The sequence below is a fragment of the Diplotaxodon limnothrissa genome, linkage group LG1 (assembly GCF_057381915.1).
Source record: "Diplotaxodon limnothrissa isolate DT_005_m linkage group LG1, D_limnothrissa_male_GT1.1, whole genome shotgun sequence".
Lineage (NCBI taxonomy): Eukaryota > Metazoa > Chordata > Actinopteri > Cichliformes > Cichlidae > Diplotaxodon > Diplotaxodon limnothrissa.
The window spans coordinates 18,428,199-18,712,167 of record NC_140596.1 but is presented as its reverse complement, the minus strand read 5'-3'; the positions used below and the strand labels follow the sequence as shown (position 1 = coordinate 18,712,167).

Below are 283,969 nucleotides of genomic sequence, written 5' to 3'. Positions count from 1 at the left end.
GATTTGCTTTAGTGATGCAAGACCTGTGAGACCAGGCCAAGACAAACTGGCAGTGACCAGAGAGATTTGGGACAAGTGTGTGCAGTGCCAGCCACTCATCTATATCACAAGTCGATATTGGCAACATGTGATGTAGGTTTACTTGAATATAAAATAATTCATTTAACATAACATAACCAAGACACAAAGACCAGTAGGCTGATGCCAGGTGGAGTGGAAGAGAGACTGAGCAGAGACTGAACCTGCATTAGCTGACGTTCCTCCCATGCCAGCCAAACAGCGGGCCATGGCTCTCATGAGATATACAGGTCTATTCTTGCCTTTGAAAAAAATAAAAAAGGTTGTTTATCATAAGCAAATTTTAAATTCACAAGCAATACACAAAAGCAAAGAAACAAGCAAACTAAAAACTAAAAGTATATCCATGCATCACATGCAACACAAACAAACAGCATTTGTGTTTGAAATTTTGTTTCTTCATAATACTTGTCTGTTATTCCACAAGGTGGTGCTATAAGACAACGATTGCATGTAACTTGAAAGCAGGATCAGCTGATATTTTCTCTATCCTACTGTGAAATAAGCCCTTGCTGCTCAGTGTGCTTGGAGAGATTTGAGATGTAAAGATGTGTATGATTTATTGTTGTATGAAATGAAGACATTTCTAGGTGAACAGTCAGCAGTGCAAACATGGACTTTTCTTTCCACCTGAGTGCACACCATCTGATTTTAGATCTCATCATGATGCATGTATGTTTCAGATTACAGATTTAAGACAGATGTTGCTTTTTTCTTAAAGCTCAAAATATTTTTGCCTGTCATGTGCAGACATGATTGAAGAGGAAACAAAACGTTTTACTTTCACTTTTGCTTTCATTTCCTTCTAAATAAGATATTCCTTTTTAAAAGGCCCAACTGGTGACTGTTAATAAAGCTTAAAATGTTCAAGTAAATGAAGCTAAGCTTAATTTTACATTTTCAGCATCTATAGCTTAGATTCACCTCTCCGATTACGTTTCAAATCTCACTCGTGGCAAAATTGATCTGTGAAGGATCTCCACAACTACAGTGCCCAAGTTCACTCTGACTTTGCTTAAGGTGGGATTCTGAAGAGGTGTTGTTAACAAGGCTCCCTTAGGTCATCACAGACACACTTGATGCCCCCCAGTCTCTGGACTCCCTTTATTTTGATGGTAATGAGGCCTGGACAGACCAGTCAATAGAATCACTTCCTGACCAGTCACTGTGACATTGATGAACTCTAAACACATTGAGTGGACAAGTGCTTTGCACTGGTTTTTGTCTGGTTGGCTTTACTGGGTGAAAAGGTCTCATAAAAGATGTGATGGGGTTAAACAACCGCTGTGGGGTTAAGATATTGATGGGATTACCTCAGTTGGAGTTATCAGTTTAGTAAAAAGCATCACGTACTAGCTGCTATTATTTATTAAAATGTTTGTGTTGCACTGCAGATCTGTATAACTGGTATTAATGAAAGACAGATCAGAGTCTTAGTAAAAGACAGTATTTACTTGTTGAATGCTTATGCATGAAAAACTTATGCAGTATAAACATTTGTTTGTTTAAAATCCGAGATGGATATTTTATTTACTGGAATAGATTTCCAAAAATATTGCACACAAATTTTGGTTTTTAGATCTTTACACTGTTGAGAAGAATGTGATAGAAACTAAAGTTAGACATTTGAACAGGGCATTATGCTTGTTACCTAAACTAAATCAAGATTTTCCAGAATATTTTGCATGTTAGATGATGTCATGACAAGTTTTGATTATAGTTGTTCATTTTTGCAGGACAGCATCGATGTAAACTCCACCAGAGCAACATTTAGTACTCTGCGGGATTTGTTAATAATGATCATGTCTACCATTAAATGTTTAATATGTTTTTTTAAAAAAGGCTAAAAAGTAAATTTATTATTATCTATAAGTCATGTTTAATAATTTTATTTAATCATTTATGTATTTATTTATATTTACAAAGAAAGGTGTGGCAAGCATTACGGTTATTTTAAACAAGTAGGTAAACACGGTTTGAACCTGTGAAACATATTGTAGCTGACGTGCAAACACAGCCAACAGTAAAATGACTGATTTATGGTTAAAACATGATCTTCACCAGATTTTGCCACTGATAATGCTTGAAAGATTATCCATGTGGAGTCACAGTTAATGATTTCTAATCAAGGTGAGTGCTGTGGTCTTTTTGTTTGTTTAAAAACTGACATTAGTAGTGCTGAGTCCATCAAGTGTGCTGAGAAGTTGTGAGTCTGGGATCTGAGATGTCTTAAACTTTTGAAGCCAGGATTGCTGTAACAGAGATGTTTCTCTTACATCACTGTGCAGGCAGACCTTGCAGGGACCTGATGCTGTAGGAGAGTAAACGCACCTCCTCTTGTGAATCATATGACCCTGGCGAGAGTGTTTGTGAAACCACTTGGTCTGCTATTGTCCTCCTGGGACTGGCCTCCTCTGAAAAGCTGCAGAAAGCCTGTAATCAGATTAAAGGTTGCTGGGAAGGGGAGGGGGGGATTTTTGAGAAATGGCGAAGAGGTCGTGGAAGTTCTCTAATCACCTGCCATTGAAGTGCAGAAGAGGGGCTAAATAACGCAGCAGGAGGGGAGGCGGGAGCCAAGCTGGAGGGACAAATTGGCCTGTTGTTGGAGGGGGATAATAGGACAATGAGGGAGGGGAGTATAATCAGTGTGTATTGAGCGGTAGAGAATAGGTGCAATGGGAAAAGGAGGAGACCGAAGAACTCCAAAGGCAGTGGGCCTTGTCCCATCTTGCACTGGCAATTATATCACCTTTGTGAGCTGATTGGAGCAGGCTGCAGTGTCCATCTGGGCTTATATATGGACGCAACAACCTACATTTTCTCACTGTCCTTGCCAAGTGGTCTCACCAGGCCACTGAGCAAGATATCAGGGGCTCTTATGGTCTAAATTAATGACAGTGGCAATCATTAGTCAAATCTATATGCTTTTTCTCAGACAACCCAAGGCTAATGATGTTTATTGTCCTTAAGGATAGTCATATTACAAGCTTGTTGCTGATGCAATCAAATGCGATGAGAGATTATCTAACCAATAAAAGTAGCCACCTCGCTGACTCAAGCTTGCCTCTGTCACGAGACGTCCCAGTGAGTGCTGAGCTCCAGCGGTTTTTCTGTCGCATTCTTTCTGTCATTGTGATCACTCATCAAACGTCCACTGCCTGAACACCAGGCATCACTAAAGACCAATCCCTACTTTTTATTCAGTTGACAAGAGTCCATTTGTTGGGGTCAAATGGGAAAGTCTCAGGGGGAAGACCCCTAGGCCGGCACTGGTGATGAGGAGAACCAGAAAAATCACTATTCATAGCAGGGGACTGCTTTGATTTGGGCACAAAGGCCACTAGTTCCCTGCCTAGATTAAACAAGTGGAAATAAGAGCTGGTTTAAAATGTGTGCAAGAGATCCAAATTGAATGGTTTAGATAATTAGGTGCACCTGCCAGCAAGAGCCTTAATTAATGCCTTTAAGATCATTTGTACTATTGTAATAAACCCTAAAATGCAATATTTCTCACCTATTTATTGCTGATTGACAGCGTGCATCCAGTTTAATGGAGAGATATAAGATTTTGAATTTTAATTTACACAACACAAAAGTACAAACACATTAAATCTACAAAGTTAAACAAAAGTTACAGATACAGTTCGTTGAGGTTGAGTTAATGATCAGAGTTATCAAACACTGCGAGAAAAGCTAAATATCAATGCGATTTGGTCCTGCTTTGCTAGTTAAGATGTTAGTAAACCTGTACAATTTAAAATGACAGTCCCCCTCAGCTCCAAATTATCCTACCATTAAAATCATTGTTACATCATTTAGCAGAGGGTTGAGAAGACATGCGAGGAGTCTTAAATGTATATCAAAGCAAGCAAATTGCAAAATATATGAATGAATGAAACGGGTTTCACCTACCTGTTCACTTCATTTTAAAAATGTTAAAAAAAGAGAGAGAGGAAGACGTGAGGGAGCATGGTGGTGGGCGAGTTGCCTGGTGAACTGTTTAAACAAGCTCGAGACTCCTACATAGATGTTTTAGCCCTTCTGTTCAGGCAGGATGGGAAAGTAGTCTGCACACATATACTGACACACAACAAATAGGCCAGATTAAAAAATAAAAAACACTCAAAAGTTTGCTTTCCCTTTACCAATGTTTTGAAACACAAATTATTCATGATCAGCTTTTCAATTCATCTATGCTGCTGGAAAGAAAAAAATGACTTGCGTTATTAAAGCAGACGTAGTAACTAAAGTCCTTCCCTTCCAAAACTCGTCCTTATAGACACCACAAGATGCTTTCTACCCTCGACCTTATGTGCTGTAAGAACTCTGTAGTGTACTTTTCTAAACCTACTTTAAACACGTGGCCTCACAGGTTAAATATAACAACACATATCAGTTTACATGACTTACAATACAGAGGGGTCAAGATTTGTAGAGTATTTTGAGCTGTAGTTCATGTACAGTATTTTAATGGCTTCGTCTGCAGTTTTTCAGTTTTTTTTCTCATTCTTGATAAAAAATTATCGTCATTTTAGGTTCGAGAAGTACATTAAAGTCACGTTCGGTGCCTTAGGTGGAACTCCAACACAGTGGGCAGGTGATCTGTCACTGAGAGAAGATCTGTAACTGTATCTAGCTAGAGAAGGTTCAGATGTCCATTCCCACTCTGCATCAGTCAAGTTCTAGTATTTCTCTGCACATTTAGTCTCACAATGGTGATTCGAATTGTAATCCTTAAGCACAACAATCTGTTTTCCACAAACTAAACAGACAGCTCGATCTCTGACTTCAGTAAATAAAAGCTTAAAAGACCATATCTTGTTATAAACTCTAGAAAGTTCAGATCTCTCAGAAAAGTTAGTTCCAATGGATTTACTGTGAAGCTGCGTTCACTTGCACATGACTGTGTACCTATAAATAACAGTCACCTTAAAAATAAAAGCAACAAAGTTGCTTTGTGCAAATTTTGGGGGGGATTTTCTCTAAACCTCACAGGCTCAAATACACACATACACACAACCCACTAACATTTGGTTAAATGTCCCTTTGTAAATTGCAGCTCATTGCACATTTCTCCAGAAAGATTTTATGGGCTCAGTGTGGGCAGTTGCAAATTTTAGTCGAGCTTGGAGGTATAGATTTTAAAGCAGGGGGTTCTTTCTTTGTACCCTCTCGGTCCATGGCGTCCCATTTCTCATCTGAGGGGGACAGTTTGGGTCTTCTTCCAGAGCTCAGCAAAGTGGTGACACATCTGAATGTTTGAACTGATGGTCTTAAAATCAGCAGTTGTTTAGAAATGGTTCAAAAAGACATTGTAGAACCTTCAGCACTACTTACAGTATTAAAGGATTTAAGTGAGTGTATGTACATATTTGAACCTGTATGTATAAATTAAGCCTTTGTGGATTTGAAAAAATCAAAAATGAATTCAACGTTTAAAAAAAATTTAATTCTTGAATTCTTGAATTCTTGAACCCATTTTTTTAAGTCAATAAAGAAATATCCTGTACAGGCCATACAATGCCCACATCTTTCCCAGGATATTTTTATTTCTGTAAAGAAAATTACTGGCAAAGATAACCTTTATTAATGCACAGATGCTAGGAACTGACTGCTCTTTCTGACAATTAATATCGCATCCAAAATAACGGATATACATCTAATAATAAAGCAAAATAGCAGTAGAATCAAAGTGAAGTGCCATCATCACAGAAGTAAAGCACTCTACAACTGTAGGAAATCTAAATCTCCCATATATTTACAAAATGTTTCATTTCACTGCACCTCTTTTCACACCAATGAGAAGGTGTAATCAGTGCCTGATGCCCCACTTTAGAAACTGCACACAACAAGCAATATGTTGCATAATTTAACAAATTTCCTTACAGTCGCAGCTACAAATTCAAAGTGGAACGTAAGCATATAAAGTTTGGTGGGGAGAAAAAAAAATGTGGAGAAAAGATGTGGCATGCACCGTGTCAAAGCAATAAACGGTTTAGTAATAAATAGTTTTGTCCAGATTGATTTCTCCTGTGCTGTCTTTTTACAGACGTATGTTACCACCTGGAAAAACCAAGCTGATGAGACACACTGACAGAGAGAGGGCAGTAATCTCACACTTCACACTCCCACAAATGCAAAGGAGGGAAAGTCATGGAAAAAAGGAGGGAAGATGGGGACCGAGAAAGGTGGGGAGAGCAATGATTCTCTTGGGAAGGGAGGGTGTTTGGGTGAAAAGCAACAGCATATGTATTGTTGGAGGCCCTGACTCGCCACCCTGGAGAGCTTGCTGTTCCCACGGTTTGCTCAACAAACAAACGCACCCCTCCACCCCAAAACACACACACACACACACACACACACACACACACACACACACACACACACACACACACCACCATGCTCTTGCACGCAGTGGTGATGTCATTAATTACCATCAAAATGAGCATGACAGCAAGCAAGTGTGCGTGCGTCCGCCATCGAGGCTTTGTGCATGTTTGTGTGTACGTGTGTCTGTGTGTGTGTGTGGTGAATGTGTGTGTGTGAGGGAGAGCGAGGGAGATGTTGGGAATGAGGAAGAAAGAGACCATTGTCCATTCTGAAATAAAGAAATCTCCACTGAAGCATTGTAAATGGAAAAGGCAGCAAAATGGACCAAATTCTGGGATCTTTGAGCGAGAGCCGGGCTGTCACATCTCGTCAGAGCCTCACAAAACCTGATGTGCACACATTGCCCTGCCTGGATACAGAGACACACTGTGGCCCTGTGCTTGTGTGCTTTCCTGATGAAATTCAAGCCTTTTCCCTCCCAGCCTCACGGGGATCTTGTTTTATGAACATTGTTTGTTTCGCACGTGCTTGTTGTTTGTATTTTCCACAAACAAGCAAAATTAACAGGTTTTAAAGCACAACTGTAGATTTTACAGTAATTTTACTGCATAATGCCACGTTACGTTCTCACTGGACGAATTTTGCATGAAACCAGCTAATTAGAAAAACCAGTCAGCTTCAGCTTAAAGAACATTTTTCCTCCAAATGGTTCAGTATCTTATTTTTTCACCATATTTGACATCTTTGCAACAATATATGATGAAATATAAGATAAATATGCTTTGGTTGAACATACTCAGATTTGTTATTGCACTCAGGCAACACGTAATTTTCCCATCTTAAAAATTTTGTCTTATTTGTTGTCACAGTTGTCTCTCTCTCTGTCTGTGTGTGTGTGTGTCCATGTGTGTCTTTTTAGTATCTTTGTTTTTTGTATTTCGCATTAAAATGATTAATAAACTTGAACTTGACACACAGTTTACAGCCTAAGTTAGCAGGACTTTCAGGAATTACTTCCCTATAGCCAGTTTTACTTATTATGAAACAATGTAATTACATTGAGTCTACAGCCATGTTCAAAGCTATGTATGACCGAGTGGTGCGTTGAGCCCAATATTGTCACTAACATCCATATTTTTAACCAGGTTAATGATAATCACTGAAAATATAAATCTTCTATAATAATATAAAGTTAGTTTAACAAGCCCAAGATGTGTGTGTGTGTCAGTGTTTTTGGCACTACATGCATCATTGTGTGGACCTTCGTTAGAGATCATTTGGTTTTTTGGTGCAGTGGGCCTCACTAAGCTTTGGCTGTGCAGTGAACCAAACCAGGGACTGAGATTACTATTGAATGTGTGGCCATAAATGCACGGGATTCCACCTCATCAAAGTTTGCACAGATAATTGCTACTATTTGATCTCCACTATCTGAAAAGACACCGTGTTAATTAGAGGCTTTGATTGAGACGGGAAGAGAAGAGAAACAAATGTGTGCTTTGTTGTCCTGTAGAAATCTCTCCTCTCAGGGGTTTATGTATCTGCAGAGCTGGAAGGCTTTTGTCGCCAAAAACTTTGATGAGGTCCTTGTTTCAGGACCGGTCCCATCCCTGTCTTTGGGAAAACATCCAACTGCCAACTCATCAAGCATCCCGGAGAGCTAAAACAATGCCCAGCATTGAAGACTTGAGATTGGCAGTTTGAAATCCTTTGCTCTGATCTGTAATACGCCTTTAAACTAATGGAAGCATAGTTATGTCCCCGAGATACATCTTGTTGTTTTCAAAACAGTTGTGACAAAATCACTTTATTTTAAAAAAACAAAACCAGTCACAGAGAGTTTTTATTTATTCTTCTTTGACTTGACCCTGATGTAGAACACCGAGTTTAGTTAATGGGAAACAACCAGTCTGTTTGCTAAATGCATCCATTGAACAAAATCATTGGAGCCTAAGGCAGTCCCCAGAATCATGTGATCACTTATTAGAGACTCTTAAGTGGTGCTTGTAAAGCTGAGAGCTTTCTGAACTGTAACTGAAACAAGTTTGATGGGTTTTTTTTAACCAATAAGGATGTTTCTATTTTCTTTGATTAACAGTCATGACAGTCATAGCACCAAAAATGTTGGCTCCTCATCCGGTTGATCACTTTAATAAGACCTCCCTGCAGTCTGAAAATGAACTCTATTCAGGGGAAAAAAACAAAGACAAAAAAAATCTCCTCACTCTTTGTCAAATAACAGTTGAAGATGGTTAATCCACATAAATGGCAGCACCTTCATCATCAGCACAATAGTACACCGTTTTCTTTGAAAGCCTTGTTGTCAAGCATTTTATGTTTCATTTCTTTAGTTTCTAATGATGTAAAATGCCCTAAAAAAAACTTGAACCACATATATTTTTAACACTCCATTAAAAAAATCATCCACACCAGGTATGAATCATGTAGGTTGTACACTATCCCACCCTGTAAACACAGGCATGCACTTAATTCCTGGATTACAATAATAAAAATAATTTTTTTTAAAAAGAGATCAATATTTAGCCCTCTTCTTGCTGTTATTACTGGAAACAGAATAACTCTTTGTTTGCTGGAAACCTGATTCAATAAGTCAGCCTGAGTAGCGCAGATGCTTCTATATACGATTTATAATAGGAGAAGAGCTTACAATTAAAATTGTGTTCAGATTAAATTAAATCTTTCTGTGTGTTTGTTTCTGATTTGTCTTTGTGTTTCGATCGCTCTCTGCTTATAAAGTATCAATTCTCACCATATACTGGATTAATAAATATATTAACACAGCACATGAAAGTAACTCTTGGTTAACAAGCCAAGTCATTTAATTTTTTTTTAAATAAATATTTATCAGTGAATGCATTCGGGCTGATTTCTATAAGGAGCGAAAGTTTGGAGCTGTCCATGCCAGCAGCTGAAGAGATAAACTTCAATTTTAAACAACTAAAACTGTATAAGCTTATATAAAATGTATGTTGCATAAATGTGTGCATTTCATCGCTTAAAGAACTGCAACAGAATAAAGGGAAATCATGAACTCTGGACCCCTTCAGTGAGGCCATCGCTCTGCTTTACTGTGGTTGACTTGGTGGGTGTTCTCTCTGAGTGATGAACTTTATGGTGAATCTTCATGCGACTGGTCTCTCACACCATGAAGGCGCAAGTGGTGTGCTGAGTATTAAAACAATGTGAATTATTTAAGCCCTTTGGGAGTTTTTGGACTGGTGTCTTTGACAGTGCTCTTTTACTGCCTGTCAGAATCAGTGCCATACGGAGACATAGACATGACAAGGCCCAGCGGCTTACTAAAACACCTTATGTTGGTTCTTTCTTTCAACATGGAGACTAGCTGAGAGAGGATGCAGAATCACCGTCCACATTTGTATTCAACTATTAAGAATAAGCACAGGAAATGTGCACAGGAACTTTGTTATGAGCATAATCATCGAGGTGTTCTCTCTGACAGTGAGGACAGCCAGGATCAGTCAGGGCAGGTTTACTGATTCCTCTGTGAAGCACTTCGTGTTTGGTCTTAAAAGACACTATGAAAAAATTTTACTTACTTAATTACTTTGAGAGATTTTAGTTTTCTGTTGATAATCACAGTGACAACACTATATGTATCATGATGTCATTGCATAACTGTAGACCTCCACCACACAGTTTAGTTAGTTTAAACTAGCATCAAGAGTTAGGTTTGATCGTGTATGTATATTTGTTCCCACAAGACAAAAATTCAGGCCACTGAGGATATTACACTTTAAGTGAGATAAATGAATAGTCAGACTCTTTCATCACCCTGTTCATCAGCTATGTGGTGCGATTTCCCTCTTCTATTAAAATCAAAAGACTGAACAACAATAGAAAATACTTTTTCTAATTATTTGACGCTAAGGCTTATTTAGCTACTAATAGGGAACTTGTAGTACCACAGCAGCTCCTTAAATTTGCCGCTGAGTATCACTGATGAGGCCAGAAGCAGAGAATGCCTAAAACAAACTGTAGAGGGGCTTCAGCAAAACAGCCAGAGGCTTAAGATATATTAAATTACCATGATTGGGACTTAAAGCATGGTTAAAGCCCGTTTGAGAGGCTGGGGAGCCTCAAAGCAGTCCCATTCATTGCTGGGGAGTTGGGTCAATAGGTTGGGGAACTTCACAGGACCAGATTTTATTCTTATGCAAACGAGGGGAACAAGACCTAAAGTTCACTGAGTTGGAAGATATAAATGACTGGACAATCATCTGCAGCCCTCCACAGACACAAGCTGGGACCACAGCTGTGTGAGGAAGTACAACTACATCTGAGTTCACTTTAAACATCTCTCTTCCTGTGAAAATGCTGATAAACTACTGGAAAGAGTGAAAGTGTCACCTATCACCCAGACTTTAGTTTAAAATCTGTGTAATGGATGGAAATGTCATAATAAATATAATAAAATGTTTGCTTTCTTCTTGATAGCAAGGTATGAAAGTTAATTTCTCAGCTTTAGTGATATGATTTCCAGTGTCTTCTAACAAAAACAAACCATGTCCATCTATCTACATGTGCCAACTACTAGAATATCTAAGCAGAATGAATGTATGAATGAATGAACACACACTGAGTGCCATGAGAGGGAACACCTGCAGCCTGCTCCTCATCCTCACGTCAGCTGGGTCTCACACACGCATCACTCACGCATACAGTGCAGCATAAATGTACTGTTACTCTGTGCACAACATGAAAGGAGGAGAACTGAAGGCAGTGCTGTCTGCATTTAAAATGAGGTGTGTTTAAACTTAAGAGTCGGGCATTGCAGGACTTACAAATAAAGAAGTGGACTGCAAATGTGTACAGCGTGGATGTTCCCATTCAGTGGTATCAGGTGGACACCGATGCTTGCTTTCTTTCTTTCTTCCAAGAGGAATGACGCAAACTTCACCAACCATGAAGTCGTGTCGTGGATCGAGGAAAGCGCACGTGTCCGACGGGTTGTGTCGGGTCAAGTTGTGTCCCAGGAGAGTAAAGGGTCACGACCCGCTTTCCAGCAGCAGACAAGTTCTCGGGAACTGGGGTCGGGTTGATCTCCAGAAAAGCAGCAACTAGAGGAAGGGCAACATGCTGAAGTCTGCCTTACGCTGTCATCAACAGCTGGATCGAATTACATTTATTTGACCTGTTTTACTTTACGATCGAATCAACAGCAGGGGCAGGAAGCTAATTTTAAGCTTGTCGTAGAGTATATATCATGCCATCTTTGTTTCAAATTTGTCATAATTCACCTGTTTAAAAAAAAACAAACTAAAATAAAATAAAATAAATAATCGTCTTTCATTCTTCACCCTCCAAGCGTGGAGCGCTCGTTGCAGTCTGCCTCTGTCCAAGGTGCTGACCGAAACGGCCTTTGTGAAGATTTTGGCTCAGTTTGGCTCAGATTTTAGTAATAATGACAGAGCCATCTCATTTCTGTTTTTTTAAATTACATTTTTATTAAATAAATAGGTTTCAGTCACTTTGCTGAGATACAGTTTAAAAGCGTTACTCCAAAAAGATGCATTAATACACTGTCGACGTACAGAAATTTTACATTACACGTTTATTGGGTTAATTTATGAGTAAGTCATTAAAATGACGAAATACAAAGACCTGAATACAATATGATTGTAGTAATAACTTTCAGGGACAAATTTACATTTAAATAAATAAACAAAAAAATAAAAATTATACACATTTTAGCTTATTTTCTAAAATAAGAAAAAGCACGAATCTTCTGCAAAGAGTGTGAGAACATTTTTGTTTTGTTCGCAGAGCAATTTTATTTGTAATCTGCTTGAAGTGAGATCTGTTTGCACAGCTCTGCTCGCATGTGGGGATAGAAAACTTTGAGTCCAGTAGCGGAGACGGGATTCCTCACAGTGACCCCTGATCCTCCACAGCTTGATGACTCTGGTACCATTTTGGTCCTCATCTGAGGGGAAAAAACAGAAAGAAAAAAAAGAGGACAAACGACATCAGCTGTAATTTAATATACAAAAAATAAATTGAATATTTTTAAAAAACCGCTGTATGATTTTTTTTTGTGAACTGCTCTAAACATTTACTTTATTCTTTAACTGGTTGCATCATCTCAGCATATTGGTAACTCCTTTCAAATGAAGTTCAGGCGCGGTGTAGGATCAGACTGAATTCAGCCCTGTGGCCATGCTGCTGCCAGATTCACCAAATTATTATATATAAAGAGGCTCCTGGACAATTTAATCCCACTGGGAGACATGGTAAAGTCCTTTCTCTGCCAATTTTCACCCTCTCTCTTATTCAAACCTCCTCTTTCTTCCTGCAGCCCCACAATGCAGGATTGTGCTCTTTTTTTATGTTCTCTTATATCTTTTCTCTGTATGGCTGCCACCCCCAAACCCCTCAGACAGCATGCAGTTTATGCAAATGATCAGCCTTTCATGCTCAAAGTTGAATGAGACCTCAACAAAATCTCTCCCTTGTTCTCCCACACACACAGACACACACACACACTGCATGACTGAGTGTAAAAATACGCTCAAGTATCATCTTCAATTTTTGCATTTGATTTACCATTTTTTAAAATCTGAAATTCCTTACTTGATCCCACAGTACACCTGTGTCGTGGGGCAGGCATCTCTCTAAGTGTGGGTAGTATTTTAAAGGAGTATTTTAAATATTGGATGGATGAATTGATGGGTAACAGAGTTAGGATTTGGTTGGGGAGAAAAAGTGGAAGAAGGTTGAGAGGGGTGTGCAGGGAGTGTGTGATGAATGATGAATGTGAAATTCTCAGTGTTCCCAGGGTCTGGGTGGTGTTTGAAAGGCTGGAGGGGGCGGCTGGAGGCTGGAAGGGGGGTGATTGTGCCCAGCTGTTGAGGGGGGTATCCTGAGTCTCTCTCTTCCTCTCCCTCTCTCTCTGTCTCTGACAGGCTGTCTTTTTCACCAGCACATACCCAGGCCATCCAGCCTGCTGCCATAACAACGCCACAGCCTCTGTGTCATAGTAATGCCATGCAGTCAACGCAGAGCATGGGAGCAGGGAGAAGGAGGGAGTCCAGGAGAGGAATGAGAGGAGTGAATGAAGAGTCCAGACGTTCCTACCCCTGTGAACTTGAACTTGACTGACAGCCAAATGACGACTGGCGGGAAGAGAATGCAAAATCCACTCCTGAGAGATTTTGTCCTTTGATATGGTCAAATTACATACTGTGTATGCATTTTAACTCACAAATAGATAAATGTTTAATTGGGAGGAAGACAGGGTTTTCATTTTTGTAATGATTATAATATGATTGGTGCATAAATTACATTATGAATTGGTCATTTGCAATTATAGTACTACACGTTGGCCTCTTATAAAATAAAATAAAATAAATAAAATAATGTACATGTTAGAATAAAATAGGGACTCGTGCCTATAAATGAATCCCTGTTACAGTTACATTAATAATAGAGATCTAATATTGGGAGAAAAAATAACACATTATTTATTTAAAACATTGCCTTTTTCTTCCCTATATTACTACATGTATGAATATGGACATTTAATTATTTAGTTAACATAACAAGCTGAAAAACACATTTTGATTCTGCTAATTATAAAGCTGCGTGCATGTCAGAGATCAGGATCTTCTATGAGGAGCTGCAGCTCTCTAACCTTTTCAGTCTTTTGCTCCCTTAGAGTCAGCGCGGGGTTGATTGCTTGCCTACAGCTGATAAACGACGACTGGTCCACATCAGGGGTCTTAGCTGCTCAGACCCACTCGACCATGGGAAAAAGGCGAGCTGTGAAAGGTCCCCTGTCGCTGTTACAAAGCCAAGAACAAGCCATAGCAGGATAATCGTGTTTATCCCCAGATTAAGACTGGATCGCAGCTGCAGTATCCTTGTGGGAGGAATGGGGGCTGCAGAGATGTAAAAAGGACAATGTCCTGCCTTCAGGAGACCTCATCATCATCCTTACTATACACAGGTACTACACAGGTACTGAGGTATGAGACTTTGACTCATTCGGATCAGGCTCATTCCCCTATTAAAAAAAGTTCTACTGTGTAAAACTTTGCTCTGGTGAGAGCAAAACACAAATGAAGGTTTCTCTAATGTGAGCCATGAGAATGAAAGCTTCACTCTCACTGCTATCCTTCACTACTCTTCACTTCTCAAGCAAGCACAGCTCACCCAGACAGAGCTAACCAGAGTCTAATCTGTGCGTTGTTTTCGAGTATTGAATTTGACACATGGCAACATAAACTGATCAACCAATAAACTGATCATCAAAGCCCTCAAAGACAAACTAAATGGGCCAGCTCAGACTGTCTTTCCAGTTGTCCAGTATGTTTCTCTCATTTGTATCTCTGTGTCGTCTTCGTTTGCTGTTTTGCTGCCAGTTTATACATTTCTGCAATGAATCGTTGCAATCTTTCCGTTACTGCTAAGATTTTGGGTTTTTGCTGGGATATTTGTAGTGTGTCATGTGCTGCTTGTTAAGGCATGTTAGGCAAGATTTTTCTTAATCGTTCTTTGGAAAATTAAGACTCATGACACATGACCACATTCACAATTCAGTTTGTGATTCGCAATAGTTCAGGCGTAAGACAGTGCATTAATTATATGCTCACAGCATGAAAGTCAGTGTCAGACATAAAGAGGCAGGAAGACAAAAGGACAACTTCTACCAGAGACACTGTTATGGCTGCTGTGCTAATGCAAGCATCTGCCACTGTCTAGTCTTGACTGTTGTTCCCACCACAGGGTTTACTGCAGCAGCCTCTCAAATATACAATGTTGGGAGGGGGACAAAAAAAAAGAAGTGGTGGACCTTTGTGAAATACTCCTTTCACAAAGCAGCCATTGTGGAGAGAAGGCAGGATCAGAATTATAATGTGGAGCCTGGTCACTGTTTACCAACAGGCCAACAGGTCTCCTGCAGCTGCACTGTCCACCACCGACATGCAGACTGCACTGTGTTTGTATGTACATGTGCACGGGTGCACATTAAAGCCTTTTGTGTTTATCCATTATACCCCTGAGTGCAGTCAAACAGCACTTTTCCAATAAAATACATTTCAGGAATGACTTTTTTATACGAGAAATATTTTTGAATTCACTATACAGTTATTGTGCAGAATGGCAGCAGGTAAATAATCAAAGATGCAGTCACAATTCCTTGCCCTTCCAGATGTTTAGCTGTTTTCTGGACCCAAAGCACATTAAACCCAGCGTAACCTTACTGTATGAATTTAAAATTTAAACAAAGATCCAGACATAGAAATTAGAGAGCTGAATGCTTCTTGAAAAGCTGATAATGAGGATTTAAAGCGTGTGCTGTGTGTTGCTAGTCACGCAGTATTCCAGTGTGTCAGCATTTATAATTACCCAGCTTTGCCCTCACCCCCAACCCTTCCAGTTGAATGTCTAATTACAACATGTAATAAAGGGACAGTTCCCCTTTTACTTGTTCAAGCCACAGCCTCTGGCTATTAAAACCAGTATTTTGGCATGACAGAGAAAAAAAAACTATAGAAAAAACTAAGAAGCACATGGAGGACTGCCAGCCAGCAAGAATCTGAAAGACAATTTTTTAAATCTAAAATAATCTAAAATAGCATTTTCTCAGCATCTAGGCACAATAAAAATTTAGCTGAACTTTTATCTAATCTAATTATTATTATTGTTATTATTATTATTATTATTTACTACAACTTCAAAAATATTTAGGACAATAAAACAATCTTTATATTAAATGTAAGCATAAAATTATATTAACGTGTTCAGAATCGCTCTGTCTTTGCATTGCTGGGTGGAGCTCGTAGGTGGTGCTGTGCCTTTAAATGGGCCTACTCGCTTTTACACCCAGTTTTGATGCAATTATGTTAATATGCAGAGCTTGTCTGCGTCCTATTCATTATCTGCTAGAAATGCGTGATTGTTTTCTTTATATTACAGTCAGGGTCTTCATGCATGCCGTGATCCAACAGGGAGCTGTAAGGTGGGTTATTGGGTGCACGGTTTATTCTCCTTTAAAAAAAAAAAATAAAAGTAAAATATATTTTCTAAGTACTACATAAAAAAAAATCTAATTGCCAAGACTGATTTCCTTTTTTCATAGTCTAACTATTAAATCTTATGTAGGTCACCGGACGCAGTTCAGCCCACTGACAGACCTCGACTTAAACCTGGGCCTAACGTTAATCTCTTTCCGTTCATCAGCATCACGGCAGGAAACGGAAGGCTGGAGGAAGCATTTAAACATGTTTGAATACAGCGAGTTAGAAGAAGGAAGGTTTAAAAATAAAAAGGTTTAAAGGTGGAGGAAAAAACGAAACGTGTATGTCGAAAAAGGATGTAAGTGTAAATGCATATTAACCCTTCAGCTGTATCCTTTTTTTTTTTTTAAATAAAAGGGGGCAAAGGTTAATTTAAAAACTTGATTCCTTTACAAATAATCATTCTTTTTGAAATAACAAAAACGTAAATCAGTGTTTCGTTTTCCAGGTCACAACTGCATGTTTTTGTCTTTTACACCAAAAATAATTAAACAAGCAAACAAAAAAAAAACCCATAATAATTAATGCATCCGTTATTAATGGTCTAAAGGAGTTTTACCAAAACAAGACGTTTGCCATACCTGGCGTTTTGGTTTCTAATTTTCTACTTGCAGATGTCATTAAGCAGCTGATCTCTATTTGAATTTAAAATGATTACTATTGAGCTAAAAAAAAAAAAAAAAAAGAAAAAAAAAGAGGAAATATAAGCTAACATTCTGCATTTTTACTTTCATTTAAAAAATATTATTTATAGTTTACTTGTATTTTTTTTGTATTTTAAGTGAATGATTTGTTTTTAAAGGAGGCCTAACAAATAAACTCAATACTGAAAAAAAGGAAATTACAAATAAATTTTTTAAATTTCATTTCAAACTTTTTTTGCTGACTAGCTTTTATGGGAAAAGAATTAGGCATAAACAGGTAACAGGTAGTCACTCTAAACTGCTTCAATAACCTTAAAATGTCAAAAGTTTAGAAAATGTTGCACACAATAACACGGTGCTGTTACTTACATTAAGGTTTTAGCTTTTGAGAAGCATTTTTCTCCTTTGTGCTTTGCTTCGGTAAACTTGGGACAATTGTAGGAATTTTTACTTGTTTTACTTGTTTCACCACCTGCAGAGTCACAGAGATGCAGGTTCCCTCTCAGCTTTAATATAATCAAATGTCATGAGGTTTTTTTTCAGCCACTGACTCAATGACTTTCTCCCGCTCTGTTCAATTACAGCAGCAGTTAGAAGTGCAGTGACTCACAGAACGACCTTCAAAAGGCCACAGAAACGTGACCTCAGTGATTTGCTACATCTCTGTTAAGTGAGAGCACACCGGAGGTGACAGTTAAGACAGGAAGGCGTAAAGACGGCAGTGATTTGTATCTGACGGACGGCTGATGATGGACCACATTAATGCGGCTATACTTTCTGCTACACATCCATTTTAAACGCAGCATTGAACCTCCGTCTAGATGACTCCCAAAATACAAACATCCCCACGTACTTAAATTTGAGAAGGAGGCCTCTCATTTAGTGAAATCCCTTTATTATAACCGTGCTTTTAAAAATATAACCTTTTGACACAAATACATGGGTGCTAATCCTTGGAAAGACATAAGCTAACACTTGTGATTTCTCTCCTGGATCTTAACTGTTCTGACCAATTTAAGGAATCTGGGAATTTATTGTTGGTTTATACTGTGATAAGTAAAATACACAGTCTGCTGAACAGAGTCAAGGCAAAATAATATCAATTTTCTAATTTTTAAAGCTAAACTGCATTCAGCTTTAAAAATGAAAACATTTAAATGTAATAGCATTTTTTTCAAGACAAAAAGCACGACTTGTATCTCAACAGTCTCATTATGCTTACTTAAGGTTTCAATCACAGTAACATAAACATTAACATGAGGTAAAAATAGTGTTTTAAATTTGACAACATGAGGCCAAATTCTTCTGTTATACAAAGAAATGTCATCAGTGTGTTTCTAAAGGAAGTCTGTGGTAGGAAAAATCATTCATTCATGTACAACAAAGGCCCCTTGTAAATTCTTTCTACTTTCAGAAATATTTAAGTGACCCCGTGAGCTTATTATTCCCGGATCACTTCATTAAAGCAACCTTCAGAAAAGTTCAGTGTTAGAATTTATTAGAAGAAATGCTTTAATTTCTGGGATTCTGTGTATTTGATCATGAGGCTGATAACTGTTGTGGACAGGTGCAGCAAAAACACCTTATTTTGAAAAAAGCTTTTTCAGTTTACTGATAAAATATTTACCCAACATTTTCACAACCATTTTCTAAAACCTAAGACAATGTGTTCATTGTGCCAGTCTTTTTCTCACAAATAGGAAGGAAGAGGCACTTTTGACTGAAGAATAGTCAATAAGTAAAACCTTACTGTATGCATTTTCATAAAGAATCTGTGTATTATTAAACCTAATACACACACATAACCTACCTGAAAAGACAACATGTCCTCCTTTTGGAGTTTTTCTTTCTTTTCTTCTTCTTTTTTTCTTAATCTCATAAACAAGAGGCTGAGGATTTGGAGGTCATTCCTACTTTCGGTTATCTAGCTTTATGATGCATGATTATCACTCATACAGCTAGATAACCAAAGACAGGAACAGGCTCCGTCATTAGCGACAACAGCAAAAGGTAAGTCCGAGGCTTTCTGGGAACAAAGAAAATGATTTGGTATTTATGCAAGTTTAGCTTCAGGTTTCACTTCAACACCATCGAATGATGATTTCTGTTTTTGTTTTTAATGTTTTTAAATCAGATATGTCAATCCCAAATCTCCATAACTTCCCCAAAACTAATTAAACCATTTTAATATCTCACCGGTCTGTCAGTCACCGAGATGATACTCCAATTCTAGAGCCTAAGCACCAAAATACACATGAAAAATAGATGTGGGGTGACAAACTGCACAGTAGCTGTTCCTGTTGTGCTTTAAGGTGCAACTTCACAGCTGTGTAGCCTGTGTGACTGTTTGTGGATTCTGTGCTCCTTCTCACACTTTGCAAACAAACCCAGATCATCAGAATTCATCAAACTCCACTGCTTTAACGTTTCATTAAAGCCCATCTTCCACAGCAACACCTTAGGAATCTATCAAACATGTATGCTAGACATTATTATTATTATTAGTAGTAGTAGTAGTAGTAGTAGTAGTAGTATCTGCCTTTCGGTTATTTTTACAGCTATATATGATGGGTATTGTTATTATCGGTATTCTAATGGTGCCACTACATCTTTGGTCACAATGCAAGAGCACCCTGTCATATATTTATATCTATTTCAAAATTATTTTGTTAAATATTTGACTCAAATCAACCTCGTGATGACCTCACGTTTTTCCCCTGTACGTCTGACGTCAATATTTTTAATTGGGAAATAGATGCACCGACAAGACGTGCGTCATTTTCTAACGCACACAAATATTAACACTTGTATATATGTGTATATAATTTAAAATATTAAAAAGGCAATAGCAGGTTTCATAGTGTGTTTTTTTTGGGGGGGGGGGGGGGGGGGGGGGGGTTCATAAATTAAAAATATATATATCACTGTATGAGTCAAATTGCCTTCAGTGGCCTGGACGGTGTGTGAAAGGCTTCTGGCCTGCATAAACACTGCTTCTCTGTCACAACTAATGTTTTGCCCTTGTTATATGAGTTAAGGCACAGGTAACTGGGTTACTCATGTACCATTTTAATGTTGTTCTCTTGCAAACTAGTTATAGAAGCCAGCACACATCGTTATCTATTGGTCATGGGTTTGACGGTGAACTTGAGCATGTCACGTTAAATAAACGCCGACAATATAACCATAAATGTGTCAAATGTCAAGTCTGCGCCCTCAGATCGAGGCGCATTTGTTGAAGGTGGAATGATCTGTGGAAACTAGTCAAGCCTACCCTAACCACAATACTCACTTCTTGAGATGCCTCCTGCGTTCGTGGAGACCAAAACATCCACATGTGGCAAAGAGGGGCGGCCAGCGTCGCATCATCCGGGCTCCAGATGTTTAGAACATGGAAATGAGTTTCTGTACAGCCTCGCTTCGACAAACAGGTGAGCGCGTGGATCAGATCGATAAATCCCACGCCATCTGCCGAGCCTGCGCAGACGGCTGTGGATGAGACATCCTCGTCGTGCCGTGTGCTTGTATCCGAGATCAGGACGTTCCCGGGTCAGTGCCGTGATCTCCGTGGGACCGACAGAGGAGCGACACGCTTTTCATCAACAGCGTCCAAAAGCGCGCATCGTCAGTCCGCGGTCCTGAAGCTGCGACGTGTCCCCTGACAGACACTTCAGTGCTCTCATCTCGCCTCCTCTCTTTTTTTCTCAATACTTCCTCCTCCTTTTGCTGACGTCACGCGGACAGCAAGTTGCCGATAACCAATCGCAAACTCTCTCTCTGTGCGTGTGCGTGTTTTTGGAGAACTCACGAAGACATCACGTCGCCGTTGCGCTCTTTTAACTGTGGAAGTGGAAACCGAACCAGCAAAACAAAACTTAAAAAAGAAGAAAAAGAAGCAGAGAGCACGTTGTTGCTGGCTAAAGTAAAAAAAAAAAAAAGAGTAGTTACAATGTTTTGTTATTATTATTACATAAGTTTAGTTTTCTTATCTCGTTCAGCTTGTTGTAGCCATATCGCTCCTGGGTGGTGTCGGTGTTGTTAGTCATCTATTATTGTTATTTTTTTTAAAGATGTGTTAGTAAAACAGGAAATCATCTGTGACACGTTTGAAGCCGGTGTTGGCACATGCTTTTCTTTTTTCTTTTCCCTATATTATCAACGGCTCCCCACTAATTAAAACCATCATACAGATCTAGTCAGTTTCTGACTTTAACGCCACCCAGCGGTAGCAAAATCAACTACAACGCTGTGGCAGACAAGCAATACCCCACGTCCATCATGTGATCTCTTACTCTCTTACTTACTTTTACTTACTTTTCCACTGCTTTTCAAAGGTGGGAAAAGGAAACACGTATTGTTTTCTTATCGCATCACAAAAATACAAAAATGTAACGCAAACTCATTCGGACCAACTCACATTTACAGCTGAATATTTTTATTTATTTACTTATTTTTATGAGAAGAGGACACAAAATCCCCCCAGCTTTTCCTCAGATACACACCTTTTTGCTAATGGTGTCCTGAAACAAGGCTATTTATTTATTTATTTATTTATTTATTTATTTATTTTTTCATATATAATATAGTTATTTTCAAGCCACCACTTGCCCCTTCTCTATCATGCCTGTTTTTGAAATTAGAATGAGTAAGAATCTGATGTTTGATTAAATATTTGAATTTTAATTATTAATAATTAGATGTAGATCAGATTTTCCATCAGATTTTCCATTGGGCTCTTTTCCATTGATTGATTACTTGTTCCTTTTGGACTTGCGAAAGTCAGCAACACAACACAACACAAACACATACATGCTAATGTGTTTTTTCTTTTTGCTCTCTCTCAGAAGTCAATTACTTTACGAAGAACCAGTTTCTGAGCCCAGAGAGGAAAACAGTCCACAGAGATGAGACTTGAAAAAGTACAGAGATGTTCAGTCCACATTTCAGATTTGAGGTTATACTGCCTTCTAGTGTCCATCCAAACTCTCATGTCCCAGATAGTCTCCATTATCTTTCATGTGTTCCTCTGTATCTAACAGAAGAGAGAAAAAGATTGTGTTCATTAAAAAGTGTAGAGAAAGAGAGAAATGGGAGAATATTGTGAATGACAATATGTAACCACTGCCCTAAAGTGTGGTACCTTTTCTCTTACAGGTGGGATTTGGCACCTGAAGACACAGATCTTCAGACCTTTGTATTTAAGAGTAATTTTTCATTGTGAACAGATGTGCACTTTTAGGCTGTGTATAATAATAATAATAATGCAGTGTAATGCATCTTTGAAAACCATGAAGCAAAGTTTTACCTGGAATCTGGCTTCTTTGTCCTCAGCAAATTATGCTAATTAAAACATAAAATGATTTTTCTTCTCTTATCAACATCAGCTTTGCTAAGATTCATCCAATAATTTAACATTCAGAACATGCAAACGTCACTCCAAAATGATTGTTTTACAAGTCCTTAAAGTACAGCTACACATATTCAATGTAATTTAGTTTAATTGCTAAAAATTCATTTAAAAAAGCCCCATCAGCGTGCTTTATACTGCAAGGTCGAGATTTACAAGATTAGAGATAAATCTCAAACAATTAGACAATCCAGTATCTGCGAGCAGCGAATGCATTTTAAATTCATTCCTGGATTCAACACAGAAGTGAAGCTGATATACAACAAATATGTTGCAGGAGTGTTTAGAACAAATGGGATCAGTGACATTCAAGCCTAGAAGTTAAAAATACACAAACAAGTTTTTCTGCTTTACTGGTGATGGGACGTTTCTAATTTTAGGTATGCTGCACAGATGAAAGAATGTAGTTCTACTTTTTTGTTTAATGCACACCTTGAAGGACATGCTCTGGTCAAAAATGACTAAGATTCTTCATAATGCTACTGGAGAGCAGATACTGCATCTAAGTAAGACATGTTTCTGAGATTTCTAGGTCAAAACACAAAAACCTCAGCTTTATCAGAATTTAGAAGTAAAAAATCACACATCACTGTATTTCCTAAGGGAAGCATATATAATATAAAAAGCATGAGTCCCAGAACACAACTCTGTGGAACTCCATGACTTGTGCTGCAAACATTTTTCTTTAATCGTTCTTTAATAATAGTTCCTGTCTCTATAGTAATTGGTGTAGTCAGTGTTATCAAATGTTTCACCTGTCAGAGGCTATAGGAAGATCAGTGATAACCTTCAGTAGTGCTGTTTCTGTGTTGTGATGGACTCTAAATCCTGACTCAAACTTAAAATGCACTATTTCTCTGAGGTAATTTATTCAAGGTTTGACATCTGTGGACTTGAATTCAGTACAAAAGAAAATAAGAAACATGAGCATAGAAGGCAAAAACCTTTTAATATAAAATATTCAAGAAAGTCAAAAGACTACATCATCAGAGAAAGACAGAATCTCGTTTTGTAGGGATGAAATGAGCCATATTGTTAGACCACATACCTACCATCTGTATGACATGAAAAACTTAGTGGAAAGTGCTTTGTATCAAAATCAGTGGGTGTTCATTATTTAAAGTACAAAATTCACATAAAAAAAGCTAAAAGACTGACAAAGCAATAAAACCTTTCAGCGACCACAGAGCAAAAATACATGCGAATTACATGTTACATTTACTTTCAGACAGGATTCTTTCGCACATCTATTAATGCATTGTTTGAGGTCAGTGGTCCAATGTTGAGGCTGGAGCGACGGGACTCCCGGCGAGATTTAACCACAGGCAGGGATGTTGGCCCACTCCAAGACCCCACAGCAGTTTGACCTACACGTTTAACAGGGCCATCACTGGCCACCTGAAGCCACAGCTCCTCCATGATGGCAGGTTCCTCCGTTGGGAGAGAAGAGCGCCTCCACGTGGACGGGAGAGGGGTGTTCACCAGCTCCCGCATTTCCTCCCTAGACTTGGAAGGTCTGTCCAGCTGCCCTGCCCCACTGCCTCCTGAGCTGTCTTCGGGGCAACGGGGAAGCTTTTCCATGCTGCCAGCGTTCGCAGGTTTACCATCAGATGGCACGACTGAAAGACAGTATGTTATAAGGATATTTACTAATGCAGGAATACATTATTTTTAACGGTAAAAATCACTAAATTCGACTGGAAAACTCCAAAAGTTACAAAACAGAAGGAAAATTTGAACTAAAGGCATCTTGTTCCTAGTCCCGCAGAATGACATCGCAATCACACACTAAAAATAAACACTTTTGCACCTTTAGGATGCTCTTTTGGCTGCGTGGATGACCCACAGAGTTCCCTCAGTTTGTTGTTTAGTTCCACATTAGCCGCTTTGTAATGGTTCAGTTCCCTGCTGAGGTTGAGGATCCATCCCTCATACTGCCGCTGCCGCCCTAACAGACCCTCGTCCATTTGTTCTGTTGGGATGATAAAACGTACACAGTATATTAACGGAAACACCATCTGCCACTTTAACTTATACTCTACCTTTGAGCCTTACATATGTTCAGTGTGTGAGACTTAGTCTGCAGTATAGCGTGACTGGTTTATGTTAGTCTCACCTCGACACTGCTGCAGTAAGAGCTGCACACTCCTCTCATGTTCCTTCTGCTGTTGTGTAAGCCGGCGATCTGTGTCGAGTTGTGTGCGATCGAGTGCATTTTCCAGCCACTGCACCAGCCTCTGCTGCTCATCTAGTTGCATTTCCAGCTCAGCTAGGGCAAGTTGCAGCTTACGCTCTTCTTCACGCAGAGATACCACCTGCAGGAAATGTGCACACAAACACTCATAAGCCTACAACTGGTGAGTCCAGACGCAGTCCAGAGTCACATGTGCAAGGTGCACCTGCTCAAATGGTTGTTAACATAAATATATCTAAACATGGCAGCAACTCCAAGCATTGTGCATGTAGATATGGCCAAGACAACTTGCAGAAGTTCAAACTGAGCATCAGAAAAAAGGTGGGGGGGAAATGGTGATTTAAGTGACCTTGAATGGCTGTTGGTGGCAGCTGGGCTGGACTGAATGTTGCTGCTGATCTACACAACCAATTTTAGAGTTTACAGAAAATGGTCAGAAAAAGAATATATCCAGGGAGCGACAGTTCTCTGGATGAAAACACCTTGTGGATGTTGGTAAATGACCAGATTGTTTCAAGCTTATAGGAAGGAAGAGTGACTCAAAAAACCACTCATTACAATCAAGTTATGGGTACATACTGAACCCTGAAGCAGCCTGGGTGCCACTCCTCTCAGTGAACAACAGGAAACTGAGACTGCAATAAACACGGCTCACCAAAACTGGACAATAGATGACTGGAAAAACATTGCCTGGTGATGAGTCTTGATTTCTGCTGTCACATTAGGTAGGGTCAGATTTGACATAAACATCAGGAAAACATGGATCCATCCTGTCTTGTATCAACGGTTCAGGCTGGTGGTGGATGGTGCTGTAACGGTGTTTTGTTACTAACCAACCCCTTTATGACCACAGTGTGCCCATCTTCTGATGGTTGCTTCCAGAAGGATGACACTCCATGTCACAAAATTCAAATCATCTCAAACTGCTTACTTGGACATGACAGTGAGTTCACAGTACTCAAATAGCCCCCACAGTCAACAGAGCACCTTTGGGATGTAGACACTCACAGATGTGGTGTGACCTGTGATGCTATCATGTCAATATGAACCAAAATCTTAGAGGAATGTTTCCAGCACCTTGTTGAAGAATTAACGCATTTCTGAAGGTAAAAAGGGGCCCAATCGAGTGCTAGCAAGGTATGTCTCGTAATGTTTCTGTTGAGTGTATGTCCTACAATCACCATCCTCATTGGCTACCTTTTCTTTGGCGCATAAAATCAACTCTCTGGAAACAGGCATCAATATTGGATATGTGTTGCTCTTAATTCTCTAAGAGTTTCTCTTAAAAATCTCAACACAAAGACACATTTCAGCTTTGTAACTGCTGATTTGTCGAAAGGGAAGTAGAATGCATCACCGGGCGTTTCTGTCAAGGCAGGCATGGGCACATTAAATGTGAGGGAGAGGGCATACTAAGGAAGAGCACAGCCACAAACTAATCAGACTGAGGTGCTTACATGGGCACAGTTCTCTCTTTTTTATCATCTTAAGGTTTATTCTACCCCCTAAAAATGACTAAAATTTGTGTGGGTCTGTTTATTCAGAACATTTTTTATTCTGTTTCACATACCTTGTCGAAGTACTTGCACAGCAGAGCTCTGGTCTCAGAGGCAGACAGGTAACTGAGCTTGGCCATGAGATTCATCTCCCACTGGGAGAGCATACTGGCAGAAACCCGAAGCTGTCTCTGTCTTTGAGTGATGGCTTCATTCTTATACTCAATCGCTGCATCCAGAGCCTCAATTGCCTCGTCCAGCTGGAAAAGCGTTCGCTCCTCCTGGTAACATCAGAGTGAACAGATGTCCTTAATGAAGATTTGAATACGATGTAGAATTCATTTTCAGTTTGAAACTAGTGCTTTCCAGATTCTTGATAATTAGGCTGTTATTGTGACTGTATTCAGTACATGTGTTCTGTACAGCAAAATATTAATCTAAAGAGTGCTGATAATTGAAATCAGATAAAAGAGCTTGAACCTCAGAGTAATATCTGACCTCTGGTGAGAGCAGGCTACCCTGCCGCAGTTTATCGTCCAGCTCAACTCGCTGTTTAAGCAGTGAATCTTTCTCTTGACGTAGGTTGGAGATCTCTTGCCGGATCTGTTGGGAGTCTTGAGCACTACTACTGCGAAGGAGACCATTCCTCTCACTCAACTCTTCCTCGAGTAATTCAATGCGCCCGGTGAGTGTCATTAGATCTTTACTTAGGGCCTGGAGGAAAGATGAATAAAACAGGACTCAGTATCTGCAAGTCCTCTGTGCTAATAAGCTGAATTGTTTATGTTAATACCTGACTGGAGCGGAGCCTCTTGGTTTCCAATCCGCTGCGTTCCTGTAGCAATGCTTCTTTCTTGGCCAGGATTTCCTCTCTTTTCGTCAGCTCTCCCTCCAGATCTTCCAATCCTCTCCTCTGTTCTAGTATCCGTTCCATCTCCTCATCCAGCCAGCGCTTTTGATCCTCAATTTTCTGCTCACAGGCAAGTTGAGACACAAAAGGACACATAAAAGCACAATAACAGACAGTAGTAGTATTTCTAGGTGCTTTACGTGTATACACTACTACTGCATCTCAGCTCTTGCTGCACCTGCTGCTCTTCTAATGAGATGACAGAGCCGTTGCTGCCGCTGCGTCTCTGCCTCTGGAAAGCTGCAATCGCTTCGGTCTTTATCTTCAGGATCTTCTGCTGCTGCTCATTCTTTATTTCAAGTTCCTGGTATGGTGTAAATAACATGAAAGTCACATTTTCACACATCGCACTGCAAGAACAGGAAGAACTGCAAGAACTGCATTCGGCTCCAATTACCAGTTAAGCTAATTTGCTCATCATTGCCCCCCAAAAGACAGATTCTATACTCATTCTAAGGCTGCTGAGTAAAAAGTATTTAAATGGAGGTGACAGAGGACAGACGTTTGTCCTGTAGGAGAGTTAGACCCTAAGATGAGACGTTTTTGACTCTAAAGCCTTTCTCGCAAGGGCAACCACCAGTCCACGCCACCCTACCACCACTGTGGGATGTCTGCGAGTGTAGCCTGGGGGTAAAGTGAGCCCCATTTGCTCTCTCTTGGCTTGAGCTGCACTAAACACTGAGTGAGTTTAAGCTGCAAAGGAAAGAGGTGCTTGATTTATAACTCAAGAAACAAACGACAGCTTTTTAGTGAAAATGAATTCAAAGGCGTTTAATCTAGATTTTTTTTGGTTTCGTGTTTGTTGGAAAAAAAATCATAACTGACATAAAATTGGATTAATTACCCAGCCTTAACTGAAACTGCAGTGCCATCTGTCGCACAGACTAATATTTTTCAATTAAACTTTGCTTAGTTACAAACAACAAAGCCACTCAGTGGTACCTTGACTCTGTGAGTTCTCTGCTGCATTTCGTTCTCCAGACGACGCTTCTGCTGACTTTCCTGACGCAGCCGCTTTTGCAGCTGCTCCTGCTGCTGTCTCATAGACTGGACGCTTCTCTCCAGCTCTAACACACGGCGCTCACTCTGGGCAGGGAGGTTGGCGAGACGGGCAGTATCCCTCTGACGCTGACTTAGTACCTAATGTTTAACCAGAAATATTTTCACTTTTAGAAGTTTACAGGTCATGTTTAAAAATCAGGAAAGGAAATCATTAAGAACACAGTTTTAAAAAGCAGCATCTCACTGACACAAAACAACAACATCACTCCGAACTTGGCGTCACATGAACACAAACCTGAACTTTGCTCTGAGCAGCAGCTATCTTCCTGCGACATTCCTGTGCTCTGGTCTTGTCTGTGATGCTGATCTCTCTCTCTTGCCTCTCTAGGTCCTGCAGCTGCCGCTGGGCCTCCTGCAGCTCCTGCCGAGCTTGCACAGCTTCCCCCTCCAGAGCTGTGATCTTATGGCTGTACTGCTTGTTCAGAGCCTGAGCATCCTTACCTTAAAAGGCAAACAACTGATTCAGAAAAAACACACAAGAGAATATTTTCTGTGAAAAGGATAAAGCCAAAATTTTAATTGCTACCTGTTTTGACAAGTTCCTTAATGAGTTCTTCTTTCATGCGAATGGTGACAGAGAACTCCCTGATCTTCTGCTGTGCCTGAAGAAGTCCCCACTCTGAAACACCTTCAAAGCTTTTTAGACTTTCCCCACTGCTGGAGTTGGCTACAGAGAAATTTGAAAGTGAACACACAAGGTTGATAGGATGGTGGTACAATTAGGAAGGAGACACAGCTTTGACTCAACTCAAGCACGAGTGGAGTGTAATATAGAAACAGAAAAGAGGCAACAGAAGAATAACAATCAGTTTTAGAAGTCTGCGGTAACCACTGGTTGAACATGTAACCACAATAAAGTACAGAATTAATCTTTCCACGTGATGTTAGTGTCCCTGCAATTTACTTAATTCATTTTCTGTGCATGCCGCACAGAGACTGGATACGCAGTCTGCAGAAAACACAGAAAAATAAGCAAAAGGACTTAAAACTGGATCATAACTGATCGTGTTTGTAACAGAGTGTTTCTGACTGTATGACACTGCATGACTTAAACTTGATTTCTGATTTAAGAAATGTTCCACTAGTCAAGGCAAATATAGTACAAAAAAGAAATCCTGACAATACTTTCAACATCCCGCTCAACGCTCCATTAAATTATTTCTGAGCATCTGGTAATCTTGGTAGTGAGCAAGTTGTTAGACTTACATGCTTTTCTAGCTAAACAGGGGTGCTGGTCTGGCTCCAGCCCTTTGCCAGCAGCTGGTAATCCCCCTGACTGCATGTCCCACTTGGTCCAGGTCAGATTCACCTGCCTGACAGAATAACGCACAAGTCACAAATACCATGAGCAGAGGCGTAACACAATGACACTTTGAGTGAATGGTTGATTGACATGATTGCCCAGACAGTTGTTTAGCAACTTTAAAAAAAAATTGAAACTCAATTTAGATTCAGAAGAAACAACATACTTTGACCTCTCTTGTCCAGAATGACTGCCCTCTTTTTCCCTGTAATGCGTTTCCACTCCACCTGGGATCTCCTGCTCCTCATACAGTTTCCCATCCTGATCAGTGCAAGGCCCATTACCAATGTATCCCACTGGACTGACCTGCAATCACACAAAACACACAGATGTAGAGGTATGAAAACTATAAAACAAAAGAATAAATTGTACTCTTAATGCATCTTAATATGGATTTTCTATTTCTTTTTTTTAATGGCTGGTTACCTGTCTGTGGGTGCCTCCATTCTGGCTGTGCTGCATGGAGCCCATGGGGGCAGTGTGCGGCCGCAGCCTCATGTTAAGACCCAGGCCCATCAGTCCTGCAGTAGAGAGCTGACACTGTAGATCTGCTATCAGGTCCTGCTGCTCCTGCAGCTTATCACTCTGAGACAATAAGAGGACAATAAAATCAGTATCACATCACTAAGATCAGATATGACCTGAAACATCAGTGTATTAAGTGTTGACACAGCTCGGGTGCGGGTCAGTAGGATTAACTTTGTGATGACAATTAAAAAAAATCAAAAGTGTGAGTCACTGCTCCAACAGAAAAACAATATAGGAGATAAACTTTGTCTAACCTGCTGCTTGTACTGCTCCATAGCATCTTCCAGAGCTGCTAGAAAGTCTGTGTTCTCCCTCTCTAACCGCTGGATCTGTGACTGAAGGTGTGCAATAGCATCTTCTTTCTCTCCATCTTTATCACTGTCATGGTCATGGCTCCACCTCTCCTCCACAGCGGTGTCCTAAGGAGTAATTCATAGTTAGTAATACGTGTCCTATGTTTTTGTTCAAAACGTTACTCTTTAAAAATAATTACTAGTGATTTAGTAATTATTTTAGAGTGAAAGGGACAGACCTGGTTTCTTACAGAAGGCCTGCCCCTCCTCAGGCCAGCACTGTCCTCAGTGGAGCTGTTCTCAATACCGCTGTCTGGACCGGAAGCCGTGGTCAGCCCACTTCTCTCTTCCTCCACAGAACAAAGCCACTCCTTCACTCTCAGACTTTGTTCAGCAGTCAGAGCCCCTTCACTCTGCAGCTCCCGCAGCAACCTGTCATCCACCAGCAGCACAGACATTCAAATGTTTGTATAGCCATTGATTTCACTTATCTCTTCTACATTTTTGTATCAGAGAAACATCAAAAATTATGATTTAGAATAAAATACGCAGATGACTGGGTTTTAAATAGTTTTAAACAAGTTACCTTATGTGAAAACCACGCTAAAGTCCCAAATTTTAACTTTTAATTTATTCTCTGTCATGCAACAAACAGTTTGCATGACAAATTTCTACAAATTTTACTTGCATTCTCAGAATTATTATTGTTTAGTTAAAACGCAAATGGAAAAATGCTTATTTTCAACACATTTATAAATAACAAAAAAAAACTGTTTTAACGAACAAAATCCATACAGCATTATCACCACAGGCTAAAGACAACAGTCGCCAGCACTGGGTTGCAGTCCCTAGGAGTGTGAGACCGTTTTTTCTTATCATGGTTGAGTTTTGCTAGATGACAATACGGGGCAAAATAGTGCATAAGATACTGTTTATGCCTCAGAAACTGTTCAAACATGCATTTTCTGACACAGTTTTGAGAGATATCTGCAGAAAGTGAATGTAAGACAAACACTGGAAATACTAAAAAGTTCAGTTGTTCCTGATTCTGCTATTGCTTGTTTTTTTATGTTGGTAGCTGAGATTCTCAGTCTGCATCTTTGGCTGGCTATTCCCATCCTGCGTCACATATTAAGACTTTGGCTGATTGGACACTTTCATTGTTTTCCAATATTAAAAAAAATAAAATAAATTATTACGTAATTATAAAATAAACCAAACAGTGTTGTGTTTGCACTGGCTTTTTAAATTGTATGATATATACATATATCAAACTTTTCTCTCTCTAAAGATGTAGATGAGGATTAATTCACAAAGCAGCTGTCAACCAATGTGTACGTTTTTCTGGTAGGTTAAACAGAGTGTCCAAATCTTACAGCACAGGTTAAATAACGCAGACTAAATCAAACCCATCGATAAATGCTCTTTAACCTGTAAGCAGTGTCTGTGCAGGTCCTATAGTGAGCGCTCTGGACTTGCAGTTTGCTTATTTCTCCCTCTCCAAGTCGAGGTCTCCTATTGGGTTCGGCGTGAGAGATTATGCGGGTCTCTGAACGCTGGCGGTTTTCGAGGGCTCTGCGAAGCGCCTTGATTTGCTGCTCGAGCCCTTCCACGCGATCTGGCTCACGTTTGCAGTTGACTGTAGCACGGTTCTGAATGTTTCTTGCCCTTGTGGCATAGTTTAGTGTGTTCAGGCTCTCATCAAAATCAGAAGAAGATGGACTGATGCAAGCAATCATCAGCGTTTTTGAATTTCCTCCTAAAGAATCTTTGAGTATCCTAGTTGAAAGAAGGAAAAATAAAATGATCAGGTATTAATGTTTAGTTAGATTGATATGCTTAAGTCCAGATCAACTTATTATAACTTACCTTGTAATTTTAGAATCTCTGTATGGTATGTGAGAGCCTTTCCTCTTGGGGTCCCCCAGTGCCCCGATAACATTTCCTAGAGCTAAAAGACCGCTGTTAATCTGGATACTCTCCTTTAGTCTCTCTCCAGTGTTTCCTGTCCTTAAAATGCGCTCTGATCCTGCCAGGTCAACAAAGTGAAACTTGGAAGACAACATTTGTGGTCCAGAACTTCCAGCAGTCCCATAAAGGCGAGAGCTTCCTCGTCGTTGGTCCATGTACACAGTAAAAATGGTGTGAGACCTGCTGGAGTTGGGATTCATCTGGGTTGCACCAGTGTGCCTGGCTGTGTTTCCAGACTCCAGTAAACTTAGCACTTCATCAAGACCCTCCACTTCACACTCCTTTACGCCGCACAAAACTACGAAGTCAAAATGCAATTAAATACATCAACAAATACTTTTTAAATGAAAACATTTCTGCATTGACTACTCAAAAACATGCTTAGAAACATTTAAGACTCTTTATTCCTCACCAATATTGCCCTTATCCTCCCGGATGTGGATGTCCTTGCTGGCAGTCTCAACTTCCAGCAAGTCCTTGAAATCCTCTTTGTAAATCTCCAGATAGGAGACTCGAACAGAGAAGTCTGTGAGGTCATTTTCATCGAGCAGCTTGAAGATATCTGCAACGGCCCTGGGGATGATGCCCTGCTCCTCATCACTAAAGGAACCTAAAATTACAGTTAATTTTTAAAAAATGGAAAATCTGATTCTGTTCAGCTAATTTTTTCAATCCAATAAAAAAACTGCAAAATAGCATAGCTTGTATTTTTAAAGTGTGTGCCATGCATGCTTTGTTGAAACCAAAGATTTTACTAATATTTTGAAGTAAAAAAAATTCTAAAAGACAAAAAAGAAAAACTTACAAATATTAGCTTCCCCAATGGTGTAAGTCTTGCCTGATCCTGTCTGTCCATAGGCAAACACTGTAGCATTGAAACCTTGAAAGAAGGCATCTATGAGCGGCTGAACAGACGCAGAATAAATCTCCTCCTGACTGCAAGTTTCCTCAAATACAAAGTCGCAAAGAAAGTGTCGGTCATGACCCAGAGTAACCCTACACAGCTCAGGATCCACAGTGATACAGCTCTCATGGCAGTGCAGAAGCTCTTTAGGCAGCAGCGGACGTACTCGGACAGCCACCTGCACTGCAGAATACTCCCCTCTGCCCTGGCCAGCAGGCAGTTTGGGAGACATTTCTTCTCTCCTCTCTGTTATGTATTGATCATCTTTGGACGCCTAAAGAAAACAAAAATCATTTATTGACAAATATTTGATGAACATCTCATGTCACATTTATGAATATGGTACAAGGTAATAAATGAGGATGCGATTGATGGCATGATAAGATGGGAAAAAATAAGTGCACCCATGACTGAGTAGCTTGTAGAACCACTTTTAGCAGCAATAACTTAACGTAATCGTTTTCTGTACGACTTTATCAGTCTTTGTGGCCCACTTTTCCTCACAACATTGCTACAGTTTACTGAGGTTTGCCAGCTTTCATTCATGCACAGCTCTTAAAGTTGTTCTACAGCTTTTAGTCTGTTTAATGTCTGGACTTTAACTGGGCCACTGCAGCACCTTGATTATTTTATTTTCTGTTGTAGATTTGCTGCTGCGCTTGGGATCACTGTCCTGTTGCATGACTGAATTTGGGCCAAGTTTGATCTGTCTGACAGATAATCTCACATGTGAATCAAGAATAAGATGCAACTTTGCAAACCTACGCGGTGTTGCCATGTGCTGTAGTTCTTGTTTTGTTTTCTTAGTTTTTTTGCATTTTCTCTGAGCATTGCATGATCTGACCTTGGGGTGCATTTGCTGCGATGTCCACTTCTGGAAAGATTGAGGCCTTTTGTTAAGACACACTTGAATGGTCCAGACCAGCAAACTACCAAAACTTCTGCACAAACACCAGGATAAAGGCACATGCTGATGCCCAATTAATCAAAGTCACCTGATTAGCAGTACCTGGCTGCTACTAACCATCAACTACACAACACCTTTCCTGGATGTAGTCCTGTAAAAGGTTTTTCACAATACTGTACTTACTGCTGAAGAACATTGATAAGATATGTGTTCTATAAAAAGATAAAATAAAATAATGTTATTACAGTTATTTAAAAAACAAAACAAAAATGAAAGGAGATCCATGCACAACAAAGTTCTTATAAGGTAAACTCTATAAAAAGTGACAACACCACTGTACTGTATGTGGTAATGTCGACTCACCTAGAGCTAGGATATTTAACTGCAAACCCACTTCTCTTTTAGTTTAGCCAACTTTACCCTTCAGTCAAAGGTCTTTTGGACACAGGTCTTTTGGTCAACCCTGGCTCTTCTTGGCTATGTGTCAAAGTAACACTGAGCAAGATACTGAACCCCGGGTTGCCCCTGATGCACCAACTGGAATGTGAGTCTGTGTGTATGTGTGAAATTAGATAAAAGCACTGTATGAATGTGTGTTAATGTGTGTTATAGTTTGATACTTGTAACAGCAAGTACTCTGAGTTCTCAAAACTGAGTAGAAATGGGACTATATAAGTATCACACAATTTACCATTTTAGACAAAGGCATACAGCTTCTGAGTTGATCATTAAGAAATGCTGACCTGGGTGCAAACATGAAATAAACAAAAACAAACATCTGCAGGAAAAGCTGCTGTGTGAATGTTTATGATTATCATTCATATTCTATTCATGTAAATGTACACTCCCTGAAACTACAGTAAGGAAACAAACAACAACATTTTAGATGAAATAACTCACAATCTTTTTTAGATGCATGCAGTATAAAATAAGTTTTGATTTCGAGGCTTTTTAACACAGCTTATCTCTCCCAAAGTTATAGTGTTACTAAAAATATATACCTGTACCAAGATCTTATTCAAAATAAACGTTTACAATTTCACATTAAACCCCTTCAAGGATGCTTTATTATTACTTGGATTAGTCTGAGCCTATTTACTTCCCCTATTTACTGGTTAATTACAGCTCTGCACTAACGACACAGTAGTTATATGACACAGTTAAAGTCTTCAACAGTTTAAAATAGCGGGTGTCGCGTTGTGAATAATCTTTTCTTATTTTTTGGTCAAGTACTGTTACGTTACTGCGTTTTAACCCAAGGGTAGCGTTTCATCACCGACTTCATTAGTTAAGTTATCGCTTTTTCACGCAGACAAACCAGCTTTGTATCGAGTAAAGAAAAAAAAGTTATAGTTCACATCCAGAAGTAATCACAGCGCTGCTAACTTGTATTTCCCAAGTTAGCAGGGTAACGCTAGCTCGCTGTTGTACAGGGTTACAAAAAACAAAAGAAGAAGAAAACACAAAAATGTACTACCTCTATTAATGAGAAAAATGTCGGCTTTATTTTAGGACTGTTTCATTTTCACGCTGCTTCCTAAAGTTCATAAGTTCGTGAGGCTGCTTGTTGTCCAGATTCACTTCAGCTAAGCTAAAGTTAGCTGACAGTCTAAACAACAACATCAAAAACTTGAGGATGAGGGTGGATAAAAGCTGATAACGCGCGAACTAGCTCGGCCCGTTAGAAATGCGTAACGTTAAACGGCGTACATTGACAGTTTTCGTAACCACTAAACATTTTTCACGACTTACTTTAATGCAGCAGGAGTTGTACCACGGGTTCAGAGTAACTCTGGAGAGCTTTTTTGGGGAAGAATGGAAGCTGAGGGGCAGTCCACGGGCAGCCCAGGGGAGGAGCACGAAACCGTGGCCTGGGTTTGATCTGCAGCAGCAAAGCATCTTGGCTGAGAGGCGACAACATCTCAGCAGGTCACAGCACACGTGATTTAGTATAAAAGGCACTTTAATCATTACGGTTTTGTTTTGTTTTGGATCCTGGATTGTAAAATAATTTATGGGAGCTGAGAGAAATTTCTGTTATCTGCACGAAAACCACATGTGTAAATGCAACTAGTCAAATCACGAAAGCTGTTTTTTTAAATTCACTTTTATTTTTTATAGAGCCAAGTCAAAACAGCAGGCGCTTTATATATTTATATATACCCTACAGTAATACAGAGAGAGCCCCCAACAATCACATTTAACCCTCTGAGCAAGTACTTGGCGATGGTAGGACTCACCTTTGACAGGAAAAATCTTTGTGCAGGCTCAGGTAAGAGAGAAAGACAGGGCAAAACATACTGTAGAAGAGAGCTTGAGAGTAATAATAACTAGGGATTGAAAGCAGAGTGGTGTGTAATAATCACCTAGTGTAGCTAAGGGCGAACTCAGGGGCACCTGGTGCATCCCTAACTATGCTTTATCAAAAATGAAAGTTTAGAATTTTACAGTGATATTTATTCCATGGTTCATTCTCACCACATGGCCAGCCTTGTTTGGACCATAACTGACATTAAAGCAGTACTTTTCTGTTTTCCCCTGTCTCATTTTTGCTGAAAGGATAATCTTAGGTTGTGTCTTCAGTAAATGCAACTTACATTATGTTTGAGAAAATTAAAGGTTGAGGCCAGAGAACTGTTTAGTGGAAGAAAACTAAAGTAAACAGCTTATGGACTATAATAAAATGAATGAATGGACACTGAAAACTATGAATTCCCAAGCAACAAACAGAAAAACAAAAGATCAAATTTGATGTTTATGTGTGCTGGTGATCATCCACCAATCACATTATGTGAGCAGGTCAGTTCAGATGTAACAAGACTTGAAATGTAGGCTATACATGATATGATGTTGAATGAAATGTTGGGCTATATTTAAAGTTCTTCAAAAATTGCCCACTTTCCACGGCTCCCATGTTATATTTAAATATAACAGGCTTATTTACAATGCCCTTTCGCAGGACAGTCTAATGGTAGCTGTAGCTCTTACTCTCACTGAAAAACTGGGTTTAAATGCCCACAAGAAAATGTGCTACAAAACTATTACATTCTCTGATTTTGTTGAAACATTATGCATTATACTTTTCCTAATGTTTTATTTGCTATTATTTTTGTATTCTCTCTATACAGGCCCTTCTTAAAAAAGAGCTCCAACTCTCAAAGAGGCTAGTTTTTTAAATGATGTATCTAAAAACAATAGTGATGCTAATAATCATAGCCACAATGATTACAAATGGTGATGAAAAGCCACAAGCACAGTAAACAAATAAATGTGTGTCTGGATCCTATTGCACATGAAGTTTGGCCTTTCTCTCTCTCTTGCAATCTGTTAAAATCTTAGTAAATTCCAAACCGATAACCAATAACTGTTTAAACAGATATGGTTTATGGCCACTTTTAAAAAGAGTTGAGGGTGCAGTATGTCTAATTTGTGAACAGAGGGCAGTGTTGCATCATATTTTGAAAAGGTACATTTTCTTTGCAAAGTCTCACAGTGTAGGTTTAACAATAAACTTGCTTTTTGAAAGAGAATAGTAATAGTATTCCTAACAGTAATCCTACTACTTGTAATTGATGTTGCCATTTCTTCCTGACCACAACACTGTTATGGGACTTGTATCCTTTAAACTTGATAAACAGGTGTCTGCTGTTGTCAGATCTAGTTTTTATCAGCTTCGTCTCATCTCCAGGGCCAGACACTATATCCCGTATAATGACTTAGAAAAGCTCATTCATGCTTTTGTAACGTCAAGACTAGATTACTGTAACTCACTCTATTCTGGTCTCCATGCTACCCTTCTACATAGATTACAGACAGTTCAGAATGCTGCGGCACGTATTCTAACTAAAACCAAGAAGTTTGACCATATTACTCCGGTTCTTGCTGAGCTGCATTGGCTGCCTATCAAATACCGTATTCAATTTAAAATTTTGCTGCTTACTTTTAAAATTATCAATAATACTGCACCAACCTATCTTAAGGAACTTTTAAACCCTTATGTCCCTGCCAGGGTTTTAAGGTCATCCTCGCAGTTATTGTTAGTTCAGCCCAGATCTCGGTTGAAATCTAGAGGCGATCGATCGTTTGCCTTTGCTGCACCTGAGTTATGGAACAGCCTCCCGATTGGCATTCGGGAGTCTGATTCTATTTTTTCCTTTAAAGCACGCCTTAAAACTTATCTTTTTGAACTTGCCTTTTCTACCCGTTAAATGCTGACTGTTAACTGCGACCTATTGCATTAACTTTTTACTATTCCTTCATTCTTGGTGTTCTCTATCATGCGGCACTGGGTCTGCTATAATCTATGTGCTGCAGTCCATTTTATTAGTGGCTTTCTACTGTGAACATTGTCTGCTGTTCTTATTATATTTGATATTAATGCTCTTAACTGTATTATTTTATTGTTTTTCTGTAAAGCACTTTGGTATGCCTAGGCTTTTAATGTGCTCTATAAATAAAGGTTGTTGTTGTTGTTGTTGTATGTGCAGTGGCAAGGGTGAGGTAGGAAGCAGGTGTTTTGTATGGGGTGTCAAAAAATTGAAAGAATGAAGACCAACAGCGCACCTCAGGAAATATTAAACAAACATTGTATTATTTTTTGTTATATATATCATATTGCCTATTTGTAGTAAAAGCACGCAGAGTTGCTGGTAAAGAAAGGGGCATGGCAGATTAATTTAACTAGTTTATTTGACAAAGCAATAAACCTTGAATAAGGTTAGATCTGCAAATAAAGAAGAAAAACTCAACTAAAACCCCATAAAAACTCATAGAATTCGATTATCAAAATATTACTTTACTATAACATTGTAATATGCGGTACTGTGCAAAAGTTAGGCAGGTGTGAAAAAATGCTGTATGCAAAGAATGCTTTCAGAAATATAAATGATTGTTTATTGGCCCCAAATGTATTCTGCAGCAGCACAAGGACCCCAAACATACAGCCAAAGTCATTAAGAACTGTCAGTATAAAGAAGAACAAGAAGTACTGGAAGTGATTGTATGGCCCCCCCCCCCCCCCCCCATATTTCACTTCAAACTAAGACAGTATCCTTCATATTTGTGTTCTTACATCACTCTCTGCATCAGCGTTTGGACCTCACCAAAGACGCCTCGCAATTACATGGCTCTCCAGCTTACTGAAAGGAAAAACTAAACAAAAACAAATTAACTCTAAAGAAAGACATGGCTACTCAGTTAAAAGATGAAACACTTGTGTGGCTACTACATTAAAATACACAAGCTAGAATTTATTTAAAAAGGCCTAAACAGGAAAGAGCAGGGGAAACATATTTTTAAAAAATGGAGAAAAATGATTAGTAACTGAGGACCACACTGCTATAGACTAGAGACTTAATGCTGTGATCCTCACTGCTGCCAGGCACTGGGAAGCCAAACACAGGAAATAAAAATTTGGTCCAAAAACACCAGGATCAGACAATGACATAAAGAAAGTCACTAATGTGCTCATTCTGGTACCATCCTTAACTGGAATAAGGCCAAAAAGGCAAGAACAGGCTGAATAATGGGTGCATAGGACAATGTAAGCATTAGAGGAGTGAGGGTTGATGGTGCGTTCAAAAACACTACTCGGGTGAGGAACATTTTTCACTAAGAGTTCTCTACTACACATGCACAATCTGGAGATTCAGCAGACACCATCACTCTCTCCTTTTTCCATTAAAAGCAACATGAGACCAAGATACACGCAAAAGTAAGTACCACTGAAAACCCAAGTGGCTGTCAAAGTGAGCATGCTTGTTTCTGATAATAATGCCCCAACAACCAGACTGAGATCAGAATACTCACTGCAGTCTCACTTTGCAAGCACTCATTAGGGGGACTGTTTTGTTTTTTTATCTGCACAGAGGTGTGACTCATCCACACTGGAAAAAGCTGTAGAGAAGGGCAGTGGAGCCAGAGGAAAAGGGATGGAATGACAAGAAAGTGGATGTAATGTGATAAGGTTAAGGAGCGGTGGAAAACAGGACAGTGAGGTGAAGAGAATGGGCAAAACATCAGATTTCAGGCCAGGTGCTCTCACAGACCAACTTTGTTGTGTATCAACCTAGACAGACAATGGAGAGGTAAAATGCAGAGGATCGGGGGCTTTATTACTGAATCATTACCTCTTGTGGATCCCTGGGGGACAGACAAAAGCCACCCTCCAGCCTACAGTCTTTTATTAAGACTGTAGAGGGGAGATCTGAAGAACAGGGAGGTCTTTTTTGTGGTGGTAATAAACACTACTGTTTTTAATTCACTCTGCAGCTAAGTCAGTGACTGACTGGCTGGTGTGAATTGTCTTCTGTTCAGTCATCTCTATTCATCTGTCATTCTCTGTCTGCCTCCCTCTCTATCTCTGGGCATCTTTTTCTTCACTCAACACTCAATCTTGTTTTAGAATTCTGTGTCTAAAGTATCTCTGCTCCCTCATGGAGCCATTGCTGCGTCTCAGCCAGAGTACGGAGCCCTCTCTGCAACTAAAGACTTCCTGTTTCCCTCCAGTGTAACTACATCCTGGCACACTATCCACTATGTGATTCCTTATTTCTCAGAAAGCTGTGTAACATCAAAGAGAAGATAGATGGCTGGTGCAGCACAGTGGCGACACATTTCATCACGCTCCTTGGAAACTCCTCAGTTATAAACCCCCCCTAAATGAAAGGAAAAAGATTGCACAGACTTTACTTTTAGGGCACATGACACAGCTCTTTTCTGTGTGTACTTGTTTTGCAAATGCAAAAGTTAAAGTTATTCGTGCACTGTAGGAACACAGAGGCTCTTTTCAGCAAGCCTTCCTTGGCTGTCAGGCGAACAGCGTTGCTCTGTGCTGCAGGAACTGAAGTGTTAAACAACCTCTGCTCGCATATGTCCCTGCTCACAGTCTATCGGGCAGTTCTTAAAACACATTTCAGAAGGAATAGAGTGTAGAAAAGCCTTAAAGAATTAGTAAGGAAAAGACTGAACTGTTAATGTTTTATATGATGTTTAATGGGTGTACTGGAGGCAATACAGGTATTATAGTTTTATCACAGAAAGAGTACCAAAACTAGAATCAATAAAACATAATTATAAACCAAAACATCCGTAGGCATAATGACTACGTGCATATAAATTTTAAGGCACTATTACAAAAATAATGCTTTATTTCAGGACGGGCTGTCATTCTTTAGTCTTTCCAGCTTATTGCAAGTATCCTCAAGTCAAGTGCTGTTACTCTTTGCTACATGTACCAATTTTCTACATGCATTTCTATTTTTTTGCACAATAAATAGATTTTTCTTAGAATTCATACTGGGAAACAAACATAGTGACTTTGGTGATGTATTTCCCCAGCTGCACTCGCCTCTCCAGCTCACTCATCTCCACCTCTGCCTCCAGAGTGGCAGGGCCCTGCACAGGGCTCACCAGCATCAGCTCGCCCGTGAGGCGGTCTGAGCGCTGCACTGTGAAGTGGCGGCGAACTGGCCTTCCGCCTAGCAGGGAGAAACGAAGGGTGTCACCTATCGGGCGCAGTGCTGACACTCTGAACATGACGCGGGGAGCTGACAGGTTGGAAACAACAGCCAAGTAATGGTAGGAGAAGGAGTTTGGGGCCTGAGAGCACATCTTGTTGTCCACAGGGCAGGGGTTACGTTCACAGCGCCTGGAAAATAATGAGAAAGATGTTACTAAAAGAGAGATTTTAAAGAATTAGTTGTTACTATGCATCTCACACAAAAATAAGGATAATGCTCACGTAGGTGACGTTTTGACATATGTAGCATTAGGAATTTTGGGGCAGTCCACACGAACACACTGGAAACCACCATATGTATTAATGCACATCTGGTCCTTCGTGCAGTTGTTTTGCCTCGTAGCACACTCATCAATATCTGCCACAAAAGAGAAACACAAAACCCCCACATTTAGTTGGGACATCATTTAGGCTGCAACTCTTTGATTTGCCATTACTGAAAAGAAAAAGAGTCAAAATGAATAAAATTGTATTAAGTGTACTTGTAGACTCTACATTTTTGTATTACATTCCTCAGAATCTGCCTTTTGGAGGAATGCTTTGAGTACTTCTGAGTGCAAATTTGGCAAAAGAAAAAATCAAAACAAAAGTGATAGCAAAATATAAAGCAGGAAGAAGGACTGCTCACCTTTGCAACTGCGTCCGTCACGGGTCACGTTGTATCCCGCAGGACAGGAACAGCGATAGCCTCCAGGGGTGTTAACACAAGCGTGTAAACACAACCTCCCAGCCTGTCCGTTATGAAACAGCTCACATTCATCAATATCTAAAATGCATAACACACACAGACATGGCTAACAACCCATATGGAAACATCATAATATGAAAAATGTATAGTCTGTGTTCTACTAAAGCTGTTAGGTGTACCAGTGCAGGTGTAGCTGTCTCTGCCAGAGATGGTGTATCCTGGCTCACAGGTGCAGTGGGTGGTCCCCTGCACTATAGTGCACTGTGATGGGCGAACATGAGGCCCGGTGGTGGCAGCTGGTAAAGTGGATGCAGCAGCAGCTGTGGATGGGGAGGTGGCGGCAGAGGTGTTTGTCATGGTGACAAAGACTGAATAAGGAAGAGAAGACAGGTAAGCAATGCTGGTGTGTTGTAGAAAAGGTTTTCATAACCTGTTTTCATATTTTCTTTGCTGTAGCTTTGTATCTGCCCCAGGGATACGAGTTATTTATTTAGTCAGCTGACAATATATGTCAGACACTGATGTTGGTGTGCCGATGGTGATATGAGACAGTGTCAGTCACGCCTGCCCGTGTCAAATGGAATCCAAGAGGAGAGTCACTGGGTTTTATCGGTGGCAACAACATAAAGCCCTCACAGATACGAGTTTGATAGGTAATATTTAATAAGCTCTGTTCTTCTACAAGAACAAGACAGCAGCATGAGCTTAGTGAAGATATCTGAGTGTTAATATATTTGGATTTGTTTATTTTGCCAGTAAGGAATAAAAAGAAGCAAATGTTTGTGTAGAAATTCTGGTGAAATGTAATTTAGATTATTATTATTATTATCATTATTATTAGTATTTTTAGGGCAGCATGGTGGCACGGTGGTTAGCACTGTTGCTACACAGCAAGAAGGTCCTGAGTTCAATTCCACCATCAGGTCTTTCTGTGTGGAGTTTGCATGTTCTCCCTGTGTTTGCATGGGTTCTCCCAGGGTACTCTGGCTTCCTCCCACAGTCCAAAGACATGCAGTTTGTGGGGATAGGTTAATTGATAAATCCAAATTACCCATAGGTGTGAATGTGCGTGCGAATGGTTGTCTGTCTCTGTGTGTTAGCCCTGTGACAGACTGGTGACTGCAGTTACCCACACTATGTTAAATGGGGGTTGTGGGTGGGGAGGAATATGTTGTGTATGTTTAAATAGTGGGAGGTATAGTGGTTAGTGCTGTGGCCTCACAGCAGAAACGCTCTGGCTTTAAACCTGTTTGTCAGCCAGACTTTTCTGAGTGGAGTTTGCATGTTCTCCCTGTGCTTCATCCCACTGTCCAAACACATGTGTTTTAAGTAAGCGTCTAAATTGAACCTGCGTGTTCACAGCTGTCTCTCTCTCTCTCTTAGCCCTGGAAATCTGTCCACATCTACCACTCCACTCTCTTGGGTAAAGTTGGTGGATGTTTTAATGTAACGATTGGATGACTATCAAAAACATTACCAGACTTTCAAATCTCTCAGTAAACTATGAAACCATCTGTAACTGTAGAAATATTTAGATAGTGTGAAAAAGGAGATGAATTTAGTAAAACTGTTGGTGTCTACTGAATTTTAGTGCCTACACAAGCAAATGCCCAATGCAATCTCTTTCAAATGGTAAAGTATCACTACATTTCATTCATGTGTGTGGTCTGAGTATGCAATGTATTATACTTACATGTTGGCACAGGGCTTTGACAGGTAACTCCAGCCCAGCCTTTGGCACAGACACAGGAAAACTGGTTCACCTCATTAACACACGTCCCACCATTCAGACAAGGGGAGGATGCACACTCATTGATGTCTGAGGGAAAAAAGATATTAAGGTTATGTTTGAACTCTGTCCAGAGATACACACATGTATGCAACTCAATAGCTTTGATGCTTGAACATCACGGAACATTACATAATGACATATGCATGTGTGTGGAGACATATGAGAAAATACGGGAGCAAATGAGTTAACAGGAGGGGCAGCCAAAGTGTAGGGGATGCCACATCCTGATCAAACAGCCTTTGAGTTGTTATCTCAAAGTCAGCAAGCTGTCAAAGGACAAGGAGGCTGGAATATCGCATGTCACAGCATTCAAAAAGCTCTCTGGACAATGACCAAAGTACATAAAGAAATATGATCATGGGTCACATGTGAAATGTATCATCGTATAGAAAAATGTTGTCGGCATGTTTGATGCCCAGAAAGCAGAATAGTGCAAATAAAAGGGGGCAAGGAGAAGAGAGGTTACACAGAAGATGTTGACAAGATTGTAAAAGTGATCAGTGGGTTAGATAGCATGATGAGTGATGGTCAGAGTAATGAAGTGGAGAAACACTGGTGGGAGGAGGATTAGGAGGACGCAATGGAGAAAATGACCATCACAGCAAGGCCAGGCAGCAGAAGGCTCCTCTCTCACCTCGGCAGGTTGGTTGCTGGCTGCTCCAGGTCAGGCTTTCCTGACAAACCCTGCTCTCTGATCCCACGAGTTCATAACCAGGGTCACACAGGAAGTGAATCTCATGGCCAATGCTGTGCGATTTGCCAAGTTTCCTCCCATTAATGAGGGACTCCAGTTTGGGGCAGGTACCTAGAAATTATAAGAACATAACAGCAGAAATACTCTGATATCTAAGAATTTGAATAAAGTCTTTCTAACATATTTACTTACTGTTGATGGCTTTTGTGTTCTGCCTTGCAGCACTGCTCAGCAGTAAATTTATTTTCTTCTTTAGGTTGCGCAGACTCTGCATGTAGGAGGCTTCATGGGCTGACAGAAGCTTCTGGACCTGCTTCAAGGACCCTTGAATTTCTTGCCTGCTCGGACAGTCCTAGAATAATACAGAGCTACTGAATAAATTCATAAATGTTGAATATTTTAAGTCAATACTGATCTTCTAATTCACAAAGAGGATCAGAAAAACAGTTGCAACCATCTAAAAAAACCACGTGAGAAGGTTAGGCACGCTATATAATATTACATTGAAAATGACAGTTTCTTATTAAAAAAACAAAAAAACACCATCCTTGCTAAATATCTGAAAATGGAAAAGCAATTTATTTGACTCAGGACAGGTAAAATTTGTTGAGAGATGAAAGCACCACAAGCCAGTGATGCTGCTTCTATTAACAGTTTATTTATCTTCCTGTTCATTCAAGGACACGAATTCATTCAAAAGTCTTCAATAAAAGGATTTGGTTTTCTTTTTTGTGTCAAATGAAAAAAAATTCAAAATTCAAACTTCTAGTGCATTTCTGTAATGTTAAGTCATATAAATTGCACCTGCACATATTTCTGTGTGAATGCTATCGCAATGAGGAAAAAAAATCTCTTCATCTAAATGAATAGACAAATGAATCTGCTCTACCTACTGCGCTATTTTACCCAGTGCACTGCAGAAGCTGATGTGCTCATATGAAGGAGTAAATCTTATGGGGATCGGAGAATGTTTTGTCATTCCCCCCCCCCCCCCCCCCCCCCCAGCTAGCTCCATACTGTAACTCAGTCATGCTGACAAGAAAGGCTCTGTGTGTAACACTTTCTTATGTGGTTCCAGGTGTGATGTTCTGCTTAGGTTTGAAGTTTTAACTACACGAGTCATTACAGAAATGGAGGTAAAAGCTTTCATTAGAGGGTAATTACTTGCTGATTTTTGACTCAACCAGTCATCTCCTTCCAGCGCCTTGCTTTCATTTAACAGGGTGTGAGCTCAAGTGAGTTGTACACACCTATTTTCAACCCATAACCGTTCCCTCATTACTCTCGTTGATTCAGCAGCATCAGTCCCCACCAGACCTCTGCTCTCTCACATGTTTTCAGACAACCAATTAGTGTTTTCATCCAGCAGCAGTTATGTAAGAAGAGTCAATATTTGTTGAAAACGCTTTTCTTATTTAGACTGAACTGAGGTTTGGAATGACTTCAGTCATTTTTGGTGCTGATGGCTGGTGTTTATCAGGTAGTTGTCAAAGGCCCCTTTCTGCCTGTGCTAGGAGATATTTCACATGGTGTTCATGTTAACTGGGTGATGTTACCACAGTCTGTAGGAGGCATGTGGTGCTGAAGCACAAAATTGCAGCACAGTTCTATTTAATAGATTTAGAGCCTAAATAACAATATGCTCTCACGCACATATGCAAGAGTCTACAGCATCACACTCACATTATTATGCACTTCTACAAACACATAATTGGCTGGCCATTTTTCAGTAGAAAACAAACAAACAAACAAACAAACACATACAGGCACAGACATGCATGGCAGAAGCTGAAGAGAGCCATTCACAGCCAGATGCAGCGTTTTGGAAATGTTTTGCTGGTTTGCAGTGAAGCACAGCATAGATATAGTGAGTGAATTCAGCCACCGGAGCCTCTGGGATGTTGCTCTTGAGGCTTGCGTGCAAAGTAAGGGTGACTCAAGGTTTGCTCTGTGAAACATTTTTTGTGATGCCAAGAAGTACATTCACATTAAGATCTGCTCTGGACTTCAAAAGAAGTTATGCATGCAATTCTCTTTAAGCCATACATAATTCATGAAGCACATTTTAACCAATTCCTTTTGACATAAGAACTTTAAGTGGAATGACGTGATATAAGTTCAGGTACCCTGCTGCGACTAATTCCTTCATTCATTCAGTCAATAGTTAACAATTTTAGTTACATGCTTGCTTACCTGCCCCAAAGTAGGATGAAGCAAACAGAAACACAGTAAGGTGATGGCAGTCACAGGTGATGCAAACATGTTTCCACTAAAACCAGTCCAGTGTGCACTCACTAATCGCTTCTCAAATGTGTTAGAACTTGCGTGCAGTGTGAACTTTGTGCCGCCGGCTCCCAGAGTGTGTAGGAACTCCAGGTGAGAGAAGGACCACAGTTGGCAGTGGGAAAGCTGCCGCAGCTAAACGTTGTGGAATGTTGTTTACTCTTCAGTAGCCAATCAGCAAAGGAGAAAAATGTGACCACATTATGATCCCTTTTTACTTAATTTGGAGTGCACTTCCTCTCTGTTTAAAGCAGCTTGGTCTTGGAGAAAAGGTACAATGAAGCTGTAACTTCTGCTGGAATAAAGGTGCTTTCCTGTTCTGTAATTAGACTGATTAATTAGATTGAAATAAAGACTGGTTTCAGCTTTCGAGCATAATGTCCATACCTGCCGTGGCTATTATTGTAGCAGTGGATTGTGGGCAGCTGTATAACATCTGGATCCAAATCAAAAAGTTCCCCCAGTTCACTTTTACTTTGCTAAATTCATCTCTTTAATCTCAGATGCTCTTCTTAAACGAGCTATACGCAGCAAGAGTAAGCAGACTACATGTACACCTATCAGCCAGAATATTACAACTGCAGACTTGGTGTGAATAACACTGATTATCTGAATATAATGCGAGATAGAGTATCATACGTGAGATCTAAGGGAAAAACAAGACTTAATATTCTGAATATTATACTATGGAGGACCAAACCTTCAGCTTACTGTATATGCTTGCAAACAATTTGACACCTAATACCTCAGGACACCTTTACACACTTTTTGGAATCAGTGCATTGACTTATGAAAGTTTTGGCAGCATGACTAGTTGTTGAGGTAAGTGATAGATTATAATTTTTAAACCTGTCTGTATGGTGCACGAGTGATGTAGAATGAAGTTGCACTTGCAGAGCTAATCCTTAGTTCTAAAGAAAGTGATAAAGAGCTGCACCTTAAACCAGTTCTGCTTTGCCCTATACCTTAGCCTTTCTTTGAACAACAACGTTAGCTGTAGACAGATACACTTGTAACGTTGCAATAGGGATGAAACAGATATGTCAGTTTCACTCTGCTACATCTTTTTTTTGAGTGAAATCTCATCATTTAAATAAAAATGTAGAGATATGCTAAAGAAAACATTTGTGTAGATGGACTATTGTCATCACACCCCTGTGAGCAGTCAGCAGCGCTACATTTCGATGTGTAAAATGTACCGAAGACCTTGACTACTGCTTTGAACTCAAGCATGAAGAATGTTTTGGTTCTTCCTTTGATTGTTGGTTTTACCTGAGAAATCATCTTTGTGGGTCTGTGTTTGTCTGAGCCTTTAACAGACTGAGCGCACAGCTGTCATTTGGCTCAGCAGAGTCAGAATGTTCCTCACTGATACAGCAAAATCAAAAGGATGGGAAAAAAGTGGACAGCCGAGGGACCGAATCCTCAGTGCAAAATACCTACAGACCACAATGGAGAGAAATGAGTGGGATTGTATTGTACTGTGCTGCAGTCATCTCCAGACACTGAATCACCTCACAGTTTGCAGATTCATGATTCATGCTTCCTGTACTGGGTCCTTAAAAACATTGTCACCAAGTCTAAACAGGCACCCAGAGAGAGCACCATACTGTACTTTTACACAGATATTTGTAGGCTTTTTGTACCACACATCATGTTCTCCTACAGTTTCATATGGCTTAGAAATGAAGACAGATTTCAACTGGCTCATTTGAAAAACAGATATCAGTGAGCAATCCATCAATAAGAATGACAGAAATCATTAAGCCATATGTTTTCCTTCCAGCGTCTGACAGTAAGTGGCAACACACCTGCTGTCAGTTTTGGATAGTAGGCAAACAAAGCATTTATTTTCAAGTGCTATACTTTATTATGGTATTCCGCTGCCTACCACATTTATCTTAAAACTGTTGTTATAATCTTGCTATACTCATCATATGTGTCACACAACAAGCTTAAAGAATTCTTGAAATATTGTAGATTACATTACTAATCGGTAGATAGTGCGTAAAATTGCTATGGCACTCAGCTTGGAGCGCTAAGTGCCTCTGCCATGATGCTTGTACTACAAACTAGAGCAATTTATAAAATATGGGGGGAAAAGTGTATTTATTTTTAAGTGCATTGTATTGAGAAGAAAACAGCATTAGGAAAACTGCAATATAATCATTTCATTTTAAGTTCTGTGGAAAGACAGCTCAGTCTGCTTAATGGATTTGAAAAGATGACTTATTTTACTTACTTTTATAACCTGTTGAAAGATCAGTATGCTTTAAACACAAATTAAAATTGGGATAATTTGAATATTTACTTAGAAATATATTGAAACAGCATAGAAAATCTACACTGTGTCTACAGTCCCTGTAGGATTAGTAAATTCCTCTTTGAATAGTCAGTGGCATGTGCCGCAGCCTGAGGTGAAAGCACTTGAGCCGGTGAGGATAAAAGAGGGAGGAGAGGGGCAGGGAGGCAGGATAGGATAGCAGAGCAAGTGGCCACTGTTGGTGCAGACGCTGCAGGAGTTCACAATGGGGTCGGTAACAGCGTCCGGGCGTTTGGATGTTTTTGTCGTTTGCTTTCTTCTGCCCTCGTTTAACTCAGCAAACTGGATCATGGCAGAGACACCGGAGCTCCGGATTTTCCCCACCACCGGTAAACACAATTAGCGTTGTGAGAGAAGTCAGGTGGCCACAAGGGACAGTTTCCAGTAGAGAGTGATCAATTTACACACATTTTAGATTGGTTAAGTGCAGCTGTGAAGTGGGTGTTTGAAAGGACAGGTTCAGTTATAAAGGTTCAAATTTTTTATCTAGTAGTTAGAAGTAAAATGTAAATTTCTGCTGACTACTAAACTCTATATTAAATGTGGCATTAGCTTAAATTGAATTAAACAGGCTTCTCTTTAACTTTTTCTTAAAATGTTTTTAGATCTAATATCAGTAAATTAAGTCAGTAAGATGTGAAGTTGATGATCAACAGATCAAAGTCAGCAGTGCAGTAAAATTTTCTCATGATACAGCCTAACAAATAAAGATTTAAGGTGGTCAGCCCCAGTTTAGATTATTATATAGCATTTATTTTAGCTTGTCTAAGTGCTAAAAGTAAGGAGAATTGGGAATACGTTCAGTTAACTGTTTTACTTGAGTTAACATAAGAAGTAGACACATTCTTAGCGTTTATTTATAGCATAATTACATACACTATGATCAGCAGACATACACATGTTGTTTAGAGACGCTGCCAGCACGTTTATATTATTAAAACGGTTTTAGATCGTTCATATGACAAAGAATTCTCTCAATAAGTGTTAAAAAGTTTTAAAATGTGTTGTGATTGATTTTGTGTTTAACCTACAGACTCCCGGGTGTAGATGTGATAGACTTTACAGTCCAAACTTTTACTCTCTGTCTCTCTCCAGTGTATTTGCATTTAGTTGCCACAGCGACAGCAGTAGAAGTATAGTTAATGACCATCTGTATCTTCTTCCAGGGCTCGGGGTGAAGGAGCACTCACAGATTGTTGCTCACCACAATAGACTGCGCAGCCGGGTCAAACCCATGGCAGCTAACATGCAAAAAATGGTTTGTGGCACCTATTGTCTGTCTCCTCTGTGTGTTTTTGAATAGTGCCTTTGCTGTCACTGAGTTTAACATCACGCTTTTGTTAACAGTGTGGGCTCACGTAAACTAATCAGTGTGGGTAGACTGCCTGGTCTTCCTATGCAGCTCATGTTTTTCTCCTAATAAGGAACATTAGTCATTTGTTGTTGTTTCTCTTCCCATTCCTGTGTGAAAAACACTTAGCTGCAGGTTGTAAACTTAATTGTTATGCTTCTAACATTAAGTAAGCCTGCAGCTTCAGTCCCAAGGCCCAGAAAAACAGTAATTGTCATAAGTGTCAGTCACACTGATCAGGAATGTGTGAAGATATGAGGTAGCACGTCCGAGCTGAGTGCTCAATCAGCTAAGTGTGACTCTCCCATGACAGCATCTATAACTTAGGAGGACTCTTGAGGTTACTGAGGTCCCTGTGCATTTAAAGGACACGCTGAAGTGCAGAAAAGGCAGCTTTGATCAGTGGCCACAGTTGTTTCACTGAAAATAATTTGAATTCTTAAAAGTAAACTCACCAAATGACCACACAAACAGCAGGGTTTGGGGTCGAGCTGTCTTCCTTTGTAGTGCTGATAGTCTCGGCGGTGTGAAATAGTAGCGTTAGTGCACAATTTGTTCTGCTCTGCTGCAGGCTCACTGATAGCGTCAGAAATGAGAATGAGGCCAATATCAACTGGGTGTGTGCAAGTTTGTCAGGGTCACTAAGTTTATTTCTTAGACAACTAAAGTTAAGTAACTAAGCAACATTTTTCACTTGTCTCTTTATTCTAATGATCAACAGATAGGTCTATTGTAAACATGACAATAACAGCATGTTTCGAGAGAAACAATGAGTAATGTTTCTGAATGTGCAGCAAATTCTAAACAGCAGTGCTAAATTGTTTCCCTGTCTTACTCCATCAGTTGATACAGTGCTTATCTGCACAACTCTCTTGCATGTATGTGATTATGAGAGGTAATGAAGGATTATGAAACTCACTGTGTACTAGATACCCTTTGGGCCCAATATGAGATTTGTGCCAGGGCAAACTGTCACTTTTTCATAGATTACATCCTCAAAGCCAGTCGTACAGACTGAGCCCCTTTTCTTCGACTGCTCTTCAGCCTCAGAGAACTGTTCGCAACTGATAAGGCAGTAATGAGAAAAAGAGGATGTGGATAATCACTTTGCATTCACAACTCTGGTTTTACAGGTAATTTCCCCATGAAAACCCTCAGAGAAGGCTTTGCCAAGCTGAAGAGGCATTATTAAAGAGCTTTACTGATAAACGTTAAAAGGCTCAAGGCTTCGCCTGTGTTTGCGAATATCTTAATATACTTTTTTTCTTCCCCCTCTCCCGCACAAGAATGAACCAGCAAGTATTATGGTGAGATTGTGTTGAAGTGATTATTATATGGTCCTTTAGGCTTTGCTTTCAGGATGAGATAAAATACCAATATTCCAAGAATGAATGATGCTCCTCCTTTTCTCACCCAGTGCCCTGTCGGCGGATTTTCTTTGAGCTCTTTAGGCTAAGAAGTATTGAGGTCATACCATCACTCAAAGAGGCCGATATTGAAGTTTAGTGGTCTCTTTTGATATGGAAATCATGACCTCTGTTTGTGAGATTTTATCTTACTAATCTCTCTCAGAACTATACCCAAGGGTCCAACGTGTTATTTTAATGTAGTTAGCTTCAGAGGGAACCATTTTCCTGAACTTTAGATGCAATTCCATTTTTTCTGTATTTTTACTGCTACTAAACACCTGAATATAACAGTTGTTGGCGCCACAAAGAAGGCTGAAATGCATAAATTGTTCATGCTGTTAGGCGCTGATACATAATGGCACACTTCAAAATGAAAGATATTACCCAGTGATCTAATAGCCCTCCGTCATCAAAGGCTTTGGCTGGCTGACATCAGAGAGCAGCGTGAATGATGAACTCAAGAGGCCTCAGCGTTTTGACACTACACAGCAGAGTTACACCAGGAAAACCTGTCTTGAAAATCCTGTCAGTCTGACATTTCAGACAGATTTGGATTTTCCATCTGTACTAATTATGAACAGAACAGAGGGACAGAAATACAAGCAGAAACAGGAATCTCTGTCATTTAGGCTAAAAAATGATTGTGGACATTTGAATCATTCTTCTTTGACCTAAAGTTCGTCAGGATTGTAGCTAACCATGGACTGTGCTCACTGAGTTCACGCCTCAACTCTTAACAAAGCCCTGTGATTGATTTGGGTAGTGCAGTCTTAGCAGTGCATGACATCAGAGAGCCAGCCAAGCAGACACATCGATATAAGATCCCTCACTCCTGTTCTGGTAGACATATTGCACACTGCTACTGCAAACTAATGGTTTTGCACCAGAATAACAAAGAGTTTTATGTATATCAGTGGACTGTTATACAGCACTTTATTTGAACACCCAAAGTGCTTTCTTACTGCACTCATTTACTCAGTCACACAAGCGCTTTTATCAAATTTAGCATTCACACTCCAATAGATGCATCTGGGACAATTTGCATCTTGGCCAAAGATACTTTGATGTGCAAGCCAGGTATCAAATCACCAGACAACCTGCTCTATCTCCTGAACAACAGCCAGCCCAATATCAATAGTTCCAAAGTACATCATAATGGCTTTCACACGTGCACTTTAGCTCTTAACTGTTCTAGGTGCTTAAAAAGGGTATATGAGGGGCACATTTCTGACACATATTCTCAATATTAGCCGATCTTTAACTTGCCAGGTCCCTGGAATAAAGCCTGTCTGATGCCTAACTGTATGAGAACAGAGTCACTCTATAAAGGCAGTTATTCACTGAAACCCCACTGAGGATTTCTGGTACTGTTTTCTGCATCATGCTTAATCTGCAAAAAGACAACTTTTGTCCAATTCCTCTTATTCCAAAATTACAAAAAGGAAAGGGACAGAGCACCGATGCTAGTGATAGTAATAGAAGTAATAGAAGTCTCCTTAAAGCTAGAAAGTTATTGGTTCGAACTCACCAGCTACCTGGGGCCTTTATGTATTTTGCAATATGAATGGTAGTTAGTAAGTGCATAGAAGATAGTGAATGTGGCGTGTTGTGTAGAGTACTCCAGGAGAGTAGAACATTGCTATATAACAATCAGTCCATTTACCATGTAATTTTGATAGCTGACACTGGCTAGTCATTGTGTATAATTAACCTACTTTAGATGGCCTTGATATGCATCACTTTTTAAAAGACAAAGTAGTTTATTTGGAACTTTTGGTAGGAAATACTGACAATACTGATCAAGTCTGACATAAATATAAATAAATTATAAATATTATAATCTAATGCATCTTAGATTATAAGATGCATTAGATTATAAACAAAAAATCAGAGAAACACAGTGTAAACAAGACAAAGGGCCTGTTTGAGCTGCATTTTCTGATGACCATAAAAACAGAGACGAGATTGGAAGCATTAGCCTTTTATCTGTGTGTCTCTTTGTTTACTGTTGAAATTGAAACCCATGCCACTCTATTGCAGAATAATGGGGATGTTAATTTTCTATAGGACTGGAATGAGGAGTTGGCTACACTTGCAAAGGAGAGAGCCACATTGTGTCACAAAGAGCCTTTCCTTCAACACTCCTCGTCTTTCAGCCATATTGGCTGGAACACACATCTTTCTGTTGTTGGTGCTGCTTCATTTTCTGACATCATTGACTTCTGGTTCGAGGAAGGAAAAGATTTTCTCTACTCCAGCGGCCGATGTAAGGAAAATGCCACCTGTCAACACTATACCCAGGTATTCACCAGCATATACAAACCTTACACATGTTTATATGAAGTCCCACAGCTGCATACAGTTTCTGTTGCCTATAAAAATGCTGTTTTGTGTGTCCAAATCCTCTCTTGTCTTGTAGCTGGTCTGGGCTACTTCAAGCCAGGTGGGCTGTGCCAACCAACAGTGCTGGAGAAATGGAGAACTCTGGGAGATATTTGTCTGTGCATACTATCCTGGGTAACAGTTTGCTTTCCCAAAAAGCTAAATATTAAAAGTATTATTAGAAAACACAATTTTTTTGCTGCATATATTTTCATGTTTCAGGGGTAACTGGGAGGTAAATGGTCAACTGGTGATGCCGTATAAATCAGGGCTGTACTGCTCTCTCTGCACCTCCTCAATGTCTGGCTGTTTGAGACTGTGGGACCATGTAGGCGGACTATGTGGTAAGACAAACACACACACAAAATATATTTATAGTTGTATTTTTTCAGTGACAGCAAACTTTCTTTAATATTTAATATGATCAGTTCCCAGTTGTTCATTTTGCGGCCTACATGTTTTTGTGTTTCTAATCAGAGATTCCAAAGAACCCATGTCGTATGAACTGTGGCGAACACGGCCATCTTAATATCTCCTCTTGCAAATGCAAGTGTGACCTCGGGTTCACTGGACGCTTCTGCCAGGGTACCAATTATCAACAGCTGATGTCATAAATATCATTCTCAGTGTGCTGTCCTTGTTTATCTTAATGTACAAAGAGAAAGCAAAGGCAAAAATGCTGCTGTTTTATTGTGTGTTTTTCAGTTCGGTGCAATGTGCAATGTGTGCACGGACATTTCAAAGAAGAGGGATGCTCTTGCTTGTGTGCTGTTGGCTATGGGGGTGCTGAGTGTGCAGGTAAGTGAAGTGTGCTTTAGTATGCAACAGTCTGCCACAAGAGTAAGGCCTCCTGCTTGATATTGTGCAGGTCTCAGTTGAACTGACTGATAATCTCTAAGCTGTCAAGTGATGGATTTCACTGGATGTCAGATGCTGACTTGTGGTATCAGTCAGCAAGATGTTAGCAACACATCTTTTAAGTCTTGTGAATTGTGAGTTGTGGTCTCCGTAGTTAAAATTAGTTTGTCCAGCTTACATGTGCCTGATCAAAATGAGATCTGGAGAATTTGGGGATCGAGTCTACACCTCAGATTCCTGTAAAGTTTCTCCATCTGTTCCTGAACATGTTTGTTACAGTGTTGCAAGGTTGCTTTGCTTGTCTCGTCAGTCCTGATTTCTCCCAGCTGTGCCCTCCTTCTGTGTCTCATTCCCCTCGTTACTTCCCAGTGTATTTAAGCCCTGTGTTTCTCTTTGTCAGTGTCGTAGTCTCCCTCATGGCTGTGTTTCAGTCATCCATGTTCCAGTTTAGTTTTCCATGCCATTCTGCAATAAAGCAGCTTTTTGAGTTTAATTTCATTGTCGTGAGTTTTGCGTTTGGGTCCTTCTCCTGCCTGTACACAGCCGAAACATGACAACATCACTTTATTTCTGAGAAACTGGCAGCCACTGAGTAAGGCAAGGCAAGGCAAGTTTATTTGTATAGCACAATTCAACAACAAGGTGATTCAAAGTGCTTTACAGAGACATTAGAAACAAGAACAAATAAAAAGCATGATTTAAAATTGATTAAAACAAGCAAATAAACTAATTAACTAATAAACAAACAAACAAACAAAACAGTATATAAAATCAAAACAGATAAAATCGAGTAAGGAAATTTGTGCTTGTTCCCAAGCATGTGTAAGCCTGTTCTGTCTGATTTGAAGTTGGTGGTCAGTGTTATTACTCTTCATTTTTAGTTTATGTGCTTGTGTCCCAACAGAGAAAGTGAAATTCCCATTTCAAAGTTGTGATCTCATCATAGATGGAAATTGCTTCATGGTGTCTTCTGATGTTGAGACCTACTATGGGGCTAAAAGTCACTGTCAGGTGTGTGTGCGCCTCACTAAGGAGCCTCATCGAGTTTTCTATAAAACAACATACAGAGACCAAGTTTAAACTTTTTCTTATGTAAACCATCAGGAACAAGGAGGCATTTTGGCTCAAATCCACAATCAGAAGGTTCAGGACATTCTGGCTTTTTATCTTAGTCAGCTGGAGACGAGCAACGAGCTCACCAGGAATGACTTTGAAACTGAAAACTTCTGGATAGGTACTCTTTTGTATTATAAATTAATATAAATGAAATATATCAGTTATATCTTTAACACTGAAAAACACTGACACTTTAACTTGCTGTTTTTTTTTATTTAGACATGCTATGGGTATGGATGTAGTTGAAATGGTGCATAGATAAAACAGCATGTTTTTACTCCACAGGCCTGACATATAAACCTCCAAAAGACTCATTTCGCTGGGACACAGGAGAGATTCCCAAATACTTCAGCTTTGCCTTTGGGCAGCCTGACAACCAAGGGTAAGAGACCCATTTAGAATGAGACATTAGCTACTGACAGACGGCCGAGGGAAATGGACCAAAACAAACAAAGCAATTCTCCTGAAAGGTGGAAAAATCTGCTTCTCTGTTTTGTTTTTTGGGGGGTGGGTTTGGACGTTTGTTTTCTTTTAATTTAGCCCCTCCCCCCTCTGTTTACTTTAGTTCTTTATTTTTATTTCAAATTAATTAATTAACCCAGTTTTTAACCAATAGAAAAAACAGTGATCTTAGTTGACATGCATCCCTCATTAATGCCACTAGATGTCTCTGTTTCCCTCTGTTTCCTTAACCTCTGTAATTATAATCACTTCTTTTGTCCATGCTCTCAGTAGCAGTGCATAATGCTAACCATTTCTGGTATCTATCACAAACCCTTCACATTAGTCCACTCACAGCTTCTCTTTTTCTTTACAGTTTTGGAAACTGTGTCGAGCTGCAGGCATCGAGTGGTTTCAACTGGAATGACCAGCGCTGTAAAACACTGAACAGATACATTTGCCAGCACGGTATGGATGAAAACCTAGATTAAATTTTTGCACAACTGGCTGCCTAAAAATATTGTAACAGAATTTCAGAAAAAATAAGACTTGACATTTTTTATTCAGAGATAAAGCTTAACCTGAGAGGAACACTTCTTTTTTTCTTCACTATGAAATCTTTGCACATTAATTTTACTCAAAAGCAACCGCTGTTTGTCCACAGATGATTTGCAAATGAGAATGTACTGTCCTCCTATGGCAGTCTTCATTTTGAAAGAGATCTGTGTGTCCTAAAACCTCAGTGCCTATAGTGCTATTATAAAAGGATTCACTACACTGACTACTTTGTAATTTGTACTCTTTTTTTTTTTGACATTTTAATACATTTAAGAGAGATTACTGTAATAAGATTAATGCTACGTTGCAGTTCAAGGACAGTGTTTTATCTTCTAAGCCACATGGTATAAGTGATCCTTTGACATAACGAAAAATAAATATTATATTTTAATATTAAAAAAATCTATATAAAGAGAGCTCAATAATAGTTTGTTTGTTTAGGTAGCAGAATGGACATCCCCTCATTTTTCCATTTAAAAATGGCCTCTTCTTTACAATTTTGGTTTCTGCTTCTTGTACATGCTGTGCTGCACTGTGTCGAGGCAATTAGTTTTCCTACTTCACTGCCTCTGTCACTGATGTTCAGTGAAGTGTAAAATATTAATCCAGTGTGTCCAGTAATGATGTGAAAACACAGAAATCTCCATGTGATCCCGCTCACACCTGCCTCTCAGTCTAAATCAATGGCACTCAGTGCTCACCATCAAGAAGCTCTGAGTAATCAATATTCCTCAGCTCCACAAAAGCCTTCAGTGTCTGAAAACACACACACACACACACACACACACGCACTTACATTGATCATGAGAAATGAGATGGTGGCAGATGTTTAGTTTTGCCCACTTGAGTGTGTCTTTGCAAGTGTTTGCTGTGTAATCTATTGATTACTCACAGCTGAATGATGGATCTGCTCTGAATCTGGTCCTCGTTGCAGGGATGTGATTTTTTACAAACCACCTTTCTGTTTTTCCTTTGTGTACAATGTGTAAAACATGATTAGTAAATTGTGATCAAAGGAGAGCTTGCTGCTGAACTGTGTCTGTAGCAGATAGTCCTACATGGTTTTAACAAAGCTAAATTTATGGAAATATTCTTCCTCAATCAATAACGTTGTCACACTTCCTCTCAAAATAAAAGCAAAATTTCACTAAAGCAACAAAGAACTACAAGCATAAATTAAGCTGATTATAAGTGCACAGAGCCCTGCAGCCCATCAGACTAATTTCCAGACATTATTGCTGTGTTGTTTTAATTGGTAATAAAATGATAAGTGGATATCACACAGCCTGGAGCAGACACTAAGTTGTGTGTCTCCACAGTACCGCTTGTACTTGTGTCTGTGTTTTTTTTATGTATGAAAACGTATCCACAGTTTGAAACTCTTTCATGACTTAAACATTTATGACTTTACAATCATTTCTGAAGAGAACCGAAGGATAACTTGAGAATTATAACACAAATGCGACATTTTTTGTGTGAACAACAAGCAGAATCTCTTTTATATTTCATGTTTTTCTTTTAACAGATGCAGAGCATATTGCTCAGTGGGAGGACAGCAGGTGACCTGGATTTTTCAAAGGGGTAAAATACTGCAGGTGTGATTATTTTAAGATGCTGGGACAATAGCCACCAGTGTTGGTGAATGTTTTGCTTTTGTTGTAGTACTTTACTGTGCAAATCTCTTTAACTACCATTTTTACTGGGAGAGCAGGAAATACGTGTGATGCAGTGACTGTTTGACATATGTGTAAACATGCATGAAAATAGAGTATGTGAGGCAGAATTTGTTAATGAAAGTCAACATTCGCTATGAACACCTTAATTCTTCAACACAGCCTGAACTCTCTTGGGTAGGCTTCCTTGTAATTTCTTTATGTAGTGTTCAGGAATAGTTCTCCAGGCTCTTAAAGGACATTTAAAGTTCTTTTTTGGACCTTGGCTGCCTTTTGTTCAGTTCTCTGTCAAGATGATCCCACACTGCTTCAATAATGTTGAGGTCCAGGGGAGGTCCTGGAGAGGATAATACATGATCGGACAGGACTGAAAATGACTGAAAAAGGCACCAGTGTTCATGCACTTTCAGACCTTCAAAAAAACAACAACAAAAAAAAAAAAACAACTGGAGAGCTTATGCTCAAAACCACTGGCTCCTTTGAAGCAAAATAAAAGAAATAAGGGGGTGCTTAAGACTTTTGCACAATACTGTACATGGATTCGGTTAGGTTTAGATGTGCTTTAAATAATTTACAAGTATTTTACAATGAAATGGCTTTATGCCACAGCTGGAATGAAAAGTCTCACATGCATCAGTGCACTTTTTAAAATATCTTCTTCCTCACCTGTCCTGGAAACTCATGTGTTCAGCCAACATTAAAGCAAATTTGAGTTTGAGTTCTGTTCATCTCGCTTACAGAAATCAGGCATATTTATTTAGGTGGTCACTTTGATCCAAGCTACGGCATCTCGGTACGTTTTGGATCTGCATGGATTGTTTTTAAGCAAACATCAATGATTCACTATCTCCCGAGGAAGACCTTCACAGCTTTGGTCATCCCCTAAATTCTAAACATAACCATGAGGTTGACATTTCTTGCCATAGTTTGATTTAATTTAGAGTTTAATTCTTGGTTACTCTTTGTTTCTTTGTTACCTTTGTTGAATTTTGAAAGGATTTCTTTACTTGTTTGTTTTTGTTGCTCTTACCTCTGTTTGCTGTGTCTTAATTCTTCCCACCTGTGATTAATCGGTCCTGTGCGTGTGTGTGTGTGTGTGTGTGTGTGTGTGTGTGTGTGTGTGTGTGTGTGTGGTCTTTTCCCCTGCCTGCTTCTGTGAGTCTCTTCTAATTATTTCTCTGGGTGTGTTTTTTAAATTATTTTTATTCTTCATGTTTTTTTCCTTGTTTTGTTGGATTTTAATGTGACTCCACGCTGTCTGTATCTTGGGCCACTTGGGTGCTAAATGTTAAAAAAGCAAATAATAATTTTAAAATGTTGTCACTTTTAGAAAAAATATATATAGATAGACACAGTTATAATGGTTTCAGATAGTGAATTCAAATGGTCTCTTCTAGAGCACCAACATGGGGTACTTATATCCTCATATACGTGGCCAGCTGTGTATGTAAGCACCTGTCAAACTCATCACCATCAGAATGAAGATGTTTAGGAAATATGAGGACCTTTTCGTCATTCAAATACTTGTTTGAAGTTGAGACTTGCTTTTTACGGTTCAGGTTAAACATGCTCTACCTCAACTTTAGCTTAAAGTACGATGGAAGTTTAGAGACTCGAAGGAAAGACAAAGGTTTGGGAGAAAGATTGCATTTGGGAAATGAACGGCCTCACAGGCATAACCATGCAAATGAGTGTGTGTGATTTAAATGTGGATCGGGTCAGTGAGCTTTTAATGGGGACTCTAAGGTCTGACATCACGATGGCTTTTGAATTAGCAGAGGAAGATACTGCTGGATGGTAAATAATACACTCAGATGGAAGAATGGGATCAGTGCTGCAATATAACTGGGTCAAATCAGCCTGCAGTGAATTAATGCGAATAAGCACACAGGGTTAAATAGTTACAAATGTCCTTAAGCTTTCAATTTCTACTTTATATATTTTATATATTCTCTCTGCAAGTATGCAGCACATCCAGTTTTACATACACATGATACAGACAATCACAGCCCTAATCCTGCTAGTATACCTGTACCTATAGCTAATGCTCCAACACAGACATTTAAGGGTTAAAGAAGTGTTTAGCTGTAGCGGTTAAAGTTGGTATTTAAAGAGTCATTGTTTCAGTGATGACATGAAAAAAGTCGTTGCCTCTGAAAAGATAACATGAGTGCAGAGAAATATTCAGCCACACTGTGTGCCATCAGTGAGACGTGCTGTCCAATAAACTTTTTTTTTTTTTTTTTGCTGATGTGTTGGTTTACATCTCTGACAGTCTTTCTAAGCAGAGTGTGAGTCCTGAATGTGCCTGCGTCTGTCTGAGAGCGTGCTCAGTATGTGTGAATCTTTGCCTCATGCTCGTTGCTCGCGCAGCTTCCTGCTGGTCTCATGGTGCCCCCTGATAAGCTGGTGCTGCAGAGGGTTTCAGAATGGTGCTAGTGGCAGTGGAATTAGCTTCCATTGTTATGATAATGACAGTGATACTCGTGCCCCTTCCAACTCAGACTAGCCATTGTATGGAAACAGGAATGCAATTTCTCCGGCAGCGGCAACCGACAATCCTCTATGAGAGTGAAAGGTCCCTAAATGACTCTCTATTCAGGCGAGGCTAAGGGGCCAGCAGCCAATTAAAGTGGGAGCAGAAGAACAGTGCCATCCCGAAGACCTGAGGCTCTCTAAACACACACATTAAGCAATACTGAGACACACACATTAGATTCTGTATTTTCTTTTTGACAAAGAACATCTAATCCTCATTTTTTCCTCACAAACCTGATTCTTTCTGGGGTACAGACAGTTTGCACTATATAACTCAAGAGGTTTATTGAGCACAGTGTGTACACAGACTCAGGAACACGCGTTACTGATTTGAAAGTGCCTCAATATTGAAGTTGGGAAATTGTGGGACAGAGTTCCAGAGCAAAGTGGAGACACTCTCCCAACACTACCCATCACCGTTAAATTGTTCGGCAGTGCTTACGGTATCAGACAGTCTCCTCTGGCAGCTCAGGCTGAGTCACGATGGAGTACGAAGAGTTTCGAAAGTGTGAGCGGTGAGGTAAGTGCATGTGTGCTGTTGGGATCTATGAGCCTTAAGCTCATCAAAAGCCCGCTGGGCCAGATACATTTCTTTTAATACAATACAACTAATACTGCCCATCACTCCTCTGACAATTACTCAAAGAGTCTCCCAGAGAAAACAATGAACTTGAAAGTTTCATTTATTCTACGGCCACCTTTAGCCCCAAACTGTTTCTCTGCTCATTTGAACTGCTACTGCATAAACATCTTGTCCCCATCTAAAGTTATACGTGTTTAGCCATCTGAAAACTTTTTGTAATAACTGTTAATATGAAATCAATCCTCATATACTGCTTATAGCTACTCCAGCCTTATTAATTATTAGGTTTTAAATGCACAGTGCGGTGTCCATATTTTGCAGTCCATTGCTTTTGTTGTTAGCGGAGCCCCTGCCAACTTAAACCTTGTGTGACTCATATATTGCCAGTTCTCATATAAAACCTGTGTCTGATCAGACTAGTCAGTCCATAAATATAAGCTCAAGTCTAAAATATCAAACAAGCAGTCTTTGTTTTTGTTTTTTTTGTTTTGTTTTTTGCAGTATCTGACCTCATAACCAGCTTTAGCTTTACCAAGATTAGTTCAAATGATTTTTATTTGCAGCTGAAAATATTAGCCAATGAAAGGCACTTTCACTGTTGGTGTAAAAAGTGAATAATTGCAAAAAGCAGCAAATCCCAGGTGTTCAAGAAAACAGCATTTGTCATACAGGATGAGCTTGTAATATGAACTGAATCAGAATTTAAGTCATAACTATTCTTTGTAATGTGCTGGTTCTCATTTATGTTGAGGTAGAAAACATCATTTCATTCATTCCTGGATGATAATGTATCCTGACTTTATTAGAGTGTCTCGGGGGAGCTGGAGGCCACTAAGATAAAACAACAGTCTTTAGCGGGAACTTTATTAAGATGCAGCAATTTCATGAAATGTTGGCTCTTTTGCAGCAGAGCAGTAGGCATAATCTGCATTTCAAGGTACGTGGTACAAAATGTCTTTCCACCACACAATATTTCAAGACCAGGACTTAGATGAAAGCTCTCATACAGCTGCAATCAGTCTGCAATTATCGCTCTTTACATCTCAATGAGGAAATCCAGCTGCACTTTAGTCGATGATGATACAGGCGGAGGAGTAACCATGTATTTTTTTGTGAAGAGGCTGATGATACTTAGAGAGAGAATTACGAAGGGGGTTTCTAATCATCTGAACAAATCATAAGAGCTGCACTAAACACTCCCTTCTCGTCTTCACCTGATGAGGGTCTCTGTTTACCAGAAGTAGGACAATGTTTTCTTTCCTTTTTTTAATGTCCCTTGCATCAGTTTTTGAATCCTGACATCAGCGTTTCTCATATGATACTAAACTGAGAACAAATGCCACGAGAGCATTCGAATTCTATTTAATTATTTGTGCCAGCCATTTGTTCTTCCCTAACTTCTTTCCTAGCTCTGTAAAAATCAAGTGTTAGGTCTGTTTTTAATATAAACTATCAGAGTTTCAGATATGAACAGAGTTTAATTTTACATCAAACCAATATTCAGTCCACACCGTAAAAAAAAAATCCTACAAAAACAGTAATATTCCGGCAGCTGGGGCGCCAAAATAATACCAGAAAATAACAGAAAATAACTTTCTCATAAAAGTACGGTTATTTTCAGTAGTGACAATACAGTTTGTTGCCCTAATTTTACATGGGATTTTGCCTCTTTCAAGTGCTTTTAAACATTAAATTAGGAACATTTTAATGTGATTAAACAATGAAATGACCTATAAACAAGGTCAATGAATGCGGCAATATGAATAATAATACTTAAATGTACAGAAATATACAGTTAACAGTTGGTTTAAATAATAATAATAATGGATTACATTTATTTAGTGCCTTTCGAGACCTTCAAATCACTGTACAATTCCAATATTCATTCACTCTCACACACTGGTGGAGGCAAGCTACAGTCATAGCCAGAGCTGCCCTGGGACAGACTGACAGAGGAGAGGCTGCCATATCGCACCATCGGCCCCTCTGGCCATCACCAGTAGATTAAATGTCTTGCCCAAGGACACAACGACCAAGACTGTCCGAGCCAGGGCTCAAACCGGCAACCTTCTGATTACAAGGCGAACTGCCAACTCTTGAGCCACAATCGCCCTAAATAACAATGATAATAATAATTATTTGATGTAAAGAAAGTTTATAAGAACCATTATATATATTTTTCCATAGCATTACATTTGAATTTAACAGTTCAATCTTTCAAATAACGGACAAATATTTGTGAAATTATGATACATTTGTGAATGTATTTTAGCAATCTAAATATGCATATGTACAGACAAATACATTTAAAAAAACAAGAAAATTATGTTTTATTACATTTACAATGATTTTACGTTAATTTACATTTGAAATGTAAAATCACAGTCTATTTATGTGAATTTAATGATATTCTAGAAAAACAGTACAAAACTGTAAAATACACAGTAAAATACTTTTATATTACAATTTTTTTACTGTGCAGTCAGACGACTGCCATGATTATTCCACCCATCTCCAATCACCATTAAACTATTATTTCTCTGTCCTTTATCTACACACTGCTCTCTCCCTCTCGTTCTCGGCTGCTTGCTTTGTCTTTTTCATTTTCTCCTTTCAGTGCAGTCGGTATTGAGCAGCGCACAGCATTTGGATGCAAGATGAACTTTGATAAGAGTTAATGTGAATACAGCATTGTGCAGGCAAAGAATGGCTCGGGCTGCACTCAAGAGCCTCCTCACTAGGAAATGGACTGCAAAGAGCTGTAGCCACCCACCCCTCCAGTTTGGAAGAGGTGAGGACAAGAAGAACCGAAGGAAGAAGCAGGAAAAAAAAGAATGGAGGAAAACTAAATATATGACCGAGAAGCAGAAATGTAGAACAGCACAAGAAGTCCAGGGTACAAACATAATTACACATAATTGCCACATTTATATAACCAACATAATTGTACTCAGCCCCAAAACTTATTGTTACCTTTTTTTCATTAATCAAAGAAAAAGAAAAGAAAAGCACGGCCTCCATTGGCTGGCACCTGTTCCAGCACTCTATCAGACATGATGTTCTTTTAGGAATGAACAAGCTCTTCTTGCAATTGGCAAAAAATAACCAGTACAAAAGAAAACAATGTTCAACAACTGCAACTTCTGCCTTAAAATTCTGAGCATCCTTGTCTGTGCAGCCTAACCGTCCACAACAGAATTCCTGTATGTATTTGTTTGGGAGCAGTGCTGTGCGTGCACTTTTTTAGTTGTGTGTGAATAGTCCTTTGTTAAAAATGCAATAACTACGGAGTCGTGCACATTTGCATTTCTGTCCATGTAGAGTTCTCCTAATCTGTTATTATAAAGGTCATGTTCTTTAGCTAGTCGAATAAGATAAAAGAATTGTGGTTCATATTTCAGGGAAAATTACAGAATCCACAAAGACAGAAGTCAAGCTTTTTAAAACAAGCTCACACTGTCTGCAAATATCAGTGCTGTGATCAACCACAAAAAATTATGGTCAACAAAGAATCATACCCGTTTTTACCTGCTAGCCTTCTGAGCCTCAGTGAATAATTAATAAATGAGTGTTTGCATTTAGTTAAATAGTCATTTATACACCCATACATTTTCTTCTCCTTATCCAATTCAGGGTCACATGGGGTCCGGAGCCCATCACAGATGTCACAGGACGAGAGCTGGGGTACACCTCTCGTCCTGCCAGCCTGTCACAAAATTTTAAATGATTTTAATTCCTCTATAAAAGAGAGAAACACAGTCAGTTACACTTAACTTTCTGACCAGCTGTTTTAACAAAATGCAGTTACACAAGCATCGTCTTTAGCAGCCGGGTAAATAATATAAACAACTTTGGTTCAGAATTTACAGGTTTTAGATTAACGCACACTGTGCTCTGTACCCCGACTCTTTTAGCTTTGTCATACATCGAGCCCTGAATCTCACTTAAAGTGTTTTTTTAACACATTAATCTCCTTATAACTGACCCACGTGAGGCGGCGTTATCAACATCCAAGAGATGTGATGCATTATTGTAATTTGTGTTAATTGTGGAAGTTACCAAACACATTTTTTAACATATTTTGTAAAGCAAATAAATTAGATCCATTCACATTTCTTTACTCATTTTAAAGAAGAGGGATGTTGACAGACGAATATAAAATGTGATGCAGTGGAGTAAAAAGACACTTAGACGAGAAGCTTTTCTGTAAGGGACTGAGTAGGAATAGTGATTAAGAATAATGGCCATAGTAGAGTGTAAGATGAGGGTAAAAATGAGACATTAAACAGACATTAAGACATAGAGTGGTGGCATGATGAGAGTCCCAAACAGGAAAAGAGGAGGAGAAGAAGAGAAATGAGATCTGGAGTGAAACATCTCCAGGAGGCTCTTGATAAATGAATAAATAAAGGGCTGTGAGACGAGAGGGCTTCTCAAGGATGTCATATCTTAATTGAAAATGACAACTTCAATTAAAATTGTAATCATTCTGTCCGTTTTCTAATTAAAAGCGAAACGACTGATAGTTTTGACTCATTAACTTCAAAGAGTGATGCAGCCTGACAAACTGGGAAAAGTATATTATTTTCTGAATGCTACAGAGGGGAGCCGATGATGAGGAGTGGTGCAAAGGATGAAGGAGACTGATGCATAGGGTAAAGGATAATCTGCTGCAATGACTTTCTATTACAGAGACACGGGTCTTGGTCAAAGAATGAAGGCTTAAATGATAATAACCAGGAAGCATAGAGATGTTATTCTGTCAAAGAGGCAGTTAGTCCTGACAAAAAGTAACAGCAGTAAGTGGCAATTATTCTGTTTTAAAACGAGTAGCTGCTTCCTCATTACTGCTTTTCTGACATGGATACAAAGTTTTTTAATATAACAAGACAAGACGACACACACATGCACACACACCTATTACTGGAATCACATATAGTTCTTGCTCCATGAGTACGCCATTTAAGGTCTTTTGTTGGCCTGGTCGCTGCCTATGAGAATGACTGACATTTGAAGAACAAAATATTCTGACATTGCCACTGGATAAAAACAACAGCGCACCAAATACAACATGGCAGCTTTGACTGCCCGAACCAGTAGTTAGACTCAATAATAGCCAGTGCAAAGTCAACATGAACATTTTGTCACTTTCTCAGTCTGATTAGGCAAATATGAAGCTATGTAGTTACCTACAACACGTTTGGGGCAATAACAGTATTCATTCTGATTGTGTGCTTCTCTATAACTGGCTAAGGAGAGAAGTACAACCATGAATGTCTACAGCCATCAGTAAAACACGGTGGAGGCTCTGTCATAGTTTGGGCTGCAATTTAGCTTTGTCAAAATTGGTTGTATTAAGAATGCCACAAAAGTATTTTGATCTACCATGCGATGCAATTTGGAAAGTGTTAGACTGGCTTCATTTTTCAGCCTGACAAAGATCCTAAACACAGAGCCAATGCAGTAAAAGCATACCTAGATAGAGAAACAGAGGAATCCTGTCAGCTGCCCCAAGTCTCAACTTCAATATTTTTGAAGCAGTGTCGGGTTAAAATCCCAAAATGAATGAATGAAATGAATAAAATATACGCTGACTTTGAATTCGATTCCTGCAACATGTTTCAAAATGTCGGTCAAATGAAATACATGATTGGTTATGTACTGTTTAAAAACCACCTGGCTGAACATTTCACAACTAATGGCCTTAATTAGTAACATGATTACATACAGATTACAAAAGAACATCAGAGACTGAGTCTTTCTGAAGTTAAATAAAGGATTTTACCGCCTTGTGAGAGAGACTACACAGACAGATAGTCCAACTGGACTGTTAGTGTAACATAACATTTTATCCTAAAATTATGGGGGAAAGAAGAAGTTTCATCATCTAGTGTATATCACTTCATTGAATTATTTAGAGGTCTTAGACAAAAGTCTGTACACAGGGTCAAGGCCAAAAACCAAGAATGAACAGTGCACACTAACCACACTATGGCCCTCTTTAGTGCAACCTAATTTTTAGTTTACTTTTTCAACAAACTGACATGCAAAATTGGATTAGCGCTAGATCATTTAAACTATTTAGACATCGGTACAAATGTTTCTTCACACATGGCTTGGTAACTCTAGTACTGGACAACAAGCTGTTCTATTTGACACCCAGAGGAGAGAAGTTGGCTGAATAAACAATCTTGCAATAATGATAGCATTCTTCTTCACCCATGATATTTTCTGCAGCACATTGATTCTTATGGAACTATTTTGACAAATCAGACAAAATAAGTCTTAAAATCATGAATAAATGAGTTCTAATATACACAAGCAATATACCAGAGTGCACTGACATAATATTCTCTCCATATGTCTTATTACTCCTTCCTAAGAAGAAAAACTAAAATTCTATAAATAACTATGCATTTACTTGTACAATGTACATACACACACATATATATAAATATATGTTACGATATATGTATGTATACACATATAGCTCTTTGATTAAGTACTTTCAAGAACTTAATCCTTCATTCAGCATCATTCCTTTTTGTTTACATAAAGTTGATACATGGAGTACTATGCTGAACCAGCTCAAAAATAGTTACTGTTACAAAACCCCCACAAACTGTTACAACGGACAAACACAATCAAATTCAACCCAGAGTTTATTTGTAACCACCAAAACAGGAACAGTATATTTACACAGCTATCTTATTTTGTTGTTACATGAGGAAAATGGAAAATAAATATATTTAGAGAAAATTGTATTTCGAGAGCCTTTTGCTAGATAAAAATCAATAGAAACAAAATATTTAAACAGGTAATTTCTGGCATGTATATAAGTTTAAAGTCAGCTGTTTACCTTCAGTTTTTGTCTCCTTCTCAACCCTAACATGTTATAGCATAATACTGCCCCTCCCTAAGTCTGGTTCTGCTGGAGGTCTTGTCTTGTTAAATGAGTTTTTCCTTCCTACTGTCACAGAGTGCTTGCTCGTTACTCTGATTGTGAAAGGTTTTTTTTTTGTATTATTGTAGGGTATTTACCTTAAAAAAAATAAAGGCAACTGTTGTTGTGATTTGTTGATACATAAATATAAAACTCCATTGAATTGAAAATCTACAGCGCTTGAGTAGATCTGTACTGTGTACTTAAACAAGTTAGTTTATCCTTTATATCTGAAAGGCCTACTAAAGATAAATGAATCCAGAAAAATGCATAAAGTTTGTGCAGTAAACAGGCAACATGTCATATTGGTGAAAAAAAATGATATCCTCACTATGCCACCCTCAAGTTTTTTAAAAAAAAAGTTTTGTCCTCTACAACACAATAATTTGTGTCCAGTTGAAGCAAAGAAGACCAAAACAGAAGGATACTTAGAGAGTACTCTTACATCATAACTACAGTACCCAAACTTCATAACTGCTTATTAGAAAAACAATTAATATGACGACATGTACACATGCCCGAGTACTTAAATGCCAAAGGAGCAATATCAAATATCAATTCACTATAATGTTTATTAAACTACTCTGAAATATTCTAGCATTTTAGAACAGCTGGCATGCTGTGCACACCTCCCTTTATAGCAAGAGATCAATGCAAATTGTTTGAGGGGACACCTGGTCACAAGGTGCTGGTCTGATGGAAATATTCAATTCAGTTTCAATTGAAATTTATTTTTAAAGCACCAAATCAGAAAAACAGTTGCCTCAGGGCATTTTACATTGTAAGCTAAAGACCATACAGCAAAACAGAAAAAACATGGAAAACACCAACAATCGTATGAACCCCTTTGAGCAAATATGAAACAAACTTCCAGTACCCTCATATTTATCCAAATCAGCACCAAATTGAATTGGCTCTTTTTTTGCTGGTGCTCAAGCTCTACATAAAAATTCCCTTAATTCTTAAGGTCGTTTTTGCTTGTTTGTTTGTATATGATTATATTTGTTTTTATTAAGTGTGTTTAATAGTTATAGTCTCTTTCATATTTTCCTTGTTGAGTTGTTTTTGTTTTTCTGTCTTTTCTAATTTCTGTCAGGCTCTCAAGATGACACAGAAGTTTCTGGTTAGTTAAGAAATATTTTTTTCTTTCGTCACAGCTGGGCAGTCCAAGTGAACAAGACTATCCCTGACAGAAAAAGATAGGGCTCTGGAGGATGATGAATGGGGTTGTTTGAGAATGCGACTCAGTTCAGCCACACTCTCCGCTCTCTCACGGTAGGAGGCAGGGAAGGAGGCAGTAATGCAAAGTTAACTGAGTTTCAGGTTCTCACTATCTCTGAACATAATTGAATCCTCCTACTAATTACTCATCAGAGAATGCCCAATATAGGTTGGCTCATCCTCTGAGGAACCTACTGTGCTCTTTGTCAAGCCAATTTTTCTTTGTTCACTACATCACAAGTCTGGAAACAGCATACAGTTTTGTGTGTGGTCTCTGTCCGAGAGATGCTCCAGGGAGAAACGGCCTCATCCAAAACTGAGATCAAACTGCACAGAGGACACTGTTATCTCACATTCAAGCTCCTCACAATAAAGACAAAGTCCAAATTCATGTTTTACAACCTCACAACACTGGGCTATATTTTCAGGAAAAGATTACAATCCAAGGTTGTCGATTTTTGTATACCATCTTTTACACTTTAACATCTTAAAGTATAACTCATAATAATTTATAGGTATTCTGGAAGCATTGGTCAGTGTTTGGTCATAAATAAAATGTTTGTACTGCACAAAAGAATATGTTTAGCCCGATCGCTCAAGGTTAGCATTAAAGCTAATTGAATAGTGCCAGTATAAAGCTGTCTTGAAATGCATAGCCATTATCATCAGCCAAATTACACGGCTGCCACAGTTATTAAATGCTTAAAAAAACTGCCCCACCTGAGGACTGTCACAGTGATGGAGCCCTTTTGATTCATTCACCACAGATCACATACAGGTGCATGCACGCACACAAAACAGAAATGAATGCATGCGCATCCACACTCAAACAGAAACACAATAGCAGACACACTGGCTCAGACATGAACTATAACTTGCTGTCCAATTGAGTTTGCAGGTCCAGTAGCAAAACATAATGAGGTTTTCACACTGAGACACTCAAGCTGGAGAGAGTGGCAAGGGGAAGGTGGGGGATTCAGTGGGTGTGACATGGAGAAGGAGGGGGTAAGGAAAGAGAAAAGGCACTCAATGATAATGTATGAGCTGTCTGCAGTGCTCCATGGTGGAGGAAAGAGTGCAGTGGTGCATTTAAAAAGAAGATTATCGTGTCAAGATACAGTAATACCTCGCTGAACACTGATTTTCATTGGGCATTGGTCGCTGCTGTCTGTCTGGGTGTGAACACAAAAAGAGGCTAATCAGGAGAGGAGAGTGTGTGTAGGACATGCTGCCGAGTCATCCCATAACAGAACAAAGTAAATTAAAATGAGAACATTTTAATTCATCCTGTATTTATTACAGATGGACCAGCTCATATAATCCTCTTTTACAGGCACGTTCAGTCAAATAGAGGTACTTCTATAATCTTTCTAATCTAAAGTTTCAGGACATCATAAAAATAATGTGGTCCATAGTAAGTACTTAAACTTTGTAAATATGAATATAAATGACAAGAGTGATTATTTAACAAAAATTAAGCCAAAGCGCAGAAGCAGTGTGAAAAAGTAAATAATTGGATAATTCAGTTGCTTGAAGAATCTCACAATAATTTAAAGTAATTTGAAGCATTCGTTTTCTATATGACTTTATTAATCTCTCACATTGTTGTAGAGGAAAGGTGGACCACTATTCTTTACAACGTTGCTTTAATTCATTTGGGCATTTGTTTATGCACAGCTGTCTTAAGGTTCACTTGGGTTAAGTTCTGGACTTTGAGCCATGTGGAACACCTCGACTCTTTTCTTTTTCGATTTCTATATTAGATCTGTTGCTGTGTTTGGGACCACTGTCTTGTTGCATCACACAATTTGTGTCAAGCTTCAGCTTTTGGACAGATGGCCTCACATTTGATATACAGAGGCGTTCATGGTCGACTCTAGGACTGCAAGATATCTAGATCCCAATATGGTCTTATGGCCTAAATCAGCGGTCCCCAACCTTTTTTGCGCCACGGACCGGTTTATGCCCGACAATATTTTCACGGACCGGCCTTTAAATACAACAAAATAAAACTAGTACCGATACCGAAAAAAAGAAGATTTATTCATAACACACGTGAAAAGACCCAGGAAAACAGAGTTAACGATAAAAACGATAACAAAATAACGCTGAAAACCGATAAAAACCTTGAAAAACATACATTTCACACCTGAGCCTCAACTCTCGCGGCCCGGTACCAAACAACTCACGGACCGGTACCGGTCCGAGGCCCGGGGGTTGGGGACCACTGGCCTAAATCATCAACCCTCTACCTCCGTACTTGACAGCTGGTACAAGGTTTTTGTGCTGATACGATATGTCTGATTTTCAATAAACTTGGTGCTGTCCAGCCAAACATTTCCATTTGGTTCTTGTCCTGTCTAAACAGGACAGGGTGGTTTGCTCAGATGCACTTTTTCAAACTTGAGCTCTGCTGCCATTATTTTGTTTTTTACAGAGAAGAGACTTTTTTTCCTGGCAATCCTTCCAAGCGAGACATAGTTGTTCAACCTTTCCAGTGTCATGAACTTTAATATTTAACATGCTAACTGAGGCCTGTGGCTCTTGTATTGTTTTGCAGTTTCTCTGAGTGTTGCACAGTCTGACCTTGCCATTTGTTGCTACTTCCTCTAGGAAAATTGGAAACTCTTGCTTTCCACTTGTCAGTCCACATGTTGGTTCTTTGTAAATGTCCATGTACCTTCCAGTACTGATAGGCAATTGTTGATTCTTTACATTTACCACTGATGTTCTCCTTGACTCTATGCTAACACACATGTGATTCCTCCAAGCCAGCAAACGTCTGCTGTTACAGAGATGCTCACACTTGGTTATGATGAATTAATTAAATGCATTCGATTATCAGCACCTAGCTGCTTCTACGCCTCTTAATTCGTATGGAAGCTAAACTTACTTAGTTTTCACAGGACTGCTTCTGCATTCTGACTTAATTCTTGTTGCATAAATAAACTGATTTGGTGTAAGATGCTATGTTTTTTTATCCAACTGAGGTAAGACTTGCAAAGGACCAGATTATTATTATTGTTCCCATTTTTTAAACAGTGCAAAGTATTTGCTAGTATTGTTGCATGTATATGTTTTCTGAAACAGCTAACAAAGTAGGTTCTATGTATTTTTCTATCCAATAGAAAAAAATGAAGAAAAGGAATGAAGCTTTAGCTGAAATAAATGAAGACCTGTTTCATTTGAAAGCAAGCAGGTGATTGCCAGCTTTAGACTTTGAGACCTTAAGAGGGAGATGGAGAATGCACTATGCGTTCACTTATGCTCTTTTGTTATCCACATCAGCTGTAACGTACTGATATTGAAAGGTTCAATTCTGTTCTTTTAATTGCTTCATAACTGTGCTGGAGTACATGGTATGACTTGTTGATATCCAGGTGTCAGTACAAAAAATAACTCTTTTCATATATTCTTAGGATCTGCGTTTGAATGCAGAGAATTGAAAGAAAACTGAGACTCCAGCTGTAAATTCATGTTTTAAACACAAAAGAGTTTTGTGTTTTATGTATGTGTCACAGTTTGTGCAAAAGACTCGATGGCAGGACGCAGTGCAATGGTGTTAATGAACACTTTCAGACAGTGACTAAGTACTGACAATAGTTCAAGCAATGAGTTTCAGGGTTTTTTTTGTTTTGTTTTTTGCTGAGTTAAGTCCAATTACAACCAGGCGATTTGGCAGGTAAGAGTGTTTTGTTCACACAGGTTGCCAGTTCAGGATAGTAGTAACTGTCTTTACAAGGAAGGCTTTAGATTAATCTTCTTTGGCATTCAGAGGCATGGATGTAGGACTTTGCAGTTTCTCCACAAGGGTGTGTACAGACAAGTATTCTCAAAATCCACAAATTTGCACTCAGGTAAGTATGCTTTAGTGGACAATAGTTGAACAGGTAGGTTTCTCCAAAAGGCGGATACACCAGCAAAAGATCTGTGATGGCTAAATCAGGTAAGTATGGATTAACAGGTAACCAGGAAACAGAGCATCAAAACTAGGCAGTCTAAGATACACAACCAATCATCTATATCAGATGTGTGAGTATCTACTTCAGATGTAGACGAGAAAGCAGGTCTAAGACCAAGAGGGCAGAGGGACCATGACAGTATGAATGTGAATAAGGATTTAAGAATCTTGAGTCTATTACAAATTTTTCAAGATGCATCACTAACCAACAAAAATACAGTATTTTTAGAAGTTTTCATGTAGGAAAAGTTTATTTTATTTTATTTCTTGACCTCAGTCACTACTTCATGCTAAACCTCAGCATGGGTGCCTGCCTCCTCATGAGAGTTTATCAAGAGTATATAGCCCACAGCATATGCTTTGCTATGTGGTCAATTTTTCAGATGGCTAAGCACAGCTTGAGTATGTCAGCTAAAACAAATTTCTTTCTGCAGGCCTATAGCTGAGTTTCGACTTAACTGTGTAGGTGTATCACCGTAACACTATTATTCACACACTACTTTTTTTAAATTACCACTACACAAATAAAGTTCAACTTCCACCATAAGTACCTTCAACCTGAAAAAAAAACCCAGCAGTATCCCATCCCTAACAGGCTTCCTGTATATCATCTCTACCTCTTTTTCCGTATTGTAATTGCGCTGGATTTTGAGTAGTGGTCAGTATTCTGAACTGTACTTGTGATATTGACTCTCACACAAAAGAAAGAGCTGCGAAATGCTAACTAAACCAGGCACATGTAAAAATAAATAAATGCATTTTATAATTATGACAAATCCATGGAGTAGCTCGCTTGGCAGGGCTGAATCACAGTACTGTGTAGTACTTTTTTCTGTATATTTTGGCTGATTTTGTTCTGTTCAACACAACCCCACACTACTTCAAAAATGATGAAATCCTGGCTTTCAGACCAGGTATGCTTTTACTGCATTAGCAGGGTGTTCGGGATCACTGTCATGCTGAAAAAGGAAGGTGTTTCAAGTCAGATGCTTTCCAGATGATGTTACATGATGGATCCAAATTCACCATCATGGTACTACGATCATAATTCCATCAGTTTTGACAAGATCCCAAACACCACTAACTGAACTGGAGACCTAAACCATAACAGAACCTCCACTGTGTTTTACAGACATCTGCTGACACCCACGGTTCCAGCTTTCTCCTGACCTCTTACATATGTATATATGTCAGGATTTGAACCAACACTCATAATCAGTGCCAACAGGTTTTATGGAATGATGATTGTTCCCTTCCTTAAGAATGGCATTGTTAAGGAAGGGAAACGGCATTGACAGCCATCCTTCCACTAAAACCATTTCTGATGAGGCTTCAGTGAACAGTAGCCAGATCAGCTGAAGGGCCAGATTCATCTCAGGTCCAGTGTCAGGTTTTTGCTGGATTTTTTTCCTATTTTTCAGGGACATGATTTTCTCATACTGTTCACCTGTTGTAAATCCCTTTTCTTAGGTTTGCTACTTCTTCTTTTCCACTTTCCATTTTCCTAAACCTTTCAGGTTTTCAAATAAAAGCTCTTTTAGAATCACCCTGTTATGTGTTTTTGTACTGGGCAGCTAATAAAAAAGTGTCTAAAGATACAAGATACACTGTGCTGTTCTACCTTACTGAGTGATAAGTTATAGGGTTTCAGCTCCTTGTCACTTAACAACACAGTTATCCAAGAGTTAACAGTTTAATAAAGCAATTTTGTCTGGGTTAAGTGTAGTGTGAAAAGAGCTAATAATCATTTTAGAGTTGCCTAAGATTAAAGTTTGGCTTGCAGCCAGTCTCACTCTGTGTTGGTAGTTAAAGGAGCTAATTAAACAAACCCCACATGAAAGCCCCCTCCTCGGGAGCTAGAAAGATTAAACGCCCTCAGGTGTATTCGCTCTCTAACTACCGCGCAACAAAAGTGAAACAGCGATTAGACAGCATGCACAGTTTTCACCACGCAAAACAGGATTCTGCTGGGTGTGTTTTGCGATACAGTATTAATTATAATCAAGATCCCAGAGATGGAAATAATGCTGAGAAATGGGACATTACTAGGATTGCAATGAAATCTTCGGTTACTTTCTCAGCTGTTTTACATGTAACTTGCCTCCAGTGCAGTATAGGTTTTGTGTAGAGATAAAGTCACTACTTATATGATCGTTTCCTGTTTTATTTTCTGTTTACTCACATAATGTGTGTGTACTATAAACTGTATATAAAAGATGGGCATGACTGCAGTGATTAAATTTTATTGGTTGAGGGAGCCCTGTTTTGAAGCTGTATTAGCATGTTAGCTACAGATGATTTTGTTTTTCTTTAAGACAAAGTGGCAACATTTTAATAAGAGGCTGGCATGCTAAGTTACTCTGGTTAGCAAGCTGCTCCATGGACTTCAAACATATCATATTTGCCAATCACCACACTAATAGCATACAATAAAATACTGGAATTTCACTTGCCTGGAACACTGGACCAGCTTATAATCTCGATGATATTCAAGGCTGCACTTGTCCAACCAGTCTACATGTGTTTTGTGGATTTGATTCAACATTGTTCACGAGTGAAGGGAGAACATTAGATTGACAGATGGACTGGGGCGAGATCCAAAGTGAATCATATTCTTTTTTATTATTATTTTTTACATTTATTTTCCTTTGAAGACTAGCTGGGTTCTCCCTTAGAGATAGAGTGAGGAGCTCGGTCATTTGAGAGGGACTCGGAATAGAGCCGCTGCTCCTCCACATCGAAAGTAGCCAGTTGAGGTGGTACAGGCAACTGACTAGGATGCCTCCTCCTAGGTGAGCTACTCTGGGCATGTCCTTCAGGGAGGAGGCCCTGGGACAGACCCAGGACTCCATGAAGAGATTACGGATAAGAAGGATGAGCTGGAATAGGTGGCTGTGGTGAAGGAAGTCTGGGATTCTCAACTCAGACTGCTGTCTCCTCGGCCTGAATCTGGATAAGCAGCAGAAAATTAATGGAAAATAAATGGAATTTCACTTGCCAAAACCAGGAGGCCAGACTTCTTGAGTGAGCCAGTAATAGAATTGATGGCAACACAAAGCATATTATTTGACAGATAATTGTATTAAAATGCACCAAAATTGACCTGAAAAACAGTTGAAAGCATGAAAAATCATAAAAGAGGTGAAACCTAGCAGACAACTGCATGTTAATGACACGGGAAACTATGGGAAATAGGTCACTTTTGTCCTTTGATTGTGGGAAATTTATTTCCCTATTGCATTACTTTTAGTCGTGCTAATTATATACAGTAGAGACTACAGTTCTGTATAGTGCACATGTGAAGTGAAACAAACACACACCTGTGCCTTCAGGCTTCTGCTCTTCTTTGACACATGCATTAAAGTGCAAACACAAACACACACATGCACTACATGCACTATAGCAGCTTCCTTTTCGCCTGGTTTGAATTTGTAAGCCCGAAGCTCCTGCCAAAGCTCCTGTTGCTGTGGGGAGAAGCAGCTGCGCACTCATCCTACCCTCCTTCCAGTTTTCCAGCTAATGGAACATTCCAGTGCTCCCGTACGCCCCTGCCACAATAACAAATTTGGTACATCCCATTGGTGCTTCTCTAGCTGGTTTGTCACTGACTCAGTAGTATCACAGCAGTCAGCCAAACAGTATTTTGAGCACACGCTTACCGGCGCGCGTACACGCAAACAACACCGCGCACATAGTCTGAGAGTGAGGACATAAGACGAGAGAGTTATAAAACAGAAGGAAAGAAATCCTCGGCTAGTCCTTCCACTCAACAGTCTTCTGGTTGTTCTGCATCCCTGATATGACCCTGTTCAGTCCAAGATGTGAGTATACCGAAGTGTTTCCTTGTGTATGTGTGATGATGCCTGTTTTAGTGGATGTTTGCATGCACCACGGTGTTTCTGAAAGACAGTATTTGCCATTGTTCCTCTCATTCCTTTTCTCTCCACTGCCATTTTCCCCCTTCATCCTGGAAGCTTTTCAGCTTTTGTGTGCTCATCTGTGCACTTCAGCCTGAAGCTCCGGTTTCTCTACATTTGTACCTCAGAGCTGTTTTTCTCGCTTTTCCCTGTCCGTAAACATTAGTCCAATCAGAAGGTGCTGTGGTAATATAGGAGACACTGGACTTGAGGATGTTAAACACTGTGATGCATTAAGAGGTGTTTCAGGCAAATTTACCTTTAAGCAAAAGCCAAGTGTGTTTCTCATATTGGCAAGGTCAGCACATGGTCTAGTCAGGATACAAAGGCTTTTGCTAGTGAAATGACTTATAGCTTAATTATGTTGTAATACCCATCTCTCCATATGGATTGAGATTTCTTTAGTTTTCTTCTTCATCTGCAAAGTGAACAGTGCATCCATGAACAGTTTCTAATAAGACTACATTACCATGCAGGCACAGTGCCAATATCTTCTCACAACTTCCACACTAGTTTGGAAACCTCAGTCTGTTCTCAAAGCTACTTGTCTGGTGGGGAAGCAGAGGCTTCAGACAAGGTCAGTATAGACTAAAAGACTCCACAGTGAAAGTAAAACGCATCTTAAACTGTTGAATACTTCCACAGTGCAAAAATAAAGTCAAGTCACTGTTGTCGTCTCCCTCACTATAATGCTGCAATCTGCTTCACTGTTGAGACGTGGTTTTTAGCACACTAGCATCTCTCTCAACTTACCATGTATCCATGCCAGCAAACAGTATATTTCCTGTTTTTTATTTGTTCCTTAGAGCTGTAAGTAATAATTTATGTTACACAGTTTCGTGTTTTTATCTGTGAGTGGAAACTAAGTGTTCATGGTTGCAGGAACGTGCAGAGACTCGGCATATCGACAAGACCTGCACACGCTGCACTTATACCTAGACATCGTCAACACTACCAGGATGTGAATTAATTAATAAGCTTTATGACAAGTGAGGGGGATTTATGTGATCCTACAGTCACAATGATATCATCAACTGTAAGTCTAAATCAAATTTAGGTTAATAAAATGTTAATTTCTGCTATTCTGGTTGTGCTGCTTGATAGTACTGTATACTGTGCCTTGACAAATTTGTTCTGGTCCAGAATAAGTAGTAGGCTTAAGTAAAGCCAATAACCAGTAATCAAAAGAAAAGGCACTAAGGACAGACAAAGAACAATACAAGAGCAGAAAATATCTTACTGTAGTTTAATCTTTTATCAAGGTTCTTTTGTAATTTAACCAATCTGCTAAATTGAAATCAGCTTTGCAGTCCTGGTTTAAATGATTGTTGCAAAAGCGTTCAGCCATACGCGCTCTCTTTTCTTTTACTTTTAGGATGCAGCGCTTCAGAAAAGCAAAGTGAGTGTGCGAACGGTATTACCAAATATTCCATTTGAATTAAATGCCTCTGAAAATTTCAGTGTCAGTCTGCAGCTCAAGCGTTTGCGTTCTGCTCTGAAGTTAGTTACTCGATTAAGATGTTGAATCAAATTACACTGAAAAATACATCAAACATTTAGGGATGCGGTTCAGCCCAACGCGTGATAAATTGAAGAATTGGGATGAAAATAAAAATGATGATAGAAGACGGCAGATTTAGCTTTTTTCATCTGATCACATTATCCAATCTCCCACACATCCGTGACTTCAAGTGTGTGTGTGTGTGTGTGTGTGTGTGTGTGTGTGTGTGTGTGTGTGTGCGTTCAGACTGTTTGCTAAAAAAGAATCTGTGAAAATAAAGTAAGTGCTGTGCACAGACTCCCCTTAATGCATGTGTTGCAGACTCTTAAAGCAACTTTCAGTGTTTTCCAATGAGGTGAATACACAGATTCCTATTTCCTAACTTTGATCCAGGTCCAAGGTTTCATTAGAGCAGGGTGGGTGCTGATTGACTGGGATCTTCAGGGGAAATCTAGGCTCCTTCTAGCTTTGAAAACTCAGAATAAGAAAAGCTTTTCCACATTGTGTCTATGTAATTTTGTTTCCAGGTAGTGTGATTAAGCTGGCTCTAACTTTGGCTGGGTATGAAGCGGCACTCTGGCAGTCAGCCTGACATCCGCTGATACAAAGCATAGTGATGGACTGTGGCAGAGGCTGAGGCTTTATAACCCATTACAGCTGATCGCATGTGACCTTGCTGTGTCCTCTGATGCTCTTTGAGCCAGTTTTACGAAATAACTGTCTATCAGATTATACTGCCGTTTGAGTTCTATATCTCCCTGCCAGTTTGCACCTGGAATCTCTCAGGCTGGTCATGGATTTGTAAATGAGTCCTGAATCACTACACAATCTTGTTATGGCTGAAATATTAGTATTCATTGAAAATAATCCAATTTTGCACGTATTGCAGAATTGCTGTCTGTACGGTTTCTAACCACACGGTGATGATGTAGTAATGTTTCAATTATGTGTTTATATTTAAACCATATATTTTCTTAAATCTGTCATCTAAACTAGAAGCAAAAATAGAAATAAAACTAAACTAATAGTCTACTTGTGATTGCCCTCCAATAAAATGGATGGTATAAATGGATAATAAATGACAGTAGTGAAACATAGTGGTTGTAATCTGCAACATGTTTTCATGATAAAAGCTACAATTTTGACATATGATCCACAATACTATATGTATGTCCTCAAAACTCTTTAGTCTGCATTATATTCATTTAGCAGATGATTTTATCCAAAGGCCTACAATAGTAGTGTCTTTCAAACAAGTTATTATTTTTTTATAGCTCTAATAAATGCACAATGTAGCTGCTTAAAGTGAGACTGTTTGGTATTTGCAAGGGGAAAAAATGCATATTGCATCACAACAACCATGAATCACTTTTTCCTTTGCGTTCACCGTGGTTAGAGCAGGGTGGAGTATTTTATAACACTGTGAGTTCACTTCTTTTTCATGGGCCTCTATGTTTCTGTAGCCAACTATAGGGCAGAATCTGTGTGTGGCTCACCAAAAAAAGTTGTCATTTATGTGAAGTCACTTTAATTCAAAACGCAGTTTGCCTTGTTTTTTGAAACTATACCTCTGAACAGAAAACCCCCAAAACAAAACAAAGTATAATACACATATATATACGTGCATACATGCATGGGCATAGATGTGAAGTCTGCAAAGGAGGAGCTAACTGTGGTGTATATAGGATTTTGTTTACTCTGATAGCACTCTGATTACCTCCTGAGGTTTTGCTCCTGTTGAGCGACACAACTGTGCTCAGCAGCATCCTCCCCTCTCTTCCTGTGTAATGGCTTCATCACGCAGTCAATCATACAGTCATCCTGTTGCTCAGCAAACTCATTATAAAACTCAGTTTTGTTTTCCTGGCACACAATGCTGAGCCATTATATTTAAAAGATAATGTGTAGGCCTTTTGTCCTTTTAGTGTAAGGAGATGTAGTCACTTTTTCATGAAAATACTATGTCTACTTTGGGAGGTAAAGGCGCATACGTATGTCTAAATTTCTTTTCACACTTTCAAACCCATACTTAATTAATTGTCGCTTCCAGCCATTTGACAATCATGCTGTGCGAGTGTATGTGCAGCTGGCCCAGTCACACTCCATTCACCACCCATCTGTCCATGTCAGACTGGACTTCTCTCCTCTCCCCGTCTCTTTGCTGCTTACCTCCTGCCTGTTTTTGTTTTGTCTTTTACTCACCTTTGGTAAATTGACAAGAGAGCAAGCACAGTGAGAGCAGTGAGCTGCTGGTGTGTCCTGTAATCAAGATGGTTTATGGTTAAATGGCTAGTACAAACATGTATATAAAAGTGTTTGCAGGAGAGAAAGAGTGAGATCAGAGCTCAGTTGAGCTTTTTAGAGGTTGTGCCAAGTTTCCAATGTATCCTTGCAGACAGGAAATAAAAATGGAGTGAACAGTCTAGCTCAAAGTGGCTGGAGGGAGGTGGACGTGAAAACAGATACTGGCTTCTGTCAGTCTTAGCTGGCCCTTTAGTCAGCATCATGTCAAGCTGCTGTAGATTATGTAAATGTTGCCAGAATAAAGAAGACCCAAGTGTAGGATAAACATGACCATGTGTATGCCATTTAGTCATCTGGAGGTTCCTGTGTGTGTGTGTGTGTGTTTGTACTCTCTCTTTGTTGTGTTGCAGTATGTCGCTCTTTACTGTATCAGTACAAAGTTAATTGGTTGCTCTTTCATGCAGACATGAGCATGAGTGGAGAGTTGAAGTCAAGCCGCTCTAGGGCAGCCCGTAAGAGGGCCAGCAACACCACTTATGGGTGAGTATGACACCGCCCACCTCCCCACACCCACAAAGCCCACAAAGCCCACAAAGCTCACACACCCACAAAGCCCACAAAGCACACACACACACACACACACACACACACACACACACACACACACACACACACACACACACACACACACACACACAGGAACACTCTCCTATCCCCCACACACTCAGAGATAATCATGCGCTCTATTATTTGCTGCAGCCCTTTATCTGTAACTCAATGGTTGCACCTCAGCTTTCCAATCAATGCAGCATTATTTGTTATTAGCTTCATACCAGTGTATGTAAGCTGCTATTGATTTTGGCCAGAGGTGCTGTCTCCATCAGTCAATGTTTGAATCCATCTGTTGATGTAGTGCACACATATGATTGGAGCTGATTACTGTTTATTGCTGACAGTTCAATACTGCGGTGTGCAGCTACACTAATGTAAACTCTGTGCTCAGATGGCTGGGGAAGGGAGTTGGAGGGGTAGTGGAAGAGATGACAGTGTGTGGGCTTGTTTGAATTCATTCATGGTTTCATTACTCAACTCGAACTCTCTCTTTGAACTGCAGATTTTTCTCTGGCTGCGGCTCTGTAGGCCAAAGCTCCTTTTATTAGCACAAACCACAGAGAGTACTGTCTTTTTGTTAAGTTTGAGTCGATCCTCATTTTGTAGCACTCACTGGTAATGGCTCATTGTATGTACTCTGTAAATCCATGTATGTCCTTCAAAATTAATTTAAAACAAAGGGGAACAAAATAGAAAAGTCCAAGAAATTTAGAAAAAGTCACCAAATTCCCAAATTAAATGATAGTTTCTGAAAGCATACAAAAGTGTTTTTTTAACATTTAAGAAGCTAAGATGAGAAAAACATTAATTTTTAAAATATGTTGCCGGACGTCCACTCTAGGATAAAAAAAAATACTGCAAAGTAGGTTAGGAATGCAAACAAGAATAGAAAATGAATATTAACAGATGTACTGATATTGAGGCCAACTTGTTTGTCTCGGTCTCAATCAGAAAATCTCATTAATATTCTATCTTCTGTGCAACAGGGCCTCCACATGTGTTTCCAGCTCCACAATACACACTGATGATTTTCAATTCAAGGCAGCTGTATTGATGTCCTTCTGTTGGTTTCATCATATATTAGAGTGGTGTATAGATGTAAAAATAGTGCAATATGGGTCATTATGTATTATGTAGACAGCATGTCCTTGAAAACAGTTAATCCAGCTCTCTACTTGTGCTCCCTGCTCCAATCCCTCTAACCAGCCCTGCCTAAACCTTGAACCCCCAAACATTATTCAGCCATTCCACCATGCAGTTATTCAACAGCACTGCATGCATTAATGAGATTAGTCATACAACACACATACTCACGATGACTAACACCCAGTGGAAAACACCTGAGGTAGCAACCCCAATGTAGCCTGATATAGCCTCCGTGATATTTTGCAGAAATGACATAGACTTAAAGCAGAGGACGTTGGATTTCTGTGGTCGTTTGAGGCTTATAGACACATCCAGCAGGCTAAACTAAGCACGGGACACATCCAGCCTGTTAATACATGCAAAAAACATGATTACAGTCATGCGGGTCGCTCTGTGACGCATGTGCAGTGGTGCTTTAAGCCTGATGCTAATCTTCACGTCAGCGTATTTATGGACAATGCTGTTCTAATGATAAGCAGGTATTGTTTTGATAAACAATTTAGATTACTATACTGACATATATCACTTACAGCACAGACTTGTGGATGTAATTATTTTTGCAGAGTTTTGATCATCACTCAAACTAGTGTGGAACTCAAACTATTTTGAGTCTGTTCACATTTAAGGGTACATGAATGCATGATAGTGTACTAACTAACTGTCACAAAACATGAGGATGAAAAACTGCCTTTTTCTCACCCTTAGTGGTCATGTGGTCATTTTTCTAGCCACATAGCACAAACCACCAAACAATTTTCACCCAGCGTGAAGAAGATTAATTGCGTGTAGTGGCTCAGTCACACTAAAGGAAAAATAGGACAGCAGTGTCCTTGCGAGTAGGAAAAATCAGTGGCTGCCCATTACTGCATTTATTTATTTATTTTTCTATTTGTATTTGGCAACTAGTTACAAGTAGTTTTGGTGAGCAACTGGTTTCTTGATGGTTAAATGTCCAACATCCTGAGCGTCTGAGTGACCAGAATGTAAGGAAGTTGCCCTGCAACTCAAACCAAACATCACACGTGTTGTGTCATCTTGGTTTTATTAAACACAACTGTTCTCTTCCCTGGAAATGAATTTAGCATTATGGTCAGACACGCATCAAATTGCTGATGTTCACAAAATGCACTGCATGAGTGCAGCCTGCTAACAGAAGTACCTGAGTTGAGACACGCTGGGATAGTCAGAGGATTACATTATTACAGTTCATCCTGAAAGGGACACAATTTAATAAAACTGACAAATCACAAACTCGTAGTGACACTAGAGGAAGATTCAACAAAGTTTATGCAATGAGGATTTGTGTATATGGACAATTTTCTCCATACATTTTAAAAGGTAATCCATCAACAGTTATCAAGACAAACCAAAATTACCAACCGTTAGACTGATGGCAAAATCAAATGCATGACAGTAAGTTACAAAATAAAAAGGAATAAAATGCTTTCTTTTGGCCTTACTGGAAGGCAGTGTTTACAATTCCTCTGCATAACATATATATTTTGATTTCTAAAGAAAATGTGAGCAGTACAGCTACAGTTACACATGAAAATGTTGTGAGGCAGCTACCAAAAAATCTCTCTGTCCAGGCTCCAGTAATCTTGCTTTGTGCTGCTAGCAGCAGCGTGCCCTGACTACTCCCTCCCACTATTCTCACAGCGCTGGCCAACAAACGTTCGCCTGTGGCCTAGATTACTTTGCAAACAAACTTTCTAAGTCATGTCTAAGATGCTAAAGCAGTGTAATCTACTCATCCAAAACCATGTAGCCTACCACTCTTTCTAAACTGTTATTATGGCTTGAAAGCTGGATTATGAAGCTCACAATAAAAATTTTAAACTCTATTGATAGTAAAACCCAATAAAGGTTTTCATTTGATGTCTTAATGCACTGCAAGTCATTTCTTGCCTCATGATATCAAGCACGTTTGTTTTTTTTCTTCTGTCTCTTCCTGCTGCCATTCTCTCATGCACTATATCTACCCCCAGGCTATTTCCTCTACAGCGACCCTGGCAACATATGGGTGTTGTCATCATTTATCGTTCATGCTTTCTGACTGTCACAGGTCCTCTCTATTAGTGAGCCACAGCTGTGGAAGCAGTGATGGGGTGTAGCGAGTGGCAAATGTTCCACAACCCAGATGCTGTTGATGCTGCAGCCGTGGCCCTTGTGTGCTCCAGTGCATTACTACAAAGCTCACTGCACTGTACTGTGTGGCCCATATAGGAAGGCTCAGGTGCCATATGAGGGGTCTCAGAGGAGCGTGTGTGCTTGAATGTGTGTGTGCGGTCAATGTATAGTTAACCCATGGCTTGGGATAGAAGACTGGGTTGGGTGATGGAGGGAGGCTTGCTGTTTAGTCTTTTTTGGCCTTTGTCTCTCAAAGCACTTGCTGTTATAATTAAGATGGAACAATAACACACAGGCATAGTCATGTTAACTAATATTTTCTTCTCCCCTTGTTATGTGTGATAAGACTTTTGTGGCTGTAGTTGTAATTTTTTTTCTCTCCGAAGTATGTCCAGTCTATCTTAAGGTTACTACAGTATTCATTTTACTAGCTGCTCCATTGGTTTTCTCAGTGGTAAGGGGAAGGAGAGAGGCACAGAGGAGGGGGATAGGAGGGTAGCCTTGAAACCGAGTGGCAATGTGCTGAGCATCTGGTCGCTGGTATTTTCGTCTGATTTCTTCTTTAATTATGAGAGGGGCTACTCATAGAGGAGTCGGTGTTAGGATGGAAACAGTGCGAGCCATCTGTTAGATCAGCTCAAAGACGCTGAAGGGGGCAGAAGGGGCAAATATGAACTCTGAAGTGGCCAGAAACAGTAGATGATGAAGTCCTACGTTATACACAGTGAACCAGAACTTAAAAGCTAATTTGACAGCACGGCGATGGATAAGAGAGTGACAGGAAATATTTTAGGTCATATTATTAACTTCATTTAATGTTGCTCTTTTTTTTATTGGTTATGGTAACACTATAAAATCACCAGCCACATCATTAGGTACACTTTTGCCTTCAGAGATCCCTAATTTATCAATACATAAATTCAAGGTTTTTTTTTCATATTGACATGATAGCGTCACACAGTTGCTGCAGATATGTCGACATCAACGGACATCAGTGATGTAAATCTCCCAGTCCACCACATGCCAGAGGTGCTCTGTTGGATTGAGGTGACTGTAGGCTATGAGTACAGTGAACTCATTGTGATGTTCAAGAAACCAGTTTGAGATGACCTGTGCTTTGTGACATGGTGTGCTACCGTGCTGGAAGCAGCCATTAGAAGATGGTACATTTAAACAATATTCATTTGGTATTAAGGAGCCCAAAGTTTTCTTCTTCTTCCTTTGGCTGGTCCCTTTAAACAGGTTTTATGCTTTCCACATCCACAAGTCCACTATGGACCGCTAGGTACCTGTGACTCAATTTTGGGTCCCTGTCCGTGTACGCAACAGAGTATAATAGCTTTAGTGGTCACGTAAGTAGATCATCTGCCTCCATCTCACTTTAACCCTAGCATCCTCTTCTGTCACACCAACCCTCTGGATGTCCTCCTTTACTACATCCATGAATCTTCTCTGTGGACCCTTTTTTTCCTGTTGCCTGGCAGCTCCATATTCAAAATCCTTTCACTGTTTCTCTTTTGCACATGTAAAAACCATCTCAGCCTTTCTTATTCTGTCTACAAATTAAAGGGCCCAAACTGTGTCATAAAATAATATATGTTCTCTTTAGAGAAGACTGTGTAGGAAAATCCCAGTAGATCAGCAATTTCTGAAATGCTCAGACCAGCCGTTTTTTGTGTCAACAACTGCCATTTTCAAAGTCACCTAAATCACCTTTAATCCCCATTATGATGCTCAATTTGAACTTCAGCACGCTGTCTTGACCATGTTTACATGCCTAAATGCATTGAGTTGCTGCTATGTAATTGGCTGATTAGATTTTTGAGTTAAGAAGCTGTTGAACAGATGTATCAAAGTGGCTCTTGAGTGTACTCTCCAAGCTTGGCACTGTGAATGGGAATGTGTTGTCACACATGGGGAGAGCTGGCGAGTAACCAAGTACAAATACTTTGTAACTATACACGATTTTCAGGTATCTTTACTTGAGTACTTATTTTTCTTTTTACTGTTACGTCCTACATTTTAACACAAATATCTATATTTCCTACCACTTACATTTTCAAAACAGACGTGTTACCTTTGGTTTAAGACATTTGAGGGGAGTTATTATTTCAAGTCTCTGCACCCTTTAACAGTAACACATGAAAAGCAATCCTAATGGTTATCAATTACAAAGAGATATAAGTTGTATCTGATATAGCACCTCATTTGTTAAACCAGATTTTGGATCTGTATTTGATGTAAAGTTGTGTTGTGAAACATCCTGGAAAACAAACTAAGTTATACTAACTGTGTGGTATTTAAAGGTTGCAGTTTAATGTTCTGTGATGGCTGTAAAGCAAAGAACAGTGTGTGACTGGTGCACAGCAGCTTTGGTGTTCATGGTCAGAGTTAGGCTAGATTAAGTGTTGCAGAGATGAATTTGAATTTAAGCTGATGATGCTTAGATTCATTCACTGAACGAAGTATAAAGACAGTGTAAACATTGTACTGTCAGTGTAGAGGATGGAAATCAGCAAAGACCATTCATGAAACATCTGCTGACATCTTGTTGAATTCAGTTGTGTAGATCCACAAAGAGTAAACAGTAAACCTCAGGTCAGCTGATCACAGCCTGTACATCTAAAATCGAATGGATCTTACAATAGAAGTTATTCTGGGATGTGATTCTTTTCCCTACGTGGAACCACTGCAGTCGATCTTAAGGTTCCTCCACCCACTGAATCCCCCTTTAACCCTGACTGTGCTCATTTCACAGGCAACAGAAAATATATATATTTTTAATTCTCCTTTTCTTCTAGCCTCATGTTCTACATAACTGATTCAAGCCGGGTACATTCATTAGAATTTAAATTTGGACTAAAATAAAGTTTGTCTTCTCATGTGCTTTTAGAATTTTGTGAAATTATTATAGTACGAGGTTCAGATGGCATCGCACAAAAATAGCTTGTAAAAGTGTCCTCAAAAGAGCTTTCTTACTTTGAGTACATTTCAGAGCCTTTTAAATAAGTTGTACTCGATTTGAAGTAAATATAAGTACTTCTAATTGAGTATTTTTTAACAGAAGTATTTGTACTTCTACTTAAATACTGAATGTCTGTACTTTTGTCACCTCTGATGATGGGGAAAGAAGAACGAGCAGACAGGTTTAAACCAAGTTATTTTAAAGAAAACAAACAAAGATGAATATTAAATTCCAAACATTCGGTAGGATATATACACTACACAGCCACATCCTATTACAGCTTTCAATTAAACATACTTGTCTTGACTGTGCATGGCGTGCACTATTAGTTTTACAGCATGAAAGACCAATAAAAACTCTTAAAAAAGACAGATGACATAAAGCTTAAGCTGTCATTCAAGACGGCAGTGTTGGGAATAACCCATAAACCTACATTTGAATCTTAAAAAACAATATCCTCCTCCTCCTCATTTGTTTCCATGCAGCACTTGTTTTGACAGTTTGTATATGAGGGTCTCGCCTTAGGCTCGGTTGGCTGACATCTGTAAATCCACCAGCAGTGGAAAAACAAAGGGCAAACTGAGGCACTGTCAATGTTCGCCGATTTTAAGAATGACCTCTTTCTGCTGGATACAGTTCTGTGTCTCTCAATTGTCACAACGCAGCTGACTACCAGCTGTTATGATCCCTACCCAGAGCCAAATGTGCGCACAACACATTGTAATCAATTTTTAAAATGACATTTGTAAACATTATTTATAGAGAGAGGAGTGCAGTTTGCACAGAATGAGAAACTAAAAAAAGGCCTCACATTTATTAGAAATGCAAAAAACAGACTTCTGTCACTTCTAACATATAAAGAGAAATAAATATGTAAAATAGATGCAAAACCTGATTACACCGCCTCCTGTGTTCTTCCCAGCGTGGGCTTTGGGTTTAGAATTGACATGATATCATTGTTCCTGATCTATGCCCAAGACTAGTGTGAGCTCATATCTGAGATTGTGTGACTTATGCATGGTAGGAGTAAAATAACATTTATTTCCTTTCATAAACTCGAAGTAGTTGCCCTGTCCTTGCTAACTTTGCAAAAAGTAACTGAGCAAGGGATATGACATTGGATGTTTTTCATCTGCATTCAAAAAGTATCTAACAAATAAAACAGCTCACCTATTGCTTTGGTGTCCATTTGTTTAAAAAGTACTTTGCTGTGTATTCCAGTTTACAGTGATGGATTTCTCGCTATTTAATTTATCCTTACAAATAGGACAAATATTCTGCTTATGTCTGCACCTTGGAAAAATTAAGTTAAATCAAGTGTGGAGGAAGTTCTTTGTCTGTGTGACTAATGCATCCGTGTTTTCTTTGTGAGCAGCGTTGTTGTTGTTCTGCCAGACGATGAGGCCAGTCGAGTGCGAGGCTCGCTGAGTGTGTCTCCATGTTTTGATATCACGGCTCATTCCCAGATCGAGAAGATTTGAGTATTAATTGTGTCAAATCCTGAACACTGCATTATTTAAAGTGTTGAAGACTTGTGTGCAACTCATTTACGCTCGTGTGAAAAAGTGGAAATCTGTTATATTGAAAACATTACACAAAATGCTGACAGAAATGAACCCAGATTAGTCACTTTAGACGTTAGTAGATTTTGAACAAAGCACTTGTTGCATTTTTTCATAACCTCTGACATGTGTCCAGCAGCGACTAACCAGGACAAGTAAAAGTAGCGCGAACTTCTCTGTGAAGCTTTTTATTCTCATCACAACCACGTTTCTTTTAGTGTGTACGACAAAGTGACAAGGGAGGAGAGTCTGACTGTCTGAGAGAGTGAGTGAGAGACCATGGTGGCAGCCTTGACTTGTGCCTCGGCCAAAAACAGCCCACTAACTATTCATCAAAGCCTACTGTTCCCTCCCCTTTCCACGTGAACATCAATTTTACAACATAACTGTCATTTTCATTTTTGTGTCCAGCTTTTCTCTCTGTCCTTTGTCAGCTTGCTCTCCGCATGAATGCACCTGTGTGATGTGCCGTTTTCAGTGCATTCCTGAGAGATGACTAGGGCTGGACTGTGGGTAAAGGTCAGTGCAGTCAGAGGTGGATGTACTGTTGGGGAAAAGGTCGCTTTCCATGGAGACAGAAGGAAAGTGCATCTGCTGGTTTCAGGGCCACTGACAAAGCCTTTGAGAGAGTAGAGAACAACAGAGATGATAGAAGATAGGGTTCGAGCGGTTCGAAGGAAGGAGCAAGGGAGCGGCAGGCTGGCTGCAGACACAATGTTCTTTGGAAATAAGGTCATGAGCCAGCAATGGTGACACCGGTGGCTCAGGGCATAATGGCACGAAGGGCCATATTCACCAGGAAGAAAAATCTATCTCTTTCTGTGTGTGTGTTTCTGTTGGTTTATATCCATATACTGTGTGGCTGTGAGCATTACCAGGCCAGATGAGTTATCTTTCCTGTCCTACAGGCTTATCACTCTACCGTGGCTGGCCCCTTTGCTAATGAAGTCATCTCTATCCCCACAGCATTCTCCACACTGGGAGGAGAATGTAAGGCAAGCAGGTGGAAAAAAGGAGGCATGAATAAAGATTGATGCAGAAACTTGAAAGACAGGCAGGGTGTAATACCGTAACAAGACAAGTGTGAAACAATTGGCAGACGGGTACGTAAGAGAGAAAAATGCAGAGAGAGGAAGAAATAACAGCATTCAGGGAGAGCGAGGGGTGAAGAAAGCAAAGGAGAGAAAGCAAGTGAGCACTGCACCGCGTGTCATTGGCCCCCTGGCATGAACAATCCATCTCAAATTGATCTTCCAGTTCGGCCCAGCAGGGCATTCTGAATCAATCTCAAATTGATCTCTGTGCCAGAGGTCGGGAAAACTAGCAGTGGAGCTTATCAGAAATATAGTGGTGCTGGGAGGATCTGACAGGGAAACTTATCACGCTGCACAACAGGAAATGGGCTCTGAGCCCCCGGGGCAGCGAGAGGACGAGTCGGCTCCCTATACACACGCAAACCACAAGCACAATCACGCACAGATTCAATGTCTCTGCATGTACCCAACACACCCATACACTGACACATGCTCCCCAATGTTCAGCACAGTACAGAAAGGGTATACTGTGCATTCACACGGGCTTATATACCATCACACTCACACAAGCTCTCACACACGTGCGATCCAGGTGTCAGCACACACACCTACAGGCTGCCTCACAAAATACAAAGTTTGTCAGCGCACACTGCGTCAATATATTTTAACCTAGACATGTGAGATTTGAGACCTGGAGCTCTTAATGACTTATAACACATTTAATGTGTCCTCAGCAAGGCTGTGTGAATGGCCCGAGGAAGGACGATCAATACTGGATTGCATTTAGACGGTCAGTCAGCTTAGGGGAGCAAGCTGCCTCTCCAGGCTTGGTAAAAAAGTAAAACGATATAAACAATTGTTCAAAGGTGACTTTCGTCAATATCACTGGGAACACTTAGAAAATCCAGTCCAGGAGCACAGGAGCATGTCCAGCTTCTTAAGAGCACAGAATAATGTTTTTATACTCAACTGCGCGTGTCCAGTGACCAATATCCACATGTCAACATCAATATTAAAACCATTTGCCTAGTGTTTTGTAGGTCCCGCTCATTAACCCTCATGTGGGCTTCTGCACATCCTACAGATATTCCTTCATTTCGGGCCTTGGGTCAGTGCTTGGGCTCTTGGTAGTATCGACCCATTCCTGAGCAGTTTCATGTGGTGGGGCAGGGTGTGGGAGGCTGCTGCTGTCAGAGTGTGGTGTACCGACTGGGTGGGGATCCTTTATCTATAAAGATTGCTAGTTAGGTGGTACATGCCAGGCTACCATCGACATAAACACCAGAATCCAAGATTACCAAGCAGAATATTACGTTGTAATGACAACATAAGTGTCAGTAGTTTTAATGTTGTGACTGATCAGTGTACATTTCACAGCCCTTGTATTGCTGCGTCTCACTTCCTATTACTTCTTGGATCGCAGGACTGTAGCTACCAGGGACCAGAAGACACAGAAAACTTACTCAAGGTTTATTCTGATGAGAGCTGCAGAATGGCACACAGATAGGGAAAGGTGAGCAATACAAACAATGAGTGGCTCAGGGAGTACAGTGGAAAGGGTGATGATGGGAGGGGTGTGTTTGAGCATGTCAGCGTTTGGGAGGCAGGAGCCCCTTTTCTGTCGCCTGGACCTGAAAAGCTCACTGTCAGCACAGAGAGGTAATGGGGGTTAGCGGGGTGAACAGAGGAGGTGAATAGTGAGTGTGTGTGAGTATATAAACAAGTGTGAGTTTTTACAAAGAGCACTACGGTATTTTAGTAACCCCACTGACCCCCATGATTGCAGATGAACAACAATGGAAATGTACGTAATGCATACGAAACTGTTTGTCAGTTTGTTGCAGGATTTTGCACAAAATAATTTATTTTCAGTCTGTAAAATGCCGTAAGAGGTGGAAACCGAAAAGCCAGCTTAATCGCATCTTTAAGTGGACATCTTGTTGCTTCCTGTCCTTTGCCAAAATTCCCAAATAACATCCTTTTTTCATGAGAACCAAAAACAGACAAAACCTTTTTTTTGACCTTGGGGTCCCATGAGGAACAAATTCATGCACATGCACACACTTCAAAGTTTCCTCCTTTCAACTTTACGCTCCATTTATTCTTGCAATCTCACCTGCAGATGAAAGTCCCTCAAATGTCAGTCTCGTACACCTTCCCCCACATCGATGTTTCCATCAAAAGAGTTTAAAAGGGTCATTCGTCAACTAAATACATTCCTTTATTCATAACACGCACCTAACATCATGGTTATCTGTAGACAGATGAAACACTAAAACTCAAAAGTACCACACTGTGTGCCATGTATGTATTAAGTACAACAGTACAGACAAGTTTCTACATGCGTTTTTGTTCATCTCAGATTCACCATAAGCTCCAGGTGCAAGATTCAAAAGACTAGATCATAGACTGTATATAAGAAATGGGCATAGTTATCATGATTTCACTTTGTGGTTTATTGATTTGGACTTCTGAAGCCTTTTTGTTATGGGGTGGGGGGTGGGGGGGGATTAGTTACAGAAATGAAAAATGTTTTTTAAAAATAGCCATTTGATGAACTCTAGTTTCTTCTTTGGGATTTTTGAGACCAGTGGGCTACCACACGTTTCTGAACAGACTTCACATGAATTTTCACCTTTAAAATTTACCTTGTGTTTTGTTTGAGTACATTAAAATTTATTGGAATACCCTGTTTAAAAATTCTTGACTGTGCATATGTTAATTTGCATCATAATAACAATATGCTATTAAAATTACTTGATGACTGCACAGTGCAGAAAATAAATTGGAAGGCAAATCCATTTCTTCCATAAGTCAGTCCTGTTCATTATTTTGCAACATTTTCTGCAATGACTCACTGCAAAAACAGATATTAAAGGGAAAGCTAACATGAAAGAAAATGCTATAGAAAATCTCTTATGTCACATAAATTTATTTCCCTTATTTTTTTAAATGTATGTGTAATTGTTTTTCACAAATGCAAAGCCACATAAATCACACAGCATGCAGTAATCATTAGTTGTGCATTAGTTAAAAACTTTCGACAGCGTCTGTTTGACCATTTAGTTCTGCTGCATTACTCTTAGATTTCCTTAAAATTCTGCTAACGACTCGGTTTCCACAGCACCATACTGCGTACTTTGTCTCTGAGCTGTGCAAACACAATGTCTTGAAGTATTACACTTGTCTCCCTCCTTTTAGACACATGTGCCACTTGATTCATCTGCCGCTTTTAGTTTTTGTGTTAGCAAAAGTCAGACAGATACAGGGAGGTTGTTGACAGAGCACTGCTCATGTTAGCTGAGGTTAAAATTTTGTCCAGTGAGGTTCGTGGACTGCAGTCTGAAGTTGACTCAGCAAATGTCAGTCCTGTCGATCACAGTTAAAACCGCAGACGGCTCTCGTGAGGGGCTTTCTGAATGGCAGCTTATCGTTTGCCCTAGATATCCTCTAAATGTTCATGTCCTCTCTTGCTAGGTGATGTGGAAGATGACTGCGTTTTCTCCATGGCTAAATGTGAAAAGTCTGACTAGACACAGCTGCTCACACACGCTGAAAGCCGTTGTATTTTTGTTGCATTTTTATGACAGCGCCTTGTCTTTATTGCTTTTCTTTTGATAGACAGCAAAGATGTTAATTTTAGCTCGGTGTAACCATGCTGCTTTGCCCTTTATGCAGTTGAGCCAAACTGACTTTTAGCTTTTAATTCTTCAGTAATATCAGGACAGCAGCATAGTTCAGAACATGGAAACGATGCAGGGGCTTGACAGAGTTGAAAGGGCTGGAAGGATTAATTACTCCAGGCAGCTTTGGTTAACCTTTTAAGTTAGCACTTTAAGTCAGTTCTGATGGGGGACCTTGTTAGTGGAAGCGTCTTGATATTTCTGTTCCTTTCACCCCTGTGGGTAATGGCTGGATTGGAGGGGTGCCGTGCATGTCACTTGTCACCTTCCCGTGTAATGCTGCTAATTAGCACTAAATAGCCTGATCTCTGAAATTTCCAATTACTGCTCCCAGTGAGACCCTGAGCTTTTGATAAATAACACCATACTAAAGCAGTTGGCCCTCCTGGAGAGAAGCCACACATATAAGTCTTCAAAGAGGTACATGCACCACATTACTTCCAGTCAGATGACATGTTAACAAGGACCTGTCCCCATTTCCTTCACACTCCTTTATGAGCCATTATCCAAAAGCTCCTTTCAGAGTTATTTTTTGTTGTTGTTGTTGTTTTTTTAAAGAAGAAGCTTCATTCTCTTATTTTATTGTATGTCGAGCTGTGTGCAGATGGTCTTAAGTCATGCAGAAGAATTGGACTTATCCCTCTCCCAACACCCTGCCTCCAATAGGATCAGGCCACGCTGTCGACACTGCTGAGGAGAGACTGTTTCTAGCTCTCATACACGTGGAACTAAAGCCACATTTATCTGCATATGCACATATTTATGAAGTGCATACATACCTACACCCACATAAGGTGCATACGCGCTCGCGCTACAGCCACTGTAGAATTCACCCAGTCACAGGGTACGCTGCATGTCTTCTCCTCATTTAAAAAAATGAAGCTTTTGTCTCTGATCTTTTGTTCTTCAACTTGTTTTGTATTTCTGTGTCAAACAGAGGCCAGCCAAATCTAGCACCTGATCAGAGTGAATATGAATATGAAGTGTTTTGTCTGGAAGAACAAAACATGTACAGTATTATTTATTCATGTGCTGTCCTACTACTGAATGCTAAATGAGCAATTAGTATAAAAGCTGTTTGGGCATCTAATCACAATAAACACCTGCACTGTAAAACCATCTGATTTAAAAGGCAGATTATGTTTTTTGTTTAGGCGTATTCACAGGCCTGCTAGTTCTCTTGTTCCAGTCTACTGTATCCGCTCTATAGTGTTTTATAGCTTTCAGACATTTTAATTTCAGTGTCTTCAACTGTGCGATCAAAGCCTATCTGCAGTTGTGTATGTATATATGCATTTTCCTTTGTGGGAAAACACAAAATGTAAGAATCTGATTGTCAGCTTTCCGTCGCTGTTCACTGGTAATATGTCTAAAGTCCCAAAATGGATGAGAATAACTTCCAGCTCATATTCTGTAGCTGGATGACCGATCAAACAATAACCATACCAGGCCCTACCCCTGCCGTGGCTGATCCTATAAGCCCAGCCAGGAATGTCCACACCCTGACAGCTGTGGGAGAATCTGACTCATTCTGCCCAATGTCCGCATCCTCCTGTCTTTAACAAATGCTCCACTCACCCTTTCTCACTGTCTCTGTATCCTTCATTCTATCCACTCTGGTTTAAGTGCTCTGGAACGGTGGCATTGCTCCGTTCTGTGATGTGAGTGTTAATTTACCGCTGATGATCACTCTTATAAGAGGACATAAGAGATTACTTCTGATGGACATTTGGGCTGGAAGACCAAATAGGGAAAGCGCCTTTCTCCTGTACGACACTCTTCATTGAGTCTCCTCTTCAGTGATGCGTGCCAGTCGTCTATATGAACTGCCTGTTATGCTCCACCTCTGCTCCTGCCTTATTGATACAGCATCACTCCCCAGCTCCTATCTATTAATTTACTACTCTTCTGCACCTCCTTTTGATGGTGATACTGCCAATCAAACCTAAGGAACTGCTAATCATACAGGGCTATTAAAAAGAAGGGCAAGAAGGATGAGTGCAATCTGACACATAACCCTTGCCTGTTTACCTGTACTTCTAAGACTGAATGAAATACACTCAGGCCATAATTTAACCTTGATGCATGCAATTAATCAGTCAATCAGTCAATCAATCAAGGCTTTATTCGCCACGTGCAGATTGCCGTGCAGTGAAATAGGACCCCCCTGACCTTACACACACACAACACAGACATCACATGGGGATACAGGTCAGAGATCGATAGTGTTACAGAAAAAAACCCACTGAACTATACACTACAATGGGAAAGTACAAGAGGAAAAAAGAGACCTCTACTCATGCTGCGCTCCTGGGAGGACAGCATGAGAACAGGAAACAAAAAAACTCTTCTGCTCAAAAAAGCACATAAATGTCCACAGCACAACATTATGGAACACGTGACAAGCCACAGGGTCGGGTGGGGGTGAGGAATAATCCGAAGCAAACACAGCAGCCATCCTGCTCAGCACTACCATTCCAGCGCGGGCTCAGACCCGCCGTGTTCCCAGAAGGGAACAAGCATCAAAGGCGTTTGGAAAGGGAGGGGGGATGAGTGTGCGCATATCAGTGTATATGTATGTGTGTGCGTGTCCAGAGTTCAGCTGAGACAGTGTCCTTCGCCCTGCTAGGCTAAGTAAAAAGTCTTCCAGCCAACCCAGGTGGTGTGATGTTGTCATTCTTTTGCTCAAAGAGCCGATTCTGAGAACTCACGACCACAGTGAGCCTCCCCAAGATGTAATCCAATTTGCGCTCAGAGATGTTATTCCAAGCGAGCCCTTCCAAGATGTAATCCAGTCTGCACTCAGAGATCTTATTCTGAGTATTCACGGCAGCCGTAAGCTTCTCCAAGATCTTATCCGTGCTGCACTCAATGAGCCCATTTTGAGAAACTCACGCCTCTTCCCATCGTTTCAATCCCAGCGGGCAGCCTTGTGGGGGTCTGAACAGCCAGTTCCGCTTTCTTAATTCTTCGATAAGTCAGGGCCAAGCCAGCTCCGATCAGCAAGAACCCTGTTATCATGGTTCCGAATAGGTAGATATCTTCAGCACTCAAGCTCACCCAAGCCCAAACTTCTCGTTGAGAAAGGGGTGTCAATTGCATTTAGGGACCAGTTGATCAAATCCATAATTCCTCTTTTAGGTTTTAGAGAACAGACTGTGAGAGAGTGTTCCAGGGTAAAAGTAATTTAAAAAAAACACGAGACTAGACAAGGACATAAGAGGCTAAGCAGGGAAGCTAAGGGAGAGGAGGAGAGGAGAAAAGTGTGACCGCCTTCGTCAAGAGCAAGAGCAGAAAGCCTGAAAAAAATTTATGAGCTCAATGAGTTACCATTGGGTTGTAGCTGTATAAAACCATCCTGGAGTATGGGCAGTATATTCAAGTAATGCAGACCAGTGGGCCAAGCAGTAAGGGATGTCCATAAGTAGATTGCACAGTGATGTGCTATTGATTAGCTACTGTTGAATGCATGTCATTGATTGAACCAGCAAGGTGTGTGATTGCTGCATGTTGAAATAGGTTCTCTGGAAATGTATGCTTAGTAAAACGTTAGAATACAAAACAAAAACTAGTATTTAATGGCTGTGTGAGACCATCAGGTAGCAAGGCATTAATTCTAGTCTCAAGCACATTTAAGAAATATGTGCTTACAAAGGTGATAGATGAGGAAAATTGAAAAACTGTCCTGCAGTCTGACAACGCAAAATTCCAAATAATTTTTAAATTATATTCCCCAGGCTAACAAGGAGAGGAACCATGCAGTTGTACTTTAGTTAATGCTGACGCTATATGCAGGTTTTGTAACTGCCTTGTCTATTTCATCAAGACACTGCCAAACTACTTTCTGCAAATGTGACAACAACTTTGCTCAGTAATAAAAAGAGCTTGAGTGCTATTTTATAGAGATGCACCAATGGCAATTTTCTTGGCAGTTATTCATTTTTTTCCCAAGTGCAAAAGCCACAACACTGATAACAGTTTGAAGCATAATTAACTGTGCATGCTGCATCTATCAAATAGGCACATATTTGTAGTTTATGCAGAACAGTTGGCAATGATTGTCATCTCTGCACAGGCTTAAACTGACCACATTATATAAATCCATCAGAAATCAAATAAAATTGCTCTATAGTTCGTGTATATATACAGTATAAGTAGATGTGGCTCTGTATGTTGAAAGCAAGCCATTATATTGAAGTATCTTAGATGCATTTTACAAACTAAAAAGGACTTAGAGAAATAAATTAAAAATGTGAGTGGAATGGAGAGAATACAAGTAACAGTGATTAAATGAAAGCGAAAGAGGGAGTAGATTAGCTCAGAGTCCATCCTTAGAGAGTGCCTGATAGGGTGAACAAGCTGCCAGCACTCCCTTCATCTTCCCCTCCTCCCCCGTCAAAGCTTCTCTGCTCTTATCTTCATCACGCTCACCCTTAATATATCATGGTTTCTCTTTCTTTTCTTTCTCTCTTTGTGTCTCCTCTCATTGTCAGTCCATGAGCATGATTGTAGTGCCCCCCCCCCCCCCTTTTTTTTTGTGGCAGGGCATAATGAAAACTCCTATGTGATAGTTTTTACACAGAGTAATCTCATTTCTTCCTCACTGCTTGCTGTTTCCAGTCTCCCTGAGTTGGTGTGGGCTGTGCAATGTGTTCCCTCTTGATTATTCAGCTGTGTTTTGTTTTCCATATTTTTCACTGTAACTGAGTAGGGGGGCATGGTGACTACTGAACTAGCAATTCTTATTATACAAAATGTCAACAAGACAAATAAATAAGACTTAGTTTTTCCATATTCTACATGTTTTGTAATTGTAATGTTAACTGGACTCCTGTACTAACAAAAAATTGCAATTACACTGAAAAAAAGTATTCTTAAGAATTGTTATTTACATTAACGTGAGCTTGTCTGGGATGTTTACCACCCTACAGTTTAGCAGTCTGTCCTCGGGTTCCTTGAGCTACGTTTTTGTCATGTTTCACTGCGCTACACATTGACATACCCAGTGTACAATAATAACCTAGCTGACCTTTGCCTTTCCATCAGAAATGATATGGAGCTCTGGGAGTCAGTGCTGAGCCATTAGGGGGAAACGACACCTACAAGCATCAGAGACAGGCTCATAAAAAGATTCTTGTCTTCCATCCATTTAAATCCTCACTTGAAAGAAGTTTTTTCATCATTATTTAAACTTTTCGACACACCAGAATTAGAGGTTTCCTTTCTTTTCCTAAATTGATTCCAGTTTTCTTTCTAACTATAACTGAACACATGCAAGGAAAGACAAAATATTGTTTTCATGGCAAAATGAACAATTATACTTGACAGTTTCTTTCAAACTGCAGTAAGTTGCTTGATCTCTCACTGAAACAAGTAAAAATAAAGAGGTAGAAACAATTAACTGAAACTGAGTTGCTGTACACCCACCTTTACCTGACATATTTTACTATACCAAACAAAAGATGATGCAGTAGATTTATATAACAAAACAAAAGTTATGTACATAATTTTCTAGTATAATTTAATAACTTCACCAGATAACAGGACATTGACCTTTGCTCATACTGAGGCTCTTATGATGGCTACTGGCTTATGGCTGATTCTGAGCTCAGGATGGTATTACATTTAATTAGATTTAGCCAACTTGTGGCTTCTTTCACTGCCCATGTTCAGCTGGGTAATGATTTAAGTGTGATAAAGGTTTGTTGCTATGGACATTTTTGTGGTGCTCCTCCTGTGGTTTGCTTTGGAGAACTTTGTGTCGTCATTGACAGTGAAGAGCTTCCATGCTAACAACATGTTAGTGTGTCAGTATGAGTGTGACTGTTTGCCTGTGCCACTGTGTGCGTGGTGTGCATGCATAAAATGGACTTGTTTCTAGTCAGACATGCACGAGGCTGATTGACCCATCTAAGGTCAAAATGTTGGAATCAACCAATTCCAGTCCCTGGCTGGTCAGTCTGTGCATCTCTAATCAGGATGTCTTATTTCTCCATCACATACTAATAAAGATTACAAGTAAGAAGTTTGTAAATGGAAAAGACAGGATGGTTTGAGTATTTCAAAAACGAATGATCTTGAATAACCAGACTGGTCCAGAATAAATGGCCAGAGTTACTCTGATAATGATTTCTACAGGGAGAAAAGCGTACGATGAAGTCAATACTAACTATTTTAGCAGATGGGCCAGAACAACAGAGGACCACCTGGGATGATGCTTCTGTCCACTAAGAACAGAAAACTGAGGCTTTAGTAACAACGGTGCATCAAAACTTGATAAATGTTGTCTGATTTAATGAGTCTTCATGACTTTAAAAGCTTTGATTCATCCACTCTTGTATCAACAACTCGCACTAATGGTGGTCATGTAATTGTGTTGGGGGTGTTTGAGCCCTTTAGTACCAGCTGAGCATCATTTAAATCCCACAGTCTACCTGAGTATTGTTGCTGAACATGTCCAGCCCTTTATGATTGCAAATTGCTAATCAGCAGAACGTGGCACCGTGTCTCAAAGCTCATTTTGTCTTGTTTCTTGAGCACGAGAATGCATTCACTGTAGTAAAATGGCCTCCACAGTCACCAGATCAGGAGCTTTGCACCATTAAAGTGTTATCCACAAATCTGCAGCAACTAAATGATGTCAATATGAGAGATGTCTCCTAAATCTGCGTCATGGAAAATTAAGGAGGTTCTGATGGGGAATCCAGTGCAGTCATTAATTAATTAGTATACATGCAAGTAAGTACAAAGGCGTTTTTAGGGGGGGGGAAACATTAAACTGTATTAAATAAACAAAATGGAAAACACATTAGTTTGAAGCAAAATGAAACTTAAGCATTCAAATATGCATTTTTTATTCATTCTAAACATATAGACATGTTTTAACACCTAGATCGTGATCAAAACTGTTAATATGAAGCATAAAATTTCATGTAAAATAGATGTTTGACTTATTTTTAAGGCTTAGACAAAGTTGTTGTAGTTTTTCTTTTCACTGTCACTGTCACTCACCACTGTCAAGAACTGATTGTCAGTAAAATGTAAAAACTGCCTAATTTGGTTCTAAATTAATTGAACTACATAACTAGTAATTAAACACAGTACACACAAACAATATACACAAAAATATACTCACATACAATTTCCATTGAATCTGTTAAGTTGTGATGGTGTTTTGCCTTTGGTGGGAGTTTATGTTGGCGGAAATCCCTGGGATGCTTTGTTTACAGAAACAGATTACAGATGCCTGATCTCCACATTCACACACGCGCGCACACACGTACACGCACGCGTGCAGCCAGGCAGGCTTGTTGAGGCTAAAATGATTTATAGCCAGCCATGTCTAATGGATTGCTTTGGCACTTGAGAAATTATGAAAAAGAATTAATTAGCCTTCAGTGACCCTGCTGTCCATCTGCCTCTCTCTCTCCTGGCAGAGGCGCTTGGCTGATCACTTTGCATGTAATTACAGGTTAAATGGGCTGTGCTTACCTGTCACAGATTCATCTTCGCTAAATCACATAAAAAATACCTAGGTGTATCATTACTGCAGTATGGTGAGATTTTAATGGGCCAAACACTATTACAAGATAAATAAAGAGTTTATTATCCAACATTTATGGGTTAGGTGACAGCTAATCACTCTGTATGACTCGTACTGTTTACGTTGTAAGGTTGTTACTGTCTAATACAAAAGCTAACACCCAACAAAAGGATAATTTTTATTGATCAAAATAAAGTGACCAAGTGGAAATAAAACACTATAAAAGCTTTAATCAACAAAAACAAATTCAAAATCATTTTGAATTAGGCCTTCACTATTTGCAATTTACATGATTTAACAAATAAGAAATACTTGCCATAAAGCCTTGCAAACAGCCAAAGGTAAACCAGAGAATCTCACAGCAAAAGAAACGAACAGAACGTGAACAGCAGCTTAGTTCCCCCTCAGTGGGGATTATGGTGAATAGCTGTTATTTTCTCTCGTCTAGTTGAATTCACTTGGAGAACAGAAAGCCCTGTTCGGGTAAGAAGCTGTGGAGTTGCTGCTTCCCTTTGTCCTCCTCTGTCCTCAGTGTGTCCTTAACTGCTACAGGGATAAAAGGCAAATTCACTAGAATTGCTTTCTTAATTTTATACCTTCAAATGTCAGAGAATTACATATTACCTAAGAAAATGAACTAAAACAACTTGTAGACCTTGTTCATATCAAATAGGCTAACAGAAGGCCATCTTTAAATTAGATTGAAATTGCGCTTTGCATTTTTGGCAAGTGTATAGCTCAGGCATGATTACATGTTATGAATTATTTTGTGGTTTCCTGTCTCCTGAGCTCAGAAAACCAGCTGGTATGAGACAGAAAAGCGTCCGTGAGAGCGATACTGGAGGAGATGTGATTATGGTTCCCTCCAAAATAAGCCTACACTTCAGATCCACACAAACACACAGTACTAAGGCTGAGACGTTATTATGTTTGTCTTGCTTTGTATGTAATTCTGACTGTGTGGCACTCACTTTAGTCCCCTGATGTTTCTCCTTATACACAAAAACACCTCCTCTTTGAGATTAGCTGCATAACAAGAGAACCACAGCTGCCCGTCAGCGACAGATAGGCAGATGGCAGGGACTTTGGTTTTGGTGACGACTCCTGAAAAAATGAGATATACGAATCGAAGGTATACATAAATGGCACAAGCCAACAACACAAATGAATGAATTAATACAATTTCATACCCCATCTTCATATGCACCACGTTTTCTTGCACCCATTTCAATAAATTTCAATATTCTTATATTAACAATGGACCACAAAACTCCTGCTACATAAGAGAAACCCATCTTGATGTCAAACCCATGCGGAAGTATAAATCAGCTAAGCTCTAAAGAACTTTTTACACTTGGTTTATTCTCTCTCAGCTCATTGTTTTGGGTTTCTGGCTAGCAGCATCACAGCCTTGGTTTTCATACAGTGTAGGTTCTGGCTGCAACAGCATGTTATTTCTAGCAAAAGGGCTCTGATCTACCGCACACACTGTAGTCATCACAGTGGAGTAATTAGTCATTAGTAATTAGTTAGTCATATTCAGATGCATGTGTTGTAGATTTATATTGCATAACCAACAGCAGGATGCAAGACACAGGTGTAGAACATAAGGTGAGCTTTTTATGCTGATTAGTTTAGAGAATTTGAAAGTCCAAGATCCAAAGAACACAACGTATGAAACGTTGGGAATTCTGGTTTTACAGATATAAGGAATACACAATTACACAGACGACACAACAAAGAACAAGGGAAGACTGAAACAATGTATACAACAGATAATGAGGATGGAGAAAAGAGGTGGAAACCCACACACAGCTCAATCAAGCAATCAAGAAAGCAATCAAGACGACAAGCAGGAGAAACAAAATTAGACAAGATACAGAAGATCAAACTACTACCAAAATAAAACGGGAAGTAAATGAGTCAGATAAGCAGGAAAACAAGATTAACTTGACTCGGAAGACAGAAGAAGGCAGGAGAACATTCAAAGAGATAAGACAAACACAGAGACAAGACTAAAGGAACAGATTGGAAACACAAAATGGAACTAACTAAATACAAACTTCAAAGTTACCTCTAACTAAAAACAGGAGTTTAAAAAAAATAAAATATAAATGGAGATCATTATGAGTCCATACAACTCATGAAAAATAACACTTGAAAACTGTATGAATAGAACGGTAAATATTAAAGAGAAACATAACTCACAGAAATCCAATGCAAGGACAACTTAAAATGCAAGTCTTACATAATTGGTTAAATATATAGGAGTTATTTTTTGTTTCAAAAGAAACAAAGAATAGAAATCAAACACAAATCTCATCTCCAAACAAAAATGGATCGTGAAGTCAAAAATTAAAAAATCTACGACCATGACATTAGTTGCTAAGAGACTATATTTATAGATGTGATATTGGGAATAAATCTTGCAGAGCAAAATAAAATAAAATAAATTAGTTAATAATACTAATAATATTCTTGTAGGGCATTTACCTTCCAACTTTTGTCATTTGGCACTAAATGAATTGAATTGATTTGAATTGAATCGAACCATAAGGCTGACTAAGAGACAAATAGAGAGACTGGGGTCATTTTAAACAGAGAGAAAACATGACAAATAAATAAACAAATGACAGACAGACATAGCAGAGTGAGTCAGCGAGAGACACAATGAGACAGAGGGAGGATGAGCAACATGGAGGGATTATTAGTGACTCTGTGAAGGGATTAGGGAGGAATGCTGAGGTCTGACACACTAGAATGTGAAATTGCAGTGGCTTAGTGTCACTTCCCCCCTCCACTTCCTCTGCTCTTTTCCGCAGGTACGGACCATTCACTCCAGTCACATCACTCACCTGCCTCTGATTCTCCCTCCTCTCTCTCTCTCATTCTGACACATATGCATCACTGCTTACCTCACCAAGCTTACACATAGAGGTGTTCAGTGGGTGGTACAGTTGGAGCACGATCCAATTTCTATGGATTATCCACCTTGGATGATGCAGCAGAGCAAATTTGATGTTTTTTTTCTGGCTGGCTGGAGATCATGAACATTGTATTCTTTCCAGATGAAGTGTTTGTACTGTATAACTCTGTTAAGACTTACATTTACAGACTGACACACCAACCAAGCATGCTGTCAGTTATGTGAAAAATGTGATAGCTTTGGTAAAAGCCCATCATGTAGTTTTGAAAAATTCTTGACCATTCACCTCATCTCTCCTCTGACTTTTTCTCCACCTCTCCTGCAGATCTGAGTTCGACCTGGAGTATGACAGCTATCATGAGGACTACTATGACAGGTACTGCCAGAAAGCTATGCATGGCAGCCTATACACCTTACTGCTTGTCTGTGTGTCACAGGCGCCTAAAGGCAGAGGCTAAAGTGGATTCGTCATCCTGACAGCCGCTGGTAGTGTCTGCTCCCTGCTGCTGTCTCCCACACAGCTGTCAGTCATTCTGTCTTTGCTTACAGTTTACAGTGTACCCATTTACTACACAACCTACACAACCTCACTAGTTGCACACACACACACACACACACACACACACACACACACACACACACACACACACACACACACACACACACACACATCCAATACTATTTACAGACACTAAAACGGTGGGTTTTGATGTGCATTCTAAATCAAGGGTGATTTATTCTAACATGCAAACATAAACTGCAATGTTTGTACGTTCCAGTATTCTTCAACACAGCCTGAACACTCTAAGTCAAACTTTAGTTTAATTTCTTTAAGTAGTGTTCATGAATAGTTCTCCAGGCTTCTTTGAAGCAGTGGCAGAGCAGGGTGGTGGCTTACTGGGCTTAAGCCCGGGTTGTTTTTTCAGAAGCCCGGGGTCTTTTGAAGTGTAATTTTTTCATAGTTAGATGCCTGGCTGACAACTGTATAAAACAAAAACTACACACAATATTCAAAGCACATAGTGCACACTGTGGGAATTTACGACTGTGCGTAAATCCCCCCTAATATTGGTATGATCCGAGCTCAGGCACTAAGCGACTGAGCGAGGGGGCGGGGGAGAGCTGCTGCCTGCGAGTGCGCGGTTGGAGAAGCGCAGACTGAGGAGAACTGAAGTTTGACCAGGTACCAAAGAAAATCATTCGTACTGTAGAAATAATGTAAATATAACGGTGTATCACGAAAGATTGAGGTCAAACTGATCACTTAACATATATTACGTGAATTATTACGTTGATTATGAATCAACAAATGGCGAAATGAAAAACCAAACAACAACAATGCTGTTTTTTCAGTCCTAGCTTACATGTGTGTTTATTTCATATTTTCAGTTTTTCCCTCCACGGCTAAATAAATCAGTTTCAGTAATGCACTGATATACAAGAATGGACATAAGGAGGTTCTTTCAAAGAAAAAACTCTGGTAGATGTTATTTTATATATTATGCTTGTTGTTCAGTATATTTCTATGCAACACAAGAGTAATTTAAATACACAGCAGTATATTCACAGATATTTACATACACTTTAATGAAAACACAAGAACATTTTTGTTACTGTACAACATCAATTTAGAGTAAACTTGTTTTGTTTTGGATAAATAAATATTGAAATATCTTTTGAATCAGTTAAATGTCAGAATAAAGAGAGACAGAGCTGTCTATTTTTTTTTATCACTTTAATCAAATTTAGGAGTACATATACACTAAGTTTATTGTTAATTAATAAGAAAACTCCAGAGGATTCCATTCTGAGCTGAAGAAGCTTCTGATAGGTTAGTAGAGTCCATGTGAGTAAATTGGTGGCACAGCTGTGGATGCATATAAGGCAAAACACAGAGCCTGTTTCTTTGAAATGGGAAAATCAAGAGATATCAACCAAAACACCAGGAAAAGAACTGTGGAGCTCCATAAGTGTGGCTTAATTTTGAATACAATTTGGTGCCATTTACAATCAAGAAATACAGATAGTTTCTCTCTTTACTCTTAAAGTTAACAAATATGTTTTTTATATTTATCAACCTAAAAAAATAAACATTTAGTCTGATTTTTATGTTACAATTTAAAAAGTGTATCAGTTTTTATCTGAAGAGTGTGTAAATATCTGGTTTCAACTGTATATTTGATACAGCCCTGATTTTGTTCTGCCTTGCTGCTTAATTAAAAAGCTAGTTTAAGGTGTCCTGCATATGTGATATATTTTTTTCCCTATATGAAGTCGTTCTTTTTTAAACAAAACTCAAAACAGAGCCTATTAATCTTTCAGTCATTTCTTTCAAAATCTGATGATACCCACAACACTGCCCAACACCACAGACTGAAATGCAACCCCAAACCGTGATGAAGCCTCCGCCGTGTTTAACAGATGGTTGTAGACAGTCACTGACCTTTTCTCAAATACATATTGATAATGATTTGAATATTGAGTGATGAATGGCTTCTTGACAGCAACCTATCTATTGAGGCCATTTCTGATGAAGCTTCAGCAAACAGTAGATGGATTCACTGAAGGACTAGATGCATCTCTTGTGCCAGGTCTTTGCGGGATTTTTTGTTATTTCTTAAGAACACAACCCCAGATACTGTTCATCTACTTTAGACCTTGTTGCAAAAAACTGTTTAATGACATCAAACTGTGTTATCTTTGGAATATTTCATATATTAACCTGAGGAAAGTGAAACAAATTATTTGTTTTTGCAACAGGCTGTTAGTAACAAAAATACTCAGGCCACTGAAAATGCAAGAAAATCCCTCTCCTAGGAAGAAAAATATAATATAATATAAAAACAAGTAATAAGAAATGCCACATGCTTTAATACTTTTACTCAGTACCGTATATTGTATGTTAATCTTTTCTTGACTATCCCAGTGAGATTATAAACTCCTTGTCTGTTGTGTCTTTGTAAAGTGTTTGGCCAAAACCAGTTTAACAGAACTGCTGAGCTCAATTTTTTAAAGTTTTAGATCTCTTTTACAGGAATGAAAACCATTCCTCGAAAAACAAGTGAAGTGACTGTGACAGTTCTAGCATAATATTGATATCCTTTTTATACTCAAAAAAGTCTTTTAGTGGCCCCTTGTGCCCATTATTAAAATATGTTTTTGTTTCTCCTCTTATTTATTCAAGTTTCTGCTTTCAAGTTGCTGATTTCAAATCTCCAGGCCTTATTAAGCAGGAAAACTAATAACTGATTTGATTTCGCTCACGCCTTCACTTTCAAATAAAGTGAGGTCTTAAGAAACAACTTGTACTGGGAGATGACTGAAAAACTAAAAGTGCCATAACGCTTCACTTTAAATTGGTTGTAGAAAAAAGTGTCAAACATGACAGCTCTTTTTGTGGAAATGTGACAGGTTTTATTTAAGTTTTCTCTTTTAAATTTGCACTTCATACTAGTTTCTGAAAAAGGTTGACAACAGCCATACTCTTAAATTAAGTGACATCTCATAAACACCTAAATCTGTCCTTTGGACAGCGTGCATTTGTAGCGTGAGCGCAGCTTTTAGGTAGATGGTGTAGTTAGCTGAGCTTCATATCTGAATAAAAGAAGGCAGTCAACTTACTGAAACACACACATGCACAGGAGAATAACACCTCATCCTGTAGCTTCTCTCGCACCTAGTTGAGTATTATTGCTGAGTTGAGTGTTACCTGTCATTTTTTTTCATTGTTTCATATTTTCATGTGGTTTTCCTCGCGTCGCATTTTTTCGTCTTTGTTCAGGGGGGAACACTCACTGCTGATTTTCAATTTGTTTTTAACACAGTGCGTGATTATTCCCCACACTGTTGGCTTGCGCTTTTGACAGCTGTGCGTGTTTGAGTGCATGTGCGTGTATTCCTCTGGGTTTGAGTGAGCGGGAGCTATGCGTGTGTACACGTGCACGCACGTTTGCATCTGTGTTTGTTGTTTGTGTACGTCAATATGTGGGAAAGGGAGAAATGACTGTTTTTGCCCGCTGTCCTCTTGAGCAAACACAACAGTAAAGTGTCTTTCAACACAGATAACAGCTCAGGCTGACAAAGCTGCTTTCCATGTGGGGTCTAATCCATGGAGACAAACACTCTCACACACACTCACACACTTTTCTGTAATCCTCACTCCTCTACCGTCTCTCATTGTCTGAGCTTCTATTCTCTGAGATGACACTTCAAAGCCGGTGTAACAACACATTGTCTATCTGCCCCTGCACACAGCTCTAAAAGACTTTAAACTCCCCTAAGTCTTTGGTTTCAATGTCTCCCCGCACGGACAATGCTCAAAGCCTCTAATCTCACACACTTACGGTGGCCTAATACACTTCATACTTATGTGACATTGTGATGCATATGTGTCTGAGTGTGTATTGTGGATGTGCTAAGAACACAGTCTGTTCAGAAATCACTATATCAAGTAGACGGGCTTCACATAATATCATAGATCAGGAAACAATATAGAAAACTCTTCAGGAAGCCAGGCTGTGTCTGACTGACTGGCTAACGGCTCAATCAGTAAATCTAAATTGCCATCCAAAATCAAAGTCCTTGCAGATGACAGCTTCACTTCCTGTTGTTGGCTCGTTATATACAACAGAGGAACACTTCACTCGCAGGCTTTGCAGAAATATTTTCATTTGTTTTCAGACTGTCTTTTATCCTGAAATATCTAACACGTTATTTTTTTAAGTCACTGACACTATTATAGTAGTGTCATGGTACCGGATCGTTGAGCCAGTGTTCTCTGTTTTGTGACCTTTTGCATCATGTTGAATTCATTTTTTTGATTTTGAGAAGTGAACCTTTTTTCTGGATTTTATTAGGCCGGGTTTTCTTGTTTAGTTCGTGTGACTAGAAATGGTAGCGTTTGGTAATCCCTGTTAATTTTCCTGCTATATTATTAGAGGTCTCTAGTTTAGTTTTAAGTTAATTTAGGGTTATCAGTTTATGTTCCCGCTTCTTTGGTCTGGTATTTCTGTTTTGTTGTTTGGCTTCCCCTCCTGTCAGTCATGTCTCTTGCCCTGTCTCTCCCTCTCATCCGTGTCATATCTCTGTGCTGTCTCCATGTTCTTCTCCCTGTGTTTTCTCCTTTGTCTCCCCCGTCTGTCATGTGTTTCTATGTTTGTTTACCCCCATCTTCGTGTCAAGCCTGTGTGTCCTTGTCTGAATCTTGGTTTGCGTGCTACTTCCTGTTTTATCTTTGACAGTCCCTCGTTTTGCTTCCCCTGTCTCGTTATGCCTGATTTGGAAAAAAAATGAACATAATAACAAAGTGATTGAAATTCTTGCAAATGTATTTTAAAAAGAAACAATTTTACAGCATGTGCGTGTATTCATCATTTGCCATAACACTCAAAAATGAGCTCAGGTACATCCTGTTTTCACTGATGATCTATCAGATTTTTCTACAACTTGATTGGAGTCCACCTGTGGTAAATTCAGTTGACTGGACATGATTTGGAAAGGCACATGTTTGTATGGATAAAGTCCCATAGTTGAGGATTGTATCAAGTCACAGATATGGGGAATGGTACAGTAACATTTCTCCAGCACTGAAGGTCCTGTAATCCGGTAATCTGTAAATGGAAGAAGTTTAAAACACCAGGGCGCTTCCTAGATTTGGTTCCCCGACCAGTATAAGTGATTGTGGAAGGTCCTTTGTGAGGCAGGTGACCAAAAACCTGATGGACACTCTGACAGAGTTTGAACATTGCTCTGTGGAGAGAGGAGAAGAAGGAGAACCATTTCTGTAGCACTCCATCATCAGACCTGTATGGTAGAGTGGCCAATCAGTTTAGGCCCCGGATGACTTGGGGATAGAAGCTCCTCTTGAGTCTCTCTGTCCTTACCCGGATAGTGCGGAACCTTCTGCCGGATTGCAGAAGTTGGAACAGTTTGTTGCCAGGTTGGGATGGGTCCTTCAGTACCTGCGCTGCTCTAGTCCGGCATCTCCTGGTGTAGGTGTCCTGAAGGGGGTGGGGGGGAGCAATCCTGCAGCAGCGTTCTGCTGTACAGATCACTCTCTGAAGAACTATTTGGTCATTAACACAGCTGTTCCCAAACCAGGATGTGATGTTCTGTGTGAGGATGCTCTCCACAGCACCTACATAGAAAGTCCAGAGGATCGCTAGCGAGACCCTGAACTTCCTTAGTTGTCGGAGGTGATACAGGCGCTGCCTAGCCTTTTGGTCTGGACCTGAATGTGGGCAGACCATGTCAGGTCTGAGGAGATGTGGACACCAAGATACTTGAAGGACTGCACCCTCTCCACTGGAGCTCCATTGATGATAGTGGGCTTGTAGTCTCTGTGCTGACTCCTTCTGAAGTCCACCACCAGCTCCTTGGTCTTGCCAACGTTCAGCTGGAGGTGGTTATCCTGGCACCATGATGCCAGATTCTTCACTTCGTCAATGTAGCCCGCCTCATCGTTGTTGGAGATGGCGCCCAACACCACTGTGTCGTCAGCAAACTCCACAATGGTGTTGGAGCCATGGGTGGCTCCGGATCTGTGGTGTCTGGAATGGAGGAGGAGATGATGTTCTTCAAGGCACATGACACATGACAGGCAAATGACAACCCACCTGGTGTTTGCTAAAATGCACCTGAAGGAGCCTCAGACCAGATTGAACTTTTTGGGCTGAATGCTAAGAGTCATGTCTGACCTGCCCAATACCAGTGCTACACCGTGCTACAGTGAAGCATGGTGGTGGCAGCATCATATTATTCTAGGGATGTTTTTTGGCAGCAGGAACTGTGAGGCTAGTCAGGATTAAGGGAAAGATAAATGGAGCCATGTACAGAGAGAACCTTGATGATAACATCCTCCAGAGCGCTATGAACGTTGGACTGGAGCAAAGTTTCAGGTTAGAAAAGGACAACGACTGTGAATTCCTTGACCCAGCCATAGTCCAGCCATAAACCTGACTGAACATCCCTAGGCTGTGCAGGGTGTTCCCTATCCAACCTGAGGGATCTTGAGAAGTTCTGCAAAGAAAAAGGGAAGAAACTGTTCAAAAGTAGGTATGCCATGCTTGTAGCATCATTCTCAAAAAGACTTGAGGCTGTAATTGCTAGCATAGGTGCTTCAATAAAGAATAATAACAATGTCATTGTGTAGAAGTATGGAACAAGTGAAGTAGTATGAATACTTTCTGCATGCACTGTACCATTCAAAACATTAGCTTCCCACACTTTCTACAGGTTTGCCAAGTGATGATTGGTTGGTTTGGATCCTGTAGCTCTGTAGCTTCACCTGGTCACTGGGTCAGTGAGTGTCGAGGCCATTACATTCTTCAGTCACATCATTATTTCTATTTTTGAAACACCCATGCACAAACACACAGTGTCATTTTTTGTAACCACTATAGAGGTTGACAGTGATACACCCCCTGTCACCGGCACTACTAGCCTGCCGGGGAGCTATTGATTGGCCCTGACAGAACCAATTACATTCAGTGACAGATAGAGACATGGAGCTGTCCACAGGGAGGAGGCAACAGTGAGAGTGAGACAGTTTCACTCTCTTGCATTTGATAAATAGAAAATACAAGTCAAAGGAACATAGAATAGACCCCCCCATATTTATTTATGACGGCTGGACAACTGCTTTAATTTGCATCTCTTTTCACTTCGTTTGAATATGATTACATTTTTTTGTAGTCTAAGTTTAGGTATGAATGCTGATTTGAATTTGATACTTAAAGAACTTTGAAAACATACAATATACGTTCAGCTGAGCAAGAGAATATTTCAAAATAAAATACAAGCAAACCAGTCCCAGTTTTGAGCATTGCAGTGTGCCCTGCATCAATCTGCCATCTGAGTGAAAGTTAAAGTGGCCTCATGAGCATGAAACGTCATCACCACCTGTTGCCTGAAACGGTGGATCTAAAAGCTGTGTACTCTGTACGGAGGCTGTGAACAGCTCAAATGATCTGCGGAACAATAATCTGCATACAGCTTCTAATTTGAGTCATTTTCACCTATGTGTGACAAAATGCATTGTTTCCAGCCTCTGATTATCATTTCAGACACAAGCACAAAATCACACAGACACAGCTACAGCACAAAAACACAAGTTGCTGCATGAAAACAGTCATTTAACAATATTTTTTGTTAAAAATGTGTCTACCTAATCTACAGGGTGTATGACTACCAGCGTGTGCCAGCTTCCTTTTCTCCCCTACCCCTGGGACCCAGTCTTGCCAAGCGATCCCGTTCCTCCTCCTACTCCTCTGGGCACAGACGCAGCCGAGACAGAACCCACTCCAAAAGCTCCAGAGCCCACTCTACTTGTTCAGCCACAGCCAAGTGTGAGCAATATGAATGGGATGTCACTGAGATTTGATTGTTGTGGAAAAAACGTAACAAACAAATTTTAAAAAAATAAATGGCTTTATTTTACATCTTAAATTAGACAAGTTGGATAATGTAGGTTCCCATTGTTTGCCTAAAATGGTAGTAAAGTTCTATGCATTTAAACTTACATGCTTAATAAATATATTTTATAAAAAAGAACTCATGCATTTTACACTGGCAGTTTTGTAGTTTTGTCTCTCTACACACCATCACAGTGAACTCTAAAATCAACCAATTAATTGAAGTGCAGACTTTCAGCTTTAATTCAAGGGGTTGAAAAAAATCATTGCATTAATTGTTTAGAAATTGCAGAAATTTCTAGTCCTCCATTTTCCCAGAGTTAATTAGACAGTTGACTGACAAGCAGTTTCACGGCCCGTTCCCTCGTTTTTCCATGACAAGCAGATCAAAGATATGGAGTTGTTTCCAAGTATTGAACTTGAATTTGGTAGTTGTTCACAGGGACTCTTAGTATGAGGTCAAAACAGATGTTGATAGAAGTGAACCAAACAGTAGATTCAGAGGCAGAATAAAAGTCTTTATCATCAGTCCAGAAATTCTTTGGGCAGAATAAACCATGATTAACTTGTACCGGAATGATGGGAATAGAAAAGTACAGAGGAGAAAGGGAACATTTCATGATCTGAAGCATACTGCATGTATGTCCAATACGACTTTACGGCATGGCATACAGCATGTATGGCTGTGGAACCGGATCACTATTGTTTTTTGATGATGTGACTGCTGATAGAAGGAGGAAATGCAGCATTTGATGATGTCTGCATCTCAATCACATCTTAATTCATTTAAAATTTACTGTGGTGATGTACAGGGACAAAATTACATGTATATATGCATCTAAATATTTATGGACCTAACTGTATATTGCTCCAGTGTCCTCAAAGAGGTCTCACACTAGCTGAAGTACATTCAGAATTCTTTCCAAAGGTGTTTCCAGGTCGTGCAATTTCCTAATGCCGCTTACATTTTCTCGCTCTCTCTGTCCTTGCAGTGGGGATGGAGGAGTTGCAGGTGATTAAAAAGGAGCTGACTCTGATAAAGACACAGATCGATGGGCTGCTTGACAGTCTTGACAGGATGGACACACAGAGGAATGACCACAAAGGTGAGACACTCATTCAGAAAGACAGTGGAGTCGGGTGGCTGTAAGATCGAATGATAGATAATCCATTTGCACATCAGAATCATTTTAAGGAGGACTCCGGCAATATGCCACGTTCAGATTCCTGCTTGATTAGCTCCTCCAGTCACAACCCCAATCAAAACGATTCAGGATCTGTACTGCAGGGAAACTGGGGGATGGGAATGCACTGCATGGATGGAGCCACTCTTATTTTACCTGACAAATCAATTATTTTCCCCCAGTCAGGATCTTTTAAAAAGTTGAATCCAGGCTGTCGGGGGAGAGGTGTATAGATTTATGATTGGGATCAAATTATGGAACATGCTGAACAAACAGCGTGGTTGAAGTAACTGACTGATGAGACTTCTGCAAACGCAAATAATCAAGTACTGTGAACGGCAGCCGATCGCTACACACAGAAGGAAGTGCTGTTGCTGCCCTCATGTGGACATCTCCAGGTCACTGCAGCTGGCTACGAAAAAACGTCTCAGGGAATAAAGGACAAAGCTCTATTGTCCTCCTTAAGGAAATTATTTTAGCCTCTGCCTTAATTAAACCGACCATAACTGAAACACTGAGTTTACACCACTCCCTCTCACTTGATGCAGTTCAACCTCCTCTGAGCTCCCAACCCCTCAGTCACTGCTACACTTAAATGTTGTTGAGTGAAGACAGTACTTTAACCTTGAAACCATTATCACAACATTCGACTAAAAAAACAGTCCTGGACAACCTTCATTTTACTATCTGTGGATTTGCACCTGCAAAAGTCTGTGTTAAAACTCTCCTGTCTACTTTGATTGACCTTGGCTGATAGATAGCTCTCATCTTTATATTAATTTATCTCCAGCTTTGCTTCATTCCCCTGTCCCTCACTGTCTAGCCTTGCCGTCTCTCATCTCCCTCTCGCTATCATCACATCTGTCCTTCATCTTGTCACTCCCACTCATTTTTCTACCTGTCATCTAGTATAAAATCAGAGAACACGAATTTTCTTCAATACGCTGTACGAACAGCAATTAATCTCAAATAAAACTGCGAATGTCGTGTGTACATATGTTTATTCTTTTTCTTTTTTTTTTTTCAGGGTCTCCACTGAGAGAGGATAGTCCAGTTGGCTCACCATATGCTGCATCACCCAGCAGCCCAGAGCACTCCCTTTCCTCCCTCTCACCTCCTAGTTCCCGCCATCGAATTCACAAGGAGAGCCCTGACCTGAGAGAGCCTGACGATGACCACCACACGGTAAATGATGTTTATGAAGCATATGCTAGTTTAAGGGGATACAGATGCTATGACCAAAAAAAGTTTAATATTTTGCCTGGAACATTATTTGGGTCTCTGTTAGGGCTACATTTTGTGAATATGGATGGGGAGTAATGTTGTATAATTGTTTTTTTTTTTTTTAGAAAACATTGTTTTTACTTGAAAGTCATACAGGCAAGAAGCCCACATATTTCAGTCTTATGAGTGGCTTGGACATTAAGCAAGACTTTGCTTCTTGAAATCAGCGTATACTGGCATAACAAAATTTTCCTGAGTCATTCTGAGCTGGCAGTTAATGAAACGCCTTCTTTGTTTCCCTCCCACTGTCTGTCTGCCTGTTTGTCTGTCACAGATGAGCAACCACAGCTCTGACCCTGAGGAGGAAATATGAAGGAGGAATGTGAGAAAACGTAAAAGACATGGATAAGGTGCCAAACATGGAGGAAGAGAACCTGAGCCATCAGGCTAACACCCACATCAGAAGCTCAACATAGGGTGTACATATCAAATAACATAATGCATTTAATTGAATCACAGCAACTCGTTTAACGTGACCATGATCCAGATACAGATCAATTTTGAGAAGCAAGTACACATACATCCAACTGACCAGAACTTGACAGGCTTACCTAAGAGAGTGACAGATAGACCGTGACCTTGCTGTAACAAATAAACAAAACAGAACGATGACTTTATAAATTTTACACGTCTACCTGAAATGAACCAGTTCTACTGTATGAGTGAGTTTGCACCAACAGCAACACTCCAGCATGAATCTCAATGTTTCAGCAAAATAGATATGAATCATTAAATCATAATGACACAAACCTTCCAGTTTATTTTGCTCACGTCACAGGCGGTATAAAAGATGGACGTAGCTACCGTGATGTCTCACACTGGTTTCTGAAGTCCTGTTTTGAAGCCTGGAGATGAGCATTTGGCAAACTGGAGAGTGACGTCTCACTTGCTAATGAGCGTGCGATTTCGTACCACAGATAAGCCTCTATTTTGAAACACAGTATTACCCAGGTTTATAAAACAAACAAATTTCTTTTTTTTAATTCAGTGTGACCAAAAATGAGTGACAGAACCCATAAACTGAGCAGGAATGTGTTTACAGGGGTCAAGTCAGAAAGTCATTTTCCCATGGACTTCTAAAGGACCTGAAGTCTTTGTGCAACCACACTGGTGTCTATCAGATAGTATGCAGGTTTTCAAGCACGTCCTCATTAGTTTAATTTTTCACTTCAGATTGTACTTTTTTACCATGCATGGGTCACTCTGGGTTTTTATTTCTTTGTTTTTACGAAAACAGATGACATAGAGTAATGTCAGACTTTACACACATTAATCATTTATAGATACTGTTAATATGAGTGTTTCTACAGCTGGTTCATCATTTTTTTGGGTTTTTTTCCTTTCCGCTGGAAACAGCAAAATCATTCAGTGTTACAAAATGTCTAAAGGCCTTAAGGACCTTGAAGTAAATCATGCACAAAACACATAGGACTAGATATTAATTAAGCATGGGTTTTTCTCAACCATGTAAACATGCCGCTATTTCCAAATTAACACTAGAACTGGAATATTGTGTGGACAGTATAATGAAAATGAACTCGGTGTTACTTCAAGTATTCTAAACTCTGCACACAGCTCTTTCATTTTTAAACCTTAACTCATATTTTCCAGATATCAGAATTTAGCTGGATAATCACTCAGGAGATAAATGGTTTGTTTTCCACCTGTAGGTATGAGTATGAATGATATACTATACCCATTAAGTATTTTCAGAAGGAAAGAGTATTTTATCTCCTTTAAGTGTATTAGAGTAATGTTATAACTCTCTTCCTCTATGTATTAGACACTTTAAGATGTGCGAAGACCCAGGTCAGTGTAATAATGTGTATTATTGTATACTTTACTGTAATTGTTTAGCCGTACAATTTTAATCTTGCTTTAGGACTTCTGTGTGTTTTTTAAAGAAAATAATGATATTATTATAATTCCTATGGTGTTACATGTTTTTGTTTGCATTCTTAAGATATTGCCAAGTGGAAATACTCATTGTCATTGTAGTAAAAGTATTTTCATATTGAGTATAAACATTATTTGTGGTGTTGTGTTTTTATTCTGAAAGACCGAGGCAAAAGCAGACATTTGATAAGACTTTCCAGCAGCCTGTGAATTTCTGCTGAGTCAGAAAACACTGAAACAAAATATGACTCATTTTTTTTATATATGTCAGAGTTTGAAAAACAAAAATCCACCTGCAGCCTTTCCATCAGCAGCTGTCTCTTTAGAAAGCTGGCTTAGCCTGTGAGAGATAATTAAGAGAGAAAGGGAAAGCTTTACTAAGCTGAGATACGGAGGCCACGTGGGGAAAATGGCCAGGTTTCAGTTTAATTTAGGCCATAGGTCACAAGGACCTGATAGGGTACTAAAAACTAAGACATGTAAAAATCTTTTGCTCTCTTTTTCTCATCAGTAGTAATATGAATGATTAATAAACAAACATGAGATGAAGACATGAAGTGAAATGTAGCCAAATAGGACAGCCTGGTGATTTTTAGTGATTGATGATGCACATTAACCACATTGCCATCTTGCGCTCTAATGTCAGCATGTACCTGATGATATAGTTTGATATGGAAGCATCAGAAAAAAAGAACAGCACTGCTAAAAAGTCACCATTATGAACTGTGAAGCAGAGCTCTGCTGTCAACAATAAAATCAACAAGCCTTTATATTTAACAACTCTGATGCTGAACTCCGGGAGCTGAATTTGAAGCTGGAGGTTAAGGTTGAGTGGTTCATATAAAATTATGTTGTGAATATTCTTTTGTGAAATTCAAGCAGGGGGAAGATGTGAGAATGCAACTTTGTTACTTTTAATGCCATTTACTGTGCTAATCTGCTCGGCCCCAGAGGAAGCAACTTTAATCATCCAAGTTCAAAGTGCTGAAAACGAAGTGTGACAAAAGGAGCTCTTGCATAACTAGCGTGCTGTTGACAAAAAGATAAGCACATGTGAACTGAATGTCATACTGAAGAGGACAGTGTTCAGAACTTTGTGGGGGTTTTGTAATAAAGATCTGAAGCTGTTACATATACACCATAAAATTACATTACTCAGTAAAAAGCTGCAAACCCAGAATTTTTATTCCTCAGTGCTCATGAGCGCTTCCAGGCTGCAGCAACTGAAGAGTCAGATTTTGCCTGATAATAAGGTAAGTGTAACATTTTAAGAAATACATGATAAAACTGAAGATTTGTGATTTTAAAATAAAGTGAAACAGCATTATATAGTCGATAGGTTGTTATGTACTATAACTTATGGCTGAGGTGACATTAGTTTTAGTTAACAGTTCAATATCAAATATAACAAAATATGCTATTTTTAATTATTGAACACAGTCTTGTGGCAAATTTAAACCAAGGGTTCTGCTGTGGTTGCTGTCTAAAATCTTTAAAGTGCCAAAGATAGTTTAACATTGCAAGAACTCACTGGTGCTTTAAGAAAACTACACCAGCACCAGTATCTCATTTGTAAGATGCAAATGTGTGGATATAGTTTCATCTTAATATTACTATTTTAATGTGATTCCTCCATATTAAGCTGCTCTGTTTAAAGTCCTATGTCTTCGGTCTGTAGCTCACAGCAATGTCAGAATCACCTAGTCCTCTGACCACACATGTGCTGAACACTGCAATGGGTGTCCCCGGGTCAAATATGGCCCTCAGCCTTTATCAACAAGACCCCTCCACAAACACCTGGAATTTAATCACCACCGGGTAAGAACCTGGAAAAAAAAAGCATCACCAAGAAACCTATAATTAGTTGAAAATCTCAAAGACTGCTGTAAAAGTTGATGTCTTTGTGCAAAGCTCTTCGATCTTATGCTTTTTGAACAGGACCACTAATGATGATGGACGTTGCCCTGGACTTATCGCAAAACAATCATTTAAATCTGGTGTGTACAAAATGCATTTTGAGACGGCTCAGTATTGGGCGAGTATGGGAGAGACCTGCTTTTACCCGTATGTTGAGGTGAGGAAATGCTAAAACTGTTGATATCTCACGATTTACTTGTGGTGTCATCACAATTTTTGAGACTAAATCGGTAAATTTGTGTCCAATTTAAACCATTTGTATGGGCTTGAATATTAATCTTATCTCTGTAATCTTTCTGTTTTTCTTCTTGAAGATTGTCTTCACCATAAATGACCCTGGGCAAAAGTACCATATCCCTCTGCTTCTGAGTCGTTTCTCTTACAGTACATACAGAGGGAGCTAGATATCAAGCAAGAGGAACCTCCTGAGATTACTCCACCTGTCAGCTGTTTGACACATCACATGATGGCACTGAATGAACTGTCACACATATTGGACATATTGACAAGGCACAATACTCCATTTCAATTATTCTTTTTGTTGTAATAGTGCCACAATACCATATTTTCTTTCTTTAAAAAAACAAATTAAAAAACTTATTAATATATGCTGTACTTTAGTCTACCATATCAATTATTGTAAGCTGTTATTTTAAGATGTGTAAGGTCTAAACGATCAAATAATACATCTGTCTAAATCACCAGTTTCTGTATGTGATACAAATTGAAACATATTGATTGATCAATTGTGTTACATGTGCACTGCCTTTAAAAAGACAGTAACCTTCAAGAAACCCCTCCAGGTCCTGTGAAACCTGAGAGTATATCATCACAAGAACCATACAAATCGCTGTAGGATAAAGTTAAGATTTTTCATATTTCCAGTTAGAGATCCTTCTTTCAGTATTACCCCTATGAGGTATAAGTAATTATTGGTGGTAACTTTGGCCACAGCGCTACCCTAACCTTATATTTTGGAGAAAAATCAAACGGACTTCCTGGGAAAAAATGTTATAATGATTGCCAAGACACTTTACCCTACCGCCTACTGGTGTTGGCCAGAGGGGCCGATGGCGCGATATGGCAGCCTCGCTCCTGTCAGTCTGCCCCAGGGCAGCTGTGGCTACAACCGTAGCTGCTTCCACCAGTGTGTGAATGTGAATGAATAGTGGCATTGTAAAGCACTTTGGGTGCCTTGAAAAGCGCTATATAAATCCAATCCATTATTATTATTATTATTAAGACTTGGGAGAATAAAATATATAACTTCAGAGGCATAATGATACAGTGCACGACTGAGTGAGCCTGACTCTCTCATTGATTGATCGAGCCTGTCGGATCTGTTTTTCTGACGTCGATTATCCTTCCTTCAGTTAGGCTGGGCCTAGCCTGTGATAGCAGTTTAGTGGGAATTTTATTGCGATACACCATCCCAGTTTTGACTTTTAGGTCAATATTACGGTTATAAAAAATGGCAGACGAAGAATTAGAGGCGATTAGGCGGCAAAGAATGGCGGAGCTACAGGCAAAGCAAGGGGTAAGAACCGAATAGGCACCGGAAAGCATGGTTTCACCCGCCTTATATGGAGATGCTGAGTTCAGTATACTGCTAGCTAGTGTAGCTAAAACTAAAACAAACCACCACTTAACTCTAACTTAAGGGATATACACAGCTAACTTAATGAGCCTCATGTTTGGTGCAGATGATATTTGCTTCCTCATCTAGATGTGTTAACATCACCATAGTGCTAGCTTTGTATCAGTCAGCGCTTACCCCTCTGAAAATCAAAGCGCTGGCTTGTTGGAACAAAATTGAACAAATTTTTAGACTTGCTACTGATGGAGTGGTCGTTATGCTTCCTCCTTTCTACAGATAATTTGTGTGTGTGTGTTTATCTAAACTTTGACATTAGCACAGCATGTGAGTAAGCGGCAGCAATTTCTGACGTGTTTGGTGAACTGTCAATAGTCTAATACATTACCATATGTCAGAAATAAGTATTTATACTAATTCACATGCAGTGCAGTGATTAGAGAGTCCTCACGTGTCTGGGTTTCTGTCATTGTTTTTGAAAATATTTGACACTCATAAATTTCTATTTTATGTCTTTTTGTGACCTCAAAAAATACAGTGATCAGTGGGTTTTAAATCTCATTGATGATATCCAACTTACCTCAAGAAGACTGTAATTGGAACTTTTCACTGAATGTGCCTATATATAAATCTGTCATATGAGTTTTGTTTGTTTGTTGACAGTAGTCTAACTTTATTTGTTACAAAATAGAGAACATACTGGACTTTAATTCATTTTCTAGAGTACCTACCATTAAAAAAATATCCAAAGCAACAAATTTACAAACTCGATTAAAGATAAGCCATTATGGTATACTTTGCTATACTGGTTTAAGTAAAATATAGAATTTTTAAAAACAAAACAAAGAAACTTGAAAACATAACCGAAGAGATTGCTCTCATGGTCCTTCTTGTATCGTCAGACCTGAAAATAACAGCGAATAAGTTACTTTATCAAATTTTCACCATTACCAACATTAAAGTACTGTTTGATTGGTGGATGGAATAAAATAAAATGTCTACCAGTTAGCTGAATGTATAAATAAAATCTGTATTTAATGGTGCTGTCCTGTATACTTCCAGGAAGGTAATAATCAGCAAGCAGAGGAGGCCAAACAAAGGTACGATGTGTAATTGATCAAAAAAGAAACTACTTTAGCTGAATTTTTCCTGTTTATAGTACTTGTACTTGCATAAAGGACTGTTTTTTTTAAAGACTAACTGTTATATGCCTTAAGTATTGCACTTTTTTTGTAACTGAACTAAAATATTTCCATACAGCAGAAATGTGTATATATACCTTCAGTTGAATATATTTTTTCCTATTTAACTCAGTCTTATTTATATAGTGCCAAATTACAACAACAGTCACCTCAAGGTGCTTATTATTGTAAGGTATAGACCCATTACATTAATACGGAGAAACCCCAACAATTAGATGAGCCGCTGTGAGCCAGCACTGAAAGTTTTTGACATATATGTAATATCTAAACTCTCAGTGTAGCTGACCAACCTGGTATTCTTACTGCTTAACTTCTATATAAATGCAGTATCTTTTTGTTTTCTTTTAGTTGGTCTCAGTTGACCAATGTAATTGTTTTCTAATTACAGAGAAACAGATATGAGGAACTCCATATTGGCTCAAGTTCTAGACCAGTCTGCCCGTGCGAGATGTAAGTGTGGTTTCATATACTGTATATCCTTCATCCTAATAAAACTCCTCTTTGGAAATTAATAGTGCTGTCTCATTGTATTTTATTTTTTAGTGAGCAATCTTGCCTTGGTGAAGCCAGAAAAGGCAAATGCAGTTGAAAACTATCTCATTCAAATGGCTCGTTTTGGAAAGCTGGGAGGAAAGGTAAGAAAGTACAGACATGGGGGAAAAAGTTTTCACAGCACTCTCTGCGATCCTATGAAAAACTAAATACACCCCACCATTCAGTATCTTGTAAAACCACCTTCAGCCAAGCTATAGTTGCCAGGCAGATTTAGCACTATAATATTTCCGTGTACAGTGGAGTTTGCAGTTAACTCAACTGCAAGGTGCCTGCATGGTGCCAGCAAAGTGCCAAACTTCTGCTTTCAGAGGTGGTCACACGACTGACGATCATTTAAGTTCATTTAAGCAGCAAATGACTTTAACTTTGAATGCTTCTAGCAAAACATGTTGAATAAACTCATTTCCACTTTTGTCAGATTACAGAATCAGGCTTGATCGAGATCCTAGAAAAAGTCAGTCAACAAACAGAAAAAAAGACAACCGTTACAGTAAGTTTCTCTGAAATGTCACATACATTTGATTTTTTTTCCTGTAATTTATATGTATTACATTTCTAATACACTCTACTTGACAGTTCAACAGACGGAGGGTGATGGACTCGGATGATGAGGACGACTATTAACTTTCAACAGGAGCTCTGGAATGAGCAACCAAATCAGAGCAGTTGACATGCTTTGCTGGGACTCTGACAGGATCGCTGACTAGTGTGTTCCTGTTAGCTGAACCCTGAGATGCCACACTAGCTTCTGTGTGTCTTTGGAAACTACCAACCAAGATGGAAAACAAGGACTTTGATATTGCAGCATTTGGTGGGATTGTTGAACACAATGTCAATTAACATTTTATTTTGTAAACTCTTCAATCTAGATGCTACAAATTTTTACTGCTTATCTGACAGCTCATGGCACTGTTTGACTCTCCTAGTCCATCTCAGTAGTTTCCTTTATTTTCACCATGGTTCATGCATTTTCTTCAAACATTAGAAACTAGTTAAAATGCAGATGATACTGATGTTAATGCATTTTATGTGGGTCTACTCTTTAATTGCCATCTAGGCTACTATCCCATTAGCTGTTATTCTAGGATTCTTGTTGCTGATGTGTACCTTGAGGGTTCACATATAATTAAATGAGCCTTAAATTGAAATGTTTTTCCTTATTAGTGGACTGTTTCTAAAATTGTCCTTCACCATTTAAATGAGTGTTAAATCTTTCTTTTTTTTTTTAAGTTTCCATTTAGAATTAAACACAAATTGTATTCCACTGACTTGAACATCAAATATCACAACATCAATACACAGTAACGTCCCCACCATACAAAGGTAGACTGTCAGTCTATGGAGGTGGATAATTGACTCTGGACTTTTTGCTTTATAAATAAGTTCACATTTTGACATTCAGTTCAGAAGCAGGAGTTAACAGACTGCCAAATGTATCCAACAACTTTTGAAATAAAATGCAAAATGAGGAAATTTGTTTTATATTAATATACTTTATTATCTCTATAAAAGTCTGTCCGAAATCACTGTAGTCACCATACTGACAGAACTGTTTTTATCGGGGTCAGTACCAATAATGATGTACAGTATAAGAAAGCATTTAATGTACCTCAGTTGTTCATTACATGTCAAATACAATAACCGAGTACCTTTTCAGCACTAAATCCTGCAGCTTATCTCTAATTCACAATAGTCATTTCCTGCCTGAGCACTTATTAAGATTTTTAATTCATATTGCGTTTATAATTCAAAATTGCGTTGACTTGAATAAACCCTAACACCGACGACAGGGGTCTGGGTTGGTCTTACGCTTGCCTCATTTTCACACGACCGTGGTCAGATGATTTCTTATTGGCTATTTAGAGTTCAGTACACTCAGCCCGACTCTGATTGGTGCTCGGGTTAGTCACATGTTCATCACTAACCAATCCGGTGAGTCTGCTAGGAAACGCTACAGTAAGGTGCAGGCAGCCACGCTGAGAGTGCTAAACTCGGGGAGAGGGTTGTACAGTGTGTTTTAAAAAACATTCAGGTAGTCTTTTTATTAGTGTATATGCAGAGCCATGCCGGAGGACAGAACTGAGCAGCCACATATAGTTACATGTACCGCTCCAGTGAATATAGCTGTCATTAAATACTGTAAGTATCACCTGGACTTGTGTTTGAGTTAGCATTGTTTTGTTACGGTTGTATCATTTGGACTCAAGTAAAACTGAATCGACAGTGCCTGTGTGTTAATGTCTGACTGAATATTGGCTATTAAAGGTCTGAATTACTCTCGAGTCTATTTATATTTTATCCTAATATCAGGCTGATGACACCTCGGTTGAGGACTCCGTGTTAAAGCCTTCTTACTTTTCAGGGGGCAAGAGAAATGAAGACATAATTCTACCCATTAACTCATCGTTGAGCGTCACATTGCATCAAGACCAGGTATGTTAATTAAAACGAAATCCTCACGAAGCCTGTGTCTGTAAAAAAAAAAACACTCTTTCTCTATGTTTTCTCATTTCGTCGTGTTTCCCTGTCGAGAGCTGCAGAATAAACTGCTGCTGTGGCAGTAAGAGTTCACTGAATGGAGCCAAAGTCTCTATAAAATAGACTGTTAAGAGAATATTATGTCATAACATTACTGTTAGTCTCAATTAGGATTGCTAGACAAACTTTAAATATTTATCTGCTGTTTTAGTATTTGCAGTGTGAACACAGTTATATTAAACTTTACCTGTTCACGTCTATTAGATATTCTACTAAATGAATATTGGGGGGAAAAGTATTGTGACAATCTGGAAGAAATTCTCTGTTACTCAGATTACAGACGATTGGCATCACTTTTGCACTGTCCCTTGAAACTGGGATACACAGACATACACTGTGTTTTGTGCTTTTCACATGTCTCCGGGCTTCAAGTTGGATATTATGTTATATTAGTAATAACATACACTACTACATACAGCACCATTATTTCTCTAGTTTCTCTTTTGCTCTTCTTTGCATGTTTGCTGCTTTTTTGTTCTGTTCTCTGTAAAGATCTGTCAGTTCTTTGGTCCTTTTTGAAGAACACACTGCACACCCATGATGAGACATGCTTTTGGCAAATAACGCTTTGGGAATCATCTTATTGGTGCAAAAATACATTTTTATATTTTATGTAGCTTTACCTAAAGAAATCACGAAATGTTTTGGAATGGCTGAAGTAACAAAGTTCTTAAAGATACAATTTAAAATTGGTTTGGCTAATTGGTCTGTTATGTATGGACATAACACTGGTTCATCCCTTGAGTCAGGTGCCTTTTTATGCTTGAGTGATTGATAAATCAGTTTTAAGTGGCTTAATAAACAAAAACAGATCCCTCTATAAGTGGTTAGGTACAAGGACTGGACTAAAAATGTGTATAAAAGCATCCAATGTCCAAAGTAAAACTTTGAAAGAACTTCAGAATGCCTGGAGAACTATTGCTCTCGAGCACTCTTAAAAAACTACAAAAAGGTCTGGTTCTTGGAAACATAATAGAAAAAAATGAGGGATGGTTCAAGATTTTTGCACACCACTGTAAATGCAGCTTGATACCGACGTACCTTCCTTTCTTCTTCTGCTTAGCTGAAAACAACCACTACAGTTGCAACCAGCAGATCATTTCAGGAGGATCGAATATGGCTCAACGGTAAAGAGGAGGACATAACCCATCCCAGACTGCAGTCCTGTCTGAGAGAGAGTGAGTGTTGTGCATTATATTTGTAAAATCATAGAGCAGACAGAAAGGAGTGCATACTACAATGTAGTTTTCTTTCTTTTTTCTTTATGTTTAGTTCGACGATTGGCACGGAAGAGGCGTAATGATGGAGACTCTGGCGTGGATTCAGCTAGTTTGTCACACAAAGTCCACATTTGCTCAGTTAACAACTTCCCCACTGCTGCTGGACTCGCCTCTTCAGCAGCTGGATTTGCTTGCCTGGGTGAGCTTGTCTGTGCTATAATTCACTTTTGCTAACATCTCCTTCTCCATCTTTCTTATAGTTGATATTGCTTCACTTAGTCCCAGTGTCTTTGTTTTTTTTGACTGTTCTGTGGCACAGTTTACTCTCTGGCTCGGGTGTTTGGAGTAGAAGGAGAGTTGTCTGGGATTGCTCGTCAAGGCTCTGGCAGCGCATGCCGGAGCATGTATGGAGGTTTCGTCCAGTGGATCATGGGAAACAAAGAGGATGGGAAGGACAGTTTAGCCCAGCAGGTGGAGCCAGAGACTCACTGGCCTGAGCTCAGAATCCTCGTACTAGTGGTAGGTCTGATTGTGGGTATAGAAGAGTGACACTAAATAAGTGAAAATAATACTGATGAATTTGCGCTTTTACAAATGCAGGAATGCAAAAGTTACATCAATTTGATGCACTTCTGTCACAGGCCAGTGCAGAGCGGAAGCCAGTTGGCAGCACCTCTGGAATGCAAACCAGTGTAAAAACAAGCTGCCTATTAAAGGTGTGTTCACCTTATACTGCAAATGTCAGAATTTTAATGTATATTGATTGGCACTTTATTTAAACCCAGCTCACTAATACAACACATGTCTGACTGTCATACCTGTGCCTGTGTTAGCACCGCGCTGAATCTGTTGTCCCAGGCCGGATGGTAGAGATGACTGAAGCAATACGAAAAAAGGACTTTGCAGCATTTGCTGAACTAACCATGAAGGATAGTAACCAGTTTCATGCCACCTGCCTCGACACGTACCCCCCTATCTTCTACCTCAATCATGTTTCGCAGCAGATCATCAGTTTGGTCCATCGTTACAACAAGCATTACGGGGAGACGAGGGTGAGCAGCTTTTACAGTGACATTATGGGAGAAATATCTGGGCACTGGACTTTATTTATTTATACATATTTGTATTTCCATTCCCTTATTTACATTTTATTTTATTGTTTTTCCATGAAATTGATTTTTCTTAACCACTCATCCAACTTGGGGTCACAGGTGCCTGTCCCAGCTGATATAGGGCGAGAGTTTAGTTTAACAGTGGACATGTTGCCAGTCCATCACTCAACACCATGCCATGCTTTCAATGAAATAAAGAAAACTTAATTTCCTCATGTGTTAAAATAATGCATTTTTTTATGATGCCGTAAAGAAGATGTGAAAGATGTGTGATGGTTTTAAACTGGAGACAGGAAAATCTCATTTTTTCTGCAATAGTCACATTCTGTTTATTATCTTTATAGGTAGCCTACACTTTTGATGCAGGGCCCAATGCTGTGATCTTCACTTTACAGCAGCACGTTCCTGAGTTTGTGCACATGGTTCAATATTTCTTTCCCCCAGAAACCAACGGAGCAGAGTAAGTTGAAGGATGTTAAGCTCATTCCCTTTAAAATCCGTCTATAGCAATTAATTAATCCTGAAAAATCAACATTTAAATGCATATATATAGATATATACAGTGGAAAGTATTAGGTCTTTTCGTGTAATCTAAAGCTGATAAAGCAGGCCTTTTGCCCATTAACCTACTCAGAAATTTGTGAAAGTGAAACTTGTTTTGGTTTGTTAAAAATCAAGAACTGAAATCAGTTCTTACCAAGGTGTTTAAACCCTTTGCTGTTGCATTCAACATTTTGATCAGGTGCATCCTGTTTGCTTTAATTATTTTTGACACGTGTCTACAACATAACTGTGGAAACCTAAATGATTTGAGCACAGCTTACCAAGGCATGTGCCTGTAAAGAAAGTCTAACAAATCATATTGTATTAAGGCCCAAAGTCCAGGAAACTCTGTAAAAACTGCCCACAAAACTGGTCAAGAACACCATTTCTGAGGTTTTGAGTGTTCCCAAAAGTGCATTGTACTCAGTAGATTAACATCTCTAGAAGATATTTACCAGAAGTTACCTTGCCATCCAACCAAAATAAGTGATCAAGCAAGAAAGGTCTGCTCTGACTGAACCTCAGAGGTCCTCAAGTTGTTGTGAAAACCTGTTGGAAAGACAGCCAACTTACTGGTCAAATGATCCACACACTTAACTCCCTGAGCAGACCACTATTTCTGACTAATACCAGGCACTGCTTATTATCTTGCTGAAGGCAAGTGAATCAGGATGCTTGCATACTATTGGGGTCTTTCTCCACAGAAGGGACATGAAGACGCAGGGATGTAAAGATTTCAGAAAGGGAACATGAAGATAACCTGCTTCAAATTGCACACAACCTGAAAACACAGAAATAGCCTGAGCTAGAAAAAACCTGCCTAGAAGAATAAATCTGAAATGTCTATGAAGACCTGAACCTGCAAATGCTGCTAAATGGACTTCCACAGAGGACTTAATGTTGCATCTTAATGTTGAATAATGTTTTAGAACAAATGGTAGACTTGTATTTTTGCTTATTAAGGTGTATTGGCCTTCAGTCCTTTTTAAAATGTGTCACTGAGTGCTTCTTTCCTCTCTGCAGCTTTATTAAGGGTCTTCCAGTCAACTGTGCTTCTCTTTCTGAGGAGCTGAAGCAAGGTATTGGTCTGGAACCCATGCCAAAGGGAATAAACTACATAATTAGTACTAAGGTATTCACTCATATTTATCCACACAAGCAATTACTCCAACTTTGTATTATAGGCTTACTTTAAACAGCAGCTGAAAGATACAGAGGTTTTAGATTTAAATGATCCATCTATGCTGCACAAAACTGCAGTGATGTGTCTGCTGTAGGATTGCAAGAAGGTTCAGATGTGTCTATGCAATACCTTTCAACATGCTGTTATGAAACATAGTCTTGCATTGGTCCATTTAACTAGGGCACTGAAAGACCATGACAGTTATCTGAACCTTTGACCAGTGAGTGCTTCATTTGAAAAGCTAACGTTTCCAAGTGGAAAGAATAATTGTATAATTTTGAAGCTGTGAACACTCAGACACACATAATTAATCTGTTGTTTCATCTTCTTGTATTGTCTTCAAGGCTGGACCAGGCCCGCGTGTTGTAGAGGATCCTACTCAGCACCTGCTTTTATCTGATGGTTTTCCCAAGAAAACAATGTGATTTCCTCCTGCAGCCCTAAAGGAGCGAGTTCTACTGAGCAACAGGAAAGCCGATGTGACTTAGTTGCATACAACTTTTATCGCAGCAATACCAGACACCTTCCTCACAAGAGCGGAAGATGATACGTCTCCCTTTAAATATTAAACTGTCCTGTTTGGTCTCTTTTCATATCATCATTACTCCTTTGTGTTCTTTCATAGCTTTAATCATTTCTGTGTGTCTGTAGGTAGATAAACACTGATACTGCCTTGACTCTCTGGTAGTAAATAAGTGGAAACTCTTGCAGTGAGCAATGCACTGAGTCATAAATACAGATCGGACCGGAGACTGGAGCTGACCCATTGTTCTCTGACCTGTCTGATCAAATCATTGTCTGTACAGTTTTTTGTTTCTTCTTGTTAATCACCATTTCCGATCAACAGTGCATATTTAATTCATGTCAATTCAATGTCAATGGCACACAATAAAATATATTTTGGTCAAGATTTCATTTGTTGTTTGTGATTTTTGTCATCATCCGATTCTCATCCAGATGAAAAAATAATTCTCTATTCAATCTCAGAACTTTAAAAGATTGACTCATAATTCTGGTACAGAAGCAGCAAAAAGGACAGCAAATAATAGATAAGGAAAAAAACAAAACTTTTACAAATTCCGGTAACCTAACAATCACCGCCACAGTCAACAATCACAGTGTGAATATCTTGGGATAAAGCCGGTCTTTCTTTTCCTTGTGTTACCTGCCAGGAGTTTTCGGTTCTTCCTCTTCCGCTGTAGCGCTGCATTTTTTTCGGACATGACGCTTGAAACGGAGATTGGCTAAGGCAGAACAAGCCTCGCCCTCTGACCTGCCCTCCTGCACCCCTCAAATCTCGTAAATACATTTTCTTCCTTGTAGAAACTATTATCACCGTCGGTAATCCACGCCGGAGGAGCTCCAGGAGGTTGCAGAGGTGCTGTTAGGTTAACATAATGGGGAAGATTGAGTGGGCGATGTGGGCTAATGAGCAGGCTTTGGCGTCGGGTCTAAGTGAGTATGAAAACTTTATTATTATGGAGGGAAAGGAGGGGGGGGGGGGCGGTATTTAGCGTGTTTCTTGTCTTATTCGGTTACATGAGCGGTTTAATTCAAACAGAATATTTTCAAAGGGAATTATACTTTTAGCCTCTTGTCTAGCTCATTTACAGAGTGTTTCTGACAACATAATAAAGCACAGTTTACCATCTCTTTGTTTGTGCAGTCTGCTGGAGTGTATAATTTTAATCTTATCTTCCTGTTTTCTTCTTTCAGTTCTCCTCACAGGAGGAATCGTAGGCGTTGCTGGACAGTTCAGAGGGTGGCAGTTTGCTGCTTATGCAGTGTATCCTTTATTTTCAGTTGTATTTTTTAATTGTGTCTGGATTTTTGGCTTATTAAGCTTTTTCTGTGTTGTAGAAATAATAATATGCTAAATAACTTAAAATAAAGTACAGATGTTATTTACGTCACAAAAGTCTCGATTAGAACTGATATAAAGTATGTATTCAGGCTACAGTTTGCATACAGGAAGCTGACATACTTATAACAAGTAAATACATTATAGGCTACACAGCTAATACTAGAGCCTTTAGCTTTCTGGTCTGTATTGACGTGATAGAACAGATGATGTGATTCATCTGTCCTCCACTACATCTTAAACAGGCTCTGTTGGATTGAGGTGTGGTGATTGTGGAGGCCATTTTAAGTTCAAGAAACCAGTCTGAGACTGCGTAGTGCACTGCCCAAGTGAAATGAGCAATTACACTGTAGCCATGCAGGGACACATATGCTCATCAACAATACTCTGCTGTTACATTCAAATTATACTAAAACAGTAACGATTCGTTAAATGATGTGCCAAATTTTGACCCCACCATCTAAATGCTGCAGAAAGAGAGTCATCGCCAATCAACCAGGCAATATGTTTTTTCCAGCCATGCATGTCCACTCATGGGCCCACTGTGTGCTCTGTTTACTTTTCTTAGCTGCACAAATTGAAGCCCGTGTGGTCTAAAGCTGCTGACGACCATTTGCTTTTTCTTTGACAGATTTTGTGCTCAGAGATCCTTCTCTGCACAACATGTCATTTTAGTTTCTATTGCATTGTTGCTCAATCAGTGCAGCCATTCCTCTCCTATCTTTTCCATCAGGAAGTGTTTTCGCAGCTCAGTGGGTGAATTTTCTTTCTCTCTAAGGCTTATTTAAAGTTATTAATATATGTCAAAAGGCATTTTGTTCCGGCCTCATTAGTGACTGAATTGGTGTTTTTATTGACAAGCAGTTGAATGAGTGTTATTAATACAATAACTGTCAAATGTATATGATGCATCACACAGTATGTTAAGCACAATTATGCAGCAAGTTAACATCAAACCTGACCAAATGTTCTAGTATTATGGATTTAACCGATGCTGTGCTTAACAATGTTCACACTGACATGCAAGAACATTATTTCTTTTTATTCATTAATGGCAAAAATACAACATGGGAAAGTACTTTCTTTTCCCCCCAGTAGCTATTCTTATGAAATAATGGACATATTCTCTTTTGTATTAGAAACAATGCTCTCATTCATTATTGTCTTTGCCTGCTGAACCGCTCAGCGTCACCAGTGTTTATCTCAATTTCACTTCTCAGACTTATCTCAGTGAGCATTCTTATCTGACTTCTTTTGGTCCTGTTGACTTAGTGCACTGTGTTTACTGATGATGATATATTGTTTCTGTTTTTATGTCTGTGTGACACTTTGCATGTAAATAAAGAACATTATTTTAAAGAAAACACCTTGACAGATAACTAGTGCTGCTGGGGTGTTTGTGTGTCTACTTGAGTATCCCAGAAGCAAGAGGGCCAAGGGCACGAGTGTGGAGAGAACGTAAGCAAACACTATTCATTTGGATGTGTGATGGACTTTAATGGACAAGTTCTAAGTTGCTCATGGTTGTGTCTTAATTTCTCTCAGAGGCCAGTACTGCTTCACTGTGTGCGTAAAAGCCTTTGGACCACTGACCAGGAACTACTATGTCAGGGCATTCTTACATGCTGCGTGAGTTCCTTATCTCAGCTGCTATCTTTGCCAAACAGCTTTCTATCACTGTCGATTAGTCAAGAATTATGACTTGGTTTATTTTGTCTTTTGTCATCAAATTCCTTTGTTTTTGTTTTTTTCCCTCAGCATCTGTGTACCTGGAGGTTTTATGCTTGCCACTGTTCTCGGATGTGTCTGCCTTGGCATTGCCAGCCTCATCTACCTTGCAGTAAGTTTGCAGCTTTTAACGCATTTATTTTTCTTTTGTCCAGCAAGTTAAATAACTTTTTGATAAAGTTGTTAACTGAAGCAGGAACTGGCCAGTTAGTGGAAACAGGGAAATAGCAACAAGGAAGAGGTTGTTTCGTTACTGGCACCTCTGTTGAAAGATGTAGTTATGAAATCTGAACAGTTAGGGGTGTGACTGAATTCCTCAACACCTCTGTGGAAGCTTTCGAGGTTGCACTGTTTATTTTTATATTTTCTAAACTACTGTGAGTGTCAAAGAAAAGGACCAGTAATAATAATCTTCCTAATTTTCAGACTTGAACAGTAACGTTCAGTCATGCTTAACTTAATCATCCACAAGCCAGTCATTGTTGATTTGTCATCTTCTTGCTTTGTAGGCCGCTATACGAGGCGAGCATTGGGAGCCCATTCTTCCACGGAAGGAGACCCGAAAACCAGTTGCACAGAGCATCAAGAATCCTCCTCAGAATCCACCACCAAGACCTCCTCCAGAGATGCGCAGGAAACAAGCAGGCGACCTTGAAAAATCAGCCTATGACAACCCCATGTCTGTTACTGATGATGAATAAGCAGTATAGCTTCAGTCCATAACCAGTTACAGTTGGAGTTTACTGGATTGTGTAACTCTGGATGAACAACGTTTTTCTGAAGTTTAGTGTTTCTGTTGACCGGGCAACAAGTTAGACACACACCTCCTTAACTCAACTCAACTAAGAAAAATGGGAGGAGAAAATGAAGGAAATAATTTGTTCAATGAAGAAAGAAAAATCAGACAACAGAATATAAATGTAAACACTGTAGCTGCTAAGTGTCATCCGCTAACAAATATTGTCAATTTGTTTTAAGTTGTTCTGCATCCAAAATAATTACACTGTGTTTTAACCCTTTATGTATTTCTTAAAAAGCAGCTCATCCCAATGCTGTTTAACAGCTGTTTTTGACTGTATCTGGCTGACATTAAGCCATTTATTAAACTTTTTGCTAGCATTTTCACTGTGTTGTAAATAAACTCATTTTATCCTTTGACTCATTATGTGTTGTAGGCGTATTCTTTAAATCTCTATTCTACAAGGTTTCTGTGGTAAATTATTTTAAGCAATGCAACTTCCCCATTTTGCAAATGTACACAATTTCAATATGTCAGAATTTCCCTTTCTTGTCTCAGCTGTTTCTTTCTTCTGCATTTTTGTCATATTGCCATCAATTGTTGGCTTACAAAGGGAAAAAAATCTTAGGATCATTCATTTGGTTTAGGTGCTGGTTGTCAGACAAGTTCTGCATGTTTATGTATTGTATTATATCTTTTGTTACCCCTCATGTTTTTGTGTGTGTGTGTGTCACAGCTGACCTGTCAGGCAGCTGGCTATCCCTATTTTTAGCATTTTTAATGTATATGTTGTATTTTTAAAATAATCATCAAGACAATATGATTCATATTTTCACGGGTTCTTTATGCTGCTAGAAAAGTTGTTTGTCTTGTTTATAAAGTAGGTTAATTCTGCCACCTCCTGTTCAACGAGAGAACTACAAACGAAGTTGTGCTGCATTAGATGTTGATCCAAAGGCAAAGTAAGACTAGTTATGAAATCAGTTTCGTTGATTCATTTGTTATTTTTCAAATCATTCAAAAGAAATTATAAAACAACTGATCTTAATTGTAATGCTCATGATTTTTCTTTAAATAATGAAATAAGTGTGGAAAATCTATAGAAACACATAACTTAACAAATGTCAAAATAAGTTCAACTCGTATGAAATTCAGATGTAGGTCATATAAACACATTTTACAAGTTCTGATAATTTATCGATAAATCTAGCGTCATTAATTGCGCAAGTTATTTAAATTGCATGGCTTTTAATGGCTTGGGTTGTGTATTCCCTAGTAGGGCTGCCACGATTAGTCGACTAGTCACGATTACGTCGACTATCAAAATCGTCGACGACTGATTTAATAGTCGACGCGTCATTTGAAGCTTTGTAAGATCCCAAAAGCAGGAATAAGTAGCAGGATTTAAGAGTGTAATAACGGACTGAAACAGAAGATGGCAGCACTGCATGTACAAGGATGCCAGCTGCCGTTAAACCCCGAAGAAGAAGAAACTGTGTCCCAGAATTCATAGCGCGGCCCAGCGCAGTTGTCAACAATGGCGGCAGCTAGTTAGTTTTAATATTACTCTTATTATTCTTTCTGGGTCACAAAATAAACGTTTAACATATTTTCAGGCGAGAATGTAGCTGTGTAAACCTCAAATATCTGCTCAGTTTATCAAGACACCACATATTTTCAAAAGCGCTCCGACGTTTTCGGAGGCGTCTGTTACCCACTAGCTCGATAGCTAGCCGGGGGCCATGAGAGCACCGGACTCCCGGCAGATCGTTTTCAAACCCACCGCCCTACTTAGGTTAAACATATACAAGTCACTTAGATAACTTAAAAATGTTATTGTTTGGCTTTTTTCAGTATTTTATTTGTTCCTGAGTAAATCGGCTGAGTTTATTAAACTCCACCGAAACAATCTGCACATTTAATTAGAATTCAATTAACTATCATCTTGTCTTTATTTTTAGTTAGCACAGACCTTAAACACTTAAAGCTGTAAGCTAATGATAGTTATATAAGAGCAGATGCTGCTGGTGCAATAAGCTGTACTTTTACGTTCAATGGATGATGATCTGATTAGTCGACTAATCGCAAAAATAATCGGTGACTAGTCGACTATCAAAATAATCGTTTGTGGCAGCCCTATTCCCTAGTAGACATATATCTTGCTCTCCCATCCTCTGTCTTGCTAGTTTGACAATTTATTGCGTGCCTGTTCCTGTTCTTACGTACTTTGCGTAGTGACAGTTTTATATTTATTGTTGCAATTCCTCATCTATCCTATGGATGGCAGTAACACACGGAGAAGCGCAGAAACATTTCGATGAAGAAGAAAAGGAACCCAATGGAATTCGTCCTCAGTTTATTAGTCTGCTGTGTCTGTCTGCTAGCAAAACAACAGTTTTAGTCGTTAATATTCAAGTGTATGTACCTCATGAGTATCAGAGAATGTCTACCCGGGCTCTTCGAAGGCTTAAAGGGAAACAGCGAGGCCAGGAGGCGTTAGACTTGGGGGATCTAACTTTGGGTGACACCCCGGAGGAGCAGGCTGAGGCTGAAGAGGAGCAGTTGGACACGGCTAACGTTTCTCCTTCCAACAAGAAAAGTGACGGCCGAAAGGCAAAGAAAAGCAAGGCTCAGAAAAATTTCAGCAACATTTACGAGTTGGTAAGGTGACGGTGTAATCCACCAACTCATGCTTATCATGAAGTTAGCATAAAGTTAGTGTCTTAATGGCAGCTGTTTACGGCTAGCTCTCTCTGGACTAGCCGTATGACATGATGCCCAGCTGGCTGTCGCTTTAGAAAATCGTCCAAATGTAGGCTCTGTCTATACACAGCAAATCCAGCATGTCCAAATTAACACTGTTGGATTTGATTTCAACACTATTAAAGTGTCTATATGGGTCCACACCAGAGAGTGTTAATTTAACTCTTTTTGGAGAGTTGGTACGTTAACTCTGATTTAGTGTTAAACACCAAATCTGTCTGGAGTTGATAATTTAACACTTGGTGTTAAGAGTTTATATATTAACTCTCAAAGAGTATTTTAGTTTAACTACGTAAGAGTTATCTTCTAATTCATTCTAAAAAGCGGGAATTTTACTGTTCTGAACTTCTAGAAATTTCTTTTGGAAATAAACATGCAATGGTTTTTGAAAAACATTTATTCTGAACTGTGCACCACAATTTCAAAACATTTTCTGATAGATGTAACAGTATACATGTTCTCACTTTCATTAGTATTTTGTTTATCAAAAGGTCTGACATGGTAAATGCAAATAACAGCATTCTCATCACTTATTTCTTTAATACAATATGCATGTCCTTCATTCATCCCTTTGTGGAACTTCAACGCACTTCTGCTCTCCCCCATATTCCATCTTCACAAGCATATCCTGTGTGGAGATTGAATAAAAATTAGTTGACACTAATTAATGGCACAAATAATCCAGTAAACAATTGCAGCACAGTAAAAAAGAAAAAGGAATCCTCTTTGAGCCATTACTTGTGTAAAGTATTTTCCCAAAAGACAAGGACGCAGGCAACAGGTAATACTGAACTAAATGTAAAACCTCAACCTTTTTCATTTTTACCTAAACCGTGTGCACAAAACTCTGGAGGGATCTATGCTAACGTAGAATCGAGTCAGGACGTCAGCTACTGCTGTTTGCTCGTTTTTTGTTTTTTTTAATGGGAAATCGTTTTCAGGCTTCAAGTAGCACCATTATACCAACATTTCACATTCTACACATTGTTTTAGGTGTATATTTGACCAAAAGTTTGACTGAAAATTCACATGCAAGCTTTTTTCAAGGCTGTGGTATTTGCCCGCAAACAATACCTTTCAGCTAGCTAAAACAGAATATTATGCTATCAGCGAGCAACATGGCTAATGCCTTTCACACAGCTTTGTCTCAACTCCAAAGAGCCACAGAAGTAAAAGCTCATAATAATAATTGAAACAATCTTTGAAAAAATGACTTACCAAGCAGGGCAAACAACTCAAATATGTAGAGCAAAATGTTCTGAAACGGCTTCACTTCAGCTTCGATTGGAGCCGTGCTGGGGGCGGAGTCTGTGAATTTACTCTGTTGGTGTCATAGCCCCTCTAGGAGTTCAGAGTTAAGAGGTCAGGAGTTAATGTTTCCATTGTAACACCTCCAGATTTGACAGAGAAACACTCATTTTTAACACTCGATTTTAACTACTGTCATTTTACACCTCAGAGTTACATTAAAAGAATGTGACTCTGCTTAGAGTAAAATTAACTCTACTTTTGCAAGGAGACTATTAACACCAAAAAATTTAACACTTTTGAATTTGCTGTGTACCATCAGAACGAACACCGCCAGAAAAGGTCTGGTATTTGTTTTCAGCGCGTCACTATTCTTTTAAAACTTACCTTTAAAATGCCCTGTACGGCTGATTGCACATGGACCGACAATCGACAGCTGTCGGTGTGATTCCTCATCAACACGAACATAATCCTAGTGGGTTGGGAGTCGTACAGGCGCTGCCTTTTGTACTTACTTCTACTTATTGTGAGACCGTGTTTAATATAACTAACTGAAACCTACAGTGCTGTGAAAAAGTATCTGATCCCTTCCTGATTCCCCCCCTATTTGTCACACTAACATGTTTTTGGAAACTTTGGTTTAATTTTACTTGACAACCAGGCTTGATTACTGCCAGACCTGTTGAATCAATAAATCACTTAGATGAAACTGAACCTGTCAGACAAAGTGTAGTATGTAGGTTAAAAGATCTCAAAACTCAACACAGTGTGCTACCATCTAAAGAAACTAAAGAACAGATGAGAAACAAAGGTGGAAAGGTGTTACCAAGCCCTCTTAAGGCCACAGTGAGTGTCATTATTCATAGGTTAAGAAAACCTGCCACAGTGGTGAACTTGGAGTGGCTGGCCTACAAAAATCACTCCATCTGTAACTCATCCAGGAGGCCACAAAAGAGCCCAGAACATCATCTAAAGAACTGCGGGCATCACTTGCCTCAGTCTGAGATGCTTTGGCATGACCTTAAATAGGCCAGTAATGCTTGAAAACCCTGTGAATTATAACCACAGTTGAAGAATTATTCCATGGCAATGTGAAAGACTCATTCCCACTTTGCGGTTCTTGCTGCCATGGGTGGCACAACCAGTTATTAAATTTAGGGCTAATTACTTTTTCATAGGACAATAACTTGTCTTAACTTAAGGCCATGAAGGAAAAATATTTCTGTCACAGTGTCACCAGCATTAAAGGGTTTCTTTTGTTTGTTTGTTTTTAATTTTCAGCTCATTTCATATCAATACTGTTTACATAGATCAGTTTATTTAAATTCTCCATTGATCAGAATAGAACTAAAAATATGAACTCCTCCCACAATTTAAGTCACAATTCACCCACAAGCTGTGGTTAAAATGTCATCTTAATATACCTTCTCATCATGAACACAGACTTTCGTGTATTAGGTATTGTTTTGTGTTGGAGTTGTAGCTGTGCCGTGTTGTGACGGGATGCTTTCAGTGCCAATGTCCTATTTTTACCAGATCGGTAGTACAGACATCGAAGGAGAAAAAATTTCAGCTGATGAAGAGGCAGAGAAACCAAACAGAAACAAAACAAGCGACCCAGCAAAGAATGACAATAGAGACACCGATAAACTGGATCAAAAGCACGAGGAAGAGTCAGCCAAGGTAAAATGAAAACAAAGCAACAGTGATGCACTTCTGCAGTCTTCTAGGTCTGTGGAAATCTGATCTTATTGTGCATCTTCTCTTTAACAGCCCCCTGGAGACAGAGTTAAAAAGAAGAAGAAGAAGAAAAAGACAAAAGTGACATCAGAAGATGGACAGGTAACATATTTACTATATACACTATTTATTTAATTAATGCTTCAGAATCAGAAGCTAAACTCACAGTATGCATAACTTGATCCCCTCTTTTTGAACTGACTGTGTGTATGTGCTTTACATTCAGGAGGCTGCAGCAGATGATAACATTGATTTATTGCTGGAAAACTTGGAGCAGTCTAACGGTCTGAGTTTGCAAAATGACGATTCTGGAGTGTCAGACAGAAGACCTGTGCTACATGTGGAGCACAGGTGAGGACATGTTTGATCAAGACATCAAAAATGGCACAAAATGATCCTAATAACACACATTAGGATCATTTTTCATTAACCAAACCTGACCAGCAAGGTGGCAGAAGCATTTATCTTTCTATATATATTTGTACACAAAAATCAGTTTTTTTAGCATACTGCATTAGTTAGAAAATAATAACAAAAAATTCATTCATTTTATAGCTTTAGGATTTTTTTTTAAACAGTGGACAGCTGAAATTCCTTGATTTAGTCAGTTTTAGGTTGGTTTGTTTAGTTTTTAGCCTCAAACATAATTTCTGTGATTCTGAAATGCTGCCATGTGGTGGCGCTTGGCTCACAGAAGAAAAACAAAACACAATAAGGCCATTAGTCGTTCGGATTGTACAACAGTTTATTAATACCAAAGTGCAAAAAGTTAAAATGGTTTAGAAAATGTTGCACAAGACAAATCACCAGTGTTGGTGGCAAAGCATCATTTGTTCCTTTCTGCATTAAAAGACTGTTACAGAACAAACACTTTTTTGTACCAGTAAGTCAGCTGGGTGGTTCCAAATAAATGTGCAAATTCTGCACTGTCAAATTATAATGTTAAGGTGATTAACAGCCACTGAGACATTTCCACTCAACTGTATTTTTCCTGTGGCTTTTGTGAGAACCTTATTTGCTGCTTTCAACTCGCAAAAATACAGTTAATCGTGTGAAACTCGTCTGTGCCCAAAGCAGTAAACAATTACACTGATGACCTGGTTTTATTTTGGTTCTGTACTCTGACTGATATAAAGTCAGCTTTGAAATCGGGTGTGCTTCTGGTACGACCACTTCTTAATCTCAACACTTATATGGTGTGTTTCTCATGGTCCTCAGTGAAATTGTCTGCTGTATGATATTGTTTTGAAATTGAACTTGGATTTAACTGGAATGCATTTCTTCTACCAGTTCAAAGTGAATTTCATTTTCATTTTGAATTTCTGTGGTAACTCAGGAATCTCAACTCTGAGACGGAGCTGAAGAGATATTTTGGGGCTCGAGCTGTTCTAGGGGATCAAAGGTAATAGCAAAACCTTTTTTTTCTTTTTCTTTTTTTTTTTTTTAAAAAGTAGTCAGTGCCACTTTTTTAAACAAGTAAATGAATTATATCATCTATAGTTTAAAATATAATCTTGCACTTTTTTTTGTTAGGCCTCGACAGAGAAACAGACAGTTTCACCGTAGCACTTGGATGACCAGTCCAAAGGACAGCTGGCCTCGCTTCAGCCGCCCAGGTATACTTTTATATATTAATTAATCATAAGGAATTTTATGTGGCGTGATTTGCTGATAATTTCAGTAATACTTTTAATGATGCTGATCAAAGGTTGACTTTGTGTGTCGCATGCTGCTGTTTGAAACTAAAACATGAAAAGTTTCGTGATTACCTAATGGTTATTTTGGGATACGATTCAAATGCCAAAACACCCACAAGAACACTACTGATGACACTCAGTGTATAGGCAGCTTTCTGTGTAAATAAATGTTTAGTTAGATTGGTGCACATGTGTTTTTCAGTTGTCCCAGGATGAGGACAGTTTTGCCTGTTAAGCTCTTATATGACACAGCAAAAGCAGAAGACACACAAAAGCACACATAGCTGTGATAAATTAGTTTCTACAGCAATTTATATCAATCAAAAGCTCCTGATCTATTCTCTTTTAACTATACATAATTCAAGCTGACAGGCACATAATGGTGTTAAGACCTTTTCATGCTACTTTATCTTGTAGTTTGAAGGAATTACATTTAGGGTAAAAGTTCTAAACTGTGCTAGTTATAATAGATATTTAGGTGTAACATGTAGTGAATGTTATTTGATACTCCCATCGTAAGACCACCTCATTGTGAACATATTGAAAGTTATCGTTGATGGGTTATTTAATTGTTCAATTTCGATTCTTACACTTTGTTTGAATCACATTTTTCTCATCTAACGTAAAAATCTTTTTTAATATATTAAAAACATTTTTTTCAATATTTATCAGTTGTTTATCAGAGTGACTTTAAATGTAACATGAGTTGTGCTTTTCTTTACGTGATGCTTTGTTCCTTCCTGCCTGACCTCTCCGCAGGAATCTCAATGACCTTACTGGAGACAAAGGACGGCGTTCATTACTTCACGTTTGAGCACAGTCGGGAATACCAACAAGTGCAGTTCAAGTTCCTGGATGCCGTGGAGTCCATGGACCCCAACAACATTGTGGTAAATGAAATTCTTCATTTGTGTGTGTAGACACCGACGACTGTGTCAACCTAAATGTTGGCAACTAATTTTTACTTTAAAACATTTAAATCTACACTGAAAAACTCCAAATATTTTAATCATTTAATGAATAACGTGAAGCAAATGCAATGTAAAGATAAACTAGGTTCATGATGGATTTGAGTGTGGAAAACAAGAAGACTAAAGACGCCAATAAGGTGTGTGTGTGTGTGTGTGTGTGTGTGTGTGTGTGTGTCCTTTCTGATCCAGGCCCTGCTTCAGCTTAACCCCTACCACATCGATTCCTTGCTGCAACTTTCTGATGTCTGTCGCATACAAGAAGACCAGGAGATGGCTAGGGACCTTATTGGTGAGGATCATTGGATGCTCTGTGTCATGAAATACATTGTTTTTTTTTTGTTTTTTTTTAAATGATGATAGCTGGGGATCCACTCTGTTCAACCACAATCTGTTAAGAGCAAATGACGCATCTAGCTTCAAGGCAAACTAATGATCTGCAAGTACGATGGTGATTTATTCAGATATCTTTAGACTGTAATGAAATTTTGAATCTTAACTGGGTTGTGCTTCATTCACTTGTTTGACCTGCACCCACTCTGGCGTTCTGATCTCAGTGACTTAATACACAAACTCTTTCTGTTCTTGCTGTAGACACGAGGTTTTGGTACAGACATGAAATGCAGCCTGTCTTAAGGCATTATTCTGCCTTAAGACAAGCTTAAGTGCATGTCTGTTGTTCATCATCACTAAGAGGACCGAGCATATACTGTACTTTTTTTCAGTATTAACTGATTACTTAATTTGTTTTGGTATATGAATACCTTTAGAATTCAAGCTTTTAATGTTCCATTTCTTTCAGTATAATTACAATTTAAAAAATGTATTTTATCATCATTTGTAAAATGGAAAAAAAAAAAATCTGAACTCTCGATCAATTAAAACCATTTAAAGCAAAAATGCTGGGCTTTCTAAACTATAGGTGATGATGATGTAACATGGTGCCAATTGAGGTTTTGTCATTTTCTTTTTTTTTTTTTAAACCGTGTTGCTGGTATTAAGTTGACTTTTTTTCCCTGTTTTTTGTCTGTTCTAATCAACTAAATGTATTCACTTCCAATATCTGATGTTTTGTCTTTGTAATAATTTCAAGTAAAAATGCATTTTACCTCATTTCTAAACTGTCTTTCTCCACATTGATTTATATTTGTAGTTATTTCAGAGGTTAGGTAGTTCCTTGATATACTGTGAGTAAACAAACTAGCCACTGTTAACAAGTCAAAATTCATGCAAAGGACAATGATGGGTTTAATTTCACAGGCGCCATCCTATTTATGTCTCTGAAATAGTTTGTGTAGAAGACCACAGGGATACTTTGTCCTCTGCAGGGATAATTTGTCTGATTTACGTAGTAACACGGCGCCAGCCAAATGCAAGCTGAAGGCGTAAGAGACGTTGTTTTCACTGCTGGTACATGTTCGTGTACCAAAACTTTAAAGGTGGAATGATGCAGCCTTGTATACTTATTAATAGTCATTTCCTAAGTAAAACATGTATTTTTGTTTTTTCCAGAGCGAGCTTTGTATAGCTTTGAGTGTGCTTTTCATCCTTTATTCAGTCTGACGTCGGGCACCAGCAGACTGGATTATCTGAGACCAGAAAACAGGTTGGTTGTTCCCTTTTGTACTTTTTAAAAATGTTGTTACACATTGTACTTTTGTTAAACATCTTGTAGACTCTACAGTATAGTTTTCAACTTAAATTATATATTTATGAAGTGATTGAACTCAGCAATTCAGTAATTCAATCTCCCCTGTTTGCAGAGCATTTTATCTGGCTCTGTATAAGCACATGATGTTCCTGGAGAAGAGAGGATGCCCAAGGACAGCTTTGGAGTACTGCAAACTTATCCTGAGGTATAAAAAGAAAAGCTTAAAACGTGGGAAAGGATAAGCTACATAATTAGATATGAGGCATTTATGATAGCAATAATAATAAATCCTCACTCTTCCCCATTCAGACTCTTCCCCCTTCAAACAAACTTTAACTGATGTATAAAACATTATGTTCCAGATTTTTTTTTTTTTAACAGCTAATTTACAGTGCTGTGAAAAGTCTTTGACCTTTCCATAACATTATGGACTCTTGTGAAAAACCGAGTGCACCCAATGATTCTATGACTTTGTTTAGTTGCATGTTTTCTGTGACTTTATCGCCTTTCACATTTTGGCCTCTTGTCTGTATAAAATTGCTTTAGTTCAGTGATATTTGTGAGGAATTATTTATGCACACCTCTCTTAAAGACCCGCTATAGCATTTCAAGTCTGGGTGAGGTCCGGCTGGGCCATCTCAACATGTTGATTCTTTTCTTTTCAGCATTTAGTTATAGATTTGCTGCTGGGTATGGGATGATTGTCCTGTTATGGATGACCACATTTCAGTCACACTTAAATTTTCAAACAGATGGCCTCACATTTGACTCTAAAATACTTTTCTGTAGAGGTTTTTTGTGACATCATAAACACAGTGATTGAGAACTCTCAATCACATGGTACACATGGTCATATTGGACATGGTACAACCACTGCTCACGGGGCAAAAATGTGTTTTGTCCAACTGATTTGTGAGAGGTTTGCAGAGGTTCTTTGCAAGATGCCAACTTCTGTACAAACACTCACCACGCAGTAGTCGGTGTGCTCCATGCAAACTACTGACAATCAAGTCAATCTGCTAGTGACCTGTTGCTAAGAGGTTTTTGCTGCAGGATTAAATAACTTTTGTTACCAATTTCATCCGGTAACTGCCAGCAACCACTTGGAAAACAGTCAGGGAATACATTTCCTTTGCAACCAGTGGTTGCCAGATGGATGTTGTCCAGTGTCTGAGGTCTTATTCACTTTGAACATCACAGTAACTGTAAGGTGGCCAGATTCTGTGACTGCAAAACTAAGCCTAAATCATCACCTCCAGCTGTGCTTTACAGTTGGTATGAGATGTTTGTGCTCATATGCTATTTGGTTTTCACCAAATGTGGTGCTGTGCATTCGAGTCAAACATCTCCACTTTGGTCTCATCTGTCCAAAGGACATTGCACTAGACTTTTGAAACATTGTTCAGATGCAACTGTGCAAACCTAAGGCATACTGGCGTGTTCTTTTCAGAGAGAAAAAGCCTTGTCTTAACAACGCTTCCAAATAAACCATCTTTGTTCAGGCTTTCTTTTCACTGTCATTAGCTTTGACATTTAATATTTTTTGCAGTTTCCCTGAGCATTGCACAGTCTAACCTTGGGGTGTATTTACTGGGACGTCTAGTCCTAGGAAGATCGTGGCATTTTGTAACGCACTTGAATGGTCCAAACGTTTAAACGGTCAAAACTGCTTTTCTCGAGGTGCTCGTGATGATCAGTTAATCAGCTGCATTTGATTAGCAACACCTGGCTGCTAGTTACCTTCTTAATTGCTGAGGAATTAATGGGCTGATTGGACATGTGAGCAATAACGATGAAAGAACACGATCTGTTTCTACTCAAAGAGAGAGGATGCACATTTAGACGCTTTCACTGTCCCATTACATGAAAAGTATTACATAAATGACTTTCTAGATAAACAAGAGGAACCTTTATTCTCTTTATAAAGTAAACACTAAACAGGCAAATTTGTTGAGGCACCTTTTTTATGTGCACTAATGTGGTGAGACTGTCTGCTGATAACGATCCAAGATGGACTCGGAATTATTTATAAGGTCAAAAAACAACTGAACATGTGTTTCAGACCATTCATTCAGGTCATGTATTGAGATTCGGGCTAATATCATGACCCGTCTTTTACAAATAATAGAATTAAACTTTTATGGAGACATAATTTAAAAACAGTCCATGTGTTTATATCATTATCTCTTATGTTAAGAAATCACTTACCAAAAAGCTTTTCACGAAGTGTTCCTGTGGGGACACTGCTGCCATAAGCTTCAGCTTTGCAGACTATTCATATAGTTGTCAATATTTTTTGTGATTTTCATCAAATTCTGGCTTCCTGATTTAATGTTCCGGCCTGAAGAGCAGCAGTGTGGTAATAAAAAGCACTGGCCCTTTATCACCGGCAGATATTAAGTCACTGTTTGCTTTAACAGAATCTTTAGCACGTTCAGCTACACATACATTATATGAGATGATTAAAGAAGATAAGTAATAATCTCATCTGCTATGATGTTTAACACACAAACTTTATTTGTCGTTATAATCACAGTTGTTGTTAAAGAATTTATTTTTTTGCCCTTAGGTTGACTTTAAGCTATTGTAAAAAGAGACTTGTGTGCATAGATTAATACCTCCCTCCTGGTTACTTCAGTTGGTTTTCTGCCTGAGGGTCAAAATTTACTGAGGAAACAAACAGCAAAGCAGTGGTGTTTTGGAGCTGTCTGGTTTCGACCCTCTTCATTAATGCCGTCTTTACTAAATATCCCTAAATGCCATAACCAACAGTGGCTGTAATGTCTGAAACACCGTAAGCAGCCCAGATCATCGTGGTGTGATAGTTTTATTTGTACTTAGTCTAAGACACATCTTTGTCATGGTTGTTTTATATTCATTTTTTTTCTTCCCCATTTGAATTAGTTTGGACCCGGACTCTGACCCTCTTTGCATGCTGCTGCTCATTGATTTCTTGGCACTTCGATCCAGAGAGTACCAATCCGTCCTTCAGTTATATCAGGACTGGGAGGTAAAGTGTGCACTTACGTTCTGTGTGCGTGCCGGAGTTAGTGTGCCACTGTTAAATTTTCAGTCTGTGACAGGAATTGTTTGTTTTTGCTTTTCAGGAGCACAGAAATCTGTCTCAGCTGCCAAACTTTGCATTCTCCACTGCCCTTTGTCATTTTCATCTAAGTCAGCAGGAAAATATGGACCCTGAAGAAAGTCACAAACAAAGGCACAAAGCCGACCAGCTGCTGCAGATTGCCCTCATCATGTTCCCTGCAGGTTAGACCCTCAGCAATGAACTGAATCAAATGGTTGCCCTTTATTTAGCTCTTCATATTCTAAGGCATACTCTAAAGAATTTTAATAACTTCCAGGAATGTTACCATTCACCTTTTGAAAAGTGTAACTTTGTAATTCCCTGCCCTTTAACGTGTTCCCTTCTCCCCACTATAGTCTTGATGCCTTTACTGGATCTGTGTACTGTGCAGCCAGATGCCGCAGTCACCTCCCATAGCTTCTTTGGTCCAAATAGTCAGATAAGGTAACGTATACTCTCTTTATTTTCCAAACTATTGCACAATGCAGGATTTTAAAAACAATTGAAACATTTTTTTCTTCCATCTTTGTACCCTCATGTTAAAGCTCTTTGCACTTGTTCCATCTTTAGGCAGCTGCCAGCTCTGGCTGAACTGACAGGTCTGTATGTGGGGAGAACTTGCACTCTGTGGAGGGAGGCTGCAGTAATGCTTTGGCTGGAAGAGATGGTGAAAGAAGTGCTGCGACGAGTTGATGCCAAAGACCCTGTAGTGGAGGACTGCCAAAACAAGTCAGCTTTTTTTTTTTTTTTTTTTTCCTTGTTCTTTTGTTTTTTTTTTAAACATTGGAGGCATTTGTTGATGACAAAGAGAGGCAAAATTAACTGTGGGCTGGGTCTTACCTCTGCACTTAGTATTCCTTTAATTAAAAGTACATGCCTCTCAAAACCTTCCCCTTCATGTCTTTCTAATAGGAGAAAGCAGAGGTACCAAAGTGCACCAAGGAACATCCATCGCCATGTCCTACTCTCTGAGATCAAAGAAGCCACCTCAACTCTGCCTCTGGTAAGAAACAATCACCATCTGCACCTCAGCGTCTTCTATTCTGAGAACTGCACACAGCAAATTGCAAGTGAAGTGTAAATGTTTTGTATTTTATTTTTTTGTTTTTTTTCCTCAAATGTTCTTGGTTACGTTATCTTGATTAGGGTGCTGAACAGTCTGAGGCACCACCCTGATAGCAGAAAGCATACTCCAACCATTGCTAGTGACACATCTCAGTGTCTTCAGTTCACTCTCCAAATCTCTAACTGTAAATCACAGAATAATTGATCTCAGTGTCATTGTGGGGAAATGATTCCCTGTGAACAAGCACACAGTCACAGTGAAAAGAAAACATAATCTCTGGCAGAACCAGATTATGGTGTGTGGTTAGTGGAAAGCAGTTAGAGCAAAGAAGACCTGTGAGAAGCAATAGCTGTTTTACAAACTATTAAATTGTCTAATAAATTTTAATTTAAAGGTTTGTACCAAATGTAGTTTCTTCAAAATCACATGATTACAGCTGTATTTCATTGTTACGTTTCGGTGTTGTCAGTGTGTTCTTTTTGGCGTGACTGTTATGTGTTTCCTGTTTTACTTTGAAAGTCTGTGTTATCTTAGTCTCGTCAGTTCACGTTTCCCTGTCTCGTCAGTTCTGAGTTGCCCCAGCTGTGTTTCCCTCTTGTTGTCCATTTTCCTGATTGCTCCCTCTAGGTATTTAAACCCTGTGTTTCAGTGTGTCATGGTTGCGATCTCCCCCGTGTTGTAAATAGATTTGTCGATACTTTAGTTTTGGGATTTTGGTGGAGAGCTGTAGTTTTTTTCTCGTGTGTTTTTTTTTTTTTCTTATTTTTATTTTCATACGTTGCACGCCGGTTGCCTAGGCTGGGGTGTAACATATGGGGGCTCGTCCGGGATTGCCTTCGCTGGGGGGTCCGGGGACCGCCCCAGCCTTTGTCGTCGCTGGAGGGTCCGTGGGACCGCTCCAGCCTTCATCCACCTTCGCTGGAGGGTCCGTGGGACTGCTCCAGCCTTCATCCGCCTTCGCTGGAGGGTCCGAGGGACCGCTCCAGCCTTCGTCGTCTGCTGGAGGGTCAGTGGGACCGCTCCAGCCTTCATCATCTTCGTCTGCCTTCGCTTCAGCTGTCCGCCTTCGTTGGAGGGTCCGTGGGACCGCTCCAGCCTTCATCCGCCTTCGCTGGAGGGTCCGAGGGACCGCTCCAGCCTTCGTCGTCTGCTGGAGGGTCAGTGGGACCGCTCCAGCCTTCATCAGCTTCGTCTGCCTTCGCTGAGGGGAGGGTCCGTGGGACCGCCCCAGCCTTTGTCGTCGCTGGAGGGTCCGTGGGACCGCTCCAGCCTTCATCCACCTTCGCTGGAGGGTCCGTGGGACCGCTCCAGCCTTCGTCGTCTGCTGGAGGGTCAGTGGGACCGCTCCAGCCTTCATCGGCTTCGTCTGTCTGGATCAAACTTTTCACTTGGTGTTAAATGTTTGATTTTTGGGTGGGGGGAACTGTTACGTTTCGGTGTTGTCAGTGTGTTCTTTTTGGCGTGACTGTTATGTGTTTCCTGTTTTACTTTGAAAGTCTGTGTTATCTTAGTCTTTTCAGTTTACGTTTCCCTGTCTCGTCAGTTCTGAGTTGCCCCAGCTGTGTTTCCCTCTTGTTGTCCATTTTCCTGATTGCTCCCTCTAGGTATTTAAACCCTGTGTTTCAGTGTGTCATGGTTGCGATCTCCCCCGTGTTGTAAATAGATTTGTCGATACTTTAGTTTTGGGATTTTGGTGGAGAGCTGTAGTTTTTTTCTCGTGTGTTTTTTTTTTTTTCTTATTTTTATTTTCATACGTTGCACGCCGGTTGCCTAGGCTGGGGTGTAACATTCATACTCTAACAGAAGTCTGCTGTTCTCCAGCTCGCCCAGGTCATCGCCTGTAGATTTTAAACTATAAAAAGACAAAACTTTTTTTTGAGCAGTGTAGTTTATTTCTGAGCAGTGGACTTTGTGGACAACTTAAGTTTTTTTTGTTTCTTTTTTTCTCAAATTACTGAAGAAAGAGGCCAGACTGCTTAAAATCCATCCATCATTTTGCACACAGGCATTTGATAACTAGCTTTTCTGTTCTATATTCATGTATTTTTGGGGGGATTTGTTTCACCACCAGGAGGTGACCACTCAGCCTGTGATGGGGTTTGATCCTTTGCCTCCACTTGACTCAGTGATATCATATACACGACCAGAAAGGTAATTGTGGATCCTTATACTTTTTTTTTTTTTTTTTTTTTTTGTCTCAATTTTCATTTTAACTTCATGACTTGTTTATTTTTGGGTCTGCATATAGGCCGCGTGTTGGTGCATCCAATGAGAGTACACTCTCACTGTTTTTCCGGTCATTGCTGCCAAACTTTAACATTCAGGTGAGTCAGTCAACATCAGTATTTTTCTAGGGTCAATGTCTATTTTAGATTTTATATTGATTAACGCTTGTCAGGAAGCTTTTAAATGCACTCATAACAATTTGTTTTTAACTTGAGTTTTGCCTCCCCTCTGTTTTGTGCTGCGTTTGCCACACAGACATGCAGCAGAGTCTTTTTCACAAGCACACAGACACATGCACATAGCAAAACAGGAGGAAGAGAGAGTAACTAGTTTCTTTGCAAACTGTTAAATTAAGCTATCTTACAATAAAACAACAGACAGATATATCGATTGTAGGTCTGTATTATCTCATTTTCTGATGCACTTTCATTTTTAAGGTGTGCAGTGGTATAGCATTGATTGTGCATGTTGGTTGTGTCAGAAATGAGGGGTAAATGCTGACGTGAAGCTATTGACGATGAAGTTGGGGGAACATTTTGAAAACTAGCCAGTGGAAAAGGATGGATGGATGACATTCAGTTATACTGTAGATGTCCCTCCTCACTCTCAAGAGCATACGCTACTGCTATAGCTTCTCTAAACAGCTGCATAGGCTTAGAATACCATGAAATACAAATAAAGAACCCATAGTGTGTGCATGTGGTAACACCATGTGACTAAGCTATAAGCCCCTGACACAAAACTCACACAAGTTTAAAAGAAACAAATAAGCGCAGTTAGTGAATGAATCATTATGAACTGGTGAACTCAGAGGGCTGTAAAGTGATTTAATTATGTTCTCCTTGGTTCTCTGATTTCTTGCAACGATGTCTGTTGAGTTTACATAAAACATCACTAAAGGAGCTACAAAGCTTTGAATGAGAGTTTACCTGGTAGCTGTTGAAAGGATACAGTTGTGGTATACCAGTGGTCAGAAATACCATTATTACTTTAGTATTACTTTAACACAAAATCAGTGTTGAACCAGGACCACTGCTATGAGTCACACTATGCAGCATAAAGGCCGTTTCACATCGGACACGGCATGCTCTGTGCTCACCGCTAACTTAAGAGCGAAGGATCCAGAATTTGTTGCACTGGCTGCTGAGCTCTGCTTGTATATTGTTTTTTTAGCGGCCGCTCTAGGTGTACTAGATGCACCTGATCTTTGTCGTTTCAAAACGTGTATCTCTCTGACTTTATCTCCTCTCCGAGAGTTTGTGTTGTATTAAGTTCAAATGTTTAATAAAAACGTATCTCTCGTTCATAACAAGGAAAGCTTTGTAACTGTCCCAACTAGTGAAGAGTGTGTCATTTCCACAACACTGCTTTTCCTCCGAGGTCAACAGCGCCTTTGAAAACGCCCTGCTTGTCCCTGTGTAAGCACGTCAACCTGTAAGAAAAGGTTTACTTGGACACACACCAATGTTTTCTTTCATGGTGTGGCAATAAGAGACATGAAAGGGCATTTATCCTTCAAGGACCTGCAGTTCAAAAAAAGCACCCCTCCGACAGCCAAACCCATCTGTTCTCTGATTGGATAGTTAAATTTGTGATTGACATGACATTGACCAATCAGCTGAAAGGAAGAAAAATAGGGTCAAAATCCATACTTGTAAGTTGAAACCTGAGTGCAGAGTTTCAACTTACAAATTCTCCTTACACATAAAAATCTTTTTTACGCACACAAATTCTTTTTACGCATACAAAACTGAAGTACAAAATATTTATGACCACAATTTGAGCCCATATTTTTGCCTGAGAGATGGGACTTGAAGAACTGAAAAATCGGGATTAAAAATGAAATACAATAAACAACTAGAAAGTGCATTTTCTGAAGAAACTGCAGTGTGAATGCTTGAATCTGAATGTATGCATTGAAATGAAATAATTACTGAATTTAAGTTAAAAATTTTGAATGAGATAAAAAAAAAAACCCGAATTTAACCTGAAAACAAAAGTGCTGAACTGCTAAAAGCTGAAGGTTACACAGAAGAAGAAGTTGGAAAAAAGCTGAAAATGTTTTAATTGTAAATTAGAAAAACCTAAGAAATGAGAAAAGAACATTTAGAGTCAGAAAACATCTGAAAGAATATTAAAAGGTCATATTCTTTGAATCACTGAATGACTAAAATGTGATCCCTCCACTTGGACCCACACAGTTTAAAAAGTTTACATCTCTGAGCTTTGAAAGACGAGATGTTGGAAAAAGAACAACGATGGCGACGTTTTGAGGGTAAAATGATGGCTTTAACACTGTGGACACAGCAGCAGTTGAAAGAGAAGTGTTTAAGATTAATTTTGGCAGAGTGGCAGAGAGAGCTCGTTAAGCAGGCAGGTGTGAGCCTGGTTGCTATAGTGACCGCACCCAATGGCTCCATACACACGGACACAGACATGCACCTCACTTTTGCTGCTTAAAATGAACAGAAAAGTCAGGCCGAAACAAATCGTTCCCAAATGAAAAGTAAAAGTCGTATTGACAAAATTCTTTCACTGTGAGCGACAGCAATGTCTAGTCTACCAAATTCTCAGTTTTCATGTCTGTGGAGTTTATTATATGGACGTGGTGACAGTGGAAAGACACCATGCTCTTCTGATTTTCAAACGAACCTTCTGAGCCATTTTAACATTAGAGTCTATGGAAGAGTTGGAGGGAGGAGGCTGTGCATTGGTGACATTTATGAAAGAACCATAACACCTAGTACAATAGTAAACACATTGGATGAAAGAGGACAGCCATGGCTACGTTTTGAGGGTAAAATCATACCTGTAGAGCAAACGCTGCGGACACAGCAGCAGTTTTAAAAAAGATTTTAAGATTATTTTTTTTGCTCCTCTCACTCTAGCAGTTGAGCTGCCTCACTCTAGCCCCAACATTCCGTCCCATACACACCCATTATAAACTCTGAAACGGGTGAAAAAACATCATGAAACTTAAACTGGAACTGAAGAAAAAGTATAATAGATATTGAAAAGATAAATGCAAGTTGAATAGTTGAATGTCTTGTCTTCGTTTTAAAGTTTGAATGGTGGCTCTATGTCAATGTATGTGGAAGTAGTAAGAGTTTAAAAATGAGTAAGTTGAATGAGGATTTGAAGGGTCTCCCCATTGAAATACATTATAAATTTTTGTTGAATAAAGTTGAATAAAATTAAAAATATAAATGTTAAAAATATGAAAAATGGAAGCAGTGTTGTCCAAAAGAATAGGAATCTAACGGTGTTGGAATGGTTTTTCTAAGTTGAACGGTTTTGAAGGAGTAGGATTACAAAAAACGTACGGAATACAGAATAAAATATAACTAGAAAAATTTGCATTTCCTGCGAAAATGCAGTGTGGATGCTTAAAGCTGAAGCTGTATGCAAAAAGTAGCTGAAAAAGCTGAAAAGTTGCAGAAATTGTAAAAACTTTGCAGAAGCAAAAGAAGTTTGCTAAAATGGAATAACTTAGCAGAACTGCAATATCTTAGAGGAAACATAATACTTGGCAGAAATACAATAGCATAGCAGAATTTAGCAGAAATATTGTAACTTACCAGAAACATGATAACTTCTCAAAAATACAAGAATTTAGGAGAAATAGTATAAGATAACAGAAAGAATATATTTAGCCAAAAATACTTAAACATTACAGAAACACTATGATTTAGAAAAATAGTACAACAGAGCAGAAATATTGTGATTTACCAGAGACACTGTGATGAACTATGAATATTGTAATTTTAAATTGAGACTATGTTTTAGCACAAATATTATAATTTGGCAGAAATACTATAATTTAGCAGAAATACTATATTAAGCACAAATCCTATAAAAAGCAGAAATGGTATGATTAAGCACAAATACTACATTTAGTAGAAATACTTTGTTTTAGCACAAATCCCATAAAAAGCAGAAATACTGTACTATGATTTAGTAGAAAAACTATAATTAATCAGAAATACTAAATTTAGCAGAAATACTATATTAAGCACAAATACTATGAAAAGCAGAAATAGTATGATTAAGCATAAATACTACATTTAGCAGAAATACTATATTAAGCACAAATCCTATAAAAGCAGAAATAGTATATTAAGCACAAATCTTATAAAATAGCAGAAATAGTATGATTCAGCACAATAGTAATAAGTTAAACAGAAAAATTGGAAAAGCAAAATGGACAGCTGAAAAAATGCTGAACATGCTGAGGGTCCCTCAAATATACTTGTTAAATGACAAAAATCTGCAAAAAAATTTATTACAGCCACACAATCACAAATATGTACACATGAGGAAACACACATGCACAGAGAGACCCACACACAAGATCCAATTCAGTCAACCAGTCTAAATATATTGAATTTAAATCTTAGAATGAGATCATCCCATTAAAAGTCTCTCTCTCTCTCTCTCTCTCTCTCTCTCTCTCTGTCACACACACACACACACAAACACACACACACACACACACAGGGAGAGAGAAGTAAGTTTCTAGGTCAGCCTGGGAGCTGGTGAATTTGAATCCACCAATCAGAGAGGCTGTGCACTTTTCCCCACCAAAACAGGTGCATCTGTTTACACACGCAGCAGCACAGAGAGACACAGGATTTTTGCAGCCTATTTCTCATAGTGACGACTCCCCTCAAACAAATGACCGTAATTTCCTAACCGTAGGGGCTAGAACGGTCATTCTTACACCGTTTTGTTCAGAAGAGATGGGGGAATCTTCAAGTGTTGACAATTTAATATTAAAATATGAATTTTTAGAGATATATGACATGGATGACTTGTTGACTTAGAAGCCACGAAGGCCCCAATATGCAAATTTGAATGCCTCAGGACACTTATTTGATTGGCTGGGAAACTGTGCAGGCCCTGATTTGAAAATTTGAATGTCTCAGTCCTCACAGAGGATTGGCTGCCTGGGGACCTGGCAGAAATATATAGAAATACTATTATTAAGCATAAATACTACATTTAGTAGAAATACTATGTTTTAGCACAAATATTATAAAAAGAAGAAAAACTATAATTTAGCAGAAATACTATATTAAGCACAAATCCTATAAAAAGCAGAAATACTATAATTTAGAACAAATAGTATAAAAAGCAGAAATACTATAATTTAGCAGAAATACTATTAGGCACAAATCCTATAAAAAGCAGAAATACTATAATTTAGCAGAAATACTATATTAGGCATAAATCCTATGAAAAGCAGAAATAGTATGATTTAGCAGAAATACTGTATTTAGCACAAGTACCGAAAAGTACCAGAAATACTATGATTTAGCAGAATAGTAATAACTTATTGAAACACAAATGCACAGAGGGACACACAAACACAGGCTCTAATCCAGTCAACCAGTCTAACTATGTTCAATTTAAATCCTACAATGACATGCTGTCAAATAAGGGCAGGGTCCTCTCTCTCCCACTAAACACACACACACACACACACACACACACACACACACACACACACACACACAGGGAGAGAGGACTAAGTTTCTAGGTCAGCCTGGGAGCTGCTGAATTTGAATCCACCAATCAGAGAGGCTGTTTACGTTTTCCCGCCAAAACAGGTGTATCTTTTTACACACGCAGCACAGAGACATAGACCTGCTTCTTTCAGTTTATTTCACATAGTGAGGATTCCCCTCAAACAAATGACCATAATTTCCTAACCATAGGGGCTAGAGCGGTCATTCTTACACCGTTTTGTTCAGAAGAGATGGGGAAATCTTCAAGTGTTGACAATTTATCATTAAAATATGAATTTTTAGAGATATATGACATGGATGACTTGTTGACTTAGAAGCCACGAATTCCCCAATATGCAAATTTGAATGCCTGAGGCCACATATATGATTGGCTGGCTGGGAAGCCGTGCAGGCCCTGATTTGAAAATTTGAATTTCTCAGCCCTCAGATATGATTGGCTGGCTTAGAAGCCATGAAGGCCCCAATATGCAAATTTGAATGCCTCAGGACACATATATGATTGGCTGGGAAGCCGTGCAGGCCCTGATTTGAAAATTTGAATTTCTCAGTCCTCACAGAGGATTGGCTGCCTGGGGACCTGGCAGATATATATATAGAAATACTATGATTAAGCATAAATACTACATTTAGTAGAAATACTATGTTTTAGCACAAATACTATAAAAAGCAGAAATACTATAATTTAGCAGAAATACTATATTAAGCACAAATCCTATAAAAAGCAGAAATACTATATTAGGTACAAATCCTATAAAAAGCAGAAATACTATATTAGGCACAAATCCTATAAAAAGCAGAAATACTATATTAGGCACAAATCCTATAAAAAGCAGAAATACTATATTAGGCACAAATAGTATAAAAAGCAGAAATACTATAATTTAGCAGAAATACTATGTTTGGCACAAATCCTATAAAAATAATAAATACTATAATTTAGCAGAAATACTATATTACGCACAAATCTTATGAAAAGCAGAAATAGTATGATTTAGCAGAAATACTGTATTTAGCACAAATCCTATAAAAAGCAGAAATACTATATTAGGCACAAATCCCATAAAAAGCAGAAATAGTATGATTAAGCATAAATACTACATTTAGTAGAAATACTATGTTTTAGCACAAATAGTATAAAAAGCAGAAATATTGTAATTTAGCAGAAATACTATATTAGGCACAAATCTTATAAAATAGCAGAAATAGTATTATTTAGCACAATAGTAATAAGTTAAACAGAAAAATTGGAAAAGCAAAATGGACAGCTGAAAAAATGCTGAACATGCTGAGGGTCCCTCAAATATACTTGTTAAATGAAAAAATCAGCAAAAAAATGCACAGGGAGAGAGAAGTAAGTTTCTAGGTCAGCCTGGGAGCTGCTGAATTTGAATCCACCAATCAGAGAGCCTGTGTACTTTTTCCCGCCAAAACATGTGCCTCTTTTTACACACGCAGCACAGAGAGGCACAGGATTATTGCAGCCTATTTCTCATAGTGAGGACTCCCCTCAAACAAATGACCATAATTTCCAAACCGTAGGGGCTAGAGCGGTCATTCTTACACCGTTTTGTTCAGAAGAGATGGGGGAATCTTCCAGTGTTTACAATTTATCATTAAAATATGAATTATTAAAGATATTTGACTTCTAATGCACCATAACTGAGTAGAGCGAAGCAAAAACTGCCTTGACTTGCCCTCAAACAACGCTTTCTAACTCGAAATCTATTTGGAGTATCGATATCATTCTTTCACCGTAAGAGACAGCAGGCTTTGGTGAACAATCATGGAAATTTTCAGGTCTCTGTGGAAATCCAACAAAAAGTTATGACGAGAGAAAAAAGTGGTTCATTTCCACAGTTTGAAATCTGAAGAAATCTGAGCGAAGGACGAATTTCCTACCCTCAAACAAGTCCAACTCATTTCAGAACGGTAATAGGTGAGAAAGAAATTCTTGAATTGTGAGCGTCAGGGGTGTCTGAAGATATTCGGGGACAAGCCTCATGTCTTAACTTTGCTTCGTTAAGGAGATATGACGATTCGAATATGCCTCTCATTACAGAAATCCAGCGGTGATTTTGAACAAGCTCTCCATTCACTTTATATGGAGAGTTTTCTGACATTGTGTTGGTCTGAGGAGATTTGCGAAAATTCTATAAATCCCACAACAATGATAGTGACATTTCCTGAAAGCCAGCAAAAATACCTACGTTTTGATGTATAATTTGTGGAAGTTGAGTGAAAATTGAGCAAGTAGCAGGAAGTTGTTCGGACATGAAGAGAAGACTGCAAAACCTTCAGTGACACACTGGAAGCCAAGAGCATAGCAACCATAACAACGCATGTATTTTGTGAAAAATCACAATTTTGCAACTCAAAACTTTAAGAGGCATAAAAGTAAAACAGTAGAAGATTTGAAAAAGCTGAATCATACCTGAATAGCCCAATAATTTGTGAACATTTTAAAATTTGAATGGTTGTTCTAGGTGAAAATATGAGGAAGTAGTTAAGTTTCAAAAACAAGCAAAATTTAGCAGAATTGCAGAAGTTTCCCATTCATTTCAATGGGACAAATTAAAGGAAAAAAGCTTAATATTTTAAAAAGTATAATAGTTAAAAATAGCAAAAATCGTAGCAGGAATTAGCAAAAATAGCAGAATAGTTTAAAATTTGAACGGTGAAAATCGGCTGAAAATTGTGGAAGTAGTTTAACGGCGAAAAGTGTACGGAAGCAACTAGAATAAAGTATAAAGAATAAAGAGAAACAGGAACTCAATAGTGTGGATGCTTAAAGCATCCACACAATAATAATAATAATAATAACTAGAAAAATTTGCATTTCCTGCGAAAATGCAGTGTGGATGCTTAAAGCTGAAGCTGTATGCAAAAACTAGCTGAAAAAGCTGAAAAGTTGCAGAAATTGTAAAAACTTTGCAGAAGCAAAAGAAGTTTGCTAAAATGGAATAACTTAGCAGAACTGCAATATCTTAGAGGAAACATAATACTTGGCAGAAATACAATAGCATAGCAGAATTTAGCAGAAATATTGTAACTTACCAGAAACATGATAACTTCTCAAAAATACAAGAATTTAGGAGAAATAGTATAAGATAACAGAAAGAATATATTTAGCCAAAAATACTTAAACATTACAGAAACACTATGATTTAGAAAAATAGTACAACAGAGCAGAAATATTGTGATTTACCAGAGACACTGTGATGAACTATGAATATTGTAATTTTAAATTGAGACTATGTTTTAGCACAATATTATAATTTGGCAGAAATACTATAATTTAGCAGAAATACTATATTAAGCACAAATCCTATAAAAAGCAGAAATGGTATGATTAAGCACAAATACTACATTTAGTAGAAATACTTTGTTTTAGCACAAATCCCATAAAAAGCAGAAATACTGTACTATGATTTAGTAGAAAAACTATAATTAATCAGAAATACTAAATTTAGCAGAAATACTATATTAAGCACAAATACTATGAAAAGCAGAAATAGTATGATTAAGCATAAATACTACATTTAGCAGAAATACTATATTAAGCACAAATCTTATAAAATAGCAGAAATAGTATGATTTAGCACAATAGTAATAAGTTAAACAGAAAAATTGGAAAAGCAAAATGGACAGCTGAAAAAATGCTGAACATGCTGAGGGTCCCTCAAATATACTTGTTAAATGACAAAAATCTGCAAAAAAATTTATTACAGCCACACAATCACAAATATGTACACATGAGGAAACACACATGCACAGAGAGACCCACACACAAGATCCAATTCAGTCAACCAGTCTAAATATATTGAATTTAAATCTTAGAATGAGATCATCCCATTAAAAGCCTCTCTCTCTCTCTCTCTCTCTCTCTCTCTCTCTCTCTCTCTCTCTCTGTCACACACACACACACACACACACACACACACACACACACACACAGGGAGAGAGAAGTAAGTTTCTAGGTCAGCCTGGGAGCTGGTGAATTTGAATCCACCAATCAGAGAGGCTGTGCACTTTTCCCCACCAAAACAGGTGCATCTGTTTACACACGCAGCAGCACAGAGAGACACAGGATTTTTGCAGTCTATTTCTCATAGTGACGACTCCCCTCAAACAAATGACCGTAATTTCCTAACCGTAGGGGCTAGAACGGTCATTCTTACACCGTTTTGTTCAGAAGAGATGGGGGAATCTTCAAGTGTTGACAATTTATCATTAAAATATGAATTTTTAGAGATATATGACATGGATGACTTGTTGACTTAGAAGCCACGAATTCCCCAATATGCAAATTTGAATACCTGGAGCCCACATACATGATTGGCTGGCTGGGAAGCTGTGCAGGCCCTGATTTGTGGATTTGAATTCCTCAGCCCTCAGATATGATTGGCTGGCTTTGAAGCCATGAAGGCCCCAATATGCAAATTTGAATGCCTCAGGACACATATATGATTGGCTGGTAAGCCGTGCAGGCCCTGATTTGAAAATTTGAATTTCTCAGTCCTCACAGAGGATTGGCTGCCTGGGGACCTGGCAGAAATATATAGAAATACTATGATTAAGCATAAATACTACATTTAGTAGAAATACTATGTTTTAGCACAAATACTATAAAAAGCAGAAATACTATAATTTAGCAGAAATACTATATTAAGCACAAATCCTATAAAAAGCAGAAATACTATATTAGGTACAAATCCTATAAAAAGCAGAAATACTATATTAGGCACAAATCCTATAAAAAGCAGAAATACTATATTAGGCACAAATAGTATAAAAAGCAGAAATACTATAATTTAGCAGAAATACTATGTTTGGCACAAATCCTATAAAAATAATAAATACTATAATTTAGCAGAAATACTATATTAGGCACAAATCTTATGAAAAGCAGAAATAGTATGATTTAGCAGAAATACTGTATTTAGCACAAGTACCGAAAAGTACCAGAAATACTATGATTTAGCAGAATAGTAATAACTTACAAAATTACAAATATGGAGGCATATTGAAACACAAATGCACAGAGGGACACACAAACACAGGCTCTAATCCAGTCAACCAGTCTAACTATATTCAATTTAAATCCTACAATGACATGCTGCCAAATAAGGGCAGGGTCCTCTCTCTCCCACTAAACACACACACACACACACACACACACACACACACACACACAGAGGGAGAGAGCTGCCGAATTTAAATCCACCAATCAGAGTGGCTGTTTACGTTTTCCCGCCAAAACAGGTGCATCTTTTTACACACGCAGCAGCACAGAGAGGCACAGGATTATTGCAGCCTATTTCTCATAGTGAGGACTCCCCTCAAACAAATGACCATAATTTCCTAACCGTAGGGGCCAGAGCGGTCATTCTTACACTGTTTTGTTCAGAAGAGATGGGGGAATCTTCCAGTGTTAACAATTTATCATTAAAATGTGAATTTTTAGAGATATATGACATGGATGACTTGTTGACTTAGAAGCCACGAATTCCCCAATATGCAAATATGAATGCCTGAGACCACATATATGATTGGCTGGCTGGGAAGCCGTGCAGGCCCTGATTTGTGGATTTGAATTCCTCAGCCCTCAGATATGATTGGCTGGCTTAGATGCCATGAAGGCCCCAATATGCAAATTTGAATGCCTCAGGACACATATATGATTGGCTGGGAAGCCGTGCAGGCCCTGATTTGAAAATTTGAATTTCTCAGTCCTCACAGAGGATTGGCTGCCTGGGGACCTGGCAGAAATATATAGAAATACTATGATTAAGCATAAATACTACATTTAGTAGAAATACTATGTTTTAGCACAAATACTATAAAAAGCAGAAATACTATAATTTAGCAGAAATACTATATTAAGCACAAATCCTATAAAAAGCAGAAATAGGATGATTAAGCATAAACACTACATTTAGTAGAAATACTATGTTTGAGCAAAAATCCTATAAAAAGCAGAAATACTATATTAGGCACAAATCCCATAAAAAGCAGAAATAGTATGATTAAGCATAAATACTACATTTAGTAGAAATACTATGTTTTAGCACAAATAGTATAAAAAGCAGAAATATTGTAATTTAGCAGAAATACTATATTAGGCACAAATCTTATAAAATAGCAGAAATAGTATTATTTAGCACAATAGTAATAAGTTAAACAGAAAAATTGGAAAAGCAAAATGGACAGCTGAAAAAATGCTGAACATGCTGAGGGTCCCTCAAATATACTTGTTAAATGAAAAAATCAGCAAAAAAATGCACAGGGAGAGAGAAGTAAGTTTCTAGGTCAGCCTGGGAGCTGCTGAATTTGAATCCACCAATCAGAGAGCCTGTGTACTTTTTCCCGCCAAAACAGGTGCATCTTTTTACACACCAGCAGAGAGAGGCACAGGATTATTGCAGCCTATTTCTCATAGTGAGGACTCCCCTCAAACAAATGACCATAATTTCCAAACCGTAGGGGCTAGAGCGGTCATTCTTACACCGTTTTGTTCAGAAGAGATGGGGGAATCTTCCAGTGTTTACAATTTATCATTAAAATATGAATTATTAAAGATATTTGACTTCTAATGCACCATAACTGAGTAGAGCGAAGCAAAAACTGCCTTGACTTGCCCTCAAACAACGCTTTGTGACTTGAAATCTATTTGGAGTATCGATATCATTCTTTCACCGTAAGAGACAGCAGGCTTTGGTGAACAATCATGGAAATTTTCAGGTCTCTGTGGAAATCCAACAAAAAGTTATGACGAGAGAAAAAAGTGGTTCATTTCCACAGTTTGAAATCTGAAGAAATCTGAGCGAAGGACGAATTTCCTACCCTCAAACAAGTCCAACTCATTTCAGAACGGTAATAGGTGAGAAAGAAATTCTTGAATTGTGAGCGTCAGGGGTGTCTGAAGATATTCGGGGACAAGCCTCATGTCTTAACTTTGCTTCGTTAAGGAGATATGACGATTCGAATATGCCTCTCATTACAGAAATCCAGCGGTGATTTTGAACAAGCTCTCCATTCACTTTATATGGAGAGTTTTCTGACATTGTGTTGGTCTGAGGAGATTTGCGAAAATTCTATAAATCCCACAACAATGATAGTGACATTTCCTGAAAGCCAGCAAAAATACCTACGTTTTGATGTATAATTTGTGGAAGTTGAGTGAAAATTGAGCAAGTAGCAAACAGTTGTTCCGACATGAAGAGAAGACTGCAAAACCTTCAGTGACACACTGGAAGCCAAGAGCATAGCAACCATAACAACGCATGTATTTTGTGAAAAATCACAATTTTGCAACTCAAAACTTTAAGAGGCATAAAAGTAAAACAGTAGAAGATTTGAAAAAGCTGAATCATACCTGAATAGCCCAATAATTTGTGAACATTTTAAAATTTGAATGGTTGTTCTAGGTGAAAATATGAGGAAGTAGTTAAGTTTCAAAAACAAGCAAATTTTAGCAGAATTGCAGAAGTTTCCCATTCATTTCAATGGGACAAATTAAAGGAAAAAAGTGGAATATTTTAAAAAGTATAATAGTTAAAAATAGCAAAAATCGTAGCAGGAAAGAGCAAAAATAGCAGAATAGTTTAAAATTTGAACGGTGAAAATCGGCTGAAAATTGTGGAAGTAGTTTAACGGCGAAAAGTGTACGGAAGCAACTAGAATAATAATAATAACTAGAAAAATTTGCATTTCCTGCGAAAATGCAGTGTGGATGCTTAAAGCTGAAGCTGCATGCAAAAAGTAGCTGAAAAAGCTGAAAAGTTGCAGAAATTGTAAAAACTTTGCAGAAGCAAAGGAACTTTGCTAAAATGTAATAATTTAGCAGAACTGCAATATCTTAGAGGAAACATAATACTTGGCAGAAATACAATAGCATAGCAGAACTTAGCAGAAATATTGTAACTTACCAGAAACATGATAACTTCTCAAAAATACAAGAATTTAGGAGAAATAGTATAAGATAACAGAAAGAATATATTTAGCCAAAAATACTTAAGCATTACAGAAACACTATGATTTAGAAAAATAGTACAACAGAGCAGAAATACTGTGATTTACCAGAGACACTGTGATGAACTATGAATATTGTAATTTTAAATCAATACTATGTTTTAGCACAAATACTATAATTTGACAGAAATACTATATTTAGCACAAATCTTATAAAATAGCAGAAATAGTATGATTTAGCACAATAGTAATAACTTAAACAGAAAAATTGGAAAAGCAAAATGGACAGCTGAAAAAATGCTGAACATGCTAAGGGTCCCTCAAATATACTTGTTAAATGAAAAAAATTGGCAAAAAAAAATATAACAGCCACACAATCACAAATATGTACACATAAGGAAACACACATGCACAGACAGACACACACACAAGATCCAATTCAGTCAACCAGTCTAAATATATTGAATTTGAAGCTTAGAATGAGGTCATCCCATTAAAAGCCTTTCTCTCTCTCTCTCTCTCTGTCACACACACACACACACACACAGGGAGAGAGAAGTAAGTTTCTAGGTCAGCCTGGGAGCTGCTGAATTTGAATCCACCAATCAGAGTGGCTGTGTACTTTTTCCCGCCAAAACAGGTGCTTCTGTTTACACACGCAGCACAGAGAGACACAGGATTATTGCAGTCTATTTCTCATAGTGAGGACTCCCCTCAAACAAATGACCATAATTTCCTAACTGTAGGGGTTAGAGCGGTCATTCTTACACCGTTTTGTTCAGAAGTGATTGGGGAATCTTCAAGTGTTGACAATTTATCATTAAAATATGAATTTTTAGAGATATATGACATGGATGACTTATTGACTTAGAAGCCACGAATTCCCCAATATGCAAATTTGAATGCCTGAGGCCACATATATGATTGGCTGGCTGGGAAGCTGTGCAGGCCCTGATTTGAAAATTTGAATTTCTCAGTCCTCACAGAGGATTGGCTGCCTGGGGACCTGGCAGAAATATATAGAAATATTATGATTAAGCATAAATACTACATTTAGTAGAAATACTATGTTTTAGCACAAATACTATAAAAAGCAGAAATACTATAATTTAGCAGAAATACTATATTAAGCACAAATCCTATAAAAAGCAGAAATACTATATTAGGTACAAATCCTATAAAAAGCAGAAATACTATATTAGGCACAAATCTTATAAAAAGCAGAAATACTATATTAGGCACAAATAGTATAAAAAGCAGAAATACTATAATTTAGCAGAAATACTATGTTAGGCACAAATCCTATAAAAAGAATAAATACTATAATTTAGCAGAAATACTATATTAGGCACAAATCTTATGAAAAGCAGAAATAGTATGATTTAGCAGAATAGTAATAACTTACAAAATTACAAATATGGAGGCATATTGGAACACAAATGCACAGAGGGACACACAAACACAGGCTCTAATCCAGTCAACCAGTCTAACTATATTCAATTTAAATCCTACAATGACATGCTGCCAAATAAGGGCAGGGTCCTCTCTCTCCCACTAAACACACACACACACACACACACACACACACACACACACACACACAGAGGGAGAGAGCTGCCGAATTTAAATCCACCAATCAGAGTGGCTGTTTACGTTTTCCCGCCAAAACAGGTGCATCTTTTTACACACGCAGGACAGAGAGGCACAGGATTATTGCAGCCTATTTCTCATAGTGACGACTCCCCTCAAACAAATGACCATAATTTCCTAACCGTAGGGGCTAGAGCGGTCATTCTTACACCGTTTTGTTCAGAAGAGATGGGGGAATCTTCCAGTGTTAACAATTTATCATTAAAATATGAATTATTAAAGATATTTGACTTCTAATGCACCATAACTGAGCAGAGCGAAGCAAAAACTGCTTTGACTTGCCCTCAAACAACGCTTTCTAACTCGAAATCTATTTGGAGTATCGATATCATTCTTTCACCGTAAGAGACAGCAGGCTTTGGTGAACAGTCATAGAAATTTTCAGGTCTCTGTGGAAATCCAACAAAAAGTTATGACGAGAGAAAAAAGTGGTTCATTTCCACAGTTTGAAATCTGAAGAAATCTGAGCAACGGATGAATTTCCTACCCTCAAACAAGTCCAACTCATTTCAGAACGGTAATAGGTAAGAAAGAAATTCTTGAATTGTGAGCGTCAGGAGTGTCTGAAGATATTCGGGGACAAGCCTCATGTCTTAACTTTGCTTCATTAAGGAGATATGACGATTCGAATATGCCTCTCATTACAGAAATCCAGCGATGATTTTGAACAAACTCTCCATTGACTTTGTATGGAGAGTTTTCTGACCTTGTGTTAGTCTGAGGAGATTTGCCAAAATTCTATAAATCCCACAACAATGATGGTGACATTTTCTGAAAGCCAGCAAAAATACCTACGTTTTGATGTATAATTTGTGGAAGTTGAGTAAAAACTGAGCAAGTAGCAAACAGTTGTTCGGACATGAAGAGAAGACTGCAAAACCTTCAGTGACACACTGGAAGCCAAGAGCATAGCAACCATAACAACGCATGTATTTTGTGAAAAATCACAATTTTGCAACTCAAAACTTTAAGAGGCATAAAAGTAAAACAGTAAAAGATTTGAAAAAGCTGAATCATACATGAATAGCCCAATAATTTGTGAACATTTTAAAGTTTGAATGGTTGTTCTAGGCGAAAGTATGAGGAAGTAGTTAAGTTTCAAAAACAAGCAAAATTTAGCAGAATTTTGGAAGTTTCCCATTCATTTCAATGGGACAAATTAAAGGAAAAAAGTGGAATATTTTAAAAAGTATAATAGCAAAAAATAGCAAAAGTCATAGCGATCATTAGCAGAAATAGCAGAATAGTTTAAAATTTGAACGGTGAAAATCGGCTGAAAATTGTGGAAGTAGTTAAGTGCCAAAAAGTGTACGGAAGCAACTGGAATAATAAAGTAGAATAAAGAATAAAGAGAAACAGGAACTCAATAGTGTGGATGCTTAAAGCATCCACACAATAACTAGAAAAATTTGCATTTCCTGCGAAAATGCAGTGTGGATGCTTAAAGCTGAAGCTGTATGCAAAAAGTAGCTGAAAAAGCTGAAAAGTTGCAGAAATTGTAAAAACTTTGCAGAAGCAAAAGAAGTTTGCTAAAATGGAATAACTTAGCAGAACTGCAATATCTTAGAGGAAACATAATACTTGGCAGAAATACAATAGCATAGCAGAATTTAGCAGAAATATTGTAACTTACCAGAAACATGATAACTTCTCAAAAATACAAGAATTTAGGAGAAATAGTATAAGATAACAGAAAGAATATATTTAGCCAAATATACTTAAACATTACAGAAACACTATGATTTAGAAAAATAGTACAACAGAGCAGAAATATTGTGATTTACCAGAGACACTGTGATGAACTATGAATATTGTAATTTTAAATTGAGACTATGTTTTAGCACAAATATTATAATTTGGCAGAAATACTATAATTTAGCAGAAATACTATATTAAGCACAAATCCTATAAAAAGCAGAAATGGTATGATTAAGCACAAATACTACATTTAGTAGAAATACTTTGTTTTAGCACAAATCCCATAAAAAGCAGAAATACTGTACTATGATTTAGTAGAAAAACTATAATTAATCAGAAATACTAAATTTAGCAGAAATACTATATTAAGCACAAATACTATAAAAAGCAGACATAGTATGATTAAGCATAAATACTACATTTAGCAGAAATACTATATTAAGCACAAATCCTATAAAAGCAGAAATAGTATATTAAGCACAAATCTTATAAAATAGCAGAAATAGTATGATTTAGCACAATAGTAATAAGTTAAACAGAAAAATTGGAAAAGCAAAATGGACAGCTGAAAAAATGCTGAACATGCTGAGGGTCCCTCAAATATACTTGTTAAATGACAAAAATCTGCAAAAAAATTTATTACAGCCACACAATCACAAATATGTACACATGAGGAAACACACATGCACAGAGAGACCCACACACAAGATCCAATTCAGTCAACCAGTCTAAATATATTGAATTTAAATCTTAGAATGAGATCATCCCATTAAAAGCCTTTCTCTCTCTCTCTCTCTCTCTCTCTCTCTCTCTCTCTCTCTCTCTCTCTGTCACACACACACACACACACACACACACACACACACACACACACACAGGGAGAGAGAAGTAAGTTTCTAGGTCAGCCTGGGAGCTGGTGAATTTGAATCCACCAATCAGAGAGGCTGTGCACTTTTCCCCACCAAAACAGGTGCATCTGTTTACACACGCAGCAGCACAGAGAGACACAGGATTTTTGCAGTCTATTTCTCATAGTGACGACTCCCCTCAAACAAATGACCGTAATTTCCTAACCGTAGGGGCTAGAACGGTCATTCTTACACCGTTTTGTTCAGAAGAGATGGGGGAATCTTCAAGTGTTGACAATTTAATATTAAAATATGAATTTTTAGAGATATATGACATGGATGACTTGTTGACTTAGAAGCCACGAATTCCCCAATATGCAAATTTGAATGCCTGAGACCACATATGTGATTGGCTGGCTGGGAAGCCGTGCAGGCCCTGATTTGTGGATTTGAATTCCTCAGCCCTCAGATATGATTGGCTGGCTTAGAAGCCACGAAGGCCCCAATATGCAAATTTGAATGCCTCAGGACACTTATTTGATTGGCTGGGAAACTGTGCAGGCCCTGATTTGAAAATTTGAATGTCTCAGTCCTCACAGAGGATTGGCTGCCTGGGGACCTGGCAGAAATATATAGAAATACTATTATTAAGCATAAATACTACATTTAGTAGAAATACTATGTTTTAGCACAAATATTATAAAAAGAAGAAAAACTATAATTTAGCAGAAATACTATATTAAGCACAAATCCTATAAAAAGCAGAAATACTATAATTTAGAACAAATAGTATAAAAAGCAGAAATACTATAATTTAGCAGAAATACTATGTTAGGCACAAATCCTATAAAAAGCAGAAATACTATAATTTAGCAGAAATACTATATTAGGCATAAATCCTATGAAAAGCAGAAATAGTATGATTTAGCAGAAATACTGTATTTAGCACAAGTACCGAAAAGTACCAGAAATACTATGATTTAGCAGAATAGTAATAACTTATTGAAACACAAATGCACAGAGGGACACACAAACACAGGCTCTAATCCAGTCAACCAGTCTAACTATGTTCAATTTAAATCCTACAATGACATGCTGTCAAATAAGGGCAGGGTCCTCTCTCTCCCACTAAACACACACACACACACACACACACACACACACACAGGGAGAGAGGACTAAGTTTCTAGGTCAGCCTGGGAGCTGCTGAATTTGAATCCACCAATCAGAGAGGCTGTTTACGTTTTCCCGCCAAAACAGGTGCATCTTTTTACACACGCAGCACAGAGACATAGACCTGCTTCTTTCAGTTTATTTTACATAGTGAGGATTCCCCTCAAACAAATGACCATAATTTCCAAACCGTAGGGGCTAGAACGGTCATTCTTAAACCGTTTTGTTCAGAAGAGATGGGGGAATCTTCCAGTGTTAACAATTTATCATTAAAATGTGAATTTTTAGAGATATACGACATGGATGACTTGTTGACTTAGAAGCCACGAATTCCCCAATATGCAAATTTGAATGCCTGAGGCCACATATATGATTGGCTGCCTGGGAAGCCGTGCAGGCCCTGATTTGTGGATTTGAATTCCTCAGCCCTCAGATATGATTGGCTGGCTTAGAAGCCATGAAGGCCCCAATATGCAAATTTGAATGCCTCAGGACACATATATGATTGGCTGGGAAACCGTGCAGGCCCTGATTTGAAAATTTGAATGTCTAAGTCCTCACAGAGGATTGGCTGCCTGGGGACCTGGCAGAAATATATAGAAATACTATGATTAAGCATAAATACTACATTTAGTAGAAATACTATGTTTTAGCACAAATACTATAAAAAGCAGAAATACTATAATTTAGCAGAAATACTATATTAAGCACAAATCCTATAAAAAGCAGAAATAGGATGATTAAGCATAAACACTACATTTAGTAGAAATACTATGTTTGAGCAAAAATCCTATAAAAAGCAGAAATACTATATTAGGCACAAATCCCATAAAAAGCAGAAATAGTATGATTAAGCATAAATACTACATTTAGTAGAAATACTATGTTTTAGCACAAATAGTATAAAAAGCAGAAATACTGTAATTTAGCAGAAATACTATTTTAGGCACAAATCTTATAAAATAGCAGAAATAGTATGATTTAGCACAATAGTAATAAGTTAAACAGAAAAATTGGAAAAGCAAAATGGACAGCTGAAAAAATGCTGAACATGCTGAGGGTCCCTCAAATATACTTGTTAAATGAAAAAAATCAGCAAAAAAATGCACAGGGAGAGAGAAGTAAGTTTCTAGGTCAGCCTGGGAGCTGCTGAATTTGAATCCACCAATCAGAGAGCCTGTGTACTTTTTCCCGCCAAAACATGTGCCTCTTTTTACACATGCAGCACAGAGAGGCACAGGATTATTGCAGCCTATTTCTCATAGTGAGGACTCCCCTCAAACAAATGACCATAATTTCCAAACCGTAGGGGCTAGAGCGGTCATTCTTACACCGTTTTGTTCAGAAGAGATGGGGGAATCTTCCAGTGTTTACAATTTATCATTAAAATATGAATTATTAAAGATATTTGACTTCTAATGCACCATAACTGAGTAGAGCGAAGCAAAAACTGCCTTGACTTGCCCTCAAACAACGCTTTGTGACTTGAAATCTATTTGGAGTATCGATATCATTCTTTCACCGTAAGAGACAGCAGGCTTTGGTGAACAATCATGGAAATTTTCAGGTCTCTGTGGAAATCCAACAAAAAGTTATGACGAGAGAAAAAAGTGCTTCATTTCCACAGTTTGAAATCTGAAGAAATCTGAGCGAAGGACGAATTTCCTACCCTCAAACAAGTCCAACTCATTTCAGAACGGTAATAGGTGAGAAAGAAATTCTTGAATTGTGAGCGTCAGGGGTGTCTGAAGATATTCGGGGACAAGCCTCATGTCTTAACTTTGCTTCGTTAAGGAGATATGACGATTCGAATATGCCTCTCATTACAGAAATCCAGCGGTGATTTTGAACAAGCTCTCCATTGACTTTATATGGAGAGTTTTCTGACATTGTGTTGGTCTGAGGAGATTTGCGAAAATTCTATAAATCCCACAACAATGATAGTGACATTTCCTGAAAGCCAGCAAAAATACCTACGTTTTGATGTATAATTTGTGGAAGTTGAGTGAAAATTGAGCAAGTAGCAAACAGTTGTTCGGACATGAAGAGAAGACTGCAAAACCTTCAGTGACACACTGGAAGCCAAGAGCATAGCAACCATAACAACGCATGTATTTTGTGAAAAATCACAATTTTGCAACTCAAAACTTTAAGAGGCATAAAAGTAAAACAGTAAAAGATTTCAAAAAGCTGAATCATACCTGAATAGCCCAATAATTTATGAACATTTTAAAGTTTGAATGGTTGTTCTAGGTGAAAATATGAGGAAGTAGTTAAGTTTCAAAAACAAGCAAATTTTAGCAGAATTGCAGAAGTTTCCCATTCATTTCAATGGGACAAATTAAAGGAAAAAAGTGGAATATTTTAAAAAGTATAATAGTTAAAAATAGCAAAAATCATAGCAAGAAAGAGCAAAAATAGCAGAATAGTTTAAAATTTGAACGGTGAAAATCGGCTGAAAATTGTGGAAGTAGTTAAGTGCCAAAAAGTGTACGGAAGCAACTGGAACTAGAAAAATTTGCATTTCCTGCGAAAATGCAGTGTGGATGCTTAAAGCTGAAGCTGCATGCAAAAAGTAGCTGAAAAAGCTGAAAAGTTGCAGAAATTGTAAAAACTTTGCAGAAGCAAAGGAACTTTGCTAAAATGTAATAATTTAGCAGAACTGCAATATCTTAGAGGAAACATAATACTTGGCAGAAATACAATAGCATAGCAGAACTTAGCAGAAATATTGTAACTTACCAGAAACATGATAACTTCTCAAAAATACAAGAATTTAGGAGAAATAGTATAAGATAACAGAAAGAATATATTTAGCCAAAAATACTTAAGCATTACAGAAACACTATGATTTAGAAAAATAGTACAACAGAGCAGAAATACTGTGATTTACCAGAGACACTGTGATGAACTATGAATATTGTAATTTTAAATCAATACTATGTTTTAGCACAAATACTATAATTTGACAGAAATACTATATTTAGCACAAATCTTATAAAATAGCAGAAATAGTATGATTTAGCACAATAGTAATAACTTAAACAGAAAAATTGGAAAAGCAAAATGGACAGCTGAAAAAATGCTGAACATGCTAAGGGTCCCTCAAATATACTTGTTAAATGAAAAAAATTGGCAAAAAAAAATATAACAGCCACACAATCACAAATATGTACACATAAGGAAACACACATGCACAGACAGACACACACACAAGATCCAATTCAGTCAACCAGTCTAAATATATTGAATTTGAAGCTTAGAATGAGGTCATCCCATTAAAAGCCTTTCTCTCTCTCTCTCTCTCTGTCACACACACACACACACACACAGGGAGAGAGAAGTAAGTTTCTAGGTCAGCCTGGGAGCTGCTGAATTTGAATCCACCAATCAGAGTGGCTGTGTACTTTTTCCCGCCAAAACAGGTGCTTCTGTTTACACACGCAGCACAGAGAGACACAGGATTATTGCAGTCTATTTCTCATAGTGAGGACTCCCCTCAAACAAATGACCATAATTTCCTAACTGTAGGGGTTAGAGCGGTCATTCTTACACCGTTTTGTTCAGAAGAGATTGGGGAATCTTCAAGTGTTGACAATTTATCATTAAAATATGAATTTTTAGAGATATATGACATGGATGACTTATTGACTTAGAAGCCACGAATTCCCCAATATGCAAATTTGAATGCCTGAGGCCACATATATGATTGGCTGGCTGGGAAGCTGTGCAGGCCCTGATTTGAAAATTTGAATTTCTCAGTCCTCACAGAGGATTGGCTGCCTGGGGACCTGGCAGAAATATATAGAAATATTATGATTAAGCATAAATACTACATTTAGTAGAAATACTATGTTTTAGCACAAATACTATAAAAAGCAGAAATACTATAATTTAGCAGAAATACTATATTAAGCACAAATCCTATAAAAAGCAGAAATACTATATTAGGTACAAATCCTATAAAAAGCAGAAATACTATATTAGGCACAAATCTTATAAAAAGCAGAAATACTATATTAGGCACAAATAGTATAAAAAGCAGAAATACTATAATTTAGCAGAAATACTATGTTAGGCACAAATCCTATAAAAAGAATAAATACTATAATTTAGCAGAAATACTATATTAGGCACAAATCTTATGAAAAGCAGAAATAGTATGATTTAGCAGAATAGTAATAACTTACAAAATTACAAATATGGAGGCATATTGGAACACAAATGCACAGAGGGACACACAAACACAGGCTCTAATCCAGTCAACCAGTCTAACTATATTCAATTTAAATCCTACAATGACATGCTGCCAAATAAGGGCAGGGTCCTCTCTCTCCCACTAAACACACACACACACACACACACACACACACACACACACACACACACACACACACACACACAGAGGGAGAGAGCTGCCGAATTTAAATCCACCAATCAGAGTGGCTGTTTACGTTTTCCCGCCAAAACAGGTGCATCTTTTTACACACGCAGGACAGAGAGGCACAGGATTATTGCAGCCTATTTCTCATAGTGACGACTCCCCTCAAACAAATGACCATAATTTCCTAACCGTAGGGGCTAGAGCGGTCATTCTTACACCGTTTTGTTCAGAAGAGATGGGGGAATCTTCCAGTGTTAACAATTTATCATTAAAATATGAATTATTAAAGATATTTGACTTCTAATGCACCATAACTGAGCAGAGCGAAGCAAAAACCGCTTTGACTTGCCCTCAAACAACGCTTTGTAACTCGAAATCTATTTGGAGTATCGATATCATTCTTTCACCGTAAGAGACAGCAGGCTTTGGTGAACAGTCATGGAAATTTTCAGGTCTCTGTGGAAATCCAACAAAAAGTTATGACGAGAGAAAAAAGTGGTTCATTTCCACAGTTTGAAATCTGAAGAAATCTGAGCAACGGACGAATTTCCTACCCTCAAACAAGTCCAACTCATTTCAGAACGGTAATAGGTAAGAAAGAAATTCTTGAATTGTGAGCGTCAGGAGTGTCTGAAGATATACCGGGACAAGCCTCATGTCTTAACTTTGCTTCATTAAGGAGATATGACGATTCGAATATGCCTCTCATTACAGAAATCCAGCGATGATTTTGAACAAACTCTCCATTGACTTTGTATGGAGAGTTTTCTGACCTTGTGTTAGTCTGAGGAGATTTGCCAAAATTCTATAAATCCCACAACAATGATGGTGACATTTTCTGAAAGCCAGCAAAAATACCTACGTTTTGATGTATAATTTGTGGAAGTTGAGTAAAAACTGAGCAAGTAGCAAACAGTTGTTCGGACATGAAGAGAAGACTGCAAAACCTTCAGTGACACACTGGAAGCCAAGAGCATAGCAACCATAACAACGCATGTATTTTGTGAAAAATCACAATTTTGCAACTCAAAACTTTAAGAGGCATAAAAGTAAAACAGTAAAAGATTTGAAAAAGCTGAATCATACATGAATAGCCCAATAATTTGTGAACATTTTAAAGTTTGAATGGTTGTTCTAGGCGAAAGTATGAGGAAGTAGTTAAGTTTCAAAAACAAGCAAAATTTAGCAGAATTTTGGAAGTTTCCCATTCATTTCAATGGGACAAATTAAAGGAAAAAAGTGGAATATTTTAAAAAGTATAATAGCAAAAAATAGCAAAAGACATAGCGATCATTAGCAGAAATAGCAGAATAGTTTAAAATTTGAACGGTGAAAATCGGCTGAAAATTGTGGAAGTAGTTAAGTGCCAAAAAGTGTACGGAAGCAACTGGAATAATAAAGTAGAATAAAGAATAAAGAGAAACAGGAACTCAATAGTGTGGATGCTTAAAGCATCCACACAACTAGAAAAATTTGCATTTCCTGCGAAAATGCAGTGTGGATGCTTAAAGCTGAAGCTGCATGCAAAAAGTAGCTGAAAAAGCTGAAAAGTTGCAGAAATTGTAAAAACTTTGCAGAAGCAAAGGAACTTTGCTAAAATGTAATAATTTAGCAGAACTGCAATATCTTAGAGTAAACATAATACTTGGCAGAAATACAATAGCATAGCAGAACTTAGCAGAAATATTGTAACTTACCAGAAACATAACTTCTCAAAAATACAAGAATTTAGGAGAAATAGTATAAGATAACAGAAAGAATATATTTAGCCAAAAATACTTAAACATTACAGAAACACTATGATTTAGAAAAATAGTACAACATAGCAGAAATATTGTGATTTACCAGAGACACTGTGATGAACTATGAATATTGTAATTTTAAATTAAGACTATGTTTTAGCACAAATATTATAATTTGGCAGAAATACAATTATATAGCAGAAATGCTATATTTAGAAAGAAAAATATAATATAGTAGAAATAAAATGATTTAGCAGAAATACTACAATATAGCATAATAACAATGATTTAGAACAAATACTATGATTGAGCAGAATAGCAATAACTGAAGTAGAAATATTGGAAAAGTAAAATGACAAGATGAAAAAAAAAACAGAACATGGTTAAGTTCCCTCAAAACTAATTGTTGTTCAAGTGAAAAAAAAAAAGAAATAAAAATAAATTAAAAAACAAGAAGGAACAGCCAACAATTACACATAAAATCAAATATGTATACACAAATGCACAGAGAGGGACACACACAGAGGGTCTATGCCAGTCAACCAATCTGAATATATTATATGTTTTTCCAACAATGAGATGCTGCCCTAAAGTGGGTCTCTCTCTCTCTCTCTCTCTCTCTGTTACACACACACACACACACACACACACACACACACACACACACACACACACACAGGGAGAGAGAAGTAAGTTTCTAGGTCAGCCTGGGAGCTGCTGAATTTGAATCCACCAATCAGAGAGGCTGTGTACTTTTTCCCGCCAAAACTGGAGCCTGCAGCACACAGAGAGACACAGGATTATTGCAGTCTATTTCTCATAGTGACGACTCCCCTCAAACCAATGACCATAATTTCCTAACCGTAGAGGCTAGAACGGTCATTCTTACACCGTTTTGTTAAGAAGTGATTGGGAATCTTCAAGTGTTGACAATTTATCATTAAAATATGAATTTTTAGAGATATATGACATGGATGACTTGTTGACTTAGAAGCCACGAATTCCCCAATATGCAAATTTGAATGCATGAGCCCACATATATGATTGGCTGGCTGGGAAGCTGTGCAGGCCCTGATTTGTGGATTTGAATTCCTCAGCCCTCAGATATGATTGACTGGCTTAGAAGCCATGAAGGCCCCAATATGCAAATTTGTATTCCTCAGCCCACATATATGATTGGCTGGGAAACCGTGCAGGCCCTCATTTGAAAATTTGAATGTCTCAGTCCTCACAGAGGATTGGCTGCCTGGGGACCTGGCAGAAATATATAGAAATACTATGATTAAGCATAAATACTACATTTAGTAGAAATACTTTGTTTTAGCACAAATCCCATAAAAAGCAGAAATACTGTACTATGATTTAGTAGAAAAACTATAATTAATCAGAAATACTAAATTTAGCAGAAATACTATATTAAGCACAAATCCTATGAAAAGCAGAAATAGTATGATTAAGCATAAATACTACATTTAGCAGAAATACTATATTAAGCACAAATCTTATAAAAAGCAGAAATACTATATTAAGCACAAATCCTATGAAAAGCAGAAATAGTATGATTAAGCATAAATACTACATTTAGCAGAAATACTATATTAAGCACAAATCTTATAAAAAGCAGAAATACTATATTAAGCACAAATCCTATAAAAAGCAGAAATACTATGATTAAGCATAAATACTACATTTAGTAGAAATACTATATTAAGCACAAATCCTATAAAAGCAGAAATAGTATATTAAGCACAAATCTTATAAAATAGCAGAAATAGTATGATTAAGCACAATAGTAATAAGTTAAACAGAAAAATCGGAAAAGCAAAATGGACAGCTGAAAAAATGCTGAACATGCTGAGGTTCCCTCAAATATACTTGTTAAATGACAAAAATCTGCAAAAAAATTTATGACAGCCACACAATTATAAATATGTACACATGAGGAAACACACATGCACAGAGAGACACACACACAAGATCCAATTCAGTCAACCAGTCTAAATATATTGAATTTGAATCTTACAATGAGATCATCCCATTAAAAGGCTTTCTCTCTCTCTCTCTCTCTCTCTCTCTCTCTGTCACACACACACACACACACACGCACACACAAACACAAAGAGGGAGAGAGCTGCTGAATTTGAATCCACCAATCAGAGTGGCTGTGTACTTTTTCCCGCCAAAACAGGTGCTTCTGTTTACACACGCAGCACAGAGAGACACAGGATTATTGCAGTCTATTTCTCATAGTGAGGACTCCCCTCAAACAAATGACCATAATTTCCTAACTGTAGGGGCTAGAGCGGTCATTCTTACACCGTTTTGTTCAGAAGTGATTGGGGAATCTTCAAGTGTTGACAATTTATCATTAAAATATGAATTTTTAGAGATATATGACATGGATGACTTATTGACTTAGAAGCCACGAATTCCCCAATATGCAAATTTGAATGGCTGAGGCCACATATATGATTGGCTGGCTGGGAAGCCGTGCAGGCCCTGATTTGTGGATTTGAATTCCTCAGCCCTGATATGATTGGCTGGCTTAGAAGCCATGAAGGCCCCAATATGCAAATTTGAATGCCTCAGGACACATATATGATTGGCTGGGAAGCCGTGCAGGCCCTGATTTGAAAATTTGAATGTCTAAGTCCTCACAGAGGATTGGCTGCCTGGGGACCTGGCAGAAATATATAGAAATACTATGATTAAGCATAAATACTACATTTAGTAGAAATACTATGTTTTAGCACAAATACTATAAAAAGCAGAAATACTATAATTTAGCAGAAATACTATATTAAGCACAAATCCTATAAAAAGCAGAAATAGCATGATTAAGCATAAACACTACATTTAGTAGAAATACTATGTTTGAGCAAAAATCCTATAAAAAGCAGAAATACTATATTAGGCACAAATCCCATAAAAAGCAGAAATAGTATGATTAAGCATAAATACTACATTTAGTAGAAATACTATGTTTTAGCACAAATAGTATAAAAAGCAGAAATACTGTAATTTAGCAGAAATACTATATAAGGCACAAATCTTATAAAATAGCAGAAATAGTATGATTTAGCACAATAGTAATAAGTTAAACAGAAAAATTGGAAAAGCAAAATGGACAGCTGAAAAAATGCTGAGGGTCCCTCAAATATACTTGTTAAATGAAAAAATCAGCAAAAAAATGCATAGGGAGAGAGAAGTAAGTTTCTAGGTCAGCCTGGGAGCTGCTGAATTTGAATCCACCAATCAGAGAGCCTGTGTACTTTTTCCCGCCAAAACATGTGCCTCTTTTTACACACGCAGCACAGAGAGGCACAGGATTATTGCAGCCTATTTCTCATAGTGAGGACTCCCCTCAAACAAATGACCATAATTTCCAAACCGTAGGGGCTAGAGCGGTCATTCTTACACCGTTTTGTTCAGAAGAGATGGGGGAATCTTCCAGTGTTTACAATTTATCATTAAAATATGAATTATTAAAGATATTTGACTTCTAATGCACCATAACTGAGTAGAGCGAAGCAAAAACTGCCTTGACTTGCCCTCAAACAACGCTTTGTGACTTGAAATCTATTTGGAGTATCGATATCATTCTTTCACCGTAAGAGACAGCAGGCTTTGGTGAACAATCATGGAAATTTTCAGGTCTCTGTGGAAATCCAACAAAAAGTTATGACGAGAGAAAAAAGTGGTTCATTTCCACAGTTTGAAATCTGAAGAAATCTGAGCGAAGGACGAATTTCCTACCCTCAAACAAGTCCAACTCATTTCAGAACGGTAATAGGTGAGAAAGAAATTCTTGAATTGTGAGCGTCAGGGGTGTCTGAAGATATTCGGGGACAAGCCTCATGTCTTAACTTTGCTTTGTTAAGGAGATATGACGATTCGAATATGCCTCTCATTACAGAAATCCAGCGGTGATTTTGAACAAGCTCTCCATTCACTTTATATGGAGAGTTTTCTGACATTGTGTTGGTCTGAGGAGATTTGCGAAAATTCTATAAATCCCACAACAATGATAGTGACATTTCCTGAAAGCCAGCAAAAATACCTACGTTTTGATGTATAATTTGTGGAAGTTGAGTGAAAATTGAGCAAGTAGCAAACAGTTGTTCGGACATGAAGAGAAGACTGCAAAACCTTCAGTGACACACTGGAAGCCAAGAGCATAGCAACCATAACAACGCATGTATTTTGTGAAAAATCACAATTTTGCAACTCAAAACTTTAAGAGGCATAAAAGTAAAACAGTAGAAGATTTGAAAAAGCTGAATCATACCTGAATAGCCCAATAATTTGTGAACATTTTAAAATTTGAATGGTTGTTCTAGGTGAAAATATGAGGAAGTAGTTAAGTTTCAAAAACAAGCAAATTTTAGCAGAATTGCAGAAGTTTCCCATTCATTTCAATGGGACAAATTAAAGGAAAAAAGCTTAATATTTTAAAAAGTATAATAGCAAAAAATACCAAAAGTCATAGCGCACATTAGCAGAAATAGCAGAATAGTTTAAAATTTGAACGGTGAAAATCGGCTGAAAATTGTGGAAGTAGTTAAGTGCCAAAAAGTGTACGGAAGCAACTAGAATAATAAAGAATAAAGAGAAACAGGAACTCAATAGTGTGGATGCTTAACGCATCCACACAATAATAATAAAGTATAAAGAATAAAGAGAAACAGGAACTCAATAGTGTGGATGCTTAAAGCATCCACACAATAAAGTATAAAGAATAAAGAGAAACAGGAACTCAATAGTGTGGATGCTTAAAGCATCCACACAATAATAATAAAGAATAAAGAGAAACAGGAACTCAATAGTGTGGATGCTTAAAGCATCCACACAATAAAGATTACAACAACAATACTGTGAATGCTTTTCAAGCATTCACACTAATTATTTTCAAAGTTATGATAAATTAATTTGGTGTCAGATAACAGAATTTAAAAAATGTCTGGCTCTCACCTCCTGACAAGAGCAAATGTTGTTAACCTCTACTCTGTGCAGGTACTTTGTAATTATGCAAAAGAAATTAAAATTAGACACATAATAAATCAAGATTTTTATTCTTCCGTAATAAAGTTTAATAAAGTGACTCTCTCTTTCACCTTCCTAAACGGTCCGTGGGTCTGACACGTTCTGATGACAGTCATACCTCCTCCAAAGCAAACTCCAGTCTAGTGTTCGCCCTCAACACCCTGAATGATGCATTTCAAGTAAAGTTGTGTTTTGGGGGGGTTTTTCGGTTTGGTTTGGTTTTATGATTAAAGCAGACACGCACAGATACACCCATTTAATAGCAGCACCCTGCAGGGCTGAGCTGGTAAACGATCTGGGAAAACATTTTAACACACATCCGTGACTGATGGAAGATTTCCTCTTAAGACTCATGGTCACCCTAAGGCAGACCTTCCCAAAGTGTGGGGCCCGCCCCCTAAGGGGGGCGCAGAGCCATGGCAGAGGAGGCGCGGTATGAAAAGGGGGGAAAAAAAACAAAAGGCTTAGACACTGCTAGCACGGGCGCCTACAGAAACGCAGAGCAGGAGATGAAGCATCGCTGAATATGTTTCCAAACCAACTTCATTCTAAGCCAAAAAGACTAGAAAATATGGTGAAGAATATCTTCCCTTTGGTTTCACCTGCACAAGTGCTGAGGTAGGTCTCCCCTGCTTAATTGGTTTTCCCTTTGTCGGGAGCAGCGCTGGGCTCTTCAAATCAGGGACAAACAGTATCCCACATTTTTGATTTTTAGTTCACAAACACTTGTTATAATGACTCACTACTCCTGACATTTTGGAGATTCTAGCTCTTTATACAGTAAAGTTACAGCGGGATACAAATAATATCAGGCTGATCCTGCCACAATTTGTCCCCCGGTTCAAATCACGGACAAACAGTATCCCACAGTTGTTTATGTTTTTAAACCCATTTTGCACAGAGGCATTTTTTGATTTGATTGCAATGTTGAATATTATTACAAAGGGAAAAAAAACAACTACAAGTAAAATAATTACAGTGATGCCTCTGCTTTTCTAAATAGAGGGACAGTAACTGCGTATATATGTAAGCTGTAAAACCTGAAGATGGTCAGATTAACAGTATTTTGTCTATCTGCTATTCTGCAATTCATCTCATGTAAACAATAACGTGGCGCACAGCCTGACGTGAAAAGGGGCACATACCTTTGACGTTGCGTGACGAACTCTGTATTCCTCGTCCACACGTAAACGCCAAAAAGGAGTTTTAAAAAAATCTCAGTTTTCGGTGATTCCAAACGCCGTTTACGTGTGGACGAAACAGCTGCGTTTTCAAAAATACCCAGTTAGTTTATTTTCTTACTACCTGTAATTTATTGCAGATTACTTGTATTTGCTTAATTGCTTACTAAATGTTTGAGGTGTGAAATAAACCGCAATTGAGCAAAATATGGGTGTGTGTGGTTGGAGGATGTGCGCGTGCACGTGCGGGGGGGCGCGCGAACATTTTTCTTGTAAAACAAAGGGGGGGTCTAGCAAAACTGAAAAATATCAAAGAAAGCATATGACCTTATTACAGTTAATTCATGAAGTGCAAAGTTGACTCGATGTCTCTGCTTTCTCTTTGCTAATAAGGAAGTTCAGTGCTTGGATTTCTTCATTAATTTACATTTTGTTCATCTTGAATGACACCCGTATTTGTAAAATCAGGGTTCTTCTGTTCATCTGTTAATGTGTGAACACTAAACCATTTTCATCCCGTCTCACACAAACCAGCTTAAAGCTCGCTGAGTTTATGTTTATGTAGTTTGTATAGTGTAGTGTGGCTCACAATGCTCATGCAGATATTACAGATTTTTAGTTAACCATGTTTGAGAAATTTGAGGATGTGGATCTATTTTTTTATTTTTATTTTTTTTTAAGATATATTTGATTAATAGGAAGTTGTTTAGTTAATTGGATTAATTTAAATGTCAAAACGTGGAAGCTTCATTACATAAACTGTTCAGTTTCATCATGATTTACTAACTATCTTTCGTTCTAATTGATGTCAGCAGCCCATTCTTCAGAAACAAGATGTAAGCAAATAGTGAGGTGAATGAGCAGGGAGGCTGATTTTTGTCTCGATATTTTCTTACGTCTTGTTTTGTCAGAATGATCTGCATTTCAGCTCAGAGACTGTGTGAAAGAGAACCAATGTATAAAGATTACACAGTCCATACATTTTTATGCTGGGGTAGACAGTGAGACGTGGAACAATGTTTTGTTTTGTTTTTTACTAGTTGCATTCAGACCAGCAAAAGTATCAACTGTCGTTCTCCCTGCAGTAACTCTCTAGGTCTCCTTTTTTTTTTTTTTTTTTTTTTTTTTTTTTTTTTTTACACAGTGTTGCAGCATTTCAACCTAGCATCTTACCTTTAATACCTTTTAACTAGAAAAGGCTTTACAAGCGTTGATCATTGCAGTCGGACAGCTAAAACAACATTGCTAAAATACAGCTTTTCACTGATCTGTGCTGGCCATAATTAACATGGACCAACACTGATTTCTTAGCAGAATTTTACAAGATGCCGTTGTTGAAGGGATAAAAAAATGAAGAGCGGTTTATATAGCAGTAAATATACATTCTCACAGCATCAGTTTCTGTGATGTTTCTGACAAGGAAAATGCTGAAGAGAGGATGATTTCATCTACTTGGCACAAGCGATATAAAAAGAATGTACTGCTTTTCACAAAACCTGCTGATAATAAAAAAAAAAAACTCGCTTGTATGATTCTGCATAAAAGAGGCATTCAAAGGCTTTTTGGTAAACAAGTTCATAACATGTGGCAGTTTAAATGGTGTACTTTTACTCTGCAAATATATCAGAGTGTGGATTTTAAGTAAAGCCCTTGCATTTAAAGTTGTGGTTTTTTGTTTTTTTTTGTTTTTGTTTTTTTTTTACTTTATATGCCGTTAAGAGGAAGGGAAAAAATTGCAAACATGCTTTCTGTGTGAAAATGGTATATGAATGCATGGAAAGCAGGACCTATACTGAACCCATTTTGACCTTGTTTGGTTGTTTTCTGCAAATAAGACTAAATTGAAAGATTCCTTTAACTGTTAATTTATCTAATGTGTGAAAGTGATTATTGCAAAGACACCACATCCACTTCATGGCTTAAAGCACTTCTCTCGTGCTACACTGAGCATGACATGTGTCTGGTTTATGTCCAGTTTTCCAATGACTGGCCTGCTGAGCATGAATGTCTTCATTGGTCTTACAGGCTCCTGCCAGCATGCAGCACACACCAATCTCTGCCACTTTAAGATACAGTAAATGTATGGCAAACACTCACACAGTCAACTGTACATGCTTACTGTTAACGGATATGCCCGAGGCATGTTTCCATCAGGACAGTTCCAACTCTGTTATCCACTTATGGAGAGGAAGAGATACAATATGGATAAAGGAAATATAGTTAAGAGTTTAATATTTAAAGAACAACGTGGCCGTAAATTAGAATTACATTTCTGAAAACAACCTAAAGTTGTGTTTGATAACATGAACCCTAGATTATTCTGCTATATCCAACATAGATGCCGTATATTTATTTGGACACCATCAGTACAGTTAAAGTAATGTCTTGCAATGGTTAACCATTTCCGAGAACAAGTTAAATTATTAGGACATTGTAGCGGAGCACTTTGGGTAACTCAGGAGATGGATCAGGTCATCTACTAATTGGGATGTTGATGGTTCAATTCCTGGCTGTTCCAGCCAAATATCCTTGGGAAAGATAACCTGATGCATCCACTGGAGTATGAATGTGTTTGAATGTTAGATAGAAAGAACTTGAATAGAAAAAAGCACTTGAGTGAATGGGCGTGATCAAGGTACTTTGTATAAAGGGCTTTGAGTCCTCTGGTAGAGTAGAAAAGCACTATATAAGAACCTCACTAGAAGTTTGTAGACTGAATAATCTCTCCTTCATTCTCAAGGATCCACCGAGGCAGGAAGATGACATGGAAGTGGCTCGAGCTGGTCAGGAGCTGAACCAGGAAGTAAATCGCCTAATGGTGGCAATGAGGGACATGCTGGCAAATATCCGGTTTCAGGAGCCACCAAGAGAGGACAACCCCTACAGAGATGATGATGAATGGGACTGAAAGAGGAGATAGAGGTGGACTAAGTGATGGATGAAGAGGAATAAAACTGAAAAAAAAAAGCGATGTTAATAATTACAAGGAAAATAAGTTGGACAGCTGGATATTATTTTGTTGTCATAATTTCAGAATATTAGGCTGATTTTAAAAAACAAACACAAATACTACTGGGGTAATGTAGATGGATGTGAACCTGGCACACTTTGTTCCAAGCTCAGAAAGCAGATTGTTAGTTGGACCTGTCGTGTTGCCAAGGTTAAGTGTATTATTTATAATTATTAGTTCCATAATCAGTTTCCAAGCATTGTCAGTTCAGCAGCACTAACGGATAATAAGTCCTGCTTTTCTTCCTCTGGTTTCTGGCTTTCTGAGAGTTTTTCATTTTCTCTCATAAACACCTGCAGTGGAAGCTTTACGAAGCTAGAGTGAGATTCATGTAGTCTCATTCTGAGTGCAAGTTCTAAAGCAAACTGCTGCTTATCTGCACTTTAATACATATACACAGAATCATAAAATTTTTATTCTCATTGATTTGATCACTCCCAATAAAAACAAACTGAAAAATCCTTTGAAGTTTTCTTGAAGGCTAAAATGATTACTTTTTTTTTTTAACTTGAATATTTTAATGCGTAGCTAGTAAAGCATTTTAAATTGATCAATTCTGTTTTTCTAAAAAGGAAACTGCCTTTTCAGGCAGTTAGTCATGCCATCCATTTAGGTCTTATTTATAATTTGAACTGAATTATAGTTGATGCACATCCAGGCATTCGTATGTGCAATTCTTTTATTTTTGCAGGGATTCTGTAGCCATAATAATCTTACTGTGAGACTTCTATGATTTTTCGGCTGAATAATTAAGAAGTTCCAAAATATAACGGGGGCCACATGAAAAAATGTAAAGTGTTTTGACTCTTGGTAATAAATTTAATCAAACTGAGTCATTTCTGATGACAAACAGTACCACACAAACCTCAGCAAGATGCTGCTCGGCCTGATGACACACTTCTGTTGTGACCTGTTGCAAAAAGCATGAAAAGGTCTTCCACGTACACACCTGACATCATTTTAAGCATCCTTAAACATGATAAACTAGATTTGTTTTGTCTTTCTGGTCTTCGTGGTATTTTCTACTCACTGTCTTAATCATCTTGGCTACTGTTTTTGGTTTGTTTAAATTCTGCTGCTTTCTTTCTCTAATATTCTTATTACCTCTCAGACTTCGGCACAGATTCTCACATTTCAGTTTCAGTTTACTTGCACTTATTGACAACGCAGCTATGGCAGATGTTTTCATTTTTATCTCTTAAACTGGTAATTAAATGAACTCTTTTCTGTGTACACTCAGATTCTCATGACCTCACTTGATTATGCTCATTCCATGCACACTAAATCTGAAGCAGTAACTATGCTTCTGTTATCATCAGTGATATTTATCGTTTTTAACTTGTGCTTATTATTTTTTTTAACACTCTCCAACTGTTGCCCTTTCTTCTCAGTGTCCTTTCATGTTATCCATGGGAGACGATTCACCCCATTTATGCTTTACAGTCACTGTTCAAACATTTTTTTTTCAATACAAACACAAATGACGAGCTAGCCTGAGGTCTGTTACTCTCAGTCAAAGGACAAAATCATTGCGAGATGCTGTACACGCTTGAAACATACCTGCTTACTTTGTGTTCCAATGAGCCGCAAGGATGTGGGTGACTGTGCTAGATGGTCAAATGAGGTCATTGTTCCTAATTCACTTGGAGCTATGGGTGTTGTTGTGAAAATTTTCATGTGATCATTCTGCTGTATTGAAAGCGCTTTCAGATTAGCGGCTCAGAGGCTGCTTGATGGGACTGCAGTATTACCACTGGTGCTGTGGGTTAAACGTAACCAGTTGCCATAACATAATTTAACAAAAACACCTAGAGCAAATTGAAATTCCTGAAAAAAATCAATGCAGAGTTGCAACAAATTTTTCTTTTCTTCGATAAAATATTTGTGCAACTTACTTGATTTCAGAATTGTTTTTTCGTAGTCACACGACTACGTGTGACCCCTGATATTTTTGTCATTGTATAAATTAAATGACACGGCAAATCCTCAAATTTCAGAAGCTGGACAGAAGCCGGTCTGCTACTTTTTTTGTGACGTGTTTGCCTGCATGACTTGTCACTTTTGATAATACAAATGAATTTGAAACCACATAAACATGCTCAAGAAGTTGAAGTTGAAATTATTAAATTTGATTTAACAAATTGTGTGGATATGTATCAAAGTTACTGTGCCGTTAGCTTGAGAAGCAAGTTTAACCACAAACAGCACGTTTGGCTCTATGAACACAAAGATTTTCACTTGCACATTTGTCTTAAAGCTATTTAAGACTTATTTTTAATGGAAATCATTTTTAAGCACAGGTAGATGTGTGGATTTTGTCCTGGATTACTTAAGCCTTAGATTTCATATTTAATGTTTTCACAATATGTACCTGGTCAGACTGACCCAGGCCAAGAATTGCCTCACAGTGTCTACACCAAATCTAGAATTATGCATCTGTTTAGATTTTTTTTAATAGCATAATTGTCATTTGTAGATTATTGTCCTAAATTAATGTTTAGGTTGAAGTTTTCCAACCGTTTTTTGTTTCAGAGAAAGATCTTTACTATCACACAATTTCCTTTGTTGTTAAGACATCATTAAAGAGTTTTCATAACTTACCATCCATAATTATTTAAAGATGATTTAACAAAAATAAAATTTAAAAAAATATTGCAAAGCAGTGAAGGGGAGCCTTGCATGTGTGGCAGTTGCACATGTGTTTCCCACACTCACTGAATTAGCAGCTCAGGTGAATTTTATGACACCCCAAGCCCTCATTTGGTCACAGTTAAATCAGAACAAATGGATTCTGACTGTTTTTAGATTATTTAGTTACATTGCAGGTGCTTGTGCTTGCAGGAGCAGATGCTGTGTCTATGTTAAGGGACCAACTTTGTTCCCTACTTGCACCTACTTCCTCTGTCTGCAGGAACCTGGGCAAATATGATTTGAGCACAGTGTTAAGATCCCTCTTGACCCCTCTCTTTATTACTGTCTCAAAAAAAATACACACAGACATGGCGTGTGCATCTTTATATGTGCAGTTGTTTTTAAAATGAGAATATCTAAGAACAAAACAGGAGGCTAACTACGAGTAAAGATTTAAATCTGCTTTCCAGAAAGTATAATGCAAGTTTTCAGAGCTTTTTCTTTTTTAGTTTTCAGAAATTATATTTTGGACACCAAGACTCTGATTAGAATAATATTAGCGTAAGTGAAGCATTTTCTTAAAGCAGAAAGAAAAGTGTTAAAAAAAAACCAGATCGAACTATTACTGAATTCAATCCATCACCGTTCAGCTCTCTCCCAAGAAAACTTGGCACAACTTTCGCAGACAGGACCGCAGCGCAGCTGACGCTTGTGAGGAGGAGCCGCTTGAAGTCATTCAGGACGCAGCATCACTGTGAGAAATAATCCGGCATCTCTCTCTCTCTCTCTCTCTCTCTCTCTCGTTTCCAGTATACTATAGACAGTGTTCATTGCCACTGTGCTGGTCAGAACAATGTGAACTAATGGAAGGATTCTGGTGGATCGGCTGCTCTGTTTGAGGAAAAAACGTGAACTCGGAGTGCAAGATTGCAGCGGAGAAGGAAAGATTACAGATGCCCATCTCGGAGCAGCTGGTTGGATGGGGCGAAAAATAATAATAAAAACTCAATAGGCTATAATAAAAATAAAAGGATTACTCGAGTCAAGAAACTCACTTTTCACCGGGACCAACGCGGTAGCTCGCCGATGATTTTTCAGGCTATTTAATGGTTGAAATAAATATAAATACATATACTTGAACTTTTTGCGTGGAGTTTGATGATCCTGGACGGTTGAGGCTTCCATGGGTTTAACAAACAGTTCGGATGAGTTGCTTGAATCCCCAACCTGCTCAGAAGCAAGCTGTAACTGCGACAGCTGATGTAGAAGCATCCTCTAAGCTCCAGAGACAGCTGATGAAGGTTCCTTACCCAGTTTAAATCTGTGCTGCAGCAGCCTAAAACCCACACGGAGCACCTGAAAAGCTAAAAGCTTGCAGTTACCTAATAGAAGGCAGACATGGAAATGACCAACGGGTCCCTGCAGTATCCCTCCATACTTCACACGGACTTCGGACCGTTAAATGACCTTCTGGAGGAGAACGAAACGAACTCAACCGCAGGAGAGCGAAACTGGCTGAACTGCGTTCAGATCCGGGTCCCTCAGGAGCTCTTCTTGGCACTGGGACTCATCAGTCTGGTGGAAAACATCTTGGTCATCATGGCGATTATTAAAAATCGAAACCTCCACTCGCCCATGTACTACTTTATCTGCTGCCTGGCCGTGTCTGACATGCTTGTCAGCGTCAGCAACGTGGTGGAGACCATATTCATGCTTCTCAATGACCACGGCCTCCTGGATGTGAACCCCGGCATGCTTCGCCACCTGGACAACGTCATCGACGTGATGATCTGCAGCTCCGTGGTGTCCTCTCTCTCCTTTCTGTGCACCATCGCTGCCGATCGCTATATCACCATCTTTTACGCGCTGAGGTATCACAGCATCATGACCCCTCATCGCGCCATCATCATCATCGTGATGGTGTGGCTGGCCAGCATCACCTCCAGCATCCTCTTCATCGTATATCACACCGACAACGCCGTCATCGTGTGCCTCGTCACTTTCTTCTGCACTACTCTGGTATTCAACGCCGTGTTATACCTGCACATGTTTGTCCTGGCGCACGTGCATTCTCGGCGCATCGTGGCTTTCCACAAAAACAGGCGCCAGTCCACAAGTATGAAAGGAGCCATAACCCTCACTATCCTGCTCGGGGTCTTTATTTTATGCTGGGGCCCTTTCTTTCTACACCTTATCCTCATCCTCGCCTGTCCCACCAGCCCCTTCTGCAACTGTTTCTTTCGAAACTTTAACCTTTTCCTCATCCTCATCATCTGTAACTCCCTCATCGACCCGCTTATATACGCGTACCGGAGCCAGGAGCTGCGTAAAACCTTGCAGGAGATGGTCCTGTGTTCGTTTTGCTTCGGCGTGTGATATCATGGACATTCCTGAACAAAACCGAGCGCAACACAACATTCTTCCTCTGTCTTCAACATGTCCGAAGATAGAATAAGACACAACTGATATATGTTTAAACATGCAAATGTTGCCCGTGCGCGAGTGCACATGGCAGCTGAAGACTCTCACACTGCAAAAATTTGATAAATAGAACTGGCTTCCGTTTTAGCTGTAAATTTATTTATTATTGCGTTACGCTTTTTTTTTGTTCTTCACTGGGAAGCTTGTGGATAATCTCGTAAATCAGTCAACAGTTTCACAACACTACTTATTGGATCTGGTCTTAGTGGTTTTTTTCTTTCTTCTGTAAACATGTTTGATTTTTTTTGTCTAAAAATGCCTCTTATGGTGGTCAAAATATGCTGCCTTAATTCTTTTTTAAAAAGGCGTTCAATTATTATAATTTCTTGAAAATAAAAAAGGAAGTTTACTTTCATTTTTAAAATGGCCAACAACAAAAGGTCGCTACCTTACATCTCTATCCCTTTTAAGATTATTTATTATTATTTCTGAATCAATATCTTAATTACATTTTTCTTTTAATGAATGATGTGCGTTGCAAGAATTAAAAAAATAGAAGCAGCGAATAATCTCTTAGTTACTGCAGCTCAAATGCAGATTATTTTATATATAGACTGTCTTTGGGAAAATGTTCAAGCATGGTGCAAACGGAGCAGGGGACGGATGAAACACAGCTTAATTGGAGGGGCGATCAGACTAAACCTTAAAATGACACTGTGTGACAAACTCCAAAATTACTGTTGCAAAAATAAACGCCAAATATCCCAGTGACTTAAAAAAAAGAAAAGAAAAAAAGGGGACAAAAGTCACATGAACATGCTTGGTGGTAGGCCCGAGGCTCATGGCATGAGAGGGTTTATGAAAGAAGAAAGAAGCCATGTCAAAGCTATATTTCTGGAAGTTTGTGGGTTCTCTGAAATGCGCAAATAAGGGACAGTTTGGGCTGAAGTTTTTGTTATGTAGGACAGTCTAGGAAGGAACGGACTAAAGATCCATGATTAAAAAGACAGCATACAGGTTACACCAAGTCCAGCTAATGTAATTAATTAACTTCATTGCATAAATTAATTATTAACATTAATAGTTTTAGTTGATGCATATATTCCATGGTGTTCTTTATTTATCCCACATAAGTGCTGGTAACAGGCCTGCATTTTGCACTCTTATAATTTTCTGTGGAAAAGATGAAATTCATCCATCTTAATTTAAACTCTGAAAAGTTTTAAATCCCCACATGATGGTGGGAAGAAAGGTTTCTGGGTTATCAAGCTGTCTGCCAACAGATAAATAAAGAAACCATGATAGCAACAATGCAATGTGTAATGTGAAGTTGTGCTCTGTGTAATGTTTTTGTTGTTGTTGTTTTTTAAAGATTAATTTTAGAACCCATTTTTTTCTTTTTTTTGTACACTTTGTTTTTTGTATACTTGATTTATTAGACTAGCTTTATTAGGATTGTTTTCAGAGTGCTGGCTCGATATAGAACTGATAATATACAACATTGTCATGTATAAGTCTTTAAGAAAACCTCTGTTAAAGATAATGACAGTCAGAGCTTCAGTATACAGCCACAAATAAACACGATTCCATACATAGTATAAAATGAAAATGTATAAATGTGGGTGTTTAACAAAAAAGAAAAAAAGAACAACTGTGTGCATCCAGGTCAACTTAAAATTGAGTAAAACAGGACTATGTTGTTCTGCATGTCATATGTATATGTATGTTAGTGGAATTGTTTACCTGTTTTCCCAAATAAAGGGGTCAAAACATACAAAATAGTTTGTATTGAATCCAGAACAACAGTGGTATTGCTTAGTTATCATCTGTCCATCATAAAGTCAAGTATTTTTCATCTCATTATTATCTTCAGATTTTTGCACATTGCTTGTAAGCATTATTTGAAGTCTTTATTCATGTGCAATCAAGCAAAAAAAGACTGCAGCTTCTCTAGGAAATGCCTCTGCAGTCAAATAAAGAACACGATATCCAGATTTTCAAATTATGGACAAATTATGGTTGCTGTATTACATTAAATGGTAAATGGTCTGTACTTGTATAGCGCTTTACTAGTCCCAAAGGACCCCAAAGCGCTTTACACATCCAGTCATCCACCCATTCACACACACATTCACACACTGGTGATTAAGGTAGAAATTGTCAGTGTATTGTATCTGTAGGTATCTCTGCAGCATCTGCAGACGACATTCTAACTTTAATTGCAGAGCTTTTAAAGTTTGCCTATTTATTTGCAACATGAACATTTTCTGGTTCACATTAACAAAAATATGCAAGGCAACGTATGCTCTGGGCAGACAGTAGAGCCATTGATATACAACACAACAGAGGCGTTTTTTGAAATGCTCCATTTTTAAACTCATGATCAAGTTCATTTGCTGTGCCTTAAATAACAGCAATGAGCACAGGGGATTTCCAGTTTGAAAGAAAAAGAAAAATCCCTCATCCTGTCCTCAAGGAAAAAATAAAAAAATCCTAATTGTTTAAGATGATTTAAAAAAAATTCTTGGCTTTTTTGTATGTCACCCACACGCACATTATTAGAGGGAAATGGCTCATTTTTCCATTTTATGAAAGAAATGGAGGGAATGCGTACAAGTGAAAATGTACATATGTCAGTTCGTTAAGTGGACATTCTTATATACTGGTTTTCTACTTGAGCACTGAAAGTATCTATACAACATGTCTCATTCACCTGTTCACAAATTCATTCATACAAGCACCTTTTTCTGCTTCTAAGTGCTTTCTATCTAACATTCACACTCCTGAACATATCAGGAGTAACTTGAGGTTTGATATCTTGCTCAAGGGCGTTTTGGCATGCAGACATTGGCACAGCCTAAATTTCAAAGAAACTTCAAGATGATGAAAGATAAATCCAAAATGAATGAATGCTATTCATTGTGATGGTTTGTGTCTAAAAATAATTTATTACCCTTATTAAATAGTAATTTGTGAATGGTAGTTGCTTTGGAAGATTGTCTCACGGCTTTGAAACATTTGTCTCTCCTGCCAATCCCGTCTCAGATATTAAATAAATATTAGGGTTGATCACGACACGTGCTTCTCAGAGGAAAACTGACATGGACCAGAACACACTGACATCACTGTCAGTGACCTGTAATGATAACGTTGACCATGAACCCCAGATTCGTGACCATGAAAATAAATGAAAAATGAACCATATGTTATCTGTAGTGTCTCACTTAATTAGAATTACTGCTGATTAAAGGAAGGAAGAGACGTGTGACTACATAATTTCCGGGGAACAGCATGTTATTATTGGTGCTATGACTTCTGCCTTCATTTAGCCACACAACACAGCTCTGTTTGCAGTAAAGGAAATTCTCCACAGCTGCTTCCCCCAACAACAAACACACTCAAGCTATATCCATATGACCAGACCACAAAATGCCTACCCTCAGGGATGAATGCCAATAAAATATATTTTTAAAAGGTTTTTAATCAAATGATTTTGATTAGAAAATCTTTACAAACAAAACCTCCCATAACTGAAAATAGTGGATACTGAAAACTGAAACAATTATAAAATAGCATAAAGTAATGCAATAGTTCTCCAAAAGTTGATTCTGTTCATCTGGACGTAGCGTTTTTGGGAGAAACGTTTCGTCACTCATCAGAGTGACTTCTTCAGTCTCAGCTGACTGCAGGTTTCCCCAGATCTTATAAACGGTACATCTGCACAATCATCTGCACTGAAACCAGCCCACTGAGGGGACAATGGGCTGGGAGGTCAGTTCCTTAATCATAATTATGTAAATTCTCATTTGCCCAATTAGAGAGACTGGACATTCATCCATCTGTCTTCTGTGTATCCAATTCAGGGCCAGCAGGCTGGAGCCTATCCCTGCTGTCATAGAGGCAGGGCAGGTAGCCAGTCTACCACAGGGCTACCACAAACAGGCAGACAACCAGCCACACTCACATTCGCACCTGTTGCCCATTGACAATAACCAATTAACCTAGCCCTCAAATCAGATTGAGATGCTTTGGCATGACCTGAGTTAAAATAAAGAGCGGGCCAATATTCCTCCACAGCAGTGTGAAAGATTCAATGCACCATACTGTTTGACAGCAGTTCTTGCTGCTGAGGGTTGCTCAAGCAGTTAATAGGTTTAAGGAATATAACCTGACCACCTAACCACAGGGCTAAGCAGGTTTGGATAACTTTTTTCCCTTAATAAATTAAATCATTATTTAAAGAGTGCATTTTGTATTTATTTGGGTTGTCATTATCTAATATTGAAATGTGATTATCTGAAGCACGTAAATGTGACCAATAGGGAAAAAAAACCATAGAGGCATGCACACCTCTAAAACATTTCTATACACTGTGAAATTGTTTTGGTACCCCCTGAAAGTTAACACACTCGTGCACATGTGATGGTCATTGTCCACAAATCTCTTAGGACAGCCGTGAAAGACAATGAAAGACCCGTGTTTACCGAGTCTCTACAGTGAAAATTTGCTCTACAACCTCTGATACTGAACATTATCTCCATAAATCTGCTTTAAGCTGAACCAAAATGGGGTCTGAATGTAGTACTGGTGTGTGTTTTAGTTTCCATTAGATGCAACAAGTAAACCCATATGGAAAAGATCTATATAAATCTTATAAAGTTTGTATCTGTCTTGTGTGAAACTTGGATGAAAAGCATACAAGAGTGAAAACGGATATAAGATCCCTTGAAAAATTATATAAATGAAACTTGTATGTTCTGGATACTTACTAAAACAATGTATGAAAGTAATGAGAAAGTGGCCACTTTCATGAGTAAATCATGTAAGTTTTTACTATTTCTTTTCCACATGGGAAGGCAGCTCTGCTATGTATGGTGGTTATTTGTGAATCTTAATTTCAATTCAGTTCATGTGGCGGAGGTGTGGTCCCGGGCGCGTCTGCAGGGGAGGAGTGGTGCAGTGGGTTCAACGGGGCTGTGCTGGAGATGCCGGTGAGAACAGCTGATGGCGATTTGGACTGATAATGGTTTCCTTCCCTTTTTATAGTGAGACGGAGAGGAGCGGAAAAGAGGGAAATCAGCTGGGACCGACAGCTGTCAGACTGTGTTCAGTCATAACCTGAGAAAATTGTAAATAAATGTGGAACCTGGTGATAAAGACCTGTGTGTGTGTGTGTGTGTGTGTGTACCTGTGTATAGTGCATTTCACAGTTCACTTTTTATATAGTTCCAGTTCACAACAACAGTCATCCTAAGAAGCTTCACATTGTAAGTTAAAAAAAACTTTGATTGCAAAGAGAACTTCAACAATCAGACAATACCTGCTGAATATCTGCTAAAACTGGTTTGGGTGGGAGACAGAAAAGAGACCACAACAAAAAGAAGAGAGTAGAGAGAGAGATAATAGTGGCATACGATGAGTGAAAATGGGGAAGAAGAAGTCCATAAGTAGCCTGATCCTATAACTTTATTAGTCTAGATAAGAGTTATCAAAAAGGTAAAGCTTTAAATCTTTAAAGCAGTGAGAGTCTCTGTCTCCCAAACCCAAACTGTGAGCTGGTTCCATGGCAGAAGGCTCTGCCTCCCATTCTACTTTCAGAAACTCTTAGAAGCACAAGTAACATGACAGTCTGAAGAAAAGCTGCTCTATAAAGTCTTTATGTAACCACGAGGCCTTATAATTCAAGACTTTGTATGTAATGGAAATAATCATCTATAGAAATAGAAATGGAAAAAAACAAAATGCTCATTGCCACACACTTGCTACATTTGTGCACAAATAAATGAAACTCAATGTAAAAAGGTTTTTAGGGCAGATTCCTAGTAGATTACAGAAGCAGCATCATTCCCAGAAGCAGTAAAAACAAGGAACAAGGAAAAGAATGAGGCACCAAACTGATCACACTGAAAAATACAGTTATGATAGGGTTATGGCCTCTTCATAGATATGGCAGACATGTAGCAACATCAGCATTCATTTTCTCTGGAAGCCAACTAAGGCAGGTTATTATTATTATTATTATTGTTGTTGTTGTTGAAGTAATGCAAAGTGACGTTTCTTATATGTGACAAGTCTAGGGATCTTTCCATGTAGATTTACTAAAGCCCATCTTTATGTATCTTAGCTTGGTGCAAAGCTTTAAATCTAATCTTCAGTGTGAATCATACATGGTAATAACTTCTAGGAACTCCCAAACTGTTGTAAATTATAATTCATAACAAGCTTGGTGGTCAAAACATTTTCTCCGAAACCAAATACTGAATACTGTTATTGGAGAAATGTTATAAAAAGACTGTCAGCTGCTAAGGGGATAATGTAAAATTTTATTTAATATGTGCAACAACCCTGAACTCCAACAGTACCCTCTCCCTCCTTTATTTGAACTGGTTTCATCATATTCCACTGAAGTGCTTTTTACATTTTTAAGCATTTTTAACCAAGGCAACAAGCCACGGTAATAAAACCACACTTAAAAAGGTTTCTCTGTAGTTGCTTGTGTATTAACAGCAAAACCACTGATATACTGGACCAGATATAAACAGACTGCTTACACTGTATTGATTATTATTTATTTATTTTCGTTTTCTTTTGTTTTTTCAGTTTTTACGCAACATGTTTGCTGCGAAGATGTTGTTTGCCATATTCAGTAAGCTCATGAACATTCTCCCTTAAAGCTAGCATCTGTGATATTTATGACCAGTCACTAACTCTAATTTTTCAGAAATCCTTTTGTGGTATTTAAAACGGACAGTTTATGAAAATGACATTAGATGAGTATAACATATGGTTTTGCAGAGTGCAGTGTTCAGGTGCTAAATCTGTAATAATTTATTTCCCCAGTAATATGTGACCTCATTTTTTGTACCCTTGAGCTAAGCAGCATGAAACGCGTTTTGTCCTTGCATGAATCCAAAAATTCCCAGTTTAAAATGAGGAGTTTGAAATGGAATTTCCTACACAAATCATTCTTGTCTTCAAGCAAACAAAAGCCACTGAAAAGCCAAAGGGAACTATAAAATCAGCGGTCAAACAAACAAATAATAATAATAATTTTAACTGCCATTTAGGAGAATAATATTGTATTTGTTGTAGAGAAAAGTATTATTTATATGACATTTCTTTCATTATCAGTACAACTAATAATTCATTTAAGGATTATATTTAGATGATGTGTATAAAAAAGAAAAAGACATGCAGTCAGCACTTTTAAAGGGATCTTACTGAGGAAATTAATTGGAAGGTACCTAAAATCACATAAAATGAGAAAAACTGAGGATGATGTTTCTTTTCAAATTAAAGGTACCGCTTTATTTTACACCATTAACAGTAATCTATATTGGTATACCACGTGTCAAAACATATTTACTAAGTTGCAAATACAGATGTCGCTTTAAATGTAGCCTTTATTTACCACTTGAGTTTCTTTTATTTCTTCTACACTACTTCATTATGGCAATGGTTATTTTTTTATTTTGAAAATCTCGCCGGAACTCGCTACTTTGACGAAGTATGACTTGACGTTTTTTTCCCCCTGTGTGATGTTACCCATGACAAAGGCAAAACAAAACGGGGACGGCTGTCTATATTCATCATAAACGTCGTCCACAAAATATATTATTATATTATAATATAGCTGCTAGTTTGCTGCTGATAAATTCGTTCAACAACGGGGTAAGCTTCCAACTAGACGGCCGCTTTAATGACCAAACATTAGCATCAAATCAACGGACGACTTGCTGGTTTAAAAGCTTGTTAGCTAGCTAGCATTAGCTGTTTGTTGACATCCGTGTTTGGATATGGACTTGCCCTTTTAGCGCCCTGTTAACGCCCTGTTAAGCTGTTTAGCTGTGATGAACGAAATAACATTAAGGTTACCTCTTAGCACATTATGACTTACTGCAGCATCATCCTTAAGTGGTAATAATTAGTGAAATAAAGCTCCAACTTAACGTTTCTCGGTCTTTTCAGTATTTGCAGTGTTACCTCGTTTGACCTTATTTACTTAAGTCGTCCATAAAATGTCTGTAGGGCGTGTTTTTGTTGACTGTTGAAGTAGAGCTTACACATACCACTGAGATTCATGCATCTTCAGCCTCAGTGAAAATTAGACTTAATGGTAATTAACCAGCCAAAGGGAGTGCTAGTGTACCTGTCAGGCTGTCTCTAGTGTAGCTTCATAAAATCTACATGGAATTAAATTACAATTACTACTACCCTTAACCCTTTAATTATGTATCAGAGTTTCCTTCGTTATGGTTACAATTTTCAACAGGACATTTGTATTCTCTGGTATTCTAGCATATGGATGTGGAGTTTGAAAGTTTGAAAGAGTTTTGTGAGGTAGGGAGGATCTGATGAAAAAGTAGATTTTGTTTCATTTTAGATGTAAAGGAACTTTTTCTGTAATGTGTAAGACTAAATCTTTTTTAAGATCTGACCTAAATTGCAAGTATAAAATAGCAGTAGCCTTGGTATAACTCTCATTCAGGACTATGTATTATGTATTTGAACGAAGTTAAAGATGTGCACGGATTCATATTTCTGCTTGTAACATGCAGAACATATTTTGCCTTTATTTTTCTTGAAACCATTGGGCTCTTAGTGAGAGTTATGACCCATGAACAGCTCATGACCAAGTAAATGTCAACACAATGTCTATCACTGCACAGTAAGCCGAACCAAGTATAAACACTGGCTAACCAGCTTCCTTCTGAAAGGAAACTGAGATTCCTCGTAATGTTTCAATACATAAAGCCAAGAGAAGACAATTGCTTTGTTTTGTTTGTCTTTCTTAGATGTAGCCAATAAAATGGAGTATGATGAGAGACTTGCACTTTTTCGCCAAACCCGCCTCAATCCATTTGATCGTGGAGAGGAAGAGGATGGTCCCCAAGGAGACAAAACACCCCCGCAACATGGTGAGGTTTGCCACAAGTTATGATACAACTGTCTAAGGATTGCTTTCACACCTGTAGTTAAATTCAGGAAAATAATATACATTGTTTTCTTTGTTGTCTTTCATTTGCCTGCTTCATCTTAGTATTAAGCCATATAGACAGAGTTTACACCTCACACTGATCGATTTCTCTGACTGTCTTCCTTCATCGTCACATGCGTATTTAACATTTTTTAAATCTCTTTATCATGATGATGCAAATTTTGAATTTAGCCGTGCCTGTAAAAGGTGACTAGTTTGATAGACAGGAAAAAAGTTGAATATACAAAAAAATTGCATCTGGTCTTCCAGTGATGTATCTGCTGTTTGCTGAAGCGTCGTCAGAAATGGTCTCAGTGAAAGAAGCCATTATTAATAAAGGAAAACACTGAGAAAATTACAAATTGCACAAGAACTGGACAGAAAATCAATGGCAACAGTACTTATGGAGTGATGAAGAGAAATACAATTAGGGCTGCACAACTGACAGTGCTTGGAAGATTACTTTTCAAATTCCACTGCAGATTACAGAATACATGCCCAAAAATGTAGTTTGCAATGTAATACGTTACTCAATGTGAGTAACGTATTCTAAATACTTTGGATTAATATATTGTAATGCCTTTCACATCTACATTATTGCGCTAATGCTCTGTGATTTATTACTATTACTGAAGGCTACTCGCCACCGAGCTAACATTGTTAGCTGGCTTTAGCTGAGTTTAGTTCATAGACTGCTTTCAGAACTTCACATGATTATTGTTACTGCTATCCATCAAGTCTTAACAGTCTGCAGTCTATTTTAAATACATAAGGTAACATGTATTCCTTTACTCCCCAGCACTGACAACTGATAATCAAGATTATTTTAATTTTTTGATTATGATTATTTTGACTAATATTGAGATCGCACAGGGGCAGCACGGTGGTGTGGTGATTAACACCACAGGTCCTGAGTTTGATTCCACCATCTGGCCGGGGCCTTTCTGTGTGGAGTGTTCTTGTCCCTTTTCCGTTTTCTCTGTGTTTGTGTGGGTTCTCTCCAAGTACTTTGGCTTCCTCCCACAGTCCAAAGACATGCAGTTAGTGGGGTTTGGTTAATTGGTAATTCTAAATTGCTCATGTGTGAATGTGAGTGTGAATTGTTGTCTGTCTCTATGTGTTGGCCCTGTGACAGATTAGCGACCTGTCCTGGGTGTGCTTTGCCTCTCTCGCCCTATGGTAGCTGGAATACGTTCCAGCCCCCACCATGACCCTGACAATTATAAGTGGAAGACAGTGGATGGATGGATTGAGATCACATGTAACCACAACACTGCTTTCCTATCTTCACATCTGTCCAGATCTTTGCATGAAAATAAAATTGGTCCTTTTTATTCACCTAAATTATCTTTAAAGAAAAATAACAAATATTTAAAAGAAAAAAACCAGTACCAAAACCTAACTAAACAAAATTATCAGGACACTGCATGACAGGATAACATATGGTTTGCGCAGTAAGTTTACCATTTTCCTGAAAGATTTGTTACTCAACTTCTTTAGTGGGCACACGTGGTGTATGTCTGCAATGGTACTGAATGATTCATGCTAGCAAGCACTGCAATGGTTTTCTTGGCCTTCATGCATGAATTTTACTGCAGTTTTTGGTGTCTTTTTAGGTGATTGAAGTTGTGTTGCTTTGCAGTACAGACACATAGAAGTAGCTGCATATGATTTGTTCCAGGACACTTGTGCTAAATCCAAAGGATTCCCAAGCAACAGATGATGATGTTTTGAGGGACAAGCTCTTCATATCTGTCTTTCAACATAGTGTTACTCCAAATTAGTCCAGGAACCGCCAACAGCTGTGATTAACACATGGAGGCATGTGCCAATCACAGTGCTTGATTTGTTTTTACTTTGGATTTTAATTGGGAGCGCACACATTTTAAATATTGCTCAATCATGTTCATTTAATTGCGGGAAGCTAAAGTTGCAGTTATACAGCCATCTGTATAGCCTGGTGGTGGCTTTGTGATGCTTTGCGGCTGCATTACAGCGAGTGGTATTTGTGATCTTGGCATTTACCTTTCTAAAACAGTTTGTTGTTGCAGTGGGAAGTGGGGTTTTTTTGCATTCATGGTTCCAGTTTTTTCTTAATGTCACTATGTATGTTTGCTTCCTTTTCAAAAACACAAGCAGTATATCTCAGTTACTGTATAGGCAATAAATCCCTCATTAAAGTTAATTTGTGCAGAAACGTTTCATCACTCATCCAGGTGACTTGTTCAGTCTCAGCAGGTTTTCCCAACCGTATAAACAGGACATTTGCATAATAACTGAAACTAGCACCACTGACAAACATGGGCTGTGAGGTCAGTTTCTTGATCATTAAGCAGTCAGCTGAGACGGAAGAAGTCACTTGGATGAGTGACGAAACATTTCTCCTATGGAAAACGCTACATCCAGATGAACAGAGTCAACTTTTTGAGATTTCCCTACCTGAATGATTGAGCTTGCATCAATTTGTGCACTTAGTTTAATAGTTTCCTTGTAATGTAGGGCAGATCCTGCTAATGCATAAGGAGCAAGGACACTGGTCTGTTGTGACTAAGGAAAAGGAAGTTGGAAATGCTGTAGCTGAAGTAGAGGAAATGAAACGCATGGGAGTAAGCAGTACTTCAGTAACACTTCCTGTAATTTAGGACTTGGAAAAATACACTTTTTGCTTTTTGATGAGCAAGAATGACTCACTGATAGCTGTTCTGATTCTACGGTGCCTCATTACTCTGAGTCTATTGGGAACTACAAGGCTGAATTCCTTCAACATGTTTTGTTCAGAGGTGTACGCAGGTAACAACACTGTTTGTATAATGTGATTCTTTTAGTTTATTAAACATTATTTGAATAGCTAAACACTGACTTAATCTTTTTAAATATATTTGAATTTGTTCAACCTTTAAATTCCATCATTCAGTTCTGTTTACTAATTTTTCACTTCATCAGAATAATCTCAGTTGTCAGTATGGATAGCTGAAAGTTTACTCTCACTGCACTTTAAATGTTAATTTGTCACTTGCTTTAATTTAAATTCAGACTTGTATTGTAACAGATGAAAATGCCAAACATCAGTTTGAGTAAAGAATGGATATTGATCAGACTGTGAAAGTGTTGGTGTCAATTACTGCTGTGCGAATTTTGATATTGATGTATTTACACCAAGTAAATGCAGGGCCAGTTATTGCTGATATCAGTACTGATACTGATAGTTTTAACTTGTAGACAGGTTATGTAGGCCAGGCTAGTGCGTAATCATTTATGAGAAGAATTGTCATTAATTTGCTAATGCTGATCACATTTTAATCACTGTCACTGTAATTTTACTTTCCACCATAACACATAGATAAAAACATCTTTCAGATTTTCATGTATCTTGAAACTTGGGGTTTTTTGAAGACCAGTAATGTAAATGTGCTGTCTCTAAAGCACTTTGGGTGAACTTCTGTTGATTAAATATGTTATATATGAAAAAATAGATGTGACAGTCAACACAAAGTATATATTTTGTGTATATTTTTATGAATGTTAATTTAGTATAGTAGCATATAGTGTATAGTTTAGTATATTTTAAATTTAAAATATACTAAACTATAAAAAAACAAACATTTATTTAACGCAATTCAGTAGGCTACATACTGAACTTGGAGGATAGAAACGAAGCATCGATCCTATCACACTAGTATCTGTCTAATGCCATGGCCAGCATTTGCATCAATAATATTGATATTTGGATCATTCTGCCAACATCTAGTGCCAATTATTAAACTGTATGAAAGAAATTGAGATTGGTAAAACACAAATTCTATACAAAGTTGTTCTTGTTGTTGTTGTTGTTTTTAAACAAAAGTACAAGTCATACAGGGCTCGCAGAATTTCAAAATCCCTGGTAGCCCTTCGGGCAGGCACTCTTCGTTTTTGGTAGTCCAAAATAAATTTAAGTTGCCCAAATAAAAAAAAAAGATTAATGTTTTGTTTCCTTTACAATATTATATTGTAAAGGAAACAAAACATCAATCAAAAAATAGTTAAAACACAAATTACAACAACTGTATAAAAATTACAATCATCAACTCAAATATTTGGTTCAAATTGAACAGAAATTTCTATGAACTTGTAAGAACTGTGTAGGACATGAATCAGTGTGTGTCAGATCCTGATTTTGAAATTTCCACTGAAATCACAGGTAAGTGGAACCGAGATCTAGGCCATTTGCCTTTTGAAGTTTGCAAAGGCTGCTAAATTTTGCCAATGGTAGTTCACTCTTTGCAACATAGTACGCTGTTCTAAACAGATTTTCCAGGACTTCTTGTTGTGCTTGGTTTATTTTTAGTATGTTTTTTGAAATTGGTGTTTGTTCTGGGAACGATACTGCAGACTGAGCAATAATGCATTTCTTGCATTTCTCATGGGTTCTGATGGGGTCTTTCTTAAAATTACTGGTCCCAGTAACAAAGGCGCTTGCCAACTCAGAATTTGAGGGAAACTCACGACACACCCGGCAGAACATTATGTTACTTAGCTTATCATATTCCAGCCACAGAAATTATTTTGTCCATGAAACCAAAAAAGCTGCGCTTTCTTTTTGCTTCATCGTCTGATTTGTAATAACTTTTCTGTTTTGTGGTAGGCTTTTCTTTGGCTCTCCCTTCTTCACCCTGAACTGTCTTATTTGGCTCTGCAGAACTAAAATACCTGCGTAAATCCATCTGCTTTTACACACGTACTTACATAACGGTCAGTGATTCTCTGCGCAATCAACCTCTATCACATGTTTAAGCTTGCTGCGGGAGATTTTACTTGTCATGTTTGAATAGTAAGCTAACGATTGATAAGACGATGCCAGAGGAATTGGTGCGCAATTAATCTGTCACTCACCAATCAGTACTGCCGCTCTCTATACACAGTTCATGCGATCGCAACGTGAAAGTGAACGCAAAAAAAGCACAAATTCAAACGGCATTTCAATATGTCACATATTGACAGTGACTCATTGATGCCAATGACAAAATTACCCAGATACATTTGCGAAAGAATGCAGAAGCATTGACATATATTTTTCCTTCCTATGATAGCCCGACAGGCAGGGCTGAGATGGATTTTGGTAGCCCGACTGGAAAAATCGCTAGCCCTGGGATGTCGGATGGTTTAACTAATTTCGACACATTCAGAACGAATAATTGTGAAAGAGATTGGTTGCAGACATGTAAATGTGACAGTAATAAAGCAGTAATAAAGCAACTCAAAGTTCATTCCACAATAGTCATGTGGATGAAATTAGCAAGCGTGACCGAGTGCACTTGCCAGAATGTAGTGTGTATGCTTGCAAGAAGAACAGCGCTTTATGCCATGTTTTCCTCAATTTAGAAGCAAGACCTGAGGTTTTCCCTGGGACCAGAACACACAGTTCAGATCGAACCATGGACCTCGGTCTAGCTGAGGATCACTTCTCAAGGCCTGTGGTAAGTACTCCTTACGTTTTTCTGATTTGTAACCCAGTAAAAATAATTTATCACTTTCAATTTAACTGTTTATACTGTAAAATGTGAAACTTCCTTGTCTTCCATTTTCATATCATGTTACAGGGTTCTTTTGTGGCATCAGACATTGAACAGCTTAAACTGGCAATAGAAGAATGTAAGAAGCTGATCTTGGAGCTGCCAGAGCATTCAGAGAGACAAAAAGACAATGTAGTGAAACTTATCCACCTGCGCCTCAAACTGCAAGAACTTAAGGTTGGGACTGAGGGGAAAATTGAGAAGGGCATGACATTATATTGTAGTTGTGTGTTCTTGGATAAGTGTAACAGGCTTTAAATATTAATGGAAATCTGTACAAATGCAAAGTTCAGTTTTATTAATATAGTTTTAAATTATAATGTCATCTGAAAGACTTAGTAAGGTCAAAACCTTAAAATCAAGTTGAACTCTTAAGAAACCCTTAGAGAAGTGACCATGTGTGGAGGATTGATGTCAGAGGAGGAGGAGATTCTTAGTGATCATGTTGGGCCTGTAAGTATACAGGGTGATAACTATGGTAGGAAAACATCTAAAACACTCCAAACTGCTTTGATTTGAGTATTTTGCCCTTTATGAAATGTGTGAAAATGCATTGCAGACATTCTTGGAGAAGAGTTGGCGAAGAGTTTGCATAAATTCCCTTTTTTGTTTATAAATGATAGAAAACAAAGTTTTACAGTCTAGTGTATTAAAGGGCTTTCAAATAAACAAGCTCATTAATCAAGCCCATTCATCAACAGTAAAGAAAGTATCAGTTATCATCTGGCTTTGTTTTTCAGTGCATTAGTTTGTTTTCAATAGCAAGATCCCGGTTGACCAAGAAAGATTACTCTGAAGTCACCCCCCATGTCTTAACAATTTGACAGTTTCTTCACTTTAACAATACTTAAACACTAACAAGAGCACTTTAACACACAGGCAGTGTGTCACATTGATTACTGTAACATAATAAAAATGTTAAAGAATAAGTCACGGTGATAATAACGGACAAAGGAATCTTCTTCTTCTTCTTCTTCTTCTTTCTTTTTAAATAAAGCAGTGAAACATATCCAGTTGCTTAGCTTGATTCTTAACATCCATAATCTCTTTCATTTTGAACTTTATCATGTGAAGCAACTCAAATTATATCTCTATCTATGAAATTTACCCAGAGCACTTCAAATTCCATCGTAAGACCGCTGTTATGCCTTCTGGTCCAAGTTCAGCAGAAAAGTTTTGTGAATCAAAAGAGTTTCATACATCAGGAAATTAATCCTTGATGTTTTTTTATGCATTCCCATCAGTTTTGTTTAGGCTATACAAAACACAAGGTAGTGTAAGTGTAAACAAACTTAATTGCACATAGGTTGCTATCTCTTGCAGATGTACACAAAACAGTGTTACAGCCATGTTTTGTGTGTTCTGTTTTTCGCATGCATCATTTTAAAGGATCCAGAGGAAGATGAGCCTAATCTGAGAGTCCTACTGGAACACCGCTTCTCCAAGGAAAAGAGCAAGAGTGTGAAACAGACCTGTGATAAGTGTAGCACTATTATCTGGGGCCTTATCCAGACTTGGTATACCTGCACAGGTGAGACATAGTAGATACTGGTAGAGCGCTGTAAGATTACCGAAAGTTTAGTTCCCAAAAGTTTGAAACATTTCTGTTAACACTGCTCAAAATTCAGACTTCTAATATCATTTGCTGTGCTCTCAAGCCTTAATACACTCAGAAGGTAATTAGAGATCTGTGCAATCCATTTGCCCCCTAGTTCAAAGAGGCTTAACTTCCATTCTGTTGTATGAAATGTTTCTGTCTGAACCAGTGACAGGTGAGACAATGAGTAATCTTGATGGCGAAAACAAAACTATATATTATAATTTGAAGTTATCTCTTTCTTTTTTCAGGATGCTATTATCGTTGCCATAGTAAGTGTATGAATCTGATCACTAAACCCTGTGTCAGGTCAAAGGTCAGCCACCAGTCTGAGTACGAGCTCAGTATTTGTCCTGAAATAGGACTAGACCGGCAAGATTACCGCTGTGCAGAATGTCGTGCACAAATTTCACTGAGTGAGTACAAATTCAATGTGTTTATGTTTGGTTAGCCCAATTAGGAGTGTATATATATATATATAAAACGACCTCTGGTTGCCTTAGTTGTGGAAAATTTAGATATTTATGTTTTCTATAGTATTTTAAATGCATTTTGGTGATGTGTACATGTTCTTTTGTTTTATAGTTTAACTGTACTTTTTTGTATTTATCTTGCAGGGGGCGTACCTAGTGAAGCCAGACAGTGTGACTACACTGGCCAGTATTACTGCAGCACATGTCATTGGAATGACACGGCTGTCATTCCAGCTCGTGTCATCCACAACTGGGAGTTTGAATCAAGGAAGGTAACCTCAACAACCGCAGATACACTCAGCACATGAAAATAAAATTTATAAATGTGTAAACTAAATTTCATTAACATGTTATCTGAACATTTTGATTGGACTGAAAGAGGCTAGAATTTGTAAATGTGCTTTTAATATTATTTAGTGGATGCTACTGCTTTACATCAAAGTTAGACAGAATCGTATACATATACATGCATATCACGCATGGACATTCCACTGATTAACTCAATTTACTAGAGTACTACAAAACTGCGAAACCATCCTTTAAAGAAGTTTCCCCAGGTTTTAAAAATTTACTCAAGGGAAGTCAGATTAATGTTATTTATATGTCACTCAACTCAATTACATTCCCGTGTCTGGTAGAATCATTTATCTGGTGGCATGTGACCTACTTTTAAAATCATCCCAGTGCAGGGCGAGGTTTGTGAATTTGAATCAGATGATGCACATTTACTCGTTAAAGCTGTCGACCAGTGCAGGATTAACCAAGCTCACTGTCTTATGATGAAGGTATGTCAGTGTGTTTTGAGGGCGTATTGAGCCAGTTTGTGTTCTGATAGTGTCTCTATCTCAGGTCTGTCGCTCCTCAATGCGCTACCTGGCCCTGATGATGTCACGCCCCGTGCTAAGGCTGAAAGAAATAAACCCGCTGCTATTCAACTTTGTGGAGGAACTGGTTGAAATCAGGGTGGGTAGCTTCCCATTGAAGTTTATTTTTCAGCTTATTTTTAATAGACTTGTTTTAAATAAATAATTACTTTCACAGTTGTGTTGTCAGCCAACCTATCCCTAAATTTTTTTTTTTTTCTTCATTCAGTGTTGCCAGGACAGGCAAGTGGGTGAGTCACTCCATTCACTAAGAGTGACAGAAATGTTTGTGTGTGTTTTCTCCCACAGAAACTTCGTCAAGATATTCTGTTAATGAAACCCTATTTTATCACCTGCAAGGAGGCAATGGAAGCTCGGCTGCTACTACAGGTCAGTAACTTTTTATTGTCAGAGGTTTAAGATGTAATTTTTTAGTAGATTTTAGTAAATTTTATCAGAGATGGGCAGTAACGCGTAATCTGATTACTTTTTTCAAATAACGAGTAACTTAAGGGATTACTATTGCAAAAACGGTAATTAGATTACTGTTACTTTCACGTAAGCATGCTGCGTTACTAAAACTGTGATTTTTTGCGAGAATGTCTCATGACAGTGATGTAAGCGACGTTCGTGACAACAGCTGTGTACAGATCAACAATGGATAATATATCGAGTGTGGGAGAGAGTATGAGCGTGCAGCGTTTAAAGCGTGGAAGTACTGACCTTATTTTGAGTTTGATTCCATAAAAAGTGACGAAAACATTAGTGTCCGTTGTGCATGGGAAGAAAACGTCTTTTTACAGCGAAAAAACCCCCCTAAACTTCCAAGCAAGCACCGAGTGCACAACGACGTAATGGGAAATTCACAGAGAAACTCGCGGATTCTTCAACTGACCGCTGCTGCACACCTGCACCAGGGCAAACCTCTGCCTACCCTACTCCTGCTTTATAGGTGAAAATAGAGCAACAGGACCGCTAGTCTTTGATTTTATTTATTTTCTGCTGTGTTTTACTTGCATTTATTTGAAAGAGTGAGTGTAAACACAAAAAACTATTTTATTTTATGTGCTGGAATGTGCAGAAAATAGGTTTAAATGTTAAACTAATTTATTCCAGTCAGAGAATGTTGCATATAATTAAGTTTTTGCTTGATGCATAAAGTTAAAAGATTTAAAGTTTTAAAAAGAGACTTTTCCATTTGATTACATTTTATATGATAGATTATGCAGAAAAAGTAGAATTGGGCTGAAAGATCTATCGCTTTATCACCTATTCAGGTTGTAAATCGTGTTTTTAAAAAGTAACTAAGTAACTAGGTAATTAATTACTTTTGAAAATAAGTAATCAGTAAAGTAACAGGATAACTTTTTGGGGGAAGTAATCAGTAATTAGTTACTGATTACTTTTTTCAAGTAACTTGACCAACACTGAATTTTATTGGGTAAAACAAGGACTTGCTTTCAAGCAGAAACGTTATCTAGTTATAATAAATTATCTCAATTAAACCTGATCCAAGCAATACTATTAGCCTATTAGACAATTCTGCATGTAAATCATAAAATTATCTTGTAATTGCCCAATGTCTAATAGGCTAATAGATTCTTTTCATATAAGGTTGGGATGAAGAACTGATAGCCTCAACTTTTTTAAACTGGCATTTACAAATTTAGACTAGGCCTTTTTTTCTCAGCTGTATATAAGCGTGTGTGTATTTGTACAAACAAACATGTGCATTAAGAAAGTTTTTTTTTTCATTATCATATTATAAACAGTTAATATTGTTTCAGTCTCCACTGGATGATCAGAGTTTACAATTTAACCCTTCAAAGTTAGCAAGAATGTAAACAACCCAGTTTGGAAAACTTGCTATCAATTTACTTACCATTTAGAAAAATGCAAATGGAAGCACTGACACAGGCAGCCTATTAGCAGTATGTTAAAACAGCACCACCATGTGATAGAAGTGAAGAGTACTGAACTAAAGAAGGCTGATGATGTACAGTCGGGTGAGCCACTGGATATCACTAATTAGCTTGCATAAATTAAATTGACTCTTGTGATCTCAAGTTCTGTATTAGCTCAGTTTTAATCTATACTAAACATATTTTTATGAATTGTCAGTTTGAATTGTTTTAAAATGTTTCCCTACTGTTAAAATAAATAAATAATATGTTTAAAACTATGCTTGAGTCTGATATCCTTTTTTTGCACTAAAGAGTTGAGTCTCATAATATGAAAGTTGCCCATTTCCTTTTTTTGCATTTATATTTTCCAGCTACAAGATCGCCAACACTTTGTCGAGAACGACGACATGTACTCACTACAGGATTTGATTGACATTTCCACTGGCAGACTGAGCTGTTCCCTCACAGAGATCCACACCACATTTGCTAAGCACATCAAACTAGACTGCGAGGTGAGCTCATACATAAAGCACAAACTTCCCTACTGATGGCACTGTTGAACTATATCATGAAGAAGAGGGGCTGTGTTGGACTTGCAAATTCACCATGTACTAATATATGGCTGAAATGTTTTTAGTATTTGTTGATATCATTGTATCTTTCTGTGCCATATTAATGGTTTGTGCTGTCCATGTGTGTATTTGTAGCGCTGTCAGGCCAAAGGATTTGTGTGTGAGCTTTGCAAGGAGGGAGACATCCTGTTCCCCTTTGACAGTCACACCTCAGTGTGCCATGACTGCTCTGCTGTCTTTCACAGGTTAGTCATCACCAACGATTTGGGCTCAAAAATACAGCAAATTTTCTCTTTGTGAAGTGTTTAAAATTAATTGATAAAAGGAAATTGTTTGTATAAAAGTTTTGAGTGGAGATACCAATAATAAAACAGATCTTCAGAATAACATACCTTCAAATTCCATTGCTAAAGTGGTAATTAGGAGTATTTCTGTTTAACAAATGGTACTTCAATTTGCAAAGCACTATGATTTCCCAATTATTAAACTGTTACTAAAAGAAATAACCAAACTGACATGAATGTTGATGTTTTTTTGTTGTGTACCTCTGTAGAGATTGTTACTTTGACAATTCCACAACTTGTCCACGATGTGCACGAATGACTGAGCGTAAGCAGGATGAAGAGGAGCTGGATGTGAAAGAAAGCTAACTCTGGAAAGGACCCTGGGATTTAAGTGGATGCTGCACTTTGCTTCGTTATGGAAAAAAAAACCCACAATCTTTCTTTATTTTGTTTTATGATTATGCTCTGACTTTTGTTTTTCCTGTGCACTGCATTATGAGGCAGGGTATTTAAAATTCATCTGGAAATTAATATATTTTTATCAAACCTTTGCATTCCTACAGAACTTAGATGTACAAACCACTGCGTGTATGTTTAATGTTGGTGTGTGTTTCTAAATTTACAAGTAAATGCTCTGTAGAGAAAAAATCCACCTGATCAGTAGGTGGTTATGCATGCAGAAATTGTATATTTACTGTTACAAGCCTCAACTACTTTAATCCAAACTGCCAATAATGCTGAACTTTAAAGTTGCCATATATCAGAATTTTAAAGTTTAGAAGCCCAGCGTCCAATAAGAAAATCGCCAAAAATATGCCTTTCAGCATCCAGTTCCTGTGCTGCCATGTCCAAGTTTCAGTTTATTAGGTTCAGATGGGTGATGTTGCACAAAAAAAGCTATATGTTGACATAGTTTAAAATGGGATTAAATCTGTTAGACTGTGTGACCAGTTGGTCACTGCCACTTACCCATCTCCCCTTTTTGGACATATTTTCTATGAGTTCAATTGCTGTTTATTTAGAACCAATATATTGATCTGTTGATATTTCATAAAGTCTTCAATTATGTAGATTTTCAGGCCTTAACTGTTTATTTTCAGCTCTTTTCCTATTTGCACCGTACCGAATGGTATAGGTGAACAAAAAAATTAATGTGTATACATACAATCACTGAAAACATAACTTCAAATATGTGTACTGTATTGGCAACAGATATATATATATATATATATATATATATATATATATATATATATATATATATATATATATATATATATATATATATATATATATATATATAAAATGAAAGCATGCATTAGCAGTACGGTACTTTTCCTTGTAAAGAAAATTGTTAAACTGTAAGACACAAAGACTATGAGAGTTGTTTTATGTGCTTTCATTTTTTTAAATTCAAAACTGTGAACTAATGCTGTGCAGTTTAATATGTGTTTAATCAGTGCTGTTTTCATGCAGTGTAGCAAATGTCTGTTGATGCTCATGAAAATTGTGTGCCTAAGGCTGTCAGGTTACTTAACAGCTGTTATCCAAACCCTTTCATACCATCATGGTAGTTGTTTCAGTCTAAATTCCCTTAATTAAGTCTCTGTATGTTAAGTGGCAAACCTTGGTTAATGTGTAAATGCTGACCTTTATGTATTTGTTTTAAAATAATGAGTTTTGGCTGTGTTATCTTTCAGCATGATGTATTGTATATATATTTTTTCCAAACTAATGGACTTACATGGTGTTGGTAAACACCATGGCTTGTTAAACATATGAGTAGTGCATGAATAAATTAATGAAATGCATTTAAGCAATGGTTTTAATTCTGTCTGTTAATGACCGGTCTGCAACTAAGAACAACAAAAAATCCAAATGAAGATAGATCTCTTTGGCTTTCCAACATTAAAACTGGGCTTAACAAAAACAACAACAACAACAACAACAAAAAACCCGCTGGAAGACTGGTGCCTACCTGTAGCGTCTGTAACCAAAATCTCGCGAGATGACTGTGATACGCACCGTGCCTCCGGTGCCTCTCCTAATGGCTCTGCGGTGAGTCGGTCCGTCAGTCAGTCGGGCTGACAGGATGAGTCTCCTCTCTTTGACTGTCGGCTACTGTAGGAACCGAGTCCGGACGCTGAGCCGCAACTATTCCTCTTCATCTACTTTTCGCTTCTTCGTGGTTCTCACGTCGGTAGGTTGTAAAAACGCCGTTATTGTTTTATATCAGCTTAACTACACTTAAAAAAAAAAAAAAAATAGATGACGCAAGTTTTTTTGTCACCTGCGTTTGCTAACAATGGTTTGCAAGGAATTATGTTAAAAGTTTGTTTTTTGGTATTTTTTAAAATCCAGATATAGCAGTCAACTCCAAAAAAACCCAAGCAAGCTGCAGCAGTGTTTATTTATCATTCCTGCATTGTTTGTTCTCTCACGGTAGGCGATGTCCGTTCCGTTAATGTAGTTTATAAATCAGTTTCCTCAGTTTCATAATACATTTGTTTTTAAAGGGGCTCTCTCTCTCTCGCTCATTTATCCATCCAGTTTCCTTTAATATTTAAAACTGTTTAAGAAGATGAATTGCATCACCCATTGTCTCTCCTTCATAAAAAAAAATCTACTAACTACTATTAAAAATACATTCATAGTATTCAGTTTCTTTCTGTAGTCAACTGTATAGGGGAAAATTGTCACCAACAGGTGCCTGTATTCCACTATGGGATCATTATTTTTACCGGTGTGAATGTGTATGGTTGAGCTGTGTAAGATTAATTTTCCAGAGTCATAACCTGCAGCAATGGTTTTATTGCGTGCACTATTATGTATGTTTGATACTGAGAAATGCTCTCTCATAGTGAATCACAATTTGAGCAGTTGTATGGTAATCAGTTTAGTCAAACCATAAACATAACTGAATCAACATTAAATATGTGCAGATGGCCAAAATGAAGTAAATATTTGACCTTAACAGCAGCTGTTCAGTGTTATTGTTGCAATGACTGCATATAATTAGGTTATATGCAACACATTTCAGTGTGCCTAGATCTTAATCAGATTTCAGTAATCCTTAAACATGTGAGCAAACAAAAGAGTTTTTTTTAAAATGTAAAAACACGAATACAGTCTCTGCTTCATGAGACTGTATCCTTTCTCTCAGTTAGTTTGTTTACATCTCTGTTTTCTTTGTATTATTGTAGGCAACTGTTGTTGTGATTTGGCAGTATATAAATAAAATTTAATTGAACTGAATCTATTTCATGTACATTTCTTTTTATACATGGCTTTTGATGACTGACTTCACTGCTAACCTATTTCAGAAGAAATCACTCATCCAAAGAAGATGCGGAGGTTTACATCAACACATTTTCCAAGTTACTCGGTTACTTAGCTCAAGGAAACAGCCAAAAGGTAGTCCATCTTTTAGTGCTGTTTACCTTTTTAATGACTCTAAATCAGTGTGCACATAGACTGTAAACCTTAAGGGCAGTGTGAAGAACACAATTGCTTACTTTTCTATGTATTGTTGAACTGTGTATAATTTCTTTACCCAGTGAGTTTGTAAGCCCTGTATTTCTCAGCTCTGCCGCAATGAACAGTTGTGTTATTATTGCTGTTCAGATGGAAATATAAAAGAAGAGTCTCGTGGAAGGGAATGGCAGGACTCAAATAACGGGAAGGACCAAAGACGAAAACGATGGAAAAAAGGGGAATCATACTGGTGGTCACGCTTTCAGGTGTGAATCATAGCCAGAATTGTGGCAATAACTGCCTCGTCTTCAGTCACTAAATAATAACAAAATATGCTTACTAAAATGATTCTATATAGGAGTTGTAAACTAAAATATTTTTTCATTATCCTATTTCTAACAGGAGGAATTTCCCTTTGATGATAAAACGGTCCAGAACCTAGCAGCCGGTGCAGCAGGCATGGCCTCAGCTTTCTTGTACTTTCACTTTAGAGAAACAGGAGTCCAGATCTCCTGGAAGGATTTTGTGCATCACTACTTGAGTAGAGGCTTGGTGAGAGGCAGAGATCGTTTTAATTACGGTGTCTTCCTTACACCTGTGTGTCTGTGCTTGTGTTTGCAACCATGTGAACAAATGATTCCTTCTGCTCTCCTCCCAGGTGGGCCATGTCGAGGTTGTCAACAAACAGTATGTCAAAGTATTTCCAGCCCCCGGCGTGAACACATCACGAGTGGTCAGTTTCATTAAATGTCCCAGTGTGTAATTGCAGTGTCTTATACAAACTAAATGCATTTATTTTTACTGTTAAACTGATGAGAATCGACAAAATGTACTTCACTATATTGATAAAAATGACTGTATAAACAAACAAAACAAACATCTTTCTTTTTCTCACACACTGTATTCCCATTTGCTTTTGTTGGTAGAGGACACACATACTTTCTGAAATTCCAAGAGCACAAGTTTTAAAATACAGATCTCAGCAGTCGACATATTTGTATTTGTCACATAAGTACTTTCGTTTTCATTTTCTCACTGTCTTTCCTTATCAATTGCTTTTTTTTTCTAAATAAAGCTTGCTAACCTTTATTTGCAGCAGGCATTTGACTGATTACACTGAGAAAATCACACGAGGAACAATTGCTATTCTAACAATGCACAATGGTAGTGTGCCTCCTCCGAGGGGCTGCAGTCCAGATGAAGAGTCAGTCAAAGTACAGTAAAGGTAGATATACTTACTACATATACTACATGCTGTTGTCTTCATGTTTCAGAACTATTTGTGGTTCAACATTGGCAGCGCAGACTCATTTGAGCATAACCTGGAGCTAGCACAGCAGGAAATAGGTCTGGACTCCATTCAGAAAGTACCTGTGCTCTACAGCAGTGAAAGTGATGGGTGAGAAAGTACAGCAGCTTCACTTTAAAGTTACTGCATATATAGGTTATTAGAATCGATGTCCTAACTAAGGTTTTTCTCTTCCCATAGGACTCTGTTTTTGAGTGTTCTCCCAATCTTACTTGTGGTCGGATTTTTACTTTTTGCAACACGGCAGGGGCCGATGGCAGGGGGACTTGGTGGCTGGGGGAGAGGAGGCCTCTTTGGGATAAGTGAATCCAAAGCCAGGATAATTAAAAACAATGTCAGTGTCCATTTTAAAGATGTTGCAGGGTGTGAGGAGGCCAAACAAGATATCTTGGAGTTTATCAATTTCCTGAAAAGCCCACGTCAGTATCATGACCTGGGTGCTAAGATTCCTAAGGTGTGTCATTTCTTGATAAAGAAATTTATTATTTTTATTAAAATAAAGCAATTCTGCACTTCTGTATTCTGATCATACTCACTGGAACAAAAAATTCCTTAAGATAGAAAATACATTAAATCTGATTAACTCCCTTGTTTACAGGGTGCAGTGCTATGGGGTCCATCTGGAAATGGGAAGACTTTGCTAGCTAAGGCCACTGCAGGAGAGGCCAACGTTCCTTTCATCACAGTCAACGGCTCGGAGTTCCAGGAAATGTTTGTCGGTGTGGGTGCAGCAAGGGTTAGTACGGAGCTGAATGATTGGACTCTCAACAGGTCTGAAAACAAAATGATGGGTCACATGCTTGTGATGCTGCAGTGTGACCACAATATGTGCAAATACAGCAGATCACTGAATTACTCATTCTCGTATCAAATTAAAATGATGAAGACTTTCTACTTTTGGGTGTTTTGGCAATGTCAAAAATTAGTATAACTGTAGAAATAAATAGATCTTTTCTGTGTTTTATTAGATAAGAGATTTGTTTGCCACAGCTCGAAAAAATGCTCCTTGCATTCTTTTCATTGATGAGATTGATGCCATCGGCAGAAAGCGGGGCAAAGAAAACTTTGGTGATGAGGGCGAACAGGAGAACACCCTCAACCAGCTGCTTGTGGAAATGGATGGTGGGTAATTATGTTTTATGTCAACATTTCTGATGCTATTTTTTCACAAGCCCTCAGTCCTCTAAATGCTTTTGTCATTGCAGGATTCAACAGCAGCACTAACATCGTGGTTTTAGCTGCCACAAATCGAGCCGATATCCTGGATCCAGCTCTGATGAGGCCTGGACGCTTTGATCGACATGTATACATAGGTGAAGTATAAATATTAACCTCAGATCTGCCTACTTCCTCTGCAGTCTCCTCGCTTGTTGCAACTCAGTTACCTTTTATGAAAACTATAAATATAAAACCATTATTTCTTTGTTTATTAAGATGCATTTCAAATTTCAGTTAATTTTCAGATTATTGGTGTCTGACCACAACACCAAGCTCACTTTTACTTTTGCTGTGATTACGTTTATTTTCTTTTTGATTTCTGTTTCCCAGTTTATTATTCCACATGTGATTCACTGGCTCTGGTGTGCATGCAGACCCAGATGGTCTGCATAACTTTGACTTTCCCTGCTTTAGATGAGGTGTTACGTTTGACATTATTGAAACTCATATCTTGTACACTTACTGTATGTTTCTTCTTGTCTGTTTACGTCTTATGTCATTAAAAGCACGTGTTGCATAATGTTTGCTTTTATCTTCGGTTAATTTGATATTTCCTGCCTGCTAAGATCTAATTTTCCTAACACCAGGACTACAGGGTGGGTGGCCAGACCACTTTTCTCTATCAAAGAAAACAAGATCATAATGAGAGAGCTGTTTTTCTATAAAGGACAGATTAGGTAACTGGAGGCCAACACGAGGGATGGGATATGTTGCTCATTTCCCTGTTATTCTCTGTTCCCCGTCCTTCTGTCTGTGTATATTGTCTTTTGTAAACAGATGACAGAAAGATGGGAGTGCTGAAAAAGTTCACATTTCTAATTGGTTTAATGAGCAATTAGTTATGTAACTTGGTATTCCAAGCCACAAGTTTGGCCACTGCCTTAGGACTTATATTGGGTCCTTTCCTGGATGCTTGCAAATGACAAAGGGTTTTTAAATGGTAAAATAAATTACGCTGAATTCATGGCTTTAAAAGCGAATTAAAACATTTCTCCTCCAGTAAGAGTTAATGCTTCTGTACTGAAACTTTTAAGTCAATACATTGTTGTTTTAGAATTTGCTCTGCCTTTCGACCGAATATAAACCTTTAAAAAAAAGTGTTATTGTAAAGTTTCTACAAACAAGATTCACCACCTTTTCATGCTGGCATGGTTTCAGTGAACTATTTTTGCAGTTGCTAATTGTGCACGTGTAATGCAGCAGAAGGCTGAGTAATTGTCAGCATCAGCTCTATAAGCTTTTTGTTTGCACAGTACTGTGCAAACAAATTTGAGCTGCCTCTCGATTCTTTATATTTTGCTAAATAAACTGAACATATGTGCAGTAATTTATTAAAGCATTTTCAAACATACATGGAAATACAGTATATTAGGTAAAAACATTCAAGTTAAATTCAGTTCAATTCAATTCAATTTTATTTATATAGCGCCAAATTAATTAATTAATTAATTACAACAAAAGTTGCCTCAAGGCGCTTTATATTGTACAGTAGATTGCACAATAATAGATACAGAGAAAAACCCACCAAACATATGACCCCCTATGAGCAAGCACTTTGGCGACAGTAGGAAGGAAAAACTCCCTTTTAACAGGGAGAAACCCCCAGCAGAACCAGGCTCAGGGAGGGGCGGCCATCTGCTGCGACTGGTTGGGGTGAGAGAAGGAAATCAGGATAAAGACATGCTGTGGAAGAGAGACAGAGGTTAATAACAGATATGATTCGATGCAGAGAGGTCTATTAACACATACTGAGTGAGAAAGGTGACTGGAAAGAAAACACTCAATGCATCATGGGAATCCCCGGCAGCCTACATCTATTGCAGCATAACTAAGGGCTGCAATGGACGTAGGCTGTTCATTGCATTCATTGATATGACCACCTTTATTCTTCAAAACAGCCTTAACTCTCTCAGGCAATTTTCTTGTAATTTCTTCAAGTAGTCTTCAGGAATAGGCTTCTTGAAGGACAATCAAAGTTATTTTCAGATGTTGGCTCCTTTTGTTCTCTACACTATCAAAATGATCCCACTCAGGTTCAATAATGTTGATCTTCAGGATCTGGGCAGGTTCTCTTATGAGTTCCTCCATACATATTGATGAGCCTTTAAACTAAAAATTGTAAATTTGGTTTCAGTACTTCATTTTGAGTCCAATTCTTGCATAATTTGACATACTTCAGCCTTTTCTTCCGGTTGCTCTTCCTTTAGAATTGCTTCTTGAAAGCCACCCTTCCACTTAGACCATTATTAATGAGGCTTTGGTGAACAGCAGATTGATTAATTGAAGGACCAAATGCATCTCTGGTCCTGTGTCAGGTCTTTGCTCGAAAGCCTGATGAACTTTTTCTCAAGATCACTTTAGAAAAGTCTAGCTCAATGAAAACCAAATATAAAGGAATTAAGGAGTGAGACTTTTGCACAGTGCTGTATATGTGACAGAACTTGAAGCAGAGTGATTTATTAATGAATTATACAGACAGTGGTCTTCTTTTTTCTTTTTTGCAGGTCCTCCAGATATGAAAGGCAGGGCATCAATCTTTAAGGTGCATTTAAGACCTCTGAAGTTGGACTCCAGTGTAGATGTAGAGACGCTGGCCAGGAATCTTGCTGCTTTAACCCCAGATTTTACTGGTGGGAATAAAAGATCATGATCACTGAATACCAAACAAATCTAAAAAAGAAAATCATACAGTTTCAGCTGATTCTTGCTTTAATTTCATCACACTCTAACTTATTTGTTGCTTCTCTGTGTTTGTATAAGGGGCTGACATTGCAAATGTGTGTAATGAGGCAGCTCTAATAGCTGCACGTCGTCTCAGCCAGTATGTCAGTAGCAAACACTTTGAGTGGGCAGTTGAAAGGGTTGTTGGAGGTAAGTCAAACAAAATGAACCAAAAGAAACTGATAGTATATATGTGAATCTTTCCATAACCACTTTTTTGATTACATAAATACAATGACAATACAGTACAACTGAGTTATAAAAGCAGTGGTGTCAAAATATAGAGCTTATATGTTATTTTATGTCAATCCATTAACTTGATGTTAATATTATGATTTAAGCATTTTTTTAAGATCTCTGTCGTGTTCTCAGGTCTAGAGAAAAGATCTCAGGTTCTGCAACTTCCAGAAAAAACTACTCTGGCATATCATGAAGCTGGGCATGCTGTCACTGGGTGGTTTCTTGAACATGCAGACCCACTTTTTAAGGTATTATTTACATTTCTTGCTCTCTTTTTGCAGTAATCCTGTAATAATTATAATGATTAACTGATTATAGATTCATCATTATAATGTACTCCACCAGGTGTCACTTGTTCCTAGAGGGACAGGTTTGGGCTATGCACAGTATCTACCTAAAGAGCAGTACCTATTCACACAGGAGCAGCTGTTTGACAGAATGTGCATGATGCTGGGTGGTCGAGTGGCTGAGCAGGTTTTCTTTCGTCAAGTCACCACCAGGGCACAAGATGATCTCAGGAAAGTCACACAGTCTGCCTATGCACAGGTACTCGCCTCACTGCAGAACAGGCTTATTGTAGAAATTTAGGCGTAACCAAACCGTATTTTGTCCAACAACAAAAAAAAAAGCATAACCATCCATGGAGTTAAAATGACTCATAGAGAATAATTTATGATTTTTATTGACTATATATTTCTGTTCCAGTCTTCATATTCTTCTTCTCTTCATATTTTAGATTGTACAGTTTGGAATGAATGGTGCGGTGGGTCAGGTTTCTTTTGACCTACCGCAATGGGGCAGCCTTATAACTGACAAACCTTTCAGTGAATCTACAGCCCAGGTTATAGACCAGGAAGTTCGCTCACTCATAGATGCTGCCTTCCAACGAACACTTGAGCTCATACTTGACAAGAAGGAAATGGTGGAGAAGGTGCGAACTTTTTAACATTTGTAGTAAGTGCTTCAGAGACATTTGCAGAGTGTGATGCTGCAAATGGATTTTCATTTGTGCTGAGCATTTTTCAAAACTGTCATATATTTGGAGTATGAAAAAAATGTGTATTTTAATGACCTCAAAGCTTGATGTTTCCTGTTGGTCATGTAATGCAGGTGGCAAAGCATCTTCTAGACCAAGAGATTCTAGACAGGGCTGACATGGTGGAACTGCTAGGACCTCGCCCCTTTCAAGAGAAGTCCTCATATCAAGAGGTTGTTGATTGCTTGGAGAAATCTAAAGAAGACACTTTTCTACCTGAAGGACTAACAGACTGGCAAAACAACAAAGGAGATACAAAACACCTGCAGAATCGGCAAAACACATCAGCCCTTTACCTGTAGGTTGTCTTTAAGGTTGTCTCTCATGTGCGGCACCATCTGGTCTGGACTGCAGTTTGTCAGAGGTCTGTTAGTGGTTCATGTGACTGACAACCTTAGGATAAAAGATGGTGATGTGTTGCCCAAGGTTTTGTGCAATCTGCAATTTTTTTCATTGTAGTTTTTATGTACAAGTGCACTATTTTGCTGCAGTTGCCTTATGTTTCCTTTTTCCACTCTGTGGAAGTCTCTAAGTGCAATAATACTAACAAAACATACCATGAATAATTAGAAGAGAATTATATTATGTTATTAGAAGGGAATAAGCCATCATGCTATGTTCTTATCAGCTGCAGGAATCATGTGTTAAGTTTTATTTTGAGGTTTGGATTTTCATCCTTTTGCAGATACAGTTTTCTATTCTATCCTATTATTTGCCACATGTTTAAAGTTCAGATCTATTTGATTGTTGATTGTTTTATATTTCAATCCTTTTGCAGATGTTGTTTTCCTGTTGTTTGGGGCGATCGTGGCTCAAGAGTTGGGAGTTCGCCTTGTAATCGGAAGGTTGCCGGTTCGAGCCCCGGCTTGGACAGTCTCGGTCGTTGTGTCCTTGGGCAAGACACTTCACCCGTTGCCTACTGGTGGTGGTCAGAGGGCCCGGTGGCGCCAGTGTCCGGCAGCCTCGCCTCTGTCAGTGCGCCCCAGGGTGGCTGTGGCTACATTGTAGCTTGCCATCACCAGTGTGTGAATGTGTGTGTGAATGGGTGGATGACAGGTTGTGTAAAGCGCTTTGGGGTCCTTAGGGACTAGAAAAGCGCTATACAAATACAGGCCATTTACCATTTACCATTCCTTGGAGTCTGTGTATATTTATCAGTAAAGGTAATTAGAAATCAGTCAATGTTTTCTAGCTTTCTCTCTGCGCATACTAATCAGTGTCTCCCAGTGTCTCATAATAATCAGGGTAAACATTTATGTAGATATAAGAACTTCGGATTAGCACTGGGAAAGTGTAGCTCAGTATGGGTCAAATTGTTTGTCTTGTCTCTGTGTTACAAACTGTCCCTTAGAATATATGAAAATATCACCTGCATAGTTCACTGGTCAAAGTAGTGATTAAGAAAGATTTCTGTCCTTTTATTCTTTCAAACTGTGTTTTCAGCACATTTAATGAGGATAAAAGAAATTAGCAACAGCTTAAAGTAATACGAACACTAAAGTATTTGTTTGGTACTGTAAAAACATGAACTTTGCTGTTATTCAGGAAATTACTCTGTCAGTTATGTATTTATTTTATTTTTTCCTACTTCCTGTCTACACTCTGTCATCTACTGTTGCATTTCTTATGCCAGCTGCTCCTCTGCTGGGTAAATAGTATTTTTGTAACTATTGTACTATTATATACAAATATGTACACTAATATATACCAATCATTACTTGAACTTGCAATATGAGTAAAGTGGGTACTTTTGCACTTTTAGCCAGGATTCCCATTAATGGTAAGCCGGTGGTACATTGGTGCTATAATAATTTTAATAATAATGATTATTCAAATTCTTTGGAGATCCAAGGATGGTGAAATAAAGTTTAAAATTTCTGTTTGAATTTAAAAAGTTTAACAGAACAGCCATCTCAGACTGGGTTTGGCAGTTGCCATAGTTTCCCTGCTATTTATAGAACACATTGTCTGCAGTGAACATGAGAGATGTGCATATTTATTTGCGCAGACTACATTTGTAGCGAAAGACTGATATGAAATCAATTGCTCTCCATACCATACAATACAGAATGGGTCTCCTCCACACTAGTAACAACAGAAGTCACATAATAACTTACACTGTTTTCATTTTATTTTTTCCTTCTACCATCCCAGTGTCACTTTGAATCCACTGTGTCACAGCATTCAGAATTATTGGCACTCTTGCTAGGGATGATGCAATGATCGGGGACCATTCTTCATTTCGTTGTTCTCGTGACAATGACAATAAAGTTTCTGATTCTGATTCTTGGTATAGACAAGCTGAATATGCGACAAATAAATCAAGTAATCAGCTATTCCCTTTACTGAAAAAAATAAGAAATATTGCATCAGGAGTTAAATTCACCTTTTGGGAGATTTGAGTTATAAAATTGTTGGCACTTTGTTTTGCATGAATCTGCCTATAGTGAGATTTGACCTTTTTTTTTTTTAACTGCTTTAAGTTTTACCCCATAATGTTTCAGTGTAACTTTTTTTTTTACTAACTTTGGATTGCTTTATGCTAGTAGCAGCAATTGTGGCAGATAATCTATTCATAATGATAAAGTGAGCAAATTTTGCAAACACAAAGTTGGGTGTGGAAAAGTACATAGCATATAGCTGCTACTTGGTCTGTTTATCTTTGTGAATCATCTGCACCAAATGCCAATAATTCTGCAGGGCACTGTATATACAGTTCAGTGAAGAAGTGCATTATTTTTATTTAGGCATTTAAAACAACAGCACACATTCTTCATTACGATTGAGAAAAGGTGGTGGATAGAGCTGAGCCTTGCAGAAACCAACATCCCCTGCTTCACTTAACTTACTTCGAGGCGTTACAGAATTAGCCTCAATAAGAGCTCGATGTGATGTTTCATTTAGGAAAACAAATGTTTGATTTATGATTTATCTTATGACTTTGTAATTGAGAGTGAAGCTCACTGTCATCTGAGTTTCACGTGAAGTCTAACCTAACGCTGTGGTTATGTCCGGATCAATCTCATTGTGCAAGCCCATGCTGAGAGGTTTCACGGATAAAAGTGCTATTATTCTGCTGACCTAATACCCTGTCTGTCAACCAATAAACAAAGATTATAATCTGGCAGCTCAGAGTGCACTAAGAACCTTTTGCTTGAGCAACACAATGATTGCATGTGTTTGTGAGTGTGGGAGAGAATGGGACGGGGAGAGAAGAAAGTGTGCACATTGCACATCTCAGCATCTTTAGTTAGAGTAGAGAGCACAGTGTCCAGAGTTCAGCCTGAACTCGCCAGCACCATGTAAGATTATGTGAGAGCACGGTGGCAGAACGAGGCATCTTGGTCCGCTTTGTGTGACCGCTCTGGCTGTATGTCTGGCTCTGGGTTTTGTTTTCCTCTCTGCAGGCTGGTTGGTTCATGTCAGAGATCATGGTTGCTTTGGCCTTTCCAGCTTCATTAAGGGCTCTGTGGTGTCTGAGTCACTGTGGTGCTTTCTCTCTCGTGGAGGCTCAACTTTGCTGCATCGTGTCCACGAGGGGGAGCGCATGTACCCACCTCTGGGAAGCGCAGGGTGATGGGAACCTGAGAATTAAACACACAGCGGCCTATTATAAAAACAAATGCAAATTCTTTGCTGATAAAAAATACAGATGCAATGTTTTGCCTCATATGGAATCCAACATATCTGTCATGTTTGAGCTTAAAAATGCAACAGTCTTCATGTTGACGAGCATTTGTATAGATAGCTTTACACCTGCTCAAAAGATATTAGAAACTCAACACTACAGAAGCAACAGGAACCTTGCAGGATACAGCTGCTGCTTGTTTTTCCTCTCAGCCATGAAATCCTTTAATCCATGCTTGTACAAGCAGGCTGCACATATCAGCAGTGTATAAGTGGTCCAGTTTTTTGTTCATTATAGACTATTGTGAAAACAATAACCACCTGTCAGGGTTGTTATACTGTTTTCCCTGTTTTAGCATTTTCTGTAATCCAATCAATTTGGAGTATTGCTTGTATCATTTTTTTTCACTTTTGAATAAACTAATCAATAAAAAAAATTGTATTACTGCTGCAACTCGCCTTTATATCAAGTTAGTTGTTTTTTAGTATTAGCCATACGAAGATGTTTCCATTTCACACCATTTGGTGGCGATGTTGCCCCTACTAGGAAGATAAAGCAGCATGGGAGACTGTTCAAGTGACAAAAAGCTGAAAACTGGCCATCTTTGATTTCATTTCATATTGATCTGACATGATTGATGGCGTTTCCACTGGGTTTCAATTAGAGGGACAGCAACCTTCTGAGCACTGGAAAGAGTTTGCTGACAAGCAGCTGATGATTGTTTGTTGTGTTCAAGTAGATCTATAAATGTTTGTCTAATAAGTCTGGTATATAAATATGTAACTGTGTAATACATGCACAGTAAATCTGATCTGCATTCCTTGTGTGCTTTGCTCAGAAGAAGCGGATGAAGATGAATACAGGAAAAAGCTGAAAGATACACAGAGAATAATGCAGAACAACGCTTCTTAAACACAAAATTCTCCTGCATGTGTGAAGGTACCAAGAAGGCAGCTGCAGCAAAACACTAAAATTGTACAGTTTGAGAGAATGGTTGGTTTTTTAAAGCCCTTAATGGTTTTTCGTTTGTTTGTTTTTTAAAAAACATTTAAAGGTTGAATTGCATTTAGTGAATCTTTTGACAAAACAAACAAACAAACAAAATAAAAATCACATATCAGTTTAAATTTGTATCATATTTGCTACAACAGGCATTTTATTTATTTATTTATTTTTACAATTTATTCCTTAAAATTGTATCATGCATCAGGAGGAAAATCACACCGATAATGTAAAAGTCTCAAAAACTCACAAAAACTAGTGCATCAAATGATACATTTGGCTTTAAAGGGTTAATCCTCTGCTCGCTAATTCCAGCACAGCCCAACAGAGTTTGGGAACTAGGGCAAGAATTTATCAAAGATAATGATCTGTTATGTCATTTAAAGCACATGGCCTAGAGTTCAGCTCACTGGAATCTGACTGTGCAAATTTAAGACCGTGAATCTATGAAAAGGTGTTTACAAAATGGGTTGTAACATAAAAATGATCGCTGAATGGCAACAGACAGCAAGCTGCCATTGCACTGTGTGGATTTACAGGTAATACGTTTCACATCTCAACCTGTGACTCACTGCAAATTTTGTGTCTTTGAGAGCAGAGGGGAAACGCCTCCTTTGACATGATTGATCTGGGTGTGGCATGCATAATTGGGATCGTCTGCACTGCAGCACATGAACATATCCTGGGGCCCTCTTGGTGTGTGGAGGGTGGGGTCCTATTATCACTCACAGTTTCTACAAAGGATCTGGCAATGACATGATCCCTAACTTCCATTCCACAAAATATTTAACCCACAGCTTTTAATACCATAATATGCAACAAAAATAATACAAATAGACACAATGTTTAATGATTTAATGTGCAGTAAAAGAATGATGGGAGGCCACAGCTATGCCTGTTGTTGTTTTCCAGAGATATGGGTAAACTTTATGCCTCATCAAGCTCAATTGAAAGAACAAAGAGCAAACCTGCTGGACATCAGGCTTTTGTTCATTGTCTCTGGCGCTGCTCTAGAACGTGACGCTTGATGAAACAGTAACTATGAAGCTGCTCAGCTGATCGTGTTTGGCAACATTCAAACTGAATGCTTAAAAGAACACACACGATAGATTGAAGTGAAAGAAAGCAGCTTTTGAATGTTGAAAAGGTAAACATACAAAGAAGACAGCAGAGAGAAGAAAACAAACATGCTGCAGACATACAATAGTCATATGAAAGAGGAGTTACACAGAACATGATAAGTGTTTAAATGCCTTTTGAAGGACCAGGCCTTGTTTCCAGCAGGGGGAAGTGAATTATTCAAGAACCTACATTTAGCTTGAACTCGGTCACCCATCTTTTGCTCCTCTCCTCTACTTTGCTTCCTTTAACTGCTTCCTTAGCTCCTACTTGCGCTCAGTAGTTTCCCATGGAGGCTTATGCTCAGGCAACATAGCTCAGTGCTACCTGACCCACATTTGCAATGCAAACTTCACCAGTAAAATAATTAAATCTAAGTCTCAATCTGAGGTCACCAATGGCTTTATGGGGAAAACTTGGTCCACGTTTGCTCAGTCTCACAGCCTTTAGCGTGTTTTGTTTTGCCATATGTAACTGCATGCTTTCAGCAGGATTGTTAACAATTTATTAAATTATAATTTGCATAAAACTACATGGCTGAATCATGAAGTTTTTAGGGAATCCATAAACAAATACACTGGTCCTCAAACTGGATGATTCCTACTATTGTCCTATTTGATTATGTCATGTTGTTTAAATATATATCTTTGAATCATTTAATAAAGTTATTCCTTATTAGAAGCTGTACTCTATTACCTTAGAGTAATTTAACCAATTTAACATTTTAGCTCATCTTTATGTGTTGAGTTTTCATACAAACTCACAAGAATAGCAGCTTGGTGCACTGCCCTATCTGCTGAGCTGGACACAACCCAATTTTTTATGACACCTGAAATCATACAATACAAGCCTGAAACTGCACGAAACTGAAGCAGACATGGAGAGAGGCAGACAATGGGATTAGAGATAAAGATAACCTAGAGCACAGAAGAGAGGAGGACTGTGTGAAAGATTAAAAGAAACATTGCTACAAGCAGAGTTTTTTTTTTTTTTTGAAGAAACACACTGCACAGAATGAAACAGTTTATTTTGGAAAGGTTAAAATCTTCAGACAAGTAGCGCCTACATTCTCAGACAGCTGAGCTATTTTTATTCATGATGATTATACAACTAAAAGGACACAAGTGAATGAGATGATTAGTTTAAAAATCATTTATTGTGTGCTAACATTTAATCATTGCTGGGATTCCTAATTGTTTGTATCATTAACAGCAGGATGCTGAGTGGCAGCCATAACAGCTGGTTGGATTCTCTAAATACTAAGGTGCTTTACTGCTTCCTTTATTGCCTCACCCATAGGACACACTAGACCAGGGGTGGGCAATCTCAGTCCACGAGGGCCGGTGTCCCTGCAGGTTTTAGATGTGTCCTTGAACCAACACAGCTGATTTAAATGGCTAATTTAGCTCCTCAACATGTCCTGAAGTTCTCCAGAGGCCTGGTAACGAACTAATCATGTGATTCAGGTGTGTTGACCCAAGGTGAGATCTAAAACCTGCAGGACACCGGCCCTCATGGACTGAGATTGCCCACCCCTGCACTGGATGGTTCATAAAAATGACCAATAAACTGACTTGCTGATATGTTTTGAACCTTCTACAAGAGGCTGTTGCACCTGGTAAAACCCATTAAAAGATGAACTATGAACATCAAACTGCTGTAAAAATATGTAGATTTACATAGATTTACATAAAATCTCTAAATCAAGATTATGAGATAAATTAATTGATCAAAGTATGTTCTATGGCTGTGGTTCCTTTACTAATGTCTATTATTGGTATTGCTCGCCTTTAAGGTTTCCAATAAGTAAAATTTGACAGGGATAGGCTCCAATTGGATAAATGATGGATGAAGGAAATTTTTCCTTCAGAGACTGAAGCAGGGATCTTAAAGGTTAAAATTCCCACTTTTCTAATTAAGTGATATTTTTTTACCAAAGGTTCTCATTTATATGACTTGTATGAAGCAAGTCTCAGAGGATGCTGGGGCGAATTTAGCTGTTGTTTTGGTGTTAAGGAATCTAGCATGAGTGCGGTTAAATTCTCTTTCACATCTTTCCCTGATGTCATACAATCTTCCATCAAGGTCAAGGAAAAGCGTTTAGAAAAAGGAACTCATTTTTAGATGCCATGACACAATCTTAATGAGCAACAGCTGACAAGTTGCTTGGCTGCTTGTTCTCCTGCCTTTGCACTTTCGTCCTGCAAGCAGCTGTGGCCTTTTACTAACAAGAGGAAAGTTAGTTAGATAGTTCTGAAGAGGACAGCTACAGTGGGGCAAAAAAGTATTTAGTCAGCCACCGATTGTGCAAGTTCCCCCACCTAAAATGATGACAGAGGTCAGTAATTTGCACCAGAGGTACACTTCAACTGTGAGAGACAGAATGTGAAAAAAAAATCCATGAATTCACATGGTAGGATTTGTAAAGAATTTATTCGTAAATTAGGGTGGAAAATAAGTATTTGGTCACCTCAAACAAGGAAAATCTCTGGCTCTCACAGACCTGTAACGTCTTCTGTAAGAAGCTTTTCTGTCCCCCACTCGTTACCTGTATGAATGGCACCTGTTTGAACTCATCATCTGTATAAAAGACACCTGTCCACAGCCTCAAACAGTCAGACTCCAAACTCCGCCATGGCCAAGACCAAAGAGCTTTCGAAGGACACCAGGAAAAGTATTGTAGACCTGCACCAGACTGGGAAGAGTGAATCTACAATAGGCAAGCAGCTTGGTGTGAAAAAATCAACCGTGGGAGCAATCATCAGAAAATGGAAGACATACAAGACCACTGATAATCTCCCTCGATCTGGGGCTCCACGCAAGATCTCATCCCGTGGGGTCAAAATGATCATGAGAACGGTGAGCAAAGATCCCAGAACCACACGGGGGGACCTGGTGAATGACCTGCAGAGAGCTGGGACCAAAGTAACAAAGGTCACCATCAGTAACACACTACAACGGCAGGGAATCAATTCCCGCAGTGCCAGACGTGTTCCGCTGCTGAAGCCAGTGCATGTCCAGGCCCGTCTGAAGTTTGCCAGAGAGCACATGGATGATACAGCAGAGGATTGGGAGAATGTTATGTGGTCAGATGAAACCAAAGTAGAACTTTCTGGTATAAACTCAACTCGTCGTGTTTGGAGGAAGAAGAATACTGAGTTGCATCCCAAGAACACCATACCTACTGTGAAGCATGGGGGTGGAAACATCATGCTATGGGGCTGTTTTTCTGCCAAGGGGACAGGACGACTGATCCGTGTTAAGGACAGAATGAATGGGGCCATGTATCGTGAGATTTTGAGCCAAAACCTCCTTCCATCAGTGAGAACTTTGAAGATGAAACGAGGCTGGGTCTTCCAACATGACAATGATCCAAAACACACCGCCCGGGCAACAAAGGAGTGGCTCCGTAAGAAGCATTTGAAAGTCCTGGAGTGGCCTAGCCAGTCTCCAGACCTCAACCCCATAGAAAATCTGTGGCGGGAGTTGAAAGTCCGTGTTGCTCGGCGACAGCCCCAAAACATCACTGCTCTCGAGAAGATCTGCATGGAGGAATGGGCCAAAATACCAGCTACTGTGTGTGCAAACCTGGTAAAGACCTATAGTAAACGTTTGACCTCTGTTATTGCCAACAAAGGTTATGTTACAAAGTATTGAGTTGTATTTTTGTTACTGACCAAATACTTATTTTCCACCCTGATTTACGAATAAATTCTTTACAAATCCTACCATGTGGATTCATGGATTTTTTTTTCACATTCTGTCTCTCACAGTTGAAGTGTACCTCTGGTGCAAATTACTGACCTCTGTCATCATTTTAGGTGGGGGAACTTGCACAATCGGTGGCTGACTAAATACTTTTTTGCCCCACTGTAAAAGGATCATCAAATGTGATACACATGTAAATTTACCATCATTTAAATTTTACCCCCCAAATTTTAAATGCTGTGAACTTTCAGTGACTATAAGGATTATGCAGGATTATCTTATATTCTTCTAACCACATGGATGTGTTCATTTATGTATCTACCCATTTGATTTGAGTCAATGAATTTGAACAGTTTTCAAGTCCTTTTAGCTGATTTTAAAGAAGTGCACAACCATTTTATGTGTAAACATTAAAATACAAGTGGGTAACCACATGTGACTATTTTCTCTAATTCTACTCCACTAACTCTCCAGGTCTTAAGATATTAAAGTCAAAAGTGTGTAGATGCAATTCTGCCCTGTCATACTTTTTCATTTGTGTTAGAGCACTATAATCAACTGATTTATAAGGACAATGTATCAAGTAGCAACATGAAGACAAAGTGACAATGCAAAAGGGTTGTTTGCATAAACCCATTGGATTATCACATCAACCTGCAGCTATGCTCAGCTCTTCGAAGCTTCATAGTTTATTTGAGGTCACTGTTTTGCTGTCCAAGAGGGACCCGCAACTTACTATTGTGCCATTGTCAGCAGCAGCAGCAGGCAGCTATTTGTAAAAATCTTCTACAATCCACTGTACTACACCCGTTCACCATTCAGCAGCAAACAGAAAACAACTGATACCATCCTAGGGCCTAGCTGAGACCTACAGCGGTACTAAATGAGAGTGATTATTAGACTTCAACAAAACTCTGAACAAACAATAAAGATCTGTAACAACTGGGTGTAAAAAATAAGATGATAATAATGTGTTTCCGTATAAAGCCTACAACCTGCTTCATCGTCAGTCAAAACATTAAAGTTAGATTCTGCTGTATAACAGCTGTGGCTGGCTGGTGGTTTTCTATTACTGTTTGGACCGGATCCAGATGTCCCCTGGAGTTTCTCCCTATGTGTGGAAGGCTGCTGTTTACCTCAGCTGTCAATGTAGCTGAGAAGTGTCCACCTTTATTTGTTCTGGAAGATGCTGTAAAACCATGTGAAAGGAGTCTGATATGCTCACTTCTGACCAATGACTGAGGTGAATTGTTGAGGATATGTTAAACCAGTGGTTCCCAAACTTTTTTTGCTAGGCCCCCCTTTGTTTTACAAGAAAAATGTTCGCCCCCCTGCACAAACACATCCTCCAACCACACACACCCATATTTTGTTTCCAAACTCGATTGCGGTTTATTTCACACCTCAAACATTTAGTAAATAATTAAGCAAATACAAGTAAACTGCAATAAATTACAGGTAGTAATAAAATCCACTACTAACTCTTTTATGCTATAGCCACACCTACACGGGTATTTTTGAAAACGCAGCTGTTTCGTCCACATGTAAACGGCGTTTCGAATCACCGAAAACTGCGATTTTTTAAAACTCCTTACGTGTGGACGAGGAATACAGAATTCGTCATGCAACGTCAATGGCATGTGCCTTTTTTCACGTCAGGCTGTGTGCCACGTTATTGTTTACATGAGATGAATTACAGAATGGCAGATAGAGACAAAATACTGCTAATCTTACTATCTTCAGGTTTTACATGCTTACATATACACACGCAGTTACTGTCCCTCCATTTAGAAAGGCAGAGGCATCACGGTGTAATTATTTTACATGTAGTTGTTTCAACATTGCCATCAATACATTTGTCTCTCTGTGCAAAATGGGTTCAAAAACATAAACAACAGTGGGATACCGAGAGCCCAGCGCTGCTCCCGACGCAGGGAAAACCAATTCTGCAGGGGAGACCTACCTTGGCACTTATGCAGGTGAAGCCAAAGGGAAGATATGCTTCACCATATTTTCTAGTCTTTGGCTTGGAAGGAAGTTGGTTTGGAAACATATTTGGAGATACTTCATCTCCTGCTTTGCGTTTGTGTGGGAGCCCCATCAAAAACCTGTCCACTATGCTAGCAGTGCCCAAGTACTCTTTTTTTGTTTTGTTTTGTTTTCCATACCGTGCCCCCCCTGCAATGGCTCTGCGCCCCACACTTTGGGAACCTCTGTGTTAAACTAAGCGCTACTGTTTTTGCCACTGTTATCGACTTAGCCTATGTTAGCTGCTGCTTGCTGGCATTAGTGAAACTGTCTTTGAACTAGATGTAGCATCATTTGACTCTGATGCTTAGTAAATAAACTCTCATGAGATGTACTGTAATCAAACTGTTTATCAGAGGGAAAGTGATTTTTAAGCCACCTGAAGCTAATGTTACCTAGCTTAATGTTAGCTTATAACCAACTGTTGTTGCTGTTTAGTCAGCTCTTGTCAGCTGTCCCAAGAAGGGAAGGTCACATGTGTAAGCTGCTGCCAATTAGTAACTGTGACAACATCAAGAATAAATAAATCCAAAATAAATTTATGGACATTTTCATGTGTTAGAGTCTTGACTACAGTGCAGGAGAAAAGGCTTGAGGTGGGAAGAAAGAGAACATTTTATTAAGAAGCTGGTAAAAAGCTCACTCCTTCTCAGTTTGGACCTCTTCTTTAAGAATAAAACATAGCTCTGTTTTAGTAACCACTCTAATGTTAAGCTTAAGTGTACATGGGAAGGAGAACTAGGAATTCGAATACATGAGGAGTCTTGGGAACAGGCTATAGCGAGGGTATGATCTTCCACCTCCTGTGCTCGTCTTGGACTTATTCAATTTAAAGTCATACACAGGGTGCATTTCTCTAAGTCTAGACTTTCTGAATTGTATCCAGAAGTGGAAAATAAATGCCATGGTTCTCCTTGTCACCTTAGCCACATGTTTTTTCTGTGTCCTGAGCTACAAGGTTTCTGGACAGGGTATTTTGCTATTATGTCAACTGTTCTTGGGGTAGCTCTTCATCCTTGTCCTCTGATTGCTGTATTTGGGATTCCTGTTCGCTCACTTACACTTGATTCCACACAAAAGGATATATATATATATATAAACACCCAGCACGCCCCTGCGGGCGGTTTATCCTTCAAGCTCGGGTCCTCTACCAGAGGCCTGGGAGCTTGAGGGTCCTGCGCAGTATCTTAGCTGTTCCCAGGACTGCGCTCTTCTGGACAGAGATCTCCGATGTTATTCCCGGGATCTGCTGGAGCCACTCGCCTAGCTTGGGAGTCACCGCACCTAGTGCTCCGATTACCACGGGGACCACCGTTACCTTCACCCTCCACATCCTCTCGAGCTCTTCTCTGAGCCCTTGGTATTTCTCCAGCTTCTCGTGTTCCTTCTTCCTGATATTGCTGTCATTCGGAACCGCTACATCGATCACTACAGCTGTCTTCTTCTGTTTGTCTACCACCACTATGTCCGGTTGGTTAGCCACCACCATTTTGTCCGTCTGTATCTGGAAGTCCCACAGGATCTTAGCTCGGTCATTCTCCACCACCCTTGGGGGCATCTCCCATTTTGACCTCGGGACTTCCAGGTTATACTCGGCACAGATGTTCCTGTACACTATGCCGGCCACTTGGTTATGGCGTTCCATGTATGCCTTGCCTGCTAGCATCTTGCACCCTGCTGTTATGTGCTGGATTGTCTCTGGGGCATCTTTACACAGCCTGCACCTGGGGTCTTGCCTGGTGTGATAGACCCCAGCCTCTATGGATCTTGTGCTCAGAGCTTGTTCTTGTGCTGCCATGATTAGTGCCTCTGTGCTGTCTTTCAGTCCAGCTTTGTCCAGCCACTGGTAGGATTTCTGGATATCAGCCACCTCCTCTATCTGCCGGTGGTACATACCGTGCAGGGGCCTGTCCTTCCATGATGGTTCCTCGTCTCCCTCCTCTTTCTTGGGTTTCTGCTGCCTGAGGTATTCACTGAGCACTCGGTCAGTTGGGGCCATCTTCCCAATGTATTCTTGGATGTTCATTGTCTCATCCTGGACTGTGGTGCTGACACTCACCAGTCCCCGGCCCCCTTCCTTCCGCTTAGCGTACAGCCTCAGGGTGCTGGACTTGGGGTGAAACCCTCCATGCATGGTAAGGAGCTTTCTTGTCTTTATGTCAGTGGCTTCTATCTCCTCCTTTGGCCAGCCTATTACCCCAGCAGGGTACCTGATCACGGGTAGGGCGTACGTGTTGATGGCCCGGATCTTGTTCTTACCATTCAGCTGACTCCTCAGGACTTGCCTGACCCTCTGCAGGTACTTGGTGGTTGCAGCTTTTCTAGCGGCCTCTTCATGGTTCCCATTCGCCTGCGGGATCCCCATGTACTTGTAACTGTCCTCTATGTCTGCAATGTTGCCTTCTGGTAGTTCAATCCCCTCAGTTCTGACTACCTTCCCTCTCTTTGTTACCATCCGGCTACACTTCTCCAGTCCGAACGACATTCCAATGTCATTGCTGTATAGCCTGGTAGTGTGGATCAGTGAATCGATGTCTCGTTCACTCTTGGCATACAGCTTGATGTCATCCATGTACAGGAGGTGGCTGACAACTGCTCCGTTCCGTAGTCGGTATCCGTAGCCAGTCTTGTTAATGATCTCACTGAGGGGGTTCAGGCCTATGCAGAACAGCAGTGGGGACAGAGCATCTCCTTGGTAGATCCCGCACTTGATGGTGACTTGTGCTATGGGCTTGGAGTTGGCCTCTAGTGTTGTACGCCACATCCCCATTGAGTTCCTGATGAAGGCTCTTAGGGTCCCATTGATCTTGTACAATTCTAGGCATTCCAGTATCCAGCTGTGGGGCATTGAGTCATAGGCCTTCTTGTAATCAATCCAGGCAGTGCACAGGTTGGTCAGTCTGGTCTTGCAGTCTCGGCTGACTGTTCTGTCTACCAGTAGCTGGTGTTTTGCGCCTCTGGTATTCTTGCCAATTCCTTTCTGTGTCCCGCTCATGTATTGACCCATGTGCCTGTTCATCTTAGCCGATATGATGCCTGACAGGAGCTTCCATGTAGTACTGAGGCAGGTTATTGGTCGGTAGTTGGAGGGGACCGGTCCCTTCTTGGGGTCCTTGGGGATCAGGACCGTCCGACCTTCGGTTAGCCATTCCGGGTGTCTCTCGTTAACTAGCAGCTGGTTCATTTGTGCTGCCAGACGCTCGTGGAGTGCAGTCAGCTTCTTCAGCCAGTAGGCGTGAACCATGTCGGGCCCTGGTGCTGTCCAACTCTTCATACTGGAGACCCTTTCTTGGATATCTGCCACTGTGATGGTTACTGGACCCTGTTCAGGGAGGTCGCTGTGGTCTGCCCTCAGATCCTCTAGCCACTGAGCATTGCCGTTATGGGTTGCATCCTTCTCCCATATGCTCTTCCAGTATTGCTCCGTCTCCAGCCTTGGTGGTGCTGTTCTCTTATTGTTCCCTTGCCACTGAGAGTACACCTTTGCTGGTTCTGTGGAGAACAGCTGGTTTATTCTCCTGCCTTCTATCTCTCTGGTGTACCTCCTCAAGCGGCTGGCCAAGGCTGTGAGTCTTTGCTTGGCAGTTTCCAAGGCCTCAGGTATGGACAGCTTGCTGTATTTCTTAGGCACCTTATTTGTCTTACCTTTCTGCAACTCCGTTAGTTGGCTAACCTCCCTCCGTGCTACTTTGATCTTGCCCTCTAGCCTCCTTCTCCATGGAGGGTACTGCCCCTTGTCGCTGTTCAACTTGTAGCCAAGCATCTCACTGATCACTGCTGCCGTATTGTAGATCAGCTTGTTAGTGTCGGTAATCGTGGTTGTAGGTATTGCCCGTAGTGCTGCATTAACATCATCTAGCAGACCTTCTGAGGGTACTTCACGTAATCTTGGTAACCGGCTACGGGGGATCCAGGTTTCAAGCTTGGCCATGATCCTATTTTTCAGGTCAGTTCCTCTCACACTCAACGATCCTTCTCCTATCGCACTTGGGGCTATGTACCCAATCTCGGGTGGGGGTGATGATATCGCCCCCCTGACCTGGCGTCCTGACTCCTCCTTGCCGTAGCATTTGTGTTGTACCTCGTCAATCTCTAGCTGTGAGAGCAGTCCCTTCTTTCGAATGTTGGAACACTGAGCTACTAGTTGTTTCGCCGTCATTGTGGATGTTGGGTATCGAAGAATCCATAGGTCCCTCATCCTATTCATGTAGCCCCTTCCGCCGGGGTTACTTGTGTAGTAGCATTCCAACAACGCCCTGTTTTCGTCTCTTGCCCACCGATGCCTTCCAGCTGCTGGAAGGAAGGGGGCCGGGGACTGGTGAGTGTCAGCACCACAGTCCAGGATGAGACAAGGAACATCCAAGAATACATTGGGAAGATGGCCCCAACTGACCGAGTGCTCAGTGAATACCTCAGGCAGCAGAAACCCAAGAAAGAGGAGGGAGACGAGGAACCATCATGGAAGGACAGGCCCCTGCACGGTATGTACCACCGGCAGATAGAGGAGGTGGCTGATATCCAGAAATCCTACCAGTGGCTGGACAAAGCTGGACTGAAAGACAGCACAGAGGCACTAATCATGGCAGCACAAGAACAAGCTCTGAGTACAAGATCCATAGAGGCTGGGGTCTATCACACCAGGCAAGACCCCAGGTGCAGGCTGTGTAAAGATGCCCCAGAGACAATCCAGCACATAACAGCAGGGTGCAAGATGCTAGCAGGCAAGGCATACATGGAACGCCATAACCAAGTGGCCGGCATAGTGTACAGGAACATCTGTGCCGAGTATAACCTAGAAGTCCCGAGGTCAAAATGGGAGATGCCCCCAAGGGTGGTGGAGAATGACCGAGCTAAGATCCTGTGGGACTTCCAGATACAGACGGACAAAATGGTGGTGGCTAACCAACCGGACATAGTGGTGGTAGACAAACAGAAGAAGACGGCCGTAGTGATCGATGTAGCGGTTCCGAATGACAGCAATATCAGGAAGAAGGAACACGAGAAGCTGGAGAAATACCAAGGGCTCAGAGAAGAGCTCGAGAGGATGTGGAGGGTGAAGGTAACGGTGGTCCCCGTGGTAATCGGAGCACTAGGTGCGGTGACTCCCAAGCTAGGCGAGTGGCTCCAGCAGATCCCGGGAACAACATCGGAGATCTCTGTCCAGAAGAGCGCAGTCCTGGGAACAGCTAAGATACTGCGCAGGACCCTCAAGCTCCCAGGCCTCTGGTAGAGGACCCGAGCTTGAAGGATAAACCGCCCGCAGGGGCGTGCTGGGTGTTTTTTTTTTTTTATATATATATATATATAGTTTATTTACTTAGGAAAATGAAGAAAGGTTGATTGTATTTCGGTAACTGCAAGTACTGTTGTTTTCTTTTTTCAATAAAAATATTTTCAAAAAAAAAAAAAACATAGCTCTGGTCCTTCACATCTTGACTCTGAAAGGTGCTGAAGGCATTAAATATCCTTCCACAGCACACCAAAATCTATGGCTTCTTTTCTCTGGCTTTGTTGTACTACGTATGTGGCCGGCCTCTTGCCACATACATTAAACTCCACTGGGAGATCTCCTTCCTGGCCATTGTATTCAAACATGGCAACTTCAACAAACTGCAAACCCAAACCTATGTATTTTTAATAGATTAACTATAAGTTTAAGATGGTGCATCAGTTTTTTTTGGATGATGCAATTACACAATATTATATGCATATTTATTATTACAGCATCCTCTTTTTTTCTATTAAAAGCCTAAATAAATTACTGAAATTACTAAATTATTAAATTTTTTCCATCTAGCTGAGTTGCTACAGTGAACCATGAGAATACAGTTATCAGCATACCATTACATACAGCACATAAAACAGAGTGGATTTACTAAAAACAAAGGAAAAAGTCTATTTTTGGACATAAGATGTCCCTGCAGTAACCACTGTATCTCAAATTTAAATAAATGACTACAGAGCTGGAGGCAGCAGTATATAGCACAGATCCCACTGGGGCTATAACTCACACTTAACACACTGTGTCATGATATAGAACAGTAGCAATAAACAGAAAATAAAAATGAAAGAGGTTAATGCTGTTACTGTAGGTGCCTATAAGAGTGTACATGTCATATCATCACCAGCACTGCTGTGTTACGGTGGATTCAAACAGGGTCAGCACTTTATGCTAATATGTGTTCAACCTTCTTTTAGGTACTCTAGGACAAACAAAGAATGAACGCCCCACTGTCCATGGAACGAAAATAGACTGCTAATGTTTATATCAGACTTTTAAATCTTAAGCTGACAAAAACCTATAGTGCATGTTGAGACGCTCAGAGGACAAAGTTGACTTTGCATGTGCAGCACGCTGCTACCTATGGTGTTTTTTTGTTTGGTTTTTGCACAACAGCTTTTTTGCACCTGCTGCTATGACAGCGAACCGTCTCACCTCTTTAATACGCACAAACCCCATGTGCTGTATTTGACTAATTTGGCTGATGTGGGGTTGAAGTGATGCAGCTCCAGCCCTTAATCACTATAATCAATATGAAATTCTTTCCTCTCACTGTTAGGCGACGTAAAAATGGAAATTAACCAAGTTAAACTGCCCCTTTTACTTAACCACTGTGACACTGTGAAATATGTTTTTAATGAGTCTGTGAAGGAGTCACATGATATTTCAAATCGTTACAGCTCAGCAGGCTGTTTTAGGACCCTGCTGAGCCATAATGATTTGAATCTGTCTCTTGCACACACACGGTCGTGTTTCCATTACTTCAGAGGACTTTACATTGACTCGCATTCAGTTCCTGGAGACAAAGGCCTGTTTACTGCTTGCATTGACCTAATCTTACTCTACCCTTATACAAGGTCTTACAGTACTAACACTGATCGATTGATTTTGTTGGGGCTTGTTGATGTCAGATCAACAATGTTACTGCGTAAACAGGCGCATGTCCCCACAAAATGAGTAACACAAATACACATTCTGTCTCTCTTACGCACACCCTCCACCCCCACAAAATGATTGCTTCTTTACTTTTTACACCCACAGTCACTAATCTGGGAAATGCTTCCCTCGGCAATCAAGCTACAGGGAAAAGAGTTGCAAAAAAGTTTTGCGCCTTGCATAAATTAAAATCTGTGCATGGAGTACAAGATATCTTAAGGAGATTGCAGAATGAGGATAATCAGTTTTTGTATGTGCCGTTGTCTCAGCAAATCTTGAGGAAATATAACATATGGTGCAAAACTCTCATTTCAGGGGAATGGGGAGTGCAGAAGTACAGTCTATGAGGCAAAACAGCATTTGTACAAATCCAACACACTTGAACCTTGATTTAACATGACTATCTTTACTCTTCAACACAGTCTGAACACTCCTAGGTAAGGTTTCTTGTAATTTCTCTTTGGAATCAATGTCATGCTGAAATATGAAACTGCTGCCACTCAGATCCTTTACAGATGATATTGAATATTAGATCAAAATGTGATGGTTCTTTTAACCACTGGTGGAAATGCAGTCCCAAACAATGACAGCACCTCCACCATGTTATACAGGTGGCTGTAGACACTCACTGTTGGATCTCTCACTTGACTGCTTCAGACATATTGATAACAATTTCATATTTGGATTCCTCACCCCATCAGACCTGGATTTCCAGTCCAATTCTTGTATTATTGGCATACCTCATACCTTTCTCCCTGTTTCCCTTCCTAAAGAATGGTTTTTGGATAGTTACCATTCCACTGAGAGCATTTCTGGAAAAGCTTCATTGAATAGTAGATGGATCAGCTGTAGGGCCATGTTTCTCTCAGTCTTTGCTGGATTTCCCATCATGTTTCTTAAAGACACAACTTTCAAATAATGTTCATCTGCCTTAAATAGTTTCTTTAGGCCTGCCACTTCTTTGGCCCTCCACTTGTCTAATTCCCTAAACATTTTGAAAGGACACACCGCACATCGTGTTGAGATATGCCAACATGGTCAGGTACAACGAATGTTCTGAAAATTAGTGAAAAAGCAACTCAAAAATAAATAAATAAATTGAGAGACCTTGAGACAGGCGGCACAACTATTGCTCAAGAAAACTTTATAGAATTACAATAAAGTCTGTTTCATCAAAGGCAAATATAAATAAATGAGGGGTGACTTGTACACTCCTGTAATAGTCCTGGTTCTCTTTACTTTCATGTTTTAATGATCAGTGTTTATTGCAACATATATATCTAATCTCAGAAATCCTTACCTGCTGGGGACTCATTGTGGTTTTCCTCATCAGAGTCAGCGAAAACTTCAGCCAGCTCCTGGTCAGACATATCGGTAAGTTCAGTGAGATCCAAGAGGTCAAAGTGCACCTCTAAAGAAGAGACACTGCTCAACGGTTCTATGAAGCAGAGAAATAAAAGAGTCCTTTTAGTCTGGAGAGAAAATGGGAGATTAAAATCACTCATTTTTGCTCACAGTGCAGAAAAAAGTGTCTCTTTCAAAGAAGTAGGAGATAAACTGCATATATTTCAACAGCTCAAGTAAGGAGCTCTTGAATCTATTGTACTGATAATCAGATCGATACCTGGCTCTTGCAGTGCTATTGTAAAATCGATTTCTTTTCTGCTCCTGCATCCACTTTAATCTGTACAACTTGTACAGTGCTCTCTATTACAGAAGCATTTCACATACTGTACATTTCCTTAAATCTGTGTCTGATTTTGATGCTTCATTCAGTGAATTCCTCTCTCACCATGACGCCCCTTGTGTTGACTCAGGAGCTTACTGAAGAAATGAAACAAGAGCTCTGTAGAGATGAAAATAGCCAGATCTTCATTTTTTTTCTCTTGGGTGTGTTGCACCTGTTCTTTTCTCCACAAGCTTGTGATTCTTCAGCAGGCCATTTCGTCCGCTGCTGCACAGAACCGGGTGGTATTAATGTACACGGGGTGTGCACCCAAACGCCTGACTCAGCTTTCCAGTCAAAGTGCCTCCAAAGGTGAGATTTTAATGTAATGTATGCAAAGTCAGATTTATTCAGAGATCTAAATAATCTTTGCATAAAGTGCACCAAGAGAACATCTGCTTGTCTCAGCATTACCCAGGTTAGGAAACAATTAGATGTAATTGAGCAGGACTAATCTAACAGTATAGTGAGAAAGAGGTCTCTGGTGAGGCAGACTGACGTGTGCTTGCATTTCCTTATCAATCAGTGGGTGCTAGCCTTACATGCAAAGTCCTGACTAAAGCACATCATTGGCTGGTTGTAGCGTGACTTGTAAAAAAACGATGGGCTCCATGACAGGTTGTTATTATCCCGTGCTGTTTGCGTGCTATTTTCCAGGCAGTTTAAGGCACTGTCTCAGGCTGAAGCAGCTGAAGAAGCAGAGCCCACTCTCCTCCTGCTGCTCCTTGTCTGCTGCTATATTTCATTTAATTCATCATGGTCCTGATAGAGCACATATTGATTTTTAAAAGACTATTTATTATGCCAGGGAAGTAGCTGTGTCATTTTTAAGATATAAGAGAAACACTCAGCAGAAATCCCAAGAGGAATGAAACAGGAAGCTGTGACAAAGAGAATATAAATATAAGTAACTGAATATAGTAGACATTTGAAATATATTAAGGATTCAGCTAGCCAGCTTCCATTATCACTCCATTAACCACCACAGTACATATAATTAAAACAGCCACAGAAAGACTCAGCAGAGAGCTCTCAGAACTTCACATCCAAAGCTTGAAGGTCTCTATTTCTGCTGTCTGGGATTGGTTTTAAATAAGCACTAAAACATACAATAACTGTTTAAAAAAATCATAAAAGTTCTTTTTTTCATGTCTTTAGGTTGATTCTTGTGCATGTTTCTGAATATATATTATGTTTTCTGCAGGCAGAAAGGTGCTTGCTACAGTTATCAGTATTTTTAACTGCATTTTGGGAGGTAAAAAACTAAGGCAGTGAAACATGAAGAAAACTGTGGGGGAGGAGATGAAGAAAGATGAGGGAGAGGCAGGGCGATGGGAGAAGAGGGAGCGTTAGGTAAGGAGCTAAATCTAAAATAATAAAACGGGTATGGCGAAGAAAGAGACAAGAGGGGGAAATGAGGCATTATGTGAAACAACACAATACCTCCTTATAAGTTCTGTCATTATTTTCAGCTGATAAGGGTTATTCCCTTTCTATTGCGCTTGCTTTTAACCACCTCTCCCCCATCTCTTCTTTTTCCCTTTTCCACACCCTTTCTCCTTGAATAATTGATCAGTCGGTTTCCAGTCCCAGACAGACACGCTGAAACAACTGCCTCCAGTTCAAAAGCCAATCAGTGGCACTCTGAGAAGTCAGTGGGGAGAGGGGGAGGACAAAAAGCAAAGACTCCTGTGCATACAGCAGATGTAAGAGACGACCATTTCTTGGCCGGTGGCCCGCACATTCACATTCATTCATTTTGTCTCCTTCTTCACTAATACTATATTTTTTCATCACATGCTTGCAGTCCATGTGTGCAAAACAAAAGTCCCCTGATTTCAATAGAACCTCGCATTTAAAAGTCTCATTTACTTCAAGACAACATGACTATTCAGTATTCTCATTTTTCCTTTTTCTTTCCTCTCTTTACAAGTATAAATGTACAGATAGGTTCAAATGGAAGAGCAAAAATAGGGAGAATGGATAAGAGGGAGGGTTTCACATTTGGGAGAAGGGATCAGAGAGTGGAATGGATGCGCCGTGCATCTTGGATCTGTATAATCCCCTTTCTTTTCTAGCCTATCAGGGCTCTGAGGTCATCAGTTCAGCCTGAGCAGATTGTAATAATGACTGAGACCAATGAAGTGAATAAGACTGACACCAGGCTAAGCTATTGAGATGTATATATTAAACAAAGAGTGTCAAAAATTTCTATCATGTATATAATGCATTCTTTTTAACGGATCTGAATGTTATTGATAAACATGGCCTAATGTTGTTTACTTATTTTCTGTTGGATTGCTTGTTAATGAATAAATGAGGTGTAAATGCTACACACATAGCAAGAAGAGTGCTTCACTAGGGGATGAAATCCAAATTAAAACACGCTGGAAACACAGGAAAAAGAGCTAAAATACCTCATCGAAACGATTCAAACGCCGGCCTCTGCAATAGCCCACACAACCAGAGTAAACCAACATTTGCCTACATTTATCTAAATATCTTTTCCTTACAGGATGTTTTAATTTGAAGGACACAAGCTGAATTAAAATCCTAATTAAAATTCCTTTGATCTTACCCACTTTCTCCTATTAAAGAAACTGATAGTATGGGCGGTTGCCATAAATGTTTTATTTCTTTCCATCCATGCAATCAGAGTGCAATTGGTTTACAGTGCGGCTTTCTTTGGCTTTGTATTTATTTGTGGATGTACTGCAGGGGTTTTTTTTCTTACCACCTTAGTTCCTGCAAACCAAATGATCTTTTCTGGGATATTAAGATGTTTGATTTTTTGAGGCTGAGCCTAAAAATAAGCCTTGCAGATGACTCAGGAGCAAACTGCAGCTCTAGGAGATTATTTGTTTCTGTGCCATTTTTGGATGACGTCGTGTTCTTTAGCACTTTAGCGTTAATGAATGACTCTCACTGATCAGAAGGGTAATCTCGTTCAAATCAGACTCTAAATGTTTTGGAAACATTTCAAACCACCAGTCTAGGTTTCACTCTCTCTCCATAGACTCTCTTGCCATAGACTATTAAGCTGAGCTGCCAGGTAGCGCGATTATGTCGTGGGTTACGTTAAATCAGAGAGACACCGAAATTGGCCTGTGGATGAGGTGTCTCCTTGAAAAAGAGTTCAGTTTGTGAAGCAGAAAAAGGCTGCCTTGTCATCCATGTAGCTCCTGTATTCGTCTCTGTGCTTTTGTGCCTTGGGAGTCTGGCACTTACAGAGAAGCCTCTGTATGAGACTGATGCACAATGGGTCTGTTCAGTCGAGGCTGTGGTGCTTTGAGAATGTTGGACCAGAATACATAAAACAGGCAGTAGTAAATCCAAAGGGATCCATATACCTGGACTTGACTAAAGAATGCTTGTATAATCCATAATTACATGTGTGAAGTATGTATTAGAGCTCCACAGATATGTTAGTATGGCATTGTTATTGTGTTATGATATCAATCCGTGACCGGCACTGATAAAATACATTTTCACAGAAGAATATCCTCTTCCATCATTACTTATTTTCTTCATTAGAGACTATTGATCAGGTATCTTGCTCAAGGCTTTTCCCATTTATAATTAGCCTGTAACACCTCTTTACTGCCAATGAATATTCATCACTATTTCATTTTGCTAAAATAACCCACTCTTTATACTATCGCTTGTACTCACGTCTCTTCTCGTTGATGTGCAGCAGGCTAGCAGTGTGCCCTGACAAGCTGCCCTCCTCCTCTGCTAATGGGTGCTGAAACAGCTCCTTGGACAGGTCACCTGAGCTGGAGGGCTTCAGCAGCTTCTGGATGTCTTTATTGGGCTCTGTCATCCGATGAAAACCCAGAAAAGGAGATTGAGCATAAAAGAGAGAATTAAAAGGAAAGCTAAGGAATTTTAAGCCTCAGGTAAATATTAGGTATGCTTTATTGTTGCTAATCAAATGCAATTTAAGGCAACACAATAATGCAGAGAAGATGTTGAGTAATGAAATGAAACAAAGTACTCAGAAATTTTCCAGAACTGAAAGAACTTATTATTTGCTCCCATGTTTGCCATGTTTAGTGATAATCCTCCTTGTATAACCACTATTATGTGTTTTCCAAATCAGACACCAGCTGGCCATTAATCCCAAGCTACCTGCGTCACCTTATAACGCTCAAGCATCTCAGCTGCTTGTCTTTTTGTTATATAATGCAAAAAGTTCTTCACAACATCTATGCAGCCTACGCATCAGTGTCAGTTTAGTGTTTAATGGTACATGTCTGTCATACACAGTTAGATGCATACATTTGTGTATAACCACATATACACCACTCTGTGTACCACCACAGTGTTATTTAAACCAAACAGTCACAATTTGATTAAAGTCAGTTTTTCAGCTTTAATTCAAGGAGTTTAACAAAAATAATTAATTGCTTAGGAAATCAGTGACTTTTATGCACAATCTTCCAAATGAAAGTAATTGGACAACTGAGTGAACTGGACAAGCAGTTTAATGAGGTCTGTTCCTTTATTATTTCATGACATATTAAGCTGATAGAATATATCAGACTGATTCCAATTGTTTTACTCGCACTTGTTAGGGTTGTTTATTGTTTTTGGGATGGCGGATTGGCCAAATCAACAATCTGCTACATTGTTAAAAGGAAGGAATAACAGGTCATTTCATCAACACCAAAAGGCCTGAACGATCAAAGAAGTGAAAGAGCACTAAATTGCACATTGATCGAATTATCTCCACCTTCACACCTTCACAACATTTAAGCAAGTTGAGAAAATGTCTACAAGAATCTGCACAGTCCTGGAAAAAATTCGTTGAAATGATTAACTTATATCGGAATGATGGAGAATATCGAGAAGGAAAGAAAGAGCTCGTGAGCTGAAGTATAACACATTATCTGCCAAGTATGGTGGAGGCAGTATTTATAGGCAGTATGGCATTTGCATCTATGGCTGAAGGCAGAGAATCCACAAACAAGGAACAGCTGAAGATGGCTACAGTAAAAGCCCAACACAGCATTTCAAGAAAAGAAAAACAGCATTTGGTGATGTCCATGGGCTACAGACTTCAAGTAGTCATTGATTGCAAAAAAATATTTATCCAGCTATTAAAATGAATATTCTCATATTTAACATTTCTCCAATGTTGCCATACTGTAGTTCAATATCCAAAAATGTGGAACTACGTATCTATAAGAATGGCTATAATTCCTAAGCAGTTAATGGAATACTTTTGTTAAACCTCTTGAATTAAAGCATGTGTGGTTCCTTTCAGTGAGATTGGTGTTGGCTTTTTACAGATCCCTAATTCATCATTTCTGCTTTACAATATAGTCACTATTACAAAAGATAATGCATTCTAACAGCCCGGTCATGTTCCCAAAAACATCTCAAACATCTATTGAAAACAGTTCACAGAGGCCATTAACAAAATCTGAAAATAGTAGAGACTTAAAATAGCATTCTTCCACACTCAGAAGCATGCATAAAATCTAAATTGGTTAAACTTGATCAAGGTTAAATTTTCACCTGTTTGACAGAGCTGAAAGCACAATGCAGTATGTGAGGAGACTAAATGAGGTAAGCTGCACATTTAGTGACAGGAATAGAGAGCGTAACCAGTATTCCAGACACCGGTGGGAGTTTAAAATTATACAATAGTTTTATCAGATAAGTAAACTTTCTGATCACCACTGCTGTCATCTGGGTAAGCTCTTCCTTCAGATCGGTGCGCTACAGCATGTGCATATATTATTCTAAGTTGTAACCCAAAACATGTTTTGTGAAGTCACAGTGACCTTGAACACCTAAAAAAATCAACTTCCCCGACATACTGCGTCGTGAGATTGCGACAGCTGATGTTGCCAAGGAGACATTAACCATACATTTGAAAGTAAGGGGAAAAAAGCTGAAAAGAAGAGTCATTTGTTTATGGCGCAACATGTAGCAATAACTTTGGCTGCATTTGATGATAACATGCAGAACAGATGCAACTGTGGGAGTACAGCAGCTTCCTGGTGGGCCTCACCAGATGGTCTGTACCATTTCTGCTTGCAGTATGTTCAGACTTTGGAATTTCTTATTTCAGATGAAAAAAATATGTTACAGCCAAGGTGAAAGCAGAACGTGATGGATTTTCATTGCAACCTAAGACGCAAAGTGTTTATCGCCAGCTATTGATTAATTTCCCCAGTGAGGAACCACACAAACTGAAACACTACACATTTACCCCTGTTGTTATAATGAAATGTTTGCTCAATATTTTGACTATAAACAGCTCTGGTTTCTATTTCCTTCAACGAACATTTGTTTCCATCCATCCATCCATAAGGAAATGTTGCCTTTTAGATAGAAGATACATGTAAGACACCAACAAATACATGTGTGTGTATGTATAGGCTTGCATTTAGCATTGTAGTTAAAAATGACTGTCTCCAAGGTGCAATATTAATCAGTAACAGCTGAAAAGGTCTTTATTGGAAGTCACAGTATTCTTTGCATATACAGTTAGGCACTTTGCACAGATGGTCTGATCTAGCCACCAACTGCTACAATGTCTGTGAAGAAGCCCGAGTAAATAATGACAATGTAAGTCAGTGCTGTTAAAAGACAGCCAGTCATACATGTGCCCTTTTTCAGGATGCCACTGACCCTGTCTTGAGCTGTCAGCCATGACTGTCTATGAATCAGCTAACCCGAGACATGCAGACAGATGGTGGGAGATGTAGAAACAGAGCGAGGGAGGTTGGTGGGATGGTGTACTGTACGACTGCCAAAAGTTGAATCAAATTCACAGCCTCGGTGTAATAAATCAGTTGCTGTTTGACTGTGTTGCACTGGCAGGAAAAGTTAACATGGTCTATGACCTTGCCAGGTCATTGTGCTTGCTAATTTCTCTCTGTCTTACATCCCATATATGCTCTACTCATATTTTACGCTACACCCGCAGTGGCAGATTTATATAAACATTACTCCCACGGGGAAGTGATTATACAGAGGATGATGAATATTTGGCTGAATTGAGAACACAGTTAACATGGTTTACAGTGTTTTTAATGCAGTTTCTTTTAACATTATTTCTCATCCTTATAGATAAGACAAAGGCCTTTTTTAATAAGCTGTTACTGTTCTTAATTCAGAATCTCCCTTCATTCAAAGCAGTTGCTGTGTTTGCCACATGATGCCATCAAAAGGTCATGCTTTGTGACCCACTTCTGTGATACATCACAGTAATGATGTTCACTCTAATTCAATCACATCTTAATGGACAAATATGATCATTATTTGTAGTGGGCAGGTAGCTCTGGCAGATAGCATGAACATGCACTGCTGAGATAAAAACAGTGGTACAGGGATCAAGGCCAGGAAATGGCATTTTCCATTTAAAATGTAATTTCATTCAGTACTGCTGAAAATGCTCTTATAGCGACATACTTTTACTTAGTGGACCACAGTGGATAATAAATCAAACAATCAAGAAGTGATTGAAGTGTAAATTTTAAGCTTCAATTCAGAGTCTCAAAAGCAATAAACTGACTGAGAAAAAAAGTTTCATGGACAAGTGAGGCCTGTTCCTTTGCAATTCCATGACAAACAGATAAAATATAGGGAGGAGAAACCCCTTACAACATCTAGCCAAGGACGCTCTTGAGGATGCAGGTGTATCATTGTCAAAGTCTACAATCAAGCGATGCCTTTATGAAAGCAACCACAGGGTTTATAACAAAGTTCAAACCACTGGTTACACTTAAGAACAGAGAGGTCAGATTCAGTTGTGTCAGAAATCAACAGATGAAACCAAGACTCACTTGAATCAGTATGATGTAAAAGCATGGAGAAGGAGAGAAACACCTCATGAACAGAAGTATAACACATCATCTGTCAAACATGGTGGATGTAGAGTTATGGGAACGGGCCACTGGTGTTTACTGCTGATAGAAGTAGCACAAAGTACCAGGATGAATTATAAGGTGTACAGGGCTATACTTTCTGCTTAGATAAAAACAAAACAAAACAAAACACTCCAACACTTTTCCTGGCTGCAAAAGCAACCCAGGAGTTTTTCAAGACAAAGAAATATGATATTCTTCAATTCAGAATATCCTTATATATTCACACAACTGAGCACGTCTTTCAGTCCCTGAAAGCACAGACCCTCAAATAAGCAGCAGCTGCCGGTGGTAACAGTAAGGGTCTGGCAACATTGGTTCTAAACTTCAGGGACTCAATTACTGCAAAAGATTTTCCTTCACTTATTAAAAACAGTCCTTACATGTTATGTTAGTTTGTCCAACTACTTTTGAGCTTATTAAAATTGGGGACTATGACCCTCCAATAGAAAAAAACAAAACAAAAAAATAATCCTCAATGGAATACCTTAATCAAATCCGTTCATTTCAAGCTGAAAGTCTCATCATGTTTGTTTGATTTAAAATCCATTGTGGTTGTGTACAGAGACAAAATTAACAAAATGATGTCATGTCCAAATATTTATATACCTGACTGTATATTATCAAATTACCATTTTTATATTTTAAAAGAATATTTTAACAAAGTTGCCTGAAAGAATCACCAGAAAGTATTATATGTATGATGAAACAAGGACTTTATAAAGTTCATTCATTAAGGACATACATAATGTATGAAAATAGGGCCCATGGACTTTCACAAAATCAGACACTAAGGAGAAACCAGCTTCCAAAAACCTTTAATTACTTGTGGGACATACTAAAACCGAGCAATATACACTGACAGCTACAGACACATTATCGTATATTATGTGCAAAAATATTACGGCTCTAAATAGTAAAGCTTTCCTCGATTTCTCCAGGGTTCCACTATAAAAGCGATACTGAAAATTATAGAGCAACACTGCCTGTCGCTCTTCATACATTATGAGAAGTATTCTGTAGTTTTACATTTATTAAAGTTAATTAGTCCCACGAGGAGACTTGATTTAGGACTTCATCCCATCACCCCTGTGAACGTACTGGCACTGAAGCCCAACTCAGTGGGTCCACGCAGCGGAGGCTTCTCTGGATGGCCTTTACGCAAAGGCCATATGCCTCTACTATTGTTCTGTAATTTTCAATCAGAGCAGCTTCAGCATGGTTGACCTACAGTGAGCATTAACCTGTATAATTAAACAATAGATTAAACACAAAGCAGTGAACCCCCTACTGCTGGACGCCGGGGTGATGAGAATGAGCAGAAGGGTCACTCCTGTATATAAACCTCACGCACTATTTCAGTGATTAACTCTTTACAGCAGAAGAGTTGCTCACTCGTGAGATACAAGCATTAATCAGAGAGATCGGGCTCCGGGCATGTAGCAAGTCCCCAACTGCACACGTCATGAATGTACGAGGAAACAGGACAGGCAGGTTTTCCACAGCACAAGTCAATCAGAACAGGAAAAAAGACACTCGGCCGTGACCAACCCGCTATAGCACTGAAAAGAGCAAAAATAGAAAATGGCTCTTACCTGGGCTCCCCGCCCCTCCCTGTGCCTCCATGCAGCTCAGCGGAGAGTGTCCTGCGGTTCACCACACCAGCATCAGAGAGTGGGGGAGACAAATGGGAAGAAAGGGAGAGGCAAGGAGTGAGAGAGAGTGAGAGAGTGAGAGAGAGAGAGAGAGAGTGCCTCGTGTGGGTATATAATAGAGTAAGGGGTGGGTGGACACAGCAGACCTAAGCTTCCACCTGCCTGTCCCTCCTTCCTTTTTGTCCGCTGTTGTTCTAGATTTCCCAAACAGGTGATCTCGCCTTTTCCTCTGGCACAGTCCACGTGCCCCGATCTGCCATCAGCGCTGTCTGAGCGCTGCACCGCTTCACAGAGCGAGTCCAACACAGGGAGGGTGGTCTGGGAACAGCGACATCGCAGTGAATTTCCAAGCCACTTGCTTTAGTAAATGCAGCATTGTGAGGCTTGGCTGGGTATGTACAGAATAGACAGGGAGAGAGAGAGAGAGGGAGGGCTGAGCTGGCAGTGGGCCCAGACTGAGAGGGAGAGAAAGAGAGAGGGGGTATCAGGGAGGGTTATGGACCAGTGTAGTGGGGGACACGCTGCGAGTGTGAATGAGTGTGCAGGAGTGTGCAAATGCATTGATGTGACACAACAATTTGTGGATTGCAGGCACTTTGTTGAGCCAGATAATGTGCAGGTCAGACTTAAAGCAGAATACATTTTGTGTGTGATACTTGACAGAAGTATGAATCCCATGCCTTCAAAAATAGTGTTTCTTTCTCTTGAGGCAAATAACCTGGTGGATGTCGCTCTCTAGTGGCAGGATATGATGTATTCAGGTGATCTGTTAGGTTTACCGTCCAGGTTTACATCACACAAAACCAGACTTTGAAATCAACAGCAGAGGGGAAGCACAGCACACCTTCTCTTTAGAGGCTAGACTCTGGCATGTTATTACTGTATTGAGGACACTTCAAACTTAACAACCACAGCAAACACGTTCAGACTGACTTTGCCCAATTAATAACACCTCCAACCACTCAAAACCATCCAGGTAACACAACCCTGTGTTTCCTGTTATTCCCATGTACTGCATCACATTGAGGGAACCAATTATGTTAATGTGCATTTAAAAGGAACAATTCATATTCGTTAATATGTGCCTCTTATGAGTCTTGATATGTACACACTTGAACACTTAAAGAGAAGAAATTATCATGTGAACTTTATAATCAGTCGGTTATCTAAAGTCAGAATGTGAGCACTGGTATTTAAACACGTAACACAATAATTTGATCCTGAAATATTTGAAGTTAGAACTTTAATAGATTCAATAAAACTATTTTAAAATGTTTTTCTCACTGTTCTTAGATCATGGGTCACATTTGATATGATTAGCACTTTTACAATTCTTTCTTCTGCTCGTTCTTTTGTTTCCATTAAACCATTTAGTGACTATATATATATATATATATATATATATATATATATATATATATATATATATATATATATATATATATATATATACATACATACACACACACACACACACACACACACACACACATATACACACACACACACACATATATGTGTATATATAGTAAAACCTGACATAGATAATATAAGAGGGTTTTAAACAGAGACCCTTTGATGCTGTAGAGTCTGGGTTACGTTAATATTATTTCCTTTCTCCTTTAGTTTAATTTCTCAAAAACGTCTTAATGGATCAAAAATTTAGGAGGTAAATTACAAGCCATAATAGCCAGGAACTGAGATTTTAAACAGTTTTCACCAGCACATCTTAACAATTACTTCATCATTAAGTTTTTCAGATTATTTCCTGTTTCCTGCAAGATTGCTGTTATCACAGCTTGTCATTCGTGACAATCAGTTGCTGTTAAAGCGCACACTGAAGCCACAACCCTATCCTGCCTGTTTTTACTCCATAACAGATGCTGAAGTGGCCCTTTCCTTACACAGACAATAGTGCTCTGGAACCCTGCAATTTAATTTTTCTGGCCACCTTAAAGAATTTGCACCAGCCCATCCTGTCTTAATTTTTTTGTGTTAAGAAACAAACAAACAGACAGAAAAGAAAAACACAGAAAAGAAACAAAAGAACAAAAAACAAAACAAGGAAAATATAACAACTCATAACATATTTTTTATTTTGATGATTGATGATATGGGCGCTAACACATCAGTCCAGTGCTTGGGTGAGAAGTGTTGCCTGCAAAGCAAAATCAATACCATATAATTCAGAGTTTCCATTAAACCATTTAGTGACCCCATTCCTAACAAATGAAAGTGGGTATTTTCAGTCATTTTCATCCTACTGTTGGAGGATATTTTGTGTCCCACCCATGAATTTGAAAAATAATCCATGCTAAAGCATCTGTTGTGTAAACTACACCTGTCCTGAGACATAATGTAAACCTAGTTGTTGAAAAAGTGGTTCCAAAATAATGTTAAAAAATGCAAAATATCTCTTGATTGTCTTCCAATTGTAAAATAATGTTTAAAAGGAAATGATTATCTTACAAAAAAAATGGAAGAAAAAAACCAGTGGCATACTCTTTTAATTTGGCTCATACAACTGACAAAGCTTTGACTGCTATTTTCCACACGCATCATTTGCTGTCACTATAAAAATGCATTTTGTTGTAAGGCATAAAGATCAAAATTTTAACAAAAAAGGTTTGAAATAATTGACTTTACACGTGTCGATAGTAAGAAAAATTAGCTTTTTCTCGACTGTATTTTCTGTATTTAGAGAAGCGCGAGTGTTCTGCTTATCAGACTACGGTTGCCTAGAAGTTCAAAACCACCTTTCCCTTTCGCGTTTCGTTAGGATCGTCCCTCTGAGCCACCGTAGCAATGATAAACATTGACAAGCAGCTGTTCCGTTAGTATTATGTTACAGAGCTCACGTGTACGATATTACTGCGTGGAGTGCATCCGAGTGTTGTAGAATAAACCTACCCGTGGCTCTAATAAAGCGATGGATCCCGTCATAAAAATCAACCCGGGTAAGTCAAGTGTTTTGTAAAACGTTTGTTTTGCCGTTGAAATTGTTGTTAAAGTCGTCGATTCGCTAAATGTGATGCTGAAAACGTAAATGTTGCTTCGGTTAGCGTTTATGTTAAACTCCAATTTTCTCTCCAGGAGGATCGAAATGGGACATTCGTCAGAAAGTTTGGGACTACATAGAAGAAAAGAATCTGGCAAACTTTCCGAGGCCCGTCCACAACAGAATCCCAAATTTCAAGGCAGGTTAAAGCAGTTTAGCTGAAGAGCTGCAGCGCAGTTCTCATTCAAATCAATGCACTGGCAGGTCAACCTCTGCCACTAGTCTCCAGTTTTTTCCTCCCTCCTTCTCGAATTAAAAAAAATATATATACTTGAAAAAAGAAAGAAGAGGAAAAATCTGAGCCTGTGACTGTCTGGGTTATATGTAAAGTACTGTAAGTAAGTAAATAAATAACTGAAGAAAATAATAAGGGCTGTAGGGGTGAAATTCTTGCTACACTCAGGGTACCAGCACAGCTTCTGACTGATGTTCTTAAATTTTGAATCACTAATGGCTGTCTTGTCTCTGTGCATGCATACATGTCTTTTCCTGTGCACCTATTGACCAGGGTGCAGGTAAGGCATGTTACAGCCTTGCAGGCCTGCAGGAGTTCAAGTCCAGCCAGACAGTCAAAGTTAACCCAGACAGACCCCAGCAGCAGGCACGCTTTATCACCTTGGAAGTAAGTTGACTCGAGGAACCTATGATCAGATGCCTTCCTTTCTGCTGTAGGGTGCTTTTGCGGCCTGCGCCAAGGTGTTGGAGCTGCAGGCGTTCATCCACACATCTGAGGTGAAGGTGGATCCTGACAAACCTCTGGAGGGTGCTCGGCTGGCAGTGCTGCAGGTAGCACTGCAGGGTTGGAAAAAAAACCAAGAACCAGAGTGCCTCAGGCTGGATTACATGATTTTCTTTTGAATTTTTAAATGCAAGCAGAATTTTAAATGAGAAATTTTAGACTGTTTTATTACTGTCTAGAACAGGGGTGTCAAACTCCAGTCCTCGAGGGCTGGTGTCCTGAAACTTTTAAATGTGTTCCTGCTGTAGCACACCTGAATAACTTAACTAGGTCATTAGCAACACTCTATAGTACTTAACTGCATGCTGAGGTGGCAACCCCTGAACCTGCTCAAGTAAATTGAAGTAAAGTGTTTGGAAAAATTTACTTCTAAAAGTACTTTTATTGCACCATGTTCATTCACTCATGAGCTGCTGTAACATGAATCAAATGGCTGAATTGCCACCTCGGCATGCAGTCAAGTTCTATGGCAGGGGTGTCGAACTCCAGGCCTCGAGGGCCGATGTCCTGGGTGTTTTAGATGCGTCCTTGATCCAACACAGGTGATTTAAATGGCTAAATGAGCTCCTCAACATGTCCTCAGGTTCTCCAGAGGCCTGGTAATGAACTAATCATTTGATTCAGGTGTGTTGACCCAGGTTGAGATCTAAAACCTGCAGAACACCGGCCCTCGAGACCTGGAGTTTGACACCCCTGTTCTATGGAGTCTTGCTAATGACCTACTTATGTTATTCGGGTGTGCTGCAGCAGGGACACATGGAAAAGTTTCAGGACACCGGCCCTCAAGAACTGGAGTTTGCACCTGTGGTCAAGAATTTGCTACATAAGATTGTTTAAGTTATTGTATAATATCCTGTAGGTTCTTTGTAAAGTCACATTTCAGCAACATCAGTGTTTTGCATCAGTTAAATTTAAATGTTTTTGTTTTTTGTAATTTTGCCATCACTCCACTGATTTTATTCAGCTCAGTTTTAATTTCTAGTCCTATTAAATAACTCAGGATCTTTTTTTTAATTTAATTTTATTTATTTTTATTTATTTATTTATTTTTAACATTTTACTGAAATAATTTTTGCAGGCACGGAAAACTTTGTTGGTCCCAACTCCTCGTCTTCGTACAGGCCTTTTCAATAGGATTACTCCACCTGAAGGGGCTAGCAAAGAACAACTACGCATATGTTCTTCCTCTCAGGTATAAATGTACTAATGTTTGCTCTTATTTGTCAGCATTGTCATTCCTCTTTAAATTCCCAATAATGATAATTAGATTTTCTTTCTTCTGAAACCTTCAAACCATCTCCAGGGTGTGAAAGACTTCAGTGTACCTGTTGGCCTGGATGCAAAAATTAAAATTGACCTGATGGTGGTTGGTTCTGTGGCGGTGTCGGAGAAAGGTGACTTATACACCATGTCACGATACTATTTCAGTTTCATATTGGTAACCTAAATGATTTATGATTGTGGGAGAGCAACAGAGCAGTGAATTCAAGACCAAGTTTACCATACATGCACTAAAATATATAAAATCTAAAGAAAATGCAGTACTCCTTAAATAGTAGTTAGAACCACGTGTGCAATTTACTGTCTATTATTGCAGAATAGACAATATTTTTTCAGTTCAAAGTGAAACAATTTTTTTCTTTATTTTCATATATACAATAGTAACACTGTTGGATACTTATATTAAACATGGCCAAAGTTTCAGCCAATGAGTTTAGGGTATATATAAGCCAGCTGAAAGGTGGCTTAAAGGAGACGAGTGAAAATGGTGTCACAGAGATTATGAACGGAGAGACTGCAGCAAGGTTAGTTTAGTCAACTGTGCTGCAGTCCAAGAGGAAAACTATGCTGCAAATGAGCTCAATAGGTCTCCTTGAACCTCTAAAGGTGGAAAAGGCAGCATGTGCTGCAAAACCTGCTTTTTCAAGCATGAATTTACAATTATTAGCTGAGTAATGAACAACATAGTCTGTTATTATATAGCGATTCTCCTAAATCACTACTTGGGTGATTATAAATTGTTTTATGCAAGGCTTGTTTACTACACAGTGGAAAATGATGAGAGGCTGTGCTGACTGAAAGCAGAATGGAACAAAGGTATTGTGATTGCTGCACGTGTCTAAGCCTATTGAGGCACTTCTGCACACTCTGCCAGCATAGAGGAAAAAGAGCAGAAATAAGATTGAGGCAGATGCACGTAATCAGATCCCTTCTGCTTATTGTGGCTTCTCCTGTGTTCTTCCCGCCATGTAAATTGTCTGCTAACCGCACTCCATGGTGATCCTCATTTCTAAAATGCCCAAGATAACTCATGCAGTACTGCAGCGAAACACATGTTTTACTGTAAGGCAGTATAAAGGAGTTTACAAATCTCCAAAAGGATTTCGTAAACTGCACAGTATACATTTTTAAATTAAGTTTCCCTCTCTGCCTTCCGCTGTAGGCTTTCGGATTGGAAAAGGAGAAGGCTTTGCTGACTTGGAGTATGGAATGATGGCTTCAATGGGTGCCGTGAATGAGTCTACTGTGGTGGTTACTGTTGTCCATGACTGCCAGGTTGGTTTGCGCATTCAGTTTGATCTCACTGAGCAGTTCAAATGTTTTATGGATCTTGTTTTGCAATAAGCAGCTTGTCCCTTTTTACAAAGCTAAAGAACACGTTGGTATTAAAATGAGGAATAATACAGTTTTAAATAAAGATGTGCAGCTCGAACTGACATGAACAGACATAGTTTAGAGTTTTTTTCCTCCCACTTGTTGTTTCAGCATTAGTAATTTGAATACTTGAGGAATAACTGTGCTTTCAGGTGATGGACATTCCAGAAGATCTAATGGGAAGTCATGACCTGACTGTAGACTACATCCTCACACCGACCAGAGTTATTAAAACAGATTGCCAGTTGCCTAAGCCATGTGGAATCATCTGGAATAAGGTAACCTGAGTGTGCTTGTTTTTGCTTTGTGTAAAGCATAGTAGTTATTTCATAGTCAACTTGATTTTGAGAGGTCAAGGCTGGCCTGACCTGATACATGTCATTCCTCGTGTCTCCCCTCAAATCTCTGTGATGGATTTATCTAGAAGAGGGGCATACAAAAAAGCGTTCAGTAAAGCATAGCTGAAAGTAACTGATTTGAACACTGGAAAAATTATGACGTTAATGCCTTTATCTATGAAAGACTTAACATCTGTGATTAATGCTTCGCTCTTAGTATGTGGATTTCCATTACTGAAAAATAATGTTATTGGAAAAATCCTGCACCTTTTAAAAATGTTTTTCAGTCAATAATCTGATAATATGGATGTTCCAGTAAGATGACTTGCTCTGAAAGTATGTTTTTCATGAATGTTTGATCAGATCTCCACCCCTGTTGTCATTCAACATAATGAAACCGGCATTTAGAGGGAGAATAAATGCCCAACACTAAATTTAAAAAAGGAAAAAAAAGAAAAAAACAACTGAAGTTTTTGTGTTCAGAAAGTATACATTAGCTTGTACTAATCTCTTCTACAATTTAGGACAAGACGAGATATGACACTAGCACACATGAGTCTTTATAATTACTTCATGGGATCAAATATTAACATAGAGTTTATAGGAAAATGCGCTGCTTTGGTTACATGACAAAAATGTTGCGTTTCCTTAGTAACACTGCCCTCTAGTGGACACATAGAAAACCTACAGCTCACTGGAGGACGGTCTATCCAGCATTGTTTATTCTTCTGAGTGCACTTACTGTAATAATGCCATTTTGCCAAAAAAAAAAAAATTCCAGTTATTTTCTTTTTTATTTCTTAGAAATAAAAAAAATAGTTTTAGTTTTTATGGATGGTGTGTACAGTGCACACTTATGTAAAATTGTTTACTTTAAAAAACAAACACAGTTAATTAGTTTGTTTTATCTTGGGAATTTTACTGATATATTTATAGTGCTTTATCAGTCTTATTTACCACTCATTTCACATCATCGTCTGTATTTAAATCAGCCTGGACCATAAACAGCTTCTGATTTACTGACAGTGGCACAAAGATGAAATGTGTTTTTCCTCTTGATAATTTATCTTTAATTAGACATAGGTAAAGGTTATTTTTCTTATGTGGTAAGTTTGTGTGTAACCTCTGGGTTCCTTACAACATGCATATAAGTAAACAGGACCCAGTGACCTCATAGACAGGAAGGCCGCGTCTGATCATCAAAGGCTTCTCTGCCCAGCCACCTTGGCTCTGCAGGGGCAGGGGAATGACGGGTCAAACAGGCCAGTGTAAAAACAATAGGTCCGTATATCCTTTACAGGACTGGTCAGCATCAAAGTCTGCCAAGACACTTGAAGACCCAACAAATCAAGATAGCAGTCTTTATTTTTAACTGCTTGGGAAGTGAAATATCCTGCTGGTATTAAGATGGTTTTTAAGCATGGGCTGTGAGGAGCTATCAGCTTTCTCTTTATTATGAATAGGTGCATTGCATCGGCCCTGAGCAGGTCTGTTTGTATGCTGTGTGAGACACATTTTTTTCGTTTCAGCATTACTGAGTCTGTCCAGTTTTGTCTTCAGCTGGACACAGAAAAGCTGCAAAAGATCCCCATCCTGAAGAAGCTGCGTGCTCTTGAAGAACAAGCTGGAAAGGATGTAACACTGGGGGCAGCGCCTGTTGCGGCAGAAGCTGGTCTGCACGCCAGTCAACCCAAAAGGCAAACCAGACGGAGGCTGAGGCCAAACACACAGCAGGATGCTGAGGGAGAATCCAGCCAGGACTCTAGACTGGAAAAAAGAATAGCGGGAGAACCAAAAGCCAGACAGCATCTGACTAGAATGAATAAAGAAAGCAGAGGAGACGGCAAGGCAGGTAACGAGCAAGAAATTGGCAAGACAATAAAGGGAAAAAGTAGAGGGAACACAAAGGAGCAGGTCCCAGAAGAGGGTGGAAATGAAGTCAAATCTCAGCGTAAGCTCCATCTGAGTGTGACAACAGTTTATCTGGGAGGAATCCCTGCTGGGCTGCGTGTTAGTGAGCTGAAAACCGCCCTCCGAGAGAGGGAGGCCACTCCACTGAGACTCACCTGGCAGGGAGCTCAGCACAGGGCCTTCCTGGATTACAGTGACCCCCACTCTGCAGATCAGGCCCTGGAGGCTCTGCAGGGGCTCGCTCTCAATGGTCACAGTCTGCAGGCTGAACTGGCCAAGAGCCAGCGAGGAGGCAGGAAATCTGGACAATCCAGTAGAAGACCAAAACCAGCAGCGGCTCCGAAGTCTGAAGTATCAGCACCAGATGCTAAGAGTGATGCCACAGAAAAAACTGAGCAGTAAAAGCAGTAAGAAATATACCTAATGTAATGCTTAAGTTGTTTACAGTTTTGGACAACTGCAAACACCATAAAAGGAGTTGATTGGTTTTTTTTTTTTGCTTTAAAAAAAATATGAACAAAAATGTGATTTATTAGAAGAGAACATATTTGAACCTAGCAGGCATGACTAAATATTAACAACACCTGAAACTATGAGAGTAGTGAACCTTGTGCTGATTTGAATCCAGACAAATTCTATAACGACTAAGATTTTGCTATATGCTCTGTTAAGTGGGCTACAGGAGCTTTCTTTCTTTAAATTTGTCCCAATCGTTTTCTCTTCAAAGTGCCTTTATCAGAGATTCTTAGAAACACAACACTCATTTTCTCTTTCAGTCTACAAACTGCATGCAGTGCTTTTGCTACCATACAATAATTTAAAAAATAAAAAATAAAAAAGGCTAGTGCTTTTTTTTTTTTTTTTTTCCTTCTCAAAACTAGCCGTCAGTATTATCACATCCATGATGTTGCCAGACCTGTTTGTCTGCATCCTACTTGTTTAAAAATAGGTTCGTTTTGTTCAAAATGGCACCTGCGTGTGGCAAGTCACAACATTTGATCATTTGAGTCACAAAACTGGGAGTAAAATATAACATTTCATCATCTAACAAAAGTCTAGCCACGCAGGCTTCTACCTTTGACCATTTTTGTCTTTTTCATTGTCCAAGTTCATCCAGATTTACAGAACTTGTGAACAGACTCCAAGTGTTTAAAGTTTAATGAACTTTAATGAGACTACAGAAATGTAAAGAGTTTACAAATAACCGTGACTTAGTTGTGATTTTCTTGGCTTGATTGATTCTTGTACATAACACGGGATTATTGGATAGTCTCTACTACTGTATGATTTTCTTTTTTCTCTTTTTTTTTTAACCATGAAAATCTAAAACAGGCAGATTACAACGATAAACAGGGGAAGAGCTAAAGGCCTCTATTGCTGCTGTTCTGTTTTCTTTGTTTTTGTTTTGTTTTTTAGCTAGCGTTCATTTTTACAGTTATATTTGCACCATTATAGTGACTAAATACAAATTTATTCATTGTATTTGGTGTGGTTGGGCCAGTGAGAGAGTGATGCTGCCCTCAATATTAGATAAATTTGCTCCACATGACTTTACTTATTTCTTCACTAAAGCGTTTGACTGTACCCGTTAACACTGAGTGTCTTTTTATGAAAAACAAACAAAAAAGAAAATTGATGGATTATAAATGTTCACAAGGTTTTGCAGAATTTGGAGATCCGACTCTGAAGTTCCCCACCACCTCAAACCATCGTTCTCGTGAAGAGGCAGAACTATGTTGTTAGTGGTTAAATATGATATTTCAGGCCCGTTATTGGATTTTCATAAAACTTGATGTGTTTCACCCAGTTGTAACATATAAAATGCCAGCTTGTAAACTTGAAATAGTTTTAAGCTTAAAGAAAACTTTAAAAGATTAATTCATTTTTGCAGAGTGACATTTTTCTTATTCTCTGTTTGGAAAATGTGTCTGTTAACATTACCTTCAAACTTCTGTAAACCCAAGTGCTAGATAACCTGCCCAATGACTCTATTTTTTTTTTCTTCTGTTTACACCTGTCTCTGTAGCTGCACTGCCATTACCTAAGAAATTAACCCATAGATGTCCTGTTTGCACTAAAGTCTTGGCAGGATTGGGACACAAGCAGTGTGTCTGTCTGCACAGTACCAGGCCTCTGGCTTTTTATGGAGCTGTCATCCAGCCCTGGCCAGGGAACAGCTGTGGAACGCCATCTTTCTCCCTCAGCCCTCCAGAGCACTGAACCTTGGCAAATGTCATCAGTTTGTTAATGCTCTGTTCCACTGCTGTTAAGCCTGCTTACCCCTGTGCTCAATGGCATGCTCGTTTTACTGGGGTTCAGTCAGTGGTCATGTGGTGAGATTGCAAAGCGTATCACTGTGGAGCATGTTACATCCCCTTGTAAAGATGTAGTTGTACACGCAAACATGACTTAACCGTCAAGATTAAAGAAGATAACAAAAGGCCTCAAACCGCAGTTGGTTTACTTAATCTAAATCACAAGCATGAGCATCGGATTAATCTACACTGACTGTGTTGATGCACTTAATAGATTGTACCCACCATACTCTTACATTAGGAACAACTTTTTAAACGCCATAAATGTTGCTTGAAACTTGAAGAAATTTAAAATAAGAAACGACGTCCGGATTTTTTTTTATTTTTTTTTTAATGATTTGCGGTCATTCAGATGAAAAAATTGCCAAATTGGTTTTAAGCCGCACAGACATGCGTGTTTGTGAATGTCGAAAAACAACAGTTATAATTAATGGATCAGAAATCTGATAAAGAAAAAAAAACGTGTCCCTTATAATAATTTGCATCTGTAAAATTAAAATATTTTGACTCTGAGATAAGATAACCAGGATTTTACACAGTACAATACACGTTATGCGTATTATTTATGAGTACTTTTAACTGCTTATTTTTGTCTTTGCAGTATCATGAGTGGTATATCTATTTTATGTAACAAAAACAACTCATTTTAGATGAGAAATAAAGATGTTCTTCTTTATGAAAAATCGGCCCTACTTTTTTTCTTTTTCATTTTCCTAGGCCAATTTTCTGTTGTACAATTACGCATTTTGCGGAACACTCCAAAACTAATTATTACAAAGTTATGCTCCTTAAATTAGATCAGCGCAATTTATTGTATTTCCACCATGGCAAGAAATGTTCTGCCAAAGCAACGGGACTGCTGCAGGTTTTCACCCTGTAACCAGACGCGTGTGAGATCTCTGCCTCGGATTTGTTACGCCTTAACTACTGCACACTCTCAACAGATCGAAGACATGTTACGATTAACCTTTCAAACCCTTGACTGTTAATGTTCACCAGTCGACCAATGGATTGGGAAAAGTTTAGTTTCTTCTAATAATTCTAATTTTCAAAGTTGGACGTCAACTGTAGGTGAAAACAACAGACTGCTGCAGTAATTGCTTGAAATAGAAGACCTAACTGCACCACAGTGACAACTGTCTGTAGTACCGAGGGTACCGGTTGTGCTTTAAACCCCAAATAAACGAACCATCGCTTTACATTAAAGAATTGCAATAATATACATTTACACGAGAAGGCTGCTGAAGAATTGGACACACACACAAAAAAAGCTTCCCATCTTTAAATAAGCTAATTTGGGGTTAATTATGCAATAAGGATCACTGTCTTTGCATCTGTTTACAAGGCATGTTTGCTTGCAGGACCATCGCCCCCGAAAATTGTCTGTGTGCGATAAAATCGAAATGGATGTCGTTTGGTGGAATTGCCGGCTTAAAGAGCCGAAAAGATATTTTATTTCTTAATGCTTTGTTGTAATATAATCTAAAGACAAACCCTCGCTGGTGGACCCTTTGCTAGACTCCCCCCCCCCCCCCCCCCCCCCTTCTTCTACCAATGTATACAATGCTGAAAGTAATGGTCTACATATAGCTGACACAAAAGACATAACAGTGTTTACAATATATCCTCAATTTTTCATTTTAAAACAAATAATAAGCGTTCTGACAAATATTGCCAATAAAGCATATAACTCCTTGGCCAGTTCGCCTGAAATTAAAATATAGGCCTACAGAATAAATAAAAAGAAAGTTGCGCTTATAGGTTATTCAAAAAGTGCCGTCATTGTTTTTACACAGTATACAGTATATGGACTTACATTATACAGGCTATGTAACGTCCATAATTGTTCATCTCAGAATCTAACATTTGTATGCAAGTCCAAAAAAATGAAAGGAAAAAGAAAGGTAAAAACATGAGACGGGGAAATGTGTGCATTTTTTTTCTTTTTTTTCTTCTTTTTTTTAAACATTGACCTACTTTAACAAGATGAATACACAAGAACAAAAGTGTGAAGTGGTAGTCATCCGCTCTGCAGGACTAAGTACCAAACAACAGCAGGGTGTCTTACGCCCACGCTTTTGGTCGATGTTGATGAAGATGGCATAAAAGAGTTTGTTTTAATTATTATTATATATTATTATGTGGTTGCTTTCTAATTGGCCTGTCTCCGTGTCTCTGTCGCTGTGTGTAACAGCACAGAGAAGTAGTCCAATCTACTTGAAGCAGTGAGCACTCTCCAGGACTGGGGCATGCCTCTCAGTGGTAGTTTACTCATTCGTTGTTCATTTCAGTCCGTTTTGCTTCATGGCTCAAGTCTGTGACACCATCTTCTAGTCTCTAGACTGTCCACGGAGGACATCACATCACGCAGGGCTTAATGTCCTGGTAGGAGACCTGTTGGTGGTGATAGTAGGAGCCGCTGCTCGGTGAGTGCATGGCTGAGGAAGTCATGGCGTTGAACGAGAAGACGAACTCCTTTCGGTCACACATGCTGGGAGACTGGGAATGGTACCGAGGAATACCTGCAAAAAAGCATTTAAAACATGAATGGAAATGCTACTAATAATAATAATTTTAAAGGGTCACTTTTAAATGTAATGTACTTGAAGGCTAGTAACCTATGTTACCTTATGTTCCCCCAGTTAAGAAAAATGTTGTTTATAGTTCTGAAATAAAAAGTTATTTAAATGCTTACAAGTTATTTGCAACACGATTTGATTGGTAATCTTGCTGATACTAGAATTATCCAGTTCTACAGACCGCTATGCGCTATGCGTTCTGGAAACCCTAATAATAAAACTGTTATATGTGGTGATAATAATGATAATAATAATAATAATAATAATAATATGCTCTATATCTACCATATTTTACCGCAAAAAGATTGCTGTATGTGTAGGCACTTTATATTCTGTGTAAGAAAGAAGTTTATATTTGTAAATTGAGCTTCACTCTATTATACTAACTGAAATGCATGCATTCCTCTTAGGGCCAGAGTCCATTTAGTAAACCCGATAAAGATTGTCAAAAGGGGAGGCGGGCTTGCAGGGCTAATTGACAGTGGCCCCTTTGCACGCCAGTCCCGGAGGACCGAGAGCCTCGAGGCAAGGCAGGCTGGACCTAACCGCGCTTGTTTTTTTTGTTTTTTTGTCCACAGATTGGCGTGACTCTAAACTCTCCCGGTAGACTCTTTCAACCATCTCTTGATTTATTATTTTTTAATACCACACGTTCAGGAGGTTTGAACCCCTCTGGTCTTCTGTCTGGGTTTTATTTTAATAAACCTGATTTATTATGTTTAATGATTCACAAAATACTGGAACTTTATTTACGAAAAAAGTGGTTAAGTTGTGTTGTATCATTTCCTTAATAGCCTTAATTCCAATCCCTCAATTATGCACAGCACAGATAAGCCTTATGTTTACTGACTGCAGAATAAATCCGGCGCATTTCAGTGTGATGCTCTTCAGAATTACTCAACATTTCCACTAGGCCCAAGTTTGGCGCATGATATGTGAAATAAAATTCTGTAAACCACAGACATATGTGGACAGTATATCATCTCTGTCTCTATCCTCTAATAACCAAAGCGTCTTAATTTGAATAAAATCTTTCGTTTCCTTTATCTTTGTCATAGCTCGCAAATGTTCTTTATATCATCAGGCCCGGCTTCTCTGAACCTTTTGCGCTTTTTTTTTTAAATTAGAAAATTAAATATATATATATATATATATATATATATATATATATATATATATATATACACACACACATATATAAACTTACCTTGTAAATCTGTGGTGCTGTGGCCATTCTGGTGCAGGTATGGTTGGTCTAGTGAATGTGTGGGCAAACTTGGCTGCAGTGGGTTCGCTCCTGGATTACAGGGGGACAGAGGCTGCTGCTTGATGTAGGAAGCCCCGTTATTCAATGAGGCCGAAGGGGCTGGAGCCCACGCAGAGGCTGAACTCGAGTATACGGGATGAGGCTCCATGACTCCTCCGCTGGTGAGCAGAGGGGAGGCGGAATTGTCGTGGTGGGGATAATCACTCCCAGTGGATCCTGTACAACTTCCCATGTAGGAATGTCCACTGTTGGTCGACAAGTGTGACATGGAGTGTCCGGACAGACCCATCCCTTCCATGTTACCTGCCAAGTGTCCATTCATCATCCCAATCCCACTGTCCAGAGACAAACTGTTGGGCGGACAGGATAGGCCCCCGCCGCTCCCTTGGAAGTTGTAAGACTCGGGGATGTGGTTGAATCCCAGGCCGTTCATCATGCTGTACATGGGCTTCAGCGCCTGGCACTTGCGCCTAAAACCCCTGGGTCTCCTTCTGAAGGAGCCTTCCTCGAACATAAACTCACTAGCCGGGTCAATAGTCCAGTAGTGTCCTTTCCCCGGTCGACCGAGGCCTTTGGGCAACTTAATGAAGCACTCGTTCAGGGACAAGTTGTGACGCACGGAGTTCTTCCATCCTTGGTACGAGCCCCGAAAAAACGGGAAGCGGCTCTGTAGAAACTGATATATTTCACTGAGGGTCAGGCGTTTTGTTGGAGAGCTCTGAATAGCCATAACTATTAAAGCTATGTAGGAATAAGGTGGTTTCTCTGGTCGTCGGATCCCTGCGTTTGTCTTTTTGGTTTTCGTAGTGGAGGAGGCAGTTTCCATCACCACCGTTTGTCCGTGTGGCTTCTCCGGAGCAGACATCGGGCTGCTCTGGGCAGGAGTCTGTGCTGGGGGCTGCTGAACCTCTGCCGTCATTAGTTAAATTTAATCTTCGAGACGGAAAACAAAAACAGAATTGCTTTTCCACCTATAAAAAATAGTAAGTTAGGTACTAAATTTGTGTCATAAAGAAAAAAAATCGAATAATGATAGTGGCGATAGAGGCGAAGGCGCGATTATCTTCTTAGCTGTTGCTTTTGATTCAGTCCTGCAGCAGTCTGAAGCCGGACCGCCTTGTACGCAGTGCCCGAAATGGGATAAAGAGAAGAACAGGAGCCGCTTTCCACTTCAGTTGGTGTGTTGTCGTGCGTCCGAGGAGCTCACTTTTTACTTATCTGTTGCCATCGGCGCATTGGAAGCTGTATGTCTTGGTCATCCTAATGTTGGGACCCGCCCAGTTCCCCGATTGCCCTCCTACTCAAGTGGTGGGCTGTAAGCTTGCACATCTGTGTGCGTTCACTTTTCAGTGAAATCTTTCTTTTTCCTCCGTCCTTACACAGAAATAGAGAATATATCTCACATATAACATTTAATTTCAAGGACCCATACGCTAACACATCCCTCAGAGCACAAATAAATTCAAATGCCCGTTAATGATTTGCATAAGCTTATACTAAGTGAATGCATTAGATTCAGCATTCGGATACAGATTTTGGCTTTGCTTGTTCTCTAATACGATGTTCTTTTTAGGGTTATGATCATTTTAACACTATTTATACAACTCATATCTGTTGTTAAACCTGCAAGCAGTATCCCGCCATTGCAGGCCACATAACCCAAGAGCCACACGACTGCAGCCTTGTTATGTCTCCTTTGTAATTAAAACGATTTAAAGAAAGCTACTTTATATCACATTTTTAGTATATGGAAAACATTTACCAGAGAACATGCCCCTCATATTCAAAACCACCCTCTTGATTTCTGTAAAAGATAGACAGGAACATGGGCAGGATGTTTATACAGCAAAATGTAAACATTTTCCCTGGCCTTCTTTAAATAAAAAATCAAGCAAAAGCCCAGTTAGATCAGCTAATACTCAATCTGATGCGATATGCTTGCCTGTTCGGAGAGTCGATGCTGGACGTTTTAACACATGAATATTGTTTGTGTAATGTAGTCATAATATTTACGCGGGGACGCAAGAGGAGTGAGGTGGAAGCTCCTCCGAACTCTGAACACAGAAACTCGGACTGGGACTTGAGATCGACTTCTGCAGGCACTTCTCCATCGAATGATCGTGGAATTGAAGTAAGGTGGATTTAAGGCTTTCATTTCACAGGATTACTAGTGATGCAGCTCTTTAATCCCCACAGCAGGAGACGTAGAGTGTTCGATTTGCATTATGTTACATAATATAGGACAATTAGAAAAGTTGAGTTCAAATTTGGATCAAGCTCTGCCTTCTTGCACTAAGTGACAGTTTACTTGGAAAATGGTTGTTTTCTTTTTTTCCAACACTGAAAAACCAACTTTAAGATCGCTTTATTGCTCTCTCACAAAATTGCGAGCGAGAGCTACTGGAAGTCGAGGAGTATAGCCTGAAACTGTTGACAGTAGGTTGGTTATTGTTCCCTGGAGATCTCGATAGCTGCAGCCTGCAACCTTTTGAATTCAGTTAGATGAGCGCGTGTTTCTGCTCGCTGTCGGCGTTATTGTTTTTTAGGGGTTCGTGACTGTTGATTTTGGCACCGTGGACATAAATACGAGGAGAATATATGTATTTTGGTTCGTGCGTAAAACCAGTGTTTGACGACTCCATTGTGCGCAAAAATCCTGTAATCTTTTCAAGGAGTTCCGTTTGAGGTGACACATTTTAATCAAACTCAGTGTATAAGTAAAATATCGCGCGGTTTATTAATGTTCCTACTGATTAAATTCCCCAGTGCCAAAACATAAGCGGGCGGTTTTCTTTTGTTCCAAGTAGTTTGCCCAAAGGGAAATCGAGAAAACAATTCTCTGTAAAAAAACAAAAAATCATTGTCAGCCCAAAGGTGATAGCTGTGCCAAGGTTAGATTTTACTGTTGCAGAGGAGATTTAGAACCACGGATAAGTGAATGTAAGTATTGTTTTAACCAGTGCCTGTTCGGCCAATCGCCTGAAGTGAGGGCCACACATTTATCAGCATAGCAGACCACCCAGCGCGCACCAGGGGCAGGCGCGCTCCCGTCCTCTTTCTGCCCACTGCATTTAATTACCGCTGATGACTTCATACCATTCTTTGTCTCACGCTCTTCAGAGTCAGGTTATTTGCAAATATATCTATATATACAAAAGCATTTATATAGCTGAGGGGATATGTCTCTTGTGTTTAAGAAGAAATTATCTGTTTGATGGCCTCTGCTGCGTATTCACACGGTGCAAAGTTATATATTTTCATAATGGAGAAATCGATTAAAGGTATTATTCACCCTCAGAATATCACATAGTACAAGCAGTACAAGAATACAGGAATATTATACAGTACAAGTACAAGAAATGTCCTTTTTTGTATGTAATGGAAACAGCGAGTTTTGAAAATCTTTTTGCCCCCTCCTATGGACAGGTATGCAAACACACACACACACACACACACACACACACACACACACACACACACACACACACACACACACAAAACTGCCTAAAAGGTGGCATATTATGTTCATCATCACTGGGGCTGGAGATCCGAGGTCAGAACCTCCCCCTTTGCTGTGTCGCAGACGAAGTCGTGCACTTTTCCGTGACGTCGCATCTTGAAATATTTGACAGCGCTGCATCCTCAGGAATGCTTGTCCACTTAGGTGGAGGTACACCGCAGAGCGCACAGTACTGACAGGCTTTCCGGGTCGCTTCACTAGTATTTACTGAAACAGATTTTCGGTTGATCGCGTTGTTACAATAATCTGCTGACCTGTACGTAGACATTTTTTGTTTGTCACATTCTTACTTAAGAGAGCCTACTTTTCATAGGATCACACCTATGATAGATAATAATAATAATGAAAAAAAACTATGTATGTATATAAAATGTAATTATTTTCCAATTCAGTCTAAGCAGCATTGCCATGTTCTTCAGCTCAGTCTTGCCACTGCGCACAAAATAAAAAAACAGAAACTTACTGATATCTGTTATTACGTGATTAAATGATAAAATGAGGTGCCGTGATCATCTAAGAAAGACTTGACATTATAAAGTTAGAAATAATTTCCTTGTCACGAGTATTACATTATGCCTACACCTGGCGGATCACAGATTTAAAAGAAGCGGAAGCTATGATCTTAATTTGATTTGGACTCTGAACAAAATACAAGCTCGGCGAGATTAGGCCTAAGGTGGAGAGAGACTCTCAAAATATTAGGTGCAATAACTTGGTTAAATGTTTCTTTCTTTAACTAATAAACCGTTTACCTCTTTAATGGTAAAGGAGGGTCACAGAGAGGCCGCAGGGACTTGTTTCAAGGAGTGTATGACAAGTAATCGATCAACTGGCTGTAAATTCGACCGACTTGAACTTGAAATAAGTTTATAGGCAAAAATTTCTAATACATTTTTATTTTATAAACAGTACTTGAAAACGGGAATAAGATATGGATAGCAAAAAAACCGAACAAAAAAACACATGAATAAATGTTTCCATTAATGTCGTTTGTTTGACCTAAACTGACTGCAAATCTGAGAAAGAAAAACACATTTTTAATTATTATGAGCTCGAATCAACACATAAAAAATAAGATCTAACCTCAGTCTCTCAGGGAGCTGAAATCAATTAACAAAGACATGAATGGCTGTTAATAAGAGAATCTGGTTCAGAGTTTGAATTATCGTATTTTTTAACGACATAGGTTTTTCTCTTTACTTTTTATTCTCACACCCATTTTATTTTTACGTGTTCTACAGAACTGAAATGTCAGCAACTCTTTAAATGCACAAATAGTGCCGAGCTCTCAGTTTTGCACACAAATGCTCGAGAAAAATGTAGAAAATAAAAGTGTTTATCTCGCATTTATAAGAATTCTGATAAATATTTAATGCTTTATTGACTAACATTAATAACCCAAATAAAAAAAGTAATCCGATTGAAATGTTATTCATATATATGTGGTTATGATGTTTTTTTTAAACATTTTTAAACAATTTGTATTCTTAACTGTGTAAGATGGGTTTCTGGCTCTTTGCTTCTGCAGTGTCGCCTGTAGTTCACTCAGCATTGTCACTTTAATTAAAAACAGTGTGTCCTAATGTCGGAGTGGGCACCCCCTCATCACTTTCCCTGCGCTGTAGGTGGTCGTGTATATTTTCGTTTAAGTGGTGTTTATGTGATCGAGAAGGGACGGGATTGCTAGCAGACCGCTGATTGCGCGCGTTGGGCCACTATGTGGATTTGAAGTGTATTTGATGGGCACTGCCGTCTCCAGTAATCAGCTGCTGCAGAAATGGCTTTATGATCATTTAATTTTCCAGATAAGATATCGGTACTACAAAGAAAAGTAGTTACCTCTAATCTGCTCATCAAGACATGTTTTCAATATTTTTTCTAACCTCATCAATTCTGACAGAGATGTCCACAACTTTTATAGAAATGTTTGATTTTGCTCAAATTAAAAGGATGCACACAATCGCGCTTCCGTAGGTCCCTAGAGTATGACACTGAGCCGAAGTTACTTATATGAGCACTACTGACAAATCAAAGGATAAATCAATGTTTCCAGCCTGTGAGTCATGCTGAAGATATCGGAGTCTGATGGATATAAAAATGTGTAAGTAAATCTTATCTCAGTTAATTTGTGTTACCTTTCCCTCCAAAAAGGGAGGGGAGGATTTATTTAATCAGAAAATTAAATTTTACAGTGCAATCATTTTAATTGGAATTCGTGGAAGAGTGTGGAAACACAGCCTTGCTTAGTTGTTTTAAGTTTCCCATCGGTTACATTCTGGTGTCACGTCTCACATAGAGACATACAGCCACCTGCCTGCATCCGCCTCACACCCGCACTAATAGCTGTGTTGTTATCAATTCCTTCGATTCAGCTTTATTTCTGTAGCGCCACATCACAACACGATTTATCTAAGGGCATTCTAGCAAAATAATAACCTTCTATTGTCATGGAAGGTCCCCTGCAGAAAAAAAAATTCCTGCAGGACTAGAAGCGCAGAGAGGGGAGCATTAAAGGGGGAGAGCAGAGACAAAAAGATCAACTCGGAGAAACAGCAGACAATAAACATTGAGTAGGTTGGTCAGGTCAGTGACCTTATCCTTAGACTTAAACTGACAGCTGGGAGTCCTCCATAGAGATAATAATACCGTACAGCATGAATTCAGATTGAAACCATGAACTGAATGAATTTGTTTTAGTTAAATTAACCCCAGGCATCGTTAGAATATCTTATACTGTAACTGTAAAATTAGTACTAGAGTCCTTTAAGCTTTTGGTCATCTGGTAATTCATTTTAGATTTATATGTTGGATAAAGGAGCATTTTTTTCTTTTTTTTGTCATTATCAGTTAACAGATAAAGAGGTTATCATACCAAAGTATGAGTCATTGGTTTAAAAAAACGCTATTGTGAGAACCCCAGGCTGCTCAGCGACACTTCACACGCCTTCCCGCAACTGTCCCTGGTGTGCCATATTGTCAAATTATAGACAGCCCACTCCCACTCCTGTTTTCTTTCTTTTTCTTCTAGATTCAGTTGTTTGTCACATGTAAAAGCAAATTTGACCCTGTTTTTTAAATTTTTTTTAAATTGTCTTCTTTCGACATCCTCATGTCGAAGCATTCCTTTCAGACAATGAAAAAACAAGCATGAAAGCATATGTAAAATTCTTTCTGGTTTATTTTGTGATTATAAGCAGTACCACATAATTTGACATGAAGGACAGCAGTGGGGAGAATTTGGCAGGTCCGGAGCTTTCACAAATTCCTGACTTTCCAAATGTGGTTAGCACTTGTAGGGAAAATGCTTCATAATTTTATATACCTGTATATAGCAGCAAACTGGTGTTTCGGTAAGTTTGTAACTTTTTGGATGTGTGTGTGTTTCAAAAGGAAGTCAAAAGGGCAGAATTCAAAGGAAAGAGAAAAATATTATTTAAAAATGTATATTGCATACAATAGACACACAATATACATTTTATTTACAAAGTTAAAGCATTCATGGTACGTTTTTTTAATGGCTCAGTGGCTGTTTTCATATTTAGTTCTGTATTAACGCAATTTCTCTTATAAAAATATTTCACAATGTTCCTTAATATAGTCAATTTTCAATGATTTTCATGCATTATTTTTTAAATAATATTTTATTTTGGTTTCTTGAAAACATTATAATCAAAAGTTTAATTACAAAAACAATACATTGCAAAGCTTGTCAGAGTAATAGTAAGATTGGCTATTTTGGTGAATAAGAGATGATTAAAGCAGCAGTTACACTAGCAAAATATTGAATGACAGCATGTGATATTTCTCAAAGTTTCCGGTTTCCCTCAGTGGGAGTGATGGTGTGTGGTCTTCATATTTGTTTACTTTCCTTTTAGTAAAGCTTTATTTAAATGCGTAGAATATTTAAACTAGGACATACTTGTCGTCATCATGCATGAGTGTTCCTCAATAGTTCTGTTTTTTTGCATTTAAGTTAATTTAGGGCTCAGTGTGATTCATCCAAAGCTGCTTTGTGTGTTAATTAGCTTTTATTCATGATAAAAGTATCTATTTGATTCAAAGCCTTGATTAAACGCATTATACTTGAGGCAGTATGAACTTTTGTTTCTTGTGTGACATTATCTGGTGGATTTTTTAAAAGTCGCTGCACATCGTTTTGTGCTCAACATAAAAATGACATTTTTTTAGATGCTTTCCTGCATCACGGCCTTACTATTTCTCTCTCTCCCTCTATTTTTTAAAAAAAGAAAAGACTCAATCCCACACAGTGAGTTCGAGCCTGTTTGGTGCCCCACCCTGGAGTCCTGCACACCTCCCAGGGCCGGTCCATCATGGTCTGTCTAATGCAGGCAAAGACATCAATAATGAGAGCTGAAGCAGAAACCACAGCGGAGAACACAAAAGAGAGAGGGAGGGCGCACACAGGCCACAATTGGCTCTGCTGCAGGTTAGCTTCTTTGATATTGCCTTGATTTCAGTTTGATGGGTGCACATGGGGCGACATGGGTTTATACGTATGTGTTTACATAATAGGTATGGTGTTTACGCACAGCCCACCGACTCTTTTTTTCTTTACTCTGAAGGGGGATTTTCCTGTGGCAAGCTGCTTCGGAAAAAGCAATTAAGAATTCCCAAACAGTACACCACAATGGGAGATATCGTTTGTGCAATGTGTGTTCCATGTCCCTCACAGTTTTTGTCTGGAATGGGTTGACTATTTTTAATCTGCACATAACCGAATCCACCTACAGACAAACCACAAATTGAATGAAGGGGAGGGGGATGAGTGGGCACTGTAATTGCCTATTGTGGAGCTCAAACTCCTCTGTTCTGCCATAAACAGCTTTTGGTAGTTCACAACTTGATACCCAGTGCTCTTGAAATGAGGGCATATCCTTGTCGTCTGTGGGAACCCATTGCCAGGCAGTGGTTGGAATCAGTCAGGAATGCTTTGGGATGGTAACTGGATTCAGTTGTAATGCCCAGCTCTCCACAGCAGAACACTAGGGTGGGAAAAAGGCCGGGAGCATTTCCTGAGTGGAGGGGGGTCCCAGCGAAGCATCACGCGCATGGGCATCATGTGACAGAGACCCTGCCAGGTTTAGGCTGTGATCCCAAGTGAAGAGAGGAGTAGAGATGAGTACACCCGTTAGGAGAGGTGTGGTTGGTGCGGTAGGCAGTGCCAGGGAAATAAATGAGAGGACAGGGAGAGGCTGGAATGAAGAAAGAAGCTTAAATATTGTAAGTGCAATGTAGTGTAACCCCTGAAGGACTAGTCAAGAGCTCAATAAGAGAAGGGGGTAAATTGGTGGCATCTGTCTGAATTATTTATTTATTTATTGTGAAAAATGTGAATTAATTTGTTAAATAGCCTTTTTAAATTGTTAGAAATTATTTAGAGATTCATTTTTTGTGTTGAATTTTTGTATTTGTTTAGGTTCGCCTTCATTCACGTTTTGAGTTTAGCTGCTCACAAAATATGCAAAACAACAGTAATGTTTCATACAGCCAAATCAAATAAAGAAGCTCCTCCCTTATTCAGATGGGGTCACCACAGTGGGTAGCTCCACGTGTTTGATTTGGCAGGTTTTATACAGCGGAGGCTTTCCTGATGCAATTCCTAAGGGATTTGTGTCTCTTCCCAGGTCAAGCAGGGATCTTTTTCTTGTTGGGCAAATGTGTAGATCACTGTGCTATGGAGAAGTTTGTAATTTTTTAAAACTGTGTACACAGCAGGGAGGTTTTAACAGCCTCATTGGCTCACCACCAGAAGTTTTGCATTTAATGAGAGGAAGCGTGCTTGAAAAGAAAGTGTCTATGATTTCAAAATGACCAGGTTATTAACAAACAAGTGTCCTCAGCACACTGCAAATCACTGCCCAAGTCTCCAAGGGGCAATGGCATCAGATTCGGTAAATTTTGGTACATCTGTTCACAATAAAAGGCCATGATCGCCTCTGAGTTTTTTAACTGTAAAAAATGAATGCAGTCCAACTATTTATTTATCTTTTGAAATTTAACCTCAGTGGAGACCACTATAAAGTGTGTGTCTGTGTGTGAAGGCAGATGCCTGTGTGTTTTGATTTGACTAAGTTATTGCTCTGAGATGAAGGGGGTGTGACCTACGTGGCAATCTGTGCAAATTGTGTGACAGAAAAACACAACAGAACAAATATTGTTGCACAAGAAAAAAAAAAAAAGAAAGAAAAGGAAAAAAATAGCAGTTTGTTTGTTCATTTCCCTTCCTGAATTTGATAATGCTTTCATCTCCAAACTCAACTGCAACAAACCACATTTTAAAGCCACTATAACGAAGCCAACAGATTTTATTTTAACAGTGTTTGTTTAAGCTCAACGCACCACTTACATGTTCGTTTGGACTTGAGAAAAATAAGAGTGTGAATCCATCCATCCGTCTGGCTCTGTGTCTGCTTTTCTGTGCAGTCAGTGGCTGCATCATTGTTGTTTTTACATGCTTCTTGCAGCTGCCTATGCCACTGATACATGTATTCATGTATCAGTGTATACGAGAGTCTCGCTGACTAAATATTGGTGTGTATATGTGTCCAGCCTGGTGCTGGCAACCAGACATTGCTCTCTTTGGCTTGTGTAAATGTTGTGGTGATCTTGGGAAGAATCTTACCTTATGGTTGTCAAAGGGCTTTTTATTTCCACCTGCTACCGGCCTCTTTCCGCTGGTCTGCTCTATAACAATGGTACTGCGAAAGCTGTGGAGTTTAAAGTGATTTATGTTAGACTGTATTTGGCCCTTCTTCAGATTGGGGCCTGAAAGGAAGTGGCTATCCCTCCCTTCCACCTTAAATACCCTGCAGGCTTCAAGAGCCGATCAGGACTTTCTTAGGCATCTCATTTTAACAAAGTGCCAATGTGCTCAAAAGACTAGCTGGCAGGTGCAGATAAACAATGTTTTCAAGACTTATAAGTCAATTTACCAGCACATAAAACACAATGTAGTTCATTTCTGCGATACACTCAAACCCAGATTTAGCCCCTCCATCCTTTCTCTAGCCATCACTCTTTTTTCTGGTCCTGTCATGGGGGAACGAGATACAGCCTCATCCCCACTGCATTCTTTCCATTTTGCTGAAGAGGAGCGTGGCAGAGAAGGCAATCTATCACCCAAACTGTCCGTCCATCTCTCTCCCTACTTCTAACTGTGTTTCTCTTTCTCCTTCCTCTAGGCTAGAGTGGGCAGGCATGTGGCTTTGGCCACAGGAAGCTGTGAATTCTTTGGAGAATGGAAGATGTCTGATGGAGAGACATACTGGCCCTCCACCCACCCACTCACCACCTCAAAATGACCCCTGACCCTTTTCATGTGTTTATATCAGACCGTGGAAGTGAGAAATAGTGATGAGTCACTCTGGCTGTGTGTTTACACTCTGGAGTCACGCAAGGAAGGAAATCAGCCACGGTCTGCTAAAAGTGGCGAGGTGAGAGAGAATAGCTGCAGTCCCGAGTGCTGCAGTGATTTACCTCAGAGCCAGAATTTGCTTCGTGTCATCTCTGCTGTGAAAACTTTCAACCTGCAGAAAAGCACAGTAGACCTTTGTGGAAGAAAAGGGCCAAAACAAGTAGTAGCCACTGGGGATAGGTGTGCGTATGAGAGAGAGATACGGCATATTTCAGGAAACATAACAGTTAGAATAAGTAAGATAATTATTTCAGCAGAATGCATCTCATCGAGATGTTACAGAGTTCTTAATATGTTGGACTTTTGTGTTTTGTTAGAGATGACCACGTTTAATTTAATTGCACTTTAATCATTCTCACACCTCACTGTGTTTAAACGAAAACCTACACTCGCACACATTCACTTTGTTTTTAAGAAGAGCTGTTTTTAAAACTCATCACTGCACATTTAACTGTGTTATTCATCTTTCACAAATATTTTTTTAGGAGTATTAAATAACTAACTAAAACTGCTATTACACTTTCACCTGGCATTGTTTTGAACCAGGAGTTTATGCGATTGAGTTTTTGCAGTCGATGATTTTCAAAAGAAAAAACAAAGCAGCAAACATTTGAAAACCCTTAATTACTTTGCAGCATATTTTAACATTTTACTTGAATATTTCAAATGATCTCACCCTCCTAATTGTCTCCAGGTTGGACAATATCCCAAAAAATTATAAGATTATTAAAATACTTGATGTATAAATGTGATTTCTTTTATTTTTAAAAGCAAAGCAGATTACATGAAAGCAAAAAAGAGTCCATTCTAATGACTACAGCGATATACGGGTGTGAAAATATTTCATAAAAGTACAAAGTTAGCCGGGTTTCTGGGTGACATATTTTTACTGATATGCATAAAACAATTGAAATCTGAAATGTAAATTTCTGGTGGAAGACAAACATAACACTGTTCGCTGGTCTTACTTCATCATTGCCATCAAAACCAGTTGTGTTGTGCTCAGGAAGCCTTTATGTTCAGTGTACTGTAAGGTGTGTTTACTGTGGCTTCCACCAGTGTTTCAACCACAGTGTCATTGTTGTCCTCCACTGTGCGTGACTTTAGCTTTTAAATTGCACAACTGTTGTTTGCGAGACAGAGCTGTAGTTACTGCCGCTGTGCTCTGTAAATAAAAAGTGACACTTTATTTCTTCCTGTCATTGCACTGGTGCAAGTACCTTCATTGCTGACTGCACCGCGTATCCTTTTACACACCCCCGTACACACCGCCACAATGAGAGAGTCAGCAGCTCTTATTTTGGCCGATCTCTCCTGAATTGTAAGTCCTGTCAGGGGTTTTGATTGATAGTTGCATTTATCACCATATTATTAAGTAATCAGGCTCACCACAGCTGGGCCTGAAGCTCCTTAATTCTAGCTAAAGTACACAACTTCATGCTAATTAAAGGTTTGGTAAACCTGTTTATTTTCGTGAATTTTTAGAATATAGTTGTGTGTGTTATTATGTGTTTTAAGTGTGCTGATTATTGCATTTGTATGCTCTCAGGAACATTTAGAGCCAAGCTTTACTGCTTCATGTTCATAAGAAAAACTGTGAATAATCACATGTGGAGAGAAATAATTCATGCTTCATATGCTGCATGTAGAACGTAGAATATTCTGCATTAGTAAAAAAAATATCTACAAAATGACTACGAGGGAATGAGACTAAATTCTGTAAATAACACAAGAGGGTGAAGCAGTCTGTGTTCTGTGGATCAGGAGAGGTTTGGTCTCGTTTTCTTAATAGAGCCTGCAGTGAGCTGCATTTGTGTATTCCTGAGGTAAACACAGTCATGGCAAAGTGGACGCGCTGCTGAGTGTGTCCTGACTGGAGACAGAGAGCACTGTGGCACTGTACTTTCTGAGACGCTGGCAGCTCTCTCGAGGTAGGGTTAATTTGATGAATGGCCATTTGCTAATGGGCCATGTATTAGGGTGAAAAAGCTCCTTTAAAAGCCATAGTTTGAGTCGTTTCTATGGGCAATTTGATTTAGGAATCAATCAAGTGGCAGATGTTCCATGTTGCATCAGTCAACTTTGTCCTATACGCTTGCTTTTTACTTGATATGAATTGCTTGAATGACTGTGTGCAGTAATCAAAGCAGAACATAATTTCATATAAGTTAAAACATCAGTGAGGCCATACCTTGATTTTAAAAAGCAATTCGTTTTAGCTATTGTATATGTAAACTGAATAATGTTAAAAATGAAATATATAATCTTATTTTTTCTTTACCACCTCCTTAAGACTTTAGTACTTGCAGCGTTAAGTTGTCCACAGGGAAGAAACGCAAGCTGGAGTTCCAATAAAGTTAATTTATGTTTTCTGTATATTCTGAATTTTTTTTGTGCAGTAAGCTAAATACCTAAAGTGGAAAGACTGACAAATATATATACATAAAGATTTCGTTGTACTTATCTGCAATAACAGTAAAAAGCTTTGTTCTTTTTTGTCTCTTTAATGCAGATTGTGTGTGTGTGTGTGTGTGTGTGTGTGTGTGTGTGTGTGTGTGTGTGTGTGTCGCAAAACTGTAATAATAGTGACACTAATAATTATATATAAAAATATTAAACCTATGGCTGCTGGTGTTTGTGTAATAATTGATCCCGTATTTGTTACTATGCTTCTGTTTTTATATGTTTTATGAAAAAAAACTGAACGGCTATTTTGCAAAAATTGACAAAGTTTCCATGTTTTCACCAATAAATGTCCAATTTCTGCACAAACTTGAAATGCTGGTTGTGCATTTTTGATATTTACCCTCCTTTCTCTACTTACAAAATCCACACATGAACAGACGACTAAATAAGACCTACTAATGGTGAACTGCAAGGCAAAACTTCAGTCAATAGCTTCTTTTTTTTCTACATACGGTAATCTTTTGCGTATGAAACCACTTAATCAGAGTTAAATTTAGCATTAGAGCCAAATTCAAGTGAACAACCACTTAAAGACCTTATGATGACTTCTCTGGTTTTCTGTGGTAGGGTGTAGCGCACATATGATAAACATTGCCAGATACAAATTCAGAAATATTGAAGCTGCTGGTGGTCCTCATTTTTATTTATGTTAACTTTTTTTCCCAAAGAATTGTAGGTAGGTCAGTGTTTGTACTGTCCAGTTTTCCAGCTAAGTAGACCTTGCAACTGAATGACACTTGATCAATAAATAATAGCACTGCTTATCTGTGATATACAACAGGCTCGAGCGCTTGTGTTGTCTGTGACCTTGGACCTAAGTTTGGCTAAAAGCAGATTCACGCTGGCTTATCAGTGTTTCTGCAGAGGTCGTGTGAATCAGAAGAGCTCAGACATTCTTAAAATATATATTTTGAATACTGAAAAAAGTAGAAATGATCAGATGGATTGTAGTTGTACCGCTGAAATTAAAGCCGTTCAGCAGGAATCTTGAACATGTCTTTTTCATTGGTGAATATGTGTCAGTAATGAAGTGCAGAACTAGTTATATAGCATTATCTAGTTTAAAGCAACAAATACTCTGCAGTGTTTATCTAAAAATCACACTGTAGTGGATTGTACTTACAATCACTTCTGTCCTTAATATTAAGCAGAGAGTGACAGACACTCAAGATGTTAATTTTCCAGGAGGCCATGTGCCATTTCTCCATGTCCAAAACGCTTTATCTCAGGTGTTGGTAAGGACAGACTGAGAGACAGACAGCCACATGGTTCTACTTTTGCCTGCTAATTCCAGGGAATCAATCCTAAATGACACCTATGGGATACACAGAGTGGATTTCTCTCTGATGCAGATTGGTGGTGGTTTGCAGATGAAAGACAGTAAAATAAATAAAGTTGTGGCAAGCAGGCAGAACTCTTCTGTCCACACAGTACAACCATAATGGGATACATGCTGACATGCGGGAAGAAGTGGAGGCCTGCTCCTGTTTTCACCGCTGTTGCCATGGAAATGCTGATGGACTGCTGCTGCTCGTCCTAAATATCTCTGTTGACATTTGTTTTGAAAAACATTCTGTTTTTCGCTTTCAAAGGGTCGGAGAAAGTTACCAAACAAGTAGAATAATAGTGATTAGCAGAAGGCAGCTCTGTTTGCCGTTAACCTCTCAGCTTGCTGGTACTCTTTTAATCCTAAAACACGTCATTAAATCAAACTCAGCAGTATCAAATGGCTTTTTAACCTCCCCTAATTAATCTTTTCATCAGCTGCTGTGTCTGCGGTTGGCCTGAAGTAAGAATGGTAATGGTAAGGCAATCCTTGCTTGACTCATCCAGGCTGGGATCATACATGATACTCCTACAAGTTACTCCAACCTGCTTTTCCCCCCTGGTGCCAATGCAAATTCATTGTGTTGCACAATACAGGACATTTCACTCTTGTTGGGGTTTTTTTGCATCTCTATTTGAGCATGGCTTAAATTCAATTCCTACTGCTTATTTTGCTTATGTTGAACTGTATTTGTACTTATTGTACTTGGTCTGCTGAAGGGGAAAGTGTGTGCTCAATGCAATGGCTGTATATATAGGACTGTTTTGTGAACCATTTTGAAACCAGTCACCGTTCCATATGCAAATAGCATATATTATATCATGTAAAAATCTGCAGCCTCCAGTATGCATATGTTGAGAATGGACTTTTCAGAGACGTCAGACCTCTTCAACATCTACTTATTTATGCTATGATGACAAAGAACTAGAAGAGGCAACATTTAAAAACATCTGTCTAGGTAATTGCAAATTCTTGTGAGGAAAAAAAGCCATTTTAATTCAAGCCAAGCCAACTTGGGGGATTTTTATAGAACTTCATATGTGTCCATGGGGAATCTTTAAAACTGAAATGGACTCATTAAAAAGGTAGAAGCAGTTACACAAATGTCCCTCTTATTGGCTCAATAATTAGCAGCAAATAGCCTGCAGATAACAGAGGGGCATTATCAAGTTTTTGTCACTGGTGCCACTGAAGTGATTTATTCAGATTCTGGTCAACTCCCGTCTGATGCACTTTAACAAATCACAGCCTGGGGACTAGCAACCCCCCACCCCACTCACCTCTGTCTCCCTCTGACCCCCACACACTCACAGTGACAAGGTCTAACACTGCTATCACCCAAAGTCAAGCCATCCTACACTTCAGGCAAAAAAAAAGAAAAAAAAAGAAAACAGTAATGAGACTGTTATCTTTGGAAAAGTGATGTAAAAGCTGTGTCACAATGCTAAAATTGTTACCTTCATTCCTCATGTAAACATATTATTAACTTTTGCAAGAAGCCAAAAAGTAGACTCATTTATTTACAAGAAACAACATTTTATTATGAAAAACTGCGAGCTTTTTTTTAAATGATTAAACTGTCTGTGACCACCAGCAGTACTGTGTGACCCAGGGGCTCAGGGTGATAAGACCTCCATAACTCTACTTTATCCCCCTGCTCATTATCAACCTCAATCCCAGATCTGCCCTGATCCCTGAGGCTACAGCAGGACAGGCTGCTCTCTACCTTCCTCTGCCTGAAGATAATGCAGGAGACGCACAGGCTGAGTTTAACTAACGTCAAGCACTTGACAGCTTCTTTCTGTGGGAGGTATTTTCCAACAATAAAGTGTAAAGGTTGATGCGTTTCAGGTTATGGACCTATTGTCAAACAGGTAATTTATCATGGAAAGTGATTTAAAACGATGCAGTTATATTATAATCTCAATGGCTTTTGATTTTTAGTTTGAACTCCACATTAATGTCTGCTGTAAAATGAGAATTCGCTTTGAAGCTTTGATTTCTTTGGCTTTTTTGGATTCCGCATCTAATTATTATCATGATCGATGCAATGAAAAATATCAAAATGTAGTGCTGCTGAGGCTTCGGTGTTGGAGGATCCTGCTCCTCTCAAATTTGGCTTTTTACAAGGGGACTTATTGCACTTTGTATTGGAGACCAATAAATGTCAATAAATTAACACAGTATGATTTTTTTTCCATCTCATGCTGTTATTCCTGGACTCTTTGTCTGCCACATGGCACACCGCACGTACTTTTCATCACTTTCTTTAATCGGCAAAACAGCGGACTGTTTAAATGTATTTAACTTTCTAGTCCCTCGAAGAGGGTTTTTATGAATTGAACCACTGTCTTATCCACGAAACATGATTGATGTCTTTCACATTAACCTGCTAATATTGTGGTTTCAAAAATGTAATTTCTTGCTAAAGTTTCTTCTAATGGCGACACGTCAACATTTGCGTGTTTTCTTTACCCAGTCTCTGAGTCGCATTCAAATAACGTTGTATTCTGTGCTGGGTTTTTCATTTGATTTTTAGCAAGTATTCTCGGCACATATAACTGTGTGCTCTCCAAGAGCTGCGTGTGCGTCTGTTTTGGTGCGTCCGAGGATTTCCTTCAGCCTTTCGGCTGCTTTGTTTATGCATCCAAGTTTATATACGTGAGGGAGAGTTCATTTCAGCATGTCTGTGTGTGCATGCTTATGTTTCTGTGTGTATGTTTTATATTTGGTGTGAGAGGCACGGTGATGGACATGACTAAAGTTAATGGAGTTGCGTTCTTACAACAGTCACTTGCATACTCTCTGCCTGATGACCAGTCAAATATTTAGTAATATGATGACAAGGATATTCTGATCATGTCAGAGCTAGACAAACAGCTATAAATATATTGTGAAAATTCGATATTTGTAATGCTGTGCCTTGCATTTTTATCAGATATGCTCGTTACAAAAATAACCCAAGGGCAAGAGAGGAATGAGATGTCAAGAATAAGTGATTCATACGTTTCATAATTTTGCAGAGACAAACTGGAGCTGTAACATTCGTTAAATTGAAATTTCACCCGGAGACACAAAGTTTTGTGGTAAAATAACAACCGCCGCATAATTATCATTAAACCAAAGATGTATTTATGAAATGTTGAAATGTATGAATGTAATGAAATGTACCATGGAAATCGTAAAACTAAAGGGCCTTACACACATCATACTTCAAAGAGATGTTGCAAACTGCTGCAGTATTAAATATTTATTTTTTGACATACGTTAAATGCAGATTTGTTGCATTTGTGTTAAGACCTTATGAACAATGCTTTGACTAAATGAAAACCTTTGCTTTTGACCATATATAAATATATTTTGTTTCAAATTGTGGAAGTAGAATGAACAGATTCAGAGTTGTTTAAAGGAAAGCTGCTCAGCAGTTATGCTGCAGTTGTATTTTTGAAGCGACATTGTCCGTCTATTCTGTTAGAGAGAAATGTGAAAGTGAAGGAGCGTTACTAGAAAGAGCTTGGCAGACACGGCAGAGCAAAGTAAAACCCTGGACAATATTCCTGCTTCATGCCTGAAAATCAATAACCCAGACTCCGTTGGTGAATGCACGCGAGAAAGACCCCACACAGCGGCAAACTTCTCCCTTTCCGCTCCCCCCCCCCTCACTTCTCAATCTTCCCCCTCTGCACGATTCGGTCTGTCCTTATCCACTCTTTTTTTTTTTTTTTTTTTTTTTTGCTTCGCAGTTGATGTCTCTCTCTTCTCATTTATTGCACTCTTCAACAAGCTGGGTTGCAGAACACCAGTGAAAGGATCCTCGGAAATAGCTGTAAAATGATTCATCAGCTGGCTGACCTTTACCACATGCATGAATTTTTGTGAGTGCACGTGCATATGTAAGAGAGCAGAGCCAGGAGCTGGGAGAGGGCGGAGACCTGCAAATTTCTTGTTTTTAATTTCTGAATTGGCTCTTAACCAGGGGTCAAAGGTTGGCTTAGCACAACAACTGTGACAAGATAAGCACCTGTTTTCTCTGCTGCTAGAGGCCAGAGTTATCCTATTACCCGCAATATGTAAACCT

At 38.8% G+C, this 283,969-nt stretch overlaps 15 protein-coding genes across 18 annotated transcripts; 11 read left to right on the top strand and 4 right to left on the bottom strand.

The window, feature by feature from the left end:
• Positions 1–23,565: 23,565 nt before the first annotated feature.
• On the bottom strand, positions 23,566–35,886 carry kif7 (kinesin family member 7). The gene is made up of 20 exons (XM_085354366.1): positions 35,841–35,886; positions 33,083–33,455; positions 32,690–32,887; positions 32,176–32,575; positions 31,738–32,085; positions 30,546–30,738; positions 30,268–30,432; positions 29,912–30,070; positions 29,652–29,791; positions 29,389–29,495; positions 28,709–28,849; positions 28,418–28,623; positions 28,063–28,260; positions 27,299–27,424; positions 27,004–27,180; positions 26,709–26,924; positions 26,285–26,491; positions 24,637–24,835; positions 24,331–24,492; positions 23,566–24,139 (listed from the first exon to the last, which is right to left on the bottom strand). The coding sequence occupies exons 2-20, from the start codon at positions 33,411–33,413 to the stop codon at positions 23,745–23,747; spliced, it is 4,068 nt and encodes a 1,355-aa protein (XP_085210492.1). The 5' UTR covers positions 33,414–33,455; positions 35,841–35,886; the 3' UTR covers positions 23,566–23,744.
• Positions 35,887–41,372: 5,486 nt separating this feature from the next.
• LOC146639652 (fibulin-7) lies at positions 41,373–47,043 on the bottom strand. Its single transcript, XM_085354355.1, has 8 exons — positions 46,975–47,043; positions 44,974–45,133; positions 44,722–44,892; positions 43,989–44,114; positions 42,475–42,663; positions 42,236–42,373; positions 41,830–41,965; positions 41,373–41,736 (listed from the first exon to the last, which is right to left on the bottom strand). Exons 1-8 carry the CDS (start codon positions 47,041–47,043, stop codon positions 41,373–41,375), a joined length of 1,353 nt encoding a protein of 450 aa, XP_085210481.1.
• Positions 47,044–49,592: 2,549 nt separating this feature from the next.
• LOC146639651 (C-type lectin domain family 18 member A-like) lies at positions 49,593–59,065 on the top strand. The gene is made up of 12 exons (XM_085354331.1): positions 49,593–49,716; positions 50,554–50,645; positions 54,215–54,448; positions 54,567–54,664; positions 54,752–54,873; positions 55,007–55,114; positions 55,235–55,327; positions 56,292–56,398; positions 56,492–56,621; positions 56,789–56,885; positions 57,321–57,412; positions 59,028–59,065. Exons 1-12 carry the CDS (start codon positions 49,593–49,595, stop codon positions 59,063–59,065), a joined length of 1,335 nt encoding a protein of 444 aa, XP_085210457.1.
• Positions 59,066–78,220: 19,155 nt separating this feature from the next.
• On the top strand, positions 78,221–116,876 carry LOC146639650 (heterogeneous nuclear ribonucleoprotein C-like 1). Its single transcript, XM_085354342.1, has 8 exons — positions 78,221–78,242; positions 78,815–78,919; positions 82,548–82,623; positions 106,010–106,060; positions 113,860–114,029; positions 115,088–115,201; positions 116,307–116,464; positions 116,838–116,876. The coding sequence occupies exons 1-8, from the start codon at positions 78,221–78,223 to the stop codon at positions 116,874–116,876; spliced, it is 735 nt and encodes a 244-aa protein (XP_085210468.1).
• A 2,664-nt stretch (positions 116,877–119,540) lies between these two features.
• uraha (urate (5-hydroxyiso-) hydrolase a) lies at positions 119,541–121,073 on the top strand. Its single transcript, XM_085354319.1, has 4 exons — positions 119,541–119,712; positions 120,138–120,277; positions 120,398–120,533; positions 120,691–121,073. The coding sequence occupies exons 1-4, from the start codon at positions 119,659–119,661 to the stop codon at positions 120,778–120,780; spliced, it is 420 nt and encodes a 139-aa protein (XP_085210445.1). The 5' UTR covers positions 119,541–119,658; the 3' UTR covers positions 120,781–121,073.
• A 666-nt stretch (positions 121,074–121,739) lies between these two features.
• On the top strand, positions 121,740–125,215 carry pdcd5 (programmed cell death 5). Its single transcript, XM_085354308.1, has 6 exons — positions 121,740–121,913; positions 123,033–123,070; positions 123,561–123,622; positions 123,716–123,807; positions 124,146–124,217; positions 124,304–125,215. Exons 1-6 carry the CDS (start codon positions 121,848–121,850, stop codon positions 124,349–124,351), a joined length of 378 nt encoding a protein of 125 aa, XP_085210434.1. The 5' UTR covers positions 121,740–121,847; the 3' UTR covers positions 124,352–125,215.
• Positions 125,216–125,708: 493 nt separating this feature from the next.
• On the top strand, positions 125,709–131,202 carry mvda (mevalonate (diphospho) decarboxylase a). Its single transcript, XM_085354295.1, has 10 exons — positions 125,709–125,866; positions 126,090–126,160; positions 127,329–127,443; positions 127,538–127,684; positions 127,805–128,004; positions 128,127–128,201; positions 128,319–128,537; positions 128,942–129,057; positions 130,164–130,272; positions 130,668–131,202. The coding sequence occupies exons 1-10, from the start codon at positions 125,791–125,793 to the stop codon at positions 130,746–130,748; spliced, it is 1,209 nt and encodes a 402-aa protein (XP_085210421.1). The 5' UTR covers positions 125,709–125,790; the 3' UTR covers positions 130,749–131,202.
• Positions 131,203–131,687: 485 nt separating this feature from the next.
• Positions 131,688–134,839, top strand: cyba (cytochrome b-245, alpha polypeptide). The gene is made up of 6 exons (XM_085354284.1): positions 131,688–131,778; positions 132,040–132,109; positions 133,568–133,642; positions 133,730–133,813; positions 133,943–134,024; positions 134,422–134,839. The coding sequence occupies exons 1-6, from the start codon at positions 131,721–131,723 to the stop codon at positions 134,611–134,613; spliced, it is 561 nt and encodes a 186-aa protein (XP_085210410.1). The 5' UTR covers positions 131,688–131,720; the 3' UTR covers positions 134,614–134,839.
• A 2,092-nt stretch (positions 134,840–136,931) lies between these two features.
• tcf25 (TCF25 ribosome quality control complex subunit) lies at positions 136,932–185,824 on the top strand. Its single transcript, XM_085372874.1, has 18 exons — positions 136,932–137,312; positions 140,199–140,345; positions 140,436–140,504; positions 140,629–140,753; positions 141,739–141,804; positions 141,936–142,018; positions 142,859–142,989; positions 143,260–143,359; positions 144,580–144,673; positions 144,831–144,923; positions 147,623–147,728; positions 147,826–147,985; positions 148,160–148,247; positions 148,374–148,532; positions 148,716–148,806; positions 150,941–151,020; positions 151,118–151,193; positions 185,054–185,824. The coding sequence occupies exons 1-18, from the start codon at positions 136,932–136,934 to the stop codon at positions 185,219–185,221; spliced, it is 2,217 nt and encodes a 738-aa protein (XP_085229000.1). The 3' UTR covers positions 185,222–185,824.
• A 3,528-nt stretch (positions 185,825–189,352) lies between these two features.
• On the top strand, positions 189,353–190,330 carry mc1r (melanocortin 1 receptor). The gene has a single exon (XM_085372972.1). It carries the CDS (start codon positions 189,353–189,355, stop codon positions 190,328–190,330), a length of 978 nt encoding a protein of 325 aa, XP_085229098.1.
• Positions 190,331–197,941: 7,611 nt separating this feature from the next.
• On the top strand, positions 197,942–211,798 carry def8 (differentially expressed in FDCP 8 homolog). The gene is made up of 12 exons (XM_085354274.1): positions 197,942–198,046; positions 199,171–199,293; positions 204,714–204,808; positions 204,932–205,081; positions 206,294–206,435; positions 206,753–206,917; positions 207,119–207,246; positions 207,824–207,937; positions 208,147–208,227; positions 210,113–210,253; positions 210,449–210,558; positions 210,867–211,798. The coding sequence occupies exons 2-12, from the start codon at positions 199,185–199,187 to the stop codon at positions 210,961–210,963; spliced, it is 1,332 nt and encodes a 443-aa protein (XP_085210400.1). The 5' UTR covers positions 197,942–198,046; positions 199,171–199,184; the 3' UTR covers positions 210,964–211,798.
• An 891-nt stretch (positions 211,799–212,689) lies between these two features.
• On the top strand, positions 212,690–220,897 carry LOC146639642 (mitochondrial inner membrane m-AAA protease component AFG3L1-like). The gene is made up of 16 exons (XM_085354263.1): positions 212,690–212,797; positions 213,921–214,011; positions 214,222–214,337; positions 214,474–214,623; positions 214,730–214,804; positions 215,346–215,470; positions 215,561–215,834; positions 215,979–216,116; positions 216,349–216,502; positions 216,586–216,693; positions 219,103–219,228; positions 219,359–219,469; positions 219,692–219,807; positions 219,905–220,105; positions 220,296–220,490; positions 220,670–220,897. Exons 1-16 carry the CDS (start codon positions 212,690–212,692, stop codon positions 220,895–220,897), a joined length of 2,316 nt encoding a protein of 771 aa, XP_085210389.1.
• Positions 220,898–224,024: 3,127 nt separating this feature from the next.
• On the bottom strand, positions 224,025–250,252 carry dbndd1 (dysbindin domain containing 1). Of its 2 annotated transcripts, none has more exons than XM_085354251.1 (4): positions 250,222–250,252; positions 244,416–244,559; positions 240,318–240,455; positions 224,025–224,179 (listed from the first exon to the last, which is right to left on the bottom strand). In XM_085354251.1, exons 1-4 carry the CDS (start codon positions 250,250–250,252, stop codon positions 224,025–224,027), a joined length of 468 nt encoding a protein of 155 aa, XP_085210377.1. The 2 variants fall into 2 exon arrangements, with proteins under 2 accessions (XP_085210377.1, XP_085210368.1); XM_085354242.1 differs by lacking the exon at positions 250,222–250,252 and adding an exon at positions 248,546–248,615.
• A 2,882-nt stretch (positions 250,253–253,134) lies between these two features.
• Positions 253,135–272,958, top strand: mthfsd (methenyltetrahydrofolate synthetase domain containing). 3 transcript variants are annotated; one of them, XM_085354222.1, is made up of 9 exons: positions 253,135–253,238; positions 253,375–253,478; positions 254,012–254,125; positions 255,157–255,270; positions 255,382–255,472; positions 256,522–256,634; positions 256,886–257,011; positions 258,632–259,389; positions 272,911–272,958. In XM_085354222.1, exons 1-8 carry the CDS (start codon positions 253,211–253,213, stop codon positions 259,382–259,384), a joined length of 1,443 nt encoding a protein of 480 aa, XP_085210348.1. In that variant the 5' UTR covers positions 253,135–253,210; the 3' UTR covers positions 259,385–259,389; positions 272,911–272,958. The 3 variants fall into 3 exon arrangements, with proteins under 3 accessions (XP_085210348.1, XP_085210356.1, XP_085210340.1); XM_085354230.1 differs by lacking the exon at positions 272,911–272,958 and adding an exon at positions 253,848–253,961 and having other exon boundaries at positions 258,632–261,178; XM_085354214.1 differs by lacking the exon at positions 272,911–272,958 and having other exon boundaries at positions 258,632–261,178.
• On the bottom strand, positions 263,027–266,344 carry foxf1 (forkhead box F1). The gene is made up of 2 exons (XM_085354202.1): positions 265,084–266,344; positions 263,027–263,819 (listed from the first exon to the last, which is right to left on the bottom strand). Exons 1-2 carry the CDS (start codon positions 266,060–266,062, stop codon positions 263,656–263,658), a joined length of 1,143 nt encoding a protein of 380 aa, XP_085210328.1. The 5' UTR covers positions 266,063–266,344; the 3' UTR covers positions 263,027–263,655.
• Positions 272,959–283,969: the final 11,011 nt, after the last annotated feature.

Coding starts and splice junctions, on each gene's coding strand:
- kif7 (XM_085354366.1), bottom strand. CDS start 33,413: ATGTCTCCCAAACTGCCTGCTGGCCAGGGCAGAGGGGAGTATTCTGCA. Junction 28,850..29,388: donor CTGTTTAGCTAGAAAAGCAT/GTAAGTCTAACA, acceptor ATTTCTCTGTAG/CCAACTCCAGCAGTGGGGAA. Junction 24,836..26,284: donor TGTGCAAGTACTTCGACAAG/GTATGTGAAACA, acceptor CATTTCCTGCAG/GTGGTATCTCTGCGTGAAGA.
- LOC146639652 (XM_085354355.1), bottom strand. CDS start 47,043: ATGTTTGCATCACCTGTGACTGCCATCACCTTACTGTGTTTCTGTTTG. Junction 45,134..46,974: donor TTCATCCTACTTTGGGGCAG/GTAAGCAAGCAT, acceptor GTATTATTCTAG/GACTGTCCGAGCAGGCAAGA. Junction 41,737..41,829: donor TATGTCAAAACGTCACCTAC/GTGAGCATTATC, acceptor ATTATTTTCCAG/GCGCTGTGAACGTAACCCCT.
- LOC146639651 (XM_085354331.1), top strand. CDS start 49,593: ATGGGGTCGGTAACAGCGTCCGGGCGTTTGGATGTTTTTGTCGTTTGC. Junction 50,646..54,214: donor CAGCTAACATGCAAAAAATG/GTTTGTGGCACC, acceptor AATTTTCTATAG/GACTGGAATGAGGAGTTGGC. Junction 56,399..56,491: donor GGGCTAAAAGTCACTGTCAG/GTGTGTGTGCGC, acceptor GTAAACCATCAG/GAACAAGGAGGCATTTTGGC.
- LOC146639650 (XM_085354342.1), top strand. CDS start 78,221: ATGACCCTGTTCAGTCCAAGAT. Junction 78,243..78,814: donor GACCCTGTTCAGTCCAAGAT/GTGAGTATACCG, acceptor ATTACCATGCAG/GCACAGTGCCAATATCTTCT. Junction 82,624..106,009: donor GCCAGCAACACCACTTATGG/GTGAGTATGACA, acceptor CCTCTCCTGCAG/ATCTGAGTTCGACCTGGAGT.
- uraha (XM_085354319.1), top strand. CDS start 119,659: ATGAGCGCTTCCAGGCTGCAGCAACTGAAGAGTCAGATTTTGCCTGAT. Junction 120,278..120,397: donor TGGAATTTAATCACCACCGG/GTAAGAACCTGG, acceptor CTTTTTGAACAG/GACCACTAATGATGATGGAC. Junction 120,534..120,690: donor GCTTTTACCCGTATGTTGAG/GTGAGGAAATGC, acceptor TTCTTCTTGAAG/ATTGTCTTCACCATAAATGA.
- pdcd5 (XM_085354308.1), top strand. CDS start 121,848: ATGGCAGACGAAGAATTAGAGGCGATTAGGCGGCAAAGAATGGCGGAG. Junction 121,914..123,032: donor AGCTACAGGCAAAGCAAGGG/GTAAGAACCGAA, acceptor GTATACTTCCAG/GAAGGTAATAATCAGCAAGC. Junction 124,218..124,303: donor AAAAAAAGACAACCGTTACA/GTAAGTTTCTCT, acceptor TCTACTTGACAG/TTCAACAGACGGAGGGTGAT.
- mvda (XM_085354295.1), top strand. CDS start 125,791: ATGCCGGAGGACAGAACTGAGCAGCCACATATAGTTACATGTACCGCT. Junction 127,444..127,537: donor GCAGTCCTGTCTGAGAGAGA/GTGAGTGTTGTG, acceptor CTTTATGTTTAG/TTCGACGATTGGCACGGAAG. Junction 128,005..128,126: donor TCAGAATCCTCGTACTAGTG/GTAGGTCTGATT, acceptor CTTCTGTCACAG/GCCAGTGCAGAGCGGAAGCC.
- cyba (XM_085354284.1), top strand. CDS start 131,721: ATGGGGAAGATTGAGTGGGCGATGTGGGCTAATGAGCAGGCTTTGGCG. Junction 131,779..132,039: donor GGCTTTGGCGTCGGGTCTAA/GTGAGTATGAAA, acceptor TTCTTCTTTCAG/TTCTCCTCACAGGAGGAATC. Junction 134,025..134,421: donor CCAGCCTCATCTACCTTGCA/GTAAGTTTGCAG, acceptor CTTGCTTTGTAG/GCCGCTATACGAGGCGAGCA.
- tcf25 (XM_085372874.1), top strand. CDS start 136,932: ATGGCAGTAACACACGGAGAAGCGCAGAAACATTTCGATGAAGAAGAA. Junction 140,346..140,435: donor ACGAGGAAGAGTCAGCCAAG/GTAAAATGAAAA, acceptor TCTCTTTAACAG/CCCCCTGGAGACAGAGTTAA. Junction 148,248..148,373: donor GGTCCAAATAGTCAGATAAG/GTAACGTATACT, acceptor TTCCATCTTTAG/GCAGCTGCCAGCTCTGGCTG.
- mc1r (XM_085372972.1), top strand. CDS start 189,353: ATGGAAATGACCAACGGGTCCCTGCAGTATCCCTCCATACTTCACACG.
- def8 (XM_085354274.1), top strand. CDS start 199,185: ATGGAGTATGATGAGAGACTTGCACTTTTTCGCCAAACCCGCCTCAAT. Junction 204,809..204,931: donor ATCACTTCTCAAGGCCTGTG/GTAAGTACTCCT, acceptor ATCATGTTACAG/GGTTCTTTTGTGGCATCAGA. Junction 206,918..207,118: donor TCGTGCACAAATTTCACTGA/GTGAGTACAAAT, acceptor TTTATCTTGCAG/GGGGCGTACCTAGTGAAGCC.
- LOC146639642 (XM_085354263.1), top strand. CDS start 212,690: ATGAGTCTCCTCTCTTTGACTGTCGGCTACTGTAGGAACCGAGTCCGG. Junction 212,798..213,920: donor TCTTCGTGGTTCTCACGTCG/GTAGGTTGTAAA, acceptor AACCTATTTCAG/AAGAAATCACTCATCCAAAG. Junction 219,229..219,358: donor TTTAACCCCAGATTTTACTG/GTGGGAATAAAA, acceptor TGTTTGTATAAG/GGGCTGACATTGCAAATGTG.
- dbndd1 (XM_085354242.1), bottom strand. CDS start 248,615: ATGATGTGTTATACTTCTGTTCATGAGGTGTTTCTCTCCTTCTCCATG. Junction 244,560..248,545: donor TTTACATCATACTGATTCAA/GTGAGTCTTGGT, acceptor ATCGGATGACAG/AGCCCAATAAAGACATCCAG. Junction 240,456..244,415: donor GCACATCAACGAGAAGAGAC/GTGAGTACAAGC, acceptor TCTGCTTCATAG/AACCGTTGAGCAGTGTCTCT.
- mthfsd (XM_085354230.1), top strand. CDS start 253,211: ATGGATCCCGTCATAAAAATCAACCCGG. Junction 253,962..254,011: donor CACGCTTTATCACCTTGGAA/GTAAGTTGACTC, acceptor TTTCTGCTGTAG/GGTGCTTTTGCGGCCTGCGC. Junction 257,012..258,631: donor GTGGAATCATCTGGAATAAG/GTAACCTGAGTG, acceptor TTTTGTCTTCAG/CTGGACACAGAAAAGCTGCA.
- foxf1 (XM_085354202.1), bottom strand. CDS start 266,062: ATGACGGCAGAGGTTCAGCAGCCCCCAGCACAGACTCCTGCCCAGAGC. Junction 263,820..265,083: donor CAGCACCACAGATTTACAAG/GTAAGTTTATAT, acceptor GCTTTTTTGCAG/GTATTCCTCGGTACCATTCC.